Source organism: Giraffa tippelskirchi, chromosome 8 (genome assembly GCF_054371585.1).
Source record: "Giraffa tippelskirchi isolate mGirTip1 chromosome 8, T2T-mGirTip1v1.2.pri, whole genome shotgun sequence".
Taxonomy (NCBI): domain Eukaryota; kingdom Metazoa; phylum Chordata; class Mammalia; order Artiodactyla; family Giraffidae; genus Giraffa; species Giraffa tippelskirchi.
In genome coordinates this window covers 7460435-7748792 of record NC_137282.1, presented here as the reverse complement: position 1 = coordinate 7748792, position 288358 = coordinate 7460435, and the positions used below count along the sequence as shown (strand labels likewise).

General features: G+C 43.8%; 7 protein-coding genes and 1 pseudogene across 51 annotated transcripts; 4 read left to right on the top strand and 4 right to left on the bottom strand.

Annotated features, from left to right (window-relative positions):
• The first annotated feature begins 36216 nt into the window (after nt 1-36216).
• Nucleotides 36217-49309, top strand: CHRNB3 (cholinergic receptor nicotinic beta 3 subunit). 4 transcript variants are annotated; one of them, XR_014061321.1, is made up of 5 exons: nt 36218-36573; nt 37950-38059; nt 38301-39183; nt 41731-42042; nt 45838-49309. XR_014061321.1 is itself a non-coding variant. In XM_081517508.1 (4 exons), the coding sequence occupies exons 1-4, from the start codon at nt 36529-36531 to the stop codon at nt 41863-41865; spliced, it is 1173 nt and encodes a 390-aa protein (XP_081373634.1). In that variant the 5' UTR covers nt 36217-36528; the 3' UTR covers nt 41866-41980. The 4 variants fall into 4 exon arrangements, 1 of the variants encoding a protein (XP_081373634.1); XR_014061322.1 differs by having other exon boundaries at nt 36218-36690; XR_014061320.1 differs by having other exon boundaries at nt 36226-36380; nt 41731-42287.
• Nucleotides 49310-54226: 4917 nt separating this feature from the next.
• Nucleotides 54227-64364, bottom strand: CHRNA6 (cholinergic receptor nicotinic alpha 6 subunit). The gene is made up of 6 exons (XM_081519637.1): nt 64286-64364; nt 61959-62098; nt 58969-59013; nt 57711-57820; nt 56632-57610; nt 54227-54358 (listed from the first exon to the last, which is right to left on the bottom strand). The coding sequence occupies exons 1-6, from the start codon at nt 64362-64364 to the stop codon at nt 54227-54229; spliced, it is 1485 nt and encodes a 494-aa protein (XP_081375763.1).
• Nucleotides 64365-89257: 24893 nt separating this feature from the next.
• THAP1 (THAP domain containing 1) lies at nt 89258-97585 on the bottom strand. Of its 3 annotated transcripts, none has more exons than XM_081519207.1 (3): nt 97281-97585; nt 92947-93142; nt 89258-92208 (listed from the first exon to the last, which is right to left on the bottom strand). In XM_081519207.1, the coding sequence occupies exons 1-3, from the start codon at nt 97349-97351 to the stop codon at nt 91834-91836; spliced, it is 642 nt and encodes a 213-aa protein (XP_081375333.1). In that variant the 5' UTR covers nt 97352-97585; the 3' UTR covers nt 89258-91833. The 3 variants fall into 3 exon arrangements, with proteins under 3 accessions (XP_081375333.1, XP_081375337.1, XP_081375336.1); XM_081519211.1 differs by having other exon boundaries at nt 89258-92142; XM_081519210.1 differs by lacking the exon at nt 97281-97585 and adding an exon at nt 94264-95266.
• A 4100-nt stretch (nt 97586-101685) lies between these two features.
• RNF170 (ring finger protein 170) lies at nt 101686-136333 on the bottom strand. Of its 3 annotated transcripts, none has more exons than XM_081519202.1 (7): nt 136206-136333; nt 130052-130195; nt 119266-119341; nt 117646-117754; nt 112376-112449; nt 108369-108479; nt 101686-104769 (listed from the first exon to the last, which is right to left on the bottom strand). In XM_081519202.1, exons 2-7 carry the CDS (start codon nt 130186-130188, stop codon nt 104500-104502), a joined length of 777 nt encoding a protein of 258 aa, XP_081375328.1. In that variant the 5' UTR covers nt 130189-130195; nt 136206-136333; the 3' UTR covers nt 101686-104499. The 3 variants fall into 3 exon arrangements, with proteins under 3 accessions (XP_081375328.1, XP_081375329.1, XP_081375330.1); XM_081519203.1 differs by having other exon boundaries at nt 130126-130195; XM_081519204.1 differs by lacking the exons at nt 101686-104769; nt 108369-108479 and adding an exon at nt 110070-110232.
• Nucleotides 136334-136422: 89 nt separating this feature from the next.
• HOOK3 (hook microtubule tethering protein 3) lies at nt 136423-230270 on the top strand. 12 transcript variants are annotated; one of them, XM_081519090.1, is made up of 23 exons: nt 136423-136645; nt 144341-144426; nt 157921-157993; nt 161602-161652; nt 163173-163305; nt 166732-166799; nt 173325-173387; nt 174935-175018; nt 180401-180564; nt 183667-183807; nt 185279-185480; nt 188224-188334; nt 189234-189321; nt 194778-194847; nt 196786-196926; nt 201626-201713; nt 205977-206011; nt 207271-207353; nt 208412-208512; nt 209659-209763; nt 210479-210550; nt 213661-213797; nt 220223-223280. In XM_081519090.1, the coding sequence occupies exons 1-23, from the start codon at nt 136589-136591 to the stop codon at nt 220338-220340; spliced, it is 2271 nt and encodes a 756-aa protein (XP_081375216.1). In that variant the 5' UTR covers nt 136423-136588; the 3' UTR covers nt 220341-223280. The 12 variants fall into 12 exon arrangements, 9 of the variants coding, with proteins under 9 accessions (XP_081375216.1, XP_081375218.1, XP_081375219.1 ...); XM_081519092.1 differs by lacking the exon at nt 220223-223280 and adding an exon at nt 215403-218891; XM_081519093.1 differs by lacking the exon at nt 220223-223280 and adding an exon at nt 215447-218062.
• LOC145517054 (large ribosomal subunit protein eL24 pseudogene) lies at nt 143719-144304 on the bottom strand (annotated as a pseudogene).
• A 10748-nt stretch (nt 230271-241018) lies between the features above and the next one.
• FNTA (farnesyltransferase, CAAX box, subunit alpha) lies at nt 241019-267529 on the top strand. Of its 2 annotated transcripts, none has more exons than XR_014061887.1 (9): nt 241019-241231; nt 243598-243683; nt 253546-253660; nt 256980-257084; nt 261513-261639; nt 263632-263784; nt 265320-265382; nt 266461-266632; nt 266898-267529. XR_014061887.1 is itself a non-coding variant. In XM_081519149.1 (9 exons), exons 1-9 carry the CDS (start codon nt 241038-241040, stop codon nt 267018-267020), a joined length of 1134 nt encoding a protein of 377 aa, XP_081375275.1. In that variant the 5' UTR covers nt 241019-241037; the 3' UTR covers nt 267021-267529. The 2 variants fall into 2 exon arrangements, 1 of the variants encoding a protein (XP_081375275.1); XM_081519149.1 differs by having other exon boundaries at nt 263632-263780.
• A 4409-nt stretch (nt 267530-271938) lies between these two features.
• POMK (protein O-mannose kinase) lies at nt 271939-283537 on the top strand. Of its 26 annotated transcripts, none has more exons than XM_081519164.1 (8): nt 271939-271977; nt 274798-274887; nt 275724-275806; nt 276025-276105; nt 276182-276252; nt 277336-277436; nt 278178-278480; nt 282070-283537. In XM_081519164.1, the coding sequence occupies exons 7-8, from the start codon at nt 278205-278207 to the stop codon at nt 282838-282840; spliced, it is 1047 nt and encodes a 348-aa protein (XP_081375290.1). In that variant the 5' UTR covers nt 271939-271977; nt 274798-274887; nt 275724-275806; nt 276025-276105; nt 276182-276252; nt 277336-277436; nt 278178-278204; the 3' UTR covers nt 282841-283537. The 26 variants fall into 26 exon arrangements, with proteins under 26 accessions (XP_081375290.1, XP_081375289.1, XP_081375294.1 ...); XM_081519163.1 differs by having other exon boundaries at nt 275724-275875; XM_081519168.1 differs by having other exon boundaries at nt 271939-272214; nt 275724-275875.
• The last annotated feature ends 4821 nt before the right edge of the window (nt 283538-288358 follow it).

The following is a 288358-nucleotide window of genomic DNA, read 5'->3' as shown; positions in this document are numbered from 1 at the left end:
CCGTCTTTGGGGTCGCACAGAGTCGGACACGGCTGAACGACTTCACTTTTACTTTTCACTTTCATGCACTGGAGAAGGAAATGGCAACCCACTCCAATGTTCTTGCCTGGAGAATCCCAGGGACGGAGGAGCCTGGTGGGCTGCCGTCTTTGGGGTCGCACAGAGTCGGACACGGCTGAAGTGACTTAGCAGCAGCAGCAGCACTATCTTTGGGACAAATACCTAAAAGCAGAAACAACAGTTCAGAGGATAAATGCGTGTGTAATTTGCATAGATACTGCCAAGTTCCCCTCCATAGAAATCAGACGATTTTGCGAAAAATTCCCACCAGCAACTCATGAGAAAGTCCGTTTCTCCACAGTTTGGCCAACAGAATATGTGGTCAAACATTCTGCTTTTATCATTCTGCTGGGTGAGAAATAGTATCTCAATGAGTTTTAATTGGCATTTTTCTTATTGTAGGCAAGGTTGAGAATCTTTTCATATGGGTCAGGCCCATTTGGATTTTACCCCCTGTGACTTCTCTCGTCTATGTGTCTATAGATTTGTTGAACTTTTTCTTTTTTAATTTAGATGCTACTTTTATATCATGGATAATAACCCTTTGTCTATAATACTTTTTCCTGGCTTGTTATAATTTATTTATGGTACTTTTGCCATGCAAACTTTTTTTCATGTAATCAGATTTGTTAATCTTTTCTCTCATTGCCTCTGGCTTTTAAGCTCCAGGAAAGTTTTCTCATTGGTAAGTTACAGAGGAATTCTTCTAGTAGCTGGAGGGCTTGATTCTTCACATTTAAATCTCTGATCCGTTTGGAACGAATCTCGGTGTACCATGTGAAGAAGGGATCTAATTTTATCTTTTTCCACATGGCCGTCCAGGTATCCTTAAACCCTCTATTGCAACGTGTATTTTTCTCCCGTTGACTTGAGATGCCTCTTTCATTAGAAACTAAGTCTCACATGCAAATGGATCTTTATCTACATTTTCTAGTCTGTTCCTTGGTCTGTGTGTCTATTTATGGGTCTGATTCAGTGAGAGGGTTTTATAATATTTTCCTGTTTTCCCTGTTGTTCTTTTTCAGGAGCTTCCTGGCTATTCTTGGTTCCATGTTCTGCAGAATAAATAAACTACTCATTCCTTTTGTAGTTTTTAGGGTCATATACTTGACAATCAATTTAACTTTCATGACAGTTCCCTGGTGGTTCAGCAGTAAAGAATCCTCCTGCAGTACAGGAGAAGCAAGAGATGCAGGTTCAGTCCCTGGGTCAGGAAGATCCCCTGGAGAAGGAAATGGCAACCCACTGCAGTATTCTTGCCTGGGGAATTCTTGCTGGATAGAGGAGTCCGGCAGGCTACTGTCTATGGGGTCACAAGAGTCGGACAGGACTTAGCGACTAAACCACCACCACCCACAACCTTTATGAGATTATCAAGATCCCCGGCAAAGTAGCCAATTTCAACACCCGGCACCTACATGCCTCTCAGAGGAAATGAAGATGGGGTGGGAGGAGGGGGGTGTGTGGTGAGCATTTACTCAAGAGAGTGGATCATCCAAAGGGACTGAGACTCCACTCGGGCAAGCTGGAGGCCGTCCTTTCCTGAACTTTCCAGAAGGTGCGGTCTCACATTTGGTTATGGAGAAATGAAGAGGATGTGTTTCCATTACATTTCGGCGCAGGGGGGCAAGTCAATCTTGTTGCGATTCCTCTTCCTCTTGGTTTTCTGGCTTCTCTGAATAGCATAACCGTCCTCCTCTTCTAGACGGGAATCTCTGGCTGGCTTTGCCCCGCTCCTTCCCACGCACCATCTCATGGGCCATCCAGGCCTGTCGGTTCCCCGTCACAGGGTCTTCACATTTTCCAGGATAACAGATCGGCAGGGCCTCAAGGCTCCAACCACCGGCACCCAGCTGTCATTTTCAAAAGACACACATTCTTTCTGGAGCCAGGTCACTGTACATATACACACACACACATTTCTAGCCAATTAATTTTAACCAATTAACTTTAAGGAACAAAGGCCACCACTCTCCTCATGGTCTTCTGTGATCACTATGCAGCATAAATGTTGCTGCTGTTCGTTGTCTGAATTTAGAAGAAAGCGGTGTGCTTTCTCCAGACTGGGGCCGGTCACAATTGAAAATGTATTTTCTGTGGGCTGCAGATAGACCTCTCTTTAATAAACATCTACATATTCAGAGATTAAAAATGAGGTTTTCTTTAATCTTAAAACCAGCGTGTTTTATCTAGGAACATTTTTAGAATTGAAAAAACACGGTCAGATTCTACTCCCCGTGTGTGGCAAGAGTAACAAGCACCAAAAGACTTGTCCATGCTGTCTGTGTCACAACAGCCCAAACTGCCAACAACCCAGAGGCCCACCAGTGAGAGAAAGGGTACAGGTCTCCGAGTCCATCCCTCCGGTGGAACTCTCCGTGGTAATAAAGAGATTGGAGTAGTGCCAAACACATCAGTGTGGATGATATGCAGGCTTGAACGTGGACCAAAGAAGCAGATTAAAAAAAAAAAAAAGAAGAGTATATAGGCGTAATTATCATTTTTATGAAGTTCAAGACAGATAAAGCCACGCATGGTGATAAAATCAGAATAGCCCTTGTGGGAGGGGGTGTGGTCTGGGAAGCTGCAGGAGGAACCTTCAGGGCTTGGAGATGATCCGGATCTTCATCTGGGAGATGGTCACCTGAGTGTGCAGCTGTGCAAAGACTCACTGAATTGTGTCTTTAGTATTTACACACTTCCTTTGATGTATGTTACACTTTAACTTATAAAACAAAATATCTCAGAGGACCTTCCCTCCTGAATCCTCCAGGACAGCAAACTTCTCTAAGATACCCTGACCCCTCAAGTATCTGACACGGGGAAAACCACACACTACCATGTGTAAAACAGGTAACTGATGAGAACCTTCGGTACAGACCAGGGGACTCTCCTCAGAACTCTGCGGGCAGCTAAAAGGGGAGGAAATCCAAAAGAGAGGGGATCTGTGCATATATACAGCGGATTTGCTTTGCTGTACAGCAGAAACTAATACAACATTGTAAAGCGGCTATACTCTAATTAAAACATGTTTTTAAAAAAGAAGAAAAACCATGTCAGCCAGAAGCCTCAGACCTGTGTGTTCTGTGTAACGGCGCCCCCTACAGCACAAGATAGACCCGCGTCTTAATTCCAGGTGAAATGGAATTTCTCAGCCTATTTCCCACCTGAGTGAGGACAACCTGGTTCAATTCATGGATCAGAAATTAGAACGTGGCGGTGTGATGCAGGACCTCCCATCAGGAAGACGGGAGTCCTCGTGGCAAAGCGTACATCCGGTTTCTCAGTTTCTGAGGGTGGGAGTCACCCTCTGATTCTTGTTTTATTTTATCCTTATGCCTTCAGCCCTGGCTCCCCTGAACCGAGTAGGGAATCAGAATGAATGAATGATGCGTGGTGGATGGACAGATGGATGAAAACTTACGTCTGCAGTAAAACGACTTAACGATCCTTCCCAGGACTCCCCTGCAGTCTAGTGGTTAAGACTCCACGCTTCCAACGCAGGGGGCACGGGTTTGATCCCTGCTCATGCCGCCTGGCACAACAACAACAAAGAAAGAAAAACAAAGATGATCCTTCCTAAATGCGTGTTTTCTCTGTGGTGAGTCCTCCTCAGGGCTTCACGATTAGAAGAAGTCTCTCTCATCCTCTCTGCCCCACGTCTATTGGGTCTGTGATGAAATATAATTACATCTAAGTGGTATTTTTCTCAGGGTTCCTCTTGGTTGAAATATGTTCTGTTCTCATAGTTTATGTCCCATGATGAAAATTTTCCAGTGATAAGAGTAGGCTTTTAATCTCACATTTTCTTCTTATGGGAATTGGCAACGTTAAGAATCAAGTTAAGTTTGAAATTACATATATATATATTATACATAGATATATAGACAGATAGATAGATGCTTGGGTTTTTCACCAAAGGCTTCATATGTAAAGCCTTTCTACCTGAGAAGAGTGAATTTCTCTTTAGAACCAGCCTCCCCCTACCCCCCAGCCTGGGAGCCTGGAAAATCAAGGTCCCTCCATCCAAGGGAGGGGAGTGGGATGACTGAGAACTGCTTCCAGGCTGGTGAAAGCTCAGCCTGGGACCGTGGAAGGGAATTGTTTGATTCAAGGCTGCTGTGTCTCTAGGATTTGTTAGAACTGAAGTGGTTTGTTTGTGTTTTTTAATTTATCTTATTGAAGTATAGTTGATTTGCAATGTTGCATTAATTTCTGCTGTTCAGTTCAGTTCAGTCACACAGTCATGTCTGGCTCTTTGCGACCCCATGGACTGCAGCACGCCAGGCCTCCCTGTCCATCACCAACTCCTGGAATTTACTCAAACTCATGTCCATTGAGTCAGTGATGCCATCTATTTTTCTGTTGTATCCATGTTTCTGCTGTACAGCAGCATCCATATTTCTGCTCTATAGCAAAGTAATTCAGTTGTGAGAGTTGGACTATAAAGAAAGCTGAGTGCCGAAGAATTGATGCTTTTGAACTGTGGTGTTGGAGAAGACCCTTGAGAGTCCCTTGGACTGCAAGGAGATCCAACCAGTCCACCCTAAAGGAGATCAGTCCTGGGTGTTCATTGGAAGGACTGATGCTGAAGCTGAAACTCCAATACTTTGGCCACCTGATGCAAAGAGCTGACTCATTTGAAAAGACCCTGATGCTGGGAAAGATTGAGGGCAGGAGGAGAAGGGGATGACGGAGGATGAGATGGTTGGATGGCATCACCAACTCAATGGACATGGGTTTGGGTAAACTCCAGAAGTTGGTGATGAACAGGGAGGCCTGGCGTGCTCCAATTCATGGGGTCGCAAAGAGTCAGACACGACTGAGTGGCTGAATTGAACTGAATTGAAATATTATATATGCATATAATGATGTCCAGTAGATGGCACAGGAATTCGAGAACTCATTCCACGACCCTCAAGTTCCAATTATTTGAATGTTTGTCATGTCACTCTTGGGGCCAAAAAATCTTGTGTTGTGGAAGGGAGGGGGGATCTCCCTGTGGGCCAGATGCTTCATCTGCTGAGACCCTTTTCCCACTGTTGAGGTCTTTGCCTCCAGCCCTTTAGGGACGAAACTCCACATTTCCAGTCTCACCCTTCAGTGGTCAGCTGGGTCCTCTGAATATCTCCAAAATCTAAAATTCACACACAAAAAACCAAAACATACTGACCATGAGAAAGAAGGATAATCTCTGTTTTCTTTTCTATGAGCTGCCTATACGTATCTTTGTTTCTCTGATATGTATCTCTTACCTTTTGTTTAATGCAAAGGAGAGGTAATTCTAAAATCTGTGCCTCTGAATGGCAAGAAATTATAAATTGATGTCAGCAGTTTCAAAGGAAAAAAAAAGTAATACCTTAGGCTCCCATTTTATCCTTTTGTAATCCAAAGTACAGTTGCTTTGTCGCTTTGGAAAAAGATGGATGTGGTTTAAGAAGCTCCTAAGGATTCACCCAAACATCCACTGCTTAAAACCTGATTCAGAATTTGCTTTGTTCTGCCTCTTGGCTTAAAAAAGATGCAAGTGGCTTTGAGAGGGACATGGCTTGCCTTGTGGGTAAGATGATTGTCTTAAAAGATGGAGGGTTGGACAGAAGTCACTAAGGAATGCATAGATATGGGAGCAGAATAGCAGAGACAAAGAAAGAAGGGAGAGTGAAGGCAAAGGGAGAGGATGAAAGAAGTCTCATCAAAACATGTCAGAGGGTTTCTGTTTCAAAGTACTGGGTTGACCAAAAAGTTCACACTGATTTAGTATGAACTTTTTGGCCAACCCAATAGGTTTATGCTCTCTCCTGCATTAAATTCTCACTCAGGATTTTTTAAAATGTCAATCTCTCAAATTTCCTTAATCAAATATATTAAAAATGCCAAAGCCCCGCATGGCTACTATCAAAAATTCTGAAAATAACAAACGTTGGTGAGGATGTGGGGAAATTGGAACGCTTGTGGACTGCAGATGGGAGTGCAAAATGGTTCAGTCATTATGAAAAACAGCATAGAGCGTCCTCAAAAAAGTAAAAATAGAAATACCATAGGATCCAGCAGTTTCACTTCCAACTCAAAAGAACTGAAAGCAGAGACTCAAAGAGACATTTGCACACCCATGCTTATAGCAGCATGATTCACAAAAGGCAAAAACAACCCAAATGTCCATTGATGGGTGAATGAATAAGCAAAATGTTGTCTATACAGTTAATGGAATATTATCGGGCCTTAAAAAGGAAGGAAATTCTGACACAGGCGGCAACATGGATGGACCTTGAGAAAACTGTGTCAAGTGGAATAAGCCAGTCACAAAAGGACAAAGGCAAATAAAGCTCTATCGTTCTGCCTCAGAGAGAGAATGTAGAATGGTATTTGCCAGGGCTGGGATGCGGGGGGATGGGGAGTTGCAGTTTAACGGGGACAGAGTTTCCAGTTTGCAAAATTAAAAGAGTTCTGGAGGCAGATGGTGGCAACGGCTGCACAAGACCGTGAACATACTTAACACAACCAAACTGTACACTTAAAAATGGTCATGATGGTAAATTTATGTTATGTGTATCTCACCAAAATTTTTTTTTAAAACCTATGGCTCAAGAGTCATGTCCCTCTTCTGAAGTCTAGAGTCCCTTCTACCAGATCTCCACGCATCACCCTGAATGTAGTGGGTTACACCTGGAACCTTGTTGGAGACTGGGATCTTACGGGAGCCATGAAAGATCGATTCCACTCCAGACCTCCTGAATCAGAAACTCCAGCCCTGGAATTATCATTGTAACATGCTTGTCAGATGACCCTGATGTCCCTCAAATATGAGAACTATTGCCCAAGAGTGATAGACGTAGGGCAATTAGAAGGGATATGTTTGAGATGTCTTGAAGGTAGGAAAAATATGACTTGGTGTAGAATGGACGTGGGGCAGAGAAGGCAGGGGCTGGATAGATTTGAATGAATGAATGTCTTTTAAAACTACTCTGCTCTTACTTTTTCTTCCTTTTACTAGAGTCAGAAAGAAAAAATAAAAGCATGCTTTCTCAAAGCATCAGGTTGGAGAACAGGAAACAGGCTAGGATGGTTGATGTATAATCTTTAGAAATCCGCAGGAGGTAAGTTTTATCCAAATGTGTACTTAGCTGCACACATGGCAATTATGAGGCAGGTGAGTGGCCGAGTCATATATTTGCTTACCAACAGGCCTGGTGACATCACACACAAAACCCACGCTCACAACACACCCCAGAGAGCTCTGAGCAGGCCTCTCTTCTCTCTTTTTGTACCATGTCAGACGGGGAGTGATGTAGACCATGGCCTGAGACTCAGAGGTTGCTGGCGCCAAGGAGTTTCAGTTTTAAAACTGGAAGAGTCCTGGGCAAACCGGGATGGTTGGTCTCCCTACTTACTGTCCAGACTCATAGAATTTCAAACCCAAAGGGGACACGGAGTTCTTCTGGTCTGTGGATCAACACTCTGGCTATAGCTTAGAATCACCTGGAGAGCTGAAAAAAATATCTGATTCCCGGGCCTCTCAGTAAACCAGTTAAAATCTGGTCTAAAATGCCTGGGTGCAACACCAGGCATCAGCGTTTTTGAAAAGCTCCCCAAGGGAACATTGAGAACAACTAACCTAATCCAGCATCTTCACCCAATAGAGGAGGAATCTGACACCACAACAGATCATTCATCCAAGATCACATGATTAATCAGGGGCAAACTCCAGGCTCCTAAGCGTAGGTCAGGGTTCTGCCCACACACCACAATCCTTTTGTAGATGATAACTGAAGAGTTACCTGCAATTAACCCTGGCCCAGGGCAAGTAACTAGGACAACTCGCCCCCACACCTCTGTCTGAGCCTCAGTAAAGCCATCCCAGAGCGGCCAGCTGTGTGCCCACGACTGAGGTCCCATGCTCTCTTCTCTTCCTTCCAATTTTCCTCCCTCCCTGCTGCTCCCGAGGATTTCAGACCCAGTCCCTACCCCTGGCCCAGGGATGCCCTCTGCCCCTGATTACAAATTTGGCCTCCACCCCTGGCCCTCTTTCCCTTCAGCCTCTGGAGGTCCCTCAGCACATCTGCTGTGGGCACCTGGGACCACTCACCAGGGTCCACTCGCCCCGGACCACTTGCCCGGGACCACTCGCCCGGGTCCAGGGCCCACCTGGAGGCACCCCCACCAGGAGGGGCAAGGAGGCCCCTCTGGCTACAGAGCTTACTTTGTAGAACAAGCAGAATCCACAGGATCCTGTTCCCCAGGCCAGGGGGAGCCTGGCTGGCTGACCACTTGCCCCACAGCTCGAAACAAGCCCCAGTACTGAGGACGCAGAGCCTATGAGGAAGTAACATGCCTCGGCCTGGTGAGAGGCCCGGAAAATCAGGCCGGGAGTGGCTCAGCTGTTACCCTGACCAGGAGAGAGCCCTGAAAAATGATGACAACAGTGAAGGCAGCTTGTGTCATTCAAAGAGGATGAAGTGAACCCTCAGACGGGAAACCAAACAAGCAGGTAAAGCATGAGATGAGAAGTGTTGAAGGGAATTTCTAGGCCCAAGACGGCGCTGCTCCTGGGTGGGGTGCCACCATAGAGAAGAGAAACTTAGGTGACTCTCGTGTGCCCTAAAGGCCACTTGACCTGGATTCACGGGGTAAATGCAGTCAGTGAGTCAGTGACCCCACTCACCACCCAACGCTGGGCTTCCCATCCAAATCAGGTTGACCCTGGTATCCCAGCCAATTAGATATTTCCCATTGTCCTCTTCCTTGTTTTTATTTTTTATCCTATAAAAGCTCCCTGCCTTCTGCCTTATTTTACAGTTTTCCAAAACGAGATCTAGCCATGCAACCCCATGGACTATAGAGTCCATGAAATTCTCCAGGCCAGAATACTGGAGTGGGTAGCCTTTCCCTTCTCCAGGGGATCTTGCCAACCCAGGGATCGAACCAGGGTCTCCTGTATTGCAGGCGGATTCTTTACCAACTGAGCCATAAGGGGCTTAGTCGTGTAGTCTAAGCCCATCGACTACATGAAAGGTCAAATATTTGTATAATACGAACTGTCTTCTTAAATAATTGTTTTAGCAGAAAAACAATGAAAAATCCACCTCTCTCCCACCCCCGCTGGAATCAGGGGTGTCCCCTCTGGTGTTATAGCCAGCCTCTGGAGGACGTGGAGGTTCTAGGACCGCTGGACCTTTGGGTCCTCGTGGTCTGGCTGCTCTCACGCTCCTCCTCCTTGTCTCGGTGGTTTCATGTGGTTAGTTCCCTGTCATCGAGTGTTTTCTCTGGGTCCTTGTGGTACCCGAACTTGGAAGAGGATGCTGGTCAGTGGTCTGTGGTCCATAAGCCACATGGGCTGCCTTCCAGACCCACCGAAGCAGAACTCCCAAGGAAAGCATCCCAGAATGACTGGGAAACACTGGCGTGGGTGATAACTTTACAGATGGCTTCTTCCTGCTCAAACCCTCCTTCTGGACAAACGCCAGGACTGAGAGAGTGGACCCCTTCCAGCACTGGGGCTGGGCTGACTCCCTGCGGTGGGGGCGTCAACTCAGCCCCGAATGGGTTCTCTGGAGCTGTTGGACCAATAGCCCACTGTCTTCGAGTGCTTAGTTTTGAATTCAGACAGGCTGTGTTTGTTTTGCTATTTTATTTTTTAATTTAAAATTTAAGGAACAAATGACGTATAAAGTACACACCCTTCTGAAAGGGGCCTGTTGGCGCTAACCTGCAGTCTGACCACAGTCCAGCAGGGGGCGTCGGCGCCCACTGCACCGCTCGCCGCAGAGTCCCCGCTGGTCCGGGCTCTGACCCCAGGAGCCCTTGGCTTTCATCCTTTGAGCTCAGGGAAGAATTCGACACTTATTTTAAACCCATAATTTTCAAATCGCTACGCATAATGAGAAATGCTACTACTGCGAGGATGTCACACACGTGCAGAAGCAGAAAAAGGGTCTGGTTTTACAGTAAGTTTAGTGAAACCTCTCAGGGTCTTGGTTTTAGTAAAGGTTTAAACCAAATTAGAATTAAGCTTAATATGTTAACTTTAATATGTTAGTTTAAAGTTTATTTATAAGTTGTAAGTAAATTAGGAATTTACTTTAGAGTGAAAATTAAGAAATTTTAAATTTAAGAATTAAAAAATAAGTAAATTAGGGGAAAAAATTAGGAATTCTCTTTAGAGTGAAACTGTAGCCATCAGTGCAGATTATTTTGGAGGGCAGTGAGATTTTTCAGGCACTGAACTTCCAGCCCTCTTACTCCTATGAGCGCTAACTCCCATTGCCAGTCCCTCCCACTGCTGGTGGTTGAGCATCTGAAACTCCAATGACTGTGACCAGATGTCAGCAGACAGGCTGCAGGAATGCCTAGGACACAGGAAGGGCCCAGAGAAGAGGGCGGTATGTCCTTGATGGACAACCAGGGAGGGAGGGTGTGGATGGGTCTTCAGAAGGCAGGCTGGGTGTCCTCTCCACAGCCATTTCTCTGTGAGCTGGTACCGTCTGGTTAGTAGCAGCTTACAGGGTTCTGGCCCAGTTCTACCCCTGTGACCCAGGACAATGACTCCTGCTCCCTGGGCCTCAGTGTCTCACCTATAAAATGGTGTTGGCGTGGAGGCCTTAACTGTGGAGTGTAAACATTTCATAGCAGAAAGACAGCTTCCTCAGACTTACTTTTTGGCTCTAAACTCCTTCCTCTTGGACTCTGGGTCTCCTGACTCTCCCCCCACTGGATGAACATATGTAACTTTCTTAAAATGCATTTCCCTAAACAAAGATGGTGTCCCAGACAGTCTGGACACCGTTCTCACAAGGACCTACAGACTCAGTACTGTGTAACTGTGCTGTCATTCTTTGCAATGAAGGCAATTCATTAACTGAACACCTCAACAGAATTTAGTTTTTCTAACTCTGTAAGATATTTTGGTAGAATAGACTCTTGAATAAGAAAGACGTGTAACAGAGAAGAACAAACCTGAAATATACATGATAGCCCACTCTCAAGACTTTGATGTAAAGAGATAACAGTTTTATTCACATAGAAATAAAAAGTTGCAGAACAGAGATGAAAGTTTCTTCTGTTTTCAAAGTTGATATCAAAACATTCTCCTTTTTAATGGTGTCAAGTTTTATATTATAGTCAGTAGCAGTTCAACTGAAGGGTAAAGTTGTATACAAACTAGATAACAACCCGTGTGTGTGTGTGTGTGTGTGTGTGTTTGTGTGTGTGAGCATGCAGGAGCACGTACACTGGAGAGAAATAGACCAACATTTTGATGGTGATGAGATTAGGAAGATGGATTGTGAATCTTAACTTTCAATGTACTGTTAGGATTATACTACTTTCACAATTTAAAAAACTACTAATCATAACTCTTTTTTTGGCTGCACTGGGTTTCATTGCTGGGAGAACTTTCTCTAGATTCTGCGAGCAGGGGCTACTTTTCATCGCGGGGCTTGGCTTCTCACTGCGGTGCCTTCTCTTGTTCTGGAGCACAGGCTCTTGGTGTACAGACTTCAGCAGTTGCAGCACACGGGCTCAGTAGTTGCAGCACATGGGTTTCATTGTTCGAGGCATGTGGGATCTTCCTGGACCAGAGATGGAGTCCATGTCCCCTGCATTGGCAGGCAGATTCTTATCCACTACACCACCAGGGAAGTCCACTAATCATAACTTTTTAGACCTTCAAGTGAAAGCACACCTGTTTCCCATCACCTTCTGCTCCGTTGTGTGGCTCTCACAACGTCACTCCTGGAAGCGATCTGGCCAGCGTTCCCCAGTCACTGGAAGGAGGAGACTCAGTCCTCACGGGGAGCATGTTTGGTCAGTGAAGGATGAGCAGTGGTTTTCCTTGGTCTCCCAGGATGCAGATGTGTCCCCTCGATGACGGAGACCTTCAGATTATTCTGCTCTGTGGACCCACCCCCACATCCCAAGCCCAGCCGATGTTTACTGTTAGTTATAGAACAGGTGGGGCTTCCCTGGTGGCTCAGATGGTAAAGAATCTGCCTGCAGTGCAGGAGCCCCAGCTTCGATCCGTGGGTCAGGAAGATCCCCTGGAGAAGGGAATGGCTACCCACTCCAGTATTGTTGCCTCATGGAGATTTCCATGGACAGAGGAGCCTGGCAGGCTACAGTTCATGGGGTGGCACAAAGTTTCAATGCAGCTGAAGAGTATGATTGAGTAGGAGGAGGGCTGTCTGCTGGGACAGACCCCTGAGAATCAGCTGCTTAAAGGGGTATGTGTGCCCACGTGTACATGTTTTTTGAGCTTTCCTGGTGGCTCACTCAGTAAAGAATCCACCTCCCGGTGCAGGAGATGTGGGTTCCATCAGTGGGTTGGGAAGATCCCCTGGAGAAGGAAATGGCAACCCACTCCAATATTCTTGCCTGGAGAATCCCATGGACAGAGGAGCCTACCATGTGATCACAGGAGTCGGATACGACTTAGCAAAGAACAGGTGACGGAAAGAGCACACGCTGGTTCAGTGCAGGATGATTTTTTTGAGACATGAATTGATATAAATTTGTGTTCTCTGTAGTTTTCTTTCCCCTACATTTCCCAAGAAAGGAGCTAGGGCTCCATTCGTTTATAGAGACTGAAAGCAGAAGCCATCAAAGACAACCTCCCTTCCTGTTTGACGTCAGCTTTCACCACAAGTGTAAACTCACTGAGGGGATTATTTGAGGTTTTTAGAGTGGGATGGAGATGAGGCGAGTGTCTTCTAAAGGGAGATGGGCCAGAAATCCCCAGAGACAGGCCGGCCCCTCCAGCAGCGGGGACCAGCGACTAGGGGACCCTGTCACCCAGACTTCCTGGCCAAGAAAGGGTAACAGAGCCACCACTTCCACAGGGACCACGTGGCTGCCCGCCGACCCTCCGCTGCGGTCCAGATGGACCAGAGGCGACAGCCTGCTTGTGACTGGGGGCCGCAAACGCCTTCCCAATGCTTTTGCTGCCCTGAGCAAGGGGGCCGGAGCTCCTGTAATGACAGAGATGGTCTTTCCTGCCTGCTCAGTGGAATGGCAAGCTCTATGTTCTTTGATTTATTGGAGATGAAGAAAGGCGACACTTCCTGCACGCCTGGGTTAGTGGCTAATTGATTCCTGAGACAGTTGTAAATTCACAGCGGGCCTGGAACGCGGTTCAGACGAATGGGAGACCAGTGTCTAATTGCTTCCTTCCTCTTCGTTCTGAAGCGCTGACCTGCGATAGGCCCTGGGGATGCCAGGGAGAGAGGGTAAGAGGACCCTGCCGGCCTGAGGAGCCTGTGGTCTGGGGAGGGCTCTGCCTGCCGCCTGCTGGGGGTGGGTTTCTGGAGGAGTGGAGAGGGGAGGGAGCTGGAGGAGGGGACATGACCCTGCCTCTCCTGCCAGGGCTGTCTGGACTCCATGCTGGTACCCTGCTGAGCATCACCGGGTGGTTGGAAGTTGCCGATACTCTCAGAGGAGCCTTAATGAGGTAGAGGGAAATTTTCGATTGGATTCAATCAGTGTGGCCCTGGTGGGTTGGCAGCTACTCCAGCGCTGGGGCCCCATCGGGTGACTCTGCTCCCACCAGGCCCTCTTCTCCTTCCAGCACTCACTCTTCTCTGATCATCATATTTGCATTTCTTGAGGACCTTCTGCGTGTGGACAGTGCTGAGCTAGGTGAGAATCAGACCAACCGTGAACAAAGTGAATCCAAAGAGGGGATGGTGATTTCAGCCTCCAAGTCCTGGGAGCGATACAGAAAAAGACAATACTCCGACTGTCCTTTCTCTTGTGGATTATCCGCGGGCCCTGAGGCTCCAGGGAACCCCAGAGGTGCTCTGATAATGAAGCATGCCAGAACCCCTAGACAAGGGCGATGAAGGACATAGTCATTTGTTTTAAAAACTAAGATGTGGAACTTCCCTGGTGGTTCAGGAGTTAAGAATCTGCCTTGCAATGCAGGGGACACAGGTTCGATCCCTGGTCTGGGAAGATCCCACATGCTTTGAGGCAACTAAGTCTATGTGCCACAGCTACTGAACCCGTGCACCCTAGAGCCTCAGCTCTGCAACAAGAGAAGCCCCCGCAATGAGAAGTCCGTGCAACACAGCTGCAGAGTAGCCCCGGCTCACGGCAACTAGAGAAAGCCCAGGTGCAGCAGTGAGGAGTCAGCGCAGCCAAATACAGATAAATAAATAGAATTAAATTTTTAAAAACTGAGGGGCAATTGACATGTAACACTGTGTTAGTTTCAGGGTCACCACATAAAGATTGGATATTTGGATCCATTGCGAAATGACCACCACAATGTCTAGTGAACATTCGTAAGTACACATGGTTACCAAAAGTTTTTTTTCTCGTGATGAGAACTTTTAAGATCTACTTTTTTACCAACTTTCAAATATGAGTACAGTATTATTAACTATGGTCTTCCCTGGCGGCTCAACAGTAAAGAATTTGCCTGTGATGCAAGAGATGTGGGAGATGCGGGTTCGATCCCTGGGTCAGGAAGATCCCCTGGAGGAGGGCATGGCAACCCACTCCAATATTCTTGCCTGGGAAATCCCTTGGACGGAGGAGCCTGGCGGGCTGCAGTCCACGGGGTCGCAAAGAGTCAGACACGACTGAGTGACTGAGGACAGCAGATTATTAACTATTATCTCCACGTACAAACATCCCCAGGGCTTGTTTTATAACTGGGATCTGCAGTGTTTGACTCCCTCAGATTCACTGTTCTTAAGCTGCAAGTCCAAAATGAAAGACGATGGAGAACGCTGAAGGAGAAACTTGCGCTGACTTCTGTGTTGCATGTTTTCATTCACGGTTTTTCCCTTTTACACAGATCTCCAACCATGAGCAAAACAGCTCAGAGCACTCACCCTTCACCCCCTCTCCATTGCCCTGTGTCTCTTGGCGGGAGAGTGAATTAACAAGTCAGGAGTTAGGACCCAGAGATAGTTCTCAGACTTACAGGATCTGACAGCTGACTGGGAGTCAATGAGGTGTGCTTTCAGAGACCTCCAGCTGATAGAGCGGGTTTGAGCCTGCTTTACCCTCTCCAGGTGTCCGCTTCCTCTGGGTTCCACTCTGGACTTTGAAGCTCTGCGTTTTCTCTTCAAAACCCCCCTTTCTGATGGAAACATCCTGCTGTTAAAGAGAGGAAGGCATCATCTTTCTCAAGCCGGCATCATAATGCTCACAGACTTGATCCTGGTGCTCAGCGTCCTTGGTGTCACCCACTCAGGTAAGCCCAAGTTGAAGCAAATGAAAACTTGATCATTGCTGGTGCTAATAATCTCAGGATTAAAAAATGTGATGTGTAGGTATTTTTAGGTTAATCTTTAAGATAACCTTTAACAATGTAGCTCTGATGAGTAATTCCATGAAGTCTGTATATTGCTAAAAAAATCATATCTGAATCCCGTAATGTTTACACTTTTGCCATTGACTGTGTTATTCCTTTGGAATCACTATGAGCTTGGTAGGAAGATATGAAAGCAGGGGAAATGTTATCAAGTGCACTGAATGGTACTCAGGGAATTGTTAAAATATTTGGCATAGGGATTGATTATATCAACATTTTAGTATCGTATCTATTAACAATCACTATAGCTGTGCACAGCTGCTTAATTGTCCAAAATATTGTGCAGATATAGAAATACTTTCATAAATTTGTGCATGTAGGTATATTTAGTATGTTTTTATATCACAATTAAGCAAATGTCCCTGAAGCTGTGTGAGTTTTCTGTGACTATTATCCACCAGAAAATAAAGGCGTTTTTAATAAAGAACGAGGGCAAATAAAGGAGACAGAGGACGTGAAAGCAAAGTGGGAGAAAATAACTGGGAAATTCAGGGAACAGTGGTCACCGCCACCTGCCAGCTTTCTGGGTGTGGGAATCATTTCACTTTTCCTGCAACTTAAGAACAGAAAGCTCTTCCCCTGACGCCAGATTCCATACAGAGCCTGGAGACAGATGGTGAGAAAACAGTGTAGTTCCTGAAGCAATTTGTATTTATTTGTCACTGGTGTTTTGGCCACATATGAGTATTGTCATTTTCAGATGGAGAACCAAAGGCACTGAGATCAACTTGCGCAAGTCCTGAAATAACTCTTGGATTTAAAATTCTGTGATTCACACACACACCTGGACATTATTATATATTCAAAAACGTAGCCTGTTCTCAAACCTGGGGCTCAAAAACACACAGAGTCATTTCTAAGTGCAGAGAGCATTGAATCCACTTTGAAATACCACTAAATTTGATTTATTCAAAGTCTTTTTTTATTGAAGTGTAGTTGATTTACAGTGTTGTGTCAGTCTCTGCTATACAGCAAAGGGATCCAGTTATACAAATACATACATTTTTTAAAGCGTTTTCTTCCCATTATTTTTAATCCCAAGAGACTGGATATAGTTCCCTGTGCTGTACAGTAGGACTCGTTGTCTGTCCATTCTAAATAGTTTGCATCTACTGATCCTAAACTTGCAGTGCACGTTGCCAATCATAAAAATAATAATAAACTTCTGTGTGTTTTAGCATGCAATTAATCATAAAAATAATCAACTTCTATGCAATTCATGTCTGGTGTTTTTCTGCCTTAATTACTAGAGCATCCTACTTCCTGTGCAGGAATTGATTCCTAACATTCTTTCAGCAGAGAAACCATCTCCCCGGTCAGCAGGACCGGTTAGCATAAACCCTCAGGTTCACCCTCAGCAGGCTCACCCACGCCTGCTTCTCTGCACGCAGTGACGATTGCATAAGAGAGTTGGAATCGGACGAGAGCCTGGCCCCCGGCTTTCATGTGTGTGCTGGGGGAGTCTGGAAATGTGTACCCCGCTGTATGCACCTGTTGCGGATCTGTAACAAGTCCATGTAGTCACCTGCGGTAACTCTGGAGTCTGTGAGCGTTTCTAGATCCACTGGAGTCTCTTTCTATTTTTAGATCTGTGCCACCTTTCTTTAAGTTCTTTAACTTCTCTAACCATTGTAAAGAAAACAGTTTCCTTTTCTTACACGAAGCTACCTTTTTCAAATGACGAGGCACAAGCCCTCATTTCTGTTTTTCTGGTCCTGGTAGGATTGCTGTCTGTGGCCACACTTTTGTCTACTCCAGAAATAGGGACAGCATCTTATTCCTCTTCCCTTAACTCTTAACACAAGATGATGTGTGTTATTCATTAAAAAAATATTTATTGAAGGTCTACCATATCCTAGGAATTGTTCCAGTATGTGGGATGCATGGAGGAATAAAATAGCTGTTCTGAGAAGCTCTCACGCTAGCTAAAAGCCATTAAATATTTATTGTTTGAGTCCATCCTGAGAGCTAGCTATACATGTTGGCAGAAGAGACTGTTTGTGGTAAGGGGTTTTTTTGGATGAGGTAGTGATAAGGAATGAAAGGCAAAACCAAAATACACCAAAAGGTGTCAAACAAAAGTATATACCTCTCTCAACAATACTTGCTGAGATTTGAAGTTCTTCAATTATCTGTTTTCTCTCCTAGCTGAGAATAAACAGGAGTGGCATTTTCAGTAAAGTCATAAATAATCATGGGAAGTTTCTTCTATTAAGTTTGAAGTAGGGTTCATTTATACTATGTTACAGGTGTACCATGTGGTGACTCTCAATTTTTTAAATATTTTATTTGCTTATTTATCTTTGGCTTTGCTGGATCTTCACCGCTAGGCTTTTCTCTAGTTGCGGCGAGCAGGGCCTCCTCTTCGATATGACGCTCGGGCTTCTGGCTGCGATGGCTTCTCTTGTTGTGGTTCCCAGGCTCTAGAGCACAGGCTTAATAGTTGTGGAATACAGGCTTCATTGTTCCCAGGCATGTGGGATCTTCCTGGATCAGGGCTCGAACCCATCTCTCCTACCTTGGCAGGTGGATTCTTCACCACTGAGCCACCAGGGAAGCCCTGACTCACAATTTGTAAAGGTGATACTCCCTTTACGTTGTTGTTCAGTTGCAAAGTCCTGTCTGACTCTTTGCGACCCCGTGGACTGTAGTTCTGTCCATGAGATTTCCCAGGCAAGAACACTGGAGTGGGTTGCCGTTTCCTTCTCCAGAGGATCTTCCCGATCCAGGGATAAAAATCCACATCTCCTGCACAGGCAGGTGGGTTCTTTACCACTGAGCCACCAGCAGACCCACACTCCCTTTGTAGTTACTGTAAAGTATTGGCATATTCCCTGTGCCGTACATACATCCTCGTGGCTGATTTTATACCTAATGGCTGGTTCATCTTTATCCCCTGCCTCATATCACCCTCCCCTGTCCGTGCTGGTAACCACCGGTTTGTTCTTTTTACCTCTGAGTCTGCTTCTTTTCAGTTATATTCACTACTTTGTTGTCTTTTTATCACCTATTAAGTTTTATCAATTATTCATATTTCAGTGGGAGAGAGTTAATCAACATTTTGATAAAAGTGACTATTGATGTGGGGGTGAGGAGAGCGCCGAGTCTGAGCCTCCAGAGATGGGAGAGGAAACAAACCTGAGGAATAAAGAGAACAGAGCCTCAAGTCATAGGTTCCAAAGAAAAATTTGTCTCAAGCTGGTTCTGGGCACCCGATCCAAATCTGTCTCGATTCCATTCTCTGGCATGGAGAGAGCCCTAAGCTCATCACAGCCAGCGCCCGGTCCCAGGGTAGCTTTAGTTACCGTTACCCGGATCCCTTCTCCACTGCAGCCAGGGGTGAAGGCCTGTTCTCCAATAAAGGGTGTAGCTTATGTGCCAGCTTTCTTTGTATTTTGGGGAGCAGAAAATATTGACAATAAGTGGTCGCGTTTGTGGCTGTTTCATGGACGTCAAGACCCTGGAGGCACAGAGCGTGTGGGTGGCTGGACCTTCCCCGTCAGCTACGGCCCTGTTTTCACTTTTTTCACGGCCTGGAATCAGGAGCAGACTCTCATCTCTGAGTCTGAGTCTGGGGCCTCTCCATGTGGATAAATATTAGTTGTATTCTCCTTTCTAATGAGTGATGAGTTTGGCAAGAGACTCGGCAGCCTGAGCCAAGGGCAGTGAGCTCTCCTGCAGTACGGCCCCCCGCCCCCAGTTTCAGGTGGAGGATGTCACTAGGATCAGGCAGGGTGCTGCAGCCGTGTCTGTCTGTCTGTCCACGTTGCTCTCAGATGCACTCTGGTTCTTCCTCTTTTTTTTTTTTCCCCTCTGCCTGTGGGGCTGCTTATCTGGTCCCAGGGGAAAGATTTTGACAAAGAAAATGGAGGCAAAATGGTTATGTAGAAATGGGAGTTCCCTGGCAGTGCAGTGGTTAGGACTCTGTGCTTTCACAGCTGAGGCCAAGGGTTCAGTCCCTGGTCAGAGAACTAAAATCCCACCAGCCACATGGAAGGCAAAAAAAAAAAAAAAGACTAGGGAGAAGAGAAGAAAGGGAGAGAAAGGAGTTCCAGGGGGAAACAAAATTCCTTTTTCACCAAAAGAGATGGTGAAAAGCATTTCTAACAGGGAGCACACACTCTCTGAAGATGTATGTGTGCATTAGACAGTGTGTGTGTGTGTGTGTGTGTGTGTGTGTGTGTATCTTGTGGGGGGCTACAGGGAAACGGGGGGAGACCTTGGTCCAGTCTGAAGCAGGATGCCTCTGTTCTGTGACTGCAAAGCACTGGGCATCTCCCTCCCCAGAGAGTGACCCCAGAGCAGCGCCCATTCAAGAAGCCCACCCCCGCCCCCCAAAACCCATAGCAAAGCAGCCTGCTGGGTGCCCCCTGCTGCAGAGGAGATTGAGAGGCAGGTTACAGAACAGTCTCAGCAGGGTCGAGTGTCTGCCCAAGACCACACAAACACCACCCGGGACCTGGTTTAAGAACACCATGCTCCCCAAAGATACACAACTCGAAACAACAGTTAGGAAAACACAGTGCTAGCCCCTAGCAACAAAAATAGCAGTAACATTGAATGTGCATTCATAGACATGAACAGCTGGAGCAGAGTTTATGTGGCAGCGAGACATGCTGGAGGGAACAGTCTTTGCCTCCTCAATCCTGAAGAACTTCATGAGCCGGTGGAAAGGATGGCAACCTGGGAGTCAGAAGACCACAGCGCCCCTCGTCCTGCGGGAGACCCCTCCCAGCTCGCCTGGGTCTTCACCTGTAAAGCGAGGGGCTTACGTGTCTTGAAAGTCCTTTCCAGCTCTACTGTCTTCATATCTTTATCATTCCTATTTCTCTCCTCTTTAATTGATGCTGAAATGCTCTCCCATCCCTCCCCCCAGGAAGCTGACTTGGGGGAACGAAACCCCCACAGCAGAGCGGGAGGAGGCTCACTCATCTTCCAAGAGCAGTTTTCTGACTTGTCAGTGAATCACTGAGATGTGTCTCACAAGAGTGGTCTTTTCTAATGAGTTTGAAATATAAGCCCGTTTGCACAAACAGGGTTTACACACAACTTCTCAGGAATCTATTTCTTTCTTTTTTTAATTTATTTTTAAAATTTTATGGAAGTAGAGTTGATTTACAGTGCTGTGCTAATTCCTGCTGTATAACAAAGTGATTCAATTGTACACGCATATGTTCTTTTTCATACTCTTCTCCATGATGGTTTATCACAGGATATTGAATATAGGTCCCTGTGCTGTACAGTGGGACCCTGTTGTTTACCATCCTTTCGTTAAATTAATTGATTAATGAATTTAGCTGCATCAGGTCTTAGTTGGGGCCCAGGCGACCTTCTTTGCTGCAAGTGGGATTTCTCACTGTGCCGTGTGAGGTCCCCTAGTTGGGGCACGCAGGCTTCTCTCGGTTGTGGTGCCTGGGCTCCGGAGCACGAGGGCTCGGTAGTTGCCGTGCGAAGGTTTAGTTGCCCTGCAGCGTGTGGAATCTTAAGTTCCCTGACCAGGGATCAAACCCACGTCCCCTGCGTTGGAAGGCAGATTCTTAACCACTGGACTACCAGGGAAGTCCCTATCCATCTTATACATCACAGTTTGCATCTGCTACTCCCACCCTCCCAGTCCTTCCCTCCCTGACCCCCCACCTTGGCAACCACCAAGCTCTTCTCTATGTCTGTGAGTCTGTCTCTGTTTCATAGATAAGTCCATTTGTGTTGCATATTAGAAGGAATCCATTTATTTCTTGAGACCACTTGTCCTGGAAATCCTGAGAACATCTGTGGTTCTACATCTTCTGGAGCCACAAGCTGTTCCCGTGCCCCCACCCCTCAAGAAAGTGCCATTACAGCCTTCTGTGCATTTATTCATTCGTTTGCTCATTCCCTAGAATCATCTGATGTTTATTGAGGCCCTAGCCTTGAAGAATCAACATGGAAGTCCTTGCCCTTCCTCATAACATCCTATTTTACAAGAACAAACCAGAAACATTTCCAGACCTGTCCTCTACATCTGCTTCAATAACATCAATGACTTCAGTTTCTATTTGGGGAAGATACTAGGCAGAAAGCATCCAACCTTTAGCCTTTATCTTCTCTTTATTGGTAAGGTCTGTTTTGGTCAAGACCCTTTTGTACTAGTCAGATCAGGCCACCATAACAAAATACCACAGACTGGGTGCTTGCAACACATTTCTTTTCTCACAGTCCTGGAGACTAGAAATCCATGAGCAGGGTGCCAGCAAGCTTGGTATCTGGTGAGAGCTCCCTCTGGCTTGTAAACAGCTGCCTCTGGCTGTGTCCTCACATGACCTTCCCTCTGTGCCACCCAGAGGAGAGTCCAGGGGTCTCCTCCTCTTCTTATGAGGACCCCGACCCTGTCGGACTAGGGCCCCATCCCTATAACCGGATTTAACCTTAATTACCTCTTTTTAGGTCCTGTCTCCAAATCCTGGCTTCCCTGGTGGCTCAGTGGTAAAGAATCCACCTGCCAATGCAGGAGCTGCAAGAGATGCGGGTTCAATCCCTGGGTTGGCAGGATCCCATGGAGGAGAGCATGGCAACCCACTCCAGTATTCTTGCCTGGAGAATCCCATGGACAGAGGAGCCCGGCGGGCTACAGCCCGTGGGTTCACAATGAGTCAGACACAACTGAAGCAACTCATCACGCACACATGTCTCCAAATGCAGTCACCCTGGGGGTCGGGCTTCAGCATAATGATTTGACGGGACAAACATCCAGCCCGTAAGAGCCAGGACAGAGCTACACCGTTTCCTCCTGAACTCAGCTGGCAGCTCACCTTCTGACGTGGGTCACAGGGTCAGAACCCACACAGTCCTGAGAGCACATCTGCTCGCTTCCCTCTGGAAGCTGGTGAAGAGCAGGGTCCATCCGTCCTCTCAGAGAGGGTGGGCTTGGGGGCCGCAGGGGCTGGAGAAGGTCAGGTCACAGTCTTTGGAGATCCCTCCCAACTCACAACTCCCACTGCCTGCAAACTGACAGTGAGGTTATCCTGCCAGGAAGGAAGTTCCGCAGCCCAGTCTCTGCTCTTCTTAGGATGCTTCTCACACGTCCAAAATCATGATGGCGTAAGGCTGTTCCAGCTAAGAAGCCCATATGCATGAGTGGTTCGTGTTGTGTGTGTGTGGTGGGTGTTTCATGTGTGGTGTGTGTGATGGGTGTGTTGTGTGTGTATTGTGTGTAGTGTTTGTGGTGGGTATGGTGTGGGTGTGGTGGGTATATGTGTGGTATGTGGTGTCTGATGTGTGTGTGATATGTGTGGTGTGTCTGTGGTGTGTGTATATGTGTTGTATGTGTTGTGTGTGTGGTGTGTATCTGGTATGTGTTGTGTATGGTGTGTGTGTGTGTGGTATGTAGTGCCTGGTGTTTGTGGTATGTGTGGTGTGTGTATTGTGTGTGGTGGGTGTGTGGTGGGTATGTGTGTGGTGGGTATGTGTGTGGTGTGTGTGTGGTGTGTATAAGATGTGTATGTGGTGTATTGTGTGTGGTGGGTATGATGTGTCTGGTGTGTGTGATGTGTGTTGTGTGTGTGGTGGATATGTTGTGTGTATGGTGGATATGATGTGTGTGTGATGTGTGTTGTGTGTGTGGTGGATATGTTGTGTGTGTGGTGGACATGATGTGTATGTGGTGTGTGTGGTGTGTGTATGGTGTGTGTATGGTGTGTGTGGTGGATATGTTGTGTGTGTGGTGTGTGTGATGTGTGTTGTGTGTGTGGTGGACATGATGTGTATGTGGTGTGTGTGGTGTGTGTGGTGGTTATGATGTGTGTGTGGTGTGTGTGGTGTGTATATGATGTGTGTGTGTTGTGTGTTGTGTCTGTGGTGTGTGTTGTGTGTGTGTTGTGTGTGTGGTGTATGTGTGGTGTGTGTGGGTGTGTATAGTGTATATGTGTTGTGTGGTATGTGTGTGTGGTGTATGTGATGTGTGTGGTGTGTGTTGTGTGTGTGTTGTGTGTGTGGTGTATGTGTGGTGTGTGTGGGTGTGTATAGTGTATATGTGTTGTGTGGTATGTGTGTGTGGTGTATGTGATGTGTGTGGTGTGTGTGGTGTGTATGTGGTGTGTGTGGTGTGTGTGTGGTGTGTGTGGTGTATGTGTGGTGTGTGTGGTGTGTGTGATGTGTGTTGTGTGTGTGGTGGATATGTTGTGTGTGTGGTGGACATGATGTGTATGTGGTGTGTGTGGTGTGTGTGGTATGTGTGATGTGTGTGGTGTGTGTGGTGGTTATGATGCGTGTGTGGTGTGTGTGATGTGTCCAAGGCCCTGGGGATAAGGGGCAAGGCCCCGGAGGGAGTGGGTAGGTGCCCTGCAGGGCCTGGGAGGCCATGGTAAGAACTGGGCTGTTTTTTCCCAAGTTTGATGGGAAACCATGGGGAGGATTTGAGCAGGAAGCTGACATAATCCTCCCAGGCTTTTAAGCGATGATCTAGCTGCTGGGCGGAAAATGGACTGTGAAGGGGTGAGTGCAGCAATCAGCAGGCAGCACTTGGATCCACGGGGGAGGTGATGGGGTCTGAGGTCAGGGCGGTACCCGCAGAGGAGCTGGGAGCCATCAGAGCTGCCTGGTGTTTGGAAGGAAGCTAAGCCCGGATGTCGGGTAGGGAATTCTTGAAGGGCAGCCTCCTCTCTCAGGAGGCTTCAGGAAATTTCGATTCTCTATTCCTCCTCTTGCCCACATTTCCAGGAAGGGTTTAGGGCCTGTACGGAGGGCTGTCCTGGCTGCCACCCGCTGACCTGCTCTTCAGTGCAGTTCTGCTGGCTAAGAATAGACAAAGTCTCCAAGTTTAAGAATGGTTAGCCCTTTGAGTGTCTGTGAGTGTGCTCACTGTGTCTGGCTCTGCAAACCCATGGGCTGTAGCCCACTAGGCTCTTATGTCCTTGGGATTCCCTAGGCAAGAGTACTGGAGTGGGTTGCCATTTCCTTCTCCAGGGGATCTTTCCCGACCCAGGGATCAAACCCACGTCTCCTGCATTGCAGATGGATTTTTTTTTTTTTTTTACCCCTGAGCCACCAGGAAAGCCCAACCCTTTGAGTCAGTAAGCGCAAATGTAAGGTCACACCTCTACCACTCAGATGCATCTTCATCAGCTTTCTGGCGCAGAGGAGAAAGGATGCGGCAGCCGGAGCATCAGCCCTATTATCCACACCCTGCTCACCCCGGGAGGAGATTACCAGCTACACTGAGGATCACACTCCCCGGTGAAGTGGAGGTCCCATGCATCTGTGAGGAATGAGTGTGACTTTGCCTTTTTCCCCACCAAGAATCTCATGGTTTTCATTGGTTCAGTGTGGGGGTGTGTCTTGCACATGACCTTGCCCATCATGTGTGTGTCTCTCGGTGGGAAGAGAAGGTTTTCGATGGGAGAGCAGAGGGTGTGGAAGGAGTCACTGGAGGGCTGAAGAGCATACTGGACAGAGGAGGGGAGCATTGTTAAAACGACAAGGAGGGACTTCCCTGGTGATCCAGTGGTTAAGACTCTGAGCTTCCAATGCAGGGGGCACAGGTTTGATTCCAGGTCAGGGGACTAAGATCCTGCACATGCTGGTGCAGCCACAGTTAATTGATTTTTTAAATAAAAAAAATATGTATAAAACAATGAAGATCTTCCTGGTTTGAAACTGGATAGCACAGCCCTGAAAAGAAACAAAACTGACCTCGAGACCACGTCCTTAAACCATTTCTTCAATTTGAGAGTTAAAACTTAAAATTAGGGCTTTTGAACATCTAAGGGCAGAGAAGAGTTGTCAGAACCTGGCTGTTGTAAGGGAAGTCTTCCGCAGGAGGAAGGGACAGAGCAGACAGGCCACGAGGCGGGTGTCCTGTGACCACAGGCTGGATGCATGGGAAATGGCCCTGGCCACTCCCTCCTTTGGCTCATTCATTAAATAGATACACGGTGAGCTCCTGGTGTGGCCGAGCACTGTGCTGGATGAGCATCATCAAACAACCTGGAGTGTGCCTGCCCTCGTGGACCCCGAGGGGAGGGGAGGACAAAGACAAATACAGACAGATTGTGAAAGGGACATGGAGAGGCCAGGCGCAGCGGTGGGCAGTGCACTCAGGCAGAGACCACATCCATCAGAAGGTGAGACAGCAGTGGAGGACAAGATGGTCGCTGTGGGTGATCCTTTGGGGGTCAAGGTGATGACTTCATGATGGGAAAGTCCTATGAGAAAGTAAAGCTCTGGGTAAAGCAAAGAGTCTGCAGGCATGCTAAGTCACTTTGGTCATGCCTGACTCTGCAACCCTGTGGACCGTAGCCCCCAGGCTTCTCTGTCCATGGGGATTCTCCAGGCAAGAACACTGGAGTGAGCTGCCATGCTCTCCTCCAGGGCAAAGTACAAAACCTACTTTTATGTTTTTTCCTTCCAGTTTTATTGAGATGTAATAAACTTGTGTAAGTTTAGGACGTACAGCATATTGATTCAACTTAACGTCCTTCACGGAAGGATGACCACAGCATGGTTGGTGAACATCCACGGTCTCAGACAGGGACCACATTAAAGAAAGAGAAGAAGAGTATTTACAGCTGTGTGGTTGGGGGGGAAGCTGAGGTGGGCTAGGAGAATGTTGACTGAGGAGCCCAGCAGCCTCAGTCCCGCCTCGCTGAATCAGGCTGTCTAGAAATACAAGCCGGTCCAGCTAGGGGGTGTGGGGTCGGCTGTCCCGCCTCCCCGGTTAATTTGGGTCCCCTCCTGTTGGTCCAGCTGCTGCGGGATTCAGGTCCATAGCCGAAGAGGAAGATGAGCTGCTCAGACACTTATTCCAAGGTTACCAGAAGTGGGTTCGCCCCGTATTACACTCCAACGACACCATAAAAGTCTACTTTGGACTGAAAATATCTCAGCTGGTGGATGTGGTGAGTAATCCCCAGCCCTCAGCTAAAAAGAACATGCATTCCTTCACCCGTTGTCGAGGCTAAGATTTGATTTTGTTTTCTTTCCCCATGTCTGCCATTTCGGTTTTAAAAATAACTCACTGTGAGCGAAAACCTGCCCTGGGAAGCTAGGGAAATGACCCGAGGAGAGAACGTCATTTTCATGGCAACACGGTTGTAGGGGGAGGGGGCGTCTTGCTGAAGGGAGGTGGGTCGTGGTTAGGAGGGCATCTCTCTGATGGGTTTACTGGAGCTGCCAAGGTGAACAGCAGACGGGGCTGAGCCCGGGGCTGACTCTGCCCTCTGAGCCTAGCAAGGGCAGGCAGGGGTTGGAGCAGAGAGAGCCGTGGTGACAGCCCCAGAGACAGTCCCTGGATGACCCCATTCCCTCCTGGATCCCCTGGGCATCCCAGACCTTTCCCTGACACACCCCCGTACCTTAATTATCCTATTGGGTTCACACTTCTGCCATGAGGTTCCTGGGGAAATCCGTGAACTCTGATAACCCAAATTCTGCAAAATCATGCTGCTGCGGTCCCCAAAGTCCCAGAACAATCTTACCCCATCGGCCATTTCCACTCATCATCACCCCACCTCAACTGACTCAAAGCCCAAGATTCCTTCTAGAAAATCATGCAAGGCCCACCTCCCATTTAGCCAGTATTCATTCTACTTCACACCCTTACTGTGCCTTTGGTCATGCAATTTATACAAATATCACCACAAGGAACTGCTAATTGCTCTCATTATTATTTCATTTTAAACAAAATAAGCCTAATATTGTAGGGTCCCAATGCCTTTGGGCGTCCCTGGTGGCTCAGCCGGTAAAGAATCTGCCTTGTAATGCAGGAGACCCAGGTTCAATCCCTGGGTGGTAAGATTCCCCGGAGAAGGGAATGGCAACCCACTCCGGTATTCTTGGCTGGGATATCCCACAGACAGAGGAGCCTGGCGGGCTACAGTCTAGGGGGTTGCAAAGAGTCGGACGCTCCTGAGTGACTAACATTCACTCAATGCCATTTAACTGTTCTTAAGTTGAGAATCCTTTTCACTTTGAACTCCTCAAAAGTAAGATTTCAGGAAGTCTCTCTGGCAAAAAAAAAAAAAAAATCCAATACACAATTTCACTTAATTTGAATTTAATTTTCATTTTCTTAGGATGAGAAGAATCAGCTGATGACAACCAACGTGTGGCTCAAACAGGTAACTGTCAGTCCGAGGACTGTGCCTCCCCTAACTGTCACCGCTCTTTTCCGCTGAGAAAGGTTTCCACGGAAAAATAATTATTTTAAAGAGTGTATTGGGTTCTTCAGGGAGACATTTGGGAGTGTTGGGGGAAGGGCTTCTTTTTTTATTTTCTTCCACGCATGTTGGAGGTCAGTCTGGAAGCTCGTAGGCACTGTCTTCTTGCTCCTGGAGGGGGTCTCTGAGCGGGCGGGTGGGCAGGTGACCCTGACTCTGAGTCTCAGGCACGGGTCCCTGGGCTACTTGGAGAAAAGGGGGCGAGTTCCAGAGTGCCACTTACCCCACTGAAGCTGAGACAACCGGATAAGAAAATCAGCGATGGTAATTCCGCTTCCTCCCCACCCACGCCCACGCCCCCTGGTCCTCCTAGGATGTTGCCCCTCCCCTAATGCTGTTCTCTAGAAAGAGAAAACGGGATGACAGAGGCCCCCACTATCAACTTCAGAACAAGGTGAAGCCCAAGTCAAGACGCTGAATCCACAAAAGCATGGGAATGATGCTCAGCTCTCAGCTTGCCCACAGCCTCTCTTCTGCTCTTTCTAGATTTGCCAGGAAACAGTTACCCTTCAAGTAATACCTATGTCATGTAAAGGAGAAAATATTGGTACTTCTTTGACAGGAAATGAAAAAGTTGATTTAACTGCTTACTTTTTTGGTTTTGTTAACAGTTACTTTTTTTTCCCCTTTTTTTCACCATATGTCCAGATGTTACCTAATCTCCCAGAGATTTAAAATCTAGATATGTTAGCTATCTCACTTAATCTTAACATATGCACATAACATTCTTCACTTGTTTATGTTGAAATGAGTTAGTTATCTGTTCCAGTTTAGTGCCCACTCATGCAGGTCTTTCTGCTAATGGTCTATGAGTAACAATGGATAAAAGACTCTAAGGAGATTTTCTGGACCTCATCTGGGGTCATCAGATTTCACCCACTCAAAAGTTTTGATCAGATTTGGGTAATTAGTATAAATTTTGCTAGTTTCTAATTCTCTGATTCTTTCCTTTGTAGATATGTTAGCATATTATGAAATGGATCTGCATATTATTTTATTTGTAAATAAAAAGGTTCAGGAGAAAATAATAAGCTAGGAATGTAGATCTAAAAATACAATTTAAATAAATAGGGACTTCCCTGGCTGTCCAGTGGTTAAGATTCCAAGCTTCTGAGGCAGGGGTCATGGGTTCAATCCTTGGTCAGGGAACTAACAACCCACACCCCACCTGGCACAGCCAATTTTTTTTTTTAATGTAAAAAATAGTAATTAAAAAAAATAATAAATGTATTTTTCAATATACATTCCTTGGGACTTATCTCACTTTTGCACTTTAGAGGCTGTGGAATTTGAAGGTATTTTGAGTTCATAAAAGTCAGTAAGAAGTCCTATAGTAGCACTTTCACAGAAGAGAAGAAAAATTTCTTCTGTTAAAGGGTAAATAAGCTTAGGAATTTGGCAAAAATAAAACAGACTCTCACTCCTCCACGCACACCTCCTCCAGCTGCCCCTTGAGGTTACAGTCTTACACACAAAACAGTGGTCGAGGAGCCTTGGCCTTTGAGGTATAAGGACTTCTCACTTTCCTGAGATTTTGGAAACAAGAAGTCATTTCAGGCGAAGAGAACAAGATCAGACATGAAGGGAAGAAACTGTCTTCCTCGGGCTTCAGCTGTACTTTGGAAACAACCTCCAGCAAAGCGAGGCCCCTGGAATCAAGGTCTGGTGAGCACCTCCAGGTCAAGACAGAACCAACATCTAAAAATCCCCGAACAGAGTGAGAGAAATCTACAGGGGGAGGGAGAGAGTGCCTAGCTGACATTTAGAAAAGCCTGCTGGGAACTTGGGTTCCCAAGTCATAGAAGTAACAGGAGTAACAGGGTTTCATTGCATCAATTTGCAATGGGTTGTCATAGCTCTTATCCATTTACATTTCTGAACCTCTCTAAATTAGCAAAGTGGGTATCATTATGCTTGTTACCAGAGACAGAAGAGTCTGCTTCATCTGGCTAAACTAGCTTTCCCCAGCTGGAGCCCTGTCTGCACATCTAGCCTCACGCAAAACATCCAGCCCTATTTCTAAATTAGAGGAATATCCAAAGTAGGAGAAACCACTGAGAACATGATGAAGCTATGAACCCACTCACACAGATTGGGTTTGGAGTGGGAATGTCATGATAGGTATTAGCCTACAAGGGCTATGTTATGGTACAAACAGTGTGGGAGCAAAAAAGATAGGAGAATCTCTGGCCTGGTGGCAGGCAGGGAGGGCTGCATGGAAGAGGAGGCATAGGAGCTCCACCACGATGTTACTCTTATACTTTCTTTTTTAGTTTTTTAGTTTTTTAAGTGTAAAAGAGTAAAGGAAAGGACTAAAGGAAACAGATGGGAAAAGAAGATAAAACTGACGTTTAAAAAAACTAGCACTAGTGTTTTACACACATCTCAGTTTCAGAGCAGCCAATGACAATGTTAAGATTTATTGAGCATCTGTTAAGTGCCCAGTCTGTTACACGTGTCATGGGAATGAATGCATTCAATTTTCACAGCCACCTTCCAAGGTATATTATGATTCCCACTTTGCAGATGAGAAGACTGAGGATTAGAGGACTGGAGTGGCTTGTCTCAGGCTACACACTAGTAAGTGCAGTCTGGTATAAAGAAATCACTTTCTTCCTCAGACTTGAGGAGCTGATGGGAGACACCCGGCCGTCCTCTCAGGGCTCTCCCTGTAAAGCCTAGCTCCTAATCCTGGCCTTCTAAGGCTTTGGTTCCTTGACCTCTGGGACCTCTCATGAAGCTGCTCTAGAAAGGCATTTAGGAGAGAATGATGCTGGGAGTCACTCCATTGATTACACAGGGTTTATTGAGCACCTACAAAGGGCCAGGCAATCTGCTAGATTCAGGATGTACAGAGCATAAAATACAACACTGCCTTCAGGAGAGGATCTCCTGTTAGTTGTGTAAAAATAACCTCTATAATATGATAGATACCATAAGTAAATTATATACATAAGACACTGAGTCATTACAATAATGACAATGAAATGGGGGACAAATCATAGAAGTCTTCCAAGGGGAGGAGACATTTCGGTGGGGTCTTGCAGGATCAGTAGAGGTTCCGTGATTCATAAAGGTGGAGAAATTGTGACCCACCTGAATAGGTTTCCCAAAAACATGACTTCCCAAAGCTCTCACACCAGAGCAAAGCTATAAGAAACTTTTTCCAATCACCTCTATCTCAGTAAAAATAAAGGCAAAAAATGACCAAACTCTCTCTTTTCTCATTGACCTCTCAGACACTGAAAAATGCTCCTTAGTTCATTTTCATGGAGAGAATAAAATTCTGCCTGCTTGGTCCTAAAGCAGGTTTCCTGCAGCATACCCAAATGAGATGATTGGTGTTTTGTTTTGTTTTTTAACCCGATTCCTCTGCTCTATCTTCTATTTCCTTCATCTTCGTCTGGTATATTTAGACATTTTTCTTCTATCCTCCCAACCGCAGACCTTTACAGGCACAAATTTAGTGACATCCTGAGAAAGTCCTCTATGGAGAGCTATTTCTGTGTTATTGATTTTATTTTGCAAACTTGTTTGTCTTCGTACTTCCAGAGAGTAATCAAAACCCTACAGGTCATAAATAGATTATTAACACCGACTCACTACAGCTCTGTGACAAGGTCTTCACTGCCCCAGCCACTCAGATTCCACTTCGTCTTTGTCAAGGGTAGGAAAACCGCATCGCAAGCACCTGAAGGGGATGGAAGACAAAACCAACCCTTCCTCACTGACAGGATGGTTGGCCCTTTGCCTGGATGTTACCCAGTGAATAATCAGTCTGACGACAGATGTCAAGTGTATTTAATCACCTAGCGCTTCCTGAGCACCTACTATGTGCCAGGGCCATATAGGGCACTGGGCCTCAACTCTGGGGGCAAAGTCCATGAGCCAGAATGTTCTGAGCAGCCAGGTGTTACTGTCGCTGAATGTGGGCTGCTGTCCCAGACCCACGGCAACCCCAGGGACACAAAGCTCCCTGAATCTTACAAGGACTGCACCTTGGACCAATGTGGTTTCTCCAGCAGCTGATTTCCTGTTTATTTTATTAGTTCAGTTCAGTTCAGTTGTGTCCGACTCTTTGCGACCCCATGAGCTGCAGCACACCAGGCCTCCCTGTCCAACACCAACTTCCGGAGCCCACCCAAACTCATGTCCATTGAGTTGATGATGCCATCCAACCATCTCATCCTCTGTTGTCCCCTTCTCCTATTTATTTGGCTTATGCCAGGTCTCAGTTGTGGCATGAGGGATCTAGTTCCCTGTCTTGAAATTGAGCCTGGGCCCCCTGCATTGAGAGCACAGAGTCCTAGCCACTGCACCACCAGGGAAGTCCCTGAATTCCTGTTTTAGATCACAGTAACTTCAGATACATGAAGGCCTCATTGGATGGATCCCTGCAGCTGGTTTTGGAGGAGAAAACCAAGAAGCTGGCATTTTTTTTAAAAAAAAGAAAAACCTAAGGAAAGGCTGGCCTTGCTGTAAGGTCTGGGCCACCTCCCCAAAGCCTAGTTATCTTCCACAACCTGCAACCGCCCCTATACTTCTAGGGATTTACCTTAAACCTCTGTCACCATCTTATCTCCTTCCTTTTCCATAGCCTCACTCTGACCTTAGCAGAGAAGGCCCTGCCATATGGTCTTCTGATTCATGTGGACCCTGAGTGAGAATCAAGTGAGTCAGGGATCCAGAGTCTTGCTGTATAAACTTGGCAGGTCACTTCCTCTCTGACCCTCGGTCTCTTCATCTATGAAGCAGAGGCAATACCAGCTGTAGTGTTGCTGGGTGGTTAAATGGCATCATGTGTGTGCATGTGACTCCTCTGAGGTCTGGCAGGCAGTGGGAACTCAATAAATGTCATTTCCTGGTGTCATCTTTATAGACTTTCTCATCTTTAATGACAAATCCCATTTCTTGGCCTTGACAATTCAGATATAATGGGAAAATGAGACATATAATATGCCATGTTGCCATCTTTAAGATTAAATGAATCAACATTAATTTCATTAATTTAGCTTTTTTTTCTTTTTTTGGCCACACCACATGGCTTGAGGAATCTTCGTTCCCCAAACTGGGATCGAACCCAGGTCCATGGCAGTGAAAGTGCTGAGTCCCAACCACTGGCTCTGCAGGGAATTTCCGACATTAATTTAGTTTTAAGAATCTCACACCTTACTTTGAGGTAACTGAAAATCCCAGGGGTGTCCCAGAGGTTGCTGATCAAGGCACCAGCAGGGAATATTTGTTTCTTACTATCTTTTGGTCTTGGGATTAATAATCATTAATTTTTATAATAATAGTAATTTTTCTAATTATTAAGAATCATTAGACAACTTCATTTATTATTTTAAAAAGTCATGACAGTTTTTTTTAAGCCTTATGATTTAGGTTTAAATGAAATTTGGCTCTGGATTGTTCTGTAGCTTGACATTTATGAATGATATTTCAGGTAATATATGTAAGAAAAGAAAATTTTAAGGGAATACATATGATATGGATTTGAAGTTGCACTTTTTGGAATTAAGAAAGCTAGACTGGGAGTATTTTTCTATTTTTTTTCTCAGTCCGAGATTAACTTTGGTATTTGGCCCTGACCTACCCTGTGCTCCCCGTTCCTATAATAATAAGCAGCTCTCAAGCCCAGGACTGCTGCAAAGTGGATCTGATGTTTGTACAGAGCTTTGAGAATCTTGGCCGGGACATGCTGTGTGAACACTGGATACTATGTCTACTCTCCTGCTTTAGAAAGGCAGAGACAGGGGGTTAATCTCCAACCCCAGGGTTTCAGAGGGAGGAGGGAAGTGACCAGAAAGCCTCACAGCCCATAGAGAGCAGGACAGAGGATTTGGGCTCTGAATCCTCACCCTGATTCAGCTGACTTGAACACAAGCTGTGATGCTGTGGTGTGGGGCTCAGCCGGCATCGTGGTGGACCACATCCTGCTGGAAATTCCGTGAGCCCCTTTGATGGGCATGTTGGCACGGACAGCATCTCTAATTCCCCAGGTCTGACCTCAGAAGGACACTGAGGTTGTAAGGAATGTCTCTCCAGCCCCGCAAAGGATCACAGCCAGTGAAGGATGGTCCAGGGGTGGAACTCTAATTCGATGTTCAATGCATTCTCTCTCTCTCTCGGGTACCTCCAAGAAAGTCCCACTGACCACGAGTCCCACCTGCCCCCTGTTCTTTACTGGTCAAGAACGCACCCTGAATCCACTGGAGCTGTCTTTACATCCCTCTCAAGGATTCAGACGTGCCCCTCATTCATCTACCCACTCACATCTGCTCTTCATCCTGAAACAGCATCCTCAGTAGCCCTGCTCCCTCCTGCATGGTACCCACTGCCTCTTCCTGCCCTCTGTCTCAGCTACAGTGTCATCCAATCAGATCCTCCTTCCCTGTCCACTCACTGTCTCCCATCTTTTCACCAAAACCACCCCCTTCGTGGCAGTGAGCACAGGGTGATGGTTTGCCTGTTAGTTCATGGGTTCTAGAATCTTCCCTGGTGGTTCAGATGGTAAAGAGTCTCCCTGCAGTGTGGGAGACCTGAGTTTGATCCCTGGATTGGGATCCCTGGAGAAGGGAATGGCAACCCACTCCAGAAATCTTGCCTGGAAAATCCCATGGACAGAGGAGCCTGGCGGGGCCCCAGTTCATGGGGTCGCGAAGAGGCAGACACAACTGAATGACTGGCACAGACGCTCCCCACCAGGAGTTCCCACAGAAAGGAGTATGAGTCCGTCTGGGGGGGCAGGAAGAGGGCTGAATTGTTCTTCTATCACGGGTTCTGGTCTGAGGCAGCCCCAGGCTAGGAGGACAAGGTGGCCCTGCTCAGAGCTGGTATAAGCCTCGCATATTTGTGAGATGGATTAATTTCCCCCAAATCTCAAGCTTCCTGAAGCATGGCCTCTGGACTCCTTCAGGCCACAGCTGTCCATCCTGCTGCTGGAGGTGCGATGAGCAAGACAAATCTTTCCAACAGAACCGTCTCTCCCCTGAGGCTTGGCCCATTTCCCTGAGCACAGTCTGCACAGCTGCTGTGTGTTTGTGGAGATTTGCCCCCGGAATCTGAGCTCCCCACCGTCTTCCTTGGCTGCAGAGCCAGGCTTCAATAAAGGTGACCAGTTCCTGTCGAAGAAAAAAGACTGAATTCCAGAAGCAAGTGGTTGATTTGGAGATCTTTAGGTTCCAAGAGGAGATACTGTGGGTTTGGACTCACTAATGCTGTGCTCACTTAACACTGATATTAAAGACGGAGCCAGAGTGTAAGAGACCAGTTCCAGTCGGTCTGCCCAAACATGTGTCTGTCCCCAGGGCTCATCGCCTGGGCATCTGCAGCTTGCTCCCTTTGCTGTTGCTGGTCAGTCATGAAGTCGTGTCCGATGCCTTGTGACCCCATAGACTGCAGCACAGCAGGCTTCCCTGTCCTTCACCATCTCCCGGGATTCGCTCAAACTCATGTCCATTGAGTTGGTGATACCATCCAACCATCTCATCCTCTGTCGTCCCCTTCTCCTTTTGCCTTCAGTCTTTCCCAGCCTCAGGGTCTTTTCCAGTGAGTCGGCTCTTGACATCAGGTGGCCAAAATATTGGAGCTTCGGCTTCATCTTCAGTCCTTCCAATGAATATTCAGCGTTGACTTCCTTTAGGTTTGGCTGGTTTGATCTCCTTGCAGTCCAAGGGACTCTCAGGCGTCTTCTCCGGCACCACAATTCGAAAGCATCAATTTTTTGGCGCTCAATCTTCTTTATGGTCCAGCTCTCACATCCATACATGACCACCAAAAAAACCATAGCTGTATGGAGCTTTGTCAGCAAAGTGATGTCTCTGCTTATTAATATGCTGTCTAGGTTGGTCATAGCTTTCTTTCCAAGGAGCAAGTGACTTAATTTCATGGCTGCAATCACCATCCACAGTGATTTTGGAGCCCAAGAAAATAAAATCTGTCACTGTTTCCACTGTTGTTCCCTGCTTGAGGTCTATTATATATGTAAAAATATACTTTTCCTATATATAAAGAACTAAAACCTCAGTCATTAGAAAACAAACAACCCGATTAAAGAACACGCAAAGGACTTAACAACCACTTCCCCAAAGAAAATGTACGGATGACAAATCAGTGAAGAAAAGCTCAGGGTCATTTAGTCATTAGGAAAATGTATAGCAAAAGCCATAATGAGACACTCCTTTACAACCATTATAATATAAACATTTCAGTGCGACTGCACCCAGTACTGGAGATGATGCCAGACAGCTGGAATGCTCATGCACTGCTAGTGGGAAAAGAAGATGATCCAGCCACTCTGGTGTCATATAAAGTGAAACATACGCTCACCCTCTGACCCTGCCGTCCACTCCTAGGTATTTACCCAAGAGAAAAGAAAATGTGTTCACCCCCAAAACTACAAAATTTTTATAGTCACTTTATTTATAACCATTAAGAATTGGAACGAATCCAAATATTTTACGTGGTGGATGGATAAAAAAAATTGTGGTGTATCCCTACAATGGAATACTTCTCATTAATAAAAAATGAACAACCTACCTAGAATCCAAAACATATTTCAATAGGTAAAAGAAGTCAGGATGGAAAGGCCATCGACTGTGATCCCACTCTCTGGCATTCTGGGAAAGGCAACATTCCAGGGTCAGAAAACAGAGCGGTGGTTGCCAGGGACGACGGGGTGGGTGGCAGGGTCGATTACAAAGCACAGCCTAAGGAAAACCTGGGGGCGGTGGAGCTGTTCCGGTATCTAGATGCTGACCGTGATTATCCAACTGTTTGACTGTAGAACCAGACACAAAAGAGTGAATTTTACTGTATGTAAATGTTTTAAACGTAAAAGTGAAAACAAACCAAAAATGCTGCTCTGGGTTCCCTTCAACGTTTCTGAGATTCAGACTTGCTGCTGATGGTAGAAGTCTCCTCGTGTTAGTCGCTCAGTCGTGTTCGACTCTTTGAGACCCCATGGACTGCAGCCCGCCAGGCTCCTCTGTCTATGGAATTCTCCAGGCAAGAACACTGGAGTGGGTTGCCAAGTCTCCTCAGCAGGAGACAAATTATTCGTAGGAAGGAAATTGTATTTCCTTTTCAAAGTGGGCAGAGGAAGAGGAAGGAAGAGAGAAGCTTGTGAGTACTGAGTAAGCATGGCAAATGCTTTATTAGTCTGAGCTCTTAAACTGTCCGTCTTCATATGCATGGTTTTCTGTAAGTAGTCATGCAGTTTTTTTAATCCTTTAGAGTGTAGCTTTCTAAAGTCCCTATCTTTTTAAATTTGGTTTTCAAGGATCAAGCCTCACAAATATTGTCTAAGAGAGACAGTGTCTCATCTGGAGTGTATCATTCCAACCTTTTCCAGGCATCATGCGTATTTCAATATTGTACCATCTAGTGAATCATCCATCTGCTGACTCCTGATTTTTTAATGACAAAGTTGGCATCACTGGGCTCCAGGGAGCCTCATACTGGGTACACCCTCCTGACTTTCTGAAATGTCATTTAATATTATCCTGCATTATTCCTCAACTGTCCACATGACAGATGGTGGGATAATTCACTTTCAGGTCAGATTTCATAAGATTCCAGATTCCAAATCTTTTTAAGTCCACTTCTACCGCAGTTGGGTCATCCACACATCATCCTTTTGACCTTCATAATCCAATCAATTAATGGTTTTGTTAATCTGGATCCATCAGCCCCTGTAAACCACGCTAAATGATTTCATTCCATTACGAGGAAAAATATGCAAGCTAACAACATTTAGCAATACAATTTAAAACTGGATTTGGTGCTTCACAGAATAAGAACAGATTAGAATGTAAAAGGAAATTCTTGGAAAATAGTTTTCCATTGGATAAAACTTATAATGTCCTTAAGAGTAGTCAGCAGATACTGGATATTTCATATTAGCATGCTGTGTGGATCTTTGTCCAAGACTCTTGACTGATATTCAAGATCCTTTATATCCATTTTCCTGAGATAACAATATCACTGGATGGACCAACTCTCCAAGAATAAACTGAGTTAGAGCTGTCTTTGCTTGTCTTTTGTTTCTTCAGAGAAAATAGGCTAAAAACAAATAGGTCACAAATCAGTGAGGTTTGTGGCTGAGCCTCTATCATTTGTGAGGTAGTCATGGCCATTTTGGAATTCCCAGGCTGGACAGGTGTGAGCGTCTAGACCATCAAACACCAGGCTGGCTCGGGCTATACCTTCAACTGCCCTGAGTCACAGACCAGGGCCACAGGCAGAAAGCAGATAAATTTCTCTTTTAAAATAAAACATTCGATTCATAAATTAACATAAACTTGAAGATTCCAAACTTGAACTGATTTTTCAGAATAAAATTATTCTGAAATAATTTTATTAACATATTAATTTCCACACAGGAATGGACAGACCACAAGTTACGCTGGAATCCGGATGAATACGGTGGGATTCATTCAATTAAAGTTCCGTCAGAATCTCTCTGGCTTCCTGACATAGTTCTCTTTGAAAAGTAAGTAACACAGAAGAAAAATCCGCTAGTCCGATGAGGAATGGAAATAGAAAAACCTGATTGTGCCAAAATAATTAAGAGAAAGGTACAGCCTTGATGAGAGAATCGTTCCTTTTGGAAATCTTGTTTGATGCTGCGATAGGAAAGGAATAAAACACAAATAGGACGGCGGTGGTGGTGGAGGAAAGGAGGGCTGCTAATCTGTGTTAGACTCACCGTCGCGTGAACCGTCTTTCCACAGCGCGGACGGGCGGTTCGAAGGCTCCCTCATGACCAAGGCTGTCGTCAGATCGGACGGGACCGTGGTGTGGACGCCTCCCGCCAGCTACAAGAGCTCCTGCACCATGGACGTCACCTTCTTCCCGTTCGACCGGCAGAACTGCTCCATGAAGTTCGGATCCTGGACTTACGACGGGACCATGGTGGACCTCGTCCTCACAGACGCGAACGTGGACCGGAAGGACTTCTTCGACAACGGAGAATGGGAGATCCTGGACGCCAAGGGCACGGCCGGGGGCCGGAGGCACGGTGCCTACCGGTACCCGTTCATTAGCTACTCCTTCGTGCTGCGCCGCCTGCCCCTGTTCTACACGCTCTTCCTCATCATCCCCTGCCTGGGGCTGTCCTTCCTGACCGTCCTGGTCTTCTACTTGCCTTCCGACGAAGGCGAGAAGCTCTCCTTATCCACCTCTGTCCTCGTGTCCCTGACGGTCTTCCTCCTGGTGATAGAGGAGATCATCCCGTCTTCCTCCAAGGTCATCCCGCTCATCGGGGAGTACCTCCTGTTCATCATGGTCTTCGTCACCCTGTCCATCATCGTCACCGTGTTTGTCATCAACGTCCACCACAGATCTTCCTCAACCTACCACCCCATGGCCCCCTGGGTTAAGCGGCTCTTTCTGCAAACGCTTCCTAAATTACTCTGCATGAAGGACCACGTGGATCGCTACTCTCTCCCAGGTAAAGAGGAGAGGAAACCCTCCGTGAGAGGTCAAGTCCTCCAAAGAAAGAAACAAAAGCAGATGAATGATGGAGAAAAAGTTCTGGTTGCTTTCCTGGAAAAGGCAGCCGATTCCATCAGATACATTTCCAGCCACGTGAAGAAGGAGCATTTCATCAGCCAGGTGAGGGAACAATTGGGAGTGTGGACTGAGATTTTTAATGTCTGTTTACAACAGATGGGGTCCCTATTTCAAACGTGACCTTATCAGCTATCTGCTTGACATATGTATAACTTCAAACAAGCCCTGACACAGAATAGGGACTTTAGTGTGAATTTTCAGGGAGACCTTCACAAAAACAGAGTGAGCAAAAGAGAAGCAACTCTAGATTAAGCACAACTCCTTCTAATTAGATGTGATTCTATTTAAATAATTCAATTCTACATTGAAGTTGTTTGTCCAGGTTTCTAGGCTTTTATCTCTCATTTTTTATGGGATGATAGATATCTCTATTCAGAATATTTGGGAATCAGAAAACAGATTCAATCTTTATATTAATACAAAAACATGATGTAACAACAGATATTTAATTCCCAGATTTAGTTTTTAAGATGTGGCAAGGATATGGATTTCAGCCTCAAAACACCTGCTTGCAGATGCTACCCATGTTCCACATGACTTGAGAAAAGCTACTTAATCTGAACTTGTTTTCTGAACTCTCCCTTGAAGGGAGGAATTTCTAACATCAAGTACAAAATATGTATTGTGTGCTCAGTACACATTGTCTCATAATGTGCAGACAATAAACGTTAATCCTCATCTTTCTTCTCTCCATCCCCTTCTCCTCTAAATAGTCCTTCCTCTGCAGAAAGCAAATATTATTTGACATATAAATACTCAGCACAAACTTTATTCTGTTGCTTAAAAAGAGTTAATATTTATACCAGTTTATATAGTTCCATTCTTTTACTCTTAAATCAGTGAAAATTAGTGCCAACAGCCTAATGCCATAAACAACTTATGAAAGAATAGGTTTTTCAAGAAACATCCTCTGCATTTTAAATGGGCACCGCCTAGTGCCTCCTCTCTCTTAACAATTTGTCTTTTTTTAAGTCCACTGAAAAAAATTATTTAAAGCACTGGGGAAAAACTGCTGCTATGGAACAAGCATTTCAGCTATTCTTAAGGTTTTTTATTTCTTTATTTACATCTTTTAGAAATTCAAACACGAAGATTTAAATAGCTTTTTATAGACTTCCCTGGTGATCCAGTGGTTAAGATTTCCAAACAAGGGGTGTGGGTTTGATCCCTGGTTAGACAGCTAAGATCCCACATGCCTTGTGGCCAAAATAAATAAATAAAAACAGAAGCAATGTTGTAACAAACTCGATAAAGACCTTAAAAATGGGCCACATCAAAACTAAAATATTTTTAAAATAAAAAGTAGCTTTTAAAAAATTATAAAAATAACGCATCGTTGGCATAAGGAATTTAAAAAATATGAAATATTTAAGATGATTCACATCACTAATAATCCCCCACTTAAGGTTAACACTTTTTAAAATTAAATGTGTTTATTTTTAATTGGAGGATAATTGCTTTACAATATTGTGCTGGTTTCTGCCATACATCAACAGGAATCAGGTATGCGTGAGTCCCCTCCCTCTTAAACCTCCCTCCCACCTCCCACCCCATCCCACCCCTCTATGTTATCACAGAGCTCCAGATTTTAGCTCCTGCATCATACGGTAAATTTCCACTGGCTGTCTAATTATACACATGGTAGTGTATATGTTTCAATGCTACTCTCTCAACTCATCCCACCCTCTCCTTCCCCACTCTGTGTCCACAAGTCTGTTCTCTATGTCTGCGTCTCCATTGTTGCCCTGCAAATAGGTTCTCAGTACCATCCTTCTAGATTCCATACATATGTGTTAATATATGATATTTGACACTTAACATTTTCATCTTCTTCATGGTTTTCCCTAAGGTTTTAATTCTAAACCTCTATGTGCACAATGTTTTCAAGTTGTACATCAGCATCTGTGTTCCTTCTAGAACAGCAGGTATCCTGCTTAGTACTGTCTTTACCAAATCCCCAGGTAGTAGAAATGGGACCTTTATTTTCTCTTGAAAGACCTCTGGCCTGGTCTCTGAGACTCCCCCAGCCCACAGCATGTCCTGGTCTGACCTGGCCCTCACAGGCTGCAGACCAGTCTCCCAACCTCCCTTCCTCCAGAGGGACTGGGTCTCCTCTCTTCCTCACCACTTCCTGTCATCTCCTCCAGGAGTGCCCCCATAGCCCTACCCAACTGTGGAGTGGGGGAAAAGAGGTCATTGAAATAAGTGACCCCCAAAATCCTTAATTTATAAATTTGTGCTGTATTTCCTATGTCATATCAGGAAGCATCTCAGTAGGAGATGCTGGCTTTTTATTTGGGTAAAAATCAGGCTTTTTCCATTTTAGTCAGTACCATTTACAACTGCATCGGTGATTCTGTTTCTATTTTACGTCCTTGATGTTGATGAAAGCGTTCCCCTGAACTTGAGTTATGCGCACTTTTCTTGGGCACCAACCCTGAGGTCCCAGGAAGCCAATGTCTCGGGGGAGGTGCCATGTGCATTTGGAAAACTGCAGGGCTGTGATCCGAATAGGATTCTTTTGAAGTCCCTGAACTCAGAACAGCCACGCAGCATCCTGAATGGAAGGTGTCTCTTTCTCTTCGGCAGGTGGTGCAAGACTGGAAGTTCGCGGCTCAAGTTCTCGACCGGATCTTCCTGTGGCTCTTTCTGATCGCAGCCATCACCGGCTCGGTCCTGATTTTCACCCCTGCTTTGAAGATGTGGCTACACAGTTACCATTAGGAGCAGGTCTCCAGAGCAATCTAACACACGCCCCTAAAGACAGAGTCACACCGTAGAGCTGACATCCAGCCCCCCATGTGTATACAGCATGCAAACGCACGTGCTCGTCAGGAGGCCCCGAGGGTGGACAGTGTCTTGTGTCGTCCTCAGCGAGGCTGAACCTCGGTTACCATGACAGTGAGTTGGGTGTCAATTAAGCAGACCCTCCCCAGAGCCCGGCTTTGGCTTCCGCAGACATTCAGGGAGTAGTTGTGAGTCTGGGCCTGAGATCATGAGCCTGCACACACCAGGGCAGTTGCTGTGTTTCACCTAGAACTCCAGGAAAGGGAAGACTCCAGCATTGGCTGGTGTCCTTGGTGGTTTTGCCTGGCTGCCAGCTGGCACTGGCATCATTCTTCTGTAGCCATGCACCTGCCCTGCGGGTGAGCCGTTTGGGGCATCACACTGGTACCAGGGCACCCCTGGGTATGGCACACCTGTCATTACTAAGATTCCAGGAAGACTGGTGACTCAAGTCCCCCCAAAGCTAGCATTTGCTCCACATGGTCTGGCTCGAATATGTCCACTGCTAAGCCAGATTCCTCGTGGCTCCTTCATAGACTCACAAAGGTTTTCAGGTGATCACACCAGAGGCTACTGTGGATTGGGACGTGCTGTAAGGCCACAGCAAAATAACTTGCAGTAGAAACAGTGTCATCTGCTACCAGGAGGGCAGTCATTATACCCCTTCTCTTTTCCTAGAAAACTGAAATTCTGAACGTGCTCTGATAATGGTGGTTTTATGTCCCCTCATCTAATCTAATCCATTTGAGCAGCATCCTCCAGGCTGCTCACCCAGTTTTTGTCCTCTCTCTCCCCTCTCTGCCACGTCTTCCTCTGAGAACACTTCAGTTCTACTCTCTTAGCAAATTTCAGTTATACAAAGAGGTGTTATCAACGGTGGTCACCGTGCTTTACACTAGATCCTCTGACCTTATTCCTCTTATAACCCAAAGGGTGTACCCTTTAACCAACCTCCCCCCATTTCCCCACTGCCCAGCCCCTGGCAACCACTTCTCTTCTCTCTGTTTCCAAGAGTTCAAGTTTATTTTTTCCTAGATTCCACAGAGGAGTGAGATCATGCAGTGTTGTCTTTCCCTGTCTGCCTTATTTCAAAGCATCATGTCCTCTGGGTTCATCTATATTGTTGCAAATGACAGGATTTCCTTCTTTTTATGGCTGAATTATATTCCATTGCATATATATCACGTTGGCTTTATCCATTAATCTGTGGACAGACAGACACTTAAGTTGTTCCATGTCTTCGGTGTTGTAAATAATGTTGCAATGAGCATGAGGGTACAGATATCACTTCGAGAGAGTTATTTCGTCTCCAGGAGTGGGGCTGCTGGAATGTACAGTTCCTCATTTCTTGAGGAGCCTCCATACTGTTTTCCATAGAAGCTGCACCAATTTACATTCCCACCAAGAGTGCCCAAGGATTCTCCTGTCTCAACATTTATCTCTCGTCTTCCTTATGACAACCATCCTAATAAGCTCGAGGTGATCCCTCAAGGTGTTTTTTTTTTTTTTTTTAATATTTATTTGGCTGTGTCGGGTCTTTGTTGGGGCATGCAGGGTCGTCATTGCCTCATGTGAGGTCTTTCATTGCAGCTCACGGACTCTCTAGTTGTGGTGGACAGGCTTGGTGGTTGCTTGCGGCAGGTGGAATCTTTGTTCTCTGATCAGGGATCAAACCCACCTCCCCTGCATTGCAAGGTGGATTCTTAACCAATGAACCACCAGGGAAGTCCCCTCGCTGTGGTTTTGATTTGCATTTCCCTGATGCTGAGCACCTTTCATCTACCTGCTGGCCATAGGATTGTAGTCTTCGTAAACATGTCTATTCGGATCCTTGACCCATTTTTAAACTGGGTTATTTGGGATTTTGCTATTGAGATGTTCCTTGCATATTTTGAATACAAACCCCTTCCTGAATGTATATTTTGCAAACGTTTTCTCCCCTTCTATAGGTTTCCTTTTCATGCTGATGGTTCCCTTTGCTGTGCAGTCCCACTTGTTCATTGTGTCTTACTGCCTTTGCTTTGGTGTCAAATAAAAAAAAAAAAAACCATCCAAGCCCCTTTCCATTCCTTTTGCCCGGTCCTGCCCTCTGAGAGCACTGATCCCCCCACCCCACCCTGTCTCTGAGACTCATGGGAGAGGCTCACAGACTTTCCTCTCACAGATGCCAAATCCTGGATTTTAGCTTGAAATAGCTGTTCTCCTTTCCCAGTTCTAAATCCAAATCCCTCTCTGGATTATTTTGTGCGGGGCATGTTTCTTATAAACTCTTTGCAGCTGGCACTTAAAAAATCCAATTTAATTATTTAACCTTTTCACGCCAATTCTTACCACTAAAATGTTGAACCTTATTTATGCCATTTTGTTTGTGTTTTCTGTATGTTTCTTGTTCTTTTTTTTGCTCCTTTTCAGCCTTGATTGAATTTCTGTTCCTTCTTCTTCTCTAATGATTGAAAGGTATGCACCCTTTTCTAGTAATCTATTAATAAACATATTTGAACCTTTTTTTTCCACCGGTGTTGAGAATTTTAACACCTGTCCACTGCACTCTAAACAAAACTAGATACTAAATCACTTTCACCTCCCCCCTTTCCTTATCACCTTTTATGTTCCCTCTAAATCAGCCAGAATTTAGCTCATTATTCATTTTCTATGTTATGTGTCTCTTTCTTCTGAATAATGTCTTGACAACACATTTTATCCACAACCCCATCGGTCATGGTTCAGTCGCTAAGTCATGTCCTACTCTTGTAACCCCATTGACTGCAGCCCGCCAAGCTCCTCTGTCCATGGGATTCTCTAGGCAAGAATACTGGAGTGGGCTGCCATTTCCCTCTCCAGGGGATCTTCCCCACCCAGGGATCGAACCCAGGTCTCCTGCATTGCAGGCAGATTCTTTACCAACTGAGCTATGAGGCAAGCCCAACCCCATGATAAACAATTAATTGTATTTTTCATTTCTTGGTTCACCTTGTGTTTTTTTTTTAATCTTAAATTTTCTCACTTTTCTAATCCTGTTTTTCCTGATGCATTTTGTTTCAGAGGACTCCATCTCCAAGCCACTTTTGCAGGAAGTTTTGAGTGTATTAGCCTTTCTGAATCCCTGCATTTCTGAAATTGTCATTTATTCTGCCCTCACAGATTAGGTTGACTGGGTGTGGAATTCTGAGTTTACAGTCATTTTCCCTCAGAACTTTGAAGACATTATTCTGCAAAATCCCATGTTATAAATGAGAACCACGGTGACAGATGATTCTTATTCTTATTGCCATAGACTCCTGTTTTTTCCTTCCTGAGACTCTTAGGCTTTTCTCTTGATCTTTGGACTTTAGAAATATCTCCTGTTTGCTGTATGTGTCTAAGGACAGGACTTGCTCTCTCTCTGTCTCCTTGTCTTGGCACTCGATGAGTAATGTCTTTTTTCAACTCATACAAATGTTCTTATCTCCCTTCTTTTATTATTTCCTTTCTCCCATTTTCCCTCCCCTTTCTTTTTGAAATTTCAACAGAAGGATCTTGGTATTCCTAGATGTCTTATTAACTCTTCTCTCATACTTTTCAGTTAAACTCTTTACCTTCTCAGCTTGATGTAGCTGACTCATTTGCTTTACCGTCATGGTGTCTTCTCTCTAGCTCATCTATCCAGGTAGGGGATTGGTTTGTTTGTAGATAAATCACGTATTTGTTCTCTAACAATTCTATCATTCTTTTGGATGTCACACCCTCTGGACTATCTTAAGGATACTAGTATAGTTACTTTAAAGTTTTCTTCTATTGTTTACATAAACAATTTTTCGTCAGGGGTTAAGCTTGCTGATTTTTGATGCTTTTTTGTGGTCATTTAACTCAAATATTTGGAGTTTTTTAATTGTCTATTCACCTGACAGTAAAAGCAGTTTCTCGTTACAGGAAGTTTGGCCCCAGTCACTTTTCTTTACCATCTTATGTTCAAGCAAGCATTTCTCTAAGGTGTGAGAACAGCTCGTCCTCTACATTTGGGACACCCCTCCCTTCATGGCGGCTGGAAGTGATCACAGGCACTACCGTAATTCTCTGACCTAGCGGCCACTCTAGTTCTTCACGTGTCAGAATGACCACACCAGTGAGGACAGGCTACTGTGAGTGGACAAGCACAGCAGCAGCTCCTCCAGCCTTCACTCGTCTCCCTCATATAGAATCTTAAGAGGATTGTGGGGTTTGCTGGAAAAAATGTAATTTCTTTGGTGGTCACAATTCTCCTGCGCAGAACCACGACTTCCATTGCTGTCAGGTTTTACCGTAAATCCGATCTCGTCTGTCCTATACCTTTCAGCCATCCCCACCAATCCAGTCTATGAAAGCACCTCAGCCATCTTTTCAGTACTCCTAGGCATTCGTGTTCATTTTACACGTCTTCCGAAATATCAGTGGGATTTGGAGGACGAAAAAGAAGAAGAAAAGGAAATAAGCACATCGGCCAGCCGTTTATCCTGGAGCTCGTTTCTAAATCCGAATCCCTATAGATGGGGCCAATTGTCCATGGCAACTGGGCACTGAAAAATCACCCAAAGTACTATCACACCGTGAGAAGAGTGGGGTCTGTTTGAAGGACTGAATGACCTTGACTTTGCTGCCTGGTGGGTGGTGGACATGAACGTAGACTAGAAAGATGATTCCGTTGGGAATAGAATTGCGAATTTCCTGGCAAGGAAAAGTAAGGCGTGTCTTGACGTTAATGACCCACCGGTGTTCAGACGTGGCAGGAGGACCGCGTGCGCTCTCTTGGGGGCTCTGCAAACCTGCTGTCTCAGGCTTCTGGATCTTTGCTGAAATCTGCAAACTGCTGTTCCTGCCTGGAGGCACATCACCATCCTGTCCACACCAACTAGCCCTTCTCCTTCACGCCCAGTCTCTCCCTCCCTGTGCCCTTGATCCCACCTCCCGAAAATGGTTCCTTTAATTACCTTCCTGAGTTGCACACTTTCCTTTCCTGCCAAGTGCCCGAGCACAGAACCATAGTGAATAGAAATGACAGGAGTTTCTCAAATAGCCTGGACTGTGTTTTTAGATTTAGTCCACTCGAATCATTCTCAAAAGCAATTCTAAATTTCAGAACAAATCACATTTATGTATTTTGGGTGTTTAAATAATGTTTAACATAATCAAGGCATTTGTTTTCAATAGATACAAAATTTTATTCCACAAAATTGTATCTTTATGTGCTTCCTGGATACATCGTGGAACCTGGGGCACCTTGTATGATCCACATATCTACCACTTTTCTGCATATTTTGCTGGATTTTTAAAGGGAGGCAACATGACAAAGAAGAAACTAGGGCACTAGAAATCTTGGGTTCTTGATCAGCCATACCTAGCTGTGTGAGGCTTAGGTAAGACACTTGCCTCTCTGGGTTTTAGTTTCCTGGCTAATAGCAAGAGGTTATGACTCATGACCTTTGAAGACCTCTCCCGCTCCCAAATTCTATACTTTAGAGATTAAATACTGGACCCTTAACAATTTTTAAACCACACAAATTCTCATTGCAATTTTGTTCCTTTGGGAAAATGTAATCAGCTCTATCGCTGCTTTAGGGCAAGATTTGCAGGAATACATTGTGATGAAAATCAAGAATTCCCAGCCTTAGTCCCTAATGGGATGGTGGACTCAAAGGGCAAGTCACTGTTCTTCATTTTATTGAGGACACTGTGGACTGAATTCATTATTTAACTTGACTTAGTTCATTTAGTGTGCTGGGTAAATAACAGTACTGATCTTGAAAAGATGCATTTAGATTTGAATTCAGTTTTAAGTTATGAAAAATGTCACACGGAACACTTTCCACAGCAAGGCTCTTTCTGATCATATACAAACACAGCAAAGGTCAAGCATTGCTATGTGTGCATGAAGCTTAAGGCTCATCACAGCTAAACTGGGAGGCAACGATGGTCTCAAATGTGGGGAAGGATAAACATTTATATAGCGTGATAATCCTAAGGAAGTAGCTGCAGAAGGTAACTGTAAAGCAAAGAAATTTTACTTTCAAATGCGTAGCAAGACAAAATGAACAAAATGTTCCAGCTAATTCCAACAAGTGGATGTTTGAAGACCTGTAGAACTTTCTATCTCACACGTTCATGTATGTGAGCAGGCGGGACACACACGTGGGCACACACAGGTGAGGGCACAGACAGCCTCCCTCAGTTGTTCTCAACCTTCAGCTCTCTGCTCACACTCCCTCCTCATGATGTCATCACAGGTCACACAGCCCTCCCTCCCCGAGCTCCTGACTCTGAGAGCATGCGGTGTTTTCAGCCTCTGATATAAAGCTTAGAACATAATTGTTCTCTATTGCTTTATTCTGTGAATTTTATTTCCTCAGCTAAACCATAGCATATCCTCTGTTCCATCCCCAACAGCATCTAATCGAGTTGAGTATGTGGTCATGGCTTAATTAATATTTGTTGATTAATTAACTCAAACCACAAAGTTTGGATTGGTTATTTGTCTAAAATGAGGACAAATTTGTATTTTTGCTCAGCCCCTCCCAACATGTCCACCTCTGTGTGTGCACATATAATTCTCAGTAAGCCTCTTAAAGAAATCTTTTCTTACATTAAAAAATTCTAAAATGCTGTGATCATACTTAGAAGCATCATTAATTTCATATTGAAGTTTACCTATCTCAAGAACAGCCTAAATTAAGAACTAGCTTGTCTAAAGTAGGATTCAACCCATAGAGCTATGCCTTTTAAATCTTTTAATTTCTTTCTTGTCACTGACTTCTTGAAAGGAGTAGATCAGTTTCCCCCAAGAATGTCTCATTTTTAGGATTTGTCTGGTTACTTGCTTCTGGTATCAATCAGCTTTTCCCTCTGTGTCCTATATTTCCTGTAAATTGGAAGTTACAACTATAATCTAGTTCAATATCGTTGGCAGAATATGTCCTAGATGATGGTGTGTAGTCTTGGTGTGTATGGTCCTATTCACCATATAAGGGGATATGCTATTCAGCTGTCTTATCATTCATGTTAAAACTAATGCCTGGATTAAGGTGATCTGTCCATCTTAATCTACTGGTAATTTTAGAAGTATAGCCTGTGGCCATAACACACAGCAAAGTTACAAAGACTCTTACCTGTGACCTTGGTCCCTTTAAAAATGGTCTCTAACCAGCTACATTAAAACACTATAATTTCCAAAGAATAATATCTTTATGCTGAAGTGGGTTTTTTTTTTTAGTGTCATCATTTTTTCTTGGAAGCACCTACTATTATGTATCAAAATGAACTTGTTTAACTAATAGCCATAGTGACTACCACTTATATTTAACCTGACATACATTCCTTCTTTGCAATAAGACTTTCTATTCAATATGTCAATAAAATAGTAGTGAAAATAAAAGTAACATTGTTTCTTTGCTTTGTGGACAATCTTAATGTTAGGTAAACCAAAGGCAGCAATACGTCCTCTGGTGTGTGTTGTCACACCCCTGGGCAGAGTAACCTGGGCTGTTGTAGGATTAGACGTGCCCCTGGAGGCTCAGGGGTGGTCCCCACCTGGCCAGACGGATGAGGTATCCTCAGGGAGGCCAGTGGGAAGAGGGCGCATTGTGAAAACTGACTTGGGCCACCTCTAAACAGCCCTGTGAGCAAAGGTGCGGTGCTTATGGAGAGTGTGGTGTGTGGTGTATGTGGAGTGTGGTGGGTGTGGTAGGTATGGTGGGTGTGGCAGTGGTGTGCATGGTATGTGGTAAGTATGGTGGGGGTGGTAAAGTGGTGCGGGTCATGTGTGGGGAGTGTGGTGGGTGTGGGGAGTGGTAGGTGTGATGCACATGGTGTGCTATGTCTGTGGTGGGTGTGGTGGGTGTGATAGTGGTATGTATGGTATGTGGTAAGTATGGTGGGTGTGGTAAGTGGTGTGTGTGACGCTCATGGTGTGTGGTAAGTGTGGTGGGTGTGATATGTGTGATGTGGTGACTAAGGTATGTGTGGTGAGTGTGGGGTGAGTGCGTGTGTGTGTGTGTGTGTGTGTGTAAGGGGTACAATAGCAGCTCTGGCTGAGAATCGCTAGCTGCACCAAAGGGTTCAGATAATAGTTTCCAACTCAAAAGCGGGCTGGGCAAGGGGAGATGCCCCTTCCTCATCTCCCTGTCCCCCCGCTGCACCCAAGAGGCACATCGCAGGCCTCCGGACCTCAGACCGGTGGGACAGCCTATGCAGACGCTCTCCAGGCCCCTGGGTGGTGCTGCAAGTTCCCTGAGTCCACTTCGTGCACCTCCCAGGGGCCCTTCCCTGCCCCAGAATCTGTCCTTCCTGCCTGACCGCCCCCGACAGCAGGGATCAAGCCCTGGTGTATTTGGCCAACCGCTGCCCACTCACAGCCCCGCAGGCAGCTTTTGTTTGGCTGACACCGAACCTTAAATTTTGCTTACTTTAGTAGCTACATTTTAAAGCTAGGAGATTTTATATAAAAAGCTGGATTTTTGGTTTATCTTGAAAAACCAGAAGATCAAGCTTCCCAGACCGCGTTTAGCATGATGAGCAGGATGCGGGGCCCAGCCGGGGAAAATCAGCCTCTGGTGGCAGTGAGCGGACCCTGCACGATGGGCCCCTCATGGTCAGTCTCTCTATGTGCTTCGGCATCCGCTGATGTCCAGGCTTTTCTCCTCTGCCCGCTGTCTCCACTCCTCAGCCAAGACAAGCGTGAACACACTGGGCAGTTAGGGGGAAAAACCTCAGGATGCTTCACTCGGACCAAGGACTTGGAATCCCAACAATGTCTGCTATTGTGCTCAGCACTACTGACTGATCTCATTCTGAAGACGAACATACTGCCTGCAGGTTATTTCTATCCCTTGCCCCTGCTACAGAAAACTTTGACCCCAACAGTTCTGACCTCCCTAAGCTAAGAGTATTTGCTGCTTCCCCTTGCTACCTGGGTTGCATTCGAAGCTTTCTTCTTTCTGCTACTGACAGGGCTTCCCTGGCGGCTCAGTGGGTAAAGAGTCTGCCCGCAATGCGGGAGAGCTATGCTTGATCCTTGGCTTGGGAAGATGCCCTGGAGAAGGAAATGGCTACCCACTCTGGTATTCTTGCCTGGAGAATCCCACGAACAGAGGAGCCTGTTGGGCTAGAGCCCATGGGGTTGCAAAGAGTTGGACACGACTGAGTGACTAACACTCGCTGGTAGTGAGAAGAGCTTTCCCCTGGCCTTTGGGAGGATGTGGGGATGGGGAGGGAGGAGACAGGCCAAGTGAGTTGATTTTCCATCTTGTTAGATTCCCGTCTCAAGAAAGAGACTAAATTATCCAGGGGCAGAAAGATGCTTTAAGAGTCGGGAGGTGTGAGTTCGAGAGCTGAATTTGTTAGCTACGTGATCACAGGCAAGCCACTCTGCCTCTTGAGATAAAAAGAGTCACACTAAATAATCTATGAGCTCCGTGCCATCTAAGACATTGGTTCTTTTGGTCAGATACACAAAGACACCTCCATGCTGTGGCCCCTCTTTTGTTCCAGTGCTTATCTCATATTTTTAAATGTATGTTGTTAGTGTGTTTGCTTGTGACGAGACGCCCCCAATGTCCCCAAGGATCACAGAACACCCCCACCTTCCTGTTTTGCAGTTCTTAAAAGTCTTATTTTTATATCTGACAAGGGGTTAACATATAGTATATATTTTTAAAAGTCCTGCAACTCAACAACCACAAAAAGACAAATAATACAATCTTAAAAGGGACAAAGGACTTAAATACACATTTCTCCAGACAAGATAGACAAATGGCCGGTGAGTGCATGAAAAGATGCTTACCATCATGAATCAGCAGAGAAAAGCAAATCAAAACCACAAGACACTACCTTTTACCCATTAGGATGGCTATCATAAAAAAAATAAAGACAACACAGGTTGATAAAGGTGTAGAGAAAATAGAGCCCCTGTGCACTGGTGGTGAGAATGTAAAATGATGCAGCTAGTATGGAAAAGGGCATGGTGGCTCCTCAAAAAAAAATTCAAAATTTATTGCTTCATGGGTGCAGAGTTTAGTTTTGCAAGACAAAGCATTTTGGGGATGGATGGTGGGAAAAGTTGCACATCAGTGGGAATGTTAATTAATTAATGTTAATGTTAGTTAATTCCACTAAACTGTACACTTAAGAATGGTTTAGAAGGTGCCCTTTGTTATGTGTATTCACCACAATCAAAACTTTTAAACAATGATATGAAATAGTGATTTGGCTTAATAGTTTTAAAAAAAAGATATCAAAAAACAAGTAACTCTGTGAAGATAGATAAAACAGAAGCACTCTAATTATATGACATGATGAGAGTTCAAAGACTTGAAAACAGAATAACCTGTGCCTAGGGTCCCAGAGCGGGCCTTAAGCTCCGGGGTGAGGTAGACACGGAAGAATTGGCAGGTGGTAATGAGTCAGGCCGGGATCGGGACCCTTTGCTGCAGGGCTCGCACCTGGACAAATGTCTCCTCCAGCAACAAAATACAAAGAAACTATAAGGGACTAAAACCAGCTGCCTGCATGAGCAGTTGGGGCAAATTCTGGACAACGAGATACACAGAGACCAAAAACCGAACTGCCACTTGCGAAGAGTCGGAAGCAAAGCAGGGTTCTGTGCATGTCCCCGCACTCAGCACTGCCAAAGAGGTGGGCAGACTGCTTAAGCCACCCCTCCGGGAGGACCCCTGGACTCCTGTGGCTGCCTGGCGTGCGTCCAGGAGTGAGCAAGGGCACCCGATACTGTTTTTGCTTCTCCTAGGCCGCAGAAACCTCGATAAAGCCTTGCCTGAATTTCTGGTCTGGCCTCTTATCAATTTCCATTGATTAAGAGAAGGTCAAGAACCCTGGTGGATATTAGAAATAGAAGCTGTAGTGTATCAACACAACAGAGGTTATGCAATCACAAAAATTGTACTTCAAGACTGCACACCATCACGCAGAAGGTCTGCTGACCTGATGTAGAGAAAACAGCAAAATATGAAATCGAAAGGTAAACCTGAGGTGTCCAATTATGTGTGCCTTTAGACAGGGACTCCAGTGGAAAAAGCAAAATGAAATTCGTTCCTGTGTCAGGGCAGGGTTTTTTTTCTACTTTAAAATGCATCTTTAAAATTATTATGATAAGTGTATACAGAAAATAAGATAAGAAGTGAGAGTAGAATAAAACAGAATACCCAAGGTTCTCCCTCTCAGAAAAAGGAAATACTCTGAAAGATACAAGATCACCATTTCTTCAAGAAGAAACACTTTTATTTTCAGTCTCGGCTACGCAGAACAAGTGGAAAAGGCTAAGGAGGAGAGATACCGTTTGGACCCACGGCGAAGGTTGCTCCAGGTCCGCCAGCCAGAGCTCAGCATGCTGTGGTTACATTCCCCACATGATACCTGGCCCTGGAGATCTCTGTGTTTATGACTTTTCCTAAAAAGCTCCAAGTGTGTGGACAGAACCTATTTCTGTGTCCACAGCACACCTCCCACAGTGCTGGTCACCGCTGAAGTCCATGCCAGATGAATCTAATTACATACAGGGGAATGGGGGCGGGGGAGGGAAGGACTGGGAATTTGGGATTAGCAAATGGAGTATATATAGAATGGGTAAACAAGATCTACTGTACATCACAGGGAGCTATATTCATATCCTACGATAAACCATGATGGAGAAGAATCTGCAAAAGAACAGATATATGTGTGTGTGTCTATATAACTGAGTCACTTTGATGGGCAGCAGAAACTCACACGACATTAAAAATCAACTATACTTCAATAGGATTTTTTTCAAAGGGTAGACTGACTACCTGCTGTTACTTTTTACCAATTACTGTGTCAAATGATGCTGCAGTGTGGGCGCCACATCACAGAGACAAGCACGAGAAAGCAAGAGTACACAAGTTCACAGGTGCTGCAGGGGTCAGCAAGTCCAAGGTCCAAAGTTGCATGTCTGGCAGGATCATTATACCGAGAAGTATATAAACCGGAGAAGCGGAAGAACACCTCTTAACATGGCTCAATTTTGATTCCATGTCTCACTGGACTGCGGGTCGATCATGTCCCCAGAAGCCAAACGTGTACAGACAAGAAAGCCTGCGGGGGCTGCCAGCTCTCGGCTCCAGGATCAGGTCCCAGACCCTGGGATCTTGAAGCACCCCTCTTCACCCCCAAGGGAGGGCATCCAGGCTTGTCATTGGCTGTAAGGCTCTCTTTTTCTATCTAGATGGGGACCTGGTGGGAAGTTTTCTATCTGTTTCCTGGTGATGGGGGAATAAACACAGCGTCTGTACGTTTCCGAAGATGAAGGGAAAATCCATCCTTACAAATGCCCTGTGTTCCCCAGGAGCGGCTGGAGAAACAGCCCCGCAGTTCCAAACACACAGACGATTATAAACACCCATAGGAACACCCTGTCCACCACCATGGCCACGTATTTCCAGTCATCCTCTGCCTGAAAGACAAAATGTCAAACACCTGTAAAAACTGAAAACCAGGGGAGATAAGCTCTGTTTCAAATACAAGCTGCCTCCTTTGTACAGAAGATTCGCTGACAATTTTTAAAGCAAATATCCCTACGATTCTGGTTAACCCGCGTCTCCTCCGTAGTCTACACGGAGAACATCCATTTGTCTGCAGACACAGGGTGTGTGTCTGCCATCAGTCCTGGGGCAGAGGGCTGCAGAGTCAGCAGGCTCCCACGGGGCACACAGGGCATCTCCTGACCGCAAGTGTGTGTGTGTGTAAGTCGCTCAGTCACGTTCGACTCTTTGCAACCCCGTGGACTGTTGCCCACCAGCCTCCTCTGACAGTGGGATTTTCCAGGCAAGAAAACTGGAGTGGGTTGTCATCCCCTTCTCCTGCCTGGCTGCACGTGGGAGCCCTGAAAGAGAGGCTCAGATCGCTCCATTCTCGCATTAACGGAGAAAAAAGCACAACCTGAAAGTTGAGAATTATTTTTTTAATTTATTTTTAATTGGAGGAAAATTGCTTTACAATATTGTGTTGGTTTCTGTCGTACAGCAACTCGAATCAGTCATAGTTAGATAAATATAAGGCTCTCCCTCTTGGGCCTCCCTTCCCTCCCCTCGAGAGTTATGTTCTATTTGGTGGATTTTCTGAGGACTTCAAGCCTGGGAGGCAGCCTCTGGATCGCTCTGAGGGACTGCCCTGAAGAGGTAAGGGAGGAGCCAGGATAATAAGGAGATTTTGCAACAAAGACCAGGTAGTCAGAACAACAAAAGATGACATCGCAGAGTATCTTGTTGCATTTGACCACCGCAATCATCCTTTGATGTTTCAACTGCCTAGTTTTTGTTGCAAAACCTCCTATATATCCTGGCTCCTCCCTATCAAATCTCCTAGGACAAACCATACTGGAAAAGAATATTTAAAAAGAATGTATATGTATAACTGACTCACTTTGCTGTACAACAGAAACTAGCACAACGTTGTAAATCAAATATCCTTCAATTTTTTTAAAGTTTTTGAAAAGATTACTGTTAATTAAGGAAAACCAGACATCTCAAGTTAATGAGTTTACTGCTTTTCTATAGATGGGAAAAGGCAAGAGTCCGGGCTTACAGAAATCATTCCTTGGATGTGCACCTTAACTATCTAAAGCCAGTATCCCGCTTTCTCCATCCTGAGGCCTCTCAGGGTGCACAGTTGGGGTGACGGCAGTGACTGGATGGCTGCAGCATCCATTGTTAACTGACAGAGCAGGGACACTTGTCACCCACTCTTGTCATGAGCACCATGGAACCCCTGACCCTGTGGCAAGTCCAGGAACTGGGTTTGAGGCAGCAGAGGGTGGGGGATAAGCCCTGCAGGATGATGGTCCCCCATCAGGAGCCAGCAGCCCTCTAGACCCTGGCATCACACTAGTGTGGAGAGCTCCTTACATCTCTCCTGCCCTTCCTGTTCCCAACCTCCAGGAGCCCTACTTGGTGGTGCTGAAGTCAGAGCAACTGTCCCCTAGGTTTGACGAAGGTGTCCTCACTGTAGGGAGTCCCAGGCTCAGCTGCTCCTGATACACCCCCCCCCCAACCTGTGTGACACACATTCTGTGTCCTCCCTGGTACCAGCGGGCAGACTTCAGGTCTGCGATGTCCTTTCATTGGGAGACAAGGATGCTGGCAGCTGCCATCAGGTCAGACCCAGACCCCTGGCATGAGTTTTCAGAGGCGCCTAGCTAGTCATCCTGATGGGATGGAAAGTTGGCATACATTTCTTCAGCTCTGTCTTTGGAGGATGCAGAGGCCTGTCCTGCTATAGTTAGACCCTGGGCAGCGGGAGCCGACTGAGTTGATGCTAAAAATATCCCCGAAGCTCATTCAATCAGCACTTGAATCCCTGTCAGGTCTAGTGAGTGCGATTGGAGCTGCAGCCTTCCGTCCTGTCCCTCCGCTGGCTCTTCCCTCTCCCAGCCTTCCTTAGGCAGTGGCTCTCAGTTTAACTAACCAAGACTGTCCTGAGTGTTTATTTTAACCAGATTTCACTTGAGTTGACATTTCTGGAGGCAAAGATTTGCTCTGAGGCCATCCCTTACTCTGTCCCTTCAGCAGGGCAGTTCACCCCTAACTGCAGCATCACAGAGCTGGATCTCAGGGCACCCACTCTCCGACTGTCTTGCAAACAGAACTCACACTTGAGTTCTGATTAGGGTTCTACCCAGGGCCCCTAGGCCTGCCATGGGTGGACAGACTAGAGAACTCATGCATTTACCTCCTTTGTTTCATTTTGGTTCTTCATGTTTTCTGCTATGAAATGAACACTATCGATTACGTCTTCAACTTCAGGCAAGAGCTCCGAATTTTTAGCCATCCACTGTAAAGGCTGATGACTTAATCTTCTCTTGCTGGTGGCAGGTTCACTGGATCGATGACAGTGGCAGCATTCTTTGAGAAGTCTGGGCTCTTTGTGATGATCAAACTTGACTTTGGCAGGCCTACTGGAGACTCCTTTGGGGTTCCTATCAGATCCTGTCTCCTTCGTCTTGTCCAGAGGCCTCTTCATCATCAGGATCTGGGGTAACAGCCGGAGGAAGACCGCCTTCACCCACGTGGGCATGTTGTGGGTGGTCGGGGTGCGATAGTGGATATTCAAGACAAACACCGTCACCACGATGGACAGGGTGACGAAGATCATGGTGAAGAGCAGGTATTCGCCCACCAGGGGGATCACGAGAGACGTGGACGGGATGGTTTCTGTGATCACTAGCAAAAACACGGTCAGGGAGAGCAGCACTGAAATGCAAAGCGTCACTTTTTCACCACAGTCAGAAGGAAGGTAGAAGACCAAGACAGTGAGAAACGAAATAAAGAGACAGGGGATGATCAGATTAATGGTGTAAAACATCGGCAGTCTCCTAATGTAGAAAGAATAGGTGATGTCTGTGTATATCTCTTCACAACAGTTGTACTTTATGTCATGCTTGTAGCCAGAAGCGTCGACAATTTCCCACTCACTGTTCTCCCAAAACTCATTCATGTCCACTTTAGAGCCAATGATTAGAAGGTCAATTTCAGCTTTGTCGTAAGTCCAGGAACCAAATTTCAGGGAACAATTTTGATGGTCAAAAGGGAAAAAAGTGATATCCATAGGACAAGAACTCTTAAAAATCGCTGGTGGAGTCCAGGTTATCATGCCATCGTATTTAAGCAGAGCTTTTGTCTTGCCTTCGACTTGGAAGTCACCGACCGCACTGCAAAGTAAATCAGATGCCATTAGTGACTCCCCCATGCTTTGGGTCAGCCTGCACCTAAGGCAGCTTTGGGAAAAGACTGGCTGTCGGGCGCGCATACTTGTTGTAGAGCACGATGTCAGGCTTCCAGATCATCTCGGCAGGAACACGAAGAGTCTCAATGCCGTCATATTCCGTAGGGTCCCAACGCAGTTTATAATCATTCCAGATCTGAGGGAAATAGGAGTCAGTTTTAAAAATTCTTCACTTTCTTCTAATGTTAATCCTATATTGGCTCAACAGTTTTTTGAAAAGGTTTTTATTTGAAGAGTACATGGTTTAATCAGTCATACCATCTTATTCTTCCTGTTGCTCTTAATCTTTTATGTAAATTTTGCAATAAACCTATCATCATACTATCTTTTAATATCAGAAGTGGATTGCTACTAGAGATTGAACACAGTCCTTGGAATGTGGAAATGCACAGTGCAGGAGACCCCGGTTTGATTTCTGAGTTGGGAAAATCTGCTGGAGAAGGGATAGGCTACCCACTCCAGTATTCTTGGGCTTCCCTGGTGGCTCAGCTGGTAAAGAATTCACCTACAATGTGGAAGACCTGGGTTCGATCCCTGGGTTGGGAAGATCCCCTGGAGAAGGGAAAGGCTACCCACTCCAGTATTCTGGCCTGGAGAATTCCATGGACTCTATAGTCCATGGGGTCACAAAGAGTCAGACTTGACTGAGCAACTTTCACTTAACTTTGGTTTCTACCAAAAGCTGGGAGATTAAACTCAAGGGGAACAAGGTGGCTGAGCTGATTGGGGCAAAAATAGGTTATCCACTAGATATTAGATATGTATCTATTGATTATTAATTAACTGGTCGAGTTTATAGACTGTTTCCGCATTCCATAGACTATGTTCAATCTCTAGTAGCAATCCATCTCTAATAATAAAAAGATAGTCGGATGATAGGTTTATTACAAAATCTGCATAAAAGATTAAGAGCAAAAGGAAGAATGAGATGGCATGACAGATTAACCCAAACAGTGGGAATCTAAGCCACAGCAGAATCAAAGAGTGGGTCAGCATTGGGCTCTGGAGCTCAAGATATAAGCAAAAACAGGAGGCCTGAGAGCAGGAACCTTCAAAGGACAGAGTCAGTGAGAACTTTGTCAGCAGGTTCTGCACCTGACGCTTGCAGCCAGGCAGCTGTTACCAGATTGAACTTTGGGTTTTGGAGATAGATAATATTTTACACTCTGTCATAAACTGGAGATGGAAAGAGGGAGTGCTAGTGGATTTTATCCACTGGACATTACTAAACTGACGTGTCAGTGACATAGTTTCCAGAGAAGAGTAAGGGACATAGACACATACGTGACGTAGCCACAAGTTGGTTTCCATGATCTGGTTTACTTCATCCTGGGAAGACGAAACAATATTTTTTTAGCCTCAAATGTACCTGCTGATAGAACTGAATCTTAGAGCAAAAATCACAACTAAAAAGAGCTGAGCTGAGTTCGTGCTAATGGAGGAAAATAAGGAAGACTGAAAAGGTGACTTCTAAAAATCAACCAAAAATACAGTATTTCCACACTGGTCCCCACCCTGCTGACTTCGAAAGGAAATGTGGCTTTATTACTGTCTTTCAAATCTGACTGAAGCTTCACTTTTTCTGTGAAGGCTTTCTGACCTCTGCAGCCCACAAAGCCTTCGGATCTCATGAAAAGAAAGAAGGGAGAGAAAAGAGTGGGAGGAGGGAGGGGACATCCAGCCGATGGTGGAGGACATCATTGTTTTTGCCATCTTCTTCCCCAGCTGTGCCCCAGCACCCTCTAGGCTCTCAGTCCTAAGCCCAACCACCCCTGGAGGTGTCAGCTCAGCTTGCCGTGGAGTCTTCCAGCTGGATCCTGCCACTCCCCACAACACATCTCTCACTCCTGCCCAATCCACTGCCGATTGCTTCTTCACTCATTCATTAACAAATATTTATTGAGTACCTACTACATGCTCTATAAATGCTTGGGTTACAGAAATAACCAGCATAGGAAAATACCCCTACCTATGTGTGTCTAATGGCGAAGGGAATGGCAACCCATTCCAGCATTCTTGCCTGGGAAATCCCATGGACAGAGGAACCTGGTGGGCTACAGTCCATGCAGAGTCGGACACAACTAAGTGACTAACACACACACACACGTGTGTATCTAAGCTATTAGCTGGGGAGACAGAAAATCAAAAATAAATATATGATACAATGTAAGATGCCTCCCTGGTGGCTCAGATGGTAAGGAATCTGCCTGCAATGCCAGAGACCCATGTTCGATCCCTGAGTTGGAAAGATCCCCCGGAGAAGGGAATGGCAACCCACTCAGTATTCTTGTCTGGAGAATCCCCATGGACAGAGGAGCCTGATGGGCTACAGTCCATGGGGGTCACAAACAATCGGACACAACTGAGCAACTAACACACACACATAATGTAAGATAGTGATAAGTCTTACGGAAAAAAAATAAAGAGGGGCTGAGTGGTGTGTGTATATGTGTGTGTGCACACGTGCATACACATGTCTTTTAGACAGGGTGAAGCAGGAAGGCTTCTCTGAGGAGATGGTTTAAGTAAGTACCTAAATGACCTGCAGAGGGTCATGGAGCTCTCTGGAAGAAATGCATTCCTGGCTGACATCCCAAATATAATGTGCTCCTAAGCAGCTACCACCTCCCAGTGGAGTAGCTACTGAAGACACATCCAGAACCTTCAGCACTCTCACAGTGCAACATTTGGAGGCTAATGATGGTCACTAGTGCCAGCAATGGACTCTCAAAACTTACCACCATTTCTCCCAAGCAAAGCTGAGCAGAAGGAGGCCTCTTCCCTGTCTGGGACTGTCCCCCACCCCCATCCGGGTGCCCTCTGTCTGTATACCACCGTCTCACAGATGCTCCACACGCCCCTTGGGAGCCTGCCTATTCCTAGAATTTGGTCCACGTCCGGAGTCTCAGGCCAGCCTGCGCCTGCCATGCCTCGGAATCCAGAACCTGCCCAGTACTGGGGCACCAGGCCCCAAACCTCCTCTGCCAGCACCTAGGTGCCAAGATTCAAAACAAAGAACTCTCATCCTCTCTGCCCTTGAACAGGGTACCAATTAATTTAAATGAAGGCCTCCAAATGCCCATCTGTTTCTCAGGACTTGATGGAACCCTATATCATAGAAGGTGAACTTTTTCCTCATTCTGTAACACAGGAGACTTAGAGCAGTTCACTCATAGAGTAAAACAGGCATGAGCGTAGGGGTTAAACAGGCTTGACTGAACTGTAGTGCTGCCATCTGTAATCACGTGTCACTGGGAACGTGGCTGACCTGAGCTGCTCTCTCCCCAGCTCTAAGATGCAAAGGACGGCCACGGAGTGTAGACACAGTACATAACAGGTGCACGACGAAGTCAACTCCTTTTGTGTCCCCTCAACTGCCCCCCTTCGCCTCTTGGCTTCACAAACTGGTTCTGAGAGCATTTCCAGAAATACACTACCTTAACAGAAATAAATATATTACTTTGCCAACAAAGGTCTGTCTAGTCAAAGCTACGGTTTCTCCAGTAGTCATGTATGGATGTGAGAGTTGGACTATAAAGAAAGCTGAGCGTCGAAGAATTGATGCTTTTGAACTGTGGTGTTGGAGAAGACTCTTGAGAGTCCCTTGGACTGCAAGGAGATCCAACCAGTCCATCCTAAAGGAGATCAGTCCTGGGTGTTCATTGGAAGGACTGATGCTGAAGCTGAAACTCCAATACTTTGGCCACCTGTTGTGAAGAACTGACTCATTTGAAAAGACCATGATGCTGGGAAAGATTGAAGGTGGGAGGAGAAGGGGACAACAGAGGATGAGATGGTTGGATGGCATCACCGACTCGATGGACCTGAGTTTGAATAAACTCCGGGAGTTGGTGATGGACAGGGAGGCCTGGCGTTCTGCAGTCCATGGGGTCGCAGAGAGTCGGACACAACTGAGCAGCTGAACTGAACAGAAATGATGACAGCATCCTGGGAGGAGTAGATCCCTTGCAATGGGCCAGCTTTGAAGGGCGGGTACTTCGTAGATTCTTGTTTGTTCCTTTTTTTTGTTTGAAGTTTTTGGCTTTTTTTTTCTGGTTGAGCCACATGGCTTGTGGGATCTTAGTTTCCCGACCTGAGATCAAACCTGTGCCCTTGGAGTCCAGCATGGAGTGGGTAGTACTCCCCACTGGACTGCCAGACAATTCCTTTAAATCCCTTTATTTACCCCCGTGCAGTGAGTGGGAATTGCTCAGACCCCTCAGAGTTGGAGCCCCTTGAGGCCACGTGGTACGTGGTGACCCCCTCGCACTTACCACATCGGCCAGCTGTGTGATGGCCACTTCAAAATACACGGTGATCGGGTCGGAAACGTTCTCCACGGGCCTGATGAACTGGTTATAATGAGCGAAGAGCTTCTGAAAGAGCCTCTCCTCCGATGCGCAGCCGGCACAGCCTTCGGGCCAAACAGAGGGAGGAGTTAGAGAAGCAGAGAGCGTGCCCGCGGGGAGGTTCCAGGGCCTTCCCTCCCCAGGAGGCGGCACGGGCATCAGCGTCCCCAGGACCACGTCACCGGGCCCTCTCGGGCTCCTCGCCTTTGTCATGGAGATGAGAAGAGTAGGGCCCGCATCTCAGGACTGGTGAGAGACGAGACAAAGTGATGCTGGGAAGAGCACTTCTAAGTGGACGCTCGGCTCCATCACTGACCCGAGCTCACCGGCTCGCTGATCTAGTGACGAAAGTCCTGAGCTTCCCTGGGGGTCCAGTGTAACGTTCGCACTCGGCCTGCCAGTGCGGGGGACGTGGGTTCGATCCCTGGCCCGGGACGATCCCGCATGCCACGAGGTAACTAAGCCTGTGCACCACCACTGCTGAAGCCTGTGTGTCCCAGAGTCTGTGCTCCACACCAAGAGCAGCCTCTGAGAAGACAACACAGTTAGCGCAAGCCCACGCCCAGCAGTGGGGACCCAGCGCAGCCAAGAATTAATTCATGAATCAAGTGTTTTAAAAAGAGAAAAGTCCTGCTCTTTCTTGTCAAAGGACTGATCTGACTGGTCTTTGTTTCTACAACCAAGAGGGTGTGTAGCTGGGGAAACTTCATCAAACAAACTCAAATAGCTGTCAAGTTTATAAAGGTCTTAAGCCCTCCTTTTTAAAATCAACTTTCAACTTCAATTATCTTGGCGATGTGTGAGAGTGCAAAGTTTCTAAGAAAAATTTTGCTGAAAATATTTTTTAAAGAACCCCCAAAGTTCTTAAGCAATAGCTCTTTCAGTCATTAAATTTCAGACAACAACGTAATCATATTTCTTTGTATTTTCCCAAGAATGCATTAAATGTAGGTTACTTGCCTTCATTTGACATGATTCATCTCATTAATGCCCTTTCCATATTTTTCCTCATAGAAGTCAAATTTGATACCTGAAATATTAGACTATAAATTTCCCAAAGGGATTTATGCCCTGAAAGAAAAAAAATTTAAGGGGTTGCACAACTTACTAGGCAAAAACAAATGAAATGGTAGCTGTTATACTGCTAAATAAAGACTGTTCTTTGCCAAATGCATTTGGAAACACGGAAACATTGAGATTTGAGCAGGGAAAGAACAATTTTTTCTCTTGAATTTTTTATTTTGTCTTGGGGTATTAAAAATGTTGTGATAATTTCAGGTGAACAGCAAATGGACTCAGCCATCCATATACATGTATCCATTCTCCCCTAAACAACTCTCCCATCCAGCCTGCCACATAACATTGAGCAGAGCTCCATGTGCTGTACAGTAGATCCTTGTTGGTTATCCATTTTAAATATAGCTGTGTGTACATGTCCATCTCAAACTCCCTAACTATCCCTTCCTCTAGGCAACCATAAGTTTGTTCTGTAAGTCTGTTGAGACAGGAAAGAACAATTTTAGACATAAACCATCATTGTCTGCCATCTTTATTAATAATGATAGAGATATTTCTCCATAAAACAGGTAATACAAAAATCCTCCCATTCCCTATTTTCCTCCTTTAAGATTTTCCTTTTCCTTTGAGACATTTCAGATGAACCCTCCATGAGTCTTGGCAAGCAAATCCATGCAAAGCCAGCAGCACATGGAGGTGTGGCTTTGCAGACATGGATAGAATGACAGCTGTCTAAGTCCTAACTTTGAAAATGAATGACCTTCCTCTTGAGACACACTTCAGGACAGGAATATAACATAGTTCCCAAAACAAAGACAATTAGCTACAAAATGGAAGGCTTCATAGATTGAGGAATAGTATCAGCTAATAAACCACAGTTCTGAAAAAACATATAAATACAGATAAAGAAATTGAATATATCCATTGCAAAGATAGATAGGAAACTGTACCATTATTACTGTTGCATATTTTCATTGGGAAAATAAAATAAACTATGGTTTACAATGTTTTCTTGTCCTCCCCACCCCATTCTCCCCAATCTCATTTTACGAGTTAAGTCAACCAATTAAAAACGAATAGATTAATTAACAGCTGTATGAAGAGTAACTCCTGTACAAACACTCTCCATATTTGTCCATAGAGTATCCCATCTCTGCTCAGTGGCACACAAATAGAAGTATATATACACGCAGCTGAAAAGGAAACACGAAAAAAAAAGCAGAAATAAAACCTACCTTTAAAGCATAGTGCAAATACACACCACCAGACACACAGCACAAAGCGAAGGAATCCCTGACCCCCGCGGGGCAGCATGATTAAAACACTCTGATTTCTTGTCCCAGTCAAAGGATTATGGAAAACAAAGAGCTATCAGCCAGCCACTCACACTGGACCTTAAATCACCAGAGTCCACTGCAGTCCAAGTGTCTTCCGTGAAATGAAAACCTTCACAAATATAACACGGTCGTTCCCAATATCAGAGGCTGAAGCCAACCAAAAGGGCAAATCCAAAGGACTCAATCTGATATCAGGTGAGTCATCTCATCTCCTGACACCCTAGATCGCTTCTCGTGCAGGAGTGAAGAGGAGGAGAAGCCGGGGGGCGGGCGGCTGGGCAGACAGCACCGAGGAGGGATGGAAAACTCTGTCGCGGTTAGTGCATCTTTGCAGATCATCTTTTCCCAGCCACGGTCCTGAGGACAGCGAACACACCTTTCCTGAGCTGCAGCTGTAGGTCAAGTGCCTGCCAGGTCCCAATCCGTGTATTCTGATTCACTGAGTTCTCTAGCCCATCGGGGCTTAACCTTGTTACCAGAAAACGTTCTAAAACAGGAGTCCCTGTTAGGTGTGGTTTGGGGAGAACAGAATTAATCTGGTTTTGTCTGATTTCTAGTGCCTTGTTCTTCTGAGCTCGTCCTACAGGTACTAGAGATCAGCCTCCTGAGAACGAGACGAATGAATACTGAACACAGGATGCCAACTGGACTGTTCTATGTTTATTTAGACATCCTTGTCACCAGTTTATTTTCTTTTCATTCGCTTCTTTCCTCTGTAAGTTGTGTCAATAACATTCTGATGAATTATGCTTTCTGGCCAGATTTTGGTGTTGGTTAAGGGCAAGTTAGCAGCAAAATGAGAAGACAACCTACAGAATGGGGGAATTTATTTGGAAACCAAGTAAGAGGTTCATATTCAAAATATGTAAGGAACTCATCAAACTCAAGAGCAAATTAATAAATCCCAGCTGAGAAATGGTCAAAGGACCTGAATAGACATTTTTCCAAAGATGGCCGATGGGTATATGAAAAGGGGCTCAACCACACTAATCATCAGGAAATATGAATCTAACCACAAGGAGGTATCACCTCTTACCTACCAAGATGATGTTATAAGAAGACAAGAGATAACAAGTGTTAGTGGAGAAAACGGAATCCCTGTACAGTGTTTGGAAAGTAAATTGGTACAGCCACTCTGGAAAACAGTAGAAAGTTTCCTCAAAAAATTAAAACTAAGACTACCATACGATCTAGCAATCTCACCTCTGGGAATATAACCAAAGGAAATGAAAACAATTTCTCAGAGTAATATCTGGACTCCCACGATTGTTGAAGCATTATTATTCACAAGATATGGAAACAACCTGCTGTCTAGTGATGGATGAATGAATGAAGAAGTTGTGATATACATATATGTGTGTACATAACAGAATATTATTCAGCCATGCAAAAGAAAGAAATCCATTTATGACAACACAGATGAACCTGGAGACATTAAGCTCAGTGAAATAAGCCAGAGGCAGAAAAATACTGTATGATTTCATGTGCATGTGGAATCTAAAAAATTCCAGACTCAGAGAAGCAGAGCATAGCATGGCATGCTGGTAGGAAGTGGGATGGGGTGATGACGCGCTGTTGGTTGAAGGGCAGAACCTTTCAGTCATAGATGGATAAGTGCTGGTGATCTAACGTATAGCACGGTGACTACAGTTGCCATTTCTTTGAAATTTGCAAAGAAAATAGATCTCCAGTGTTCTTACCACCCCCTCAACACAAATGCATCATGATGATGTGAGTGATGCGTTAGCCTAATCGTGGTACTCATTTCACGATATAACATAAGTCAAATCGTCACATTGTGCACTGTAAGTATACACACTTTCTATTGGTCAATTACACCTCACTAAAGCTGAGGAAAAAGAAAAGGAGTAAGACCTGAATATGATGCCCCAGGGTCCTCCCTTCCAAGCATTCCATCATCACGGAAACTACACTTGGCAACTGTGCAGACTTTAGACAAACGGTTTCCCTCACAATTACACTGGCCTTGTATCTCCTTCAAGAACGATCATTTATTTAGCACCAGACTTATACCAGACACTGGGCTGGTTGCCTTGGATATGTCACCTTAAGAGGTTAGCCTCCTTGAAGCACAGGGGCTTTTGTCCTTTGCCAAAATGTCATGAGGACTTTGCAGAAAAAGTATCTGGACAACACTTGACCGTGATGGATGAAAAGCCATCACATACCCTGAAATGGGGATATGCCTCTCTAGTTTTTAGAGTAAAACCCAAACCAAGTTGGCTATTTTCAAAGCACCAACAACATTCTCTACTGTTTCTATTGCTCAGGCTTTGATCAATTTGTCCTTCATACTTTCTAACAGATACACACTTCAGTCTCGCAGGAAAACTAATATCTCACATCTTTTGTTTTGTCCACCCATCCTTCTCTAGCCATCCCCTGTCAGCTTAAAGAGCCCCTCTAGAGGAAGGATTCTGATGGGATTCATCCAGAATCGGCCTTTCTTTCTTCCAGGAGCGTGCAGATGTCTGTCCCCAGTGCTAAGGTGCAGAGTGGGGTGTGGGGGGACTTTGTGGAGGGGTTCACAGAGGGACCTCACCAGAGGTGAAGGAAGCAGAGGAAAGAACATGGACTTTAGAGTCAGACAGATTTGGATTCTGGCCCCAGAACTTAGCATCCCCTGAGACCTGCCATCATCAGAAAAATGTGATTAAATTTGGTAACATAAATCCTTTAATCTCTCTCTACCCAATTTTTCATGGGATTTTTACTCACTCTCTTATTGGTACAAATAAGTAATACGATTAAGTGAATCTAAAGCCTGAACATATTTTAAATATACTTTTTAAAATATTCCTTAAAATGTTTAAAATATTTTAAAATATATTTTAAATATTTTCAGGAAGAGTATATTTTAAAAGCTTGTAAAGTAAATGCATTCTCCCATTCAAAGAAAACATTTAAACTATTCCCTCATCATCAGAAAAATGCTTGAATTTTGTCGTTGAATTATGGACTTCAAGCCATTTTTGAAAATTGCAGAGAAAGAGGTTAAGACAAAGCATACAGGGGAAAACAAGTACACTTTCAAAAAAAATTTTTTTTAATTCAAGTAATAAAAGTTTAAAGACAGTGTGTCTTTTCCTGATGTTGCTGTACCGTTTCAACTTCACATTCTGTGATTAGATTTTGCTTCGGATTGTTGAACCAGCTGAAAGTTTCATGTTACTGATCATGGTTTATGGAGGTGGAAAGGCTGCCCGGAGGTGAGAGGTTAATTAACATGGGAAGAGCTGGGGCGGTTCTCCTTCCCCCACTTAACCTGCACCCCATCACCTCCTCCTTCCTCTCGGCCAGTTCCAAAGGGAAAAAGGAAGAAGTAGTGGATCTTAACTTTCTTCAAGACCATGAATATCTGATAAAGACTATGGATTCTGTGCCCCCCACCCATGTGCATCAAACACCATGCATCATATAATTCCCAGGGGTCCCAGACCGATGGGAGGCAGCCCTGCTTAGAGGGAACTGCAACTGGTTCCATTGTCTTCCCAAGATCTGTCCCCAGTTACTCCACATCCTCCCTTTTTCTTTTTTTGGGTTGTTGTTGTTATTTAGTGACATGTTATTTAGCCGGCCAGGCTCCTCTGTCCATGGGATTCTCCAGGCAAGAATACTGGAGTGGGTTGCATTTCCTTCTCCAGGGGATCTTCCTGACCCAGGGATTGAGCCCAGGTCTCCTGCACTGCAGGCAGATTCTTTACCAACTAAGCTACCAGGGAAGCCCTTAGTGACATTTAGAATATAATATACTATTCTAAATGTTTATTAATATTTATTAATTTTATTTGTAAATAAATTTATTTATAAATAAAATATTTATTAATATTCTCCTTATAGCATGTGTGCCACCATATTGAGCACCATTGTTAATATCATAGCAGGTCTTGGTTGGGGCAAAATAATTTTAAGGGCTCAAAAAAAAAAGGCAGTTTAGCTGAACACTATACATGACACCACAAGCCATGCAAGATCTACATTCTCTTTTTGTAGAATAACGTATTCTAAAGAGCTACAGTTTTAGGAAATCAGGACTTTTCTGGTGGTCCAGCGGTTAAGACAATGAGCTTCCATGGCAGGGGGCGTGGGTTTAACCTGTGGTCACTGGAATTTTCCGCACGCCGAATGGGGCAGCAAAAAAAAGACTAGCACCTTCAAGAACTAATGTGTCAGGAAACTGAAAGGCTTCAGAGACCGATTGTTGGTTTCCTTTTTGGATTTTATCCATAGAAGCAAACTTCAATTTGAAGGTTTGCTTCGGGGGGTCAGGGAGAAAAGTGATACTGGTTAATATGAAACTTTTTTATTAATATATTTTAAGCTTTTCCCTCCCTAGCTGCTAAATTAAAGCCATTGCCTCAGCCTGTTCTACAAATAAAGGAGACTCTTTGATACCGTTCCGTAGAGTTGGTTATGTTCTTATTTGAAGTTTCAGGGATTTGGGGCATAGAGATTGCATGAATGAACATTTCATTGACCTTTTTCCCACTGTCAGTTCTCTTTAAACTCAAATGAGAAGACTCTTCAGTTGTCCCTAAAGAAATGTAAAGGAAATAACCCTTTAAACATGTATTATTTATAAATCCACTGCAGCAAAACATCTTCAATAATTTAATGATCCCATATGCTTGGCTTTGCTTTTTTTTTAAACTGTCATTAAACACTCACATGTTTAATATCCCTAGTCAGTAGCGTTTCAAATCCACCCCACTTGACATTTCCAACACAAGAAAAATAAAATAGCAGAAGGGTAATATTCAAATTATGTGGTCATTTTAGACCACAGAGAAACTTTTAATAAATAGCTCATAAAAGAGGCTCAAACAGACCATACAATGCCCACATTTTGTCCATGTAAATTTTAAGAAATAGAGAAAGCCTTAGAACCTGGGCTGGGGTCAAGCAGTCAAAGTAGGAAGCTTGTTACAATGTGCAGACATTGAATAATAATGATGGCGCTCTCTCAGCACTCCTTATCCAATCACGAGGCTAAGCCCTGTACCACCTCTGTTTCGTTTTAATCCACACGGCATTCCGCAGAGGTGAGACCCAGTTTTGTTAAGTGAGGATTTTGGCACTCAGACAGCCCATCATAGCAGCCACACGGCTGAGTTGGGATCCCAATCTAGGTCTGTCTAAATCTAGAGGTAATGCTTTCACCTTAAAACTACACTCAAGTGCTTTCAGATTCATGAATACTTTATAAATCTGATGTATTTTTAGAGGGTTGTTACTGAAATGGGCCACGGTGAGCACTAACTTTGTTATTATTCCCAGTGCATCCCTCATGTGAGCTGGGAAGGTCAAGGCTAATTTGTGCAGGGAGTTGAAATGATGGACACAGGACCAGACATGAATGAAAGCCCAGGGGATTGCCCTGCTTAGGGCTCAGGTGAGCTCCCTTCTCCAGGAGTGTGGGGTTACAGCTACGTCCATGTTTGGGGGTGCTGTTGCTGGCTGTGCTGTGAACATCACTAAGTACCATGCTTTTCCAGCTGGAGTGATTCCTGCCCAGGACATTGGGAAATTTCTAACTTCCCCAGACTTTTCACTGCACTAAATGGGCAGCAATGATCTCTGGGTCTAACACAGGAGAAATAAATGTGCTTAAATCATAAATGCGCTCAAACGAAGAATCAATTCAAAGTGACCATTGTCCTAGGGGCCAGCAGTTATGGTAATAGAATGTATTGCACTACAGCAGACCCAGCTCTATGATTAGAAATGGAAACAACAATACCAATCAGTACTAGTTTCCCAGGGGCTACTATAACAAGTTACCATGAACTAGGTGGTTTAATATAACCAAAAGTTTTTCTTTCTTAAGTCCCGAGGCCAGCAGTCCAAAGTCAAGATATGGGCAGGACCACACTTCCTCTGAAGGCTTGAGGGGAGGATCCATCCTCTCCTCTTCCAGTTTCTGGAAGCTCCAGGTGTTCCTTGGCTTGGGGCAGCATGACTCCACCCTCTGCCTCTATCATTAATGGCCTCTTCCTGTCTGACTGTGCTGTCTCCTTTTGATCTCTTGTAAAGAAAATGGTCATACAATTTAGACCCTACTGGGTAATCCAGGCTAAACTCATCTCCAAATCCTTCACTTAATCACATCTTGTAAAGACTTTCTCAAAAAAAGGTCACATTTCAGACGAATGGATGAAGAAGATGTGGTCCATGTATACAGTGGAATACTACTCAGCCATAAAAAGGATGAAGTAATGCCATTTGCAGCAACATGGACATAACTAGAGATTATAATAAATGAAGTAATTCAGACAAAGACAAGTACCATGTAATATTACTTATATGTGGAATCTAAAATATGATACAAATGAACCTATCTATGAAATGGAATCAGAAAATGGACATAGAGAAGTCTTGTGGTTACCAAGGGGGAGGGGGTTGTGGGAGGAATGGAGTGGGAGGTTGGGATTAGCAGATGCAAGCTTTTATGCAGAGTATGGATAAACAACAAGGTCCTACTGTATAGCACAGGGAACTATATTCAATACCCTGTGATAAACTGTAATGGAAAAGAATATATATATAACTGAATCACTTCGCTGTACAGTAGAAATTAACACATTGCAAATCAACTATACTTCAATAAAAATAAATAAATTTCCAAGATGTTTTCAGATTAATGATTTATAGCTAACAACAACAACAACAAAAACACCGAAGACAGTCAGATAGTCACATTCACAGGTACTGAGGTCAGGACATGGACACATTGTTTTAGGGGCCACCATGTACCCCACTACAGCATCTCACAGGGTTGTGATGAGGATCTAATCAGAAATTGTATGTAATAGCAGCTACTGATGTACCATAGGGGTAACTCACATTCATTTTCTTCTTTCATAGAGCAACATTTCCATGTGTTCAACAGACCTGGGGGAGCAGTGGGAAGACCCAGGAAGCAAGAGTGCTTTTTCCCACAGTGATACAGATTTCTTGTTCTTTCAAAGAAGAAAACCTGAAAAGTTCCTTAGATGACGGTTCCTGATGTACATGCATGCTAAGTGCATGCTAAGTCGCTTCATCGGGTCCAACTCTTTGCAGCCCTACGGACTGCAGCCTGCCAGGCTCCTCTGTCGTGGTTCTCAAATGTCCGAGCGCCTCAGAATCCAGGTGGGAAGACAGTCTTAAAAGGTCAGACTCTGGCCTCATCCTCAGAAATTCTGATCCACAGGCCTGGGGTCGGGCCCAGAAGCTGTATCTTTAAAAAGCTCCCAAGCTGATCCTGATGCAGGTGGTCAGCCCCACCCCCCTGAGGAAGTCCTCCAGAGAGCTGCCGGAAGATTCCCACACAGCTGATCCGCAGAGTGCCTGTCTGATATTATAGAGTCAGACGTTTCTGGGACAGACTCATTCCAGCAAACTTGTACGCCACAAAGCAAACACCTATTCTGAAGTTGCCATACAGCCCCGTGTTGGAGATAAAAAAAAAAAAAAAAGGCTCATTCGACTTCAGTATTGACCAAGTCCTGCTATGTCCTGGGCACAGTGACAGATACTGAAATACACCTATAGAGAATACATATTTGTTTTTTCAAGTACCCATGGCACATTTACAAAAACTGACCTCTTATTATGGCTCAGCTGGTAAAGAATCCTCCTGCAATGCGGGAGACCTGGGTTTAATCCCTAGATTGGGAAGATCCCCTGGAGAAGGGAAAGACTACCCACTCCAGTATTCTGGCCTGGAGAATTCCATGGACTGTATAGTCCATGGGATTACAAAGAGTCAGACATGACTGAGCGACTTTAAATGTAAAATGTAAACGTAAAATGACCTCCTCTTAGGAACCAAAAGCATCTCAACAAGTAACAAAGAATATATACAATACAGAAGGTTCTCTGCCCACGAAAAAGCAAAATAGAACATCATCTATTCCAAGATAATTCCCTCAACGTCCCTTTCTGGCAGCTGTTAAATGTTTTCTCAGCCTTTTATTTTTTTAGGTTGGGGGCAGATGAAACCAGTAAGGAACAGAGCTCTTAGGACTCAGGCGTCACCAGCTGGAGCATAACCGAGACCGTCTTAATCCAGGTCCCGATGGCTCAGTGACACCTGCCCCCAGCCGTGCAGAGGGCAGCGTGCCCCCCGAGCCTGTCACTCCGGCTGCTGTCGGTGCTCCCTTGGGAGCTTGGCCGCCCCGGGTGTTCCTGCTGCTTTGCTGAACTGTCTTGCCCAAAGCCAGAGCGGATCTGGGTCTGAGATCATGGGAGACGGTTGGAGGGATGGGACAGGGAGAGGGGGGCCGGGCAGGGGGTGCCCAAAGAGCCTTCCCCTCTGCCCCGGCCCCCAGTAGCAGCCTCCACCTGCAAAGTCTAGTGCCTTCTATTCTGGAGCCCCCACAGCAGAACTCACACTTCTTTGTCACCCCAAAGAGGCAGAGGCCCCAGTGCCCGTCTGTGGCTGGGAAAGCTGGGGCAGACGGAGGCTGCCAGGAGACACATATCCAGAGGCAGCCATGTGAAGAGACTGGAAGGGATGAGCAGGAGGAGGGGGTATCCACGGCAGACACCGAAGTCCTCTCAGGGCAGACAGCAAGTCCCTGCCAGCTCATCACTATGCCAGCTCACAGATGAACTCTTCAGTTCAGTCGCTCAGTCATGTCTGACTCTGCAAAACCCCATGGACTGCAGCACACCAGGCTTCCCTGTCCATCACCAACTCCTGGAGTTTACTCAAACTCATGTCCTTGAAGTCGGTGATGCCATCCAACCAACTCATCCTCTGTCATTCCCTTCTCCTCCTGCCTTCAATCTTTCCCAACATTAGGGTCTTTTCCAATGAGTTGGTTCTTCACATCAGGTAGCCAAAGGATTGGAGTTTCAGCTTCAGTATCAGTCCTTCCAATGAACATTAGGACTCTGAATATTTAGGATTCTGGTGAATATTCAGCACCCTTAAAGGAGATCAAACTTGTGGGAAAGGAAGTGGACTGTGACCCAAAAGAGGACATCAAGGCAGCGTGCTAGAGGCTACCAGGCAGGGCTGAGAGATCTACTGACACCCAGCACCAGCCCCCTTCGCGGGGAGTCCCTGGTGGAGTGACTTTACCTGTCCAGGCTGGCGTTTCTTCCTTAAGGCGAGGTGACACAGCCAGATGGACACAAGGCCCTGTCCAGCTCTCAGCTGCATCCAGCAGTGACAAGAGCAGATACTCGGTGGTAACCTAGTGTGTCAGTGTTGTTATTAAACAGCCTAATGAAGTAGCCTATTAGAAGGCATCAGAGCACTACTGTATCAATTCCACCTCTTCCCTTCCCTGGAGGTTCAGACAGTAAAGAATCTGCCAGCAAGGCGGTTCGAACCGGGGGTTGGGAAGATCCCCTGGAGAAGGAAATGGCTACCCACTGCAGTATTCTTGCCTGAAGAATCCCAAGGACAGAGGAGCCTGGTGGGCTACAGTTTATGGGGTCACCCTAATGCTTTACACTCTTCCCTAAACGTTACCTGGAGAGGAGACTTATGAATTAGCTTTGTGAGTCGGTCATGCAACAGAGCTGCCAAGGATCACATCTAGAATGAGACCTTCCAAAAACATAAGCAAATTAAATGAGCAGTATTAACGGTGTATTATGATCGGGCTTAAGCATTCCCAAAGCCCCCACCGCACCATGGCCTCGCAGGGTGATCAAAGAGAATAAGCCATCCAAGCAGGTTCCAAAAATCATAAGGGCACACTTTCTATCAACCAGTAACATCCAGATGCCCAGAAAAGCTAAAAGTAAACACACACACACACTGAAACGCATCGACCACCGTGGTGTATCCCTTATCTGGCTCTGCCTTTTTTATGTCTTAGAGCAGCCACCTTAAATCCTGAATTTTATCGTTTAATTCAAATACTCTCTTGAGACGTATATTAAATTGTGGTAAAGTTAATAACATTTCTTGAGAAAATACATAGAATAAGTCTGTTGGGGACATAATAAAGTTGCATGCAATTGGCATGACTACTTATCACTTTGTATAGTTTAAAATTTCAGTTTCAAAGGTTGGAAACATTGCGGAGGTGCTAGAATTTTCTCTGGAAAATTCACCAAATATCTCTCAAAGTGTTTTCAAGTTTGACTAATTTTGATCACATAACAGTTAGATGGATAATTTCAACAGAGAAAAATGAGCTCCCTCAAAACGCTCATAAGAAGTCAGTGTTGATATTTGAAGAAAGAAATCTTTTTTTCCATCAGAGGACTACAATATACATTGTATGATTTTAAGTTTCCAAGTATTGTGGTTGACTTATATATATATCTTTCTCCCTTTGTTTCTGTCCATTTTTTCATTTATTTTCCTGCTCTTTTACTAGGTTCATATATGTTTTTATCTGTTGGATCTCCATGATGGATTGGCCAGTTTCTCTTTCTTAAATTTCCTTCTTTATCTCTGGTAAAATTTTGTTTTAAAATCTATTTTGTCTGATGATAATATATCCACTCCAGTTGTATTTTGGTTGTTGTTTGCAGAGTATATCTTTTCTATCTTTTGCTTTCAACCCATTTGTATCTTTGAATCTAAAATGCATCTCTTACAGACAGCACACGTTGGATCACACTCTTTTTTTTCCAGGGTGACACTTTCTGCCTTTTGATTGGATTATTTAATCCATTTAGACCTCATGTTATTATTGGTATTACATTTGTCATTTGGTTTTTTGTTTCTATCATGTCCTTCATTGTCGTATTTTACATTAAGTGAATTTTTCTAATCTCACACTTAATTCCCTTTAATGATTTTTAAGCTATATTTTAAATTTATTTTCTTAGTGGTTGATTTAGAGCTTATAATATACAATTTAACTTGTCCTAACCTATTCAGATTTTTACTAACATAATTCTAGTGATATAGAAACTTTACTTCCACGTAGGCCCTGTCTTGTTGGCTCCGCCCTTCCGAAGTAGACTTCCTGTTACATTGAGCTAGGTGAGGAGCAGACACTCAGAAATCTTTCTGTTTTTGCCTCACGTGCACCCCTCCTTTCAGAAGTGTCCAGCGCCTCCAATTCCTGGCCTTTGTGGGGCCCTGTCAAGCCCATCGACCAAGGGCTTTCTCCACTGCTGGCTTGGGTTCCATTAATTCAGTTATCACCCATCTGTCTCTCTTTTAGTTTCTAAAATGTTGTCCTTTCCTTCCATCATCTTTGCCCTTATGAGCTTATATAATTTTCAATCCCTTTTAGCATTTTAACGGAGTTTCAGTTGGATGAGAGGCATGTTTTGACCCACCTCTAGAGGCCTGTCTCCCGTGACTCTTGAGGAGAGACCCCTGCGCCCCAGCAGACTTCCCCCTTCACCTTGGCCATCAGAACCAACCAAGTCACCCACCCAACCCTAAACCCATCACTGCAAAGAAGGTGGAACTGACTAATGATTCAGAACCTAATGCGAGATGGGTGTTTGAGATGACAGCATCCACCCTCAAGAACCTTAATTAGGGCTTGGAAACGCCAACTTCAAAACACTTACCCAAACCAGAAGACAACCTCTTAAACGCTGTGGTCATATTTCATAGCTCTGCCTTTAGCAGTAAGTGTGGGTGTTTATTTGACTGAGGGAATGATCTAATGTGTAAGTATAATGCATGGAGATTACATTCATGCATAAACCAGTGAGATGGTAAAGGCAAGATGATTGTAAAGGTGCTCCAGCCAGACAAGACCTGGAGTCACAGAGGGAGGAAAGCTTTAGAGCTTGTGGTTACGTGGTCTGAATCCTGCTAGGCTAGCCAGTGACCCTTTCCTTCTGTGTAAAGAGGCATTGTAATTGCCAAGGAGCTACAAGACAGGCTTAGCATAGCTCTCAAGCTAAATACTGAATCAAGTTACTTCAAAGACTCCAGTCCTACAGTCATATTGATCTAACAATGGCCAAGATGGACTAGATAAAAAAGTTGGGCTATTTTGTTTACTGTGGAATTCATACATATGTATACATATATGTGCATGTGTGTGTGTATATATGGGAGATATATACGAGATAGTCGTTTGAAAACCCCTGGTTTTATTCTATGGGCTTCCCTGCTGGCTCAGCGGTAAAGAATCCACCTGCAACGCGGGAGATGCAGGAGACCCAGACTCACTCCCTGGGTTGGGAAAATCTCCTGGAGGATGGCATGGCAACCATGCCAGTATCCTTGCCTGGAGAATCCCAGGGACGGGGGAGCCTGGTGGGCTGCCGTCTACGGGGTCGCACAGAATCAGACACGACTGAAGTGACGCAGCAGCAGCAGCAGCAGCAGCAGCAGCAGACGGGAATACCAGATCACCTTACCTGTCTCCTGAGAAACCTATATGTGGGTCAAAGCACCAAAAAAAAAAAATGTCCTAGTCATCACAGGGGATTGGAATTCAAAAGCAGGAAGTCAAGAGTTACCTGGAATAATAGGCAAGTTTGACCTCGGAGGACAAAATGAAGCAGAGCAAAGGCTAACAAAGTACTGTCAAGAGAACATGTGGTCATAGCAGACACTCTTTTCCAACAACCCAAGAGATGACTCTACACATAGACATCACCAGATGGTCAATACCAAAATCAGATTGATTATGCTCTTTGCAGCCGAAGATGGAGAAGCTCCATACAGTCTGCAAAAACAAGACCTGGAGCTGATTGTGGCTCAGATCATCGTTCCTTGTTGCAAAATTCAGGCTTAAATTGAAGAAAGTAGGGAAAACCAGTAGGCCATTCGGGTATGACATGAATCAAATACCTTATGATTATACAGTGGCGGTGAGGAATAGATTCCGAGGATTCTCTCTACCAGATTCTCTCTACCAGAGAGAGAGTGCCTGACGAACTACGGACAGAGGTTCATAACACCATACAGGAGGTGGTGACCAAAACCATCCCCAAGAAGAAGAGACGCAAAGAGGCCAAGTGTTTGTCTGAGGAGGCTCTACAAATAGCTGAGGAAAAAAAGAGAAGCAAAAGGCAAGGGAGAAAGGGAATGATACACCCAAGTGAATGCAGAGTTCCAGAGAACAGCAAGGAGAGATAAGAAAGCCTCCTTATATGAACAATGCAAAGAAATAGAGGACAACAACAGAATGGGAAAGACTAGAGATCTCTTTAAGAAAATTGGAGCTATCAAGGAAACATTTCATGCAAAGATGGGCACAATAAGGGACAGAAATGGTAAGGACCTAACAGAAGCAGAAGAGATTAAGAAGAGGTGGCAAGAATACACAGAAGAACTATACAAGAAAGGTCTTCATGACCTGGATAGCCACAATGGTGTGGTCACTCAGCTAGAGCTGGACATCCTGGCATGTGAAGTCAAGTGGGCCTTAGGAAGCATCACTACAAACAAAGCTAGTGGAACTGACAGAATTCCAGCTGAACTACTTAAAATTCTAAAAAATGTTGCTGTTAAAGTGCTGTACCCAATATGTCAGCCATTTGGAAAACTCAGCAGTGGCCACAGGACTGGAAAAGGTAAGTTTTCATTCCAATCCCAAAGAAAGGCAGTGCCACAGAATGTTCACACTGTACATTTGTGCTCATTTCGCATGCTAGTAAGGTTGTGCTCAAAACCCTTCAAGTTAGATTTCAGTTAATCCTCCAAGCTAGACTTCAGCAGTACATGAACTGAGAACTTTCAGATGTACAAGCTGGGTTTCGAAGAGGCAGAGGAACCGGAGATCAAATTGTCAACATTCGATGCAAGAAAGCAAGAGAATTCCAGAAAAACATCTACTTCTGCTTCATTGATTACACTAAAACCTTTGATGGTGTGGATCACACAAACTGAAAACTTCTTAAAGAGATGGGAATATCAGATCACCTTACCTGTCTCCTGAGAAACCTTTGTGGGCATCAAGAAGCAACAGTTAGAACCATACATGGAACAACTGACTGGTTCAAAATTGGGAAAGGAGTAGGATGAGGCTGTATGTTGTCATTCTGCTTATTTAACTTATATGGAGAGTACATCCTGTGAAATGCCAGGCTGGATGAAAAACAAGCTGGAATCAGGATTGCCGAAAGACATATCAACAAACTCAGATATGCAGATGATGTCTTTCTAATTGGGCTTCCCAGGTGATGCTAGTGGTAAAGAATCCGCCTGCTAATGTAGGAGACTTAAGAGATGCAGGTTTGATCCCTGGGTCGGGAAGATCCCCTGGAGGAGGGCAAGGTACCCCACTCCAGTATTCTTGCCTGGAGAATCTCATGGATAGAGGAGCCTGGTGGGCTATAGTCCATAGGGTTACAAAGAGTTGGACATGACTGAAGTGACTTTGCAAGCACACACCATTCTAATGGGAGAAAGTGAAAAGGAACTAAAGAGCCTCTTGATGAGGGTGACAAAGGAGAGTGAAAACGCTGGCTTAAAGCTCAACATTCAAAAAACGAAGATGATGGTATCTGGTCGCATTACTTCATGCAAATTGAAAGGAGAAAAGTGGAAGTAGTGACAGACTATTTTCTTGGGCTCAAAAATCACTGGGACTGTGACTGCAGCCATGGAATTAAAAGATGTTTGCTCCTTGGAAGAAAAGCTATGACAAAGCTAAACAGCATATTAAAAAGCAGAGATATTACTTTGCTGACAAAGGTCCATACAGTCAAAGCTGTGGTTTTTCCAGTAGTCATGTGAGAGTTGGACCATAAAGAAGGCTGAACGCCAAGGAACTGATGCTTTCAAATTGTGGTGCTGAAGAAGACTCCTGAAAGTCACTGGGACAACAAGGAGATCCAACCAGTCCATCCTAAAGGAGATCTGTCCTGAATATTCATTGGAAGGACTGATGCTGAAGCTGAAGCTACAATACTTTGGGCACCTGATATGAAGAACTGACTCATTGGAAAAGATCCTGATACTGGGAAAGATTGAAGGCAAAAGGAGAAGGGAGCGACAGAGGATGAGATGGTTGGATGGTATCACCGACTCAATGGACATGAATCTGAGCAAACTCCAGGAGGTAGTGGAGAACAGAGGAGGCTGGCGTGCTGTAGTCCGTGGGGTCACAAAGAGTCAGACATGATTTAGTGACTGAACAACAACAACAAACCATAGGTTTGTTTTTTATGTCTGAGAGTCTACTTCTGTTTTGTAAATAATTTCAGTTGTATTTTGTTTTTAGATTCCACATACGTGATATTGTGTTATGTTTGTCTTTGTCTGACTTACTTAGTGTGATCATCTCTAGATCCATCCATGTTGCTGCACGTGGCATTATTTTGTTCTTGTTTATTGCTGAGTAAAACCATTTACTGTTTTTAAGCCTGTTGCTCTAGGCAAGGGCTGCCACACACACTCCTTTAGAGCAGAGAGGAAAGGGGTCGGGGACTGACCTGTTCTGGCCCCGCCAGGCTGCACACTCCTTGGCCCCACCCCTTGGGTCACATGGAGTGAAGTTGTCAGCATTTCTGATTGTTCAAAAGAAACACCACATTTCAATTCTATATGATCACTCTTGATTTTTAATTGGGACACATAAAACATGTAAAATAGTTTGCGGCTCCACAAAACATACCTGTGGGCCAGAATCAGACATAACCCTCAATTTCTTCACTTCTGCTCTTGGGGGAAGCAGAGTGTCTACCATGGGGAGGTTTGCTGAGTCACTTAAGAAATCACAGCTGGATCGCGGTGCTGACAGGCTGCACCGCCTGGCTGCTCTCTGTGACCAAGTAAGATAAAAGCTTGACTTCTGTGCAGTTTGGGAGCCAAGAAAAAGGCAGAAGAAAAGCTCTTGGAAATGAGCATGAAAGCAGATTTCAGCACCTGGGGAGAGGAAGGTGGTGGGAAACTGGTGGTGATGAGACAGCTGCAGATTGACTCTGTGTGCAGTGAGTATGAGTGTTGTGTATGATGTGTGTGTGGGGTGTGTGTGCAGTGTGTGTTGTGTGTGTGTGGTGTGTATGTGAGTGGTATGAGTGTGTGTGTATATAGTGTGTGAATATGTGTATGTATTATATGCGTGGTATGTGTGTATATGTGTGGTGTGGTGTGTTTGCAGTGTATGTGTATATACGCAGCATGTGGTGTGTGTATGGGTGGTGTGTGTGTGTATGTGTGGTGTTATTGTGTGTGTGTACATGCAGCATGCAATTGCTGCCATACCCTCGTTATCATGAACTGAGCGAGCTTGTTTCACCCAAGCATTGCAGTCATGACAGTAGGAGAGTAAAAGCCAGAGTGGCCTCCTTGAGAAGTTACATAAATTTTGAAAGAAAATGTTACTATTAGGAAGTGCCTGCAATGCAGGAGACCTGGGTTCGATCCCAGGGTTGGGAAGATCCCCTGGAGGAGGGCACGGCAGCCCTCTCCAGTCTCCTTGCCTGGAGAATCCCGTGGACAGAGGACCCTGGGGCCACAGCCCATGGGGTCACATAGTCGGACACGACTGAGTGACTGAGCGCGCACATACCAAAATGCAAATGTGCGCTAACAAGGAAAATAAAGGCTTCAGTTAATTCATTTTAACCTGGAGAGCGACATGCTGATCATGGGAACTTTAAAGGAGGCATTATCTTTATGTGATTAGTCTTTCAGAGGCTGCAAATACCAGGCTTTCCCTGCCACCTACTGGTTGTTGGTTGCAACTTAAAGAAAAATCTAAGAAAATGTAAAGAGAACCACCACAAACACTAGTGTGCCAGCTTTTGAAGCAAAATATCATCAGTAAGCCTTGAAATCTCCCGTCTCCCCCTCCCTGACTGCATCTCCCTTCTCTTCAGAAGTATTCCTTAGCTTGATTTATATGTATGCCATCCTAACACACTTCTTCATAGAGCGTGCGCACACACACACACACACACACACAAAAGTAATGTTGGTGTTTTGCATATTTTTTAGAGTGCACAAAAATATCCAGGGTCACACAGAGTCGGACACAAGTGAAGCATCTTAGCACGCATGCATGTCTTCTGTAGACAGCATATGAAAGTGAAGTGTTAGTTGCTCAGTTGTGTCTGACTCTTTGGGACTCCAAGGACTAAATAGTCCACCATGCCCTCTCCCAGGGGATCTTCCTGACCCAGGGATCAAACCTGGGTCTCATGCATTGCAGGCAGACTACCGTCTGAGCCACCAGGGACAGCTTTACCTGGAGCTTATTTTTCTTATCCACTCTGACAATCTCTGCCTCTTGAATGGGTTGTTTAATCCATTCATTCACATTAAATTCTATTATTGATATAGCTGGATTTTTTTTTGTCTAGCATTTGGCTTTTTGTTTTCTCTGTCTCACGTCTTATTTCTCTTGTCTCCTTCTGGGGTGCTTGCTGTGCATACGCTGGTCTAATAATTCTCATCTCACAGGTCTCCTAGGCTCTGTTCACTTTTCCTCAGTCTTTTTTCTTTGTCTTCTTCAGACTTGATCATTTCCATTGTCCTAGCTTCATGCTTGCTGAATCTTTCTTTTGCCTGCTTAAATCTGCCTTTGAACTCCTCTAGTGAAATTTTCATTTCTCTTATTGTACTTATCAGCTACAGAGTTTATGTTTGGTTTCTTTGAAGATTTTCTACCTACTGACATTTCCATTTTGCTCAGACATAGTTTTTTTACCTTTCTCCATATCTTCGTTTCTAGTTCTTGAGCATCTTTAACACAGTTTTAAAGTCTTTGTCTGTGGAGAAGGAAAGGGCAACCCACTCCAGTATTCTTGCCTGGTAAATCCCATGGACAGAGGAGCCTACGGGGCTACAATCCATGGGGTTGCAAAGAGTCGGATATGACCGACTGAGCACACACGACTAACTTATAAACAATACTTGGTCATTGAAAAATAGTCTTACCTGTGGCAGAATGTGTAATTCTTCAGCTCTGTGATGTCCGCTTCACTTAAAATTGATTGAAAAAATTGTTTTGGTCTTTTTGTATTTAATCATGTAAAATGCTTTTTAATGTGTGCAGATATGAAGCACGTAACTTATTTAAATATCGTTTCAATCCAGAATATTTAGGTAATATGGTTGTCATTAATGATAAATCTTGCTGAAATAAGTTACATTTATTGCCACTAATAAAACATCTAGCAACAATAAAAAAAAAAAAAAAAAGTCTTTGTCTGGTAGGTTAGCTTTCTTGTCCTTCTCAGGGAGAGTTATGTAGGTTTATTTTTTCTTTGCTTGGAATGCCTTTTTTTTTCTTTTTGACTTTCCTGATGGTGGTGGTGGTGGTGCTGCTAAGTCGCTTCCGTCATGTCTGACTCTGTGCGACCCCATAGATGGGGGCCCACCAGGCTCCCCCATCCCTGGGATTCTCCAGGCAAGAACACTGGAGTGGGTTGCCATTTCCTGCTCCAATGCATGACAGTAAAAAGTGAAAGTGAAGTCGCTCAGTCATGTCTGACTCTTTGCGACCCCATGGACTGCAGCCTACCAGGCTCCTCCGTTCATGGCATTTTCCAGGCAAGAGCACTGGAGTGGGTGCCATTGCCTTCTCCCCAGGTGGTGCTAGTGGTAAAGAATCCACCTGCCTGTACAGGAGACGCAAGAGAAGCAGTTTGATCTTTGGGTTGGGAAGATCCTCTGCAAATGGCATTACTTGTTGTTGAAAACTGGACATTTAATCTAATAATGTGGTAACTATGAGAATCAGATTCTGCTGCCAAAATCTTGGCTCTCTGTGCACCAATGCTGAACAGAAATACAGAGACAAAGTTATGGAGGAGAAAGAAAGAGTGACCTTATTTCTTTGCCAGGCAAAGGGGGATCACAGTAGGCTAGAGTCCCAAGAGCTTTGAGAACTCCCAGAGGAACAGGGATTTTATATAGTCAGTTCAGTTCAGTCGCTCAGTCATGTCTGACTCTTTGTGACCCCATGGACTACAGCACGCCAGGCCTCCCTGTCCATCACCAACTCCTGGAGTTTACTCAAACTCATGTCCGTCGAGCTGGTGATGCCATCTAACCATCTCATCTTCTGTCATCCCCTTTTCCTCCTGCCTTCAATCTTTCCCAGCATCAGGGTCTTTTCCAAGGAGTCAGTTCTTCCCATCAGGTGGCCAAAGTATTGGAGTTTCAGCTTCAACATCAGTCCTTCCAATGAACACCCAGGACTGATCTCCTTTAGGATGGACTGGTAGGATCTCCTTGCAGTCCAAAGGACTCTCAAGAGTCTTCTCCAACACAATTCAAAAGCATCAGTGCTTTGGTGCTCAGCTTTCTTTATAGTCCAGCTCTCACATCCATACATGACTACTGGAAAAAACATAGCTTTGACTAGATGGACCTTTGTTGGCAAAGTAATATCTCTGCTTTTCAATATGATGTCTAGGTTGGTCATAGATTTTCTTCCAAGGAGCAAGCGTCTTTTAATTGCATGGCTGCACTCACCATCTGCAGTGATTTTGGAGCCTCCCAAAAATAGTCTGCCACTGTTTCCACTGTTTCCCCATCCATTTGCCATGAAGTGATGGGACTAGATGCCATGATCTTAGTTTTCTGAGTGTTGAGTTTTAAGCCAACTTTTTCACTCTTCTCTTTCACTTTCATCAAGAGACTCTTGAGTTCTTATTCGATTTCTGCCATAAGTGTGGTGTCATCTGCATATCTGAGGTTATTGATTATTTCTCCCAGCAATCTTGATTCCAGCTTGTGCTTCGTATAGCCCGGGATTTCCCATGATGTACTCTGCATATAAGTTAAATAAGCAGGGTGACAATATACAGCCTTGATGTACTCCTTTCCCGATTTGGAACCAGTCTGTCATTCCATGTTCAGTTCTAACTGTTGCTTCTTGACCTGCATACAGGTTTTCCAGGAGGCAGATCAAGTGGTCTGGTATTTCCATCTTTTTAAGAATCTTCCAGTTTGTTGTGATCCACACAGTCAAAGGCTTTGGCATAGTCAATAAAGAAGAAGTAGATGTTTTTCTGGAACTCTCTTGCTTTTTTGATGATACAACGGATGTTGGCAATTTGATCTCTGGTTCCTCTGCCTTTTCCAAATCCAGCTTGACCATCTGGAAGTTCATGCTTCATGTACTGTTGAAGCCTGGCTTGGAGAATTTTGAGCATTACTTTGCTAGCGTGTGAGATGAGTGCAACTGTGCGGTAGTTCGAGCATTCTTTGACATTGCCTTTCTTTGGGATTGGAATGAAAACCACTTTTCCAGTCCTGTGGCCACTGCTGAGTTTTCCAGATTTGCTGGCATATTGAGTGCAGTACTTTCACACCATCATCTTTCAGAATCTGAAATAGCTCAACTGGAATTTCATCACCTCCACTAGCTTTGTTCATAGTAATGTTTCCTAAGGACCACTTGACTTCACATTCCAGGATGTCTGGCTCTAGATGAGTGATCACACCATTGTGGTTATCTGGATCATGAAGATCTTTTTTGTACAGTTCTTCTGTGTATTCTTGCCACTTCTTCTTAATATCTTCTGCTTCTGTTAGGTCCATACCATTTCTGTCCTTTATTGTGCCCATCTTTGCATGAAATGTTCCCTTGGTATCTCTAATTTTCCTAAGAGATCTCTAGTCTTTCCTATTTTATTGTTTTCCTCTATTTCTGTGCATTGATCACTGAGGAAGGCTTTCTTATCTCTCCTTGCTATTCTTTGGAACTCTGCATTCAAATGGGTATATCTTTCCTTTTCTCTTTTGCTTTTCACTTCTCTTCTTTTTTTTTTTATTTTTTTATACTTTTTTTAAAATAAATTTATTTATTTTAGTTGGGGGCTAATTACTTTACAATATTGTAATAGTTTTTGCCATACATTGACATGAATCAGCCATGGGTTTACATGTGTTCCCCTTCCTGGACCCCCCACCCACCTCCCTCCCCATCCCATCCCTCTGGGTCATCCCATTGCCCCGGCCCTGAGCCTTTGTCTCATGCATCGAACATCACTTCTCGTCTTTTCTCAGCTATTTGTGAGGCCTCCTCAGACAACCATTTTGCCTTTTTTGCATTTTCTTGGGGATGGTCTTGATCATTCCCTCCTGTACAATGTCATGAACCTCCGTCCATAATATATCAGGCATTCTGTCTATCAGATCTAATTCCTTAAATCTATTTCTTACTTCCACTGTATAATCATAAGGGATTTGATTTAGGTCATACCTGAATGGTCTACTGGTTTTCCCTACTTTCTTCAATTTACATCTGAATTTTGCAATAAGGAGTTCATGATCTGAGCCACAGTTAGCTCTCAGTCTTGTTTTTGCTGACTGTATAGAGTTTCTCCATCTTTGGCTGCGAAGAATATAATCAATCTGATTTTGGTGTTGGCCATCTGGTGATGTCCATGTGTAGCATATTCTCTTGTGTTGTTGGAAGAGGGTGTTTGCTATGACCAGTGCGTTCTGTTAGCAAAACTCTGTTAGCCTTTGCCCTGCTTCATTCAGGTCTTCTAATTTTGACAGGCTTCTCTAGAATCCCCCTGCAATGCAGGAGACCCCGGTTCTATTCCTGGGTTGGGAAAATCCACTGGAGAAGGGAAAAAGCTACCCACTCCAGTATTCTGGCCTGGAGAATCCCATGGACTATACAGTCCGTGGGGTCCCAAAGAGTCGGACACGACTGAGCGACTTTCACTTCTCTGGTCCCTGATCCTGCCTCAGGTGGTTTCCTGGCTGCCCCCTCCCTTGATCAGCAACTGTTCAAACCTGCTCTTTGGAGCTCAGAGAAGGTCGCGGAGCCTGAAGTCTTGCCTACAAGAAATGGGGGACAAAAAGACCTCCACGTCTGGAAGCTCCACAGGGCCCTGTATGGAATCAATTCTATTCTCTCCTCAGGGTTTATTGTTTTTGTTTTTTATTGTTGTAGGCTGTCTTTTAAGGATCTGCCAAGGATTAGCATGACGTGTAAACTTAAGGTCTTCTCGGGTCTTTTCTCAACCTGAACCTTTCCCTGGATATGCATAGTGACTTTCTGATTTCATTGTATGTGAGGTTGCTTTTGAGTGCCCTAGTCTTTAATGCCTGGCTCCAAAGATGGGAGAAAAAATGAAGTGGAGAGAAGGCACCAGTCCTTTAAATCCTCTGAAGTCACTTCCGCCAGAGTAGTGAGGTGCGTGCACCGATGGCAACCCACTTCTGTTTCTGCACCTTCGTGATCAGAAGCAGCAGTCAGCAGTCAGAACACAGACTCCCGACATTTGGAAGAAAGGATCCTTCTTGCCCACCTTGGCTCTCACAAGCTGTTCGCAAGGTCTCCTGCAGCTCCTCCACCACCCGCATGGGCGAGGGGAGTGACACGGGTAGTCCTCACTGATCTAAAGTTGAAATTGACCAAAATGAACCACTGTTTACCATCCAAGCCTTCCTCTGGAAGTTACAGGCCTTTATCAGATTCCAGAGTTCCGATTGCTTATGTCAGACAAGTCTGCTAGTACTATAGTTGCTTTGGTTGGGAGACTGATTCTTGGTGCTTCCTACTCTACCATCTTCCCAGAAAGCTCTTTCTTTATTTTTGAAAGATAGTTTTGTTACATCATGTAGTTACATAATTACATTCTTGGTTAAAAGATTTTTAAATTCATTCTTATTGGAATATAATTGCTTTACAGTGTTGTGTTAGCTTCTACTGTACAGCAAGGTGATAGGTTTTTTCTTCCACCTGTTTCCCTGGCCTTTATTTTTTCTAATGAGAACTTAGCTGTTAATCTTATTGGTGTTCCTTTGTATATAAATAGTCATTTTTCTCTCGCTGCTTTCTAATTTTTCTATCTTTGATCATTTTTACTATGATGTGTCTGGGTGTCGATCTCTGTTATTCTAATGGTATTTGTTGAGCTGCTTGCGTGTGTGAAAGAAAGCGTCACTCAGTCGTGTCCGACTCTGCGACCTCGTGAACTGTAGCCCACCAGGCTCCTCTGTCCATGGAATTCTCCAGGTAAGAATACTGCAGTGGGTTGCCATTTCTTTCTCCGGGGGGTATTCCCGATCCAGGGATCGAGCCTGGGTCTCTTCCATTGCAGGCAGGCTCTTTACCATGAGTCACCAGGTAGATTAGTGTTTTTCCTCAAATTTGGGAAATTTTCGGTCATTATTTCTTCAAATACTCTTTCTGTTCCTGTCTCTCTAGTGACATCTCTGGTTTCATTCCTTAGAAGGTGCAGCCTTGGGTACAGAGTCAGGTGGGGTGACAGATTTTAACCGATCTTTCTTTGACAATTTCCCAATCTGTTCAATGATCTGCCTTTCTTGGTGGCATACTCAGAAATCAGCTCCAATTGTTGGCTGATCGCTTTGTTTTTGATGATGCCCTGGGGCATGAATTGCTCTGCAATTGGGTCCAGTTAAATTTGGGCTCTTTCACGGAGTTGCAGAGGCAGTGTGTGAGGCTAGTCTTTGAGTCTGTTACGATGCCAGGAGGGCTCTTCCCACCTGGCACTTTCCCTGGCTCTCTCTGGCGAGTTAGATTGCTCTCGCTGGCACAACTTAGCTCACTGCCCTTCTGGTGCTACCAGCCTCCTAACTGCTAACCACCAGGTTCTCCGTTCTTCTGGAGAGCACCCTGCGGCTTGTACTTCACCCGCACTCGTCCCCATAGTTTCCTTTGGGGAGAGCGTCAGTGCTCTGTTCTTAAGCTCGCCACATCACTGGGGAAAAAACACCTGAATCACTGCTCTGCAGCGGGCAAGTGGCCCCATGGCCTGCTTCTCTAGGACTGATGTGCCTGCATCAGGAGTGGAGTTCAGTTTGACTTGCCTCTCTTGGCATGGAAACGTCGCCCTTCGGAAGGGAATCAGGGTCCCGGGATTCTTGGCCTGCTACACCCGGGGACCTGGGGTGGAGCCTCCATCCTGTAAATGGGAGCTGAGTGGAGGAGGGGAGTCCTGACTCCTTGGCTGTACTTACCTGGAGTTTATTTAGCCTTTGATACACCAGAGGGTCCTAAGAAACACTGGCAGCTGGCAGCCTCCCCTCCCTGGGAGACACATACTGTAGGCCACGATTGGGAACAGGTTGGAGAGGAGACATAAATGCCACAGTCTTGACTTTCTCATGAGATTCAGATGTTCCTGAAGGTTCATGTGCTGTATGCCCTCAGGACAACAGGCAGACTTCAAATGGTTGTTTCTCTCCACTTACAGTAGTTATAGCGGGGAGGTCAGGGCTCCTTACGGAGTCATTCCAAAAATCATTTCCTACTTATCGTTAATACTGTAGCTTCTCTCACCAAAAAGTTAAAAAAAAATCAAAGTTTATTCCTATCCCTTATGACATTAAAAAAATGAAATTATGATAATCTTAAAACTCAAACTGCTACGAATTTGGAAGATTCTGAGTTTAAAAAAATATTTTTCAGGAGAAAACTGAGTAAAACAAAGCCACGTCCAAGGTAAAAATAGTATATCAAGACATGGAATTGAAAGAGAATATTATTACTTCAAGCAAATTATTGTTAAGGACAAACTTACAGTTTTTTTTTTTTGCTTGTGTGCAAATCACTGTTTGCTTTGATATTTTTCTTTCATATCAAGGACTGTATTGATATTTTAATACAAAATCACAGAAAAAATAATGTACAGAAACATTGGTTACCATATCAAGAGCAATGTTCTTCATTCATTGGTATCAGATTCACATGGTCCCCAATACCAGAAGAGTAATAACCAAACAGGCAAAACTGTTCTTTCTCCTTTAAATGCTATTCATGGTTGGCCTTTTAAGAGTGTGTAACACAACTGCAAGTTTTCCTTCTATAGATCAAGTGGACTTTTAAATATTAAGGGTCACGACTGACTTTATAAAAGCCATAGGTTTGGGGTATGTGTGTGTACACAATTTTTTAAATAACTAATGATCAGCAAATAGGACTTCAATCTTTAAAAAAAAAAACACCAAAAAACAACAAAACACGTGTCAAGTGGAACTTTCATCTGCCTTCACCATTATGGCTATACCTTCTAAGAAAGGGATTACACAAATTATAGTTAAAAGAGAAAATCTCATGTATTTAGGTTTCCAAGTAAAAAGTTTTCCTAGTTAACTTTAGACACCACTGTTTCTTAACTGCAATGACAGAATTATTTTTAGTACATGTAGCAGGCACACAATAAACATTTACATTATTTTACAAAATTTTAAAACTTCTTTAATTTGGAATTTGATAGTTCAAACTATGCAGTAGTTCAAAGTGAAGTTTATAGGTGCATTATAAACAAGTATTTTTAAAAGTGGCAACAAATGCTACTCTATTCCAGAAACTCATTTCAGAGACTCTAAACAGCACTGCTTACACATCAATGGTATACAGAGAACAGATGTCCAGCTGTCAGGGATATTTCACAAGGGGATTCTGCAGGGTTTGGAGGTGACGCAAGTGTTCAGTCATTTCTAGTTCCCTTCTAATTCTAAAATTCTACAGTTTTCCTAGAAGTTCTAATCAGGAAAAAGTTATTTCTTCTATTATTGCCAGATTATATCATTCATAGATGGAAACTTCAGGATGTTACTAGCTGTGCTTAACATAAATGTCATCTTTCATACTAACGATGAAACTCACAGGGGTCTTCTCCCCACTTGTTCCAGATGTTTCACTGTGATTGAACAGGACCTATTTCAGCCTGAATGTTCTCCTTCTCTTGGCAATGTCATAAACACTATAACAGACAAAATGATTTTTAAAACATTTCAACAAACGTTACATTTCAAATTCAGAAATAAGCACCTGTACTTCAAATTGTATGTCAAAACACAGTAAGCGATCTAAATGCAAATAGTTGGTACACATGCTGTTGCTCAGTTCTCTCCAATTAGGGATGTCTGTCCCATGAGAAAAAGTAGCTTCAGGTTAATTCATAATGCTAAGATGCTAAGTGATGATGATGGCCACTTACACAATTAACGTTGGATTCCCGGTTCTGATGACACAGGGACACATACACACGCACACAGACTTCTTTTACGTCCATGACAGTTCAGTTTTCACATATATACTTTGTAAAATATTTACCCACATATCCTCCAGGAATTGCTAGAGAGATGAAATGTAAAAACATACTACTTAAGAGATTTTGTAGCTTCCAAAAACAGTGATGAGACCCATGAATAACTAGAAAAAGTCCTCTGATTCCTTAGAGTTAGTTCTAAGTGTTATCAGATGATAAAATTTCAAGTAGTCATAATTTCTACTTTTGAAATATTGGTTCATAAAAAAAAAAATCAAATCTCCATGAATCAAAGCACTGGCAGGATGGCAGTGAGCTACACTGAGAATCGGGTCTACAAAAGATACTCCCGGACTGACGACTGCCAATCTTTAATACTGCCTTCAAAGGTCTGTGCAGCACTCTGAAATACAAAATAATTGTAATTGGGGCAGTTACTCTAAATCTAAGTAGGTAATTCCTATGGCAGTGCTTGTTTACTCAGAACTGTTTTCATTTGAAACCTACGTAAAATTTCTCACAAAATTAGAGTACAACTCACAGTCTGAACAGAAACCTCACCATCTGAGTCTCAATTTTGAGTAAAATAAGCATTACCTATGAGGATGCTTCTAAATACAAATCACTCATTTAGGCAAATGGGATGTAAAAGTGAAGAAACTGTCTTTTGTGTGAAGCCTTGACCAGTCAACTCATCAAGAGCAAGATTTCCACCTTATGCAACGAGTCACACTCTACCCACATGACACAGCTGGCAGAGACCTGGGTGCACATACACCTACAGGGTGGACTGGACACCCCTGATCTCAGAGCAGTGAGAGGAAAGGCCAGCCCTGGGACACCTACAGTGGGGACTGGACGCCCCTGATCTCAGAGCAGTCAGAGAAAAGGCGAGGCCTGGGTCAGCCCCAATGGCCACTGCTCATCTCACTGGTCACGATGCGCAGTCTGCTTACTGGAGAGTGTGTCTTCCTCTGGACACACACTTCTAATTCTATAACGCTAGATGGGGGTGAGAGAGGAAGGGCCCTACTCTTTAAAAAAAAATGCCTTCTTTAACATCATTTAACCATTATGATTAGGTATGGAATGACACAACTCGCCAAGTTAAGTCTGATAAGGGATTAAGATAAATGAATCTGTCGACTTTACAAATAAGAATGTGTAAATATATATATTCTGAGACGTTATGTCCTATGCTCCTGATTTAAAACATGACTAAGTTCTCTCAATAAACTGCACTAATTTAAATTCTTTTAACTTGCAACTTAAATCATCCTTACTGCACTGTTCTCATTCTCTTTACTGTTTATTTTCATATCATGTCTATAAATACTCGAATTAAAAAACAAAAATCCCCAATCTTGAAACCAACTTACACTGAAACTCTGAGGTTAGTTTATCACTTTTAAAATATTTTGCTAAAATGTAAAAACCCTGAAATTACAAACAAAAAATTTACAGTATATATCTAATTTATTCTTTTAAAAAAATATTCTGAATTGCTTTTGTACAAGTTATCAAGTGTAATCTCTTTTCAAATGAAACTCCTCTCTAGGGTAGAAGAGGGTAGGTGGTATTGCCCCATGAAAACCGACACAAATTTCATTTTTTCACGCTGGGACTTCGACGATCTCGAAGTAGTCATTGGGGAGAATCACGTAGCCCCTCTCGGAGACGTCGTCTTTCTCCTTCTGGAAGTGCACCACCTCCTTTAACTTCTCCAGCTGCCTCTCCTGTCTGCGGCACCGCTGCTGGGCAGTCTTGAGCTTCTTCCGGAGCTTTTCCACCTGCTGCTCCAGCTGGTGAATCCTCTTCCGCTGGTGCGTGGTGTCCTCCACGGTGTAGTTGTGGTCACAGAACACGGAGAGGTTGTCGGGGGTCTGAAGAGGAGGCATGAGCAACCCGATCGCAGCATCAACCTGGGAAATGGGAGGCGTTAAAGGAGGCGGCGGGGGCTGTTCCTGCGGCTCCAGGAGATCTTCCTTCTGGAACAAGGACGCAGAGCATGTTTGAGCTTCATTATGAAAAGTAACAGACTAAAAGAGCAGACTAAATTCCGCACCTGTGCAATTTAAGAATATTAGACTTAGTTCGGCCTCCTTGGCATAGTCTAAAATGAAAAGAATAGTTTTAATTCTCCTTTTTTACCTGAAGTAGAAATGGGATGCAAGAAAGACAGAATGACTAATTGGATTTAATTAAACACTAAGCACTGAAAACTGAGGGAAAAAATACTCTGAAACTTAACTATCATTGATAAAGAAAAATAAAGCTTATCAACATATAAGCAGGAACATGGGGTTTCCCAGGTGGCGCTAGCGGTAAAGAACCTCCTTGCCCACACAGGAGACGTAAGAGACATGGGATCAATCCCTGGGTCAGGGAGATCCCCTGGAGAAGGAAATGGCAACCCACTCCAGTGCTCAGCTGCAGAATCCCATGGACAGAGGAGCCTGGTGGGCTACACAAGCACACAAGCAGGAATACAGACTGATCTTAAAGTAAGTTAAACGCTAGGCTGAGTGTCTTAGTGTGAGAATATTTAACTTTACTAAACACTCTGTATTTTTTAAAGTATTTTACTGTGAACAGTGGTCATTTACCAGGGATGGGTTCCAGGTAACATTTATATTCTTAACACTACTGTGTGTTTTCCCAATTTTCCAGTGAACACATGAACTTTATGAAAAGAGACCCACCCAGTATTTTAAACTGCCCCTCACCTTGTCGTGCGGCTCGGTACACAGAAATATCGTGGGCACAGCATCCTCCTTCAGCAGCTTGTTGTTGCACTCCCGCTTAAAGCAGTCCGGGGTAAAGTGCTCAGAGCAGATACTGCTGTACTTGGTGGGCTTAAAGTTTTTCCTTCTGACAGCTGCCTCCCATTTTTTACAAAGACTGGGTCGAGTTAGAGGAAACCTAAGAAGATGAAATGATTCAGTTTTCCAGCCTTACTCAGAAATAAAAAGGCACACTCAGGCTTTCCTACTTGGAAAAGAATTAGCTTACAACCATTGGTGTTAACACATCACGGGAGTTTGATTAATGCACCTGCTCCACTAATCCTTTTTTGACAGTTTTTCAGTTGTACCCTTATTACCCTCGTTGTTAAAGATGTACTTGTTTGGACATAGAGAACAGACTTGCGGTTGCCAAGGCGGAGGGGAGTGGGGAAGGGAGGGATTGAGAGTTTTGGGGTTAGCGGACGCAAACTATTACATATACAGGATGGATAAGCAACAAGGTCCTACCGTGTAGCACAGCGAACTACAGTCAAAATCCTGAGAAAAACCCAAATGGAAAAGAACATGAAAAAAAATGCATACCTACGTATAACTGAATCACTTTAGTGTACGGCAGAAACCAATGGAACGCTGTAAATCAACTACACCTGGATAAAGTAAACTTTTAAAAAATGGACTTGTTTTAAAATCCTGTAACTAAAGTGGCCATCACTAGTGTGAAAAATAAGTCACCCCTCCTAGCATGGTATTTTTTTTTTTAAAGCAGCATTTCTTATAGGAATCTTATTGATCACAGAGCAGTTATAAAAATGTCAGATATAATGATGCATACAATCTAAACAGGTCAGGCTCATTAGGATTTACTTTATGCAAAAACATACTTATTAAAAGGCAGCCCCGTGGACAGATGCACGCAGCTGGCAGAGCAGGTGATGAGAGGGTAGGTTCAAGGGCCCACGTGATGTTTTTCTCTCCTTTGCAGTAAATAACCTTCACAGACACATCCAACATACAAGGGTAAGCCATACAGCTCCACCACAGCTATCTCAGTTTTTAATGCTTAACTTTTTCTATTGAAGACACTAAAATTTCAGGTAAAATACACATGCTATAGAGTGAATTTGTATTATTATTTTTTTACCAGTGATCCTCTGCATACTGTAAAACAAAATTGCACATTTATAAATACGTATTAAGACAAAGTAGCTTTTTGTTCTCTTGAGAATCATCTTGACAAATATGAATCAAATTGTAGTCAAATCATAATAAGGAAATAAAGTATTCATTTTAATTTACCTCTTCATCGACTGAAATACGTCCATTAGGCCCAGATAAAGGGAGATACGAAGACTTTAAACTTATTTTGATTTTATTTTTCCAGGTAAAAGATTCCGTGAGTTGGGGGGGGATTGAAAAAAAGCCAAAAAAGGGTGTTTCAACTCTGTGTCCCACAGCTTCTCTTCCAAATGAGATACACTCGAGCCTGACTCTGCTGTGGTCGTGAAGCCCTAATCTACCTTCGGGGTAGTCCCTTCTCTTTGTCCAGAACATCTGTTCCCACTGCCACCATGTAGAAGCTGAAAAAAGGACTCCTAGAAGGTTCCTGTTGGAAGTGCCTCTAGAAGCAGACACAGCAGCAACCACTGGTAAACTCAACACCCAGGGCCTCCTGACCAAGGATTACAATGCAGCTTATTTCTGAGGTCAAGATCCTTTCTGAAACTGTTCTTTTAGATAAGGGATGAGATGCAGATTAGCCCTTCTTTCGGTCAAATCAAGTATTTAACCGCGAGCAGAAACTCAGTATTTCTGAAATGTGTGAATGTCATCCTTAACCAGGGCCAATGAAGGGTCTTCCTTATGTCTGGATTCCCTCAGCCACATCATTAGAAATGGGGAGGGGGGAGCTGAAAGCCTGTGATCGTGTCACCATCTCCAGACCTGTTCCTTCACTCTGGAAGTGCTGGAGGTCCACCTATCAACTTTCAGAAATTCTAATAAATCAAGAGGCAACATTAGTAAGTGTTAAGTGTTCTATCTGCTTCTTGGAAAAGGAAAAAAAATCAACATTCTCGATATCTCTCTACACACTCTGATTTTTGTTCTCATATCAAATATATAAAAATGTACCCACACTCCCTGTTAAACATGGAAGGCCCTCACTCCCCCCAAATTTAAGATTTTGCTTTTGTAATTATTTACCTATAAATGTGTGGATGTGTGGATCACAACAAACTGTGGAAAATTTTCAAAGAGATGGGAATACCAGACCACCAGACTTTCCTGCCGCCAGAGAAACCTGTATGCAGGTCAAGAAGCAACAGTTAGAGCTGGACATGGAACAACTGACTGGTTCAAAACTGGAAAAGGAGTTATATTGTCATCCTGCTTATTTGACATATACACAGAATACATCAAGCGAAATGTCAGGCTGGATGAATCATAAGCTGCAATCAAGATTGCCAGGAGAAATATCAACCTCAGATATGCAGATAATACCACCCTAATGGCACATAATACCACCCTAATGGCAGAAAGTGAAGAGAAACTAAAGAGCCTCTTAAGGAAGGTGAGAGAGTGAAAAAGCCGATTTAAAACTCAGCATTCAAAAACTAAGATCATGGCACCTGGTCCCATCACTTCATGGTAAATAGATGAGAAAAAAAATGGAAATCGTGGCAGATTTTATTTTCTTGGGCTCTAAAATCACTGTGGATGGTGACTGCAGCCAAGAAATTAAAAGGTGCAAAACAATAAATAAAAGATGCTTTCTCCCTGGAACAAAAGCTATGACAAACCTAGACAGCATATAAAAACGCAGAGACATCCCTTTGCCGACAAAGGTCAGTCTAGTCAAACCTATGGTTTTTCTAACAGTCATGTATGGATGTGAGAGTTGGACCATAAAGAAGGATGAGCGCTGAAGAATTAATGCTTTTGAACTGTGGTGTTGGAGAAGGCTCTTGAGAGTCCCTTGGACTAGCAGGAGATCAAACCAGTCAATTGTAAAGGACATCAACCCTCAATATTCACTGGAAGGTGCTGAAGCTGAAGCTCCAATACTTTGGTCACCTGATGTGAAGAGCTGACTCACTGGAAAAGACCCTGATGCTGGGAAAGATTGCGGGCAATAGAAGGGGGCGACAGCGGATAAGATGGTTGATTAGCATGACCACTCGAAAGACATCAGTTTGAGCAAACTCCAGGAGGCAGTGAAGGGCAGGGAAGCCTGGTGCGCTACGGTCCATGGGGTCGCAAAGAGTGGGACATTACTTAGCAACTTAACAACCACCTACAAATAATCTGTATAATCTACCACCGGTTCTTCTTTAGCTATTATCCATTTACAGTAGGAAATTTTTGCAAGACACTTTTAACGTAATAGAATTTGTAAATATTGAATTTGGCCGATTGAAAATGGCATCACGCGGACATCAGATCATCATTATCATTCCGCTGTGCGGCTCTTTTCCAGAGAGGCTTCTTTCTTCTAGGGCTCTTGGCCGCAGCACCGTCCGCGAGAAGCAGCCCCGAGGGCGGAGGCGCGCTAACCCCGACCCCGAGGGCCCCCTCCAGGGCCCGACGACTCGGCGCTCCCCTCACCACGCAAGACGCACTGTCACTGCCCGGGCTACATTGCGCATCTTGGCAGTCCCTGAGGCTTTCTCTGCAGCTCAGCCGTCCTTAACGGTGGGGTCCCAGAAGCTGAGTCCAAGACATGCTCCCTGACACACCGCCAGGTCAGTCCTCACCACACCGATGCCGGACAAGCAGGGTGGGAAACGCGGGACTCTGCTTCCGCTTCAACTTCCCTTCTAAGAGTTACTACCACCTGCCTTCTCCGCGGCCCGGGTATGGAGCCCTCACAACCAGCGGGGGATCCAGACAGCGCGCGCGAGCTTCGAACCCGCCATCCGGAGAGGCGCGCGAGCCTGAGCGCGAGTCGCCGCGGGGACGCGCGCCGGGGACGCTCAAGACGAGCCTGAGGAGGCTGCTTGGGGACACGCCCACTGCCCGGCCCCGCCCCTCTCACAGGTCTCGCGCGGAAACGCGCCTGGCTCCGCCCCCGAGCGCGGCCTTCGCACTGGGTATCGTGCAGGCCCGCGCCCGGCCCCGCCCCTCTCACAGGTCTCGCGTGGAAACGCGCCTGGCTCCGCCCCTGAGCGCGCCCTTCGCACCGGGTCTCAACACACGCCCCCGCCCCTCTCACAGGTCTCGCGCGGAAACGCGCCTGGCTCCGCCCCCCGAGCGCGGCCGCGCGCCCCCCGCGGCCCAACTAGGGCCCAGCCCCGCGAGTTGCGCGGGGTCCTTACTTGTGAAAAGAAACGGGTTTATCCTTGTCATATCGGTTCTTGCAGCCGTAGGCGGAACAGGACTGCACCATCCTTCCGGTCCTCAGTTACTTCACTTCTGCAGCCCCAGCAGGCAGTTGAGGCTGTTATCAATGTCGCCGCGCTTTGCTTTGACACCCTCGCTTCTTCTGTAGCTTTGGCCAACAGACTGATGAGGGCTTCACTCGGGAGTCACTAATGTGACCGTTTTGTTGTTTGCATTAGCGGAAAGACCACAGCCATCGCCCGTCTCCCATCTCCAAGATGGCGGAGGCAGCTTCAACCTCACCTCTCGCGAGGAGTTCGTCCTACTGTTTCTGATTAGCCCTGAGGTCAGAGGTAAAGTTCCCTGGGACGCAGGCCATTGGCTGAGGCCCGGCGTTGCGGAAGTGGGCGGGGCCCCCGAGCTTCCGGAAGGAAGAAGGAACTAGCTGGGAGGAGGGGGGCGGGAGCGCAGGACCAGTCCCGCCCCCTGCGATGCTTCCCTGGCTTCTGTATCCCGTGAGGCTGAGGTTGGAGAATTAGGTGGTCTCTTGGATCCGCTGGCCCACCTGAAGCAGGACAGGTGCAAAGCTGAGGTGGTCGGGTAATTGGGTTCGTCTCTTTAAAAGGGCAGCCACAGTTGGGAGTGATGTGCAGGACGTGCTGGGCCCCTCTCCATCCCCGTACCTGCCTCTTTAGGTATTCGGAGCTCGGGGGCCAGAGCGCAACAGTAAAAGCTGACACCCGCACACACGCCAGGCCCAGTCTTCCTGGGAGGCCGAGGCTAAGGCCTTGTCTGCTGTAATAATCCTAGCGGTCCCCAGGTGATGTGTTGGGAAAATCCGTCTGAGGGATGTTTTTCCTCCCTGGCTTGCTCCTTTTCGTTGATGTGGATGGCAGACTGTTGTCATCTCATGGCTCTCTCTCTCTCTCTTTTAATCGGTGAGCAAGGCCAGCACATCTTCATAGAGCAGCTGTTCTAGTGAGGGGAAGACAGACAATAAAAATGTAAAGAAAATCACACTGTGCCAAGATCCCTGAATCTGAATACATTAGAATGCTGTAAGGCTAATAAGGTAGAGGAGAGGGTCACTGCCTAATATCTGAGACCCCATGGACTGTAGCCTACCAGGCTCCTCAGTCCATGGAAATTTTCAGGCAAGAGTACTGGAGTGGGTGGTCATTTCCTTCTTCAGGGGATCTTCCCAACCCAGGGATCGAACCTGAGTCTCCCGCACTGCAGGCAGACGCTTTACCATCTGAGCCACCAGGGAAACCAATGTCTGAAAAGGGATCATTTAACCAAAGAATGGGAAAAGGTCTAGTAAGGAATGACGGTGGGGAGAGCATTTCCAGCACAGGGAGTGGGTGCTAACCAAGGCGATCAGGCAGTAGAGTTTTGTCTTTTCTGGGAACCGAATGGAGGCTGTGGGTAGAGCCCAGTGAGCCAGGGGAGAAGGGCGTGAAGTGAGGGGAAGGCTAGTAAGCTGTTGGTCTGGATGGTAGTGTAGTGGGAAGCCACGGAGTCATTTTAGGCCTCAGAGAGATGTGATAAACATATTTAAAAGGTCATTGTGACTGTGTATCAGAAAGGGGTAACAGAGAAAGTGAGCAGACCAATTATGAGGCAAGGAAGAGAATAGTTCCTTTGGACTAAGGTAGTGGCAGCGGATAAGTATGTAACAGGCAGAAACACCAGGGTCTGCTGCTAGATGGAAACAAGGAGGAAGAGAAGAATCAAGGTGGAGTAGAAAACGGCGCCCACCCCAGCGTTCTTGCCTAGGAAATTCATAGGCAGAGACCCTGGTAGGTTCCAGTCCATGGGGTGGCAGAGTCAGACACGGCTGTGCACGCACGCACGCATGAGCTTGAGTTTCTAGCTTGAGCACTTAAGATGGATGGCAGTGCCTTTTACTGAGATGCTGATGACCTAAAAAAGGACAAAAAAAGAGCTGCGTCCCAGCAGAAGAGAGGACTTTGGAGGGTTGGGAGTGGTTTTGGAAGCTGGGTCATTGGAGTTGTAGGAGTGAGGAGTATAATAAGAGAAAGAAGCAGTTCTCAGGGCCTGAAATGCAGACTACTAAAGAAGCGTGAAAGATCCCAACCAGTCCAGCTCGTGCTTTTGAGGTTTGTGATCTGGTCATTTCATTTAGTTGAATTTCCCTCCCAAATTCTGTTTTTCCCTCCTCCTCCATCTGTCTTCCAGCTATCCATAATTTGGAAATGAAATAAACACTCTTATTACTTGTTGAATATTATCCTAATGTTTCCTTACTTCAAAATGGTAAATTTACTGGTAAAGTGAATTGCATGTAATTTTAAAATATATATTATTGAATTGAACTGAGTGTTGTATTTTTCTCTGTAAAAACAATCCCCCAATCTAAATTTTCACTGTGTGGTCTGCAAACCAATTTATTTGCTTAATAGAAAAATAATTTTCACTACCTCTAACCCATCATCAGCTTTTCTTTTTTACTTTGCCCATTTCTTAACATGTCCTAAGGCTAGGATAACTGTTCGTTATTTGTCAAGGGATGACTTTGAGGAAGTCTTTCAAAGACTTCATCATACTTTCAAAGATGATTGTCTGCTTTTTAAAAATGTCAGTGGAAGCTGCCCAAATGTCCATTAATAGTTGAATAAGTTATGGCACAATCATAAATGGAAAACTATATGGCAAGCAAAATAAAGCAGCCCCACCACGTGGATAGTTCTTACAAACATAATGTTGAAGAAATCAGGCACACGAAGGGAATTATAGGATGGTGGTGATGCCTCTTGTTGACTGAAGTGATGGTTGAACGGTATGTTCACGTCATAAGGCATCATCTGACCCTGATGACTTACGTTTGGTGTTTGTTCGACTTTAATAACATAGCTTATTAAGCAAACAAGGGCCACACAAGATAGGCGAAAGTGCCCTTTTTTTTTTTTTTAAAGAGAAAGCTGTTTGTATGGTCATATGATCTCTTCATTTGACCCCTTCAATAAATATCAAAGGTGAATACATGCATAGCTTTATATGACCATCTCAGAGAACAAATAGGAATAAACTGAAGGATACTGTTAATTGATGTTCCTCAAAGTCTTAAGAGGCTAATTCATTTACTAATTGAACATTTTTTTAAGGAAAACAGAAAACTTACCCCTTAAGCTGAAAAGGGTAAGTTTTGTCTCAGTTTTTCTAGGGTACACTGAAGAAAAATAAGCCACTTGTTTTGGTGTTGGAGAAGGCTAAGGCCCAAACATGCCTTAAGCTTACTGATCTCTAATAGTTTAGATTTTAGTTTCTATCCAGCTATGCTTTTTCTAGAAACAGTTTTATATTAAAATACCCCCACATTCGTTCCCTCTGGGCCTCACTGTTTTCATCTGTAGGGTGAGGTTGTAGGACTGAAGAATTCTTAATTTGGAATCCATGAATGGTCAGCTCTTTGAATCCCCTGAAAAAGAACCAAAACTATACCTGTGTGTAGCTGGGGAGCTATCCATAGTTTCTATCTGATTTTCAGAGAAAACACAAAAATTCGTCAGTTTCTAAGGTCCCTTATAGCTCTGACATTCTAGGATTCGTGAAACAAGATTTTCATGTAGATATAAATTACAGGTTTTCTGTAAGACCGATTAGCAGAGTGAATGTTTTGATCTGAATTATTAGATATTTTTAAGTAATTTTTAAATTTTGTTTTGAAATTAATTAAAATCTAAACTGTTAGCTATAACTAAAACATCTTTATTTGGCGTTTAGCCCTCTTCAGTGTCCCACACTACATTCCCCTCAAAAGGTGATAGTCTGGAAGGAAAAGGACAGCGTTCAGACAGGCTCAGGGTTGTCTGACAGGTGAGGACCCCCGTCACGCCCCGTCTGGATTGGGACAAAACAGGGGCAGCAGTGGATGAAGGAGAGTGACAGACAGCATCTCAGATGTGCTTGCAGCCAAGAACTCCACGCTCAGAACAAATACTGACATCATGACGGTGGTCTGGTTCTGATGGTACAGACTGTCTTTACCTCTGTGACAGGATCGCCTCCTGTCAGCAGCCCCTAAAGCCCACCAGCCTGCTCTTAGAGACTCTTAGGTCTTAGGGCCTTAACACCTTGAGTGCCCTTTCCTATCCCTCACTCATTTGTCAACCAGCAATTTCCATAAGAAACACACTCATATGGGGTGGGAATCAGGGTACAAGTCTTAATTCTCATTCCAATTTCACCCTTACAGTCTAGAATTAATATAGACTGCCCAGATTAAATAATTTTCCTCAAAAACATTTCTGTTTAAAAATTTTTAAATATCAAAGCAAAATGGGTGAAAAAGTCATTGCAACCATTATATTGAATGCGATTTCAGGAGTTCTGAAATTAAAGCAAACAGTATCAAAGAAACCAGACAATAACAGCCACTTTTAAATTTTACATATGTTGCTTTTATTCAAAAGAATACCTGCTTGACAAACTCTTGAATCACAAAGTTTGAGTCAAACCGTCAGTCCTCTGAAACGACTCTGTGAGGTAGGTATCTGCGCAGCACAGCGACCAACACAGCCCTTTCTTGTGCTGCTTTCGTTCAGGTGCTGAGAACGGTGGTCGCTGGAACCACTGTTCCGGTGGGCAGTTAGACAACTGTTTCCTCCGTCTTGCTCCCCACAGAGCCGCCCAAGTTATCATCTGCTCGTGGGGTTGGACCATCTGTTTTTGTGAAAGTTACAATATTATTGTTTATAAAAATCCAAATTGTTGCTTTGATTTATAAGCTCTAACTCTGAATCACAGAAGTACTACTAAGATGTTTAAAACACTGATTGACTCTACCTGCTTTATATACTCAGATCCCTTTACGTTTATCATCAGTGATTAATAAAGGTGACATAATAAACAGCTCTAGAATTCTGAGATGCCAGCATGTTCCCTTTTCAGTTTAGTACAACTTCACACAGTGTTGTATGTTACAAAAGTTGGTACAATGCACCTCTACCAGGAAAGTTGCAGAAGGAATTCCAGATATTACAATAAAAGCCCTGTAAGTGTGACAGTGGAAGCAGAACGCATGCACAGAAAATTAAACCCTTTCAAAAAGGACACGGCTGTAGCCCCACACCAAATGTGCAGTTGTTAGGAAATGCATTTCGAGACTAGTGAATGGTGGTGTAACAAACTCCTACTCACTGCTTTTCAAGTCAGTGCAGCTGAAATGTTTCCCTATGAAATGTGCTACCCTGTGAGAAGTAGACTGGCAACTGTAGAATCAGGATTCATGTAGCTGTGATGTGTCATCTTCCTAGACTTTCCTATTCCTATGTATGTTCCAAACATCTTCCAAAGGATCCCCGTTTCTCCCCATGTAGGAATCCTAGGCATCTGATACCAGTTCAGTCACTTGTTTGCGCATGGCTTCAGACAAAAAAAAAAACCCCTTTCATCTACATCAGGAGTTTCATCTGTAAAGAGGAAGGCAATGCCCTGCCTTCTTCACATAACTGTCTTGCGAGTAAAATGAAAAGTGTGCAAGAAATTGCTTTAAATACAATGTGCTGTATTTAAGAATTTTGTTTTCCTCTCTGACAAGCAGCAGCTTGGTCTTAGGCCCAAATGACAAGACACTGTTGTTGACGTATCATCATTCAGCATCTCATCAGTTGATAGCGTCTGGCTCACCTGGAAGACTGACTGATCTCTGTTTCTCCCCATCTGTCCACAGTGAGGCCCCCTGACGTGTGGGTGGACAAGGTGGACAGCGGGGACTGCAGGGGGCAGAGCTGACACTGCCCGAGCCCCGGGGATCAGAGACGACCCTGCAGTCCGGGTCACTCACGAGCAATGCCAGCCGAGGGGCTTAAGACATCATAATACTTGTGGTTTTGATTCTTCGCAAACAGAAAACTGCAGATGGGAGCTTAGGTACTTATGCTGTAGTCATCCAAACACCAAGATAACTTCCATACTCATCTCCTTCTGCACGAGGCCTGATGAATCTGGGCTATATCCTGCCATCTAGGGACAGTATTACAACAGTTTTTTGACAAGAGAAAATTAACCAAATCTGTCCACCTGTTGCTACAGCCCATTGTTAATTTCTCTTGTCAGATTTAAATCGTGCTCCTAGTACCCTCCTATAAGCATCCCTAGTAGCTCAGATGGTCAAGAATCACCTGCAATTCAAGAGACCCAGGTTTGATCTTTAGGTTGGGAAGATCCTCTGGAGAAGGGAATGGCTACCCAGTATTCTTGCCAGTATACTGGCTACTCCAATATTCTGGCCTGGAGAATCCCATGGACAGAGAAGCCCTTTGGGCTACAGTCCATGGGGTCACAAAAAGTTGGACACAACCGAGCAGCTAACACAAGGCAGGAAACAGTACCCTCCTAAGGTCTCTGGTGCTCACAGTCACGAGAACCATGTTCCTGAGGAAGGCACTGAACTGCCATGAGTCTGCAGTATCACCCAGGTTCCTGAAAAAAAAAAATTCCCTTTAGAAGTTACTGATACTTTAAAATGCTCGTCCTATAAAAGGACCAAACTCTTACGGAAATGCTGTGACAGAATATCAAGTGTGCTGACTGGAGACACATGTCTTTCAGTTTGCTAATTCTTTTGTTGATTAAGTGTTCTGTAAACCCAGATAATGAAATCAAATTAACAAAGTTCAAGTCTCTTCTTTCACTTTCAGCTGATAACAAAGAATCAGATTGGCATGGAAAAGCAGAACTGCTTCAGATGCACAAAAGGTAGCTAGTACTCAAAGAAACACTGACTTTTCCCCAATATTGTACAATATTTTATTGTAACAAAAATATTTAGGTGAGGTTCATAGCAGTATATTATCATGTAGGTACTCACTGAGAAGGATGAATCTAATAAACTTGACATCTGACAATATCTCACTAAACATTCAGTTAATCTGAGTAATTTGCGGGGGGAGAAAATATAAGAAAAAGAAGCATCCCATTTTATGTAACTCCATATTTTTCCACAGAGTTTATAGACAACACAGAATCAAGATACAGTTGTAAATCATTCTAATTCTAACCTTAATATTAGAATCTGCAACATGTAAAAATTCCAGTCATATATTGCTAGGTATTTGCCAAATGATAATCAAATGTTTGTCGTAAAGTGGTTTTAAGCTCATTAGATAATATTCAGATGCTTCATACTGCCACGGTCCTTTTGTCTGATGTTACACATCAGCTCAGGTGTTTTAGTAAACTCATGTTTTTTCATCTGTTTAGTCTCTGTGTTATTACTTCTCGATACATAATAGAGATGTAGATGAGCAACAAAAAGATGACAAAGAAATCATCAAGAAAGCCGAGAATTCCAAACAAGGCTTCGGGTACAAAATCTAGAGGTGATATAAGATAGAAAAACGCTCCCATCAAACAAAGTATTATCCTGATACGGAACATCCAGAAAAGGCCCCCGACTGAAAACATCTCTCTGAATGCATGCCTCAGTAAAGTGGGGAGGTCCATAATTCTTTCCATAATCTGGTAGAAGAAGAACAAATATTATGATTTGGTATCAAATGTTGTCAGACTTCAAAATAATACAATTTTCTTAAGACGTGCAGTTATTAACATAAATGCAGAAGTTTCACATACTGACGAAACACCTTATTTTCTACTCATTTTATTTAAAAAATAGTTCTTTGATTACTAGGTGTTTTATAAAATAGGTCTTATTACAGATAACTGAAAAGCAACTAAAGTGTCAACAAACTTAAAATACAAGATACAGTATTAATAATACAAAATTCAAGTTATCTCTACTTTGAGTTAGTAACATAAACCGACAAAGAACTTGTGTGTAGCATTTAGCTGAGGCTTGAGCTCAAGTCTCAACTTTAAGGTTGGACAGATCTGGGTTTGAATTCAAAGTCAATCCCTTATTAGCCAGGTGACCTTGGGGAAAGTTGTTTAACCTACTCGAGATAAGTCAGCATCTAACTGAGTATATGCCACAAGGAATATTAAGAACTAGAAAAGATATTGTTATAAAAGACCTTTATAAATTGCCAGACAATATATAGAGAACATATAAGTATATATATATTATACAGATATACAGACACATCACCTTGGATGGCTTTGACCATCTAAGAGTATCAATGAAACTGATTTCCTTCTTAGGATGTTTATTCTGTCGAACTTGAGTTTAAGTGAATTACTAATTGCCACAATGATTTTTGGAATGCCAGGCCTTACCCTTTCTGGAAATGATTATTTTTCTGAATATATACAGACTAATATTTAGATTATATTTACTCTGTAAATATACTGAAAACCACTGAATTATATAATTGAAACAGGTATACTCTATGGCATGTAAATCACATGCAAATAAAGTTGTTTAAAAAAGAAAAGTACCCGGGCCTATCTGTATGACCTCGAGCAAGTTAGCTGACTGCAGGCTTGCCACTCGTTCTGTGCAGCTGCTGGCTGACTGCGTGACCGTAAGGTCCCGTGTGGTAATGGGGCACTCTTCAGTCACTTCCTAGAGGTCTCATTTCTGAGGGGTTGGGAGATGCACGAGAAACTGGCTAGAGGAAGTACATCACTTCCTGTGGTCATTCCACTGCCCACAGTTCACCTACTGCTAACCATCTATGTAAATATCATAAGTCCAACACTAAGTATGTATTTTATTTGTCTAACAAGTGCCACATAAGTTGAGAGGGAGATGGAGATGACAATGGGAAGAACTGAGCAAGTGACGAGAGAACAGTTTTAAAAACCCCACTAGATAAAGAAAATCTTGTAACTCCTTTTGGAAAACTGGTCACAAAAGAACAAGAATGGTCTTTTTAGAATCACCTCCTATGTCAATTTTCTGTTTTCTACGGAAGAAACTAACGTTTAAAGCAAAACAGCTATACAGTTTTCACAAGGTCTGTGGTAAATTGCTTCAAATATTCTAATGACCAGCTGATACATCCTTTGAATACTTCTCTGTCCTTTATCAGAGCTATTTTGTTCAGTTCTCATACCGTATCATTTACACAAAATCTGTAGTGATTAGACAAGAAAATATGAAATGGGCCATCAAGAAATATTTGTATGTTAATCACAGTATGACTCCAACTCTGAGGTAGAATACCAAACTAAGAGCTAAATGTCTTTATTAAATTGTAATTTCATCACACACCAAGCTTTCTTACTCATTAAGTATATATCTGACACATAGAAAATAATTGAGCAATGGTATGCTTCACGCTTTAAAATACCAATGAATATCTTTAAATGAATTTTTTTAACCTCAGTGGTAGTTCCTGAATTTGAAACACTGATTTTCAAAGAATCATCCTAAGATGCTTCTGGAGGATATGTAAGAAAATTGCTGGATAAGATACACCAGAAGACGCTCCCAAATATCCAAGGAGGACAGTAATGACCTGGTCAAGCTTTTCTTGCAGCTTAGACATCTAAAAGACTGGCCCATCACCATCCACAACAGGCAAACTGGAGCATGCCTTTAAATGTACCTGCCATCACAAATGAGGAACAGTACATATGTGGGAGCACACGTCTACACAGTACATACATGGGAGCACAAGTCTACACAAGTGTTTAATACAGAAGTGTAGTATCATTTCTACCTTAGGGATAACTGTAAGTTATATGCTAGACAGCATATTAGAAAGCAGAGACATTACTTTGCCAACAAAGGTCTGTCTAGTCAAAGCTATGGTTTTTCCAGTAACCATGTATGGATGTGAGAGTTGGACCATAAAGAAAGCTAAGCGCCAAAGAATTGATGCTTTTGAACTGTGGTGTTGGAGAAGACTCTTGAGAGTCCCTTGGACTTCAAGGAGATCCAACCAGTCCATCCTAAAGGAAATCAGTCCTGAATATTCATTGGAAGGACTGATGCTGAAGCTGAAGCTCCAATACTTTGGCCACCTGAGGTGAAGAGCCAACTCACTGGAAAAGACCCTGATGCTGGGAAAGATTAAAAGCAGGAGGAGAAGGGGATGACAGAGGATGAGATGGTTGGATGGTATCACCGACTCGACGGACAGGAGTTTGAGTAAACTCCCGGAGTTGGTGATGGACAGGGAGGCCTGGCGTGCTGCAGTCCATGGAGTCGCAAAGAGTCGGACACAACTGAGCGACTGAACTGAACTGACTGAAGTTCTACAAACAGTAAGGCTGACTGTATCCCAGGCACTGAGACTATAGTAGTGACTGAATAAACACAGTCCTCACCCTCGTGAAACTGTCTGCTGAGAATGGTAATGAACAAGGTCAGAGGGCGATGACAGACACCACCCTGGTTGATCAGGGACAGCCTCTCCGAGGAAGGTCTGTTTAGGGACGACCCGAAGGATGAGAAGTCAGCCAGGAGACAAGCGAGGGACATGCATTCTGGGCAGTGCCCTTTACGTTCGGTCTCGTGGCTGAGACGCCAGGAACAGCCCGCTGGCATGCTCGCTGAGCAGGTGGATGTCGGTGCCTAGAGCTTCCCGTATGGGTTTGTACTGAGTTTGTTCTGGGTTTCGAAGTACATATTCAGTCACACATGCACTTCTAGAATCCTCTGTTGCATTTGGAGAACACTTGGATGAGTCAGTAAAGTGTGAATTTTTAATCTATCAGATGCCTTTTTGGGGGAGGAGGGGCAGCTGTAGAGTTAACACTATTTCTTTTAAAAATTAAATACCTGACATATGAAACCCTCAAAACTTAGGATTACTTAAGGAAACAATTCAAACAGGGTAAATAAACAGAGGAAACACAACTATAAACCTCCCTCCAGAAGTTTTCAGTTGTAACTTTCCCATAAGACAACCCCTATTTTACAATCACGTAAGAGTCTGATAATTTTACCTTTCCCTCCAATGTCTTCGATTGCTTTTTTTGGCTGGTGTCACTTTCTTAACAAGTTTTATAATGCCATTTTTAAAAGATAAGAAAACTAGTCCTTGGGAAAGCTGTAAACCAGTTGCTGTAAACAACAATGATGAAGGTGAAGAATTTACCCAATACATACACTTTTCACAACTAGAGAGTATTTGCCGGTAAATCTCACTTCACAAAAGACAAGTATCACTCCATTCTAACTTTGTACCTGCTGCAACATTACTTACAGATCTGGGCTGCCCTGAGAATCTCCGGTTATAATCACTGATATCCTGATGCAATGAGACAACATCCTGAGACTGGTCATTTTCACCAAATACTGGTAGCAGTAAAGTCACCTGGATATTAACAGAAAAAAAAAAAAGTTGGCACACCTTTCTGGAGCATTAATTTTTTTCGTTTGGTGTTAGTATTCAGTAAAATGAGATAAGCTTCTGAATTTAGGTTTCGCTCATTTCTTTTAACAAAGGCCACACAGGAGAGGAAAATAAGTTATTGTTTCCTTACAATAAAATCCAATTCAAAATGTTGTTTGCACTCCTGTAAAACAAAATGAGCAATGGTTCAAAGACTTTTCAATCCATACCAGAGAGCAAGTCAGTGGTTCTCTCTTTGGGCTAACAGATATCTGAAGATACGAGAATGATGAGAAAATACTCAGGAGCAAGGTGACATAAAAAATATATACTTATTATTTTGAGAGAGAAAAATTAGGGATTTCATTTTTTATTAAAATCATGATTCCTTATCCTCACTGGCATCTGAATTCTCTTTGAATGCCACCAGCCACAATACAGACATGAAGGTCCTACTACGATCAAAAAGGTTAATTCTTGACACTGTTGTGTAACGTACTACATTTAACCCTGTTTCCTCTGTGGAGAGGTGAGGAGGATCACAAATGTCTCGGGGCTATATTTAGGTAATCTGAAGATTGATGGAACCTCAAAAACAAGTACATTTAAAATGTAAGAGCCCCCAGAGAAATGGGAAGCAGTCAGGATAGATCTGGGTTTCAATCATCTCACTGGTTTTGACCTTTCCTCATCTCAGCTGCAGAACCAGGACTTGACTGTTCAGATGCTTCCCAAGCAGAAAAACACAGGAGCCACTAAGAGCAGCAGGTGACAGGAACAGCAGCTGCAGCCGCTTATTAATACAATGAATTCTTCATGAACATGAACTGAGCCCCTGTTCTGGACCGGGCTTCCCTGCAGCCTCAGACAGTGAAGAACCCGCCTGCGATGCAGGAGACCTGTGTTCAATCCCTGGGTGGGGAAGATCCCCTGGAGAAGGGCATGGCAACCCACTCCAGTATTCTTGCCTGGAGAATCCCATAGACAGAGGACCCTGGCAGGCTACAGTCCATGGGGTTGCAAAGAGTCAGACGTGACTGAGCAGCTAACACTTACTCTGGGCAAGGCACTGTGCTAAATGCTAGATACACACAAAAAAGCGAAGATGTGGCCTTGCCCCCGGTGATCACAATCCCCTAGACGGAAGGGGAGGCAGGCTTGAACACAGCGGTCATAAAGCACCGGGGTAGGCGTTATAATGGTGCCAGAGGGCAAGGACTTCCTGTCTGGGGTGTCTAGAACACCTGACACTTGGGCTTGCCCTAGGAATGTGGTTGGACCGCTGGTGTGTGCACGCCCAGGGGAAACGTGTGAGCCTGTTCCAGTCACGGGCAGCAGCTTGCATGCGATCCCCAGTGAAGCAGGTGGTCAGGCAGGTAGATGAAGGGGCCGCTTCCTCTGCAGTTGGGGAACCTACAAGCTATCGTATTAAAAGAACTGTATCTCCACATTCTAGCCTCTAGCCAATGCAGGTGTGGTCCAAAGGATGCGAATACACATATGCCTTATGAAAAGCCACGGGGGGTGGCAGGAAGAGGGAGCAGGTGGCAGAACTAAGTCTTCAGTGCAGACCTTCGGCCCGGTCTCCGTGTTGCTGGCAGAGAGGAGAGGTGCACCAGCAGGGAAGCTTCAGTGTCGACCGCCTTGTGCCGCACGTGAAATCAGCCGGAGAGCTGGGACCAAAAAGTCATTTTTCTCCTACATCACACGACAAAAAGTGTGACAGAGGCAGAATCTGGAGATGAAGAGGCAAGAAGGAAAGAAGAGAACGCCTTGAACCTTTGTCTCTCTGAGCAAAAAAGAAACAAGTGACTGGGGTGGGGGGGGCAGTGGATAAACCAGAACGACGGCTGAGAGGCACACACGTGTGTGTACGTTTCTGTGTGTGTTTGTGTTTCACAATATATTCTATACGGTTTTATTTATACAACGTCCAAAAATCAGGCAAAATGAAACAGTAATCTAGAGGAGCATGCTGAGGCAATGACACTATAGGGAAAATCAAGGAAATCGGACTATTAGCGTATTAGCATTGTCCAATTAGGGTGGTCCACATGAGGACTATTAGGGTAGCTAGGACAGCAGTCCTGACAGTCACATGATGGTCACCTCTAGGAGAGAAAGGTGGCGAGGGAAGGGGAAGAGACTTGGACGAGGTGCTGCAGAGGCTTCTGGGGCTGCAGCCAGTTTCCAGTTCATCAAGGCGGTGGTTACTCAGTTCAGTTCACTCAATCATGTCTGACTCTCTGCAACTCCGTGGACTGCAGCACGCCAGGCTTCCCTGTCCATCACCATCTCCCGGAGTTTACTCAAACTCACAGCCATTGAGTCAGTGATGCCATCCAGCCATCTCATCCTCTGTCATCCCCTTCTCCTCCTGCCTTCAATCTTTCCAAGGATCAGGGTCTTTTCCAAGGAATCAGTTCTTTGCAACAGGTGGGCAAAGGATTGGAGTTTCAGCTTCAGCATCAGTCCTTCCCAATGAATATTCAGGACTGATTTCCTTTAGGATGGACTGATTGGATCTCCTTGCAGTCCAAGGGACTCTTAAGAGAGTCTTCGCCAACACCACAGTTCAGAAGCATCAATTCTTCGGCGCTCAGCTTTCTTTATGGTCCAACTCTCACATCCACACATGACCACTGGAGAAACCATAGCCTTGACTAGACGGACCTTTGTGGGTCACTCAGGTGTGGCTTTGTGGTAAGTCAGTGAGCTGTACTTCCTTATTTTGTGTGCTTTTCTGTATGTTCGTTAAAGTTGACAAAGAATTTTTGAAAACCTGTTGCTCCTTCTCTGGTTGTGTCCTCTGGTCTCTCTGGGCTGACGCCTTTCCCGTCTCAGTGGGGCTGCCAGAGGGAGCAGATGAAGGCACTCGAGTCTGGCTTCTCGACTTGGAAGCTCTTTGTCCTGGTCAGGACTTCCACTTGCCCTGGAAGACCTCCCACACGTTCAGGACTCATTTTCAGGCATATAGTTTAAGTGAAAACTTAAATATAAAGGAAATTTTGAAAAGCCACATACAATGGCTAGAACACCCCATTTTACTATATTTATTAATCTGAAAACAAAGAACTTCAGTTTCTCAAGAGTTTTCAGCATTCTGCTTCTCCGGTGTGTCAAAGGAATCGAGACCGTCTGGCCCATCTCACGTGTCCTGGCATTTCAGCCTTCAATATAGGTTTACAAAAGCTCGCTGTCTCCCTCCTGAGGTAGCTTCTATACCAACTAGGATGTTCTGATAATGCAATGTGGCTGTGTGGCCAAAAGAGACACTTTTTTAAAAAGTACTGCTCACCATTTAAAGCTATCTGGATCCTCACCACGGAAGGGTAGATTAAAAATAAAATACAACCAAAAAACAATTTTTTTCAAAAGAAGTCTAGGTGGGGGATATTTGCTTAAGCCTGATTGCTAGTTCAGTTATTCCTTTGCTGGAGTTACAACAAAGACTTCTTAGGATTTGGGGTGCGCGGCAGGGGACTCATTTACCAGTTTTTTTCTCACAACAACTAAAGGGATATCAAAGGCAATTCCCTTCTTCGGGGCATCTTACAGACATTTAAAAAAATAATGGAGAAACATCATAGAAGCTTTGGATAAATGAAGTTCTGCTAAAAATATAAGAATAATTCAAGAGTCAGATATAGAAACTATGTAATCATGTCTGACTCTCTGTGACCCACGGACTATACAGTCTATGGGATTCTCCAGGCCAGAATACTGCAGTGGGCGGCCTTTCCCTCCTCCTTCCCAACCCAGGGATCGAACCCAGGTCTCCCGCATTGCAGGCAGATTCTTTACCAGCTGAGCCACACGGGAAGCCCAATTTACAAAATGGACTTGTATAAATGCTGTTTTCTGGACACAAACATTACCGTTTGTCTACAGATCGGACAACTGATCGCCCCAAGCCACGAACCGTATCGCCAGTACGCAACGATGCAGGTACCTAATGGGAAGAAAACATTGATACTGATGTTGTTAAGTCTATATATCCTGAGAAAGTTTCATATATTTGAAATATTTTAACAGCATCACCTACTTTAGAATGTTTTTTACTTTGTCCAAACAACTCTTCAGGCAAATTCAAATCAAATAACAATTTCTAGACACTGAAGTGTATTTCAATTTAAATTACAAGCTATGATATAAGCATTTTTACAATCAAAAGCAAGCATGAAGCTAGAAACTATAAAACTCTTAGAGGAAAATAGGGAGAACACTCTGACATAAATCACAACAGGGTCCTCTCTGACCCACCTCCTAGAGTAATGGAAACAAAAACAAAAATAAACTAATGGGACCTAATTAAACATAAAAGCTTTTGCACAGCAAGAGGAAAAGAAAACCTTCAGAACAGGAGAAAATAACTGCAAACCAAGCAACTGATGATTACAAAACATACAAGCAGCTCATGCAGCTCAGTATCAGAAAAATGAACAACCCAATCAAAAAATAGGCAGAAGATCTAAACAGACATTTCTTGAAAGAAATACATACAGATGGCCAACAAACACATGAAAAGATGCTCAACATCACTCATCATTAAGAGAAATGCAAATCAAAACTACAGTGAGGTATCACCTCATACCAGTCAGGATGGTCAGCATCAAAAACACTACAAACAGTAAATGCAGGCAAGGATGTGGGGGAAAGGGAACCCTCTTGCACCGTTGGTGGGAATGTAAATTGATACAGCTTCCATGGAGAATAGTATGAAGACTGCTTAAAAAAACCCAAAAAACTAGGAATAAAACTACCATATGACCCAGCATTCCCACTGCTGGGCATATACCCTAGGGAAATCATAACTGAAAATGCCACGTGTACCCCAATGTTCATAGCAGCACTGTTTACAATAGCTAGGACATGGAAGCAACTTGGATGTCCGTCAACAGATGAACAGATAAAGAAGCTATGGTGTATATATATGTGTGTATATGTACATATATATGTATTATATATATGTATATATATACAATGGAATATTGGAATGGAGTATAATGGAATATTATATATATATATATATACACACACACATATATATAATGGAATATTACTCAGCTATAAAAAGCAATGCATTTGAGTCAGTTCTAGTGAGGTGGATGAACCTAGAGCCATAGTGAGCTAAGTAAAAAAAAAAAAAAAGACAAAGATCTTATATTAATGCATATATATGGAATCTAGAAACATGGTACTGATGAACTGATATGCAGGGCAGGAGCAGAGATGCAGACGTAGAGAACAGACCTGTGGACACAGCATGGGAAGGAGAGGGTGGGCCAAACAGAGAGAGTAGCACGGACATATACACACTACCATGTGTAAACTAGATAGCGAGTGGAAAACTGCTGTACATCACAGGGAACCCAGCTTGGTGCTCAGTGATGACCTGGTGGGGTGTGATGAGGGGAAGGGAGGGAGGCTCAGGAGGGAGGAGATATACATATATATATGGCTGACTCACGTTGTTGTATAGCAGAAACCAATATAATGTTGTAAAGCAATTATCTTCCAATTTAAAAAAAAAGCAAGCATGCGTTAAACTGGTTCAGTGCTATGAGGCTTAACAGAAATTACTGCATTTCTTATGTAAAATAAGTAAAATAATTGAACATGATTGTAAACATGATAACTAACAAATTGGTGTCAATTTTCCGTTCCAAATTTGATGCATATTTTATAAAAACACAAGTTCCATGTTTTTAAAAGTTTAGAAAACCAAGTTACTTAAGTAGCGGTAATTAGGTAATATGAGTAAGGAATCAAAGGATACAAAGATTACATGCTTCCTGCCCAAATAAAGGGCTGCTCAAATAAAGTTCATAATCCAGTTAAGTAATTGAGTCAGCTTTTGTACTGGATGGATTGGACTTTTCTGCTTGAAGGTGTTGACGAGCAGTGAAACAGGTAAACACAGCCTAACGGGAGGATTTACAGACTAAAGAGTGGTGGTCATTGAGGTCAGTGTATATGCACTGAAAGTTCAGGCCAGCAGCAAAGGAAGAAGGAACATTTTTTAACACTGGCTGATGTTTACGGAGCCAGTTCACTCTCTTCTCTGCAGGCCCCCGTTTCTCGGCTTGTCCAGGTTCCACTGTGCATCTGAACTAAGTGCTTCCTGGCTCCTGCTACCTCCAGGATCTTCTGTTTTCTTCCTCTCGCCTCAGCCACCCACCTTAGCCTTCTGTGTTCCTTGTTCTGATTCTTCCAGATCAAACACATGTCCACAATTCAGAGCAAGCACTGACAATCGGACTGAATATACCAAGGCGACAATACTCAAATCAATCAGAAGGTAGTTAAATCCCGAACTGTGTCATGTTAACTTTTGGTACAAAAGGAGTACAGAATTTGAACCCAACTTTGTGGGGTTGGTAAGATTTAGTTCGGCAGAACACAGGAGGGGAGGATGCTTCAGGTTTTACGATAAAAAAAGGAGTACGTGCCAGAGGCAGAAACAGCAGTACCTGAGGGGCCCGGTGAGCAAGCCAACGGCCTGAGCCATGGCTGGCCCACCTGGATGTTAGTGACTGCGGGGGGAGCTGGTTCAACAATTTAAAGATGAATTCAAACGCCAAGCCACCTGTATCTGCTCTCAGAGTGTCGTGTTAGACAATATTTACTAAATACTCTGAGCAATCTAACGTCATATGGAAACTACAAGAAAGCAAAGGATCATAGATCTGTATTATTACCATCTGTAATGACGCCTCAGATCTATCTACTACATTTTCACCCAAAAAGTCCAGTGTGCTTTGACACATGTTGATTGATTTAATCTTATTTCCACAAATTGGAATGCAGGTGTCCTTGTTTGCATGTTACGTAATGGCCACTCGCCTACACTGGAAAACTATGGGCCAACAATCAGACACTCAGTTCACACGCATCTGCTGGGACGCGCTTGATGCTTTTTCTCGCTTCCTCAACTTCTGTGCTCTTTAAACGGGAGCTCCGGGACGTCCCTGTGGTCCAGTGGGTAAGAGTTCACCTTCCAATGCAGAGGGTGTGGGTTCAAACCCTGGGTGGGGAGGATCGGCCACATGCCTCGTGGCCAAAAAAAAACCACAACGTACACAGCAGGAGCAATACTGTAACAAACTCAATCAAGACTTCAAAAATGGTCCACATTAAAAAAAAAAAAGTTAAAAAATAAATACATAAAAGGTGATCCACCTCAACTGGACGACAGGAGCGACGACTCAACGACCTGGAGTCGGGCCACAGGCTCTCTGGATCCGTTTATTTTGTAAAATGGGAATGAGACCCCACAAGACTGCCGGAGAACTCAATACAATAACGTGGGTTACAAATGCAAGGAAGGGGACGTCGGGGGCTGCTGGTATTCTTGGCTCTCTAGAGGCACAGAACTGTAGCTCCACACACACAGCTGAGCTGGAGTGCTCCTCACCTCGTATCTATATCCTTGAACTGCTATTCCAAGAAACACATTTCTGTTTACTGTGAAGCTGAATAAACCGGTGTTGTTTTTTCTTTTTTTTAACCTTTGGACCCACAGACAGTAAATCAATGTGTCCGACAAGGAGAGCAGGGTAACAGGAAGAATCTAACCTATTACCTCAGACCCAGAGGTAAAAACCGAGCGCACAACACAGCCATCTTTCGGCTGCCCGGGTTATCTGCTCTGCGAATCGCCAGGGCCCGGCCTGGCAGACAGACTCCGTCTAGCCAGCCAGACCTCCCGCATTCCCAGCGCCGGCCTGGGGTCCTGGGCGAGAGGACGGCCTGGGCCATGGCCAGACCCGGCGAGGGGCTCCAGCTGACAGGGAGCAGCGACCAGAGCTCCAAGCGGGGAGCAGCTGTTTTGTCTGATGGCCGTTTAATCCCCCCACCCCTCTGATCGTGCATTACTTTGCTGCTCACCAGCACTTCCAACAGATAATTAAGGATACACACTGAAACTGTGTTTTACAATTCGGTAGCTCCTTAGGCTAAAACCTGAGGGAAGAGGCTGAAATTAATGGAGGAGGCAATAATGGGACCGGTCAGCATTGACAGAAGGAGCACAAGGTATAGAAAACCCTGCATCACATGGACAGGATCCAAATTCTATTTCATCCCCAACAGCATCAACAGGAACACGGTATACCTCAGAATTCTGAATCTCAGACAAAAGATACAAAGAGGAGAAAGCAATATGTAGATCAACATACGCTACATTTTTAATCAATCTGGATTCGGAAACTGGGTACAGCCTGGGAGCAATCAGAACCCAACCTTGGTTCAAATGGAAAGAAATACTCCCCAAAAAATCAGGTCTAGTGATGAGAGAAACGTTAAGTAGAGAGTAGCGGTATAAACCACCGATCATGCGGTAGAATTTGGCCCTGGCTTTGATGTTAGACCGGGTTTAAAACCTAGCTCTGTCTGTCTGCAGCTGGGATGCCCTTTGCCAAACCTCAGCACGGCTGCACCTCGGTCTCCTCGTCTGTGGGCTTGGAGGAGATGCAGGTATGTTGTGTCCAGCACATGGCAGGCATGGAATAACTGAACTTCCTCCCTCTCACGTGACCACAGGCAGCAAACAGCTACAGGATACCCCGCTGCTCTCGATGAACTCTTTCTGGAAGGTCGGGAAGAACACCCAAGGGTAGACAGCACCCGTCCCAATACTAAGGGTGACATCAATGCCCCGTCTCGTCCCTCCACATGCTCCAGGGTTCCCGAGCTTCTGGGGGTCACGCAGGAAGAGAGGGAAGAACCTCCGTGTTGACTCAGAGTCAAAAAGGGGTACCAGAGCTGAGGGAAGGTCTCGGGCAAGGTCCCTGAGAGAAGACCCTTCCTGACCCTTTGGAAAGAAAAAGTAACAAACGAAGACACGGAAAAGCGATGAGAAAGGAGGGCTTCAGTGACTCCCTCGTGGTGCTGATACACTTGCTATTCAAAGAAACACAGTGCTGTTTACTGGGGAGGCGAATAACTAGGTTTTTTTTTTTTTAAGCCCACAGACACTCAATAAAAGTGGATGACAAGAAGAGCAGGATCGCAGAAGCAATCCATCCTACTCACAAAATACAGACGGTGTTGGAGAGAAAATCAGGACTCCTGCTCACGCGCACGCACACACAGGTCTCGGTCTAAACAGTCCCTTTTACCCAGAGGTAAAGCACCGTTTGCTTACCGCAAAAGAGATGTCCACAGTTGGTCTCCACAGGGAGGGAAGCTTGGTGTAAACAGATCGGACAGTACATGTCAGTGTAGAACTGCTGTCGGGCGGCAGCAGGTGCATCCTGGTGAGAAAACGCGTGCACGGTGAGACACGACACACACGGGCTTGGCAAAATCACCTGCTTGCTCAAGCACACTTGAGGATGCAGTCAGGACTGCGTAACCCTCGAGTTTTAGACAGGCACTCCATTAAGGTCTCACAGGTTTGATCAACTCACGAGGCTCTGCCCTCACCCTGCACGGGCTCTACCCTTCTTCCTGAACACAGTGCAAAAGATGAAAACCTGGACTAACTCTGGACTTACTCTATTAGAGTTACGTTATTCTGAATCACTCTGAAGGCTGAGCTAAAGCCTTCATTCACTGAAGAATACGGTAGGCCAAACAACTCTCAGTGTTAGCTCTCTCCTCTTTCTAACATCTGTTTCACTCATACATTCCTGACAGTGTTACGTGCTTGGAGATTAAATGACATAGTTATATGTGAAATCACTTTGTAAATTATAAAATGCCATCCCAGCGTGAATTATTGATAACAAGAGCTCTGGAACACAATACTATGAATATGTTTACGCTATTTCTGTGTCAATGGATTTAAGCTCTATAAAGCAAGAATTCTTGTCCATTTAGTTAATGAATGAATTTCCAATGCCTAGAACAATATCTGGCATATGGTAGATGGTTAATAAATAAGAGGTAAATGGATATATCATAAAAACTCTCTTTGGAATTAAAGTTGGATTGGTGGGTAGGCAATCAATTTTTAATTCTTTGTTGTTGTTGTTGATGTTAGCTATCTCAGATGAAGGTGTGCTGTGCTTCAGTCACTTCCGTCCTGTCTGACTCTTTGTGACCCTATGGATGGTAGCCCACCAGGCTTCTCTGTCCATGGGATTCTCCAGGCAAGAATAATGGAATGGGTTGCCATGCCCTCCTCCAGGGGATCTTCCTGACCCAGGGATCAAACCTGCGTCTCTTAACATCTCCTGCATTGGCAGGTGGGTTCTTTACCACTAATACCACCTGGGAGGCCCCATGAAGGTATATAATACCCTACTTAACCCGGCCTTCATGAAATGTATTTCTGGTTCTTGGTGAGTCCATGCAGCTAAAAATAAAGACAAGGCAGAGGGGAGCTCTCCTCTCTGCCTGGCTAGTTTTGTTAATTTTGACCAGAGAAGAAGGAAAAAAAAAAAAAAGGAAAAAACCCACCCATTATAGTCACTTATTTGAATGTCTTAGGGGAATATATTTTAGAAAGAGTAATTTTTCCACCACATTTCATTAAAGTCAATGAGACGGTGATTTTTTTCGTTATCAGTTAAATAGGAAATTGCTGTCTTTTAAAGGAAGTTAAAATCAGCACATGAAAACATCTTAAATTAGATTAAGGCTAATCATTTGCCTAATCTGAAAATGTACAATTAATAGGATAATGAAAGGCAACTCCAAGCAGGAGAGAAGCCTATGCTTCTATGGAGGGAATTTACTGATATTTCGTCACGATTTCTTATGCAAAGGGAGTAAGACTATGCCCTCCTCACACACACACACAGACCTGTCACGACAGTACCTGTTCTGTTTGAAGCTGTTCCCGAAGTACCCTCACTAGCTCTTGGTTTTCTGGGTGAATATTTTGATGTGCATTTCTGTTGAAGAAAAACATAGTAAAGTTTTAACATAAAATACTGTCTGATGAATCAGTTTTCCTTCTGGGTCTAACTTTTGACCTAGACTTCTGGTAACGTGAGAAGTAGAGATGACGGCCGACACCTGTACTCCAGCTGCAGGACTGAATGTTCCAGGCCATTCTGAGAGCACTGATCAGGTTTAATTAGCAAATGATGAAACCCACAGACCTAGTGCCTTGGGGACCGAACGTAATTGCAGACTTACACATCATATAGAGAACAATTAACACATTTACTTCTTCTGTAAAATGTCTCGTATTATTATGCAAGAGACATCTTTTCCATATCTAATCAGGTCTTTCTCCCAACTTTTCACCTATAACGACATAGGGACAGAAAAAAACCCAAACCAAAATGTATGACATAGAAAAGCCCAAACCTATCATACCACTAATATCTTAACATTAGCAAGATGTGGATGGACCTAGAGTCTGTCATACAGAGTGAAGGCAGAAAGAGAAAAACAAATACTGCATATTAACATCTATATGTGGCATCTAGAAAAATGGCACAAATGAACCTATTTCCCAGGTAGGGATAGAGGCGCAGACATAGAGGACGGACTTGTGGACACAGTGGGGGAAGGCGAGGGTGGGACGAACTGAGAGAGTGGCACTGACATACACAGACACCACCGTGTGTAAACAGGCAGCTAGAGGGGACCTGCTGAACAGCACAGGGCGCTCAGCTCCGCCTTAGTGACGACCTACAGGGGTGGGATGGGGGACGTGGGAAGGAGGCCCAGGGGAGGGGATATGTGTGTGTATACGGCTGATTCATAACACTGTACAGCGGAAACTAACATATTGTAAGCAATTATACTCCAATTTAAAAAAAGAAAGATTAAAAAAAAAGAATCAAAGGTAAGATGTTAGTGGCTGATACAAAAGGACAAGACACGAGAGGACTGAAAATCAGAAGTGCTAGTTAAGGTTGTAGTGTGGGAAGTGCAGATTTACATCTGAATCGGTTCAATTTCATTTGGCTGTAGCAGTTTTTTCTAAACCTAAATCTCTTTAACGGCAATATTTCAAGTCCATGCAGCATTGGTGTTAAGCTATAGAAGGACCTTTACTCTCTGGCTGAATCAATATTCCCCAGCAAGCAGAATTCCAAATCAGCATTTCAATGGGATAAGAAAAATTACAGATATCCATCCTATGGTTATTTAATTTTTAGTAAAACATTCAAATTTTAGAAAAGAAAGCTGAAAAAATATTACCATTATTTCAGAGATGACAAAAAAGCAATTTAAAGTCAACTATCTAATCAGAAGCTTGACATCAATGTAATGAAACTGCTTGAACTCTGTCTAAACGTCTTAAATTTTGGTGGGTTATTTATTTTTAAATGTTATGTTCTTATGATTGAATAAATGAATCAGTGAAAGAAAGCTACTCTGTGGGAAAAACAATCTATCCAAGAACAGGCTAGGAATCATCTCATTTACACACCAGTATGGGCTTCCCTGGTGGCCCAGATGATAAAGAATCTGCCTGCAATGCAAGAAACTCTGGTTGGATCCCTAGGTTGGGAAGACCCCCTGAAGGGAATGGCTACCCACTTCAGAATTCTTGTCTAGAGAATCCCATGGACAGAGGAGCCTGGTAGCTACAGTCCATGGGGCTGCAAAGAGTCAGACATGACTGAGCAACGAACATTTTCACTTTTTCAAACACACAGCTAGCTGGAAATTCTTGACTCTTTGACACTGCAGAACCATTCATTCCCTTTCACTGAAAAAAAGTCATCAGTTTCAGAGTGTATATATATTTATATATACAAACCATGTCACTGGAAAGTATTTCTTTTAGTTTCTTTCCATAAAAGAGAAGATAGAAAATTCTTAAATCTGATAGAATATTAGAAAGTCAGGGTGCAGCCAAAGAACAAGAAAAAACAGCCCAAGATTCTGATCATGGTGTGAGTTCAGGTAACTAAATGTAGCTGGCAACTTTGGGTACAGAACCAAAAATCCAGAAAATGGGATAATCAAGATAGACTGAGAGCTAGATTAGAAAGTCTGGAACATACTGTTATTGAGAAAACTGCAGGTTTGTCATTTGTCACTTGTGCTACAGCCCATGACACCAAACCTAGACTTCATACCTGGCCCACCTTCCCCAGGTGATGTGAATCAGCTGATCTGGGGTTTCTGGGTCAGCACCAAGGAGGTGGTCTGCAATGGTAAGACCCCTGCCATTTCTTTCCCTCAGAAGTAGTAGTCCTGGCCTGAAATAATCCCTACTTTTGGGAATAACTTCCTTGCCCCACCCTCCTTCTGCCTATGAAAACCTTCCATTTCATATAGCTCCTCTGGGCACCTCTCTACTTGCTGGACAGGAAGCTGCCTGATTCATGAATAGCTTAGTAAAGCCAATTAGATCTTCAAATGAACTGGCTGAATTTTTGTTCTTTAATACTATGATCACCTTAGCGATGAGAAAATGACTACATTTGACACGAAGAAGGTCTAAAGTGAGATGCCAAAGTGAGTGGCTCTACTATTAAACAGAAGAACACCTGTTGTTGTATCTATCAACGATTTATCGTCCTTCTAGATTCTTTGAAAGGAGAAACCAAAACTGTCAAACTAGTTAGACGTAGCCCTGGAAAAGAGCCAGGAACCTCTCAGGTGAGGAAAGCAATGATACCCAAAGCCTGGGTCAAGAAATGAAATTGGAATAAAAGTTCACTGATATGCAAGCATGGGTCAACCTGCATACCAGACCCTTGTCACTGGCTTCTGGTCTGTCAACACATGGCAGCTATCATTAACGGCTTAAGAAGGAAGAACAAATAGAAAATATTTTACAAGAAATTAATTAAACTACAAAGCACTGATGAAAAATATTAAACAAGACATCCCATGTTCATAGACTGGAAGACAACACTGTTAAGATGTCAATACTATCCAAAGTGATCTAGCCACAGATTCAGTGCAACCTCTATCAAAATCCCAACAGCATTTTTGGCAGAAATAGAAAAACGCATCCTAAAATTTACATGGTATCTCCAGGGACTCCAAAGAGCCAAAATAATCTTGAAAGAGAGGAAAGAAGTTGTGAAACACTTCCTGATTTCAAAACTTGCTACAAAGTTATTGTAAAAACAGTGTGGTACTGGTAACAAGGACAAATGTATAAACCAAGAGAGTAGACCATAGAGACCAGAGATAAACTCTTATATATATATATATATGGTTAACTGATTTTTGACAAGGATGCCAAGGCCCTTTAGTGGAGTAAGCAAAGTCTTTTCAACAAAAGATGTAGGAAAAACTGGATATCCACAAGCAAAAGAATGAATTTGGACCCTTACCTCATATCATATACAAAAATTAACTCAAAACGGATCTAGCACCTAAACTTATGAGCTAAAACTATAAAAATCTTAGAAAAAACATAGACGGAAATCTTTGTGACCTTCAATTTAACAATGATTTCTTAACCATGACACCAAAACACGGGCAACAAAAGAAAAAAAAAAGATAAATTGGACTTCATCAAAATTTTTAAAATTTTGCTCATCAAAGAACACTATCAAAAGAATAAAAGCAGGGCTTCCCTGGTGGCTGGGTGGTAAAGAATCCTCCTGCCAATGTAGGAGACATGGGTTCAATCCCTGATCTGGGAAGATCCCACATGCCTCAGAGCAACTAAGTCCATGCACCACAACTCTAGAGCCGGGGAGCAGCAACCACTGAAGCCCTCACACCCCAGAGCCCATGCTCCACGAGAAGCCCGGGCACCCCAACTAGAGAGGAGCCCCCGCCCTCCGCAACTAGAGAGGAGCCCCCGCCCTCCGCAGCTAGAGAGGAGCCCCCGCCCTCCGCAGCTAGAGAGGAGCCCCCGCCCTCCGCAGCTAGAGAGGAGCCCCCGCCCTCCGCAGCTAGAGAGGAGCCCCCGCCCTCCGCAGCTAGAGAGGAGCCCCCGCCCTCCGCAGCTAGAGAGGAGCCCCCGCCCTCCGCAGCTAGAGAGGAGCCCCCGCCCTCCGCAGCTAGAGAGGAGCCCCCGCTCTCCGCAGCTAGAGAGGAGCCCCCGTGTCCAGCAACAAAGACCAGGCGCAGCAAGACAAATAAATTAAGACAAAGAAGTTAAAAAAGAGGCCAAAAGGACAACCCACAGAATGAAAGAAAATATTAATAAATCATATATTTGATAAGTGATTGAGAGAGAATACCGCAAGAACTCATAACTCAAACACCGAAAAGCAAACAACCTAATTCAAACACGTACGAAGGACGGGAATGAACATTTCTCTAAAGAAGATACACAAATCGCCAATAAGCACATGAAATGATGTCCAACATCATTAGTCATTAGTGAAATCCAAACCCAAACCACAGTGAAATTACCAACTCACATCCACGAGGATGACCATCAAACAAACAGAAAGTAGCAACTGTTGGCCAGGATGCAGGGGTACTGGAGTGGTCGTGCACTGCTGGTGGGAATGTAAGACGGGGCAGTTGCTGTGAAAGACAGATTAAATGTTCCTCAAAAAGTTAAACACGGCGTTACTGTATGATCCAGCAATTCCAGTTGAAAGCAGGGACTCAAAACACTTACTTGTAGCCGCAGGTTCACAGAGTGCCATTCACAATAGCCAGACGGTGGGAACAACCCAAATGGTCCTCAACAGATGAATAAATATAGTCTACACAGGCAGTGGAAGACTATTCGGCCATAAAAAAGGAATAAAATTCTGGTGGATAATACAACATAGATGAACCTTGAATGCATTACACTGAGAGAAATAAGCCAGGCACAAAAGGACAAAATACTGTCCAACTCCTGTTTATGAGGTGTGAAGACTAGCCTAATTTCTTGAGACAGAAGGTGGAATAAAGGTTACCAGGGACCGGGGGAGGAGGAGCAGGGAGCTATTACTTAACTGGTCGAGTTTCTGTTTCGAATGGAAAGAAAGTTCTAGAAATAGACAGTGGTGATGGTTACACAACACTGTGAATGTTCTTAATGCCAACGAGTACTTAAATGACAACTTTTGTGTTACGGGTATTTCACCACAATGTGAAGAAAGAATGAATCGTAACAACTAAAAACATCAAAGAAATTACATAAAACAGACGAAAGGTTCCTTTGTTTGACTCTTACACTGCGCATGCTACCTCACCTCCAACTTATTGATGACTCCAGTCGAAGGGGCAGGATTACGGCTGCAAACTGCATTTGAATCTGAAGAGCCAGGCAGCACCTTAAACTGACCTCCCGACCCAAGTCCAATCACGTGACAGACTCAATAGCGCATCTGTGCGCTGGGGAGCACCTTATGTTATTGGAAAAGTTGTATCTTAACTTAAGCTAAAACCTCATTCATCTCCACCTGCTGGCCCTACATAAGATACTAGGAAATACACACACTGGTCTCTGCCCCCGGTCCCTGGCACAGACCTCCAGAAACCCTTGTAAATTCCTGGGGGACAGGAGTGTCTTTTGTTCTAAGGAGGCGACTCCGGGAGGGCACCCAGATGAGGGCTGGTCACCGGAAAAGGACATGATTAGAAGGCTGCGATTTCCAGCGTCCCCCACCCCCCGACTCCTGGCCCCATTCTCCAGAAAGAGGAGAGGGCCCAGAAACAGAGTTAATAACTGATCAGGCGTCTCCACCTGAAGACGCCTCCACAAAATCCCTGGAGAGCTTCACGCAGGTGAACACGTCCACGCCAGGAGGGCGATGACCCCACACCCCGACCCCATGGGGACAGAGGCTCCTGCACTCAGGACGCCCCCCCAGGCCTCGCCCGGTCCCCCTTGTCACCTGTCTGTGTATTTGCATTCTTCATCACACCCCTTAAGCCCACTGCTTCCCTGAGTTCTGTGAGCTGCTCTGGCAAATCAATCGAACCTGAGGCGGGGGTCACGAGCGCCTCTGATTTCTGGTAGAAAACCTGGGGGCAGGAATCAGATAGAGGCTGTGGGTAACCTGAGGACCTATTATGGGCTGCTGGCATCTGAAGTGTGGTGGCACTGAGCCCTTCACCTGTGAGACGATCTGACAGCGTCTCCAGGCAGACAGAGTCAGAACTGAGTTAAACTGTGGGATGCCCAGATGGCATCAAGAAGAACTGCGTGGCAGGGGAAAAACCACACACAATTGGTGACCAGAAGGAAAGCGTTCGTGTGAGAATGAAGGAGACACACGGCACAGAAACAGGACGGATGGGTCCCTTCACTGCAGAAAGAGGAAATGTCCGTAGGTCTTTCCTGGACACCCTGGTTCAGCCCGTGAAGCTACACAGAATAAACCTTTCTCTTCTTCAACAAAACACACCCTCGTCATATTGAAAGCTTGCGCATCCTACAGTCTTTCCCCTAAGTGAGGTATCTCCAGTTCTTCCAGGCATTTTTATATGGTTTGTTTCCAAAGCTTTGCCCATTTTCATAACCTCCCCTGAATCTTTTCCAGTTTAAAATGCTTGACCCAAGCCGAATATAATCTATATGTGAACTTTAACTGATTATTCTGATTAACACACTCTAATACTGATAAGTTTTTGGCATCTACAATACACAATTGCAGTATTAATAGAAACTTTTCATTTTGGGTTTCACATCACTGCAGGCTGTGAGTAAAAAACTTTTATTTACAAGTAATAATTATCCATAATAGAGAAATTATAAAAATAAAGGAAAACTATTTTTAAATAAAATTAATTTATAAAAATCTCCTAAAAACAAAGTGGGCTACTTGACCTATGGTTTTGTGAGGTGTCTTTTACTTAATTCTCACTCAACAATTTATTATGGATACTTTCAAATGACAATAAATCCGTATCTATATCCCATTCTTAATAGGTAAGGAACAAATTTTTTTTTTTGGTATTTACCTAGTCATGACTCATTTTAAAAGCAATCACCACAGTCAATTTTAGAACATTTTCATCACTTCAAAAAGAAACGTTCAGCTATCACTCCCTATACCCACACCTTCCACTCTAGTCCCTTACAACCACGAATCTACTTTCTGTCTCTACAGATTTTCCTACTGTGGACATACAAACAGACTCAAATACATGGCCTTTTGTGTCTGGTTTATGTCATTTAACACAATGCTTTCAAGTTTCCTCCATAAGGTAGCATGCGTACATCAGAAGATATTAAGAAGAGGTGGCAAGAATACACAGAAGAATTCTACAAAAAAGTTCTTCACGACCCAGACAACCACGATGGTGTGATCACTCACCTAGAGCCAGACTTCCTGGAATGTGAAGTCAAGTGGGCCTTAGAAAGCATCACTATGAACAAAGCTAGTGGAGGTGATGGAATTCCAGTTGAGCTATTTCAAATCCTAAGAGATGACGCTGTGAAAGTGCTGCACTCAATATGCCAGCAAATATGGAAAACTCAGCAGTGGCCACAGGACTGGAAAAGGTTAGTTTTCATTCCAATCCCAAAGAAAGGCAATGCCAAAGAATGCTCAAACTACCGCACAACTGCACTCATCTCACACGCTAGTGAAGTAATGCTCAAAATTCTCCAACCTAGGCTTCAGCAATACGTGAACTGTGAACTTCCAGATGTTCAAGTTGGATTTAGAAAAGGCAGAGGAACTGGAGATCAAATTGCCAACATCCAATGGATCATCGAAAAAGCAAGAGAGTACCAGAAAAACATCTATTTCTACTTTATTGACTATGCCAAAGCCTTTGACTACGTGGATCACAATAAACTGGAAAATTCTGAAAGAGATGGGCATACCAGACCACCTCACCTGCCTCTTCAGAAACCTGTATGCAGGTCAGGAAGCAACAGTTAGAACCAGATATGGAACAACAGACTGGTTCCAAATAGGAAAAGGAGTATGTCAAGGCTGTATATTGTCACCCTGCTTATTTAACTTATATGCAGAGTACATCATGAGAAACGCTGGGCTGGAGGAAGCACAAGCTGGAATCAAGATTGCTGGGAGAAATATCAATAACCTCAGATATGCAGATGACACCACCCTTATGGCAGAAAGCAAAGAAGAACTAAAGAGCCTCTTGATGAAAGTGAAAGAGGAGAGTGAAAACGTTGGCTTAAAGCTCAACATTCAGAAAACTAAGATCATGGCACCTGGTCCCATCACTTAATGGGAAATAGATGGGGAAACAGTGTCAGACTTTATTTTTCTGGGCTCCAAAATCACTGAAGATGGTGCTTATAGCCATGAAATTAAAAGACGCTTACTCCTTGGAAGGAAGGTTATGACCAACCTAGATAGCATATTAAAAAGCAGAGACATTACTTTACCAAAAAAGCTCCGTCTAGTCAAGACTATGGTTTTTCCAGTAGTCATGTATGGATGTGAGAGTTGGACGGTGAAGAAAGCTGAGTGCCGAAGAATTGATGCTTTTGAACTGTGGTGTTAGAGAAGACTCTTGAGAGTCCCTTGGACTGCAAGGAGATCCAACCAGTCCATCCTAAAGGAGATCAGTCCTGGGTGTTCATTGGAAGGACTGATGTTGAAGCTGAAACTCCAATACTTTGGCCACCTGATGTGAAGAGCTGACTCATTTGAAAAGACCTTGATGCTGCGAAAGATTGAGGGCAGAAGGAGAAAGGGATGACAGAGGATGAGACGGCTGGATGGCATCACCAACTCGATGGACATCGGTTTGGGTGGACTCAGGGGGTTGGCGATGGACAGGGAGGCCTGGCGTGCTGTGGTCAATGGGGTCGCAAAGAGTTGGACACGACTGAGCGACTGAACTGAACTGATACATCGGTGTGTCATTTCTTTTTATAGCTAGTAATATTCCTTTGCATGGACCTACCACATTTTGTTTATCTATTTTCCTGTTGATGGATCCAGTCACCTGTTTCCCCCTTTTGGATATTAGGAACAATCCTGCTGTAAACATTGCTGTACACATTTTTACATAGAGATATGCTTTCATTCCTCACTGTACATACACCTGGGAGTGAAACTGCCAGGACATATGGTGACACTATGCTTAGTCATTTGAGGAACCGATGGCTTTCCAAAGTGCCTGCGCTACCAGTGTATGAGGGTTCCAATTTCCCCACGTCCCCAACAATCGTTGTTATTTGACTTTTTGAACCCAGCCATCCCAGTGGGTGTGAAGCTGTATCTCACTATGGTTTGGTTTGCATTTCCCTGAATGACTAACCACGTCAGGCACGCATTCACATACTTGTTGGCCGTTTGTACATCTTTGGAGGAACGCCTATTCTGATCCTTTGCCCATTTATTAACTGGCTTGTCTTTTTGTTATTGAGTTTTGAGTTCTCTACATATTCAGACATAAGGGCCTATGTCTGAAATATTTCAGATCAGACATACAATCTGAAATATTTTCTCCCATTCAGTGAACTAACTTATCATTGTCTTGATGATGGTCTTTGAAGCAAAAACAGCTGTTACTTTTGATGAATTCCAATTTATCTATTTTCTTTTGTTGATCATGCTTTTGGCATCATATCTAAGAATCTCCATGATTTACTCCTAGGGTTTTATAGTTTTAGCACTTACATTTCAATCTTTGATCCATTTTGAGTTAATTTTTTTATATGATGTGGTATGGGTCCAACTTTATTCTTATGCAGGTGGGTATCCAGTTGTCCCAACATCATTTGTTGAACTCTTTCCCTACTGAAAGGTGTTGGTGCCACTGTCACAAACCAGACTACCACAGAGGTATTGGATGACCCATTTTTGAATCTTGATTCTGTTGTATCAGTTCATCAGCTATCCTTCTCAATGAACAATCTAATAAACATACTTCCATTTTCTTCTTCCACCCACTTACTAATAGAGAGGAGTAGAACAAGCTCAAAGGTCAGAGCCCTACAAAAATTGTGTCCTTTTTGGTTTACATTAAAACATTAGTCAGTACTCCTGGGAATGACCTGTCAACCAGTTATAAACTCAGTTATAAACCTCAGTTATAAACCTGCTATCATCTGGTCATCATTCCCCCACTATGTCCACAAGTGCACCACCAAGTACCGGGTTACGTATTCTACTGAAATCAACACGATGTCACCCTAATTCAGAAACCAATCATGCAGAGGTAAACGAAAATGCTCACACCCTGTTCAATAATCCTTTCTTAATTTTTATAAGAAACTAAAAGATCTGTAGTTTTTGGAATTAATCCTTTTTCTATTTTATAATTTTTTGCTCATTTCTGTTTTCAGTGATACACACGAAATTAACCTCTATTCGTCAGTATTCACATTTCTGGTTTATTACCTTGTCTCTTGCACTGGCATATAGACACCTGAGATCTTGTAAGTATTATTCCTGACTCTATAACAGTAACTTTGATTCTAATCTTAAGTCCCTCTACACTGTCCAAGGTATTTTTTGGCCCCAGGTTTTTTCATTTAAACGTGAAAATATATTTGCACCTATTAGATCAGCTGCAAGTTGATGAATTCAATTATGAAAATTACATGTTAAAACTGTGATAGTCCAATGGAAAATATTAACATTTCATTCAAAATATGGATGATAAGTTTAAATTTTTTCTGACTAGACAGCTGATGACAGGAAAATAAAATACCTTAGTAAAGATTCAGTCACTGAAGTCTAGTACTTCCTTTTCACATTAAGTATTAAACATTATTAGACACAGTCAGAGAGTCAGTTGCCCTTGGAAATATGCATTATTTCAATTCTTTTGTCCTTTAGTCTCACCTGAAAAGTGCATATACCAGGGTAGCAATCAAAGCGAAACTGACCACAACCGCCACAAGTACTTGGTCACTTACTCCTTCTATGACTGAATCATCATCCAGTTTCAGACTTTGAACTTCACCTTGATATTTGGCCATTCCAGGTCTGAAAGGAAAAGAAGCAAGATATCTTACAAACAGTACCGTGAAAATGAAATATATCCATTAAAAACAGCATGAATGTAGCTGACCTCTGATACAGTTCCTTTTTTCGGGCCCACTTGCAGTAGGTTGCATTAAATGATAACTCCAGCAATGAGTTTTTTTTTTTTTTTTTTTTAATTATTAAAGAATAGGACTTCCCTGCTGGTCTACTGGTTAAAAATCCACCTGCCAATGCAGGGGACAGGGGTCTGATCTTTGATCTGGGAAGATCCCACACGCCGCAGGGCAACTAAGTCCGAGGCCACAACTACTCAGCCCGCGAGCCTAGGGCCCGAGCTCTGCAACTAGAGAAAGCCCGCACGCGGCAACGAAGGCCCGGCACAGACAAAAATAAAGTAAAAAATCAAGTGTTAAGGAATAAAAGACATTCCTCATGCCCAAGGGCTCTTTCCTTACTTCTGAAAACCACATGCATTCTCCATGTAGATCACACCCCATCCTGTCCCTCACGGCACTGAACGTGCATCATGGAATGTACCCCGCATGGACAGGGAAGGAAAGACACTGTTTCTGCAAACATTCCTGCCTTAGCTGGCATGGTGTCCTGTACACAGCAGGACCTAATAAACAGGAGCGACTTATCTAACTTTACGGTGTTAGTAATTTGAAAAGTGAAAAGACCATAGAACATATGGCCTTTTACAGCTATACTGAGACTACCTGAATTAATAAAAATTCTGGTGTTTGGAAAACTACTAGCCTCACCTGGGACTAAGCTCAGCTTATGGTTCAGAATTCTGTGAACTGCTTAGAAGTCAGAATGACTCTCAGGTGGAATTTCCTTATGAAGAGACAAGGGAACATATGAAAGAATCCTTCCCAGTTGAGAAAGTTATCACTCAACTGGAGGAAAATAATACCCGATTTCTATAAGTATGAGGGAAGTTAGCCAGACCACATCAGAGTCCAAATATCACAGGTAATTCCTATTTCTTTCAGATGACAAACACTAAAGTTACTTAAAATCTTATAAGACACCTAAAGGAAAATAAAAGCGATAAATATTCAATGACATATATACAACTATTTATAAATAAAATTCTGTATTTGTATAATGTACTGCCCTGAAAATAGCTTTATTCAGTATCATCATTAATCAGGTGCGTTTCTGTTAAAAGGAAACTTTGAGTGTGAAAGTCTTAACACTTTAGAAAAGGACCTGAAAAGCTGGTAAGAAAATGAATGACCTCTCACGGAAGAAACTTAAGCAAACAGATCAAAGACGGCTTTCATCGGCTTTACACATAGTAATGACCTGATGCATCAGGAACTTTCTAATGACAGGTTTTGAGTATCCCTAATGAAAGCACACCCCAGGAACTCAGAGAAGGAGCTTTCACCTCAGGGTTTCATTCAAAAGAACACTCAGACGAACAGCCAACTGAGACTGAAGAAAACAGCCTCCAATAGTCTCCGGGTGGGTCATGAGGACAATTTAGATTATTACCGTCAGGCTTCCTCTGTTTAAATTAAGAGATGCTGAGCCGTGTCAGAAGTCCTAAGGGCAGTGAGGATGACTCACCATCTGCTCAGAGATAAGCAAATGTTATACCACGTCAAGATTCCCAGCCTCTAATTACTGAATCAGGTTGCGAGGATTCCCTCATACACTGTACATTTAGGGAGTTTATTACTTTGTACTTTAAAAAAAAAAAGGGTTGCATTTGTTTCTGTGTTCTTCCAGGTGTAATCAGTGATAATGTGACTAAATTCTACTGTATAAACTATATATATATATATATATACACTTGTGTGTGTGTATATATATACTTATACACACACACTATATATTCCTCTTATCGGAGTATAATGCTTTATAATGTTCTGTCAGTTTCTGCTGTACAACAAAGTGACTCAGCTATAAGTATACCTATATCCCCTCCCTCTTTCCCTCTTGAGCCTCCCTCCCGCCACCCCTCAGCCCCCTCTTCTAGGTCCTCACAAAGCCCCGGGATCAGCTGTGCTATACAGCAGGTTTGCCACTAGCTTGTTTTACACAAGGCAGTGTATGTATGTCAAGCTCAATCTCCCAACTCATCCCACCCTTCCCTATAACTGAATCACTCTTCTGTACACCTGACAGTATAAAAAAATGTATACATATGCACACACTCTACTGAATAAATACATGACTTCTACCAATGACACCCTTAAGATACTGCTTTCTTCACATTTCCGAGAGCTCAGAGATCCAGGATACTTTGAGCGTTGCAGGATCATGTAATGTTATTTGCATCATCTTATAGCAAAAGTGTCCAATGTTGTTATAACGAAGAGTCACTTTTTATTTCCACAAATTCTAGTGTCACTGAAGAAGGTGCCTGGGCTGAGAGAGAGTGGGAAGGGCAGAGACAGCTGGGAAGTTTCACAGAGGAACCTGTGGCCCTCTCGGTTCCACTTCCTTGCCATGTGGAAACCCCAGCCCTGGCACAGACAACTGCTAATAGCGTCTGATTGGCTTGTTGGGGGTTCCATTTCCTTGCCACGTGGAAACCCCAGCCCTCTCGTGGACAACTGCTAACGATGTCTGATTGGCTTGGTGGGGGTTTCAATAGTTAACTTCTGCCAGTAGTCTCTCTTATCATCAAAGTCAAAAAGGGACCTGTAGCAGCTAATGGCTCAGAAATGAGGTATTGATAACCACCACTTCAATTTGGAAAGAGGCCCATCTAAGATTACAGGGGATAAACAATAAAAAGAAAGGAAATCATCTACTTGAAGAGATGACTTGAAAATGAGTTCCAGTGTCAACCTGAGCTCCAGTCCTCCAGGTTCTACTGGCCCAAGACCAAACAGTGCTGCTGATTGTAACCAAGGGCACAGGTTCTCAGCTCGAGCCCAGGCACCGTGGGGAGGCACGGAGGCCCAGAGTTCAGCTCCAATTCTGCTGTCACTTAAATCTCTTAGGACCGCTCATTTTCTGCAAAAGGAAAAGGCTAGGATTTGAGGATTTCTTAACTTCCTTTTACCACCACACTTCTCTGATTCCCCGTTTTTTGGAATTTAAAAAAATAAATAAAAGGCAGGAAAGGTAAATAGCAAAGGTTAGAACGCTTACAACTGGGCAGCTGGCCTGGGAGAGCCAGATTCGTATCTTTCCCAGGATAAAATTCTACAGTCTGAATTCCTTTCCAGGATGTATTCATTTAATAATAAACACAAAGGCCAGTGCCTGCTTCCTCTCTTCAGTGCTCAAAGATTTAAGACGCCTGCCATTCTTACCAAGCACCTTAGAGACTGCTGGTTTCCAGGAGGTGGGCACCTTCTGAAGACCTCAGTGACAGGCACTGCAGGGCCTCACCCTAAATGCACTACTTGCTTGAAACCCCAAGGAAAGGGTATGAAATTTATAAAACATGGTCTCTCATCTATTTCATAGGATCCTGTCAAATGCAAACAAGTGATTAGTACTCTGTCTTTAACTCTTTGAGATTTACAGAAACAAAACACATCGATCTTGGGAATGGTGTTGATAATTGACAGAAGAGAAACTGATTTCCGCACTCCCTTCATTACTGCTTAGCTGGCCAAGTCTTATCGAGGAGCTTAGTGTATTGAAGAAGAATGAGTTTTGCCGTCAGACAACTGCGTACTCATGCAAAATCTGGGTCTCAGCTTCCTCGTAAGTAAAAGACATAAAATTAACAAACTATATTGAACAACTACGTTTTTGGCAACAACAACAAAAAAATACCCTTGTTTTGTGGAGTTGATGAGATAATAAATGTAAAACATTTGGCATGTTGGCAGGCCCTCAATAAATGGAAGCTACGATACTCTGATTACTATTATTAACCATCTTCAAGGAGTCCACAGAAGCCTGCTAAAACTTAGCCACGCCTTCCCCACAACTGCACTAAGGAGCATCCCAAGCCCTCTTTAATCAGAACTCTAAGCATGTATTTCTTGGGAGGACTGGACAAACTTGGCACATTGCCACGAAGGACACCACCGTGTTGACGTGAAGCTGATAAAACAGCTGTAGATGAGAACTAGCTTCCAAGTAACCAGAGAAAGGAGAGAACTAAGACAAGTCCCACTCGCTTCCCTTTGGTCTTTTCCAAAGCTTTCAGGAAAAAAACAGCACAGACAAACAAAGGAAGTGTAGGAAATTCCGTAACTTCAAAGGAGAACACTCAACGTCTTTTTACCCAAACTCATGTAGAAACACGGCTGTTGCAGACAACTGCTCACATTCGAGAAGTTTTTAATATGATTTCCTTCATGGAGGGGAACTGCAGCTGCCGAATGAAAGCTCAAAAACACATCACGCACAAGTGTATTGTGGGTGAGCCCTCAAACCCGAGAACTAGGAGGCGGAGGTCAAAGCCCTAAGAACGCGAGCAGGTGGAGCGAAGATGCTCACACGGGACAGGCCTTCCAGAAAGGATCCACATCCCAAGAAAGGCTGCACGGGAGGGCAGACCAACTTGCTGACTTCACTCACCGAACAAGGCAAATGGTCACTTAAAAGAGCCAGGGAGCCTACACATATAACCTAGCTTGGAATGTAGAAAAAAAGGTCCAGAGGCACCAACAGAGGAAACAAGGGCAGGTGAGGCACATTTTATCACTTCTAAAGGTTTCTCTGCCTTTAGAATAAAATGCTGTAGGGGAGAATATTTAAAAGACCACCGAGAAGACTTTCGGTAAGATTTTCTACATTCACAAAATGAAAAATCTGATAACTGGTACTCTGAAAAGCATCACTAAAAACTCAATGCTGGGACTTCCCTGGTGGTCCAGTGGTTAAGAATTTGCCTTGCAATACAGGGGACGCTGGTTCAATCTCTGGTCAGGGAACTAAGACCCTATAGGCTGCAGGGCAACTAACACAAACTACTGAGCACATGAGCCATAACTAGAGATCCTGCTTGCCTCAACAAGATTCCCTGTGTTGCAACTAAAACCGGATGCAGCCAAATATACGAGAAAAAAAACCAAAACTCAATGCAGTCTTGGCAGTTCTGAAAGCTCAATAACAAAACCTAATCTAAATGGGTAAAGGGGGCTCCACAACCTAGTCTTAATGGGAAAAGGGGGCTCCAGGAACTGCAAACCAAGGAAAGGTGTGTGCTGGGAAGCTAATTTTGCTGCACCCCAAATAAAAGTCTGGCATCATGTGGTAAAGTTATGCATACTTTATACCTCAAAAATTCTAGGATTCAAAAGCATCTATTCCCCCCAAAATTTACACGTGGCACCAGTCTACAGAGATAAGAATGTTAGAGCATTGTTCTTAGCTGCAAAGTAGAAGAGCAAAATTTGCCCATCAATGAGTAGCATGGACAGACGGTTATATTCATACAGCGGAGTACTAGACAGCACTGAAAACTACCTATGGATCTACACAAACATAATAGGAATGAAAAGCCACGAAATGACACACACAATTTCGCAGAAGCTCACAAGCAGGCAGAGTAAAAACGGCGTGGTTTAGGCACGCAGGCGTCGGTGGGAAAGCTATAAGGAAAAGCAATTAAGTAAATATCACAGAAGTCAGTGGACGGAGGAGAGAAGGTGCTCAGAAAAGGAACACGAAATGGGGGAGGCGATGCTGTTGTTTTTATTTTTTTAACCTGCCTGTTTATTTCTAACTACTCTTTAGGCCCGCACGCTGTGTGCACTTTCCTGCACACGGCGTCTCGCCTAATGATTCATCGGTAACGCTGCAGAGGGTGCATGCTCTGGAACGGGGCGGAGGGGTGAGGGTGAAGGTGAAGGCCAGTCCCCTGGCCACTGGGCAAGGAGGGCCAGGCCGCGGCGCTCCAGGGTGGGGGGACCTGCGCCACCACCCTCCTCCGCCCTCACCGTCCCCCAGCCCCCCGCCTCCCGGGGCCGCGAGGTCCGCGCGCCCCGAGCTCGCCACGTCGGCCGTCCGGCGCGGGCGCCCGGGGCCTCCCGCCGTCCCGCCCGGGCCCGGGGCCCCGCCGGCGCTCGGCCGCGCGTACCTCTGCAGCGCCGGGGACGCCTCGCAGCTCCCGGCGACCGAGGTGCGGAGTGTTTCCGGGGCCGCCCGCCGCCCCCGCGGGCACTACTGGCCGCGGCCCCCGCCTCCTCCTCCCGCGGGCCCGGGCGCGGGCGCGGCGCACGCGCGCTGCGCGCTTCCGTGCGCGGGGGTGGCCGGCGGGCGGCGGGCGGGCTGGGCCGAGCGCGGCGCGGGCCGGCGGGCGGGGCGCGGGCCGGGCGAGGCGGCGGCGGCGCGCCGGTGACGCTGCGGGAGCCGCGGCGGCCTCCAGCGCCGGGCGGAGTCGGCGGCCGCGCGGAGGACGGATCCCGGGCCGCGCCGCGGGCCTTCCAGGCGGGGCGGGGCGGCCGGAGCCGCGGCGGGAAGATGTTTAACGTGGAGACCCTGGAGCGGGCGGAGCTGTGCGAGAGCCTCCTCACTTGGGTAGGTGGGCGACGCGCTCCGGAGGGCGGCCCCCGACCTCCGCCAGGCCGCCGTCCCGGGGTCCCCCACCCCCCCACCCCGCGCCCGGCCGGCGCTGCCGTCACATCCGGGGCGCGGGGCCCCCGGTGCTGGGCGGAGGCCGGGGGCCGCCGCGGGGACGGCGGGCGGGGGGCTCCCGGGACCCCGGCCCGAAGCTCCCGCCTTTGTTGTCACGCTGGCAGGACGGCGCAGTCCCGGGCGGGGCGGGGCGGGGGGAGCCGCGCGGCGAGGCGGGCGGGGGGCTTCCACGGAGGCCCAGTCCGGGCATCCGGGAGGAAGGGAGAGGTGCCCGCGGAAGGTGCTCGGGATGGAAATAAATCCGCAAGGGGGGGAATCTGGGCGTCAGTAGTGGGAGTCGACATTTGCGGAGGTGGGGGAGCGCCACGCTGTGGCATTCTCAATTTTCGATTATTAAATGTTGAATAAAATTCTTACATGTGCCTATAAAGGTGTTCCGTTCTCACGCCAAGAACTATGCCTGTAGCTGCCTCTTCTACAGCTGGACGTTGACACGCAAGCTTGTGTGTTTCTCTTAAGTGTGGTGTCAGTACCTGGGTTGTGCATGCGTGTGTGTGTGTGTGTGTGTATCTGCAGAGCCACGGGATAAACCTGGTACTTCTTTTGGGGAGATTTCGTTTCACTCACTGCTGAAAAACGTTCAATATCACTTTTAGAATGAAGCACTGATATATTTATGGAGGTGACTACAGCATATGTATTAATGCTCAAGGTAAGAAACAGATGCCAAACGGAGTATATTTAGCGGTGCCTTGGGTGATGAGCTTGGATTGTGGACTTGAGTCTCCTACGATGGGACCTTTGAGCGGAAGGGTTACTGGGGTACTGCCCTAGGCTGGTTGTAACAAATTAGTGAAAATCGTCTGAGATTGTCATAATTTGTCTTTCGTCACAGATCAAGTTGTGTGTTCTGAAACAGTATGTACCGTAATAGAGGGGTCTGTTCAGTGACTTTTGCATGAGGCCTTTCTTGGAATTTCAGATTGTTTGCAGGAGTATATAGTTCACACACAGCTTACAGCTGGAGTGAGGTGCAACTTCACGTGGGGAAATGGGTTTCACAGCCGTATTTTAGGGCAGAGACAAAGCTGATAAGGTGCATAATGTGGCCAGAGTTTGACTGGGAGGACAGAGATAAAGGAAAGAATCACCACATTCTTTGATTTTGTGGAAGGACTGGATTTGGCAGAGGTCGTAAACAGAAGGTGGAGGATCTAAAACTGAGCATTTTTGAGTCTGTACCTCCCTCAGCAAGAAAAAAACCAAGAGGGCAAAGGTGAAGAAAGGTATTAAATGTGAAGTAGGGCTACATTGTTTAAAGTTTGAAGAGACAAGTCACAGAAAAAAGGTGTGTTTGAAGGGCATCTGCCAAAAGGCGGTGATCAGTGCAGTGATTTGGGTGAAAAGCGCTAATAAAAGTAACAGAGAGAAGTTTGAAGGGGTACTAACAGAAGCACATCATGGCAGCATCTGTTTAAAATCTGGTAAGTTGTTAAGAAAATAGAGATCATCAAGGTGATCAGCTGCAGAGAGTGGTCAAGGGATCTGGCTTTGTAGACAACAGCCTTTTTGAAATTTCACTGGAAGGCTCATCAAGGAATGTTTCTAGGGGGAAGATAAGAGATTATCAATGACAAAACTGGAGGGCAGAGTCCAAACAAAGATAATCAATTCTAAGACTTGGAAACATTTTAAAACATTGTACATTGAATCCTTTCCAAGTCAAGTTGAGTTTAAACAGTGGGTTTGTTCTAGTTGTTATCACACATGTGGAAGAGGTCGGAGGTAGCTGAAAGCGTGCATTTACTCCAGCAGCTCCCCTCCTGTCTGAAGGCCGGATTAATGCCAAAGACAATTCCAGAATGAAAAGTGAGGAAAGAACGTGTGTACTGTACTTTCCTCAGAAAAGGATCCCTCCCCCCCATTTGAAATAATTTGCTCTGTTTTGTACGAAGTTCTAGCCAACCTGGTGGTGTAGTTGCTCTGCGCACAGCAGGCGAAAAGGTAACTGCCACGCTCGGCAAGATGCTCGCAGTTGTTGTCGGTGACAGAGAAGGCCCGAGAGCTGGAGGTTCAGCCTAGGTCATTCAGTCCTTGAGCTGCATATATCGCTGGAGCCTCCACGTTCAGTCACTGAAGATTGTAATTATGGTCCCGAACATCAAATAAGAGCTTATTTTCACTCCTCAGCGTCTAGATTGGGACTAGAGGTGTATAGTACATATTAGAAGTCCTTCCACCAGAAATAGTTGAACTAACAGCATCAAGGCACTCGAAAGGGTAACTGGAGCCACCTGTACAGAATTCATTTCTGCGGGACGTCTGACTGCCCCAAATGCTGGCTAAATCGCTGTTGTATCAGAGAGGTTAGCCCAAGAACCACAGGGTCCACATTTTTGTTGAAAGAGCAATGTTGGTTAACAGACAAAGTATCATCCTACCTAGGGAAAATAGTTGAAGCTTAAATTCTGAATCAAAGTGGATGCACCAAGCAAGTTCAGCAGGACGTGCTGGAAGATTTCCACTCTCCCTGTCTCCCCACCCTCTGAGTCAAAATGCACTCCTACCCTGTTAGAAAAATCTTCCCTACCTGGTGCACCTGTCAGGCCTGCTTTCTCGAGCAGTGCAGGAAACGATTGCTCTTTCCTAGGTTTAAGAGACTGAAAAACCAGAAAGAGTCAGGAGTACCCCCAATTAATGGCAGGAAGCTAAGTGGAACAGAAGCCATCCCCACGCAGTGACATCAACACACCCTTGTAAATTTTCATATGCAGTGGCCTGTGAAACGGTGCTCCGGCGCTTACAGTTGGGAAGGGTGTGTTTCTGTGGTGATATCTCCCCCGTTCCACTCAGCCCTTCTAACTCTGTTCTACTTACCATTGGTGTCCTCTACTGGAGGAATAAAGAAGTCAGATGTACAAAAAGACATAGTTTTTAAAAGCTTTAATTTTCTTTTCAAGTAGAGGGCCAGTTTAACCTGTTCAGAGTGTAGGTTCTGAAATTTGACCATGTGGGTTCAAATCCTGACTTGGCCGCATGCTAACTGTGGGTAACTTTGGATGAGGAACTTCACCTGTGTTCAGATTGTATTCAGGGTGACAGGCATCGGTGTGGATCAACATGATTGCAGGGCCCGTCAAACCGCGGGTTGCCAGGTCCGGATTCCAGAGCCTGTAATTCGGTAGGGCTGGGCTAGGATCTGCCGCTCTGCAATTCCAGCAGGCTTCCAGGTGGTGCTGTTAGTGACCTGAGCTCCCACGTTGAGAACCACTGCTCCAGAGCAGGGTTTGTTAGCCTTAGCATTGTGGACGGTCTGGGCTGGACCACGTTCGTCGTGGGCACTGCCCTGTGCTTACTGTAGGATGTTTAATAGTAGCATCCCTGGCCTGGACCTCCTGGAGGCCAATAGCTCCCACTCAGTTGTTACAACTGTAAATTTCTCATAGGGAGCAAAATCTTCCCCAGGTGAGAATCACTGCTGTGGAGATAGTCATTCCAGGTGAGCTCAAGCTTTCCCCTTCTCATGATTTTGTGGGGGCGGTGAGGTGGAGCTCCTGTTGGTGTTAATAGAGCTTCTTGGAATTAAAAGAGAAGTTATGACCCTTGAGGCAGAGTTGCATGCCCTAATGTGGTTGCGTGCAATTACCTTTAAATTTTGCTCTACTACTATCGTGAAACACCCAGCAGATGTTAACTCAAGAGTTCACGAGAGCTGGTAGGTGACAGATTTTTTGTTTTAGTTAAAATACTCATGCCACAAAGTTCTTTTGAGGTGCATGATTCAGTGCTCTGTGGTGTGATCACAGGTTGTGCAACCATCACCGCTATCTAATTCTAAGAACATTTTTATCGCTTCGGAAGGGAACTCCACAGAAAGAGTCTGTCTGGGACCTGCATTACTTTTACCTCAAGGCAGAGATGGACACCCTCACGAGCAGCTAAAAACCTCAAGAGCCAACTCAGAAAATAATTGTTTGGAAGCCACATTTAAAAAATTAAAATGAAAATAGTTCTAAGTCCCATGAGAGAAACAGATACAGTCTTACAAGTAAATTACTTGCATTATTGAATTGCCTGCTTTATTGAGTTTTTTCCTTCTGATTGCCCAGTGGCAGTTTTCTGATCTTTCATCCTTTGCATTTGGTAGCGCTGTGGGTCAGAGGGCTCCACCTGCCAAACCGGTGCCCTAGCACAGAAGAGTATTTGATGAACTTGTTAAAAATAGACTCCCAGCCCTCTCCAACTTCCCAGTTGATTCAGTGTACACCCAGGTCTGGGAACTGCTGCTTAAGGCTTTTACAGGTACCTAATGTGCATTTGTTTTCTCATTCATTCTCGAAGCACCCCTCCAGAAGCTATTTTTCCCAATTCCTAGGTTGAGAAACTGGTATTACAAGCGGTAAAATGGCATAGCCAAGGTCACACGGCCAGCAAATTAGGCGCAAACCTGGAGATGGGGTTAGTTCTTTTTTTTGAGGAGCGGGGGAAGGCCACACAGCAGGTGGGATCCTTTTTCCCCAACCAGGGATCAGACCCGCGCCCCCTGCTTTGGAAGCGTGGAGTCTTAACCACTGGACCGCCAGGGAAGTCCCTGGAGTACTGTTTACTTTCCAGGCATGTTCGGTGAGAGGTCTTCTGGGTCAGGCTGGGGGTCTGGAGATGAGTGAGGTGTGCCCTCACCCACTGCTCTTTTTTATTCTACGCCTACAAGAAAGAGATGTATTCAGCAACTGTAGGATGACAGTGCGTACTTAGTTCTTTTTAAACTATTCAGTACATTGTTACCCCCACATTGTCATTGAGAAGGCAGCGGGCGAGGGTGTGGAGTAAAATTCCATGTCGTTTCCTACAGGTGATGTTTATTGGGCCCATCTATTCATTTACTAACAATATACTGAGCCTCTGCCACCCATAAGGTTAGTGGGGGGGGGGGCCTGATGGGCCATCATTTTCATCACCTCTCCCAAATAGACACCCGAGTGAGAACCACTCGCTACGTGATCTTACAGGTCATTTCCTTAGTTCCCGCCACGTAACCATCTCCACCCACCAGACTTTGCAGAAAGTATGAAGAAGCTACTGACTGCATTTGTTCATAGTTCTTGGTTTAAAGATTTGATAGATGGCACGGCACAGAGATGTGGACTCTGCCCCACTGTTGGACAGTAGATTGCTACAGCATTTGTCAGGGGCAGCTTGGCGACGTTTATCAGAAACTTTAAAACGTTCATACACTTTGGTCCATCAAAAATTTACTTCTAGGAATATGACCCTGTAAGTAAAACGTATTGAAGGCAGATGGTCCCCTGAACATTATTTGCAGTGTTTCCATGGTTGTCACCTGGTTTAACCTCAGCTGTGTTAGCATACAGTCAAAGCTATGGTTTTTCCAGTAGTCATGTATGGATGTGAGAGGACTATAAAGAAAGCTGAACACCGAAGAATTGATGCTTTTGAACTGTGGTGTTGGAGAAGACTCTTGAGAGTCCCTTGGACTGAAAGGAGATCCAGCCAGTCCATCCTAAAGGAGATCAGTCCTGAATATTCATTGGCAGGATTGATGCTGAAGCTGAAACTCCAATACTTTGGCCACCTGATGTGAAGAACTGACTCACTGGAAAAGACCCTGCTGCTAAGAAAGATTGAAGGCGGGAGGAGGAGACGAGATGAGAGGATGAGATGGTTGGATGGCATCACCAACTCAATGGACATGAGTGTGAGCAAGCTCTGGGAGTTGGTGATGGACAGAGAAGCCTGGAGTGCTGCAGTCTATGGAGTCGCAACGAGCTGGACACGACTGAGCGACAGAACTGAACTGAACTGTGTTAACATACAAACCTTGTTAACACAGGCCTCCCTGCCTCCTCTGTTCAGGCCTTTATTCACGCTGCAGCTGCTGCAATCCTTGTATTGTGCAGATGGCTCAGCCTCCCTCTCCTGCTTAGAATCCTTTGCCTGTTCCCCTTGCTCTGAGGATAAAGTCCTAACGTGACTTGTGAGGATTTGCAGGACGGTGCTTCCTTCTTTAGCCGTGTCTTCCACCGTTTACCCTCTTCCCTGTTCTGTCCTCTGATGCCCATACTCTTCCATTTTATTAACCTGTAAACTGCAGAGCACAGCCTTTATCTGTTCTCAGAGATTATTTCTTTGCAAGTCCTGGTTGCACTACTGAGTAGAATCATTGTTGGCTCAGCGTGTTATCTTGCTCAGAAATAACAAATGTGGCTACTAAATCTCAGCTACATCATGTTAGTTGTAATTCACGATATGTTTCAATCAAAGTGAATTGAGTATCTAACCCAGCTGTAACTGATTTCTACGTATGTATGAAGCTGTTTTGGTTCTTTCTTTTTTCTGGCTGTGCCCCATGCAGCCTGCAGGATCCTGGTTCCCCGACCAGGGATCAAACCCGTGCCCCCAGCGGTGGACGTGCAGAGTCTTAACCCCTGGACCACCAGGAAGTTCCCCACGATACTTTGGTTCTGAGTGAAAGAAATCTTAGCTTGGCCAGATGTAAAGAAGAGATGGATCTCGCATCAGAGGAGGCTCTGAGGTTTAGTTCAGTGGCTCAGTTTTGGCCTGCAGGACCTCATTCTTCCTGTTCCTCTTCTCTGCCATCTACTGTGTTGGCCTCATCCTAACAGTCCCAAGATGCCTGCTCGTGGCCATTGACACTGCCAGCATGTTTATTCACACCAGGGGAGATTGGCTTTCCTTCCCTGGAAGCCCACATAAGCCTCTCTCTGCGTCTGTTTGGTCCAGATTGTCTTTGCCTGAGCACCCGTGAGCCAGTCACTGGCAGAGGGAATACAGGTACCCTGACTTTCTTAGGTGATTATCTCTGAGGATGATGAATGCGGGGAAGCTGCCCAGCATCCGCCACAGTTCCTTTTACCAAAAGGAAAAAATTGCAGTGCAGCTGCAGGAAATTTCCCATAAGGGAAAACATTTCTTACTGTTCTGCTTTTTTTTTTTTTTTGTAGTCAGATCTTTATTTAAAACTCCAATCTGCCAGCTTAGCGTTTTCCACCAGCTCGGGGAGCAGAAACTTTCACAGGCTTCCCAGTCTTCTGCTGAGATGCTGCCTTTGTGGGGAGACTTTGCAGCAGCCATTGCTGTCCTGTTAGATGCTTGCTTAGCCTTTTTTGCTTCCTTGGCGGTCCTGCCAGCTTCTTCTCATTGAGCCTTCCTAAGTTCAGGTTCTGATTCCCTCTTGGCCGTTATATCAGCAAGAGATGCACTCGTCTCAGCCCTCTGGAATTTGAGTGCACAGCATGTTCTTTTCTTTTGAATTTCTTCCGACCGTCCCTTTCTGTGCTTGTTTCTGTAGAGGACAGTCCAGTTGATCTGACGAGGAGTCCTCTTGGAGAGGAATGCCAGCTCACATTTTGCATCAAGAAACTGGAAAACCTTCCCGTTGGTCCAGGCGTGGCGCCCCCCCCCCATACCCTGGGTACATGTTGAACCCACTGAAACTGCCCAGCTCCACCTTCAGGGGAGCTAATGCCGGGGAGAAGGAAAGATCTGTTCCGCTCTTTAAAAATGTATTCAACTCCAAGATGAGGTAAAGAAGCCTGAGAATTCTGCTGTGTGGTTAACCATGAAATTTTTTTTTTCTCTTCCCCCCCCCTTTTCCAGATCCAGACATTTAACGTGGACGCACCATGCCAGACCGTGGAAGATTTAACGAATGGGGTTGTGATGGCCCAGGTTCTTCAAAAGATGTAAGAATAAATCACTTTATCTTTTTCTGTGTTATTGTACATGGATATTTATTACAGTGAAAACATGGACCAAAAAATAAAGTGTTCGCATGAAACACGAGTTGCCTGTAGACTGAGAACTGAGCAGCACGTGTGGTTTTGGTGGTCCATGCCTATTTCAGCTGCAGGGTAGTTCAGGCTCCAGTTGTTACAGTACTCCAGCAGTTTTGGAATTCTTCATGTGTTTTTTCAGCAAGTGTGGCAGACACTTTCATGTTAGCATCCCAATTTTGACATTCTAGAATGCTCTTAAGAGGCTTCCTCTTTCTGTAGGACTCTGCCCAGATGTCTCATCAGCAAGGCTGATATATTTATGTTTTTATATTTTATAAATATGTTTTATTTATAAAATAAAGGAAAGGCGTGCCCCATGTTCTGTGTCCCTGTTAACCTTCTGTGTGCTTCTAGAAGTCGGTAGCACCATCTCATATGCCGTGTATTTTGCTTGTTTATTTGTTACCTGCTGCTTTCACAGACACCCATCTGCGGGGACACACACGCGTGCGCACACACACGTAAGCTCCACCTGGAGCTGGGAGGTTTCTTTTGTTCATTGCTGTATCCTGGCACCTAGGACAGTACCTGGTTTTGGAGTAAGCCATCTGAAAATGCCCTTCTTTGTGGATCCAAAATATGTCACATGTCAGCATCTCTGTTGGTTCCATCTGTATCCTGGGTGCTCTGTTTACTGACTAATAGAAGGAGTGAGATACTCGTTTGGGATATATAATATGAAATAATCCCAGTTCTTTCCTTCTAAGCACTTTGAAAGCATAATAGTTATAAAATTGATATTATTAGGTTGTCTTCAACTTTTGACCTAGGAACTTTCCAGTAAAGGATTACCTGTGAATTTACGATGTCATTAGGTGTGACACGGTCTGGGGGACACTGTTGTCTGTTGAAGCCTGGGACACTGAGAGATTTGCCTGTGACCTACTGAGGTTTCCTGCAGCTCGGTTGAGGACCAGGGTCATCACTGAAGGCTCCTCGCTGTTGCTTGCCTTGCAGGTAGCTGTGTAGAGCTGCTCGTCTGAGAAGCAGCTCAGACGCCTGCATTTCAGGGAATCTGCCTGCCTTTCACATTAGGGTTTCGTGCCTGAGAACTATAGCTTGCTGTCTTTCTTCTGCACTTACATGGCACATCCCTCCTGATACACAGGCATGTAGGCTTTTTGGTGGAACTCAGGGAGGCTTGCCTAGAACCTGACCAGCCCTGGTTCTAGCACTGAGAAGAGTGATCTTGTGATTTCCGTGGTCTCACCTTTAAGTGGTGCCCTAATAGCATTTGAAACAGCCTCGAGAGTCTCACTCAAATTCTTAGTAAGAATTATTTGTGGGCAAGTGGGCATAGCTACGTGAGCTTTCCAAGTCGGTGTCAGTAAATGAGTTTTTTGCTTAAGTTACTTTGGGTAGGATTTCTATCAATTGTAGAAACCAGGAGGAAGCCTGTTTGTGTATATTAGTTTACCAAACCAAGATCATAACGTACATTATGTTCTGCCAAGTGGTGGTTCTAATTTTCTGTAGTCTTGTAGACATATTTCTTGTCAAGATTTCATTTTTGTACTCTTTTTTCTCAAAATGCATCCCTTTTTTCATTTTGTGGTATAATGCAGACCAAAAAGCATACTAAAAAAAAGGTGACAAATTTGTGTGGATGTATGTATGTATTGTATGCATATGTATGTATGTGTGCACACATCTGTGTAACCACTACCCAGGTAGAACTGTATAACATTTCAGGCTCCCAGATGATTCCCCACGTGCCCTTCCATAATCAATACCCCTTGTCTCCAAGACAGCCATGATTCTGAGTTCCACACCATCATTCTTGCAAGTGGAATCTTACAGTTGATACTCTGTTGTGTCTGATGATGTCAACATAACGTCTGCATGACTCATCCGTGTTGTTCTGTATTATCTGTTTTAAATAATTGCATCATATAGCTTCACAGAAACTTCCTCCTCTGTCAGTTTGCTATTTATTGAACAGCTACTCTGTGTCCAGCGCTGGTGATGCCAGGGCAAAGCACAGACCTCAGGGGAATTGTGTTCAGAGAGTTTAAAACATGCAGAGAAACAAAACTGCTTAATATAACAAGCGCTGCAGAGAAGGTTGTGAACGTTTTGAAGTTAGCAGGCGACTCTGCAGGGCTCGCGTTCAGAAGCATCCAAGTGGTGGATGTCCATTTGGGTGTCTCTCAATGGGAGCCACGAGTGTGGATTATTACATCGCTCAGGGAAGAATACGGAGTCAGAAGAACACAGGTGTACATGAGCCTTGAAGACCTTCGATGTTCAGCTGTTGGTCAGAACGTCTACCAGCAGAGGGACCAGGGTGACCCCAGGAACGCCCACGGAGGGTGGGTGTCCAGAAAAAGGGCAGGTCTCTTCATTTTGTGTGAGCCGATCAGTGAAAAACTGGATCTTTCTGTTGTTTCAGTAGAAATTTTATCAAATATATTCACAGTATGCTTATTGTTAGTACAACTTATTTTTCTCTCTCATCTTCTAAGTCATTTTCTGCTCATCTGCTTTTCTGTTTCCAGCATCTTGTTGCTGCCTCCTTTCTTGCTATTTGCCCATGTGGGTTCGCGTATCCCTGTTTTTTGTTTGTTTTTAATCAGTAGACTTTGTTTTTTGGAGCAGTTTTAGTTTTACAGCAAAACTGAGTGGAAAAAAGTTTCAGTACAAGACAATGAGAAAGTTCTGGAGGTGGGTGGTGGTGATGGTCGGACAAGAGTGTGAACGTACTTCATGCCTCTGAGCTTAAAAATGGCCTAGATGATAAGTCATACGTATATTTTAACTACAATAAGGGAAGTTTCTAAAATCTGAGCGAACAGTCTAGTGAGTTCCCATCTGCTCTGTGCCGCACCCCACACAGACCCTCCCCCGCTGTCAGAGTCCCCACCGCATGGGACGTTTGTTACCATCGCTGAGCCTGCGTGGAAGCATCGCCATCACCTAGCCCCCAGTTCACAGCAGCGTTCACTCGACCTCGTACACTCTGAGTTTCATTACAGCCACATGGAGAAGTGCATCTGCCCCGAAAATCCCATAGCTCTGCCTAGTCACCCCACCCCCGCCCCAGTCACTGGTCTTTTTATTGTCTCCACTGTTCAGCCTTTTCCGGTCACACGGGATGTAGACTGACTTCTTTCACTTAATAATGCGCATGTAAGATTCCTCCTTGTCTCTTCCTGGCTCGCCCATTCATTTCTTTTGAGGGCTTACCCCTCATTTTTTAAATAGCTTTGTTGAAATGAAAGTGATGTGCAATAAATTGCACATTTGTAGAGCAGAATTTGATGTGTTTTTTTTTTTTTTTTTGCTGGTGGAGATGCCCGGGAAACTGTCAAGATAACGAGCATATCAATCACTCCAAAAGATTTTTCTCAGCCCCTCCTCCCAGCCCCCCCCCACCACCTTCCACATCCCCAGGGCAACCACAGGTTTGCTTTTTGTTGATTAATTTGCATTTTATAGAGAGTTATGTAAATAGGCTCATAGTATGTTTTGCCTTTAGAGGGAGAGGTTGTGGCTTCTTTTCGTGTAACATAATTAATCTGAGATTCATCCGTATTGTTGTCCGTATTACTGGAGTCCATGCATGTTCCATTGTACAGGCACGCTGTAGTCTGAACCTCCACTCCTGGGCTACTATAGTCTGGGCTGTTACAGATAGAGGGAGGCTCTGTTAGCATCACAGTCGATCACAAATGCTGTGAGCATCGGTGTCCCCATCTTTGTGTGGACATACACTTTCGTTTCTCTTGGGCAAAATTCCCTGTAAGGGTGAAATGACTGGTGTATGTTTAATGCTCAATAAACTGCCAAACTGTTTCCGAAGTGAGTGCACCTCCCGTATCCACAAACAGTGTGTGTCTTCCATTTGCCGCATGGTCTCAGCAACACTTGCTGAAGCCAGTGTTTTTCATTGTAGCCGTTCTAGCGGCTGTCTAGAGGTACATCACTGCTGGGTTTACTTGTATTTCTCTCAATATGATGACTAGTGATGTTGGGCATCTTTTCTTGTGTGTGTGTGTGTGTGTATACGCACATGTATATATCTCCTTTGGTGAATAGTTTGTGGTAATCTTTTGTGAAACAATAATTTTTTAAAACAATATAATTGATTCACAAAGCTGTGTTAGCTTTTGGTATACAACAGAGTGATTCGCTTATACATATGTATTTAATATATTCTTTTCTATTATGGTTTATTACAGTTTATTGAATATAGGTCCCTGTGCTACACAGTAGGACTTTAATTTATATATGGTAGTTTATATCTGCTAACCCCAAACTCCTAATTTTTCTCTCCCCTACCCTCTTTCCCCTTTGGTAACCATAAGTTTGTTTTGTCTATGAGTCTGTTTCTGTTTCACAGGTTCATTTGTGCCATATTTCAGGGTCCACATATAAGTGATATCAAATGGTATTTGTCTCTCTCTGACTTCCTTCACTTAGTATGATAATCTCTAGTTGTATCCATGTTGCTGCAAATGGCATTATTTTGTTCTTTTTTATGCCTGAGTAATATTCCGTTGTATATATTCTTTACCTGCATCCTCTTTATCCATTCCTCTGTTGATGGACATTTAGGGTGCTTCCATGCCTTGGCTGCTATCGATAGTGCTGCTGTGAACGTTGGGCGGCTTGTTTCTTTTCCAGTTAAGAGTTTTTTCCCAGATATGTACCCAGGAATGGGATTGCACGATCATTTGGTAGCTCTGTTTTTTAGTTTTTTAAGGACCCTCCATACTCCTTGCCATAGTGGCCGCTCCAGTCTACATTCCCACCAGCAGTGTGGGAGGGTTCCCTTTTCTCTGTCCCCTCTCCTGTCTTTTTTTTTTTTTTAATACTTTTGTTTATTTGTTGGCTGTGCTGGGTCTCTGTTGCTGTGCAGGCTTTTCTCTAGTTGTGGAGCACGGGGCTGCTCTTCCTTGCTGTGCGTGAGCTTCTCTTTGCGGTGGCCCCCCTTGTTTGGGGGCACAGGCTCTAGGGCCCACCAGCTTCAGTCGCTGTGGTGCTTGGGCTCAGGAGTTGCGTCTCCCGGGCGCTAGAGCAGACTCACAGACTCACTAGTTGTGGTGCACGGGCTTAGTTGCTCCGTGGCATGTGGAATCTTCCTGGCCCAGGGATCAAACCCACACCTCCTGCGTTGGCAGGTGGCTTCTTAACCACTGAGCCCCCAGGGAAGCCCCTTTTGCCTATTTTTTAATTGAATTGTCTGTCTTATTGAATTTATAGTTCTTTATTTCTAAATACATGTTCTCTCTCAGATGTGTGCTTGAAAATATTTTCTTCCAGCCTGAGGCTTCCCTTTTAACTTTATTAATAGTGTCTTTGCAGAGCAAATGTTTTTGAAGTTTTTATTATTAAATAATAATTATTTAATAATAATTTTTTTAGTTCACCTGTTTTTTTGTTTGTTTTTTTAAACTGTATTACGAAACCTTTAGCAGACCCAGGGTCACTAAGATTTTCTCCTGTGTTCTCCTCTAGGAGTTTTATAGTTCTAGTGCTTGCATTTAGGTCTGTGACGCAGCTGAACCTGGCTGGTAAAAACACTGACATGCTGGGACGTGCCATTCTACGTTTCCCGGCACGAACCCTTGTTCACCCGGTATCAGGGCCACCCCAGCCCTGCCATCTCCCTCTTCTGGGGGACCGCCTCCCGCCGTCCCATCTGCAGACCCCCAGCACCGCGTCCCCCCTCTCTCCTCTGATCACCTTCCAAGGTCGGGGCCGTCATACTTCTGAGAAGGTTGAGACACAGAAGGAAATCTCCCTGGCAACCCCGACTCCGTCCCCACCGACTGCCGCTGCCGCCAGCATCCGTATGGCTACCTCGCTGGCCGTTGCTGCCTGCGGGCTGGGCTGGGGGCTGCAGTCCTGCCGTCACGTCCGCACCTGCGGGCCCCGTGCTGGCTCCTGTCACCTCTCACCTGCTTAGGAGCGTCGCTTTTCCCGTTGCCCTCTTTCCGCCACCCATGGCCTCCCCTGCTCTGAGGGTCACACCCAGCAGCCGGCTTCTGTGTCTTTAAACAGACTTCGCAGGACCCTGCTCCTGTCTGCCACCACGCCGGTCCTCCTCCCTGCGCAGCATCTGTCCCAGGCCGCCCTACCCCCCCACCTCTCTCACATCCACTTCCGGCAGAGTGTCCCCACCATCACGTGGGAACCGCTCTTGTTCGGGACGCCAGACATCTGCATGCCGCTGATGCCGTTCTCAGTCCTCGCCTGGACCAGCAGGAACGCTCCAAGGGCAGATGCTCATCTGCTTACTGCTTCCTTGTGACACTCATTCACATTTGGCCTCAGGGTGCTGTGGCCCTCCGGACTGCTCTCCTGTCTTGCTGGGTGGTCTGCATTTCCTGGGCTGGTCTCCCTCTCCTGTGCTCCCTCCTAGGGGTGTAGAGCCTTCGACTCAGGCCTCACCCCTCTTCTCTTCCCTTTGGTTTGCTTCACCTCTTGATGATTAGTCTCACGGCCTGGAATATCATCCGTGTCCTGATGATGCTCAGATTTTATCTCCAGCGTGAATCTCTCCTCTGGCAGCCGGACTTGGTTTATGCTCAGCGTCTCTGGTCGGATCTGAAAGACATCTCAGAGTCATCACATCTAAAACTAAGCCCTGCCTTCTACCCAGACCCACTCAGTCAGGCGTCCTCTCGTTTCAGCGATTGGCATTGCTGACCTTGAGCTGCTCAGACCTTAAAACTTCTCTCTCGTTTTTCTCCACATCCTGCATCCAACCCATAGGAGATACTGACAGCTGCATTTTTTTAACTATCGCTAAATCTAGCCTTTAGATCTGACTTCAGATTACAGAGAACTACAGAGGGAGAGGTGAAACTAAGTCATGAGGAAAGGATCAGACAAATCCAGAAAGTGGGCTGTTTTACAGGATAGTTGACTTGGTCTGTTCAGCAAGAAAGGGGTGAACAGTTCTAGATCAAAGAGCCTGGATAGACAGTTGCTGACCGAACACGTCGGATGGCTCTTCTTGGAAGCCCTACCATGGGCAGCAGCGTAGACGCCCCCGAGGACGTCGTGCCCAGGGGGTAGCCGACCGGCTACCAGGAGGCCAGACTCCACCTGTGACGTTGGGGAGGTGTCTGAGACGGTCGGACTTGTGGAGCGGTGGCTGCCAGGGACTGGGATTCGGGGAAACGGGGAGCTGCTGTTCTGTGAGTATAAAGTCCAGTTCCACGCGCGGCACAAGCCCTAGGTCTGCTGTGCAGCGCTGCACCCGTGGCTAACAGGACTGAACTGCAATCTTGAATGGCTCTTGAGAGGGCACAGCTCACGCTGAGTGTTCTTACCACAGCTTCAAAAACAAAAGCAAGTGCAGTGCCTGACTCTTGGGTTTTGTTTGAACAAAGACACCTCAAGGATGTAATGGAGGAGATCTGAATGTAGACTGAATATCAGATGGTATTCTGGGAGCGTGTCTTTGTTATGTTAGGTGTAGCATCAGAACCCTGGTGGGTGAGGTGCAGGTAAGTGCCTCACTTATCAGAGGTATATTGTGGAATTTTTAGGACTGAAAAAGGTTTATGATGACAATTACTCGCTTTCCTGCTACTGTATTGGTCTAGCCGCCCTGATGGTGTTAATTTCCAGACCAGTGTTGGTGTTTCTGCAGCTGCCTGCCAGCAGGCTGGCCCTGGCACCCCAGGTCATTTGGGGTGAAAGCCGAGGGCCCACGGTGACACATCGGAGCCCATGTGACCCGCACATGTGGCACCGTCCTGACCTCACTTTCCTGTGTTATTTCCGCACCGGCTCCAGGCTCATCCTCACGCGTCTCCCACCCCAGGGCTTCTGCACGGCCCGGCCCGCTGCCTCGAATGTTTATCAGGCAGACCCCCAAATGCCGCTCCTCCTAACCAACCGCCAGGCCCCCCTGATGGCCGTCCATCTCCCCTGTAGCCCGCCACCCCCCGACCACCTGTTTAATTTGCTGCCACCCTCACCTTCCAGACCCACTTGTCCTGCTCTGGGGTAGGTATTCTATAAACGTTAGCTGAATGAATGAATATGGAATTATAAACGTTGACTTTGAAATGAAAAGAAAGCAACTTTTATTTTTTTTTATCCTTTATCTCCAAGAAGAGTTCCCCGCTTTTATGTCATTTTCCATCAAGTTTCCCTGACGCCAACATTCCAAGATGACTCAGGCCCCACAAGTTGAGGTTGAAGTCCTTTGATTCGACACTTAGGGCAGACTTGTCATTAAGGCCCAATCCCACAGGACCGCCCCCACTGCAGATGCCACGTGGATGTGGGCGGGGTCCTGGAGTACCCACACTCCTGCCCAGCCAACTGCAAATGCTGGAGTTCCTATGAACCCCCTCGTGTTCGATATTTGCGAGAATGACACAAAAGTCGGGGAAGCACTGGTCTTACGATAAGTTTTATTGTAAAGGATCTAACTCAGGAACCAAATGAAAGAAATGCCCAGCGGAGTGTGGGATTGAGGGCAGGGCAGAGCTCTGTGCCCCCAGCCCACTGCCCTCCTAGCACAGGTCTGCGCTCACCCACCCAGAGGCTCCTGAACCCTGTTGTATGGAGTTTATTTGGGGGTTTCACTACAGAGCCATGAGTGAAATCATTAGCCATGAGTTTGAACTTGATCTCCATCCCTTCCTGGAGGTTGGGGGTGGGGCTGTACATTCCCCTGGGACAGGCCATGGTCCTGAAGCTGTCTAGGGGTCCCACAGTGAGTCACCCTGTTAGCATTAGCTCGAGTGTGGCTGGAAACGGCTCAGGATGAATTGTAAAAGACACCCCCATCACTCAGGAGACACAGGGTTTTAGGAGCTCAGCCCCAGGAACCAGAGACAAAGACCAAACCTATTTCTTGTTCTACTACAACCACATAATGATTGAAAGAGCCAGATCAGAAGTGTAAGAGGTGCCTCTCAGTGCCGTCAGGTTTTATATTTCTGAGATCAAGAATGAGGGAAAAAGAAAGGAGAGGAAATGACGGTCAAGCTGTGGACAGTGATGGAAGGGCTCTTTGGGCTTGTGGGACCGGACCGCCTGCCTCGGTTTAGATAGAGCCCGTCCCTCTGTGCCTGTGTTGCTCATCCTGGACACAGCCGGGGCTAAAGCATAGTTCACTTAATTTTTGTTGTCGTTAAGGGTGCAAGATATAAATATCATAGCTAACTCTTCAATATCCATTTAATGACAGGGGACCAAAATGATCCTTTTATGTAATGAAAAGTTCTTGAGAAAATAGACCTAAGAATCAACATATCTATAAAAAAAAATTAGTAAAGTTTGCTACTAAAAATGCTATATTAAGGATATATATATATATATATATAATGTAGCTGATTCGCTTTGTTGTATAGTAGAAACTGTGTACCCTGGTTTTTTTTAATGCCATATTAAGAAATCAAAATACGGTGTTTGTTTCAGACCTCATCTTCATTTGGGGGGTTCAGGAAGGATATTATGGTACTTTAATAATTTCAGCGGTAGAAATAAAATGTAATGTTTTGGTTTCTGTGGAGGCAGTTGACTACAGGAAGACAGCGTATTTGTGGAATTACATGAAGGATTAAAATTAATGGGCTTTTCCTTTAGTTTAAGCTGTGACAAAGAAGTTATAGCCGTGTAGACGTGTTACTGGAAAAGTCGAGGAAATGGCTTTGTATATTTTGTGGTTGATTTGTGTTGTTTTCTTAGCACGAGTCAGGACGTAGTAAGAAGCTAAAGATAGTCCCTTACTCATGAGGAACACTCCCAGTAAGATTATCCCTTGTTGGTTACATATCTGTGCAGAACTATAATCTGTTACGATTTTGGAGAAGATTGCCTTTATGTTGTTTGATCCTAGCCGGAGAACGTTAATTAGGGGTTTTGAGAAAACACTGGAAATTGTCAGCTATGTAGAGAAACAGAGTTATGGCTAGATGCTGGCACATTGAATCAAAGTTCGTGACTACAGAAAGTCACTTTAAATGGAAGCTGGCTGGGGACTACCATTCCTTTTTTTTAAAATTTAATTGAAGTCTAGCTAATTTACAGTGTTGTGTTAATTACTGCTGTGCACCCAAGTGATTCAGTTTTACACAGATGTTCTTTTTTAAAAAATACTCTTTTCCATTATGATTTATCCCAGGATATTGACTATAGTCCCCTGTGCTATACAGTAGGAGCTCGTTGTTTATCCGTTCTCTGTACGACAGTTTACATCTGCCAGCCCCGACATCCCTCTCTAGCCCTCCCTCACTTCCTCCCCCGCGGTCTGCTCTCTACGGCAGTGGTTCTGGTCTGTTTCATGGATAGTTCATTTGTGTCGTGGTTTAGACCTGTGGACTCCTGTTGTTGTGTTCCACCAAGTGGCAGATTGGAAGCTTATTCAGTAAAAGCGCTATGACTTTTTCCAAACGTTGTTGGGTGCCCAGTATCGGTGGGGACTGCCGTGTGTCAGACCCGAGGTGCTCAGCGGACAGACGCCCGCCCCCAGTGAGCATGGAGCGTGGTCCTGAGCGCCGTGGATATTTGCTCTCCGTGTCCAGTCCGCTGAGCAGGAGGAAAGGATTGGCCACAAGACCTTGGTGGTGTTTGCGAGGGGACGGGTTTCACGTTGAACTCCACTCATCTGTTGTCAGAAAAACGGCCATACCATCAGCTGTGCCGCTTCACTGCATGAACGTGGGCGATCACTCACCTTCTGGGTCTGATGTTCCCCAGTGTAACGTGGGGACACTGGTAGCTTCCTGGCAGGGTCACCGTGAACGCAGAGTGCTGGGCTCCGTGGCTCGGACGTTACCGGTGCTGAGTACAGGGTAGTAACAGCTGTCTGGGTTGTCCTTCCTTCTCTGCTCAGGCAGGCACCGTTTTGAGGTTCTGATGCGGTGGTCTTTTAAGGAAGAAACAAACTATCATAATGCGTGGCATGAAACGTTTTATTCAGATTTTTCCAAGTTCTTTGATTCGAAATGAAGTATCCATAGTCTTGGAGTTCTCAGAGTGTAGAGTTTCTTAAACATTTTAAAGCATTCTTTCTTATAAGTTAAGGGGTTTCCTGTTGAGATGGAAGTCTCTCTTAGCTGTGTGGCCCTGAATCACATCTCAACCAGTAAGTCTAGCGCCTTCGTCTTTGGGTGAGCGTCCCCCACTTAGCGCCAGACTCGCAAGCTGCCCTGCTCGTGAGTCCTTCTCATTTGGAAAGACTGTTCCTTGGCTGGGAGTGATAATGATTTTTAGATTATGGCTTTTTCAATGATTTAAGTATTAAAAATATGGAATTTTTTATTTTCTGAATTATTTTCATGATAACGTAATATTTTAGTAGAATTCACTTTCATTGTCGTTTTTTCTTCACATCATCTATTGTTGCAAGAGGTTTTAAGCCAAGAGGCCTCTTTTGGGGCATTGTCTGCCCAGTGTGTGTCCCGCTCCATCCTTTTGGTCACGTGACAGTCAGGCTGGGGATGGAAACAGACTCTGGCTGCACTGTTGGCAGTTTCCTGGGAATTTAGAATTGGGATTGGCTGGGAGCTGCTCTTCAAAGGTCTCTCCTTGAGCTGGCATGGTGAAGACTTGGAGCATGTGTGGAGAAACAGAAAAAGCTGGTCTTCGGAGAGAAAATGTATGGATGGGCAGAAGCAAAGGTGAAAGTCAGGCGAGTACTGTCCAGATTCCTGACAGCCTTCCCGTCCTTAGTCTAGTACTCGAGGAGGCCCCGCTGCCTTTCTGTACCATGACGTACCTCAGTGGTCTTCCGCAAGTTCCTTCTTTTTGCAGTTTTGCTCAAATTAGTTTTGACTAAAGAAGCTACTTTAAGCTTGAAACAAAAGTAGTTGAGTGTGAATATCTACATGCAGAAGAATGAAGTTAGACCCTTTACTTATACTATGCACGTGGATCATAACCTACCAAAGAAACACCTACATTTAAAACTGAAGCTGTTGAAAATCATAGAAGATGACGTAGGAGTAAGTCTTCCTGACCTTGAATTAGGCAAAAGCTTCTTAGATATAATACAAAAAGCAGAGACTGATGAAATTGAACTTTATCAAGATTAAAAACAATTGTGCCGCAAATTGTGCCATCAAGAAGTTGTAAGAAGATAACTCACAGAATGTGAGAAAGTATTTACACATCTTATGTCTGATAAGGGGCTTTTATCCTGGAAATTAGATTGGGGTGATGTGAATATACTAAAATCCACTTCAGACAGGTGAGTTGTATGGTCTGTGAATTATATCTCAATTAAAAAAATTAAAGAGACAATAAAGTGAATATGTTAACTTTGGTACAGGCTTCAAAAATAATCATAGTAGATTTCTATGGAGATAACTTATTTGTAACTTTTTGCATAAATACATATGCCTAAATAAGTACATCTTTCTTTTTTAATAATAAAATTTTTAAATTCTAGATAGCATGTTACTTCATTTAAAGATAACTTGAACGAAATTTAGTACTGATTGTGCATATCAGTTTGAGTGACAGTTTAAATTGAAACTGTAGATTTTGTCGTAACATGTTTTTCTGGTTGCTGTTACATTTTTGTGGTGAATGGAGATGGTTGTGTTGTGAATAGATCTTTCAACTCAGCACTTGCTAGAGCAGGTCAGAGGTATTCAACCTGTGATTTTGAACAAATATAATTTCATTTCTTAGATCATCTGTGTCAAGAACTTCAAGGTGAATATCATGCCAGGCTAAAAGCTTTTTTTTTTCTTTCTTTCTTTTTAGTGTTTATAGAAATTTTGGAGGCTTTCCTAAGAAAAATAAGCATAAGTATACTCAGGTTGTATCCTGATTTCAGTTTGTTTGTCCACACCAAAACTAAGTATTATCTTAGATTTAGGGCTTCTGCAAACAGAAACAGTATCCAACTTTGTCTGATGCCTACTATTACATAAACAGGTCTCTGTTTATATTATTTAAACACATGAAATTTTAGTAACGTTGTTGGTGACCTTCAAAGTAGTAGAGGATGAAAGGCATTGAAGTATTAACTGAATAGCTTATTTTAACCTTCTTCCTAATATATTTCTTTGGCCTTTTTAAAACAATTGTCATTGACTGACTGCTTTTAGATATTAGTGTGGTATCTACTAATTCCAGATTGGTGTATAACTTTTAAAATATATTTAACTTAGGCTCCGTAGCTCAGGGGTTAGAGCACTGGTCTCGTAAAATATATTTAACTTCATGTTATCACTTTTCACCTGTAGCTTCTTTTTGATTAAAAAATGTTTTTAACAAGCTGATAATGGTTGATTTTAGAGAAACTTACTGTAATTGCATTCAGTCTTATATATTATTTTGTGACTTACATGTGTCAAATACATTTTTACATAGCAATTAAGTGATGATGCAAGATGAATTTCAGTTGTGTTTGTGTGTGTGTGTGTTTTAGCTTGAGAGTTACATGATCTTAATATGCTAGCTTTTTCTTATTTGCAGAGATCCTGCGTATTTTGATGAAAATTGGTTAAACAGAATCAAAACAGAAGTAGGAGATAACTGGAGGCTAAAGGTATTTTATTTTTATGTCTTTTGCTTGGGTGTCTGTGACACTTGTTGACTTTTGGTCTGATGTGTCTGAAATACCATCTGGTGAATAATCTAGAATTAAAGATGGGGGTAACCTGAGAGTGCTCACCAAAATGCTGTCTAGCGAAGCACAGTGAGTGAGGGCTCAGGCTCCAGAGCCAGGCTGCCTGTGTCCACAGCCCAGCCCAGTACTCACGACCCCAGCCAAGCCTTCCGCCCGTCAGCACCTGAATTTCCCATTTGTAAAGTGAGGGTTGTGACAGGATCTGTCCCACAGAAATAAATGAGTTAATGCATGTGCTGTACTTCGGACAGTCATGTTAGTTGCTAGTGTTGTTATTAAAGATGAGGAAACATTGATCATTATTAACTGTGTCCACAGCACTCAGAGAATGAATTATTTTCATTTCCATCCTAGTAACCTTAGTTTTCAGTGCTTCTCAAGCGTCTTTGACCGAAACCCACAGTGAGAAATGCAGTTCACCCTGAAGCCTCCCGCCCGCCTAAGTGTGCGTGCGTGTATAGTTAGATAACATTTCTAACCTTGCTCTACGCAGTAATGTTTTTACTTTATTTTTAAAAATACAGATCGCAGCCCATCTGTAAATTATGTTTTCACCTTTCTGTCTTACAGACTCATAAGGGGGTGGGGAAAGAAAAGCACAGAGAAGGTCCGTGTACTGATCCCCCAGTTTCTGTCAAACCTAAGGACTGATGTGGGTGCAGCACACAATGTACTCGGAGCTCCCCAGCTCTGAGCACGCGCTTCTGTGTGTGTGTGCGCCCTCCCTGGCTCTGTCCACGTGCACGTGCATGTCACCACCCCACAGCGGGGCTGCGGACTGCTCCGTCCCTGCCAGCCTCCCCCCACACCCACACACACCACCCACATCACCCGGGCCCTCGGCCACTGCTGCCTCCCTCTCCATCTCTGTAAACTTGTTACACAAAATCATTCTGTGGTCATAACTGGCAGTGGAGAGAACTCTAGAATCATTTATTTTTGATACAGCTTGTTGTTTGTTGTTTACTCGCTAAAAGTCGTGTCCGACTCTCTGCAGCCCCATGGACCGTAGCCCACCAGGCTCCTCTGTCCATGGGATTCTCCAGGCAAGAATACTGGAGTGGGTTGCCGTGCCCTGCTCCAGGGGATCTTCCGACCCAGGGATTGAACCTGCATCGGCAGGCAGGTTCCTTACCCCTGAGCCACCAGGGAAGCCCTTGATACAGCTTAGTAGCAACTCAAATGCAGATGAGTGAGCTTGTGAAGTCCCTGGACTTACGATGGGCCAAGCTTGGTTTGTTTTTCTATTTCCCCCTAAAGTACATATTTGAGGGAAATATTTATTCATTGACTAGACATTGGATCTGACAGAATTTAATTCCTCTTTTTCCCTAAACTGAAGTTAATGGATGCTGTGTAATGGCACTGTTTTAATTTCGAAATAGCCTTTCAAGAACAGGCAGTTAAAGAGGCAGCTCTTTAGTGTTATGACATAGAGATCAGGCTGCTCATCAGCTCACGTTTGCTTCTGAAGGAGCTGCACACCTCACTCGTGTGTGCATGGTTTGTACACAAACACACACACAAACACACACACTCCTGTGCGCACGGTTTGTACACAGACACACACTCCTGTGTGCACAGTCTGTACACAGGCACACACACAAACACACACACTCATGTGTGCACAGTCTGTACACAGACACACACACAAGCACACACACTCCTGTGCACATGGTTTGTACACAGACACACACACTCCTGTGTGCACGGTTTATACACAGACACACAAACACACTCCTGTGTGCACGGTCTGTACACAGACACACACACAAGCACACACACTCCTGTGCACACGGTTTGTACACAGACACACACACTCCTGTGTGCACGGTTTATACACAGACACACACACACACACACTCCTGTGTGCACGGTCTGTACACAGACACACACACAAGCACACACACTCCTGTGCACACGGTCTGTACACAGACACACACACAAACACACACACTCCTGTGCGCACGGTCTGTACACAGACACACAAACACACACACTCCTGTGTGCACGGTCTGTACACAGACACACACACAAGCACACACACTCCTGTGCGCACGGTCTGTACACAGACACACAAACACACACGGAGTACACACAAACCCACGCAGTCATCAGTGTCAGGAGGGTAGCAGGGCGGTGACCCAGAGAAGGGGGACTGTTGATCGTGTTCTTCATGCTCAGAACTGAAAGTCACCGTGGTGATTTGCTTCCTGTTCTCTGTTTCATATCCTGTGTTCTATTTCTTCAGCTGTATTTCTTCAATTTTAAGATGCCGTTGATTTTAAGATACCACTGATGAATGAATGATAAGATTTGTAGTTTTTCCAGTGGAGAATAAACTGCCATTTTAAATGAATACATTGATCTTTAATACTTTTTCTAAGTTAAAATGTTAAAAGATAAATGGACACCGTAGAACCAAAGAAAGTATATATTTCTCAGGACTCCATATTTTCTTAGGGATGCGAACATGTTAGTTTTATTTATGAGATTTTTTTTTTTTAAGGATGATGTTTTCAGTTTATTGTCTTCCTTTAAAACTAAGCATGGCTTTGATGAACCTGAACCCCACTGCTGTGGATCTTTACTTTGATGGCTACCACTGCTCCTGCCGTCTGTCCTAGAATGTCTTCCACTAGGAGCGTCCACGGTGGATGATCAAAGAAATCCTACCGTGTCTGCATCATGACAGAAATCCAGCCATATGAGTTGGGTCCAAAAAACAAGGGGGAAAATATAAGTCTGCAGTAAATAATGTGGGGGATTGTGCCTGTGGTCTCACCGGGCGGCATAACCAGGAGCCTGCACTCCGGAGTGGAGTGGGTGTCAGTCCCTCAGCCTGTCTTGTTACTAAGTTGCTCCTTATAGCACTGTTGTCTTGCAGTCCTGAGCATTATACCAACATTTAAAGATACAGTCTTTTTTTTTTTTTTTAACCTAATGGCTCCTAAATATTTCCTTGGTCTCAGCTGAACAAACACACTCTTTTTCTGACCATGGAGGAGCTTAGAGACCTTCTTTCATAGGTGACAACCTGTTTCATAGGTTGCTTTGCAAGATTTCCAACGATAACTCTGACTATAATTTTTGCTTAATTCTCTAACTTTAGAACTTAACCTCTGTGTAAGATGTAACTCTGCTTTTCTGGGAAAAACAGCACTGAATCCAAGTCTTCAGTAAGGTTGCCACATTTTTTTCTTTCCCTCCAGAAAATCTACATAATTTGATCCTACTGTTAAGTCTTGATCAATTACCTTCTGATTTTGTCAATGTGGTCAGAACATTGAAAATTTAACTTAATAATTGGAAGCTTAATTAATTTGCTTTATAAATCTCTTAGATCACATAAATTAAACCATTGAGAGTCCTTTTTTTATAATGGTGATTCAAATGTACTGTTGAATTTTATTTTTTATGTTTACTTTGTGATTAACATGAATGGTTGATTCAGAAATTTTTTAGCTCAAAGTATGTTTTCATCTGTGGTTGGCTTTTACCCAGTTGTTTTCTCTCTCTTTCAACAGATAAGCAACTTAAAGAAAATTTTGAAAGGAATCCTGGATTACAATCATGAGGTAAGGACTTTTTTTTCATTCTCCTTGGAAGTATTACTATAGGATAGTTTAATTTTACAGTAGTTAAAAATAGTTTCAAGTAAGGGAAGAATTAACTCAGAACTAATAATCAGCTTTATCTTCCATTGTATAGTCTCTGTGATGTTGGTCCAGGAAACCAGCTATTAAGTGATTTTTAGATAAATAATCTTCACTTTAATATGGATAGTTTGTGAGGGGTTACTCATTTATGTAAGGTTTCCTTCTGCTGTCTGTTAACTCTCTCCTATCTTTCTTTACTCATGGAAGTGCAAAATTACTCACAAGTCCCTTCCCTGCTTCCATCTTTTTCCTTGGCAGACTCCCATCCTAAGATTAACTCAGTTTATTCACTGAGCCTGTATCAGGATGCTCAGGACATCGATGGGAAAAAAAATCAGGCAGTGGAACTAGTTTTACTTTAAATTTCGTGATCACAGATAGCAAATGAACACACCACAGCCTAGAAACACCTGTTATTTCCTTACTATTTTTCTCCACAAACTGACTTGCATTTAAACCTACATCTGTGCTTAGGTTATCTGTCCTCATCATCTCAGCACGTGACCCTGCCATCCACCCTACTGTTCAAGTCCAACCCCTGCAAATCATCCTGCAGTCCTCCTCCTTCTGATAGCCTCAGTACGACCTGTTGGTTAGCTCTGCAGAATGCCGTTTTCTCCGTCTCTGCTGCCAGCACCCTACACCAGACCTTCATCAGCTTTTGCTCGGGTCGCTAGTGTGGCCCACCTGGTGGCCCTGGCCTCACTCTTGCCCCTCTGCCGTCTGTTCTCCACTCTCGAGCCAGGCTACTTTTTTTAATGGAAATTCGATTCCGTCACTCTCGTCCTCCACGTTGTCCTCCTTGGTTTCCCGTTGTGTTGAAAATCAAATCCTTACTTCTCGCCAGGAGCCACCGGATGCCATGTGTCCCCCTCTCCTCCTCTTGGCTCACCTCCCATACTGCAGCCACACCGGTCTTGCTTTCGTGTTTTTAGGGTGTTCTTCACTGTACCATCATCAGACAGAAACCTACCCAGTTGTCCTCAGATACTTCATTTGGGGCCAGTCTCCCTTCTCTTTCCTGACGTGGGCGTCTTGTTATTAGCATTTTAGAGTCACATGGAGTGAAGGTGACCAGGGGAATCCTACCGCTGCGGGCGTGAACCTACATTCTATTTCTGCTCTTTCCGGTGCTCCTGGGTTTCAGAACCTTCTCCCGAGAACGCACAGCCAGCCCTCCTGGGGGAGGTGGAGGGCTCAGTAGTGCTGTTTCTCTGCTCAGAGTCCACGCCACATAGCAGATTAGAGATTTAAGTTGCTGTGACTCAGGAGGGTTGTGACTTACGTGTGGGAGGTAGACCTAGGAATTGGGAGTGAGGTCGACCAGACAGCTCTGCTCTGAGCAGGGAGTTTCCAGTGCTGATGACTCATCTCTCATTGGATATTTTATTTGGCCATGTAGCTGTCACTGCAGCTCTCAAGTGTTTATCTCTGGCCAGATTCTAGGGCAGCAGATCAATGACTTTACCCTTCCCGATGTGAACCTGATCGCAGAGCACTCCGACGCCGCAGAGCTGGGAAGGATGCTTCAGCTCATTTTAGGCTGTGCTGTGAACTGCGAACAGAAGCAAGGTAACGTATTTGAAGTTAGCGTGTGCATGTAAAGTAACTGAGGAAAGGAGTTCATATCATACGTGTATACAGGTCACATGTTCAAACAAGAACATCTTAAGGCCACTCATGAAGGATGCCCTTTTCTATGATTTTGCCAGTAATCTGTTTTCAAGCTTAAAAGAATTTTATCGGTTAGAACAAATTTGATTGCGATGATGTCCTTCCCCTTTCTGCAAGGCTACCTAATTCTTTGCATAGATTATTTTTAACCACACCAAATCTGATGAAATTTACTGTTCATTGGACAAGGTCCAGCCAAATTAATTACTGATTAATAGTAATTAATACCTATGATCAGTTCATCTATGGGTACTTAAAATTTGATATTTTAGATGGAAAGATATCTAATTTACCTAAAATTAGATATTTTAGATTGAAGGATTTATTTCATAAACTCTTAACTGAATTCACACATCACGCTCGGGTTTGGGACACAGTGTCAGACAGTCGACCTAGTACCTGCCCTCATGGAACTTACAGTTGAGTGGGGCTGGCATTTCTAACTAGACGCTTTGATTTTAAAAGGCAGATAAAAATTATTTAGCATAGTTCATTGAATTCAGATAAGAATTTCTTATGTGTTTATTCTGTTAGGAGAGTTCTCAGCTCATGGAAGTGTGTAGCCAGTAAGAGTGGCTGGTTACAGGGTCCGAATAGGAAAAGATGAGAATTTTACCTTTATCTATAGTCCTATGGGAAAGCTATCATAACATTTATTGAGCTTCTCACACAGACCAGGTGTTCTGTGTAACACCTAGATTGAGTTTTTCCCTGAAAATTATGTGAATAGTGAGCAAACACTCTGAACAGAATTTTAACATCCCACTGTCCAGAGTGCATTCTCTGTCCTCAGGAGCACAGCTGAGAGCTTGCATCAAATGACGTGAATCTCTGGGTTGCTGAGTGTTGCCTGTCACTGGGCACGTAGGACACAAAAAGTGTAGGGCTGACCGGGGGGCTCTGCCATCTACCACCTGTCCCTGAATTAGGTGCTCAGCCTGTTTCCTCGTCGCCAAAGTGAGGGCGCGAAACCCGATTGTCACGAGGAGTCAATGAAACCATGTGTGTATTTGCTCTGTAATCCATAAAGCGCGGCAGAAACACATGCTTTCTGTTTAGAGGATGTTTTTCAGTTCCTAGAGTGAAGAGCAACTGCTCAGAGCGTTGGCTCAGTGTCCATTTATGTTGGCTACCTGACTTCTCAAACCAGGGCAAATAAACAGGGGTGGATTTGAAAAAGCAAAGATTAGTAGTAAAAACACACTAATAATAATACTTTACTGAATGTCTCCCTTCTGCCTTTTAACCTGACAAGAACACTTTTTGTAGACTGGGAAACCGAGACTCATATAAGTATTATTCGCCCCAGATCTCTTGCTCATGAGAGGCCAGTGAGGACGAAACCCTGTGTCTCTTCCACGTGAGAACTTGGTACCCTTTGTACTAAACTGTGCTGTAGGTTCTGGACCTAGACGCTTGCTTTTCAGGATAAGCTCTCTGTTATAGCCCACCTCATCCTCCACTGCTCCTGAGTCTGCACTCAGCAATCGTACATGCTTGGATTTTTAACTTTTAAGATTTAACTTACTTTTTTTTTTTTTTTAACTTTTCAAAAAGCGTGCACTTAACCTGGTTCTCACGTCATTTTATGTCATCCGGCATTTTACGGTGTTCGCGGGGAAGGGCCTTGACGTGGCAACACCGCTTCTTAACTAACGCTTCCCCTCTCACACCTGACTAACCCCCCCCCCGCCCCCTCCGCCCGTCCCCGGGGCTGTCGGCCCGTTTCCCCCCCACTGACCGGGCCCCCGCCCCCCGCCCCACAGGCTCAGCTTCTCGTTCTGGTCCCAGCCGTGCGAGCGGCCCCGTAGCCCGGGAAATTCCATGCTTGGTGCCTTGTACCCAACGCTCGTAGACTGCGCCTCGCAACAAACCAAACAAACAAAACCTTGAGCTCAGACTAAAGGAGTTTCTTTCTTAACCAGGGAGAGTGACTAAGCTATGATGTACACGATTTCTGCTTCTGACGGTGCCTGTGGTTTACGCATGTAACGTGTTGTGTCTGTGTGCATCACCACACATTTGATTGAGTACAAGTATCCTTAGGGCAGTACTTCCTTAAAAACGTGTTTTGTTTAACTAGAAGCTTTGGCATTAACAACTAGAATATCATGATTTAATAGTGAGGTCACTTTTTTTTTTTTAAACAAGTTACCTGTCAAGCTAAGGATTATAGTTTGGCATTAAAAATCCAGGAGTCTCTTGCCAAAAGATCACTAACAATTGCACAGTTGAACTCCCCTTATCTCATATTAGAATGCTGAGACAATTTTTTTGGTGTTTTTATGGATATAGAGTAGAGAGGAGCAGATTAAGGCTAAAATTTGCTAATGACTTTAATTTTTGAAACATTTCTTATTAAAATATATTTTTCATATTTGTTGAAATCCAGGTGGCCTGTTGGTTTTTTATGCTTCATTCTCACTTTTTCATCTATTATTGGATCTGAAAATAAAACTACTTCCAGGGCTTTTTTACAAGGCAAGAAATTATTTTTTTTTCAACTGTGTCACTACTAACAACTAAGGGATTCTTCCCTTTTTCGGCAGTGGTGAGGACAAGATTGATGAAATTGGTGCTTTCACTTATTAAAGATGTGGGTCATTACTTTAAAGCCCAGGGTTACACAGTATTTTTAAACTATGATATCAGTCTCTATCTTAAAACCATCTTAATTCTTTCTTCTAAGCAGCTCTTAGATTCCCTAAGTTTTTTTTTAATTGTAGAAAATATTAAGGTAAAAATTTACCATTATGAGATGGTTAGATAGCATCACCGACTCAATGAACACGCTTCTGAGCAAACTCCAGGGAATAGTGAAGGGACAGGGAAGCCTGGCGTGCTGCAGTCCATAGGGTCACAAAGAGTCAGACACGACTTAGCAACTGAACAACAACAACAAACGATACAGTTCAATACTTTAATGTCACATAAGAATAAAACACAGACATCAAAGTTTCATAACATGTAACACAGAACAATGTGAAAGATGTTTAAATTTTAGGAACAGAGTACAGAGTCCTTTCCTTTTTGGCCTTAGGCTTTACCGTTTCATTGCTTTACATTCCTGAAATCCTCCGTTCCTGGGACTTTCAGCTGTAGGCTCAACGTTATGGGGAAGGGGAGAGTCAGTTTCAGGAAAGAAACGTGCTGATTTTCAGCTTGCACTTTACCTCCAACACATGTATTTAACCACATACGAGAAATTCTGAGGAAGAATCAAAACATGGAAAGCTTCTTACCAGAATTGATGAAGTCTTAGCCTTTACTCCCTTGGTTGTCTGTCAGTTGAACACTGACATTCCAGGTTGTTCTTGCTTTCAGAGTACATCCAAGCCATCATGGTGATGGAGGAGTCTGTCCAGCATGTTGTCATGACAGCCATCCAGGAGGTACGTGGACCTTTGTGCTTACAGTTCGTGAGGAATTAAAGGAGCAAACCTGAGTTTGAGTATCTGAGTTAGAAATTTTAGAGAGATTCTCCTACTCAGTTCTCCTACTCAGTTTCTGAGAATCTTTTCTTTATACTTATGCTATGGCTTATCTTATTTTTATTTAAATGGTAAACATTCCTCTTGTGGGTATAGATATTCGGTAACTATTCTTAATTTTGTTTAATACACGGATGAATTAGGAATAGTAGACTGACTGATTCTTAAAGCCATTTTAAGTAGTATCTGTCTTAACCAGCAGACTGCCTCACACCTAAGTACTGGTCTCTTGTTAGAAGAAAATCGGTCTTCAACTCCTGCCAGACTCAAAGCAATTTTTAGATGAATATTTATTTGCAACTGTAGGAGAGGAAAAATGGTATTTTCCTCTACCCTTCCAAGTTGTCTGCTGGGGCCTCTAAAAAACAACAACAAAAGCAGATTAACAACAGAGAAGCATACAAACATATTCAATAGAAGTTTTACACAACACAGGAAGCTTTGTGACGAAATGAAGGCTGAAGGAGTGTTTCAGCCTGCATGGATCTGATGAAGAGTGGAGAGTCTTGTGGGAAAATGTGACAGAGTGGAAAAAGGGCAGCAACGGGTCCTGGGGTTCAGGTTCCTCTTGCATCCCTGTGACCTTGGAGGCATGGATACGCCTCTCCTCTGACATCGGGAGGGCACCTCTCCCGAGAGGAGCTTGAGGAAGGTCAGGAAATCTTTTCTGGCCCCATTCTTTCTCACATTGCTTCAGCTTGAAATAGTCAACAGGCCAAGGTGCATATTTTGGGGCAGCATGTCCTTAACTCCATCAGATGTCAAACACAGAACTATAGTATTGAAAATGGAATATAGATTAATAACTGGTGGATCTTAGGAGGGGAGAAATTTTTAATCATAAAAATAATGGGAGAAACCTTTAAGGGAACTGTAGAATGTAAGTAAGTAACTAACAGGAAAAAAATACAGACAAACATGAGAAATGCTAAATGCAAATTAAGTATCTTCTGTTCAATCCAACCAACTGTGAATGCAGAGGTTCCCACTCACCCTCAGATTTGATCATTTGCTGGAATGACTTGTAGAACTCAGTGATAATGACTTTATCATTAATTGAACGAAATTTCCAGCACACACACCCCCCCCCCGGAAGTCAGGTTGATACCAAGTGGCTCAAAGCCCCAACCCTCTAATACGTGGGGACAGAGGTCAGCCAGTCCTTATTATTACACAGGACCTTACTACAAAGCAAAGCTTTTAACAGAGGATCGGTTTGACAGTCTAGCACTGATCAGAGTAGGAGGGTAAGACGCAGGGTTGTGAGTGTTCAGATAACACAGCGATGGTCACCAAAGCGAGATGTGAGTCTGAATTGCTCTTAAGTGGTCTCGGGTTGGCTCTGTCGGCATCAGGAGCCCAGCTCTGCAGCTCCTGGTCTGCCATCCCTAACATGGGATTCCAGCCCTGTGGTCTGCCGTGCTGGCTTGTGCTCCAGTCCTCACATCACATCCTGCCCAGCAGGCACGGCCAAGGAAGGTTCTCCACTTCCTTTTAGAAAACGTCTAGGAAGTCTCACGCTTGTTATCCAGCTGTGTCTCGCGTTGGCGCTCGGGGAAGCTGGAGAGTGTGTTCTTTATTCCAGGCAGTCACGGGACCCAGCCAGAACGTGAGGGCTCTGTTACTAAGCAAAAACAGGAAGAAATAATAAGGGGGCTGCTCACTGTCCTGCCTGCCTGTGGCTGATCCTGTAATCCCACCGTTAGGAATTTATCCTGAGGAGGTCTGCAGTACAAAGGTAGACAGCGATAATAGTAATAGCAAGTGTGTATCCACACCTGCTCTGCACTGGTGCTCAGTAAACACGCCACGTCTGTTAATACTAACTCGCTTAACAGTCACTGCAGCTGCAATGAATGCTACCGAAGTGTGCGCATAACAGTCGTTCAAATGACAGCTTTTATTTTACCACAGATATTTTACCACAATTTTAAAAAAGTTACATCTCATCCTTTGAAGTATGTACTGTCACTGTCCCCATTTTAGAAAAGAGGAGACAGAGGCCTCGACAGTGTGAGCAACCAGCTCAGGTTCACACCAGAAGCAGCGGCAGAGTTAGAACTTGGATCACACAGAGCCCACGCCGTAAGGCTGCGATGTGTCACCTTAGGGCCTGTTCATTCAGCCTTACTTTCTAGGACTGAAACACTAGAAATAACCTCACTGCCCAGCAATAGGGGAATGAACAAATGAAGTATGATACAACCATATGTTGGCATTCTATGTAAGCATTAAAGCCTATTTTTTAAGAAGTAATGACGTGGGACAAGTTTATAACATATTAGGTTAAAAAAGGTAGGATACAGAACGTGCAAGCAGTATAATCCCATTTTTGTTAAATAATAAAAATTAAGATGTGTGAAAACTAACTTTCCGAAATGTTAACTATCTCCACATGGTTGGATGTATTCTATTCTGCATTCTTGTATTTTTCTATAATAAAAGGTGTATCTTTCATCAGGTTTTTCTTTTTCATTGAAATCTGTAACTGAGTGATTTTCATTCTCTGAATCTATCCCAAGGAATTATTTAAAAATTCAGACCAAGATTGGGCACAACTTTACCAGCCTATTTTATATGAACAAAAATGTGAAAATAGTGTTATTTCCATTGGCAAGAAGGTGTTTACATCATAGCACCTCCACTGCATGGTTTATTATGTAGCTGATAAAAATTTGTCACCAAAAAAAATATCTTCCAACAAAGGGAAAACATTTAAAGTGTCAAGTGAACAAAGCAGTGTATGAAAAGGTATGTACAGCTGGATATTCGGATGATATGTCTGTTCTGTGCGTACCCATTTTGTTCACTGAGCAGATACCCATTGAGTGTTCACGATGCAGCAGGGACAATAGAAGCCTGCTGGTGGGTACAGCTGTGAAAAGGTAGACGGGATCTCTTGTCACACAGAGCACGAATCTAAAGGAAGAGCTGGTTAGACAAGGAGTTCAGACACCTCCAGAGTGTTCAGAGTGAAAATCGCCATCATGGGGAAAAGTCACTCAGTATGGGGACAGAGAGGAGGGCTTACTAGAGAACGTGGCATCTCAGCTGAGCCCTGGGGGGAGGAGACAAGCTGCAGTCTGGGGGGCGGAGGGGGTGGGACGGTGCAGGTGGGGACACAGGAGCTGTGAACCTGGCTAAAGATACAGTACCTTTTATTATAGAGAAATAGACTGCAGAAGAGAAAGCCTCCAGCCGTTCGGAGACTGTTAACATTCTGGAAAGTTTGCTTTCACTCAGCAGAAGCAGGAGGTGGCGGGGGCCGGAGGTGAGGCAGGAGCCCTAAAATCAATAGGATGTTGAACGAGTTGGAATTTTGGAAACCAGTGAATAGACTTTCAAGGAGAAAATACAGTGAAGTCTGTATCTGAGAAACTCTAGGCAATGAGAAGGATGGATTGGAGGAAACCACGGCCAGAAAAAGGAGAGCAGGTGAGACCTTAGTCATTGTCGGGTGAGACGGATGGGAGCCCGAACTGGGTTACAGGTTCGGGTCGAGTGTGGGCAGACTGAATGCTGTCAGAGCTTTAGTCAGTAGGCCTGGTGACTGGTGAGGCCGTGCAGGAGGACCTGATGGCTGGACAGACCTGTGGAGTTGAAGAAGGAGTTTTGTAAGATGATTGTTTGTCTTTATTCAGGTGCTACTGATCGCAATTTCTTTTTTTTTTCCCTATTGTGGTAAAATACACATAACTATACACTTCGCCGTTTTCAAGGTTATTTTGTAGCACGTCTCAATACTTAGTTCCTTTTTGTGGCTGAATGGTAGTCCATGGTGTGGGTGGACCATGTTGTGTTTAAGCATTGTCAGTAGACACTTGAGTTGTTGCCACCTTTTGGGTGTTGTGAGTAGCGCTGCTGTGAATGTGTGTAAGGGGTTTTTTTGTTGGGTTTGTTTTTTTGAGCACCGGTTTTTAATTCTTTTGAGTATCTACGCAGAACCTGAATTGCTGGTCCATGTGGTGATCCTGTGTATACAACTTTTTGAGGAAGTGCCAGTGTGCTTCCCACGGGTGCTGGCACCGTTGTCCGTCCCCCCAGCAGTGCCCCAGGATTCTGAGTCCTTTCCCCCATCATCGACCTTTGTAACCGTCCACCTTCGGAGCGGATGGGAGGTGTTTTCTCGCTGTGGCTTATTTGTATTTCCCGCTAGGCTAGTGATGTTGAGCATCTCTTCATGTGTTTCCTGGCCATGTTATACTGTCTTCTTTGGAGAAATGTGAGTGGTAGTCAGATACATAATAGTCCTTCAGTTCTTTAAACGCTAATAGGAAGAAGCCGCAGGAGAGAGCTGGGGAGAGGTTGGGATGACACGAGGATGGTGAGTGGTGCATGGTCTGTGAGAAGCTGGGAAGAGACAGGGTTGAGAGCGTTAAGTGGAGGGATCAGCCTTGGTTGGGAAGAACAGCTCTTGCATTTTAACCAGATTGAAGGAGGAAGGGTGGGCATGAATGCTGCCAATTCTGCCGGAAACTGAGGAATTTCTTACCTGGGGGCAAAGTCTGGTCATAAAGAGTCCAGAGAGTTGGTGAGGTTTGAGAAGCAGGAACGGTTTGGAATAGTCTCTAATGGAATAAAGAGGCTGCTGATGGGGAAGCATAGCTGTACTTTGGGGCAACTTTGAAAGCCTAGCTGACCCTGGAAACTGTACGTCATGTTTTGTGGTTTAAAAAATATTTTGACTCTCTCAGTACTTAGCGGTCAGGGTTGACGGCCAGAAGAGAAAGGTGGTTGGATTGGTTTTGGATTGAGATTTTCCCTGGGGGAAGGTACTAAGGTAAGAGAATTGATTATATTAAAACCAAATAATAGACCACGAAGCCTAGGCCAGAGAGAGAAGGTAACTGATTAAACAGATGCTGAACTGTGTCAGCCGACGTCAGAGTGAGGAGATTGCCAAAGGGGAGGCGGCAAAAGACTAAACTCTTGGCAGCCACAACAGTGACGTTCACCTAGAGTCTGAGCAAAGTGAGGCGGGAAGTGACTGCCGGAGTGACGGCCCCGAGTGAAAGCCAGAGGGCCTGGGAGGGAGGCGCAGGCAGACCCCCTGGCTGTGAGTGACCTGGAGGAGGCGGTGCTGGGGGTGGGATGCCGGCGGGCGCCGTAACAGTGGGGACGGGAAGGAGACTGCAGGAAAACTCTTCCACTCCTCACCCACCCCACCGCCACCCTGAGTCAGATCCCTCGCCTCACCCACCCCACCGCCGCCCTAAATCAGAGCCCTCACAGCCCTTACCACTGAGCTGTCTTCCTTACCTGAGCCATGTGTGGCCTGTGGCACAGGCGGCTTCTTACATAGGGCAGAATTACAGAAGTGGTTGTTTCTGGATGGTAGAATAATGGATTTATTTTTGTATTTTTTTTCTGAATTTCATCCTCTCTGTGTTGGGTTTTTTTCCCCCCAATTGGAAGGAAATTCTTTTGATCCTGTTTTTATTAATATTCTTACAATGAAAGTATAAAAAAAATTGAAACCAGTATTCTTTTATACTTCCTGAGATTTTTTTTTCCCCCTACTTATACTAAGGGACTTTGACTCTTCTCATGACACGATTAGAGAGCAGTGGTTCTCAAACCTCAGTGTGCGTCCTGGGCCCTAACCCCAGAGTCTCTGATTCAGTAAATCTGAGCCAGGGACCCAAGAATGTGCGTTTCTGACAAGCTCCTAGGATGCTGGTGGTGTTGGTGTGGGGGCCTCACTTGGAGAACCACCGATACAGAGAAGAAGGCGCAGCTGAGCCGCGCAGCTCTGTAAAGAGCGGGATGAAGGCTGAGGTGACAAGATCTCTCAGTAAGATGTCCCCACCTTTCTAATCGTCCCTCTCTTGTCCTTTTTATAGAACATAAGACGGGAAACAGGAGAAAATGGGGACATTTTTTGTCTGCCCCCAACTCTTGTCACAGTCAGAATTTTACCCTTTCTCCCCAAACCCTCACACACCCCGTGGATCGTCTCTGTGAGCGGCCCTAGGGTGGGAGGGGCTGAGTGTAGATCGGTGTGTGCACGCGCGTCACCTCTGAACGTCAGCAGTTCATTTGGGCTGACACTGATCTGACCCACATTTATTCTTCGGAAATAGTTACCTAGCAGTGCTATTTTTTTTGTACTGAAAACTCAATGTTTTAAAATATTTAGCCACATTTCAACTTAAAGGCTTGTCTTTTTCATGGTGAGGATAGGTAATACTTGATTCTCATGACTGGCCCCGCCCTGAAGTTGCACACATAAGATTTTAAGTGAAGGCTAATCCTGCAGCGAAACAAAGCTTTGAAGTATAAGAAAATGTTCCTTTTACATTTGTGTTTTTCATTGTGATTTTTACAATTCTGCAGCAGCCAGGCATCCATGTTTGTTGTTGTAAGTGTATTATGTCAAATGTCATTTTTGTCTTCTGGTTGTAATCATTTAAATCTTGATTTCAGCTGATGAGTAAAGAGTCCCCTGTGTCTGCTGGGAATGATGCCTATGTTGACCTTGATCGCCAGGTACCTGGTCTTGCATTGTTTCTATCTGTGCAGAGGTTGAAGGGTAAACTTTAGATGTTAATGAAAAGGGTGTTTCAGCTTTTGAAATATATTGATGTGATTCTTTATTTTTTACCTAAAATTCAAGAATTACAGTCACTTTTTTTTAAAAGCCACTTTACTAATGGATAGTAAACATTTGTTAATAAAGTTTGTAATTTGTAACTAACATAATTAATTAAATAAATTAACTTCTTTAATTTACTATATTTTGTGTTTTTTAGTCATGGTTTTTCTTTTTCTGTTAGTGATATCTTTCTGTATGCCACATTTAAGAAAACAGATGCAGTCCTGGAACATGGCATGCCTTTAGTCCTACGATTTATTTATAATGCAAAAGATATTTTGCCTTTTATTTCATGTTACTCTTCAATTGAAAAAGTTTCTTCTAAAAAAAAAAAAAGAAAAAGTTTCTTCTTCCTTCATCTTTGAGAAGATGTGAACAGTCTGTCAGAAGATATTTAAATGCGCTAAGGAGCTACTATATTTTTTTAAGGAACTCTGCAATATATTCTTACGGTTTTTAACAGAAAAGTTGATTTGTAATTTTAATTACTGCTTTTTAATAAAATGTTGTTACATTGTCAGTTGCTGTATTCTGCTCTTCTGGGACATCTGTTCCAGATGAATAGAAATCTTTGTGTTCTTTGTCTTCTCTCATTTCTTCCCCGTGGTTTCTAGATGCTTTGCAGGAAAATCTTTGGGTATGCTATAATTTTAGCCCAAATTGTAATTTGTCTTTTCCTTACTCTGTGGCATCTGAGTTTAAACTTGTTACCTTGAATACACTTTTTACTTTTCTATCCATTATGCAGAGATTTGATCACATGAAGTGAAAAGCCAATATAATTTTATTTTCATCAATTTTTTTCTTCTAAAAAGTCAATTAACTTTAATGTTTTCATGCGTTGCTAACTTAAAGTTTATCATAGTAATGGGACCCAGCTCACGACTGTTTGGTTTGTGCTGAGAATCAGGATAATAAAAACCTTTCATTTTGAAACTGATATACAAAATTAACACAGAGGTTTAATATGATTGAACATTTGTGTGGAAATACAGTAGCTATTTAACAGTTGAACCCCTGTTCTAGCACATATAGATTTTACCAAAGTAAAATTTCTCAGTTATTACAGAATCAAAACATTACCAAGAACCAGGTAGCTCAGACAAGAAAAGATATATAAGAGAACCAAATTCCAAGTTCAGAAAAAACAAAGCTTAGGACTAAAAGATATTCAAAGTTAGAAGTGGCTTCTTAACAACAGAAATTTGGTCTAAATCATTTCCAAACAATGTGAAGTTTATTTATAAATTTCCAGATTTGTTCATTGAACATGTATCAAGCATCGAAAAAAAAAGAAATGTCTTCTTTTGAGTCATGCAGAAGGGTTCTTGATTTCTGCTGTCCCCAGAAAGAGAAGGGAGTTCTGTACCGTACATGTGTGGTTACAGGCTGTTGCCACGTAGGATTCCAGTGCTGACTGTAGCTCTTTGTTTCTACCCAGCTGAAGAAAACTTCAGAAGAACTAAATGAAGCTTTGTCGGCCAAGGAAGAAATTGCTCAAAGGTGCCATGAGTTGGATCTGCAGGTAAGAGGGCTGTTCCCGGACCACCTGTCTGAAATGTCCTGCTGGTGGTTCAGTTTGACTATAACACAGCCTAATTAGAGAAGAAAAATCCTGGGAAAAGAGTGCAGACCTAGCAAAGATCAGAGTTTTCCTTCCTTCTCACAACTCCATTAAATTTACGATAAATGAATTAAAATGGGATAAGCCCACAAGAAGAGAAAGAGGAGGGGGACCAGTGCTCAGGAGACTGGGGGAGATTTTTGAAAGTCCTGATTTTTGTAGTATTTGCCAGTTTCCATGGTATACACACTCCCAGTGACCAGTACCAGTTACTGATGGTTTAACAGTCGGCTCACCTGTCTGCTGAATATTTAACAAGCAGCTCGGTTATAGCCAGCAATAGCACACCACATTTGTTATCCACTTCTGAAGGCCAAAGACAGTTGGGAAGAGTGCTGAATGGCCTAAGAGGAGTAAAGAATGCAGTGACCACGAACTCTTATAAAGGGGGATGGGGACTTCCCTGGTGTTCCAATAGGTAAGAATCTGCCTGCCAACCCAGGGGGTGTGGGTTTGATCCCTGGCCCCGGAAGGTTCCACGTGCTGTGGGCAGCTAAGCCTGTGCCCCGCAACTACTGAGTCCGCACTCTAGAGCCTGAGGGCCGTAGTTGCTGAGCCTGGGCACCTGCAGCCCATGCTCTGCAATAAGAAGGCCGTGCACCCCAACTCGAGAGTAGCACCCACTTGCTGCAGCTAGTATGCCCAAGCGCAACAAAAGAGACCCAGTGCCACCAAAAGTAAAAATAGTTTTCAAAATAATGACAAAGAGGGAGGGGGCTGCTGTAGGCAAACCCCAGAGAACCGCAGGGAGCCTCCCCACTCCCACTCCCACCTGGTAGAAGGCTGCAGCAAGATGCGACAGGGTGTCCTGTAGGAGAGCGCCCCCACCACCCGTCACCCGCTGCAGACACCCTGACCCGAAGCCGGCTTGCGATCGGAGAGTTCTCTTCTAAAGAGTTAAGCAAACAGAAGTATGGGAGGATAGACCCAGTGTTAGTATCACAGGGTTAGGCCCTTTTCATTTTGACCTTTCCGGGTTCTCTAATTTACAGAAAGCATGTGAGGAAAAATGCATAGCAAAAAAGAGAACAGGAAGGTGAGCAGGAAACTAGCCCTCGAGGAAGTGGAGAAACTGGGATAGCAGAAAAGTTTTCTCTTTGATCATTTAATGTTCCTGTGAAACTGGCGAAGGTGCTGCATCTCTAAAGTAAGGACAAGATGCTGTTTTAAAAAGAAAAAAGTCAGAGATCAAGAAACACTTGAAGTGAAGTATTAGTTGCTCAGTCATGTCTGATGCTTTGTGACCCCATGGACTGTAGTCCACCAGACTTTTCTTTCCATGGGGTTCTCCAGGCAAGAATACTGGAGTGGTGTGCCATTTCCTACTCCAGGGGGTCTTCCTGACCCAGAAATTAAACTCAGGTCTCCTGCATCACAGGCAGATTCTTTCCCGTTTGAGCCACCAGGGAAGCCCCTCAGACTGAGAGGAACACTTAAGTAAATTAAAAATATAATTGTCAAAATAAAAATCCAGTAGAATAGTTAAAAATGAAGTTGAAGAAATCTTTCAGAAATAAAAAGGGAATAAGAAATAAAATGTATTTGTCTTGGATTTACAACAAAACCAGAGGGGAGGAGAGAGTGGATGAGGTCCAGATGGTGCATAATTGGCCACATATTGATCCTTGCTAAAGCTGGGTAGTAGGTACTCAGTTCATGATATTTTCTGCTAGAAGCATTTTAGTTTGAAGGCATTAATAGTTGGTCGTTGCTTTGGATGCAGATAGAATTGTGATGAGAGCACACTTGTTGGGTTATATAGTAAATAATATCTAGTCATAATGTAAGTGCCCTTGGAGAAGGAAATGACCACCCACTCCAGTATTCTTGCCTGGGAAATCGCGTGGACAGAGGAGCCTGGTGGGCTACAGTCCGTGGGGTCACAGAGAGTCGGACACGACCGAGTGACTGAGCATGCACGCAGTGTAAGCGCTGTTAATTGCTTTTCATATTTTAAAATTTAGCTGTGCATAAATTATTCACAATAATAAGATTGGTTGTTTTTACGAGCAGAATGTAAGTATTGTCCTCGGTAGTGTAACATTCAGTCGTGCGCTGGGATTGGCCCTCTGTCTCATGAGTGAAGTGGAGGCACAGGCTGGCTCGTGGCTCGGTGTGTTGTCTGTGGGGCTTTTGTGTTGCAGAGTCGGGGCTGAGGACCCCCGGCGAGACCTGTGGCTCTGAAAGGCTGAGCTGTTCACAACTTGTATTCTGGCCTGGAGAATTCCATGAACCATATATAGTCCACGGGGGTCACAAAGAGTCAGACACGACTGAGCGACTTTCACGAACTGATTTGCAATGTTGTACGGCAGAAACCAACACAACATTGTCAAGCAGTTATCCTCCGATTAAAGTGAATACATAAATAAAAAGAGATTAGTGACGAAGAAATGAGTTTTTAGGATTTAAAACCTTAAATATTTATTTTAAAAAGAATAAAAGAGCAGAAATAGACCCATGGTATAGAGTTGAGCTGTTGCTCTATTGTGAGAAAACACTCGTGTGTTTATGGAAATCTGACAAGATAGCTGGCGTTCAGACTCATTTGTTTATTCAACAGACACTGAGCACCCACTCCAGACCTTCCACTGGTCTGTAGCTGCTGTGGATACAGTGAAGTTGAGGGAAACACAGAAATGGGTAAAACACCCCTGTCCCCCGGCGCTGACATGCGTATGAAGAAGGCAGACAACTAACAGAACAAGAATACAGCCTGTCGTGTGCTGATACGGGCTCTAGAGAGAGGGAGACTCGGGGGACAGGGTGGGAAGAATCTGTTCTGATGGGTCGTCAGCAAAGCCTGCCAGCGGAGGCAGCGAGTTTGTCAGGTCCTAAGGACGTGGAGGAGCTGGCCTCCCAGCCTTCCCCGGAGGAGCGTCCAGATCAGCGCGCCGGGAGGCGGGGGTGTGACTGGGGTCTCTGAGGGACTCGGCGATGAGGACGGCAGGAGTGGAGCGGGAGAGGGGACCCGTCCGCAGAGGCCAGACGGGCCTTGGGAAAGGCTCAGTAAACAGGAAGCCATTGCAGGCTTGCGAGCAGAGTCATCCTGTGATCCAAGTTTTATTTTCATGGGTTTTGACGGCTCCTGGGTCGAGACTAGACCGAGGGTAAGGGCCAACTCATGGAGACTGATTCAGACGCCTTTGGAACAATCAGGCGAAAACTTAGGTTGGCTTAAATCAGAATTGAGGGGCGGTGAGAAGTGGTGGAAATCTGTTTGAAGGCAGAGCCGCTGATGTTTGCTGAAAGAGTGGGCGTGGATGTGAGGATGAGCTGTGACAGGTCCTGACCGAGCAAGTGGAAGGACAGAGTTAGCACTGCCGAGACGGGGAGACGGTGGGCGGGCTGGCCGGGGTGCGGGGAGAGTCCCAGATGCACAGGTTGGAGTCAGATACCTCGTGGACCGGATGCCCCGTTCGGGATCCCAGGCTGGAAATAGAAACGTGCAAGCTCTCAGTGAGTAAGCGGTGTTTACAGCCCAGCTACGGAGAGACATCCGTGTATTTAGGAAGGAAAAGCCGTGGGTGCCCCCAGGCAGGGACACGAAGAGGACCAGGAGAGGGGGGTGTCCTGGGAGCCGCGGGAAGCAGAGCTCCGCTGGTCCTGCGGGTGGTGGGCCAGGAGCCCTGCTGGAACAGGTTCAAGAGGAGTTGGGGGCGGAGACGGAGAATTGGAAGTGGAGGCAGCTTCCACTTTTCCAGGTTCTTGAGATGTGGTTGGCATACAGTAAACTGCCCACTTGTGAAGTATACAATTCTGATGCCTGTTGACATCACCACAGTCAGGATAACGGGTTCTCTGTCATCTTCTTCCAGTCCTGATGCTGCTTTCTGTCTCTGTGGATTAGCTTGTGTCTTCTAGAATCACATATAAAAGGAGTCACACACACTGTACTCTTTTTCTGCCTAATTTCTTTTTTATTTTGAGATACATTCATATTGTTGGTATCAATAGTTAATTCTTTTGTTGTCAAACAGTGTTGTGTTGTATGGATGTGCTGTTATCTAGCTATTCACCTATTGATAAATATTTGTTGTTCTGTGTTTGTGTTAGTCACTCAGTCATGTCCAACTCTTTGTGACCCCGTGGACTGTAGCCTGCCAGGCTCCTCTGTCCATGGGATTTTCCAGACAAGAAAACTGGAGGGCGTTGCCATTCCCTTCTCCAGGGGATCTTCCCGACCCAGGGATCGAGCCTGGGTCTCCTGCATTGCAGGCAGATTTCTTTACCATCTGAGCCACCAGGGAAGCTATTACAAAGGAAGCTGCTATAAACATTCTGCATCTTTTTGTGAACATATGTTTTGTTTGTCTGCGGTAAATAAATACCTAAGAGTAAACTGTCTGCATCGTGTGGTAGTTACATGATTAATTTTTTAGGAAAATGCAAACCAGATATTCATAGTGTTCAGAATATTCCACATTCTCACCAGGCGTGTTAAATTCCCACTTGTTTGCATCTTCGCCAGCATTTGGAACAGCCAGTCTCTCTAATGTTCGGCTTCCTAGTGGGAGTGAGCGTGTGGATATCACATTATGGTCTAATTTGCTTTCCTTAATGACTAATCATGAGTGTCTTTTGTGTGTCCTAAGTTGTGTGTGCATGTCTGCTTAGTCGCTCAGTCACGCCCTACTCTTTGTGACCACATGGACTGTATGTAGCACGCCAGGTCTTCTATCCATGGGATTCTCCAGGCGAGAATACTGGAGTGGGTTGCCATTTCCTCCTCCAGGGGATCTTCCTGACCCAGGGATCGAACCTGCATCTCTTGCATCTCCTGCATTGGCAGGTGGATTCTTTACCACTGAGCCACCTGGGAAGCGTTTTACATGTCTTTGGTGAATTATCTTTTCAGGTATGAAATTTAAAAAATGAATTATTTCTGACTTTTCACATACTGCTCTGCCTATGCAGTATTCCTAAATGATACAAATGTTTTAAGTGGAGATTACTTGTACTTCTTTAAAAACAGGCTTTAGTTCATAATGGCTTTCCTGGTGGCTCAGATGGTGAAGAATCTGCCTGCAGCGTAGGAGACCCGGGTTTGATCCCTAGGTCAGGAAGATCCCTTGGAGAAGGGAATGGCCACGCACTCCAGTATTCTTGCCTGGAGAATTCCATGGACAGAGGGGCCTGGGAGGCTACAGTCTGCGGGGTCACAAAGAGTCGGACATGACTGAGCGACTAACACACACACAATTCATAGTGGTAATTTACAAGTGATTAATGAGGTCCAGTGTAATTGGAGAAAATAACTCCTGTCTTTCTACATTCTAACAGGTCGCAGCACTGCAGGAGGAGAAAAGTAGTCTGTTGGCAGAGAATCAGGTATTAATGGAAAGACTTAATCAATCAGATTCTATAGAAGATCCTAACAGTCCAGCAGGAAGGAGGCATCTGCAGCTCCAGACTCAGTTAGAGCAGCTCCAGGAAGAAACATTCAGGTAAAGGACCACTCACTCAGATCTAATCCTTTAAAATCTGGTAATGTCTTTTGCAGTTAAGAATATAGTGTTAGGGCTTCCAGGTAACTGCAGACCAAGGTGGCTCTGTGATTAGCCACTTTCCAAAAGTCTTTCCACACACCATGAAATAAGCACACATCTAGGAAGGTTCTTGCCCTCAACCTGACTTGCGGACAGAACTCCCCAGTTGAACCATGACTGTGGGTGAAGGGAAGGAACAGATTCTACCCCCACCCTACCAGGTGCCTGGAGACAACTAAAGTCAGACTGAGAAAAACATCAGGAAGAACTAGCAAAGGGGCCTGAGGGTGCGTTGGAATGGTCACTGGAAAGGTTAAATTCACTCAAAATTGAAAATTAAATTTAAAACAAAAAAAGGAAATTAGATCACAGACTGCAGGGATAGGATTTCAAATTAAGTGTATCTTCTTAAAGGGCCAGATGCAAAAAAAAAAAAATTTAACCACGCATGGAATTTAGACATTGTGCCTTCCAGGGCACGGTTTAAGGGCATAAGAGAAAGGCCAGGGGCGAGGTTTAGAGACAGATGTAGTTAAAGGGCAAGCTGATGTAAAGGAGTCGTCCTCTAACACATCTTCTCAGGGAGGAAAGGGCCAAAAAGGAAGAGGGCCCGCTAGCAGTTGAGTGGTAAAAAGGAAAATCAGGTGTCCTGCAAGACAGAACAGAACTGCAAGGTGGAAGGGCTTGGCAGGATGATAAAAATACTATGTTATGATTTTCTATAAAATGTATCATGACCCATTTCTTACCCAGCCATAGATGTTCAGTGTTAAAACTGTGGGTGAAATTAAGTATCATTACCTATCCACTAAATATGGTTACATATCTACCAGTCTTTATTTTTCTCCAGTGAAATGTAATGTTTTGTTTTGTTTGCCTTGACCGGAAAAAAGTGCACCTTCTTAGTCTTCCCAGAAACCTAAGACAAATAGTCCATTGCTTATGGTCTGCAACCGCAGTTTAGACTGTGATCTGAGGACCCTTTCGGCATCTTCAGGTCCTCTCTCTTCCAGCTGCGTATCTGTGTTAGACTGGTTTCCTTCATGGACCTCAGCCAAAAACCCCTCACATCAGACGCATGTAGAAACAGTTAGGAGAACCCAGATGTCTTCTAGTAAACCAGTGATTTGAATCACAGAATGTAAAAAACATTGCCACTCTTCTCACCAGTTTTAGAAAATAGTTGTTTTTCATAAACAGTATATTGTCAGTATTCACATGATGGGTTTATTACTATTATTTTCAAATGACTAACATCTCATTTATAAGTATTCTTTAAATGATTCTGAAAAGAAGAGTAGTAAACTCAATCCAGTGCTATAGTAAAAATAAGCTTTATCCCAGCAATATTAGTAAATCTGTTACAGTAACTATTAAATCTATTACAGTAAATAAATGTATTATGCCTCCTCTAATCCGTAAGTTAAAGGAGAAGGAAGAATAAACAATAAGCTTGGTACATGAAATTATCAGTAAAGTTAAGAATATAAGATGAAGATGCGTATTAATCTATTAATATTATTTGACTTTTTTCTTAACACTCTAAAAATCCTGGCTTTGCCCCTTACTAGCTTTGTAACCCTTGGCATACCTCCTTTTCTCAAGATGGTCTACTAGTTTTGTCTACTCTCTAGAATTTTTGTGAGCATTAAATGAATTAACATATGTAAAGTATTTGAAGAATATTGCCTGGCACATAGAAGCTATATAAGATTTAGCTGTTATTACTTTTCTAGAAAATGAAATAAGAAAAAGAAATGAGATTAAAATACTGGATAGACAAAAAAAAAATGATCATCATTTATAGATAATGTGTGTCCACCCAGAAAATGGAAGAGAACCAACTGAAAAGTTCTTAGAACCAATAAACATTTAAGAGAGAGAGGGTTATGTGACACCTTTGCGTATGTCGCAGGCCTTTCTAGCAATAACTAGTTAGTATCACAGGGAAAATTCTGCTCCTAAGTATCTAAATGAAGAAGAAGAAGAAATTTTAATGCTCACCCTAATGGAAACAGCTTGGTACCCGTACAACAAAATACAGACACCAGTGACACAAATGAAGATCCATAAACCAGTCCAAGTATATATAAAAATTTGTAATATGATAAAGGTGGCATTTTCTAATCAATAAGGAAAAGTTATTTGTTAAATAGTTTGGGAATGATTGGTAGGTATTTTGACAGGAAAAGTTAGATTCCTGCACTGCAGCATATAACCAGATGGTTTCCAGAGAAATTGAAAACTTTAATGTTAAAAAATGAGACCATATAAATACTAATAGAAAAGAACGAATTAGAATAAAAAATTCTAATTGCGCATTAGAAGCAAAAACTCTGAAGTGTGAGATTCATTAGTTGAATTGGATAAAAACTAAGAATCTTTATGCATTAAATACATAAATAAAATAATCAGTGATAAATATTTGTGACATGAGAGAATCCTGTAAATCCAAAGGAAGGGTGTATGTATTAAGCAAAACAAATCCACACATGGAATTCCCCAGCAGCCCGGTGATGAGGACTCTGCACTTTTACTGCAGAGGGGCTGAGTTCAACCCCACAAGCGGTGAGTTACGGCCAAAAAAGCAACAACAAATTAAATCAGGAACCATATTATCCATATTTTGGAGCGAAAATATCTAGGAAAAGAAGTCAGGCTGGAAGTTACACTCCATAAATGTTAACAGTAGGAACCTATCTAGAGTAATGCATGATTTTTATCTTCTTTGTTTTTATGCATTTTTTAAAGCTTTCAAAAGGAGTATGTTCGTTTCCTAATTAAAAATAAAACTTAATAGCTGATACATTTTGAAAAATACCACTTGGTGTCTGACTTTCTGAAGAGAGGAATGGCAGTTGGTGGTTGTCTTTCTCCAAGTCTTAGAACGGCAGAATCTGTTTCCAGGACAGTTAAAACACGGAAATACAGCATACGGTCGCAAAAGTAGGAGACAAGTTCAAGAAGAGCTTATTTTCATTTTTTTAACTTACTTTTACTGTTCTAAGAAGAATTATTAGTAAGTAGTGCTTTCTGGGTCTGTTTTGTTTCCGATGACAGGCTTGAAGCGGCCAAAGATGACTATCGAATACGCTGCGAAGAGTTGGAGAAGGAGATCTCTGAACTCCGGCAGCAGAACGATGAGCTGACCACTCTGGCAGATGATGCTCAGTCTCTGAAGGACGAAATAGATGTTCTTAGGTAAACAAGCCCTGCATCCCCGTGGGATCTCAGACCCGCCACCCCCCCACACAGACCCACCTCCAGGATTCCCGCTATCATCAGGTCTCACGGGATGGTGTCTTAAGAGCCAGGCCCCCGAGGTTCACCTCCATGGAACCATTTCTCATCTGTAAAGTGGAAATAGTACACATGCCCACTCAGGCTGCCGTGTGGAACTGAGTGAGTTTATGTTTGTAGGCACTCGGAACAGTGTCTGGCAGATAAGTGCTGCATATAAACGTTGGTTACGTAGGAGTTCATCTCAGACCAGCGCTTCATGCTTGTGTAGCTGTGAGCTTTCTCTCTGCTGCTCCCAGACTGTCCTTCTGCGTCGTCCAGTCGATCAGTCGTCTGCTTGCTCAGATCCTGCCCCCCACTCCCCCACACAAGGCTCATTTCCTTGCTGGACTCAACTGCGCTCTCACCGGGCCCCTCGCTCCCTGCCACTCTCCTGTATAAGCTGTATAACCTGTCCTCCATCAGATCATTCCAACCATCTATATCTTGCACTTTGGCTCTTTAAATACTAAGAACGAATAGAGAAAATCATGTAGTGATGTGATTTCTGTCCTTCCGCAGACTAACTAATGATCCCCACCCTCCTCTGGGCTCCCTCCACTGGCCTCCCGTTCTGCTCCCCACCCGTGGACGGCTCTGTCCCCCACTTAGGTCGTTGCTGCGCTAAGTTTTCCTGACTCTTCTCACCTGTCTGTCCCCCCACCCCCACCTCTCCTGAGCTGCAGTCTTGGTGGATGACATTGCCCCCTGCACCGAGGGACGGGCCATGACCCGTGGACCCGCTGCGTGCTGTCTCCTGCATTCCCACCACCTTTGGCCTCTGCTCCCATCCACTGCTGACTCCTGGTGCTCTGGGTCTCAACCGTTCTTGGCTGTGCAGGGACCAGGGCCACATCAGTTATCACTTCTCTTCCCGTTTGAATCTCCCCAACCCACCCCCAAGCATCTATTTGTATGTTTCGGTCCCTCTCTTAGAAAAAGTGAGAGAAGTATTACTCTCTCCTTCTCTCCAGAACAGATTTAGATTACACGGGGTCAGATTTACATTTTCTCCTTAACCCGCTAGAATTCATCACCACCTGCCCCCCACTGTTCCTCTGAAACAGCTGTTCCTCTGGTCACTAGTAACATCCAGTTGCCAAATTATTTGGACACCGTACAATTTATTTTGCTTTTGTGCTGCATGGAACTCTCTGACTACCTACTCCTGCTTGCATTCCTTAAATTTTATGTAATGTTCTTCATTACAAATTTTGCTGTTGTTTTGGTCATACTTTTGGACCTGCACAAAAAACTAAGCTGGACTCACCTTTGGTCTTGTCATTTCATTAGAACGTGTTACTTCCTGGCAATCTTCCTGGTTTAGCGCTGACTACAGCAGCTTTACAACTGTGGGCGTGTTTGTGATTTCTGGTTTCCCATCTCATTCTAGACATTCTTCTGATAAAGTGTCTAAACTTGAAGGCCAAGTAGAATCATATAAGAAGAAGCTAGAAGATCTAGGTGATTTGAGGCGGCAAGTTAAGCTCTTAGAAGAAAAGAATACTATGTATATGCAGAACACAGTCAGTCTAGAGGAGGAGCTGAGAAAAGCCAACGCGGCTCGAAGTCAGCTCGAGACGTATAAGAGACAGGTAAGAAGGGTGGCATGGTTTCTTAACGTTGTTTGCAGCTGAATTCTCCAGAGTGACGCTGGCTTTATCAGGGTCCCCTGACTTGTTTTCACAGGATTCGGTTTTTCACCTCTTGACACTTAGTGCATATCCAGAGGTTATCGATTGGTCCCTACAGCAGATACTTCTGTTACGTCTTAATGTACTGCGCTGAGTCTTGGCTGCTGTGCTCAGATTTCCTCTGGTTGCAACAATTGGGGGCTCCTCTTTATTGAGGTACACAGGTTTATCATTGCGGTGCCCTCTCTTGGTGCAGAGCGTGGGCTCTAGGGGCACAGGCTTCAGTAACTGTGGCACCTGGAGTTGGCAGGGAGTCCTGTATGCTGATCTTACAATCTTGTCAAATTTCCATATTACTACTTTTTATTTTTAGGACCATTTTTAAAGTCTTTATTAAATTTATTATGATATTGCTTCTATTTTACGCTTTGGCTTTTTGGCCATAAGGCGTGTGGGATCTTAGCCCCCGGCCAGGGAGGGAACCTGAATCCCCTGCGCTGGAAGGCAGAGTCTTAACCCCTGGACCACCACAGAAGTCCCCCGTATTACTTCCAATAATGTCTGTTAGTTTTCTTGTCAGAAGTCATATTTTACACAAATAAAAATCTTTTTTTTTTTGTTTCTTTCTACAGCATACCCTTTTTTTCCTTCTTAATCAGCATGCCTAACCTTTACTACAGCCTTGAACAGAAGCAATAATAATAATAGACAACCATTTCATATTGATTTTTTTACACAGTGCTTCAAATGTCCTACCAGTATATTATAAGGATTGCTTTAGGTTTTTGTAGCCACCTTTTCTTAAGAATAACAAAATTTCATTGTATTCCTAACCTCACAAGGGGTTTATTGTAAGCAGATGTTGTATTTAATCAGCCACACCTGTTGAGAGATGCCTGTGCTGCTTCTCCTTTCTGTTAATCTGATGAATTATATTAATAGATCTCGATGCTTAAACCATCCTTGCATTCCTGAGATAAGCTTAGTCATAGAAGATTTATTTGTTGTTTCACATTGTTAGATTCACTTGGTTTATTTTACTTGGAATATTTTATGTCTACGATTTGTTTACTCAAAGTTTTCTGTATCTCATGCTTTCCTTGTCTTCTGATTTTGGCATCAAAATTATATTCATTTAATATAATAGAGACATTTTAGTAGAACAACCCTGTATACCGTGTATGGCTGGTAGGATTTTTTGGTGAATACATTTTTCCACAACATTTCATTATGAAGATTTTCAACAGACAACTAAGTTGAAAGAATTATTGAAAGTTAAATGTAGCCCAAAGAAGCTATAAATGTGATTAAAGAGTATTAAATTAAAATAAGAAATGATTTTATCAGAGTTCCAGAGAGAAGAACAAAATTATAGAAGGACATTACTTGAAGGAAAGAATGGCTGAGCGTTTTTCAGAATTAATGAAAGACATCAGATTTAGTATAACAGTGAATTACAAACAATAAATAAAAAATCTACACCTATAATTATTATGCTGAAATTGCGCTATAGAATATAGAAATATTACACTCGTTCTCTCTGTTTCTGATCTTGTTCTTCAGTCGCTAAGTCGTGTCTGACTCTACGACCCCATGAACTGGTTTCTGATCTGGAGCTTAATATATCTTATTTTTCGTTGTAATACTTTTCTTTCTGTAACTTCTCTTTTGGTGGCTATTTCATGCCTGCCTGATCATACTTGGTGGTATTTTATTCCTTGTATGTTTCAGGTTTCTTTCTTTTATTTTCTTTAAGTATTGAACTTTGATTTGACGTCCTTGGAGGGCTTGTTCTACTGTTCTGTTCTCGTTCGTGCTGTTTTTTTTTTTTTTGCTGACTGTTGTTCTTAGTGGTTCATTTCTTGAAGGCTTTTGTGATTTCGGGGTTCGCTCTCCTCTTTACGTTTGAGAGTCCTGGGGACCTGGTTGAGGTTGTGTTCCTCCAGACAATGTGTTTTTCATATGCCAGATTTTCCCCTGTGCTACCAACCAGGGTGACTTACATTAATTGCTTGGTTTAGGGTTTACCATACAAGGCATATGGCAAAAATTCTAACACAAATCCATGTATCTACAGGCTATGGTTACACATTTTCAAGTTACACTTTATGGAACCCAGAACACTCACTTTAAGGCAGGCAAGTTTCCTTATGACTTTGCCAGCTGATGGATTTTTTTCCCTGACCTACCTGTTTACTGACTCAGCACCTTTCAGAACCCAAGATAGTTTAACAACCACCTCCTGTCTCCTGATATGTAAAGGTCTGGGCCCCTGGACCTTCCAGGTGGCATCTCACAGTGCCCTTAGCTTCCTCACAAACCTTCACTCCAGTTTTAGCCCCTGATGACCTCCTACGCTTTCTTACAAGCTTAGCAATGCCGTTGGACTTTTTCCCCCTCAGCATTTCTTTTGCTTCATGCTAAAAGGACTTTCAGACTGCCCAGTTACCTGTGTTACAGGAAACGAAAGTCCTGTAGGTTTTTCTAGGTTTGGGCATTTGTTCTTCCAGATGATCCGGTTTTAGAATCCACACTATCTAGGCAGATTTCTGTACCTAGGTTCTCTTCATTGAGTCAGGTTTCTGTATCTTATCTGGTTTTTTTTAGTATTTGTGGGGAAGATGATCTTCATAGATCCATAGAAGAAATTTGATAATTCCTAATGTATCAAATTATAACAATTAATGATACCTTTCTATACCAGGTAGTAGAACTGCAAAATAGATTATCTGAAGAATCGAAGAAAGCAGATAAATTAGATTTTGAATATAAGCGGCTAAAAGAAAAAGTTGACAGTCTTCAAAAAGAAAAGGATGTGAGTATATATATTGGCATTTTGGTTTTGATCAGTGCTGAAATTAAGAAAATGATATTTAATTCTTGTTTTGGCTACGTTAATTTCTTCCTCTGCTTATAAATTTAAAATTTAGAGATGCTGTTGATTTTTAAAATTATTTATATTTAATTGGCAGATAGTTGCTTTACAGTGTTGGTTTCTGCCATCTATAAACGTGAATCAGCTATAGGTACATGCATGTCCCCTCCCTCTTGAACCTCTCTCCCACCCCCACCCTGCTAGGCTGTCCCAGAGCATCGGATTTGAGCTCCCTGCACCTGTTGATTTTTGAATTAAAAATTTATATTTGTGTTTCAGAAATACATCTAAAATAAAAGATTGAGAGACTGTTTATTCTAATTTATTTTATATATATTTAACTTTTATACCACTGTTGCTTCTTTTCCATCATCTTACTTGTGACTTTCTATAAATTTATGTAGCTTTTCTGTTTTCTGTATGTTTAATATAAGGGGCACAATTCTTTTTGTTGTTGTTCAGCATATTTTGAAGCTTTTAAAAATATTTTTAAGTGGTCATAATTCGTGAATATTTAAAGTCTTTGTTGTGTGATTTTTATGTTTCATGAAAAAAATGTTATTTACATAATCAGAGACTAATTGTTAAGAATGGAGTAGATAGTTTTGTTTCTTATGATTAACTAGATAAGATACTGCCTTGCACATAGTATATATTCAGTATGGTTAAACTGGAAAAAATCTAATCTTTTCCTTCTGTGATCATTCTATAAAAGATTAAAAACTATAACATGTTCGTGTTCCCCACTGTTTATCATTCTGTCAGGTAAGGCAGAGACCACTAATGAGTAAATTCATGAAGGTTGAAGCTGATTTCCCTTGTTCTTAATGTCCCTCCAGAGATTGAGATCGGAAAGGGATTCTCTGAAGGAAACCATTGAAGAGCTTCGCTGTGTTCAGGCTCAAGAAGGACAGCTCACAACTCAAGGTAACAATGTTTCAGAAGCCCAAGCAAGATTATTTGTTTTGGTAGTATCAGGAAAAATGTTAAGATTCATTTTAAGACAATTGCACCAAAAAAAGGAGAACTTAAAGTTGGAGAAGAGGCCATGAGATTTTGATACAAATTTTGAACTGTTACCCAGATTTTATGGAAAATAGACGATAGCTATGAGACCAAATTTACTTACCTACTTTTTAATTTTAATTATATTCAAATGTTTATATATAATATATATATCATATTGTATATATTATATTATATATATTTTATATATATATTGTATATATTATCTGACTCTTTGCAGCCCTGTGGACTGTAGCCCGCCAGGCTTCTCTGTCCATGAAATTTTCCAGGCAAGAATATTGGAGTAGGTTGCCATATTCCCGACGCAGGGATTGAACCCTCATCTCTTGTGTCTCCTACATTGCCGAGCAGTTTCTTTACCGCTAGTGCCACCTGGGAATGCTGTCAAACGTTTGGGTTTTATTAAATCAAAAGCATAAATAATTTGTCAAATCATTTCTGTTAATAATAAACCTGAAAAGTTTCTAGTGACCTCTTTAAAAGTATATCAGACTTTCTACATCAGTGGTCTTTCTTTCAGCTGAGATGTGAGGTGGGTGTCAGTTCACTAATACCCACTACTTGGGAACGTACATCCAAAGTAGAAACCTTTTCCTCCTCGCAGGAAGGGAGTAGCACTTAGCTGAGAGTTTACCTTCTACCTCTTGGGGAGCACATGAGCCTGGCTGATGACTCGTACACTTTACCACCTGTTCACTCCTGCTCACGTTTCCAGCCCCTGGCTTTTCTGTTACCTGAGACTAGACTCTCTCTTCCTCTGACTACAGCCTCCTTTTCCCTGCTCACTCCTGCCAAACCTGCTCGTTTGCTCCATCCTCCTTCAGCCCCCTCTCTGGTCTCTAATGACCACATTGATCGCCTCCTTTCCCAGCTCACCCAGCCTGCATACCTACATTTCAGCTGTGTTCTCATCACCACTGTCTTTGCTTATCCTCTTCACCTATTTCTGGACCAGCTTGTCAAACCCCAGCTCATTTTTTTTTTTTATAATTTTATTTCTTTGTTTATTGATTTTTTTGCTGTACTGGGTCTGTTGCTGCATATGGGCTTTGATCTAGTTGCGGTGAGCGGGGACTGCTCTTGGTTAGGGTGCTCGAGCTGCTCGTTGCCATGGCTTCTCTTGGTGCAGAACACGGGCTGTTGGCGTGTGGGCTTTAGTAGCTGTGGCTCCTGGGCTTAGCTGCTCCGCAGCATGTGGAATCTTCCTGGACCAGGGATCGAACCCATGTGCCCTGCACTGGCAGGTGGATTCTTAACCACTGGACCACCAGGGAAGTCCTGTGGTTTATTTTATACACAGTAGCTTGCATCTGCCAATCCTGAACTCCTGATTTATCCCCCTCCCCACCCACTTTCCCCTTTGGTAACCATAAGTTTGTTTTCTGTGTCAATGAGTCTGTCTCCATTTTGTAAATAAGTCATGATAAACACTTAGCAATCTAGGAATAGAAGGAAACTTCTGCAACCTAGTAAAGGTCATCTGTGAACATCCTACAACTGACCTCATACTTAGTGATGAAAGACTAAATGCTTTTCCCCAAAGACCAGGAACAAAGCAAGGCTGTTCAGTCTAGCCATCAGTATTCAGCATGGAGTTTCTCACCAGTGCAGTCGTGGAAGAAAAAGAAAAGAGAAGTAAAGGGCATTCAGATTGGAAAGGAGATCTGACAGATGAGTTCAGCAATGTCTCAATGTACAAGATCAGTGTATAAATACATTTCTGTGTTCAGTCGCTCAGTCGTGTCTGACTCTTTGCGACCCCATGAACCACAGCACACCAGGCCTCCCTGTCCATCACCAACTCCTGGAGTCCACCCAAACCCATGTCCGTTGAGTTGGTGATGCCATCCCACCATCTCATCCTCTGTCGTCCCCCTTTCCTCCTGCCCTCAATCTTTCCCAGCATCAGGGTCTTTTCCAATAAGTCAGCTCTTCACATCAGGTGGCCAAAATATTGGAGTTTCATCTTCAACGTCAGTCCTTCCAATGAACACCCAGGACTGATCTCCTTTAGGATGGACTGGTTGAATCTCCTTGCAGTCCAAGGGACTCTCAAGAGTCTTGTCCAACACCACAGTTCAAAAGCATCAATTCTTCGGTACTCAGCTTTCTTTATAGTCCCGTACATGAGCTCTCATGTACGTACATGACTCCTGGAAAAGCCAGAGCCTTGACTAGACGGACGTTTGTTGACAAAGCAATGTCTCTGCTTTTTAATATGCTGTCTAGGTTGGTCATAACTTTCCTTCCAAGGAGTAAGCGTCTTTTAATTTCATAGCTGCAGTCACCATCTGCAGTGATTTTGGAGCCCAGAAAAACAAAATCAGCCACTGTTTCCACTGTTTCCCCATCTATTTGCCATGAAGTGATGAAAATGACATTGCAGTAGTATCTTAGAGTGAACTGCAAATAAGTTTAGCAAAGAAATGCAAGACTTCTGCACTGAAAACTATGAATCATTACTAAGATAAATTAAAGATATAAATAAATGTAGAGACATTCCACATTCAGTTGTTGGAAAGGCACTTTAGTAAGGACTGCAGCTGTCTTCATATTGGTCTAAAGAGTCAATGCTATCCCAATCAAATTCTCAGCAGACTTTTTTGTAGAAATTGACAAGTTGATTCTACTGGTCAATTTATATGAAAATACAAAGGGTCCACTAAAACCAAAAAAAATATTTTTTTTAAATAAAAAGCTGAGAGCTTACACATCCTGATTTCAAGAGTTCCTGTAGAGACTTCCCTAGTGGTCCGGTGTTAAGACTTCACCTTCCAATGCGGGCCGTGCAGATTGAATCCCTGGTCGGGGAGCTAAGATGCCACATGCCTCAGGGCCAAAAAATGCAAACATAAAAACAGAAGCAACGTTGTAATAAATTCCATAAAGGCTTTAAAAATGGTCCATGTCAAAAAACAGAAAAAAAGAGTTACTGTAAAACTACTGTAATTGAACGCTGTGACACTCACATAGTATAGACATAGAAATCAGTGTAGTATATACATTAATAGAATGAAGGAAAAAACTGCATCATCATCTCAATTGATGCAGAAAAGACAACTGACAAAATCCAACAGCCTTTTGTTAAAAAAATAATGTAAACTGAGAAGAAAACTGGAAAGGAAACTTCTGCAGCATGAGAAAGATCATAGGAAAAACCCACAGCTAACAGCGTGCTCAGTGGTGAAGGACCAAAAGCTTTTCCTCTAAGATCAGGAATAAGACAGTGATACCTGCTACCACCACTTCTGTACTTTTGTTCAACATGCTACAGGAAGTTCTAGCCAGAGCAATTGGACAAAGAAAAAAAATCTAAATCAGAAAGGAAGAATCAAAAATACTTCTGTTTGCAGATGGCATGCTCTTATATGCTGAAACCCTTTAAAAACTACATACAGGAAGAAAAATTGTGAGAACTAATAAAGTGAATTCAGCAAATTTACGGGATATAAAATCAAACCACAAAAATGAGTTACATTTCTATACACTAGCAGTGAACAATATGGAAAGTAAATTAAGAAAACAATTTGATTTACAATAGGATTTTAAAAAATAAAATACTTGGGAATAAATCTAACCAGGATGACACTTGTACCTTGAAAAGTACAAAACTGCTGAAAAAATCAAAGAAACCTAAATGGGAAGATAACCATGTTCATTTGAGACTTAATATTGTTAAGCTGACATCACTGAAACAGTCTACAGATTCAGTGCAATTCTTATCAAAATGCAGATAGTATTTTTTGCAGAAATAGAAAAATCCAGCCTAAAGTTTACATAGACTCTCAAGGGATCCTGAAAAGCCAAAGCAACCTTGAAAAAGAAAAAAAAATAGTTTGAGGACTCATGCTTCCTGATTTTAAAACTTGGTAAAACATTAGAGTAATCCAAACACTATGTATAGGTGAAAGGACAGATGTTTAGACCAATGGAGTAGAATATAGAGAGCCTGGAAATAAACCTTCCCATAGACAGACAGTTGGTTTTCAACAGGAGCATCAAGACAACTTTAGTGGGGGAAAGGAAAGTCTTTCAAGCAGATTGTGCTGGGAAAGCTGGATGTCCACATCCAGTAGCATGAAGGTGGACCCTTACACCATATACAAAAAGAAGTCAAAATGGTTCTCTAAATGTAAGGACTAAAACTGTAAAACTTTAAGAAGAAAACATAGAGGAAAATCATCATGATGTTGGATTCAGCAGTGATTCCTTGGAATTGATACCAAAAGCACAGGCAGCCAAAGGAGTAATAGGTAAACTGGACTTCATCAAAATTAAAATCTTCTCTGTATCAAAGAACACTGTCAACAGAGTGAAAAGGCAGCGCACAAGACGGGAGGAAATATTTGCAGATCCTTTATCTGATAAGTGATTGATGTCCAGAGAGTATAAAGGACTTCTACAACTTAGCAGCAAACGAACGAAGGACTTGAGGACATGTTTCTCCAAAGAAGATATCCAGATGGCCAGTATTTGTATATGAAACAATGCTCAGCATCGTTGGTCATTAGAGAAATGCAGATCAAGCCCACAGCGAGGTCCCACTTCATACTCATTAGGATGGCTGTCATCAAAAAAGAAAGAAAAGGGAGATAACGAGTGTTGATGAGGATGTGGAGAGATCACAGCCCCCTTGCATTGCTGGTGGGAATGTAAGATGGGTTAGCCACTGTGGCAGAGTTTCGTGGTTCTTTATAATAACAAGTTAAAGTTACCATATGCTCTAGAAATTCTATTCCTAAGTATATACCCAAAAGTATCAAAGCAAGGACTCAACTAGATCCTGGTACGCCAATGTTCATAGCAGCATTATTCACAGTAGCCAAAAGGTGGGAACAACCCATGTGTCCATCAACAGATAAATGAATAAAGAAAATGAGATATGTATGTATAGTGGAATATTATTGGGCCATATAAAGAGGTGAAATTCTGATAAACGCTGCAACTTAGATGAATATTGAAAACAGCATGTTAGGTGAAGTGAGCCAGACCCAGAAGGACAGATGCTGGTATGAGGTATCTAGAATGGGCAGACATTGGAATTAAAGTTACAAGGAGCTGAGGGAGAAAGCAGTGGGGAGTAGTTATTGCTTAATTGTTACAAAATTTATGTATTGAGTGATGAAAGCATTTGGAAATAGACAGTAGTGATGGTTCCACAAAAGAGTGCCTTAACATCAGCACAGGACTTAGCGTTACTCAACTTTATACTTAAAAATGTTAAAATAATAATAATGATGACAATGGAAGGCAACTGTGATGTGGTTTTTGTACTTTAATGCTCAAAGTAGGGTTCGTACAGGGACTAGAGGAGGTAGTTGTCTTCTGACCTTGAGTCAATGCTTGTGTGTTTATAGGGTTAATGCCTCTGGGAAGTCAGGAGTCTTCAGACAGTCTTGCAGCAGAGATCGTCACACCGGAAATCAGGTAAGAAGATGGTGAAGTGCAGTCACACGTCACAATATTGTTGTAGAAAACTTACTCCTCTGCGATGTAGAGGACCGGTTACTTATTCTTTATCACTCGCGCTTTCAACCTGAACTCGAGGTTCTTTGTCCTTGATTTCAGCACGTTAGAGACCTTCTCAGCTGGCCATACAGAGGCTTGGTTTCTCTCTTGGGGAGGACAGGGTCTCACACATACGCAGCAGATGAACACGTCTGTGCTTGGGTAGCCTCAGCAGACATTTAGCCATGAAACCACTTGGCCCAAAGACAAAGGTTATGCTTAGCCATCGGCCTGCAACATACTTAGTCTCTGAGATTTATTACCTAAGAGCAGGGAACCGTCTGGGGAAGACAGAAGCAGAGACAGGAGGAAACATCGCCCTGACTGTATTGCTCTTCCCTCGGTAGTTCCTCACATCTGTATTTTAAATATTCTGTTTATTTTAGTGTATGCCTGGCTTTATGAATAAGAATGAATAATTGATAGGAAAGCATCAGCTGTCCAGCAAAAGGTTAATGATTAATCCTGAATATTGCTTTTACCTTATTTGGGCTAATTTACCCCCTTTTTAAGTTGACACCAGCCTTGATTCTTGATAGCATGCTTAGAGGTATTAGCTAAAGTAATGGTTATGTGAAAGTTTTATAAACTGTGAAAGTTGCCACAGGCATTCAAACATTTGTTGAATAAATGAAGACAGTATTTATTATTGTTAGCATTTGTTTAAGGACAGAAGGTGTGTAATGCAACACCAATTCTGGAAGCATCTTGAATACCTTTTACTTTTTTGCCATCTGATATGGTACTTTATTGTTAGACCAATAAAGTTTGTTGCACAAATAAATACTTATTTTTATGAATATTTATAAATAAATGCATGCTGCATGCCCATTCGCTTTAGTTGTGTCCAACTCTTTGCAACCTTATGGACTATAGCCCAACAGATTCCGCTGACCAGGGGATTCACTAGGCAAGAATACCACAGTGGGTTGCCATTTCCTTCTCCAGATCTTCCCGACCCAGGGATGAAACCTGTGTCTCTTATGTCTCCTGCATTGGCAGACAGGTTCTTTACCACTAGCACCACCTAGGACGCCCCTATAAATAAATAGTTATTTCCAAAAAACAAATTTTAAGGAAGCTTATAGGTAATGAAGCTGCATTTTTAAACTGAGAGAAAAGAACAATGATGAAAATTCAACAAATAAAATAGCTTTTATTGAGTATTACTCAGTACAAATTATAATATGCTTTGTGTCTACAAGAGCTACCAAGAAGGTGAAACAGTGCAAGGGGTGAAATTTCTCAACATATTAATAGGCCAGTATTGACATAGGTCAGTATTCTTGATACACAGTGAAATTTTCTTTTCCAGTTTGCAAAAATCTATTAAAAGTGATAATTTTCACTGAGGTTAAGGGTGTGGAAAAGTTGGAAACCTCATAAACTAAAAATAAAGAGATACAATTTTTTAATTGAGGTATAATTGACATATAACTTTGTAGTAGTTTTAGGTGTACAGTATAATGATATATGTATATGTTGTGAAATGATCACCATAGTAAGTTCAGTTAATATCCATCGCCACACAGGACTACAAAAAAAATTTTTTTTCTTGTGGTTATACAGCTTTTCTTTTGAGCAGTTTGGCAGAATGTGTGAATGTTTAAATCAAAAAGGAAATACGATTTTGAAACTTCATTCATTATACATCATGATATTTGGTGACTGATTTTCAGACTATCAATTCTATTATAAAAAAAAGGGCTTGAGACCTGAGACGTAACGTCTCAGCCAGTTAGGAGCTAAATTTCATGCAGGTTCTTTGTTTTTCATTTCTGTTTTACGTATTAAATCTGTAATGGTGCCTAGCTGGATTCTGATAACCGTGTTAATCAGTTTTTCTTCCGCTCTCAGGGAGAAGCTCATTCGTCTTCAGCATGAGAATAAGATGTTGAAAATCAACCAGGAGGGTTCCGACAACGAGAAGATCGCCTTGCTGCAGAGCCTTCTGGATGATGCCAACCTCCGCAAGAATGAGCTGGAGACGGAGAACAGGTGAGGGCGCGGCGGCCACTCCGCTCACTCTGGTCTGGATCCTCCAAACCCAGATCCGAGCTGTAGTGTGCGAGTGAGAGTGTTTTCCTCTGTTTCACATCACGAGTACTTCTTTCCACTTACGGGCAGATTTGCCCAAAAGTGCTGTGTCTCTGTGATAGCAGTCCCATCTTCAATTCTTCAGGCAAAATGATCCCAAAGTCCTGCCATTCTCCCTTCCTAATCACTAATTAAAACCAGAAGGTTAAGCAGCCTGCCAGTGCAGGAGACACGGGTTCGATCCCTGGTCCAGGAAGCCCCCACATGCTGAGGAGCAAGGAGGCCCATGCACCACAGCTGCTGAGACTGTGCTCTAGGGCCCAGGAGCTGCAGCTACTGAGCCTGTGCTCTAGGGCCCAGGAGCTGCAGCTACCTGCAGCTGAAGCCCGAACACCCAACAGCAACAAGAGAAGGCTCGCCAATGAGAAGCCCACGCACCACAGCTACTGAGCCTGTGCTCTAGGGCCCAGGAGCTGCAGCTACCTGCAGCTGAAGCCCGAACACCCAAGAGCAACAAGAGAAGGCTCGCCAATGAGAAGCCCACGCACCACAGCTAGAGAAAGCCCACGTGCAATGACGAAGACCCAGCACAGCCAAAAGCGAAGATTAATTAATTAACAATAAAAACCTAGAGGATAAAAAAATGTCACCATTAATTGACAGTCTTTGAAGACACTTTTACTTCGTGTCATGATCAGATTAATAAGTTTGCCCTGTTTAGACAAGCTGATGTTTTGAAGAATCAGTTGGTGTAAGGAAAACAGTGGGATCCCTCATAACTGAATTGATAGAGCTTTTTTTTTCTAATCTGTTAATTCTTGCTACTCTAGTAGGAAATCACCCATCTTATGAATAATTCAATTATTTTGAGAATTTAGACTCTGCAAATCTAAAAAGCACATCGCTTTCCTGTTTGTACGTTCTAAGGGTTTTGCAGTAGGCAGTCATTCCAACTCCTTTTAAAAGCAGTTCTTACTCTGGCAAGGAATACTTTTATATTCTGTTGTGACAATCTTCTGATTCTTTTCCTTTTTGGAAACGTTTCTTAGATCCCAAACATATGGTGTCTTTTCTTTCTCTTAGAGCTGTGATATTCTGTCATTTTTTGAGGGATTTGACATTTTTATAAATAGTTTCACAGTTTATGTGATATTACAGATTCTTTGCTTATTATGCCTGATAGATTTGGCATTTTCCAGGTATGAGTCAGTCTTGAGAGTCAAAATTGTTATGACAGTTTTACATACTCCACCTTTCTTCCTGTGACTTTAATTTTTAAACCTGCTGAGGGAGAATCAGCAAACAGTGTACATCACAGGGTGATGTATTAGCGTGTAATTGAATATAAACATAAGAAGACATTTTCACATCAGTTCTTAGGAGCATAGATAATGGTACTTTATTTAAAAAATACTTAGAAAAAGCGGGAAAAGAGAAGGAAGAGGAATAAGAACAGCGGAAAATAGGTGGCAGTCACGCAGAGTCGAGGTGAGAGCAGCTTGAATTACCCCTCTATCCTCGGCCTCCTCTGTATCTTAGCATCTTGGTCAGGAGAGCCTTCTCCCAACGCTGATTTGCTGTCAGTGAGTCAACGCCTACTAATCTTCTGTGACGCTTTGCCGTGCCTTTCCCAGGCCTCCCTATAGCTTTTACCCTCTTCTCCTTAAAAACAGAACAGCCACTTGTCACTCGTACCACAGCGCTTACACATACAGACGACTGGTTACCTCCCAAGTGCCTGGTATTTACGGCTGTGTTGGTTTATCAGATTACACCACCAGTAACTTACCTGTAGATCATAGCCATCTGTGGGTTTTATGACCTGCCACACTAATAATAATAATAGCAGCTAGCATTTATTAAGCCACTGTTTGTTCCAAACACTGTGCTGAGTGTTTTAAACATGTGGTCTTATTTTATTAAAGTTTTGCAGACGGAGGAATTTGGACTGAGACCAAGGCTACCTGACTCCAAAGCCTCTGGTTAACCAGTTCATCTTCTGCCACATTTGTGAAACATTTTCTTTCATGTCTTCCCCTCACTGGATGCTTTTCCTCTTAGCTGAATTATCATAAGTGTGTTCTTACTGAGTTTAATAAGTACGTACACTACCTGGTCTCTACCTTAACCTCCTACTAGTTGACAGCACTGGACTAGAACCAAGCAAGCCGCGTTCAGTCCCGCTGATTCTTACAGCTGGATGACCGTAAATCCAATGTGCTCCTGCCGTACCTCACCTTAGAAGGAGAGCTTAGCCTCCAAAGTCCTTTCCAGTTAGTTTTGCCAGTAAGTTGGCATTTGTTAAAGTCTGTAATACCTGTTGACCCTCCAGCAGTATTAGGAGAGGCACGAAGTGTCCAGAATAGAGCCACATCGGAATCTCTTACCCATGAGGTCGGCATTATAATACTCACTTCTTTTTTCGGTGAACTTTTTCATATATATTTACATACATTTTATAACTTCATTCATGTGCGTACATGTTTGATCCATACTTTAACCAGTATTTTAGACTATGTGTTACATTTACAGTGGCTTCTACCTAGTAATAATATTTGTTGACTAAATAAATTTCAAAAATCGCTAGGATGGAAAGTTGAAATAGTCTTAGAGTTTGATATATTTTCCGTATTGCTTCCTGAGAAGATTAAACAAAGTTACAGTTAGTAATGTACTTATGTACCTCTGTTCCCATGTTGAATATGAATTTTCAGATAATTCAGTGAAAAAGCAGATTCCTTTGTGTGAAAAATATCCATTATAATTATAGGTTTACTATATTTTTACTGTGATTCTCGCTAAATTATAGCACCTGGAGGTTTATAATAAGAATGTCTTGTTGAGTGTAAAAAGTTTCATCCTGAAATTCTTGGCTGTTTGGATTCTAAATAGTCATTGCCCTTTTTGCCCTTAATTGGGAGACATCTGACTTTACTGGAGTGTTTATTACTAGAACCGCCAGCCCCGTGGAAGCACCCTGGACTTCTCTTCCTCCCCTCTTTACCGTGTTCACTGTTGATCACTTCCCCCTCCTCAGTTTTTCTCAGCTTCAGGAGCAGCCCTCGCCCGTTCCTTCTGAGTCCCTGGTTCCCCTCCAGGGTGAGCCGTCCCTTCCGCCCTCTGCTTGGTGATCTGCCGGGGACCTTCCTGTTCCCTTGTGCGCCGGGACGTGCTTTTCTCGGCCACCGTTCATGCTCAGGGCTCCAGTCACCGCCAGACGGCCCCCGGGTCTGTAGGGTCCACTCTGCCCTCCTGCTGAAGGCAGGTTGCAGGTATCCAGCCGACTGACAGATACTTCCCATTACTTCATTTTCAACAAGTACCAAACAAGTTTCTTTGTGCTTTGGCTCAGCCTGTTCCTCCTGTGTTCCCTTTTTCAGTAAATAGTTCTTGGTCGCTGAGAGTAAAATCCTCAGTTGTTTTTTGCTCCTTCTATTCATTCGTGTTTTCTGTGCATCTCCTCCTCCGACCCTGTCTGTTTCAGGGAAGCGTGGTCATCACTGCGGTGGCCTCTGCCTGGGCTTCCTGCTTTCCTGCTGCTTTCTGCCTTCCAAAATGATCTCTTCGACTCGCATGGCACCGTGATCTTTCTGAAAGACTATCGGCTCCTTCAGCATCACCCAACACCCACTAGTCCCCCAACTGTTGCACCCTAATGATCTAGAGAATTTGTGGAGACGGAACTCCAGAGTCAGCATGTTTAAAAGCTGGCTGGGCTATTCCCTTGCACCCAAATTTTAGGCCCAATTATAAGAAATGGCAACCCATTCCAGTATTCTTGCTTGGGAAATCCCATGGACAGAGGAGCCTGGCGGGCTACAGTCCATGCGATCGCAAGGAGTCGGACACAGCTGAGCAACTGAGCACAGGATAAATGAACACACTTGAATTTCATACACGGTGGCCCAGCCTCTCCTCTGGTTTCATCTCCAGCCTTCCTTCCCCTCATAACGAGTCATAATGTAGAATTCAGCCATAGAATTCCTGAACTCATTGTACCCTCTCCCTTTCTGTGCACTGTGGACGTGCTGAATTCTCGGTCTTGAGTCCCCTTTCCACCATTAACCACACAAGCATTTTATTTATTGTTCTGGTCTCAGTTCAGGTGAGGCCTGACTCCTCCACACTATCAGGTGTGGTCCTCGCTTCTCTGAGCAGTTATCACTCCTCTGTGTACTTCTGCATGCTGTGTTGAAGTATTTATCTTGTATCGTATTTGTTTACATTTTGCCTCCCCAAGTGCAGTTTTTTTGTTTTTGTTTCTGATTGCACCCCAAGACTTGTCCGATCTTAGTTCCCTGACCAGGGACTGAACCCGGGTCCCTGGGAGGGAAAGTGCTGGGTCCTAACCACTGGACCACCAAGGACATCCCACAGGGATCTTTTAACACTACATTGAGCACTCATTTGAATAAATGTATATTGAAGTGAATTTCGAACAAATATACGTGCGTAAGTATACCAGCTCAACAAAATGTGTCTATCAAAAACACTGCATTGGAAGCCGTCATCAAAATTTCAAGCTATACGGAAAATAATGAGAAAAGTGAATTGTTATGACTGTAATATGAACCTTTGTTTTGCTGATTATATGAAAACCTAAGGCAGAAGGTATAAGTTCAGTTAGAACTTGGAAAATTAATGTATGTTTGATTTCTAGGCTGGTGAATCAAAGACTCCTGGAAGTACAGTCACAAGTGGAAGAACTGCAAAAGTCTTTACAAGATCAAGGCTCAAAGGCAGAAGATGTAAGCCTTATTTTATACAGTGATGGTCCAACAGTTTCATAATGTTTAGAAAAGCTATAACATTTTTTTGATGGTCTCTATCAAAATAACTCTGATCATATTGGTTATAGAAAAGAAACAATGTTTTCCTCTTACTGGTATTCCTTATGAAGTGACCAGACTTGATTGTTTTGTTCAGATTCACCCTGCTAGGAATCAGAAGTTCATTTGTGGTTTTTAGCGAAGGAATCGGGCTTTTCTGTTGCACATGTGCTCAGCTCGGTTTTCAGAGTATTGATTATCCTTTTGGTCAAAAAAAAAAAAGTGCTGATAGAATCTTAGCATGTCCAAGTAGCACTGTTTGATATAAATTTGGTTTTACATCAAAATAATGTAAATAATGCCCTTCCTAGGATCCTACCCTCTCCAGGTTTATGAGTCCCTCTTTCCACCCCTGCCCTTGGCCACACACACATACACACACGCTCAGATAGAGGCTCGCTGACCTTTTTTCCCTTTGCCCGTCTGTCACAGCCCTGCCTGCTCAGCGGGCGCTCGCCTAGAATACAGCACGAATGTGGAGGCAGAAACAGCCTCCTCCTCCTCCTCCTGCTCCCTGCCCATCAAGGTGCACACGCGGCACGTAGCAGTCAGTCTGACGAAGGCGTGCGGCAGTCATGTTCTGCAAATCCTGTACATTTAATGAGCTGTATACAATAGAGCTACACTTGCAGAGTGCTCAAAACTAACATGAAGAGGGGATAAAAACTGAATGTTCATGACCAATCTTTGCTTCCGTTGGCTGGTGATTTTTTTCCCATTGCCAGCGTAATCCACTGTAAACTCTGGCTTTTGAGTATAAACCTGTTTGGTTGTTCTCACTGTTGGAGTCATTTTCTGGGCGCTCCGCATCAAAAGTGTAGACCCATCCAGTTTCATCCAGCCTTAGTAACCTAAGAGGGTGTGAAGACAAAACAATATTGCTTAAGGCCTAAGGGTGTGAGATACGAAAGCTCATCCATGACCTGATTTCTTGGGTTTCTTAAGCACGCACTGTCTGGGTTATGCTGGGCCACGTTCTCTCTGAGGTCACAGGTTGCAGCTTCTCCTCTAATATGTTGTCCTTCTTAGCTCCCCACGTGGATTCCCAGTTCTCCAGATTCTCACCAACATGTCAACTACCTCATTCCCTTATTAAAATGGAACTAGTTTACTTTTTACACATGCATTTATCCAGAACGCTAAATCACAAGCAGAGCCACCATTCGTGTGTGAAAATACTAGTAAACCTCACCAAGAGGGACTTAGAGGTGAACCAAAGTAACACTTCTTAGTTTAGTGGAACCACTAGGTCCCTTAAACCGAGGTAAATGTAGACTTGGCTTTGGTCTTGGAAACGGAGGAGACTTCCTGTTGATCTGTTACGGCAGAGAGAAGAATGTGTGGGTCATAGGAAGTAAAAATGGCAAAACATCAGTATCTGCTCAACCTCAGTGTTACAGCAATAACCTCTATACTTGCTCCTCTAATATTAAAACATACAGAAAGAGATTATTCTCGAAAAAATAATTTTACATGGCCTGATTAGATATCGCTGTGGGAATGAAATCTAATTAAATATGCTGCATGTCACTACTTCAAGAGAGGATATTTCAGAAATGAGTTGCCAACCTTAAAAGTACTGTTAGCACAAATTAGTCAGTTTATTTGACTGTTCAGATGCTAATGAGATGTTTTGCTGTAAACTCCTGAAATTCCTCTCAGAACTCTCTACTCTGTAAAGATTCAGATAGAAGCTTTCCTCACTCTGACACTCTGCTCACGACGTGGAGGACAATGTGGTCCACGCCATGCGGTCTTCCCCAGCGGATGTTCCATGCTTCTGGCTTCTCTCACTCAACCTGCAGTGTGGCCTCTACAAACTTGTGATACATAGAACCCCCTGCCAGGTGGGATGGGTCCTCTCTGAAGAACGACACAATTTCCCCCCATTTCTGTTATCAAAAGCACAGTCGTGTGACCTTCAGGCAGAGTAGTGTGGTTTGCACATTTTCATTATTATTTTTATGTCATTTATTATTAGCGTGGAAGCAGAAAAGCATTGGTTCTATCCAGGCATATGGCTAATTTGAGCTAGCCACAGTGTATAAAACTCCAGAGAACAAGACAGGATGAGATCATAGAAGAAAGAAAAATGTACATTTTTTTGAACAAAATGTGTATCTTTTACTTCTGTTCATGAATTACTAAATCGTTCCTTCTGTTGGCTGCTGTATATGCTTCATACTAATATGTCCTCTCTGTCTCTCGGCATGGTTTCTGCTCAAGGCTATTGTAAGTATGGCTTCCTATTCATTTCTATATATTGAGCAGTGTTTTGATTTATGCATTATCTACCATCGTAGTTGATGTTGTTGAAATTTTAAGTTACGAGGCTTCTATATAAAATGAAGATAACCAATATTACCTATAGGTTTATGCCCTTTACAATTAAGATACTTAAAGGATATCAAAAACCTCACAAGTCAGGCTAAAAGGAACTGGGCTCCTTTCTCTCCCCACTGCGCTCCTACCCCAATGTTATAATTAGTTTGTTTTTATAAAGTATTTTGAAGCGAGCTTGCTGCCACGGTCTGGCCGCCTCCTGCCACGCTTTATGAGAGTACCAGTCTTTAGCTGGGGAGTTATGCGGCCCAGGAGGCAGGAGCATGAAGGCCATGCATAGACGCTGGGGTCTGCAGGCTTTGCCTGCACAGTGCAGGCTCTGCCTCTGGAAACGCCCGGACGTCCCCCCAGCCTCACCTCCCTCGGCCCCAAGAGGGGTTGGTGGCACCCGCTGTGGTAAGGTTGCCACAAGTCAGCGCCCGCGACGAGCTGCAGTGCCGTGCCCAGCATAGTAACCACTCATTCAATCATCATCTTACTTCCTGCATACTATCTCAGAATAAACATTTTAAATGAATTTTGCTTAGAGCCTGATCAAAACATAAATGCAAAATGAAAGCTAAGATGTTATTTAAAAGTGTGTTCATTTTGCCCTCAGCACTGGAGAAGGGATAGCAGTAATCACACACTAGTGGGATTGTCGTCTTTCTCTCTGTCCGGGGGACACAGGGGTGGAGAACACGGTGGCCCGGTCACCTGGCTGCAGTTGGCACACTCAGCAGAGCAGGGCATCTGAGTAGTCCAGGGCTGGGTCAGAAGGGGCTGGAGTAAGCCACACAGCAATCGTTATCGAGCCAGGAGGCTGAGACGGGAAGAGCCTGGTGTGAGGGGCATGTCCCCCGTGCGGCTCTGGACTGGTCAGTCTGTTTTCTAAGCCGTCTTATTTTAATTCGGCTGAATTAATTATGTAATCATGTACCTCAACATGGACTGCTTCATAAAATTCATTCATAATATGTACCCCGCTAGTGCTGAGTTTGATCATGAAACCTGGCGGTCCTGTACGGAGTGCCATTATTCTCTGCTTATTTTTATTTTATGTTCTGATCTCCTGCATCTCAGGAGGCTTTTTTAACACCCAGTCAAAGCTGCATTCCCCACCACGTTAAATGCTGTGGCTAACTTATCTTTCATTTTCCCATTCCGTCATATAAGTTATTTCCAGCCTGTGCATATCAGAAATCTCAGATTAAGTGACTCAGTGTTTACAGAAGTTGCTCCCATGACACACGGAAAACAATATAGTGGATAACAAGTATCTTGTGTATGTGTGTGTCACTCAGTTGTGTCCGACTCTGTGACCCCATGGGCTGTAGCCTACCAGGATCCTCTGTCCATGGGGTTTTCCCAGGCAAGAATACTGGAGTGCACTGCCATTTCCTTCTTCAGGAGATCTTCCCAACCCAGCAATCAAACCTGGTTCTCCTGCTTTGCAGGCAGATTCTGTACTGTCTGAGCCACTAGGAGATCCCAAAAAGTGTCTTAGGGAAAGTCTATTGCTATTATTAGACTTTACCTGCCTAGTGTGTCCAGGGATATTAGGTCTTCACCTGAAGGACTTTTTTATTCATTCCCCTGGCTATAAATAGAGAATTCAGATACACAGTTTTGGGGTTTTTTATACTGATTGCTATCACTTATGAGCTGTTGTTTTCCCTCATCAGAGAGAAACAAACGTGGGTACATCGTGTATTTTCAGACTTTGACCAGAGGACTTACTGAGGGCTTGCTCAGGGTTACTTGCTACCCTGAACAAGTACTCTTCATTTTTTTAAAAAAGTAATTGATGTATTTGTTAAAATGTCAAGTAATAAGCTATTTTCTATTTTCCATTTTCAGTCAGTTCTTCTGAAAAAGAAGCTTGAAGAGCATCTGTGAGTATAAAAGCTGTTGAGGCTCGTTGTTGCGTTGTCCGGAGAAGCAGAAGTGTTTTGTGTTGGTGGTTACGGAGCATCTAGGCAGGGGCTCGGGTGGCCCTCAAGGCAGAGACGATCATGAGACATGTTAATAGTGGCTGGTTTTCATGGAAGACAGTTTTTCCACAGACAAGGAGAGGGGGAGGTGGTTTCAGGATGATTCAAGCACATGACATTTATTAATGCCCCTGCTGACCTGGTTCAGCCCCTGGCTGAACTCTCTCCTTACAGACATTGAGTGTGGGTGGCCATGGGTTGCCAGCCTGGTGGAGTGTTCCCGTGGTGGGCTGTGGTGAACCAGACACCCTGGGTACCACAGAGCTCACGTGACTTGTCCTGCAGGGATTGGAAACAATTCTGCGGTCTGGCAGTTTGCTGCATGCTGTCCAGTTTCTTCTGTAATGTGGGAAAGCGAGTGCTCTGAGCCACTGACGCTTGGTAGCAAGTCTAACCCTGGGCAGGTTCTTAAACTTCTAGAACAGCACCTGTCACCTCCCAGCCACTGGGAGGTTACCTGCAGTGAGAATTTCATGCTGAAGTCTGTCCTTTTGTCATTTCCCACCCTTCTGTTGCAGAAAATAGAATACCTGTTGTTTCATAAAAATACTGTCTGACCATGGTTCTGTGTTCAGTCATTTACATGGTAAAAATCTTCATCAAAAACACCTTATTACTGAAGAGGAGGCCTGTATTAGTTCCCCATGGCTCCCGTGACAAATTAGCACAAGCTGCAAGGCTAAAAACAACAGTCTTGACAGTAGTATTTACGGGTAGGACTCTGTGACCCTCTGGACAGGAGTCAGAAACGTTTTCTATAAGGAACAGAAAGCAGTAGCTTTAGGTTTTATAAACCATAGTCTGCATCACACCACTTAGTTCTGATTTGAGAGCAACTGTAGACAGTATGTAAACCAAGGCTCTGTGTCCTAAAAGCTTTCTACACAGAAATGGGCCACGGGCTGAGTTTGGCCCCCTGGGCTGAAGGTTTATATGAAAGAGTGGCTTCTATCTCAGACCCTGAGGTTTTTTGTCTCTATTTTTTAAGTCGTTTAGAAAATATTAATATGTTCATGTTGATTAAGTCTTTTCATCTTTGTTTCATAGCATTTGTGTGCTATATGCTAATGTGTCCTAAGAATAAAGAACTTATATCTTTCACTTCAAGTGAAGAAAATGCTAAACAGTAGTAGGTGACACAGTTACATATTTTGTTACAGGGAGAAGCTGCATGAAGCCAATAACGAGCTGCAGAAGAAGAGGGCCATCATTGAAGATCTTGAGCCAAGATTTAACAACAGCTGTGAGTTTTTCCTGATTATCAGAGTTTTCGATTGGTTAGCCATGCATTACCCTCATGATAATGAGTTTATGTAAAGTTTTGTTCTTTTAGAAATAGGCCCTATTATATTTTCTAGCAATTAAGGAATGTGCTCTGTTCACAGAAAGCACAGAAAGAGTATGTGTGTGTGTGTATGAGTGTGTGTGTGTGATCATCGATACAATAGTTCTTAGATTTCTAATTCCGTTGTGGTTTTTCCTCAACTATAAATGCTAATGAATATTTTATGAAATTATTTTCATAGTGCAGTTGCAATATGTCAGCCAAACTTTTTTACTTTTGTTAATATGTGCACATGTAGGTAACCTGACTTTATCGATTCTTTTGTGTGGAGGCAGGAGCAATACAGACTTCCACTTTTTTCGTGTTGTGAAATATACATAACATAAAAGTGACCATTTTAACCATTTTTAAGTATACAGTTAAGTGACATGTTAAGTGCATTTACACTGTCATACAGCCACTGTCTATCTCCCAAACTTTTTCATCTGCCTAAACTGCCTACTGATTAAACACTCCACTCTTCCTTTTCTCTCTTCCCTGCCCCTGGTCACCTCCATTCTACTTTCAGTCCCTTGCACTTGACTCTTGTATACAACTCGTATAAGTGGAATCATACAATATTTGTCTTTTTTTGTCTGACTTATTTCACTTCACATACTAGCTTTCATTTTCACTTGGTATAATGTCTCCATGCTGTAGTGTGTATCAGGATTGAAGCTGAATAATATTCAACTATTTGTATACATAGACCATATTTTGTTATCCCTTTAGCCTTCAATGAGTGCTGTTTATAATTTGTGTACTTCCATAGTGTAGTTTTTATTTCTAAGAAAAGCTTTTTGTTAAAAAAGATTGTTAATTTTAAAAAATAAAATGATATATAAGAATAGACCAAACAATGTCTCAAAGCTGTTAACTATTTACTGTTCTGTCAGTTGAAGTATTTTTAAAGTTGTTATGGTCTAAAAGATAATAATAATAATTTTTTTTTTTTTTTTTTACTGTCTCATCAATAGCCTTAAAAATTGAAGAATTACAAGAAGCTTTACGGAAGAAAGAAGAAGAAATGAAGCAAATGGAAGAACGATATAAGAAATATCTAGAGAAAGCCAAAAGTGTAAGTGTGAGTCTGCGGGTCTCACTGCTTTCCGATCGTGGTTCCCTGACATCTCGTGATACATGCCTGAACCCTGACCTCTCAGAACACGAGGAGACCAGACAAAAAGTGCCTGAGCAGGAGGCAGTGCCCGAGACGGTGCCCACCCCCGGGTACTTCCTAATTATCAGGAGGAAAGCACCTTGCCGTATAGGAAAGGAGGGGCAGTCCTCACCTCGCCTAACAGTTCAAGTCAGCTGCATGAGCAACTTCCCTGGTGGTCAGGGGGCATGGGTTCGATCCCTGGTCAGGGAACTAAGATCCCACATGCCACACTGTGTGGCCAAAACAGAAGATTAGCTGCTTGCCCTAGGAGGACCAACCTCTGCCTCCCAAAGAGCCTCAGTTGTGGTCAGCCTGAATCTAAACTGGCTTCCGGGCCTAGCTGGCAGTTCCCAGGAAGAATGAGGTTATTGGAACCGGTTAAATAAATTACCTTTAGAAAGTCATCGGATAAATCCAGACTTTGGGGTGGAAATCCATGTTCTAAACAGTAGAAATAGGCACTGGAGTGGAGGGGGAACATAAGTCTGTTAAAGGAAACGCAGTTTCACTGTTCTGCCCTTTCAGGTTTTCTATAGACTTGGTCATTTTTCTGCAGGGTTGATTGGTTTTGATAGTAAACTGTTGGGTCAAAAAGACCCTTCCCGGAAGCCCACAGGTGTCCCAGCTGGACTTCTGTCCCCTGCCTGAGTCTAAACCCCAGCCTCTGGCGGAAGAGATGGTCACAGCAACAGGCGTATGGACATCGAGACCCGTTCCCTGCTCACACATCTGGTCAGAGGCAGAGGCCCCCGAATCAATTCAGAGGAACAGAAAAGGGAAGACTGCCGTCAGTCGTGCCTATTGTACTGTGACTGATGGATTTTAAGCCAGAATTACTTCTTATAATGAACCCTTTCACTTAATTTTAAGTTTTTTATAATTAAAAGTTGTAACAACAGAACATCATTTCATACATTCAAATTTTAAAGTATCCTCGTGAGATAGCTTTGAACTCTCATAAGGTTTATCGTGTTGTTTTTTTTTTTTTTAAATAACTGCTGCCGTAGGTGTTACACCTGTAGATTTGAGACTTAAATTTTTTTCTTTTATTACTTTTTGCAGGTTATCCGTACTTTAGATCCTAAACAAAATCAAGGAGCAGCACCAGAAATACAAGCTCTTAAAAATCAGCTCCAGGAACGGGACCGGCAGTTCCGTTCATTGGAGGTAGTTCACTATAATATGATAAGACATTTTTTTATTTTTGATTCTAGAAGCCATGTATAGTCTCCACATCTACAGGGCACAGTTACCAAACTCTGTGGATGCATAAGTCCCTTGTAGACAGTAGTGGATGTGGTTATTTACATATAGTCTGTGCACATCATCCATGTGCTTTAAACCATCTCCAGATTAGTTATGCAAGGGCTTCCCTGGCTGCTTAGGCGGTAACGAATCTGCCTGCAATGTAATACCTAATGCAGTGTAAATGCTATGGATTTTTTGTTTGTCTGTTTTTTTCTATTTTGGAATATATGGCTTTTTGTTTGTTTTTGTCATTGTTGAGTCTCTAAGTTGTGTCCAGCTCTTTGTGACCCCTGACCTCATGGATTGTAGCCCATCAGGCTCCTCTGTCCGTGGAATCTCTCAGGCAGGAATACTGGAGTGGGTTGCCGTTTCCTTCTCCAGGGGATCTTCCCGACGAAGGAATAGAGCGTGTGTTTCTTGCATTAGCAGGAGGATTCTTTACCACTGAGCCACCCGGAAAGCCCTGTGTTTACTGCTCTGGATCTGGAGTTGGTTGACTCTGTGGATGCGGAACCTGTGGATATAGACGGCCAAGTGTACCACTGTGCCCATGAGTTTAGATGGGCATGAATTAGATTTTTATTAATGTTGAGTGTTTTTCATGTTTACATGCTTACATGTGCTTGCCTTTTAGAAAGAATATGAGAAAACAAAGAGTCAAAGAGAGATGGAAGAGAAATACATCGTCAGTGCCTGGTACAACATGGTAAGAAAGTAACACGTCAAAGCACTTTGCAAAGTTCAATGTATTATTTGTTACACTCCCTTTAGTGTAGAAGTTATTCTGCGTAATGAATCTGAAAGTAATTGCCATCCTAACGCACACTAACAAAACCCTAATGCTGACCTTAGGGCTGAACAGCAGATATGAGAACCACCATAAATGGGGTTAGAACACTGTGGGCACTGTCCTGAAGGATGGAAAAATTTTTGTCTCTCAGAACCATTTGTCCTTGGGCATAGTGACTTCAGTCCTATCTAAACACACATGGAGTAGGTTTTGTTTTGTGGCACTATCTCACTGCCTTTGCAGGAGTGGTTCTTATAACGAAGATAGTTTGTCTCATAGGGTTTGGTAAATGTTCAGTGTTGGACCCTGAACAAATGCAGGTTTTGAAATTGAATTTTCCAATACACAAAAAATGTACATATTGCAGGGGAAAATAAATGCTCACCAGCATTTTGACTTTCAGTAAGAGTTTTCCAGATACAAAGAGCTATGGATTTTGAAGAATGCTGTACTTTTTTTCAATATTTGTTTCCTAGACTTTCTCGTCTTCTTTTTAATAACTTTATTTATTTATTTCCTTTTGGGCTGCATTGGGTCTTTGCTGCTGGGTGGGCTTTTCTCTCGCTGCAGTGCCGGGGAGGCAGTTCCTCTCTAGTTGGGGTGCACAGGCTTTTACTGCAGTGGCTTCTCTTGTTGGGAGCACAGACTCAACAGCTGTGGCACACGGGCTGAGTTGCCCCGCAGCACGTGGGGTCTCCCCGAACCAGGGATCGAGCCCACGTCTCCTGCACTGACAAGCGGATTCTTTACCACCGAGCCAACCAGGGAAGCCCTTCTTCTTCTTCTTTGTTCTTCTTCCCAACACGACCACCTTTGCCTTTTGGAGATGTGAGTTTAGTTGCCTGAGACAGAGTCCTTTCCCCATACCCATTTGACCCTGTAGTTGTGTTTGTGACACAGTACCATTTTATTATTATAATTATAAATTATACCATTTTACTGTTGCAGTTGGTACTGTGTCTTAAAGGTTAGTGTCCTAGGTTTGCTAATAGTGCGATTTAAGCTTTTGTCAGAAATTCACACAATTTTATGACATGTCCACATTATATTTGCCTCGGTTAAAGCTACATATTTAAGATTTGATCACAGTTTTAAAAAAGACAAGAGGGAATCTTACTGGGTTTATGGTACCACTACTGTTAATATAGATTAATTGAAAATATAAAAAATAAGAAAAAACCATATTTAAGGGAGGTCTCTGGGAACTGGTCCTGACTTCACCCTTGCTGTTTCCTCTTTGCCCTCCTTCAGGGTTAGTGCAGCAACCTTGGAGCTCTGCCCCTCAATCCTTACTAGTAGTTTCATATAGCTGATTGATTTTTATGACTTCACATATTATGTTTACATATTATGGAACCAAACTGGTTTACTCTGTGATATGATAGTAAAGAAGAATCCTATTGATAGTTTTCAACTCTGCAGAGAATGAAGGAATAACTCCCAGTAGGATCTCACAAGTTATGTTCAGATAAGATAGCTGGAAAAGCTTCATAGGGCTTCACTGGTGGCTCAGTGGTAAAGAATCCACCCGCCAGTGCAAGAGATGTGGATTCAACCCCTGGGCCCGTAAGATCCCCTGGAGCAGGAAGTGGCAACCCACTCTAGTATTCTTGCCTAGAGAATTCCATGGACAGAGGAGCCTGGCGGGCTACAGTCCATGCAGTCACAAAGAGTCGCACATAACTAAGTGATTAAAACAACAACAACAAAAGCTTCATGTATACATTCAGAAAGTTCTGCATCTCAGACAACTGAAATGGGAGTGAAGGTGATGAGTAGCTTAGTACCTGGGGAAAGGTATTTATTATCTCAGAGAATGGCCTTGTGATGGATCCTGAGATCTTAAACATTGTGTCAAGAAGTTGAATAAGATGCTTCGATTATGAAAGTTTAAAAAAAAAAAAGGTATATTTTAAATAAAATATAATTGTTAATATATGTAGGCAAATCAGTAGGTTAAATATTACCAATAGATATTTGCCCATTTTCTTCAGATCTTTAAATGGTTTAGTTTCAAACTGAGTGAAAAGCACACCCAGGATTTTCTCATTGGGAAGACGGAGGATGTTGTGTCCTTGGGTCTACCTGAAACGCTGAGCCCTGACCCCTGTTTCCGTGGAGCTGACCGGTGACGGGGGCTGGATCTCGTTTTCTGTGCTGGCTGCCCAGCTCCTCTGGGCGTCTCTTTGCCTCTCCTTCTGGCCCTGGTCCTTGTGCCTCCGTGTCGCCAGCGTCCACTTGCTCCCCTCGTCTTCTCTGCAGTCACTGGCGGGAGGAGCCGGCCGCCCTCCGCTCCTCCCGTCTCTCTGGCCGGGGTTCTCTCCAGGTCATTCAGTGAGCACCAAGGCCCGTCTTTCCCCATCTGCTCAGAGTGCTCCCTGTGGGCTCCTCCCAGTGTAGAGAGGGCCGCAGGCTGCCTCGCTCCTGTCCGGAGGCCGTGGGCCTGGCGGGTGGGCTCCTCTCCAGTCCTCAGGAAAGACCCCTGCGCTCAGTGGGCCCTCTGCTGGGGGCCGTCAGGAGCTTTCCTTAACTTGAGAACACAAGTCGGCCTGGGAAGAACAGCGGCGCAGTGGTATGTATTACACCCGGGGTGACTCTCCACCTTCAGAAAGAGCCGGTGCTGTGCGGTCCTCTGTTCCACCTAACCCCGTGATTTCCATACCCCCACGTGAATCAGCTGCTACCAATCAACTGCCCTTCTTCTCCCTTGGAAAATCACTTTATACATCTGATCTGAAAGGGAAGTGTGTATGATTTCGTGTGGGTGGTATAATTCCAAAGATCCGTCTCTTATTATCTACCGTCCGGATTCTTGTAAATTCAGAAAATTCAGCCTTCTTTTTTCCACAGGAAGATTTGTACCTAATTGTTGGAACTAAAATGTCTCTTAAGACATTAATCTGTAATGAAGCGAATTGCAGATTAAACCGTGCCTCGTGCCCCCACATAACAAACTCTGCATGATCGTTGCCCCTGTGAGAGTGGGTTCCCCGGTTTTCTGATGACTTCTCTTCCCTGTGATGTAGGGAATGACTCTGCATAAAAAGGCGGCGGAAGACAGGCTTGCTAGCACAGGGTCGGGGCAGTCGTTCCTGGCGAGGCAGAGGCAGGCCACCAGCACGCGAAGGTCTTACCCGGGCCACGTCCAGCCGGCCACCGCAAGGTAGACAAGTCCCGCCGCTGGGATAAAAACACCCGCGTTCAACACACGCTTCTGTTACATGTAACGGCGTTTCAGGAAATTCAGCCAGCTTGTATTTCGTCTCTATTTTATGTTACCATTTTAGTTGTGTCTCATTTAAGGACTTCCTTCTGTATCTATAACGTTTTAGTTTCTCGGTCCTTTATTTTGTAGTCCTTTCAGTTCCTTTTAATGTGCCAAAAATTTTTTAAATGCCCAATTAAACGTGTTGTATATTAGTGTAGTACTTTTCTTTGTAAGAAAATGTCCTTTCCCCAATGGTGTAGGCTTTGTAATGAATTAGATTTTCTGCCAATAATTGATATACAATTTATATTCTTTATTGTGCCTCTGTGTTACCATGCTTTCTAAGAATGTCTTTGTTTAAAGGGAATTAATCTTTTTATGATGTATTAATCTGTGTTTTCGATTGTTTTCCAAATGCACTTCAAATAACTTGCATATTTACTATATAAAATGGTTGGCAAGTGCACTTTTTGCAAAGACATAAATACATCGGCAGAGGTGCTAATCAGCTCTCACCGAAGGCACCTGAGGGGACTATTTAGAGGGAAAAAACGAGTTTTCACATTGTTTTATAGGAAATTAAATTTGTCTGAAGATTTGGAAACTATTTTTAAAACATAAATAGAATTTCATTATTTCCTGCTATCTTGTTTGCTGGCAGAAGTGAATGTGTTGGTTAGGCTATTCGGGGAGAAGTTACAGAAGAAAAAAAATCAGGCAGTACATTCTTTTTTCTTTTTTTTCCCTTGTTTTGGAATATCAGTAACTGAGGATCAGATTCTAGCAATGGGCTCACATTGAATTTCACCCACCCTCCACGTCTAAATGATTTATTTTTTATATATTTACGAGTCACAGGTAGCCTTACCTTCGGGGTAATTTCCTTGCTGACTTGCACCTCATTTGTCTTACTTATTCCTTAATATAGACCCTTCTGTTTCTCACTAACTCTTAATACTTAACATCTTAATATCAGTCATTAAGATCAGTAAGTGACTTCTGTGTGTGATGTTTATGACAGGTCTCTTTCTTAATTCTGTCTAAAAATTTGCTGCTGAGTAGATTCTCTCTTGGGTATTTGGTTGCCCCAAAGTGCTTACATTTGTTGACAGATTATAAACTGTTTATTTACGTTGATGAATGGCTGTCAAGTAACAGAGATTTTGAAGCACTTTGACCAAGGTGCTATATAAATGCAAAATATCATTCATTTGAACATGAAATGTCTCTGGCTCGCTTTCCATATTGGCTTAAATATTTGGCCCCAAATTATATTAAATATATTCCCCTCCAGCCTTTCTCTTGTACCACAACCCATTTTTTAAAAGCAAAAGTTTACTGAAATTAGGTTGATCGTTTGTTCGGTTTTGGTTTTAGATAGGCTACCTATTAGGAAGATTCTGTTTCATGTGCTTGCTGTTTGGAAGCTCACGTTTCATTTAGTTTTGTATATTAAATATAAATGAATAACTTTAAATCAAGCTAAATGTACTTAAGAATTTTCAGAAACTATATTTGGGTGTCTGATTTTAAATCCTTATTTCCTTTTTTTTTTTTAAGAAAATGGACCTGAAATTATTTTAGGTGTTTTCATTTGTCCTCAGAAACTGTACATGAAGAAAGGTACTAGAATGTATGCAGGAATGACTCCATGCACTGAGCTGATTTTTTACATTAAGTACAGAAGTCTGAGCCCAGTGTGAATGCCTCCACCTGGTAAGAAGAAAAGCCCGAGGAGTCAGGAGTAAAGGAGAGAACCACGTGAGCACGTGCATCCTGGGGCTTCCGGAGGCTGGGCAGACCCAAGCACGTAGGATGTTTTGACAGTAAAAGATTAAAATCTAAGCTGGTTGAGCCTCGCCCACCCCCACCACTTCCCATACCCTTATTTCACAAATTAGAGAAAGGATCCAAACTGTTTTAAAATAAGGCGTGAACACTAACCTTGGTAAAATTGAAGTTACTGGTAAATACACCTGCAGAATAAGATAGACTAAAACCAGAGTCCCTGAGCTGTTTCTTACGTGGATTCTATCCCACGAGATGAGGAGTTTTCATTTTAGTTCTCTATTTACTAGCCCCGTCCTGGCCTCCTACCTACCCACCTACTCAGATTTGTTTCTCTACATGGGAAGGTGCCAAGCTCTTGGAAGGAAATTTTCCATCCCATTTTTCTTCAGCATCCCATTACTTTGGTGTTTATATTCATAACCTTCACTCTCCTTTATAGTATCCTTAAGTTTTAATATATCACTTGCATTTCGTAGCAGAAATTTCATTTCTAAACATTCTGTGATGTTTTTTTGAAAAGCAGGAATAAAACTGCACTGTTCCAGTGAGAACCCTATTTCCTTTGCCCAGCTTTTGGGCAAGGTTTTATGAATTTCTCTTTCCTCAGTGATGATTATTAATCTCTGGGAGGTTTGTGCCAATGCACGGTCTCTCTGCAAGTTGCGAGACACTGGGCGCCTTACGTAGACGGGAGCTGAGCTGGGCCGTGCTGGACAGATGCCCACGCACAGTGGCTCCGTGAAGCCCGCGCTCCCTGGGGCAGTGGAGCCAGTCCTGACGCACCGTAGAGTCAGCACAGGGTTACGGCGTTAAGGTTGGGGTGAGGCGTCACCCCAGGTCTGAATTCTTCTAAACAAAAACCTTATTTTCTGTTTTCCTTCTAACCAGGGTGAGAAAATACAAAGTTAGTAACTAAAGACCACAAAAGCATAAATTTTATATTCTGCAGTGTGTATTTAACAAGTTTGTAATGGGGGAAGAAATCCATCAAATATTATAGTTTACCACATCTTTAAAAGAGAAAAAAAATACAGTTGTACATATCTTAAAAGAACTCATACAAACTCCATCATATCTTTTTAGTATTTGTCTGATTACCTAATAACCAAGAAAAAAAGAAGTCCCAAAATAAAGACTCCATTTTCTTTTCGTTCCTTTTTTTCTTTTTGGCCACACCACCGTGTCATGTGGGATCTTAGTTTCCCGACCAGAAATCGAACCTGTGTCCCCTGCATTGGAAGCAGGAGAGTCTTAACCACTGGACCACCCAAGGCTCTGTTTTCTAAACACTGATCAGGATTGAATTATTTGTTTGATAAAACTGGCTAGTGAGATGATTCATTATAATAAGGATGATATTGTCCGCTGTTGTTTTGTTGAGGTCTTACCGCTTTGTCTGTGTAGTAACAGCTCAACTGCACAAACTTAATCTAAATGTTTCCACTCAGAAGCATCCGCCCACATCCATCAGCAGTAGTCAGGAAGACATGGGAATCTGCTGTTACAGACAGACCAGCAGTCAGAGACATGAGGAGAAGTAGGGTTTAGGTTGAAGCAGAGGCACATTTTTATTTATGAGTTCTTTTATTCACACTTCCTTCTCAGTTGCACTTTTATTTATTTACATCTAATGATACAAGATATTTTTTGGAGTCTCTTGCTCTCTGACAAGCGTTCATCTTTTAAAGATAACACCCTGTTAAAAGTTTGAAAATCTTTATCCCAATATAAGAATTGTCTTGAAGCAAAATTCTAAATTTTTGAACTTATCCTAACTTCCTGCATTGAATCTCCAGAGGTCCAGATCTCAGACTCCGCGAGTGTTAGAACACGTGAGGTTTATCTGCCAAAGCACTCGTAACCCAGATAGTGTCAACCTCGTTAGCTTAGAGCCACCTACATAAGAACTTCTGTGACCCTAAAGGGAGAGGACAGTGCTTGGCATTCTGCTTTTTTTGCTGAGAGCAAAACAGCAACGTGAGTTTTGTTGTCTGTTTATTAAGCTGTGGACGCACATTTTGACTTTTTATCCTCAAATTACAAAGTGACTCTGCCTAGAAATGGCTGTGGAACTGACGGAGGGATGCATTTCTCAGCAGTGATGTCTGTGTGGTACCCCACAGGGTGGGAACAAAATAAGAGGGGATCTCAGAATCTTTGAAAATTATTTTAGCCCGCTTTTTCAATTTTTTTCCCCCTTTTTATAATGATCATCTCTCTTCCTCTAGTTCCAACTGTCAAAATGGCAGCTCATTTTAGTAGAGGTACAGCCCAGTTTCACTCCATTTAGAAAGTAGTTTCAGAGCTTATTCTTTGTAACTATACTGATTCGAATATTTTGTATCATGACGTTTTTATATGAGGGAGGCTATTCTTTGTGTGTCTGTCATCCAGTTTTTTACTTTCTATAAAGCATATTTAAATAATAATTGGTGTATGTTCATTTTATTGAAAAATTTGAAAATGTTTTAGTGACCAATTTAAGCATGGTAATTTTATTGTTCTTAAGTTGTGCAATAAATAATGTTTATTTCTCAGAAGCCTAAAAAACATAAAATAATTTGCTACTGACACAGCTACCCCTCCCCATTCCCCTAAATCACGGAAGTGTCAGACTTTCGCTCCTTTTTTTCATAAAGTGAAGGACAGGGCAGATGTGATGACCTCCATCGCTTTTCAGTCACTGATTATGTTCTTGAGAAATATGTACCAATAATTTGTTTTAAAACAGCCTTTTATCAACCCAATTCCCATGTATTTATAAATATAAAAGCTTTAAAATTTATATTTAATGTTATCCTGAAATATCCTTGGATTCTTCACACTGCACTTCAAATGACAGAGAAGGGACATCACTTGAGAAACAGAGACCTGGCCCTGATTATGGCAAGCGTGTGCTTCGGGGACTGCGGCCTGCCAGTGTTTCCCAAGAATTCTGTTTCAGCAATTATGCCTCTCCTGCGTACTTTTCTGCCTTCTAACATTTTCCAGTAATATCCTATGAGATAAGTTTGTATGCTACATGTAAGTGAGCATAGAACTCTGAGAAAGTAATCTAAGGCTGCCAAGGCAGGTCCATTCCTAGCGAGTAGTTTGATTATAGAAAGAAGAAAAGACCTAATTATAAACAAATATCCAGGCAGATGGAAGTGCTGACACCGTTCAGCCTACACCTGGTCTTAATAGTGATGCTAAAGTAACAGGTGACATAAAATCTTCTGACTTTATTACACGGTCAGTCTGTTAAAAAAAAGAAAAGAGTAGACAAAAATAATTTATTTTCTAATCGTCCTTCCTTTCAGTGGGCACTCACTGGGCACAGATTAACTGTACATGTTTGTGAGTAGAGAGGAAAGTATCAGTTTTCATCTTGAAACCGGTAACCCATTACTCCAGTCTAAGATATTTAAGACTGTGAAAATAGGATGGTGTGATGAGATGAGAAATCTATGGCTGAAACTCACTACCAACTCCCTAGCAGTAACCTGGCTCTGCGGCTGTGTCCGGTTTACAAACCGTACACTCGGTTTTATATCTGCCTTAATTATACATAGTGGCCCTGCAGAAAATCTTGTTTAAAATGAAGGCAAGGGTAGACTTCCTATGTGTATATAGTCAAGGAGAGCCTTTGTGTACCTGGTAACATGACTGCCAGGCTCTGAACTAGGTGTTCAGGGTCTGAAGATGAAATCATCAGAGAAGGTGTGTAGGTAGCCTCGGAATGTAAGAACAATGGGGCTATCAAATACCCTAAATTATATCGACTCAGAGCTTAAAAGGGTAAGTAAGTATCATGAGAAGAGCAAGCTCAGAGTGAGAAAAAGAAAATCACCAAAGCATTCTGAGGCTTTAATGCATGTGGGAGACTTCTGAGCAGTCATCTTTGCTTTAGAGATCTCTGAACTGACAAAGGAAAATAATTAGATTAGCATTGATACTGTAAAACTTATAAAAGGGACTCTTGTTTATTCTTGGTGTAATTTGTCAGCCTGTGGACAGTGATTACTGTATATACATTCTATATATGTAGAATATATATATAGTGTGTTTATTTTATATATGTCACTATTAGAGTTGAATGTCTTAATATTATTTACTATTTCTACTCACTTATGTATTATTTATACTTTACTGCAAGATTCACAGCACTTTACTTATTAACATTAGATAAGTATTTTCCTTCTTCCTTTCTGTGGCATTTTGCATGTACATCTTTTCCATCAGGGTTCTTTTCCTTATTTTGGAAGACTCACTAAGAAAGCCGTAAAAGATCGCCCAAATAAATGGGCTGTGCTCTCTTTCTGAAATATTTTAAGTCTGATCTGAAGTTCTGAGTCTAGAACTCTATCTGAACCTGGGTTGGGGCTGCGAGGCATTAATTATGTTTTATATTTCATGTTAATAAGACTGGTGAAGTTAATACTTACAAAGCCAAGGTCTCTCATATACAGACACACTTGAAACTCCTTGTTTCCTGGAGTTGCATTAACAAACAGTGAACAGTCTTCTGGTTCATCAGAAGATGCTCTCACCTTTCATTTACCTGTCTCCTAAAATATAGACTGGCAAACTCTCCTTCACTTTCATAGTGTCTTCATCATCGCGTGTACTCAGACACAGGAGAAAGAAAGCTGGACTCCAGGAGCTGTGATGTCCAAGAATCTGGAAAACGTTGGGGGTGAGGTGATGGGAAAAAGCAGATACTAACCATGGCAGGATGCTACAGAAGTGGTCTTGGTTCTACTATAACATATGCCTTATGAACTTGGCCATTTTCTTAAGTTCAAATATCGCAGTTGTCAGCTTTTTTCTGTTGAGAGATGTTTTGTGGAGTCAGGACTCTTTTCATTTGTACTTGAATACATTTATATTCAAATCATAGTCAAAACATACTGAAATATGTGTTGTTACATAAACATTAACACAGCGATTACTGCCAAAGAACAGGGAGATATGCTCGTTAAGAACATTCTCGTAAGAGTTTTGTCTTATGTTTAGATGAGAGAAATGCTTTTATAGCGTGAACAGTTTCTATAGTGCTTTCTTCTGTGTTACCTTCTGTTCTGCTGATGTGCTTGGCGTAGGGAGGTCACCTAGAAGACAGCAGCACAAACAGAGAAGGCTAGACTCGAACCTGTGACAGGAGAGCCACTTTTTATCCTCCCAGAGTAAAAAAATTAAACACAGTCACACTCACACATGCGGACAGAACGCTGAATGGACAAATCACCTTCTAGATGTCTTCAGCATCCTTTGGCTTCTTGTTAATCTAGTTAAGAGCAGATTCTAGACCTGCATTGTCCAATCCACTAGCCAATTCACAGCCACATGTGCTGATTTAAATTCAAGTAAAATTAAGAATCCGGTTCCCCAGTCGCCCAGCCACATTTCATCAGAAGCCACCCATGGAAAGCGGTTACTGTACCAGGCAGCACAGATCCAGAATCATTGAAGAAGGCGCTTTTGACATTTGGTGCCCAAAGAGAGAATAAGGATGAAATAAAAACGTACAGTTAACTTATGATACACTTATAGATTTTTCTGGCATCATTAAAGAAAGGTATTTTTTTAATAAAAATTAATACCAGCCCTTTTTAAAGACCTTGAAAAATCAAAACCCCATTCTTTGAAACTAGTTTTCAATATATTTTTTTAAACAGATTCTTAGCACTTTACTTTTTAAGTGGTATAATTAAATAACTTCATAAATCATAACTTAGTATCTTCAGGTTCTTCCCTTTTTTAAGTAGTCTTTTAAAATTGATGATAGTTTCTAACACTTATCCAGCAGAAACTGATGAATGCTTATTTATTTACAAGTAAAAGTTGATAGACATCATAGTCCTCTATTCTGTTACTTTTAAATCTCTATTCTGTTTCTTTTACATCTATATAGACCTAAGGAGATTTGCCAACAGTTTTTCATTTCTGCCCCCAAAATCACATTTGATCATCTTTTACCTTAAAGGCATGTCAAGATCCAAATAGTTGCTTTGATTTTCTTCCTAGTTTCTTGCTCTTAACTACTTAGATTATGAATCAAGTTAAGTTTCATGTATGAAGCAGATTTTATTCCAGCGACTTAGTTAATGAAACATTTTTTTTTAAGATTTACTAATTGCCTTGGCTTATTACTAAAGCGCTTAGCATGACTAAACAGATCTATACAAATGCATCTTTGAATTTTTTAATGAATAGAAGAGACTAATTGTAACTCTTTGGAGTCAGCTTGGTATTTAGTGAAAACTATACTATGAAGAAGTCAGATACTTTCCTCTGCCTTTTCAGTCTTTTTAATCAAGCTGCAGACTTGATCCAGTAGTGTCAAATTACAAACAACTGTAAAGAAATTCTTATTCAAGTACAGATGAGTAAATGGCATGATTTGAGTTTATTATTTTTTGGTGGGCGAATTTAAGTATATGTTCTTCAGAGACTCATATTCTTAGTTAAGGGAAATTTTCAAGATGCTTGAAATAATAAAGAACATGCTAGTATAAATACAGGAAGTGACTGTACACAAATGCCAATCAATGATTTGGGGCCTTTTAATTTTTTTTGATAGTAGTCTTTTGTTTTTTTAATAGTCTCAGTTATTAAAAATGCAGATGCACTAATATGCCATTGCTGTCACTAACTTTGCTGTTTACAGATTATATGTAATTCATAATGCTTTGTGCTCAGAAGAATAATTTCCAGGTTTAATCTTGTTTTGCAATTTTGTGTTTTGAAATTTGCCCCACCATTTATAACACCCAATTTTTGGTTGTGTAATGAATGGTAAAATTAAAACATATCTAATAGTTTAATAATTTGCCTTATTTTGATTAACAAATTCTATCAAAGATTTGGGGATAGAAAGAGGCTTTTTTTTTTTTTTCCTACAGTATTTTTTAAGCTTTTCAGATGAGCTGGAAAACACTTTAGTACATTGGAGTTGGAGTTGTATTGGTTACAGTCCCAGCTCTATAGCCTTATACTCATGTCTTAAGTATTACTGATTGTTCTATGAATTGTTAGTTTGATATTTGACATTGTAGTTATCCACCTTGCAGTTTAGCCTTTGCCAAAAGGATATTGCTAGGTATCTTCTTATTTCTGGTTGACTATTGAATTTGTAATTTCACAATTTCATTCTGAGTCATTATAATCCAAAAAGGAAACCCATGTAGGACTAAGTTTTTCACCTCACAAATGAATCAGTGCAGTTTTAGCAACCTTGTACATAAATGCACCCAAGCACCTGTTTACCAGTCATTGACTCTGTTAACAGATTCATGAGTTTTCTCACTGTTTCTCTGAGGTAAATGACTTTTTAGAGAGCCTCAGTAAGAAATTTTCACTAAAATCACAAAAACATGAAGTCCCCAAGAAATCACCAGAAGACAGATTTTTAATTTTTTTGAAATCTTATATTATATTTCCTTTTGATGTCACTTATTCATTTTAATTTTATGACTGCCAACTTGTTATGGTATTAATTATATGTATATGTTTATATGTATGCATATAATATATGTATATGAAGAATAAAGTTAAGATTTGGTCAAACTATATTTTCCCATTCAAGTACAAAAATGTTTTCAAGGCTGCAAAAAGTGTACAGTTGTTAAACAAGTTGTAAATAAAGACTTGTATAAAAATTCAGCTTAGATTATTTTTTCTTCTCTTAAACCCTGACACAAACAGGTTTAATAATTGTCTGATGGTATTCATCCACTTGCCATAGTGTCCTGTCAATTTAAATATTATGCCACTGACTTACTGTAAATCAGGAATGTTCTTTGAACTTTTTCCCAGTACTCAGTAGAATGGGTTTTCTTTTGATTTAGGCTGGTACATAACATGTGTAAGTTGATTGTCTAAAGTTCTGAGGGATAAAAGGTAAACCTAGGTTCTCCCCTCTTCACAGCTAGTCCAACAGGAACCATAGTAGGTACTTCACCTTCTTTCACAATATATTATTCTGGAAGCATCCTGTTTAGGCCATGGGGCTTCCCCAGGTGGCTCTGTGGTGAAGAAATCACCTGCCAAGCAGGAGATGTGGGTTTGATCCCTGGCTCAGGAAGATCCCCTGGAGGAGGGTATGACAACCCAATCTAGTATTCTTGACTGGGAAACCCCAGGGCAGAGGAGCCTGGCAATGACTACAGTCCACGGAGTCGCAAAGAGTCGGACACAACTTAGTGGCTAAACAACAGCAACACCAAAATTTAGGCCATAAATACCCCTTTTCCTGCCTGTAGACCTTTAAAATTCACCCCTGTCCGCCACGTCCACCCTCCACATGATTGAACTGTGGCATGTTCACTGTTAAGTAAATTGCAGCAGGGCTTCCCTGGTAGCTCAGCTGGTAAAGGATCCACCTACAATGCAGGAGACCCTGGTTTGATTCCTAGGTCAGGAAGCTCCCCTGGAGAGGGGATAGGCTACCCACTCCAGTATTCTTGAGCTTCCCAGGTGGCTCAGACAGTAAAGAATCCACCTGCAATGTGGGAGACCTGGGTTGCACCCCTGGGTTGGGAAGATCCGCTGGAGGAGGTCATGGCAACCCACTCCAGCATTCTTGCCTGGAGAATCCCATGGACAGAGGAGCTTGGTGGGCTACAGTCCATGGGGTCACACAGAGTCAGACACGGCTGAGCGACTGAGCACAGCACAGCACAGAGTGGAAGCAACTGTGGAGACACTGATTATATTTACAGTAATTCCAAAGTGGAGTTAGCACCAGGACTAAATACAAACAAAGAAACCCTGTTATGTACCCGGCCAGAATAGTGCCCATTTTAATGTGCATTTAAATATGACATTTTAGTGTCAGAAAGCAAAATGTAATCCTTCACCAGCGAGCATGCAACCATATTAAATTTAGCCTTTATTGAGTGTCTTGCCCTGAGGACTGAATATTGAAGCAAAGGTGAAGGGAGTGCGAAGGTAGGTTGAATCACAAAACTGGAAGCAAATATATATAAATATTTTTTGCCTTCAAACAGCCGTGTGATCAAATGGGGACCAACAGAGAAAAGTTCCCACCTAGCGTGGTCCAGCCGGAAGACCCCAGCCCGCCTTGCAGATGGTTAGTGCCATCCGCTCATCCCTGTGGCACAGAGCGCAGCACGACCGCGTGGCTTTGGCGATGCTGTGCCCTCCCCGGGGCTGGGACAGGCCCAGCCGCTCTCCATCGGAGCCCCTCGCTCACTCACAGTTCTGGTGATGGCCGCGGCTGGGGTTGTCTGAAGACTGTTCTCCCGTGTGGCACCCAGACTGGGGTGCACAGAGCACCTGGGAGAGATCAGACCACTCCTCACACAAACTCCTGGCGTGGCCAGGGGGCCACTCGCTCGGTGGAGTCTTGGGGGAGAGGGACTTGCGTGACGCAGCTGCTTCCCCCAAGCAGGAGGCCTGAGAAACCCAAGAGAGAGCTCCAAAGCTTGTCAGGACCCAGCCTCCGAAACTGCAAGCATCAGTTCTCCTTTATTTGTCAGGATTGGCACAGACGAGACCAGGTGCAAGGGGCTGGCCCTCCAGTTCGCAGTAACTCTAGCTGCGTTGTTCTGGAGCCCGAGAGCAGGAAGACTTGCTATGAAGGTCATACTTCTGAAGTCAGAATATTTTCCCATTTTCTAATTCCCGTGCCAAGCGCACCTCCAGGGGTGCAGAACCACCAGGTATGTAACTAAACTGTGAACAACACCTGCAAAGCTTGAAGCCACAAAAAACACTCAGACTTCTTTTGACAGGTATTGAGTTGTATGTGAAAAGTCAAAGTGTTAGTTGCTCAGTCATGCCTGACTCTTTGCAACCCCGTGGACTGTAGCCCACCAGGCTCCTCCATCCATGGGATTCTCCAGGCGAGAATACTGGGGTGGATTGCCATTTCCTTCTCCAGGGGATCTTCCTGACCCATGGACTGAATCCCGGTCTCTTGCATTGCAGGCAGATTGTATGTAACATGAGCTATAAAATGTTTCCATTCCCTACTTTGGCAGTTAACTTCTGGACAATATTTTAAGGATTAAATCTGCCAAAAATGTGAATGCCTCTGTGAGGTGATGAATTGTCCGTGTCCCTTGCCGAAGTCCTCCGTCTGTACGATGGCTCCTCCTGCAGGACACGTTTTCAGACATCTCCCCCACATCCCAGGATGGCATTGTCAGTTTTTCCCACTCTACTGAATCCTTCCTATTAACATACAAGCGTGCTGTTTTTTCTCATGTCTCCAACCTGTCTTTATTAATGAATTATTTATTTTTAAACTGTATATTTTTAAGTGTGCAGTTTAATAATTTTTGAAATGTATAACATGATGAACCCATTGACGATCAAAATAATGACCACTTCCATCAGCCCATAACGTTCTCTCAGGCCCCCTGGTGACCTCTCCCGGCCCTCCAGCTCCCCTCCATCCATCCGTATCCCTGGACAACACCTCTGCTTTCTGACACTGGACTGTCCTACATGGCGTACAATTCTATGTAGATGGAATACTGCAGTGTGTACTCATCTTTATCTGGCTACTTTCACTCAACATAATTCGAGGTTTATCCATATTGTGTGTATCCATAGTTCTTTTTATTGCTGAGTGCTATTCCATTGTACAGATATGCTATAATTAGTTATTCATTTGCCTGTTCATTTCATCTGAATGTTTCCACTTTGCAGCTATTCCGAATGAAGGTCTCTTTGGATGCGTGCTTCATTTCTCTTGGTTAAACACCTAGAGTGGAGCGGCTAGGTTATATGGTGGATTTAGATACTACATTTATACCTATTACCAATTTTGGCTTAATCTTTTTATACGGTGCAAGTGCAAGGTATGAATTGTAGGAGTTTTTGGTTTATTTGGATAGGCATATAGACTGATTCAGCACCATTTGTTGAAATTATCTTTTCTCTGCTGAAATGCATTTTACACCTTTGTTGAACATCCATTGCCTATATGAATCTTATTTCTGGATGTCCACTGTTACATTGATCTGTCTTGACACCAGTAATACCCCATCTTGATTACTGCAGCTTTATAAGAAGTGTTGAAGCCACATAATGTAAACCCTCCATCTTTTTCCTGTTTCAAAGTTGCTTTAACAGGTTAGGTCCTTTGCATTACTTACCATATGAATTTTATTTTTTTAAATTATTTTTTGATGTTAGTTTTTCCTCATACTCTTTATTTTTTCATTTTATTTATTATTATCTGGCCCCACTATGCAGCATGTGGGATCTTAGTTCCCAGCCACGGATCGGAACCCTGCCCCTGCAGTGGACAGAGTCTTAACCACTGGACCACCAGGGAGATCCTCCCGTATGAGTTTTAGGATCATCTCATCAATTTCTACAGAAGAGAGCCTGCTGGGATTTTGATTGGGATAGTATTAAATCTATAGGTCAGTTTGCGAGAGTTGACACCTTAATATTAAGTTTTTCATCCATTTATTTAGGTCTTCCTTAATTTCTCTCATCAATGTTTTATAGTTTTCAATATACATTTTTTCGTATCTTTTTTCAGATTTATCCTAAGTATGTATGCCATATTTTTGATGCTTTTGTAAATAGTATTATCTTTCCATTTTAATTGCCAGTTCCATGCTGACACACAGAGATACATTTGAACTATCTCTTGGTTTGCTTAATTTTCTTTGTTTGTTTGGTTTTGATTTCTAGTTCATTGATACCTATTCTGATATTTATTATTTCCATTCTTAAACTTATTTTGGTCTTAATTTGCTCTTCTTTCTCTAGTTTCTCAAGGCAAAAACTGAGGAAATTAGCTTGAAACCTTTCTTATTTTCCAATACAGGCCCTAATGCTAAACATTTCCTTCTCATTACTATCTTTGCCACATTGCAAGGTCGATTCTTAACCGCTGGACCACCTGGGAAGCCCCTGCCTGTCCTTTGATGCTTTGAAGCCAGGGACTGACATCTTCTCTCTAGCTATGGAAGTCCTAGATGGCATCTTCTTCCAGCAGCAGACTGTTTTGTCTACACTGAGTGTCTGTTGTTCAGCATAGCCACCTTATGAATTACCTTAGCTAGATCTTCTGGTAACTTGCTACACCTTCTGTAGCAGCGCTTTTTCATTTTCATGCTATACAAATAGCTTCTTTCCTTAAACCTCATGATTAAACTCTGCTATGGACATGAGTTTGAGTAAATGCCGGGAGTTGGTAATGGACGGGGAGGCCTGGCATGCTGCAGTCCATGAGGTCGCAAAGAGTCGGACACAACTGAGCGACTGAACTGAGCTGAATCTTTTGGGTGACACTTTGTCCAGCCTTGGTTGCTTTCCTCTCATGCATACACTGATCACTATTCAATTTACCCTCAACACGGATCCTCTGCAAGGCTTCCGAGCTCTCTTTGTAGCATTTCTGTTCAGATACTCTACTCTGTAAAATTGGGCCACTCGTCTCAGGACGACCACTGTGTCCTGCCTGGTTTCCCCTCACCACATCATGCCCTGGAAGTGTTTCCTAGCCTGGAAGCTGGGACAATCACTGGATTCACCTTGTATGTCTCCCATCACCCAGGAATCATTGTCGTTTTCCTGAGGTCCAGTGATTTGAGGACTGTTAGCCTCACTTTTTTGACCTAGTTTTTTAGTTGTTTCATGTTGAAGGGTAAATCAGGTCCCTGATATGCTGTGTTTGCTGTAGCTGAAATTCTCATTGTTAAAAATGTAGGCAGGATAATTGCACTAGAGTTGTATTTTTTATGTTATAATAAAATTATATGATGCTTGGATTTGCTTCAGAATGATCCACTAGACTGTGAAATCAAATGAGGGATATTGATGAAATGGGTTTCCATGAAGGGATGATTTCAGTATTTGCCTGCCAGGTAAAAATGGTGGTTCCACTGTATTATTTTTCCTCCGTATTTGTGTATATTTGAAATGTTCAATTATGAAAAATAAATGTAAAGTACTCATACATGCTAATTTTAAAATTTACTACAAATCAATAGTAATCAAACCAATGTGATACTTAGAGAAGTTATACATAGACATCAGGGAATAGAAGTGAGAGTCCAGAAACAACCATTATATTTATGGTTAATTGCTTTTTGACAAAGGTCCCAAGACACTCCGATGGGGCAAGAGTATTCTTTTCAACAAAGTGCGCTGGGACAAGTGGATACACATGCAGAAGAGTAAAGGTGGACCCCTGTGCTGTGCTTAGCCATCCAGTCGTGTCCAGCTCTGCGACCTCATGGACTGTAGCCCGCCAGGCTCTTCTGTCCATTGGACCCTCCAGGCAAGAGTACTGGAATGGGTTGCCATCCTCTCTTCAGGGGATCTTCCCAACCCAGGGATCGAACCCAGGTCTCCCCCATTGCAGGCGGATTCTTTACCGACTGAGCCACCAGGGAAGCCCTTTAGTAAAGGTGGACCCCTAGCTCACACCGTATATAAGGATGAAATCAAATTCGATGATACACCTAAATTTAAGAGTTCACTATGGAACTTAGAAGGAAAACACAGAAGTCCATCTTGTTGGCAGTGGATCACCCTTGCCTCCACCAAACACTGACCATCAGGACACCATGTTTTCTTAGTTATTTCACTGCTACCCCGTCTACAGGGTTCTCTCTTGTTCTTTTACTGGAGCTGCCCCTCCTCCTCAACCTCCAGTGCTGAAATGCCCCAGTGGTGGTCCTCAGCCCCCTTCTCTTTACTCTCTACACTCTCTCCACTGGGGATCTCGTTCAGTCTCGTGCCAGTTAGTTATGTCACATCTTTGGACTAAAGACTCCCAAATTCAAATCTCCAGCATAGACCAGAACTCCAGAACTCCTATGCCTACTCAGTCTGTAGACTTGGATTTGTAAGAGGTTTCTGAATCCTAACACATCCGAAACAGCTCCTAACCATCACCACCCCAGTCACCGCGTGCACACACATGAAGAAACAGAATTTCTGCTGCTGCAGCAGAGTTTCCACGTCTGCACATGTCAGCTCCATTCCCGTCATTGCTCAGGCCTTGCCGTCATCCCTGCCCTGCCCTTTTGCTCATCCCAGTCCCATATCCAGTAGGTCAACAACTCTCAACAATTCTACCTTCAAATTTTAGCCAGATTTTGACCCCTTCTGCTATTTCCACCCTAGTCTACATCACTCTGTCTCCTGATCAAGGCAGCAGCCTCCTCTCTGGTCTTCCCTGCTTTTAGCTCGCCCCACTCTCCCCGTTTGTGAAGAGCTGAAAGTCAGCCCATTCTCCTCACTGAAGGCGCAGGTTGCGTCATGGCCCTCCGCTCCTCAGAACCCTTCAGTGACCTCTCAGCTAACTCCAGAGTGAAAGCCAGAGTCCCACTACCCCTGTGTGTCCTGCTCTACTTAACCTTCTGACTCCTCTCCCGCTTCCCGACCTTCCACTCGTTGCACTCCAGCCACGCTGGCCTCCCAGCTCTGCCTGTCTTTCTTCAGAGTCGGGACTGCTGCCAGGAGTGGTCCTCTGCACACACAATCACACTGACCTACTGTTTTTACCTCCTGCAGTTCTTTATTCACACATCACCTATGATCTGAGCGCTTCCCTAGCAACAGCCATAAGAACCCACCCCTACACTCTGTACCCACTTGCCTGAGTTCGTTTTCCTTGGCATTTATCACTATTCAATAAATATTACGTTTATTGTTTTTTTATCTCTCTTTAGGATGAAAGTACCATAAGAGCAGGAATTTTGTTGGGTTTTTTTTCCCCTGCAGTTGAGAACAGAAACTGTTCCACTGAAGTCACAAAATGAACATTTACTAGATAATGTGTATTAAAACAAAGATATTCATTGAATGAAATCTTCTAACAGGAGAAAATTATAAATAATGTTAAATACTCAACCATGGATAAGTTACCAAGTATTATATAAAGTATAATATCTAAAAGAAATATCATTCAGTCACTAAAAAATATCTGTCCCATGGCAGAAGCCAAGCTATACATTATATTTGGCCAATGTATTTTAACAGTTGTCTGAGTGTTCAGACAGAAGCAAGCTGCCTTAATTAAACTAAAGCTGTGTTTCTTCCCTCACATAATTTCATGCAGCCTTCACAGAAAGACAAGTTACATCTTTCTTTCATAACAGAAAATTGTTTTAATGCAGTACAGTTTTTACACAATTTTCTATAAAAGTCATCACTTTCAAATCAACGTAGCATAAAACCTTTAGCTAGAGTTGGTTTGACTTATATGAAACTCCAGAAAAACAGGATTCTACATTCCTCGCCTTTGGTACTTTTTTTCCAGCACAATCTTCATCACACTTGTATGTGTATAAATTGAATTACAGTTGATGCTTGAATGACAAGGGTTTGAACTGTATGGGTCCACTTATACACGGATTTTGGGTTTTTTTGATAAATAGATACTGCAGTACTATGGGATCTATGGTTGGCTGAGTCCACAGATGCAGAAAGAACCAATGCCAAGAGTCAACTGTAAAATGATATTGTAGGTTTTCTACTGCATGGGTGTTGGCACCCCTAACACCTGAGTTTTTCAACTGTCAAATGTAATTTGTTTTCCTTTGGGGCTTTTCACCATTTTACTCCAATTCTGTTTCCTTAAAATATTTTTTATCCTAAAATATAATACAAAAACATAAAAATACATAGGATGAAGATACACTTAGTATATATAGTACAGAGGAGAAGGAAATGGCAACCCACTCCAGTATTCTTGCCTAGAGAATCCTGTGGACGGAGGAGCCTGGTGGGCTGTGTCCATAGTGTCGCACAGAGTCGGACACGACTGAAGCGACTTAGCAGCAGCAGCAGCATATAGTACAGAGTACAGTTTTACAAGTTGCCACGTGGTGAATACCAATGTACCACATCTCAGAAAAAAGAAAAAGTGTCAGTCGCTCAGTCATGTCCGCGTCTTTGTGATTCCATGGACTGTACCCACCAGGCTCCTCTGTCCATGGAATTCCCCAGGCAAGAATACTGGAGTGGGTAGCCCGTCCCTTCTCCAGGGGATCTTCCCGATCCCGGGGCAATTAAATATTGCAGGTGCCTGAGAATCTCCACACATGTCCTTCTCAATATCCTCCTTCCCCAGAGATAACCACTAGCCTGACTATGGTAATGATTCCCATCTTTGTTTTTAGTTTCACCGTTAAGTAAAAACAAGATGGTATGATGTTGCTTGTTCCAAACTTGGGGTAAATAGAACTATACAGTCTAGTTTCCTTTGCTCAGCATTTTGTTTATACAGTCATCCTTATTATCATGTGAGCTCTAGTTAATTTAATTTCTGAATGGTGGTGGTGGTTTTGTCACTGAGTCGTGTCTAACTCTTGCGACCCCATGGACTGTAGCCCTCCAGGTTCCTCTGTCCAAAGGATTTTCCAGGTGAGAATACTGGAGTGGGTTGCCATTTCCTTCTCCAAGGGATCTTCCCAACCCAGGGATCCAACTGGGGTCTCCTACACTGCAGGCAGATTCCTTACTGACTGAGCTATCAGGGAAGCCCATAGCATTCTATTATACAACAATACACATCACACCCTTGATGAGCATTTTGAGCATTTCCAGTCTGTGGCGATTGCAGACAATGTTGCCCACATTGTTCATGTATTCTGATTCATAGGAGTTGCATTTCTTTGGGGATGTACCTAAGAGTAGAATTACTGGGTCAGTAAGATAAGCACCTTCTACTGTCCTCAGTCACTCAGTCGTGTCCAACTCTTTGTGACCCCATGGACTGCAGCACACCAGGCTTCCGTGTCCATCACCAGCTCCCAGAGCTTACTCAAACTCATGTCCATCGAGTTGGTGATGCCATCCAACCATCTCATCCTCTCATCTCGTCTCCTTCTCCTCCCGCCTTCAATCTTTTCCAGCATCAGGGTCTTTTCCAGTGAGTCAGTTCTTCACATCAGGTAGCCAAAGTATTGGAGCTTCAGCATCAGTCCTTCCAATGAATAGTCAGGACTGATTTCCTTGAGGATTGACTGGTTTGATCTCCTTGCTCTCCAAGGGACTCTCAAGAGTCTTCTCCAACACCACAGTTCAACTTTCCTCCTTAATGCCAAACTTTTCCCAGAGCAGAGCAGTCACTGGGGTGTTATATAAACATGTCTTTAATTTGCATTTTCCTGATTACTAATGAGATTGGTTACTTTGTCGTGTATTTACTTGCCATTTGGGTTTCTCCCTTTGTACAGGATCTGTTCCAACCAATTTTCTATTTTAGGTTGTCTGCATTTTCATTTGTAGGAATCTAATAGCTATTTTGGATTTAAATCCTCTGCAGTTTGTCTTCTCTTCAGGGTGTATTCTGACGAATAGAAAGTTCTTAATGTTAACATAATAAGGTTTATTATTTTTTATTATTATAATAATTATAATATTTATGTCTTGTTTAAGAATTTTTTTCTGACTCTAAAGACTGAAGATTTCTGCCTATATTATCACCTAAGAGCTTTATCATTTGCATCTCACATTTAAGAACAAAGGGTGAGGGGTGAGATAGCATACACACGTACACAGGGATACAGTTTTTTTTTTCCTGTATTGATGCCTAATTGAACAAGTACCATTAATCACCATTATTCAGGATCTTCCCAGGTGGCACTAGTGGTAAGGAACCTGCCTGCCAATGCAGGAGATATAAGAGACACAGTTTCAATCCCTGGGTCCGGAAGATCCCCTGGAGGAGAACACGGCAACCCACTTCAATATTCTGGCCTGGAGAATCCCATGAACAGAGGAACCTGGCAGGCTATGGTCCATGGGGTCACGAAGAATTGGACACAACTGAAGCGATTTAGCACGCATGCACCCTTGTTCAGAACAGTGTCGGTTTCTCACGTCTCTGCAGTGAAGGCTTCATCATGTCTCAAGCATCCATATATATTCATGGATTTCTTGTGAGTTCTCCACCATGTTCCATCTCTTGATTTGCCTATTTCTGTGCCAATATCTCTTAATTTCTTCAAGTATTTGAATTAATAAAAATTAGCAAAGTGCTTACATATAAAAGTCAGTTTTACTTTTGTATACCAGAAACAGAAAAGAGAGCTCTAAATATAACAACATACACAGAAGCTATAAAACTTCATGGGAGACAATAAAAAGCTAAATTAGCAAACATATGCCAGATTCATGGGCTGGAAGATTTAACATAGTAGAATTGTCTGTTACCCTAAGATTGATCTACAGCTTTATTACAATCCCAATCAAGCTCTCATTGAGATGTTAGGTTTTGGGTTTGCTCTTTAATTTGACAAGTTGACAGGCTGTCAGATGGAAAGTCAGAGACATACAAACTAAATACTTTTACCCTTCTCCTGGGAAGCATAAGAACTTTCAAAGAGTCTATTAACCCCTTAATGAACTTTCATCCTATTGTTTGCATGCATTCTAAGTCTATATATGTGTAAAGTGCACAAAGCTTTACCATTAATACCATGACTTTAATGTCATCAATATTCACATAGTTAGCGTTTTCTTTGCTCTTTTTTCCCTCCTTCATGTCTGATACTTTCATCTGAGGATATTTTCCTTCTGCCTAAAATACACGATTTAGAAGATCCTACTTTTAGGGGCTTCCCTGGTAGCTCAGTGGTATAGAGTCCACCTGCCAATGCAGGAGACACGAGTTCCATCTCTGAGCTGGGAAGATCCCACATGCTGCAGAGCAACTAAGCGCCACGGGCCACAACTATTGAGCCTGTGCTCTAGAGCCTGGGAGCCACAGTTGAAGCCCAAGCGCCCTAGAGCCTGTGCTCAGCAATAAGAGAAGCCACTGCAGTGAGAAGCCTGTGCACCGCATCTAGAGAAAAGCCCAAGCAGCAACAAAGACCCAGCACAGCCAATAAATAAATTTAAAAAATTATTAAAAAAAAAAAAAATCCTGCTTTTGAGTGTCTACTAGTGGCAAACCACTCAATTTTTGTTTATCTGAAAATCTCTTTATTTTGCTTTCTTTCTCGAAGGGTACTTTTATTGGCCATAGACTTCTACCTTAGCTGCTGCTGCTGCTGCTAAGTCACTTCAGTCGTGTCCAACTCTGTGCGACCCCATAGACGGCAGCCCACCAGGCTCTGCCGTCCCTAGGATTCTCCAGGCAAGAATACTGGAGTGGGTTGTCATTTCCTTCTCCAGTGCATGAAAGGGAAAAGTGAAAGTGAAGTCGCTCAGTCATGTCCGACTCTTTGCAACCCCATGGACTGTAGCCTACCAGGCTCCTCCGTCCATGGGATTTTCCAGGCAAGAGTACTGGAGTGGGGTGCCATTGCCTTCTCCATCTACCTTAGCAGGTGTCCTCTTTCAGCACTTTGAGGACATCCTCCCCTGCCCGGGTCACTATCTCATGTAGTGACTGGGCTCCACTCGGTCACTGCATTGGGGAAGTTGAAAGCTCAAGCATTTAACACAGTCCCCAGGCACCTAATGACTATGCAACTCACGGGGAAACCTCTGGAAGAGTGCAATCAAACTGAGAGCATCAGGACTTCCCTGCTGGTCCAAGGGCTAAGGCTCCAAGTTCCCAATGCAGGGGGCCCAGGTTTAATCCCTGGTCAGGGAACCAGATCCCACATGCTGCAACCAAGACTTCCCATGACACAACTAAAGATCCCGCATGCTGCAATTAAGACCTGGCACAACCCAAAATAAACAGCAAGTGAGAGTGTCATTTAGCCATACCAGGGAAAAGCTCATATCAATAATCCCTAAAAGTCAAAAATAAACTGATGATGAATCGGACACATGAAAAAGGTAAATTTTGCAATAGGTAAAATATACCTTAATAAAAAAACTGGTGGGACTCCCTTGGTGGTACAGTGGGTAAGAATCTGCCTGCTGCAAGTGCAGAGGACACAGGTTCGATCCCCGGTTGGGGAAGACTTCTCGTGCTGCATGGCAGCTAAGCCCGTGGGCCACAACCGCTGAGCCCCAGGCTCTAGAGCCCAAGAGCCGCAACTGCCGAAGTCCTTGTGCCTAGAGCCTGTGCTCCGCAGCAAACAGGAGCCCCTGCTCACCACAACTAGAGAAAGCCCAAGCGCAGCAATAAAGACTCAACACAACCAAAAAAAATTAATAATGATAAAAGAACTGACGAACAATTTGCACTACAACTTACATCACTTGTTAAGTAGTTTTATTTACACACACGTGTGATTTAGTTTATTTATATAATAAATGGTAATCCATTCTGAGTTGGACCATAAAGACGGCTGAGCACTGAAGAATTGATGCTTTCCAATTGTGGTGCTGGAGAAGACTCTTGAGAGTCCTTTGGACCACAAGGAGATCAAACCAGTCAATCCTAAAGGAAATCAACCCTGAATATTCACTGGAAGGACTGATGCTGAAGCTCCAATGCTCTGGCCACCTGATGGGAAGAACCGTCTCATTGGAAAAGACCCTGATGCTGGGGAAGATTGAGGGCAGGAGGAGAGGGGGGCAACAGAGGATAAGATGGTTGGATAGCATCACTGACTCAATGGACATGAGTTTGAGCAAACTCCAAGAGATGGTGAAGGACAGGGAAGCTTGGTGTGCTGCAGTCCACGGGGTTTCAAAGAGTCAGACACGTCTTAGTGACAAAACAACAACAACAAATCTATTTTAAAGTTGTTTATTGATTGGCTGGTTTCTACATTTAGCACAACCGTGTGTGTATGTGTCTGTGTGTAAGTCATTCAGTCATGTCCAACTCTTTGTGACCACATGGACTGCAGCCCGCCAGGTTCTTCTGTCCATGGAATTCTCCAGGCAAGAATACCATACTGGTGGCTAACCAACCCTGCCTAGTGTTATGGCATTTTAACGTCCCCAGGAAACCCGACGACAAGGCAGCGGGCTGCACCACGGACTCAGTAGGGCAGTTGTTTTCAACCTGGGCTGCATCTCAGGATCATGAGGGGAGCTTTGAAAATACACTGATGCCATGGCCTCACCCTTGACCAGTGAAATTAGAATCCCTGAGGCTGGGGCTCAGCCACTGGAGTTTGAGTAAAACTGTCCAGGTGGGACTTCCCTGGTGGTCCAGTGGTTAAGACCCTGCTTCCACTGCTGGGGGCACAGGTTCAATCCCTTGTCAGGGAACTAAGATCCCACATGCCGCAGGGCAACTAAGACCGCCTGCCACGATGAAAGATTTGCATGCCGCCACGGAAATGGAAGCTCTTGGGTGCCACAACTAAGACTGGACGCAGCCAAATATTTTTTTTTTCTTAAAGAAGAAAAAAAGAAGAAGTACTGGACAGAGGAAGGCATCCTTTGAAACAGGGTTGGCAGGCCCGGGTTTCATGAGTGTTGGCTCCTTACTCTTGACCTTCTCCATGTCCTGTAACAAGTGCATCAGGTCTGGCCCAGGTTCTCATTTGTAAAGTGGGGAACCAACAACTGCCTTGCTTCTTCCCAGGGTTCTTCTCATCTCAGATGAGACATCTGTGTGTCCCCCAAGCCTGTGTCCTTATGGATATTCGTCCAGATCCCATCTGTCCCTCCTCCTCTTTGGTGATGACTTTCTTCTACTCCATATTACAGCTTCCCTTCTCTGACTTCCATCTCTCTGATCATATTTTCACCAAGCATCCTTAGACTGCTTCTCATATAACCTCAGGGACTGCTCTGAAGGCAGGGGTGTTAGTGCAGAATTCCAAGCATATCGCAAGGATCTAGACGACAAGGACAGGTTGAGAAGGTCCACGTACTGACAGGTATCCAGCTGTCCTGAAGGAGGCTCAGCCAGTCTTTTTACTCAGATTGTATTCCTATTTGGACTGATTTGCTGGCAGAGCTAATAGAGTGTAGTGCACCTACCTTGAAACAGTGGCAACAGTCATTGATTTTCCCTTCCTATAACTAACAACTTGAAACAGTATGTTCTGTAATTTATTAGAGTTTGGAGGAGTCATTACGTTATTGGGGTTTGGAGAGGTACATATCACCAGATCAAGAAGGACAGAGAGGATATACTGTGACCAAAAAAAAATATATATAGTTTCATTCAGTACTGAAGTCTGCCATATAAAAATGACTTTTTTTTTTTTTTTTAAGCCGCTAGAAATATATATGTGTGGATGTAGAACCATAGGGAAAGAACACACACAATGGACTACTGAACTAAAACAGGACTGGATGCTCAAAGGGTTTTGTCTACTCTGATCAAAAGGAACACCGACCTCGGTGTCATTCTTCACTATTTTTAGGTCTTGCATCCTCCATCCAGCTAAGCTGTCAGCAAATCCTATGAGATTAACCTTCAAAGAACATCCAGAATCCATCCACTACTCATCACCTCTACCTCAACTAATACAGTCCATTGCTTTCCAAAACTGTTTATCATGACCCAGGGTAAGAAGTACATTTCACAACATGATCTATTACACCTCAACATATAGAAATTAACAAAACTTAACCCCCAAATTACTTTCTCTTTCTAAGTGTACTGTGCACTATTTCCTATTCCATTATGTTTCATTTTTTTTAAATAGTGGTCATACACACCAAAAAATGCTGGTCATGGGACCAGATACCAAGAAGGACTTGGGATGTAAGACTAGGGACAAATACTTGAGGGTCAAACTGCAAGGCAGGCACTGGGCGGCCTCAGCCTCACGGGTATGGGGGGTGTCTGTCAGTGTTCCCTGTCGGGCTGCAATGGCTGGGCCTCCCTGGCTCTGCCTCCCTCACTGGGCTGTCCTCAGGCCACGATGCAGGAGGCTGACCGCTGACTGCACTCCCCAAAGCTGGCCAGCAAGTCCTTACTTGGAGGAGACTGGCGGGTCACCTTGTCCTCATAGGATCCACTCAAATGATTTTATTATCCATTGGTGAATTGTGAACCATAATTTAAACACTCTGACCTTTGGCTGGGACTGCTACAGTAGCTTTACATCATCTGTTTTCATTCTTGCCTTTCCACTGCATGTATTTCATACACAGTAGCCAAAGTAATCCTTTCAAAATGTAAATCACATGTCCCTCCCTTACTCAAAATCTTCCACTAATTTCCACTTAAAATCAAATCCCACAAATGGTCAATAAGCACGTGGAAAGATGTTCAACATCACTAAACATTAGGGAAATGCAAATCAAAACCACAAGTGAAGATACCAGTTCACACTCATGCAGATGGTTATCAAAACAAAACCAGGAAACAACAAGCGTGGGTGAGTATGGAAAGAAATGGAACCTTTGCACACATGCTGTGGAAAACAGTTCCTCGAAAAAACTAAACTTAGAATCACCATATGTCAAGCAATCCCACCGGGGGTAAACACTCAAAAGTGAAAGCAGGGCCTCTTAACAGATATTTCATTGTTCACAACAGCAAAAAGGTGGAAACAACCCAAATGTTCATCAGTAAATGAATTAAAAAAATCAATTCCATTTGCCTATCCACGCAATGGAATATTATTCAGCCTCAAAAAAGAAGGAAATTCTGACACATGGTACAACATGGATAAACCTGGAGGCCGTTACACAAATTGAAACGGGCCAGTTACAAAAGCACAAATACTACATGATTCCACTTCTGTGAGGATGTAGAATAGCCACAGTCACAAAGAAAGAACGTAGAATAGTAGTTACAAGGGCTGGGAGTGGGGGAAGGGGAGTACTTGATGGAGACAATTTCAGTTTGGGAGGATGATGATCAAGTTTTGGAGACTGATGGTAGTGATGGTTACACAACCATGTGCACGCACTTAACATCACCAAATTACACACTTTAAAATGATGTCAAAGGTAAATTTTATGCTATAACTATTTTAACACAATAAAAATAAAAATCCAAATTCTTATCACGGTCCCTGGCTGCTGCTTCAGTCTTTGTTGTTGTTCAGTCACTCAGTCGTGTCTGACTCTTTGTGACCCCATGGACCGCAGCACGCCAGGCTTCCCTGTCCATCACTATTTCCCAGTACTTGCTCGAACTCATGTTCATCAAGTCAGTGATGCCATCCAACCATCTCCTTCTCTGTGGTCCCCTTCTCCTCCTGCCTTCAATCTTCCCCAGCATCAGGGTCTAGGGCAAGACTTATCACCTACCAGTTCCTTCCCCTCACTTCACAGGCCTTCAGCCCTGCTGGCATCCTTTCTGAACTGAGACCAAGCACGCACTCCTGTTCTCTGATTACTATGCTTTTCCTTCTCACAGGTCTCTGCTCAAACAGCCCCTGAAAAGCCTCCAGACCACCTACTGTTGAGGGTGAAAAGTAATTTTTCCTCCACCCATCTGAGTTCTTGGTTGAGACCCTAGTAACAAAAGACCGATTAACAAGAGAAAAACATGGTATACATTAGCATGTATACCTCGTGTATACCTAGAGAAAATACAAAAATGCCTAGGTATACCCAAAAGAAAACTAACAACTCCCTGAGGCGGCTTAGGATTCAGGCTGAGGGAATTCCCTGGAGGTCCAGAGTTAGGACTTGGGCTTTCACTGGCGAGAGGCCTGGCTGAGGGAAATATGATCCCACAAGCCGGGCAGCATGGCCAAAAACAAACAAAAAAACGAATTCAGGCTTAGGGGAGATGAAGACCTCTTGGGGGAAGAGTAAAAGGTTTTCAGGAACGATGAAAGATGACGAATGGGCCCTTAGAAAAATAGGTTGGAGATAAGCGAGTTGAACAAAACTTGTCTGGGTGTGGTATCCACTCCTACTCTTGAAACTCCCAGGGAGGGGGCTTACTTTCATTGAGCTCTTTTTTGGAGGGTCTGTGTTTAGGCAGGTGAGGGAATTCAGGGGAAGCTTCTCCAGCATTTGCTGTTTTTCAAGTGCCTGCAGCTCAAAACCACCAGAACGCCAAAGCACCATCTGTGAAGCGGCTCGTCCTGGACTCTTACAGGCATATTTTAGAGCAGAGACTTTATTTCGTTCACGAGCAAGACCTGCCTACACTTGGTAGTCAGTGTGTGTTAAATGAATGTTTATCTTTCCTAAAACGTACACACATTTTCCTCATAATCAGAACTTTAATTTCAAAACACAAAAGCCCTGGTCTACTGGAATTCGGCAGCCCAAACTCTTAGCATCCAAAAGGAAAAAAAAAAAAAAAACCCAAAACGGTGTACGAGGAATGTAAATGCCGCTGGAAGGCTAACGCGGAGCACCGGCGCCAGCCGCTCATCCAGGCTTCCGAGGCTCCCCCGGCGGCACCAACCACCACCGAAGAGCACGAGCGCGTTCGGGGCACCAGCTAGAGGCATTCAGTCAGACCCGCGGACCACGCGAGCGGGAAAGCGACATCCCACCGAGCGAGACGCAGCCCGCCGACCCTCATCCGCGCAAACCCAAGACCGCCGGGCCCAGCCGTGGGGCCCTCTGGCCCGCGTCTCTATGGTAGGCGCGGGACACCGGAAGTGGCCGCTGTGAGGAGGCGGGGCTGGGGGCGGGTTCGGGGGCGGGGCCTCTGCCGCCTCCTCAGCTCGGGGCAGAGCAGTGATGGCGGCCGCCGACGGAGTCGGGGAGGCCGCGCAGGGCGGGGACCCCGGTCAGCCGGAGCCACCGCCGCCGCCCCAGCCGCATCCTCCTCCGCCGCTTCCCCAGCCGCCGCAGGAAGAGGCGGCGGCAGCGGCGGCGTCCCCTATGGACGACGGGTTCCTGAGCCTGGACTCGCCCACCTATGTCCTGTACAGGTAACGCCCACGGCAGGCCTGAGAACCCGGTCGCCCGCGCCGGGCTGGCTGGCGGGGCGGCGGCGGCCGGCGCTGTGGCGCGGCCTCGGGAGTCCGGCGGCGGGGGCGGGCGGAGGTTGTCCGTGGCGCTGGCCTGCCGTGGTCCGGAGCCTGAGGGCTCGTGTGCGGCGGGGCTGCTGGCGGGGAGTGATTTCCTCAAGGTCCCAGACTGGCTCGCTTTGGGGACGGGTCTTCCTTGAGGTTTTGTCCCGCCGACACGCAGAGAGCTCGCCTAAAGATCATAGGAACCCCGGGACGTTTCCCTTCAGCGTTGTCTTTCAGCGGCTTTAGCGCCGAGTTAGGCTCTGAGGATGAGAAGGGGCGTCCCCTCGCCGCCCGGGCCGCGCTGCCCGCGGCGCGCGGTGTAGGGCGCTGCCGCAACTTTCTCGCCTTTTCCTCCCCGGCTTTTGCCCGCACTCGGCCCGTCCTCATCCCCATCAGTCGCTTTCTATTGGCCATGCTCATCCCCCCCCCGCCAAACTCCACTCTAACCTGCAGAGTCGAATGACAAATCCTTAACTTTTCTCGCGTGTCTTATTTTCCCTCCCGTAATTCTAGGTAAAAAGCCCATCCGATGGCTGACTTGCCTAGATTTTACGAACCGAGTGTGAAAGGCACCCCTCCAGATTGCGTCTTCGAAGTCAATGTGTTGGAGCTCTCCGTTGGTGGAGGTGGCCCCCACAGCCCTCAGAGCTCCTCACCGAGCCACGCGATAGTCGGGTTTCCTCCCTGACCTGTGTCAGATTCCCCTGCCCCCGAAGCTTTCTCCTGAAGTGAAGTGAAAGTGAAAGTCGCTCAGTCGTGTCCGGCTCTTTGCGATCCCACGGACTATACAGTCCATGGGATTCTCCAGGCCAGAATACTGGAGTGGGTAGCCTTTCCCTTCTCCAGGGGATCTTCCCAACCCAGGGATCGAACCCATGTCCCCGGCATTGCGGGCGGATTCTTTACCAGCTGAGCCACCAGGGAAGCCCAAGAATACTGGAGGGGGTGGCCTGTCCCTTCTCCAGGGGCCTTCCTAACCCAGGGATGGAACCCAGGTCTCCCACATTGCAGGCGGATTCTTTACCAGCTGAGCCACCAGGGAAGCCCAAGAATACTGGAGTGGGTAGCCTGTCCCTTCGCCAAGGGGTCTTCCCAACCCAGGGAACGAACCCCCGTCTCTTGTATTGCAGGCAAATCCTTTACCAGCTGAGCTACCAGGGAAGCAAGCCTTAGCTTTCTCATACTGCTCCCCATCGAGGTCTCACACCTCAGGAAACACATGCTTTCCCCTGCGTTTCTCCTTATAAAATGGACACAATTTTAAGATTTGTCTACATACCACAGAATTTTTGCTGTCCATAGCTGATAAGTACACAGAACTGAAAAATGGGCAATAGGATAAGACTACAAGTAAAAGAGTGGTTAAAGAAAATTTGGTCACCCTGAGCAGTTTACACAGCAATGTCTATAGGCACCCATTGTTGCCACTATAATCTATTTTAGCTTTGATAATGAGAAGTAGTAGTCACTGAATGTTTGCTGTATGCATTTATTTGATGCTGTGTTTATAACGTACAGCATATATTCTTAAACATACAATAATATTATATAGTACATTTAGTGTGTCTCCTGTGTAATACATGCTAATTGTATAGTGTATATAGAGCATATTTACTATGTACTGTATGCATACTATTATGCACATTTTCAGTGCTTAACATGTCATCTCAAACCTCCAGATAGCCTTCTAAAATTGGTTGGTAATAGTATCATCTCCATTTTATAAATGACAAAATTGCTGCCCAGAGAATTTAAGTAACTTTCTCAGGGTCACAATAGCTAGTTCAGTGGTAGAGTCAGTGTTCCACAGATTCCAACCTCTACTGACCACCTGGACCACCTCTCATTTAGAAGCAAATGATAGTGATTACTTCTATTTTTAAATATAAGTTTCTAGTTATTTAGATTATTCAAATTAAAAATTGTTATTCAAATTTTTAAAAAATGTTGACTCCAAAGAGTCTTATTAGACCAATGAATTGGATTGATTTCTAATTTAAGACTATTGTGTACTTGCTATAGAAACCTACTTTTGTATTTACGTAAAACTATAAATTTGAAAACTATTGATTTAAATTACTTTAATTGGAAAATTATTCACTTTATTTTTATTTAAAAGTTTAATATTGTAAAACAAAGTGATATACTTGTTCATGAAGAATCTCACCATGATTACCTTAGTTTTAAGTTAAGGTGTAATCACTGACATTTTAAAGAACATCAAATTTCATTTTTTCTTTACATACTTGAAGATAATCACTGAAAAATATCTGTATTTTCAGAGACAGAGCAGAATGGGCTGATATAGATCCAGTGCCGCAGAATGATGGCCCCAATCCAGTGGTCCAGATCATTTATAGTGAGAAATGTAAGTTTACTTTTTATTGGGAAAAGGCCTGTAAGTCAAATTAGTAGCAAAATTGAAATTCACAACTATAGATAGATGACAGATTTTTGTCTGATAAAGGTCTAAATGACTTAAACTAATTTTGTGGGGGTTTTGTAATTTACTTTCATGATAACAAATTTCATTTTGTCTAAAGAATGGACATACTCTAAATACAAATCGTAAATGTTACTTTATAATACATAGTAGCTACTATGTGATTGTACTTTTCATTTACTATTTAATCTGCACATAAAATTGATGTTGTATCCCTATATCATATCTTACATAAAATAAATTACATGTGGATAAATGATTTACTGTTTTATTTAGAATAAACTTTGGTTGTTGAAACATGAGCATTTTGAACTAGATTTTAACTATGAAATGTTTGATTCAGTTTGAATGCGTTTATGATATTAAAGTGAGTGGATTATTTTGTTTGACAAAGTGTTCTTTCATAATGAATGTGAAATGCATTGTAGATTGAAGACCATGCAGATGTTGTTATTCTTCAAGGAAAGGATAAACAGAAGAGAATGCTTGTTTTGTAGTTTTATGTGTGTATGTATATATATGTTTCTTTCAGTTAAGGCTCTGTTGTCCGAAATCACTCCTCTTTTACAAAAACCACTTGTTTTTTCTGATTATAGGATAATGTCAAGAAATGTTTATAAAGAAAGAGTAATGGTATGAGAGTTTGCCTTACCAAATATGAAAGTGTACTACTAAACTTAATAATTAACATGTGGAACTGGTGAAGAAATAAATAGATTAATAAATAATTAAAAATTATCAATGTAGGTAAGAACTTAATACTTGATAAAAAGGACATTTCATATCTATATGAAAGATGGATTAATCAAGTAGTGGTTTTGTTACAGTTACCTGTGCATTTGGTTGTATCCCTATATCATATCATACATAAAATAGATTACATGTGGATTTAAGTTCTAAAATAGAACTGTAAACATACTAGGAGCAAATAGTGTAATCTTTCATTCTTAGGGTAAAGAAGAAATTATTAGGCAAGATGTAAAACTCAGAATTGATTGAGAAAAAGATCACAAGGTATGAAACTGAAAAGCTTCCAAATTATGAGAGAGATAATTCACTGGAAGAAATAGGAATGTCTGTAAAGAGCTAGTAACCTCAGCAGTGATCAGAGAGATGAAAACTTCAACTTTTCCAGATTCATAAGGCACCTTAGGGAAATTTACACAGCCATACATTTCTCTTTCAGTTAAAAATAATAAAATCTTTTTTGCAGGGTTAAAAAAAAACAATGTTTTTAATTCTTAAATATATCATTATTAGAAAGCACAAAGGAAAAGAGAAAAATGACCCATCAATCAAAACTGATCTATGAGTGTATCAGGATTTTTCCTTTGTGCAACAGAAGACACCATGAGTAAGTTAAAAAGCAATCAGCAGTGTGAGAGAAGGTGTATAAACAGAAGGTTGATACTCAGAACCTTATAAGAAATTTCTAAAGAAAGTTAAGGAAACTGGCAGACTAATAAAAAAATAGACAAGGGGTGTGAAGTGGCACTTCATAGAAGATGCAGTTTCATTGGCCATTAAATAAGGGGGAAAAATCCATTATCATTAGAAATAAAAAATAAGCTGTTTTGTGATGTCAGGTAATTGAGAAGTATGAACAGATCTATAGTTTTCAGGTGGAAATTTTTGTATGTTTAGCCATTTTAGAAAGCACTGTCATGTATATATTTAGTGAGAGTGGGAAATTCTCACATCTTACAACCTTTAAGTGCTGCTTCTCATGATTCATTCTGGGTTCACTCTGGCTTATGGCTTCAAAGACATGTCCTTGGACTTCCCCTGGTGGTATAGTGGATAAGAATCTACCTGCCAATGCAGAGGACACGGGTTTGATTCCTGATCCAGGAAGATCACATACCTTAGAACAACTAAGCCCATGTGCCACAACTACTGATCCCAAGCTCTAGGGCCCAGCCTGAGCTGCAGCTGCTGAGCCTGTGTGTCTAAAGCTCAGCAACAAGAGAAGCCCCTGTGATGAAAAGCCCGAACACCCCAACCAGAGGGTAGCACCCACTTTCCACAACTAGAGGAGACCCGCGTGCAGTAACTAAGCTCCATTGCAACCAAAAAAATTAATTAAAAAAAAAAAAGACATTTTGCACAACAAAGGAAACTGTAAGCAAGGTGAAAAGACAGCCTTCAGAATGGGAGAAAATAATAGCAAATGAAGCAACAGACAAACAATCTCAAAAATATACAAGCAACTCCTGCAGCTGAACTCGAGAAAAATAAACGACCCAATCAAAAAATGGGCCAAAGAACTAAACAGACATTTCTCCAAAGAAGACATACAGATGGCTAACAAACACATGAAAAGATGCTCAACATCACTCATTATTAGAGAAATGCAAATCAAAACCACAATGAGGTACCATTTCACACCAGTCAGAATGGCTGCTATCCAAAAGTCTACAAGCAATAAATGCTGGAGAGGGTGTGGAGAAAAGGGAACCCTCTTACACCGTTGGTGGGAATGCAAACTAGTACAGCCACTATGGAGAACAGTGTGGAGATTCCTTAAAAAACTGGGAATAGAACTGCCATATGACCCAGCAATCCCACTGCTGGGCATACACACCGAGGAAACCAGAATTGAAAGAGACGCGTGTACCCCAGTGTTCATCGCAGCACTGTTTACAATAGCCAGGACATGGAAGCAACCTAGATGTCCATCAGCAGATGAATGGATAAGGAAGCTGTGGTACATATACGCAATGGAATATTACTCAGCCATTAAAAAAATACATTTGAATCGGTTCTATTGAGATGGATGAAACTGGAGCCCATTATATAGAGTGAAGTAAGCCAGAAAGAAAAACACCAATACAGTATACTAATGCATATATATGGAATTTGAAAGATGGTAATGATAACCTATATGCGAGACAGAATTAAGAGACACAGATGCATAGAACAGTCTTATGGACTCTGAGGGAGAAGGTGAGGGTGGGACGTTCTGGGAGAATAGCATTGAAACATGTATATTATCATATGTGAAACAGAACACCATTCCATGTTCGATGCATGAGACATATGCTCAGGACTGGGGCAATGGGATGACCCAGAGGGATGGGATGGGGAGGGAGGTGGGAGGGGGGTCCAGGAAGGGGAACACATGTAAACCCATGGCTGACTCAAGTCAATGTATGGCAAAAACTACTACAATATTGTAAAGTAATTAGCCCCAACTAAAATAAATAAATTTATTAAAAAAAAAAAAAAAAAGACATGTCCTAGGAGGCTAAGAGCACAGACTTCAGAGCCAGACCACCTGGTTCAGATTCTTAACTATACCATTTTACTGGCTCTATAACCTTGGACAAGTTATTTTACCTCTCAGTACCTCTGTTTCCTGGGCTGGAAGAAACACAAGCTGGAATCAAGATTGCCGGGAGAAATATCAATAACCTCAGATATGCGGATGACACCACCCTTATGGCAGAAAGTGAAGAAGAACTAAAGAGCCTCTTGATGAAGATGAAGGAGGAGAGTGAAAAAGTTGGCTTAAAGCTCAACGTTCAGAAAACTTAAGATCATGGCATCTGGTCCCATCACTCCATGGGAAATAGATGGGGAAACAGTGGAAACAGTGTCAGACTTTATTTTTTTGGGCTCCAGAATCACTGCTGATGGGACTGCAGCCATGAAATTAAAAGACGCTTACTCCTTGGAAGGAAGGTTATGGCCAACCTAGATAGCATATTTAAAAGCAGAGACATTACTTTGCCAACAGAAGTCCGTCTAGTCAAGGCTATGGTTTTTCCAGTGGTCATGTATGGATGTGAGAGTTGGACGGTGAAGAAAGCTGAGTGCCGCAGAATTGATGCTTTTGAACTGTGGTGTTGGAGAAGACTCTTGAGAGTCCCTTGGACTGCAAGGAGATCCAATCAATCCATCCTAAAGGAGATCAATCCTGGGTGTTCATTGGAAGGTCTGATGTTGAGACTGAAACTCCAATACTTTGGCCACCTCATGCGAAGTGTTGACTCATTGGAAAAGACCCTAATGCTGGGTAGGATTGGGGGCGGGAGGAGAAGGGGACGACAGAGGATGAGATGGTTGGATGGCATCACCAACTCGATGGACATGGGTTTGGGTAGACTGTGGGAATTGGTGATGGACAGAGAGGCCTGGCGTGCTGCAATTCATGGGGTCGCAAAGAGTCGGACACGACTGAGCGACTGAACTGAACTGAACCTCTGTTTCCTCCTGTGTAAAGTGAGGATGATAGAAGTAACTACTGTGTGTGTGTGTGTGTTGAGTGTAAGAGTCACTCAGTCATGTCCAACTCTTTGCAACCCCATGAACTGTAGCCCGCCAGGCTCCTCTGTCCATGGGATTTCCCAGGCAAGAATACTGGAGTGGGTTGCCATTCCTTTCTCCAGGGAATCTTCCCAACCCAGGGATTGAACCTGGGTCTCCTGCATTGCAGGCTGATTGTTTACCGTCTGAGCCACCAGGGAAGATAACTACTTTATAAGCCACCAGGGAAGATAAATGAGTGAATTATGCACATGAAATAATGAAACAGTGGTGGTAACTATTACAATTCACTGTCATTTTTGGAAAAACAAAATATTGGAAATCAACTATATATTTGTGTTTTGAAGAATAGATAAATGTATTGTCATACAGTTGTATGCTGTATAACCAGTAAGAGGATCGTGTGTGTGTGTGTGTGTGTGTGAGTTGTTCAGTCTTGTCCGACTGTTTGTGACCCCATGGACAAGTAGTCCGCCAGGATCCTCTGTGCATGAAACTCTCCAGGTAAGAATACTGGAGTGGGTTACCATTCCCTTCTCCATTGGATCTTCCTGACCTAGGGATTGAACCCAAGTCTTCTACATGGCAGACAGATTCTTTACCAACTGAGCCATCAGGGAAACCCAAGTCTGTTATAATAGGGACAGATTGGGGAAACAATATTGAGTGGAAAGGGGGCACATAAGTTTTAGAAACTATGAGTATGATAGTATATTAAATTTGTAATTTTTAATTAAAAGACTTTTAATATAAAAATTGTAATACCAGAAAAATCTAATGAATATAAAATTGTATTTATTAACCCCAAATTTATTTATGATTCTGTCAATTTAAAATATACAACCTTAAGACTGAGTATTCCTAGTCCCACTTTAAAAAAAAATAGCATTGACAGGTAAATTATGCCATGTCCATTGTATGAAAAAGTGAGCAAAGAATGACAGAGATGTATATACACAGGCATGAAAGGACACATCACTGAGGGGGAAAATGCAAAAAGCAGAATGAAAATGTTATGCCAACTTCATTAAAAATAAATAAGAACAGAGCTACGTTTATCTGCTTAGAAAAGTGTCTGGAGAGACATGTAAACTGGTCTGGTGGCAGCCATTGCCACTGATACAGATCCAGTGCTGTGGGCAGCAGCACTGGATACCGGAAACTTCAGGTGCTTTTTAAAGTATCATGTGCTCACTGTGGGCTTCTGAGGTGGGGCTAGTGGTAAAGAACCCACCTGTCAATGCAGGAGATACAGGAAACGCTGGTTCAATCCCTGAGTTGGGAAGATCCCCTGGAGGACGGCACGGTAACCCACTCCAGTCTTCTTGCCTGGAGAATTCCCATGGACAGAGGAGCCTGGTGGGCTACAGTCCATAGGGTCGCAAAGAATTGGACATGACTAAAGTGACTTAGCAGGCACGCACATTCTCCTTGTAGAAAAATTTGAAATGTTACCATCAAGAGTCTCATCCAGAACTCTAACCACTATTAACATTTGGTATATAGCCTCCCACTCCTCAGCAAATATGTTTCCACAGAGTTAGGTTTGTTTCTTTTTTTTTTAATTAATGTTTATTTATTTATTGTTGGCTGCACCACGTGGGTTGTGGGATCTTAGTTCCCCGACCAGGGATCAAACCATGCCCCACCTTGGCACCAGTGGAAGCACAAAGTCCTCACCACTGGACTGGTTGGGAATTCCCTCCACAGAGTTAATATGTGTGCACGTGTGCATGTAAAATTATGTGTGTATACTCTGTATATAGCGTTAATGTGTTACAAAGATTTTGTTTTACATTTTAAAGTATTTGGGAGCTTGGTTCTTAATGACCACATAATATTCCATAGTTATTTACCATTTATGTTTCTAAATTTTACTTTGGTGTAAATTAAACTCAGCATTCTGAGTTTAATTATCTAAAGATAATGTTTAGAAGTAGATGATCTTTGTATGCTCGGAAAGAGTTATAATTATTCCTGCTCTCCTCTGATAATTTCACTTTGGGGGTTGTAGTCTAAGGACACACATACCTGTGTGTGCTTGCATGTGTGTGTGCATGCTGAGTCACATCTGACTCTTGCCACCCCATGGACTGCAGCCTACCAGGCTCCTCAATCCATGGGATTTCCCGCCGTTGCCTTCTCCTACTGACATGCATACTGGCCTGCTAAAAGTTTGTGAGCTCTTGTCAATTACTGGAAAATTGTATGCTATAAGAAAAATAGCATAGCATGTCCACATAGATTTTTAATTGTGGCAAAAGAAGTATGGGCATATTTAACATCTGGGTTATTTTAGCAGTCTGTCTGGGGCCTTAATCTGTTCTCTACATTAATCTGTGCTGTGATGTGAGGGCATTTCACCTGCAGTGTCTCCTACCTAGTTCATTGTGACTAGCGGTATGGTCTTGGGTGTCAGACTAGATTTGTATATTTAACCTCTACCTCCAAAGTACTCTGGGCCACGTGGACTTGTGAATCTCTCTAAGCCTCAGTTTCTCTTGTGGAAACGAGAATAAAATAGGATAATAATTGTCAAGATCTAAAGTTCCTTCAGTTGAGAGGCTGGCAAAGACCAGAAATTTTGATACTGTCTCAGTAAGGATGTGGAAAGTACAGGTGTATTCATGCCTTCCTGGAGGCACTGTATATTGATAGACCTTTCTTGAGAGGTTCACCTGCCACTGTCTGTCAGCACCAACAGTGCACGTAATCTTGATCCCTGTGTACAGCCCACCGAGGTGCTGAATTCGCCCGTGTGCACAGAAGAATACAGTGACAGGAAAGTGAAAGAATGAAAGCAACTTAAACATACATTGACAGGGATGAATTAGATACAGTGTCCTACAACGCAATGCTGTGCAGCTGTTTGAAAAATGCAGTGAACTTTGTAGTGGAATGCGGTTGAAAATTATGTCTTCTTCCCATTCTTGTTCCTCCAACTAGTATTATTCATAAATAAGCATGTATTGATGAGATGGTTGGATGGCATCACCAACTCGATGGACATGGGTTTGGGTAGACTCCAGAAGTTGGTGATGGACAGAGGCCTGGCGTGCTGCAATTCATGGGGTCGCAAAGAGTCGGACACGACTGAGCGACTGAACTGAACTGAAGCATATATTGGGCTTCCCTGGTGGTCCACTAGGTAAGAATCCCTCTGCCAATGCAGGAGACCTAGGTTTGACCTGGTCTGGGAGGATCCTGCATGCCACGGAGCAGCTGAGCCCTCGCACTCTGGAGCCCACCTTCCACAGCAGGAGTAGCCACAGCAATGAGAAGCCCATGCACCATCACCGCATGAAGACCCAGCACAGCCCTAAAAAACTAAATAAGCATATTTTTTTTTAACAAGCATGTATTTTAAATGAATAGCTGCTATTATGCACCTTCCTTTTTTCACTCAACAGCATCTTAGAAATTGTTCCACTTCAGTATAGAACAGAGCAGCATTGTTACTAATAGCTGCATAGGATTTTGTTGTATGGGTATACCGTGAGGGACTTAACTCATTCTTTCCTAATGAAGATTTCAATTTCCAATTTTTGTTGCTTTTTTATTTTTTATGTTATCAAATACTCTCATAAATGTCCTTGGATGCTTTGGGCATATACAGAAGTTTATTTGTCAGAAAACTTAACTGGATTAAGAACTAAGGTCAATGTGTAGTCGGTTTTAATTTTTAATAGAAATTACCGAGTGGTTTTCTATAGAGATGTGTGCTAGTTTATATGACCTTGAATAATATATTAGTGAACTTTCAGATGTTCTGGATTTAGAAAAGGCAGGGGAACCAGAGATCAAATTGCCAACATCTGTTGGATCATCGAAAAAGCACAAGAGTTCCAGAAAAACATCTACTTCTGCTTTATTGACTACACCAAAGCCTTTCACTGTGTGAATCACAACAGACTGTGGAAAATTCTTAAAGAGTTGAGAATACCAGACCACCTGACCTGCCTCCTGAGAAATCTGTATGCAGGTCAAGAAGCAACAGTTAGAACTGGACATGGAACAGCAGACTGGTTCCAAATAGGAAAAGGAGTACCTCAAGGCTGTATATTGTCACCCTGTTTACTTAACTTATATGCAGAGTATATCATGCGAAAAGCCAGCTGGATGAAGCACAAGCTGGAATCAGGATTGCTGGGACGAATATCAATAACCTCAGATATGCAGATGACACCACCCTTATGGCAGAAAGAGAAGAACTAAAGAGCCTCTTGATGAAAGTGAAAGAGGACAGTGAAAAGGTTGGCTTAAAGCTCAACATTCAGAAAACTAAGATCATGGCATCTGGTCCCATCACTTCATGGCAAATAGACGGAGAAACAGTGAGAAACTTATTTTTTTGGGCTCCAAAATCACTGCAGATGGTGACTGCAGCCTTGAAATTAAAAGATGCTTGCCCCTTGGAAGAAAAGCTATGACCAACCTAGACAGCATATTAAAAAGCAAACACGTTACTCTGCCAACAAAGGTCCATCTAGTCAAAGCTATGGCTTTTCCAGTAGTCATGTATGAATGTGAGAGTTGGACTATAAAGAAAGCTGAGCACAGAAGAATTGATGCTTTAGAACTGTGGTATTGGAGAAGACTCTTGAGAGTCCCTTGGACTGCAAGGAGATCCAACCAGTCAATCCTCAAGGAAATCAGTCCCAAATATTCATTGGAAGGACTGATGCTGAAGCTGAAACTCCAATACCTTGGCCACCTGATACGAAGAACTGACTCATTTGAAAAGACCCTGATGCTGGGAAAAATTGAAGGCAGGAGGAGTAGGGGATGATAGAGGATAAGATGGTTGGATGGCATCACTAACTCGATGGACATGAGTTTGAGCAAGCTCCGGGAGTTGGTGATGGACAGAGAAGCCTGGCGTGCTGTAGTCCATGGAGTTGCCAAGAGTTGGACACGACTGAGCAACTGAACTGAATATAGTAGTGAAAAAAGACAGCCCAGAGCATAAGAGTGTGTTGTGATCTCATTTGTATAAAAAAAAAAGGAGGATAGAATTATAATCACCTGTATGAGATAGGATATATTTAGAAGGATATACTAGAATCACTCTGCAGTTGCTTCTCAGGAGAGGGACTGGGAATTGAGTGGGCGGGAAGCTTAGTGTGAACTTTCTGTACTATTTGAGTTTCCTGTCATGGTGTAGATTCCTTTTTCAGTTTAAGAAACTGATCAAGATAAAATGTGAAAAAAATAGCTAAGTGAATATTTGAGTATATGCATGCTTAGTTTTCCCTTAGTACACAACATCGTTGCGGGATCTGGAGTCAGGCATCAATCCCGTATGTGCAGTAAGCTCGGTCACATGCATTGTGGCTGTGACAAGTTCCCAGGTTGGCGGTCACTATCGCTGGACTTTCTTTCTTTCGCTTATTGTAAATCGTATACATGCAATAAGATATCTTCCTCCTAGACATAGAAAACAAACAACATTTTGTACTATAGTGGTCGTTTTAAGCAAGAAAGACTGTCCTAATGCAGTTGTGTGCTCTGTTTCTAGTTCAGGACGTCTATGATTATTTCCGGGCTGTCCTGCAGCGCGACGAGAGAAGTGAGCGGGCTTTTAAATTAACCAGAGATGCTATTGAGTTAAATGCAGCCAATTACACAGTATGGTAAGACACATTATCACTATTCCCTGTCTGAATGTCTGAGGTTTTCATTTGGATGGCTTTTTTTCTTAACTTTAATTTTTATCGAAATAAAAAGTTACATATGCGTTTAAAGGTCACATTGAATGAAAAATAGTCTCTGCCCCATTCTTTCTCACTACAGGGTCCCACTCCCCGAGGCAACAACTCCTTGGTGTTTTTCCTTAAAATCACCTCTATAAATAACATACTTGGTTGTTTTTAACTTTTTCATTTTAAATATTAGTCTTTCTGTGGAAGACACAGAATTCCATCTCCTATGCTGTCTCCATCACAGTGTGTTTTCTCTTTACCAATAAATAACTTGTCTTCCAAACCCTCTGCTCCTGTCGAGTGTCTCGTTCCTGCTGAGCACGGTGGGGACCCTTCAGCTCTCTTCTCCACGGATTTGGGCCCCACATGTCAGGTCTACAGCTCTTCCCTGTGTCTCGTCCCTGTCTTTGAGACCCCACACCTGTCCCTCTCCTGATTTGCTCTCTCATTTTATAGACCAAATCCTCGAATAGAGGAAAACTTACAAAAGGATGTATGGGAAATTGTTACTGAGTTTTTTTATGTTTTAGAGTGTCTTTAGTCTCTTCTTCTCAGCTTTACTAATAGAATTCAAGATTGGAAATCATTTTCCTTCAGGTTTTCAAAACTATCCTTCTCTTTCTTCAGCCTCTATTGAGAAGATTCCTGTTCCTTCATTTTAACCTTTTCTTTAACTTTGGGGGGGCGGAATTTTTTTATATTTTTTGGATAATTACTTCTTTCTTCTTCCTGAAAGGTCTTTTAGTTGCATGTTGTAGTTCTGAGACTTGTCTTTTCTTATTTTCAACTCTCTTTTTATCTGCTTTTGAGATACTTTCCCAACTTTATCTTCTAACTCTTTGGTCTGCACTCTTTTTTTTTCCTAATATGTGTTTATTTGCTGCACTGGGTCTTAGTTGCAGAATGTGGGCTCTAGTTCTTTGACCAGGGATTGAACCCAAGCCCCCTGCATTGTGAGCATAGAGTCTTAGCCACTGAACCACCAGGGAAGTCCCTGCACTCATTTTTATTTTACAAGAGCTCTTTTTTTGTTCTCTGTGTATTCTTTTTTAATAGCATTTTTATTTCATGGATGGGATATATTTTCATTTTTCTGTTTGTTTGTTTTGGTCTCTTTCTTCCATGTACACATTTTTCTCAAATGATTGGTAGTTCTTGGCTCTCCTTTCATACCTACAATGGAAGCAGGAAAAGCCTGCCTTGGCATCGCTGTGTGTTGCAGGACTTGTCACCAAGAGGGCATCACTGTGAAGTTAGTGGAGGTGTGGCTGTTCTGTGTGAAATCTTCATATGTCAGTATTTCTGGGTCTTTTCTCTTGGCTGGTTTGTGTTTTTGAAGAAGAGCTGTCGGAGGAGTGTCCATTTGGCTGCCCCAGTTCTGGGGGTCAGTTCTGGTATGGATGTCGGGTACGGTGGGGTTGCTGGCCTGTCACTTGTGTCACTGTTTTAAATTTCCTTGTTTCCAGCCTTTACCTCACCCTGCTTTGTGTTGTGTCTGATATTTCTTTCTGCTTCTGATTTTTCCAGAAACTAAAGCCACTTGTCTGTTGTCGAGGTTTTTTAGGAAAACCCCAGTCCCTCTTCTCCTGCACATTTTCTCTACTTGCACAGAGCACACTTCACTTCCGGTCACTGAGTGTCTGTGGGATTTTCCCCTACCAGCTGCCCACAGGTGTCCTGTAATTTAACTGAACTGTAATGCTGTCCGCCTGGAGACAGTATTGGATTCTGCAGGTTAAGGGCTCCATTCCACAAGCTACCCCCACCCAGGGCCAATCGCAAATCCTGTGCCTCTGACTGGTGGGCTGTAAATCAGAGGTTCCAGCATCCCCTCCTTGGGGCCAACTGATTTGCGAAAGCAGCTCACAGAAGTCAGGGAAACACTTAGGTTCACCAGTTGATTAAAGAATCTGATAAAAGATGGAGGCACGCAGCTCGCTGAAGAGTACACAGGGTAAGGTCTGGAGGGGGCAGGTCCCGAGTACAGGAGCGTCTGTCCCTGTGGAGTGGGGGTGTGTCGTGCTCCTGGTGCATGGATGTGTTCACCCACGTGGAAGCTTTCCGAACCCCTCCTGCTGGGATTTGATGGCGGCTTCCTCATGTGGGCATGATCGCTTATGAACTCCGTTTCCAGTCCTCTCCCCTGTCTGGAGGATGAGAGGTGGGGCTGAACATTGTAAGCTTCTAATCCAGGCTGGTCTTCCTGGTGACCAGAAGCCTGTCCAGAGTTGCCTCAGGAGAACTTGGTGTTTTTATAAGTCACTCAAAACTGTCAGTTGCCATTTTCCATAGTTTTGTTGATCTCTTGCAGTTGCTATCGTATCCCTTCATTCCTGTAGATTTATGTTTTTTCTTTATTGTCATTTTAGTAGGATCTTATTAGAGGGTAAAGTTTGTCTGGAACTATTAGTGTCATCTTCCATCATGTTGTGTCTCTAATATGCACATTCTTAGCTTGTAAGAAATTCTTTACTGTATACAGCTCAGAGCAAATTAGAATTTATTTAAAATCCCTAAACTTATTTGCTGTTTTCTTAAAAACAGCACACCTGAAATTACCCTATAAACCAAACTGAATAGGTATGTGCTCTGTGAAACCTAATTTTCTTTAATTATAATAGAAATGCTATCATTTCTTCTATTTAGCATTTCATTTTAAAAGGTAACTTAAAATAGTTTTTTTGTCCCTTCTTATATACTGAGTTGAAATATTGTAAGATTTTGAAGTAAAAATAGACCAGAACTAATTATGTCTTTAGAGAAAAGTTTTTATTTAATGGTTTGACTTTACCTATGAAGAAATTGAAGAGAAACTTGTTTCAATTATAAGTAGCATTATTATGATGGTTTTAAAAGTAAAATATTTGGTAATATTTGTAATGTAATTAATATATTATATGAATAATGTATCTAAATGAGCAAGTTACACCATGTGAGGAAACTGAAGTTTTTGATTCTTGTGCAGTAGAAACTAGTAACCAGAGTATTACCTAAAAATAATCACTGATTGGATGTCTTTTCTTCTGTCTCACACTTGCTGCCTTTCACTATTTTTGCTTCAAAATTCTTGATTCTTCCAGTCACCAGTTGTACAAGTTTGGACAACCACAAGCAGTTAAATTCCTAACTTATTGGTTATATAAAATACCTACCAGAAATGTGTCTGTGTGGTTGTCTTTTGGCTTCATTTGCTGCTGTGCCTGGCAGTGGACGTGGAGTGATGACACTGGATACTTACTGTTTGCTGTAGGCATTTCCGGAGGGTTCTCTTAAAGTCACTTCAGAAGGATCTACATGAGGAAATGAACTACATCTCAGCAATAATTGAGGAGCAGCCCAAAAACTATCAAGTTTGGTAAGATGAACACAAGAAGGAAGTAAGCTGCTATGCTAATCAATTAGTACCTGCCAGTGGGTGACGAAACCTTGAGGAATTGTTCATTTGTTTATGATTATAGTCCTTGCACTGGAGCTAATGTCGCCTGTCGTACAGTGTTGTTAGACCTGAGATGACTTTTTGCTTCATCTGTGAAGTGGCACTTAACCCACAGTTGACACTCAGATGTTTGCTGCCATGATTTAAGACTTTGAAATTAACTGTAATACTGCTAGAATCAGGAACAAATTTGAGCAGAAAATCTTTTCAGTTTTCTGTTGAGTTTTCTATTCAGTATGTTATAAAACGAGTCCCTGGTATTTGGTCTTTTGTTCATTTATTAAAAATTTTTTCATTGATGCAGGAGATACAAAGATGAATGAAAGTCTAAAAAAGGAAGCAGATAATGAAACCAGTTATTTTACAGAGCAGTGTGAAAAGGATATAGTAGAGCCCTTACAGTGTGTGTTCTAAAAATTAAGCCCCTGACTTAGCCAAGAGTATGGGTTCTATTAAGGATGCAGGAGCAGGACACAGTGGGGGAGGAGAGAAGCTTGGAGCAGGAGGACACAGAACAAATAGAGAAAGGAAGAGTCTGGACAGCTCCCAGCATTAGTGGGGCCCACATGCATGGAAGCGACTGTGGTGGTGGAGGTGGCGGGGAGGCGGCGGGAGGGAAGGGGCGGCGGGGCTGCCGGGTCCTGGTGACAGAGCAGCGGCCCCGCGGCCTCCCGGCGTGAGCTGTCTCCACTCTCTGTACCACTGACTGCCTGCTCTTTCTTCAGGGTCACCCCCATTTGGTTTTTTTCCGGTACAGTGACTGACACGCACACTGCCCTGTCTTGATGCCTGAAATTTAAGGGTGATTTCTGAAAGGAAAGGCCGCTGAGGCAAAGAGAGGATCTGGGGAGAAACATGAAAGGGCGTGATGCGCTCAGGGAACTGTGTGTGGTTCCACGTGACTGGTGTGCCTCTGGGGAGTCCTGCAGTAGGAGCATAAAGAGCTGCACAGACACTGACAAGGGTTTGGACTGGACCTTAGCCGCAGTGGAGAGCTTCTGAGAAATCTTAATCTAGGAAGCAGTGTGATTAGGTGTATGTCTCAGGATGTTTACTCTGCCAGCAGGTGGAGGATAGCAGAGCAGGCCCGGAGTCCTGGCGGGCCGTTGCCATGTGGGGGTCAGGGGAGAGAGTGTGGTAGGGCTGGGGAGATAGAAGGATACATGTGAGAGAGGCTTTGGAGACAGAAGCTACAGGTTTTGAAGTTCAGCTTCTTAGGGGAGCGGCAGAGAAGAGTGATGTCTGTATTTTGGCTTGACCATTGGGTGAATGGTGGTGCCAGCCACTTGGGGAATTTTGGGGGGGAAAAGCAGCACATTTCTGGAAAAGAAGGGTAGATTCAGGGTTGGACAAGTAGGCTTTGATGTGCTTATAGAAAACCTGGCTAAAACTGCCCAGCGAGTGGTTGAAACGTGCTCCCCTGTGGTTGAAGTCACAGCTCTGGATAAGGATGCTCTGCGAGATTTAGAGGAGGTTGGGGACAGAACACGGGTGAGCATCGACGTTCGAGAGGCAGAGAAGTGGTCCAGGATGACTGAGGAAGGAAACCAGAAGTTAGTGTCCTCACAGAAACCAGGAGAAGGGAGAGTTTCAGGAAGAAAGGAGTAGATGAGAGTATCCACTACTGCTGAGAGGTCCAGGAGAGCAGGAAGTGGAGACGACCTGTGGTTTTGTTCCATAGTGGTTGTCAGTGAGCAGTCCTCCCACCAGGGTGCGGCGGGCAACTGGGTTGCAGTGAGGTGTCCAGGAGGATGGCGGGGGTGGCAGGAAGAGGAAATGAGCCGCAGAGAAGAGCACGTATCACTTACGGGAGATGAAGTTGGCTGTTGAGAAAAACGACAGAGCAAGCAGCTGGTCAGGGCTGTGTCTTTTGGGTTTTATTTTCCGAAAGTGGCAAAGACTTCATGATGTGGGGAAAAGTGTTACTGAAAGGGAAAAGGCGAGAAATCTGGAGAAAAAGGGAATGGAGTCAGGGCTTGCTCGGAGTTGGGAAGGGACCAGCGCACAGGTCAGCCTTTGGAGAAGGAGTGGCTCCCAGCTCTGGACCCGCGTGCAGAGGGGACTTGCTCTCTGCCCCCGTTGGGTAATGATTATCTGCATAATCAAATACTGTTGTTAAGAAGGAGTATGAACCACAAATAGATACTTAATCTTCTCAAACACTTACAACATAATAGATCTGAGAGGGAGTAACAGCATTTGGCAAGGCATGGAAGTGATAGCTATTGCAGATTTCCATCTGTGAATTTTAAACAACTTTGCCTCTGTCACTTCTTTCTTTCTGAGTAGATGATGGTTATATTCCTGAGAAATTGCATTATAAAAGTTGTTTTAGTAGAAAAGTGACTAGACAGTTTTCAGTCCCTCATTTAAAAGTTATTTTACCCTTTGGAATAAGGTGCTTTTACATAAAAGCTGTAAAAATACAGATGGGAGTTCCCTGGTGGTCTAGTGGTTAGGATCTGGGGCTTTCACGGCCATGGCCTGGATCCAGTCCCAGTCGGAGAACTGAGGTAGCACAAGCCATATGGCATGGCCAAAACAAAAAATCCAGAAAATTACCTGAAGAGACATATAAACTATGTACTATTTTATCTTAAAAAAGTGTCCAGATATCACAAGCTGTCTCAGCATTTGATTACATCTAGTTTTTGCTGAAGAGAAGTAGCTTCCTTCTCTGGATACTGCAGACTCTGTCATTAACACATTACCATCTATCATTATGAAAAACAAAATACAGAGCCATCCAGAGCAGTGCTATTGGAAACCCAGTAGTTTTTCATTGCAATGCATTTTATTTTTTAATTTTCTAAATTCAATTTTTAAAAATTTTATTTACTTATTTTTGCCTGCACTGAGTCATCACTGCTGCACATGGGCTTTCTCTAGTTGTGGCAGACGAGGGCTACTCTTCATTGCCCTGTGCAGGCTTCTCAGAGCAGTGGCTTCTCTTGTTGCCAAGTACAGACTCTCGGGCGGGTGGGCTCAGTAGTTGCAGTTTCTGGATTCTAGAGCACAGACCCAGTAGTTGGCTCACGGGCTTAGTTGCTCCACAGCATGTGGGATCTTCCCAGGCCAGGGATCAAACCTGTGTCCCCTGCATTGGCAAGCGGATTCTTATCCACCCTAATACCAGGGAAGTCCTGCAGTGTGTTTTAAATTCCCCACTCCACTAGATGCTGTCATAACTAGGATAGTACAAGTAATTCAAATCAGGTATGACAGTTAATTGCACTTTTTATTAAATTCTCACCATGAAAATTTACACTGTAAGATCAACCCCTGTATTTAATTAATAATCTTTAAATCATGGAACGTCTTAGTATTCGCTCTGAGAAATCATTTTGACATGGTGGAGGACCTAATTCTTAAGTTTTTCCTGAATTACAGAATTTATCAGTAACCTGGAAAAATAAATTGTTACTAGTGTTCACCGACTTGTAAGTCTTCTTAAATAAATTATTTAGAAAGCTTTCCCTCTGGGATCTTCCTTTTGGTAGAATCTTATCTTCTTAATATTCTCTAAGATGAAGTTTTAAATTTTCCATGCATGTGGAGTAGGTCATCCATTAAGCATTAAATCTTTCTTTACCTGTTTTCCCCATCACCCCCGCTCATTTTAATATAATGAATATTAATAGTTTTTTAAAAATAGCTTCATTGAGATATAATTCACATATCATACTATTTACCCATTTAAGGGGTATATATGTCCAGCCATTCCCACAGTAAATTTTGGAACATTTTCACTAATAGATTTTTATAAATATTTCAGCTAAAGAAAATTATACAAATAGAACCCAACAGAGGACTCTTAGTCCAGAAATTCCTCTTCTGACCAACTTGTCACAGCTACTTGCCAGAGCAGAAGTGAATTCTGTTTTGCCCATGAGCTGGTGAAATAAGCAGTTGCTTGAATGGTGGCCCTTTGGACTTAAGGAAAACTGACAGCCTGTTGGTACACAGAAGGGCTTCCATACTTGAGACAGGATCATACTTCCTGTAGTCAAATTGTGACATCTGGGCATGTTGAAAATTCTTTCACAGGATATTGTGGTTGTTGAGAGATTACTGTTCTTCCAGATTTAGCTGCATTTAAACCTTTAAGCCCTTGGTACCTGGATTTATTTTACATGCAAATCACTGTTTATGCTTCTCAGCTGTTTCTCTGAAATTTTTTTCTCTTAGAGTTTCTCCTGTGGTACCTTTTCTTCCCAGTAGAGTCTTGAGAATTAGAGGTGAATTTCTGTTTCTTGCATGTCCCTCCGCATCACCTAGTACAACACATGCAGCTGATTCTTTTGTTTTGGGGTAAAGTCACATAAAACTTCCTTCTGTTGAATTTAGGCATCATAGGCGAGTGCTGGTGGAATGGCTGAGAGACCCATCACAGGAGCTTGAGTTTATTGCGGATATTCTTACTCAGGATGCAAAGAATTACCATGCCTGGCAACACCGACAGTGGGTTATTCAGGTATTGCCTTTCTTATTACAGTGTTATTCACATTTTTATTTTTTTAACAAATCAGATTATAAGTATACTTAAACACGATCACTACAAACAATAATGATTAATATGATTAAGAACTATTAAGATACTTAATTAAACCTGACATCCTTCATGTTGGTTAACTTTCATGATCTATTGGGATATGTTGATGAGTAACTTCACATTAAAGAATAATAATAGTGACTTTTTAATAGTTTTTTATTGAATTTACATCACATATTATATTTGCTAGCAAATTGAATAAAAAAAGTAGTTGTAAATTTTTGATCAGTTCAGTTCAGTTGCTGAGTCATGTCCAACTCTGCAGCACACCAGGCTTCCATGTGCTTTACCAGCTCCCAGAGTTTGCTCAAACTCATCTCCATCGAGTCAATGATGCCATCTGGCCATCTCATCCTCTGTTGTCCCCTTCTCCTCCTGCCTTCAGTCTTTCCCAGCAGTAAAATTTTAATACAGCTGAGTTATTTTCATTGATAAGGATATTTTATGTATTAAGGTATTGCATACGTAACCTTGTAATCTGATTTTACAGTAACTATTGAGTATTTTATTTCTGCCTACTTGTTAAAATTTTATGCTAAATCCTGAATAGAAGAAAATAGTTACAACGCCCACTCTAGGCATTTTTATTTGTTCCATCAAACAATTGTAGTGTTGTGTCTTGTGAATTTTTTCCAGTGATTGCTGCTGTCTGCACTATTCATTATACCAAGAGTATGTCACGAAAAATTTTCAAGTTGTCTTTACTGGTTCTCTTCTCTCCATAATTTTTTAAATTAAAACAGCTTTGTAACGTAAAAATTTATATCTAAATCCAATTGTGTATATTTATCTACATGTATTTTAATATAATTTTACCATATATGTGCATTTTTGAATATTTCCTTTTACTTAATAATATCAAATCACATAAAATTAATATACAGTAGTATAGCTAATCATTGTGTAATTACTGAGTTTGGCTTTTTCGTCTACGTTTTGACCTTAAAGAATGCATGAGGACTTCCTTCGTGGTCCAGTGGCTAAGACTCCGCCCCCCCCCATGCAGGGGTCTGGATTCGGTGCCTGGTTAGGGAGGTATACCCCACATGCCACAGCTGAAGTTCTTGTGTGCCACAGCTAAGACTCACACAGCCAAGACAGAAAGCAAACCAAAAAGCAGTACATAAGCACTTAGTTAGATATACTTTTTTTTCCCTTTGGATTTAATTCTTTAGTTCTAAGAAGTTGGGTCAAGTAGTTAAAACATCCTTCTTGGTATCTAGATTGTTTTCCACAATATGGTGCTGAATTACAGCCACTCTGGCTGCTAACTCTTACTCCCTAATTTTTCATTCCTCATGACCCTTCCCATCTTTCTTTGTGGCTGCGCCATGAAGCGTGCAGGAAGTTAGCTCCCAGACCAGGGATCAGACCTGTGCCCCTAGGCCAGCAGGGAAGTCGCCCGCGCCCCTGTCTTTGGCGCTTTCCCCGCCCTCCATCTCCTTGACCTGCAGTGTCAACTCCCCTGCACATACATGATGAGTTCGTGTCTTCAGTTCTACCTGCTTAACTTTGTTCAAGTTTTATTTTTTTTAAATAATTTTAAAAATTATTTATTTATGGCTGCGCTGGTCTTTGTTGCTACTTATGGGGTTTCTCTGGTTGCAGAGAGCAGGGGCTAGTCTTCGTCATGTGCGGGCTTGTTGCGGAGCACAGGCTCCAGGCTCAGGGGCTTCAGTGGTTGCAGCACGCAGGCTCAGCAGTGGCGGCTTGCCGGCTTTAGAGCACAGGCTAATAAGTTGCTCCGCAGCATGTGGAATCTTCCCGGACCAGGGATTGAACCCATTTCCCCTGCATTGACAGGTGGATTCCTGTCCACTTCGCTAACAGGGAAGTCCTTATTTATTTCTTTTCATTGTTCATAAATAATAGGACATTCCTAATTGAATGTTTTATATTTTTATGTTCTTTTAGGAATTTAAACTTTGGGATAATGAGCTGCAGTATGTAGACCAACTTCTCAAAGAGGATGTGAGAAATAACTCTGTCTGGAACCAAAGATACTTCGTAATTTCTAACACGACGGGCTACAATGATCGTGCTATATTGGAGAGAGAAGTCCAGTTAGTAATCTTCACTTGTTCACTCATTAAAAGAATATTTGTGTGCCTGCGTGTCTCACGCATCAGGATACAGCATAGATGGAGACTGCCCCAGTCCTACCCTCATGGAACCTATAATGACAAATATACAATTAATACTGTGTATAGGAAACCTGTACTTTTAGTGTCTTAAGTTTTTTGAAATATTGTTGGTACTGTAGATTGAGAAGAAAAACTGTCTCATTAAACTTTAGATAACAGTCCCCGATGCTACGTTACTTATTCTAGTGCAGGGTTTGGGGCCCAGTGCATCTATAGTGTCTTGTGCAGTATATGATGTATGGCCGCATTCTCTGCCTCGATGCCCTGGATCTCAGTAGTAAACCCCATCCCAAGCCCCAGTCGCCCCCAGTTGAAAAATGCTCTAGCATACAAAATCCTGTCATAAGATCTCAAAAGTTATGAATTGACATGAATTTCTATATTCTATCCATAACCCTCTTTTCTGTCTTTGTCTACTATATCTCATTGTCTGTTTGAAATTTGAAAAAGGTTATTGTTTTTATAGCCTGATGACATCATAGTCATATTTTAATGGTGAAATTTGTTTGAGCAGCTCCTAGGAAGAGCTGATTTTATGGTGCATCTGCCTCGCCTTTGCCCTTATTCTGCTTGAAACAGGGCAGCTGGCTCTAATTTTACCTGTTCTAACCAGCTGGGTCTGCTGATTTAAATTAACACACACACACACACACACACACACACACACAGAGTCTACAATCCAGTGTCCTACATTAATTCTTTTCTCCAGATTTCTTTATAATGTTCATAATGATGAATGAGTTTATTACTTTCTGTGAAAAAATGTTATTAAAACAGCACTGCAGCAAAACTAAGATTACTAAACTTTAGTCAGTGACTTAGTATGTAATGAAGCAGAGTTCTATAACTCCCTTGAAATGTTGTGTAATTGGATTTAAAATTAATAATCTTGTTAAGGGGAAGAGAAAAGTAGGGAGTGGCCATTTGGAATGGGAATCACATCATAGTTTACTAGTAATCTTGTTTTGGAATTGACTATATAATCTTCCAGAGAAGGCAATGGCACCCCACTCCAGTACTCTTGCCTGGAAAATCCCATGGACGGAGGAGCCTGGTAGACTACACTCCATGGGGTCGCTAAGAGTCGGACACGACTGAGCGACTTCACTTTCACTTTTCCCTTTCATGCACTGGAGAAGGAAATGGCAACCCACTCCAGTATTCTTGCCTGGAGAATCCCAGGGACGGCAGAGCCTGGTGGGCTGCCGTCTATGGGGTCGCACAGAGTCGGACACGACTGAAGCGACTTAGCAGCAGCAGCAGTAGCAAGCATTGACCACTGCAGCCTCAAGCAAGTCTCTAATTTAGATAAAATAACCTAGGGAGGTCCCAGGTCCACCAGGAGAGGTAAGTGGAAGCATACCGCCGCGTTGCAACGCAACGGTTTGGAAACTGTTCCTCATTATTACACTGTTCTTTTAAAGTGATATATGTTTATTTGTGACCTTTTCCTTACAGGTACACTCTGGAAATGATCAAACTAGTCCCACATAATGAAAGTGCGTGGAATTATTTGAAAGGGTAAGAGGTTGTTTTTGCTTTTACTTTTTAACCTCTTAATATGACGGATCATGGAATGTATTCCATAATCAGATTTCAGAAAGATACTAAAGAATTCTCCAGTTTTCTGGATCTAAGAATGTAAATGTAAGAGTGTTGTGACATCAACATCCAAGAACAGTGCCCTCTACTCTTTTCTTTACCTCCCAAGCACATATCAGCACAGTTTTTAGAGTAGTTCATGAGTAAACAATAGTACAGTTTTAACTGTATTGATGAATCCTGTAGTCTTTATGTCACAGAACAGAATATACACACCAGTTTCTGTTCAGCTCAGAATCACAGGAACATGAGATACATCATTTATAAGCAGATTGCACAGATGCATACCCACTCTTTCTGTTGTCATTTCTGGAGATTTCCTGTAACACATCTCACTCCTTAAATCAGCATGCTTTCTCTTGCCTGGCCACTGACTCACCAGGCCCTTTGTTGAACCTAAAGGTCTCCAAGGGAACTAGGCCCAAAGAGCAGAGTATGGAGCTCAGTCGCATTTGGACCTCTGTCAAAGGCCGGGGTCTGTAATGTCTGGAGAGCTAAAGGGATAATTAACCATCTCAAGAAGCAGAAACATTTCTCCTGTCTTTTTTTCCTCACTTTTTAATTTTAAGATGGTTTTGTTTTGTTTTTTTCTTTAATTTTGTGTGTTACAGTTTGAGTTATAAATGATTATCTTTAAACTTCATTATTATTTTTAGTTAATTTTACTCTGCTCTTAATTATCCATCATAAAGCTCAGATTTAATATAGAAATTTCATTTCAGAGCCCTGCTAATACTTTTAATGACCTGTATGAGAAAAGAATCTAAAATAAGTGGATATATGTGTATGTATAACTGATTCATTTTGCTGTATAGCAGAAATACAACATTGTAAATCAGCTATACTCCAATAAAAATTAATTAAAAAAATTTTCATTTCATTTCAACCTCACTCAAATACTTTTCTTGCTTATATTACAGGGCTCATTTTCTCTTAATCTTTCTACTATTCTTGTTCTTCCTTCTCAAAATTGAGAATAGTTTTATTTATTTTTTAGGATTTTGCAGGATCGTGGTCTTTCCAAATATCCCAATCTGTTAAATCAATTACTTGACTTACAACCAAGTCACAGCTCTCCCTACCTAATTGCCTTTCTCGTGGATATCTATGAAGACATGCTAGAAAACCAATGTGACAACAAGGAGGACATTCTTAATAAAGCATTAGAGGTAAGCTGGCAGGACTCGGCACTTTTCTTCTGGAATCTCAGTGCCCCAGTATGCGTGCCCTTTTCAAAATTCGGTTACTCAGAACTCCACGCAGGGCTCTTCTGTTCAGGGCTACACCCACAGCACTAGTGCCTGTGGTCTGTGACTCTGATGGTCTGTTTCATTTGATCGTGACCTGAATTAAGCTGCATTAGCCCAGAATCCCTGTTTGCCCTAGGGACTGAATTACACATTTCCTTTAATGAATTTTTGGTTTTCATTTTAGTTATGTGAAATCCTAGCTAAAGAAAAGGACACTATAAGAAAGGAATATTGGAGATATATTGGAAGATCCCTTCAAAGCAAACACAGCACAGAAAGTGACCCACCTACAAACGTACAGCAATAACACCATCTCGACGAACTTGATGGGATGCTTTTATTTTTTTAAGAGACTCTAATGAAGGAGTTAAAAACTAGAGCGATCATTCCCTTTGCCTGTGGTGTAAAACATACAATGCACAGGTACTGCTTTTTAACATGAACTAAGTGTGATGCTCCTTGGGTGCTGCTGCTCTTCAGACTAGTTCCAAGTAACTTGATTTTTTTTTTAAGCAGAGAATTTGGGGGAGGGAGAGGAAACAGAAAGTCCCATAAAGGAACTTTTGTAGTCTTACCAACATTTACTCTAACCCCTTAGCCTCAGCTCCTCCCGAAATGGTTTGTGTGTCAGGATGTGCAGCGTTAATGTTTGCAGGTATGTAAATGATATAAGTAACTTACCTTCTGGTTCAGAAAGCAGGCAATGCAGTTGTTAGATCAGAGCTGCTCTGCCACACTCACAGCATCGTGCTCTCACTGTAACCAACTAATGCCAAAAGAATGGTTTTGTAATAAAATTACAGATGTATCCTAAAACAATGCCATAGTAGTTTGATTTTTTAAATAGCATTTAACTGTATACAAGGGACATTGTCTCAGCTTAGAAAAGCAGAGAATACGTTGCTATAAAACTGAAGAAACCAGAAACATGAATGTGTTAAAAGAAATGTAATTAAAACGGGAAGTGGTCAGTCCTCAACTACAAGCAACAGAATTCACTCAAGGTGGTTTAAACTCATAGGGTTTATTGAGGTATATAGATAGCTCACAGAATAATCACCCGGTCTTCCAGAAATATATCCCAACACACCCCTGCAGAGCTGGGCCATCACACTGCTGTTACGTGGGCTGGGATCCGGAACTGCTGGGTGAGGGTGCCAGCTCCATGTCCACCTCTGCCACGTTCCACGTCAACTCACCTGCTTCCCTCCCCACTGATGCAGCTCCGGAGTAAAGGCTCCCTTTAGTGCGTCTGATTGGAAAGAACCTAAAGGGCATCCAGCACCCATAACTGCCAAGGAATCTGGGGGATGTAGTTACAGCTTTCCAGCCTCCACAGTTCAGGAGACATGCTAGAAAGGAGCTGAAAGTTGAACAAGCAAGTTCTCTGTAGCTGTACGTAATTAAATCTCCCCTCACCAATAAAGAACATGTGATCAGTTGAAAGCACCAAACTAAAACTAAAGAAATTATATAGTGTAGAACAGGGAATTCTTGGTGGTCCAGTGGTTAGGACTTGGTGGTTTTACTCAACGGGGCCTGAGTTCAATCCCTGGTTAGGGAACTAAGATCCTATAAGGCGCAAGGCACGACCAAAAGAACAAACCAAAAAGAACAGTCATCTTAAGAATTCAGAAGATAACAATATATTTTTTAATAAACTTTTTTTTTTTCCTGGCCAAGGGTCAGTTTGTGTGATATTAGTTCCCCAACCAAGGATTACACCTGGCCACAGTAGTAGAAGTACCAAGTCCTAACCACTGGACTGCCAGGGAAATCCCAATAACAGTATTTTAATAATTGCTGGGGGGTATTATTATTAATAATTGCTATGGATATTATTGTCAGTTTTTGTTTTTAGACTCCAGAAGTCCCTGATTATATATTTGAAATTTTCATAAAGCGTCATCCCTACATAGACAGTTTCAAAGGTGTCGTCATTCTTCAGTCACTAAGTCATGTCCAGCTCTTTGCAACCCCATGGACTGTAGCCAGCCAGGCTCCTCTGTCCACGGGATTTCCCAGGCAAGAATACTGGTCAAAGGTGTCATAAGGAACAAAAATTGTATAGAAAAATTCTCAGAAACTACCTCATCAGTGTCCCCAGATGGACTGGATTCAGGGTTGCTGACTCAACAGCCTCATAAGAGACTTTAATAAAAAGCATAATGGCAGTTCACTTACTTTGAGAAATGTAACAGGCAGACCAAGCAGTTCTATCAGCCTAGCCACCTGGCATTTTCCGCCTGATGTTTAACTAGATGGCAATTCATTTATCAAAAGGTTGCTTAGTGAATCAAGTGAGGAGACTCCATGGTTTAAATGTACAATGACTTACTTTGATAATCCTCATGAGAGCCATCTCTTCATGGGCAGCTGGATACAGAGACCTGGCGGTGCACTTTTTTCACTGGACTAACAATTAACATGTGATAGGCAGAGGGGGCTGCTAGTTCAGAATTAGTTGTTCAGTAATACTTGCACTGTGTTGCCATCTGCACTGCTGGTGCCCTAACTTACCTCAAGGCAGTGGCACTGAGTCGTCATTGCATTCTTCACTGCCTGCACTCATTGAACAATGTACTTGATGCATCAGTAATTACATATTTTATTCACAATACTCATTGTCTTCTCAGTATTTTCTGTGACTGAATGGAAGCATGCCTAAGCCATATTTTTTGGTTGTCTTGAAGAAAAGCATTTGTGTGGCCCCAAACAGGCCACTCTTCTTGGAACGCCATTTGTACTTGAAGAACTGTTCGCTGCCGATCATAAAATCTGTGCTTTCAAGGGAAAATTGTAATCTACCACAGTGAGCCTGACAGCTTCCCAGTACCTACAGACCCTTCTGATGAAATCAAAGTGATATTAATGAATTAATTCATTGTTGAGTCAAGAATGAATAGTTAAACGTGTCAACAAGTGGTGGGTCCCTATAGCTCAATAGACCCAACATTTTCCAAACTACCCATCTCTGATGTTGCACGTGCGTAAACAATCCATTCACATTACAAGCTATAACAACACAAAAGGTACATTGATAAGGTTGCAGATTTCCACACTGCAACTAACCTTTGAGAAACTATCACTTGTCAAATTTTGGTGTAGTATTAAAGATACATACAGCTTCATAAAAGACTATGAAAATACTGCCTTTCTGACTATGTGTGTGTGTTTGAGTGAATTTTCTTCATCTACTTTAACTCCCAAACATCACATTGCAACAGATTGAATATAGCACTAGATAGAATTTGGATATCCTTTATTAAGTCAGAAGAAAGAGATTTACAAAAATCTAAAGCAACGCCATTTTCCTGGTTGGTTGGTTTGTTTTTTGGAAAACAAGTTTTATAAAATGTTATTTCTGTCAACATGGGACGGGTTTATTGCTTTATTAATGAGTGAATAAAGCTTTTTTAACTTCAAATGTGGTAAACAGTGCTAGCTTGGATGCACCTAAAGGAAATCTGGAGCTAGAAAACAGAGTAAGATGCTACTATCTTTGACCTCAGGGACCCCAGCTTTTGAGAGAGACTGAGCATGCGTGTATGCTCAGCTGCTCAGTTGTGTCTGACTCTCTGTGACCCCACGGAATGTAGTGCACCAGGCTCCTGGGTCTGCGGAATTTTTCAGGCAAGAACACTGGAGTGGGTTGCCATTTCCTTCTCCAGAGTGTCTTCCTGTCTCAGGGATCAAACCTGCATCTCCAGCATTGGCAGGTGGATTCGTTACCACTGAGCCGTCTGGGAAGCCCATATTACATATAGTTACATTGAAAACCCCATCAGATAATTATATACTTTTTGCATTCAACCACCAAGCATGTTTTGAATCACTCGGTAAGAGTAGTCTATTACATTTACCCAAAGACATACCATTTTTGTTACTTGTCTTTCAGTCGTGATGTTCCAAGTTTCCTTCCAGTATAATTTCTCTTTTGTCTGAGGAAGTTTCTTTCAGCAATTCTTTCAGATTAGTTCCAATGGTTGCAAATTCTCTTTAGTTTTCCTTCAGTTGAGAATGTCTTTATTTCATCTTCATTTCTGAAGGATATTTTTTCAGGGTATGGAATTCTGCGTTTACAGTTCTTTCAGCACTTAGAAATGTCATGCCACCTTGTGTCTTTAGAATGGTTGTTCATGTACATGTCCTTCTCTGCTTGCAAAATCTTTAGTTTGTGTTAGTAATTTCACTTTGATGTGGCTGGAAATGGAGATCTTTGGGTTCATTCTGTTTGCTCAGCTTCCTGACTCCGTAGAATTGTGTTTTTCACCAAACTTAGGATATTTTAAGCCATTATTCCTTCAAATAATATCTTCTGTGGGACTCCGATGGCAAGAAGGTTAGAGTGTTCTTGTCCAGCATGTGCCTTTTGTTCTTTTTTCTATTTTTTATTCTCTGTATTGGTCAAATTTAGCTCATTTATATTTCTATATATCTATTCATTTCTATATATCTGTCTTCAGGACCACTGACATTTTTCTCTGTCATCTGCATTCTGCTGTTGAACCTATCCGGTGAGTTTGTTTTGATTATTTTTCAGTTCTAGACATGGGCATTGTAAGGGTTAAGCTTATTAATTATTGCGAAGTGATGGAGTGTTATCTGAAACCCATTGTAAAGTTGTAAGTCCAGATGTGGGTAAGTGTGGCACCTAACACACGAACTGACGACCCTGGGAGATGCTGAGGTGTGTGCGCGTGTGTGTTCTGTGCATTCCTGTGAGCGGCTCCGCTGGGGGCATTTTTCTGCATTCACCTAGTGTTTTTTCAGGATGAAGCCACACTTGAACAAATGTGCACGCCCAGCGTGGGGATTCCCGGAGGCCTGTATAGCCTAGAGCGCTGGGCTCCAGCCCTGGGTCTGGGATGCAGACCAGAATTTGCGCTTCTAAAAAGTTCCCTGGAGCCAGGAAGCTTTGGCACCAGGTTAGAGGACCACCTTTTGGAAGCAGCGCCTTTCGCTGGGCGGGTCTAGAGCGTACCGGTCCTCACTGGCCCCGCCCCGCCCCCGCAACACCGGCCCGGAGCCACGTCACCGCCCCCGCTCCCTTGAGAGCAGCAGCCGGAACAGGGTCCGGCCCAGTGCGCGGGGGCTGGTTCCGGGTGCGCTCCGACTCCTGCTTTGCGTTCCGGCCTCCGGCTTTTCCGTGCGCGTAGCGGGAGACGGACCCCGCGGAGCAGCCCGGCGCTGGTCTTCCCGGACGCGCTTCCGGCCGCGCAGGCGCAGGAGCCCGCGTGCCTGGCCCGGGGAGGGGACCGCAGGTAAGGGCGGTGGCGGGCCGCGGGAGGGGGCGGCAGGTAAGGCGGCTGAGGCGCAGCGCCAGCCCGCACCGGGAGCCGCGCGTGCAGCTGGCGAGCGGCGAGGGGCTGCGGGCGAGAACGGGGGCAGCTGGGCCCCGTACTGCCCGGCGCCCGAGCTGGACAGGAACCGACGGACACTCCGCCGGGACCGGCATCAGCCCCCGAAGGTGGTCGGCGCCGCGCTGCCCCCGCCTCCAGGTGCGGCTCTGGGTCGGGCGCAGTCGTCTGCTGCCCCCACTTTTAAAAAAGCAGGGTTGAGCCGTGTTCTTTGGTGGTCGCGTCTGCTCCACCCTTGACCTTTGCTTTAGAACCTTAAGGCTAAGCAGGCATCGAGAATATTTAAAATAATTATATTAACGTACCTGTGCTTTGTTGGCAGAGCGGGGTACAATCAGAATTGTATTGTGGAGCACTAATCTGTTTCCTTTCTGGTTGTATAAGATATTCTGTCGTTCGCAAAAACCAGTTTTTTCCCATTGCTTTTCTTTTTCTTCAGGCTTCCTCTCTCCCACTGCCGTCTCTTTCCATTTTTAAAAAATTAAGCTGTGAGTGTATAGCAGTGGTTTCTACTTTTTCTGTTACCAGTTTTTTCTTATTATCAGAAATCCTATGTGTCTAAGCAGTAGCTTTCCGTGTCATTTTGCTTTTTTCTGGGCAAGAACGTTCCCTCAGCCATACAACCTTATCCCTTAACTCTGGGCAGCCTACTCCAGAAATATGCCTTTAAAACAAACAAAAAATCAGGTGATGGAGTGGGTAAAAGACTTCCTTAATAAGGGAATGGACGGTCTCAGGGTCTCAGCATCGATCCCCTAATCCCGACAGTGATCCAGCTGTATTCAGTTCAGTCCGGTGCCTGAGCTTGTAGGATTTAGACGAAGAAAGTTAATTTGAGGCCAGAAAGCTTAACTTCTCTGTGTACAGCTTTAGTTACCTTGGGTAATTCACTCTGACTCAGTTTTTCGTACCTGTGAAATGGGAATAGCAGCAGTTATATCTAGCTCACAGAATCCATGTCAGACTGACACTGTAAATGGTAGCTGAACTTCTGGATGCATGTCTTTCTGAGATGGGATTCAGAAGTGCGTGAGGGGACTTCGGGATCATCAAAAGGCTGTTGAGGCGCACGGCTGTCAAGCTGACAAGAAATACATTAAAGGGGTAATGATGAGAGTCCAGCGCAGATTCGAAGATGTGAACGTGTCCTGAGGTTGGCAGCCTTGAGTGGCAGGGAAGAAAGTGATGTCCCTCCAAAAGAAAACAAAGTAAGCTTCAGACCTTGTAAGAGCTGAATCTACCCCTGGAGGTGCAGGGTAGGATTGGTGGGAGGTCAGGGGCTGCTCCACTCCATGGAGCAGTGATGAGTGAGAGCCACAGGGTGTCATCACGGAGCAGGTGATGAGTGACAGCCACAGGGTGCCGGCTCCAAGAAGAGAAGGAGCGCAGACACGGTAGGAGAGACGCAGGAGGGGGAGGCAGCGCCTGAAGCTGGGAAGACGGGGGCGTAAGGGATGGAGCGCCTGCTGCCCGCCAGCTGTTGGGATACCTGGCTACACGCGGCAGGCAGGGGGTCCTTGGGACCTCACAGTCAAGGAGGAAGGAACCAGCATCCCATAAGGGGGCCTGCAGGGATGAGGAGAGCTGGGGGTGGGAGAGTGGGGTCAAGGCTGGGTCTGGAGAGGGGCACGGAGACTGATCTTTTGCAGGGTAGGTATCAGAGTCTGGACTTTATCCCGAGGGCAGAGAAAGTGAAAGTATTAGTTGTTCACTCATTTCCGACTCTTTGCAGCCCCCTGGACTCTAGGCTGCCAGGCTCCTTTGTCCGTGGAATTCTCCAGGCAAGGATATTGGAGTGGGTTGCCATTCCCTTCTCCAGGGGATCTTCCCCACCCAGATCTCCTGCATTGCAGGCAGATTCTTTACTGTCTGAGCCACCAGGGAAACCCTGGAGGGCAGAGAGGGGCTGTCAAATGTTTTTAAAGCCAAGAGTGACAAAATCTGTGCTTCAGAAAGACCCTGTGTATACCAGAGAGGACGTCTTCCACACGGGCACAGGACGTGGGTGCAAAACCTGCTTCACCAGCGGTGGTATAGTCGGTCCACGAGAGTGAACTAGAGTGTCATGTATCCGCTTGGGTAAACCTCAGAAACATAAGGCTGGGCTTTTAAAAGAAGCAAGTTTACAAGGACGTACTCCTGGCACTCCGTGTCTTCTGCATCCCTGATAAGGGGACACTATGCCATTTCACAGGAGGAACTTGAACACCCACAGACGATGGTGTTCACGGGAGTCCTGGAACCAGGCCCCCGTGGTTACAAGGACAACACCGCTTGTGTAAAGCTTGGAAACATTCATGCGTTATGTGTTGTTATTTAGGGACACAGTTTCCTGTGGTGAAAATAAAAAGCACACGTGGAAATTCTTAACCTTTAGCATGTGCCTGAGTCACCTGTGTCAACACAGATGTCTGGACGCCACCTCAGAGTTTCTGATTCAGAAAGTCCTGGGTGAGGACTCAGCAACTTGCATTTCTCAGAAGTTCTGGATGCTTCTGCTGCTGCTATTGCATGTGCAGGGACCACAGTTTAAGAACCGCTGACCCACCCACTTGAGGATATGGGTTACTTCTTGGAAGGGAGCAGAACAGGACTGCAAGGGTTATGTGGCTTCAACCCTGTTGGCATTATTTCTTTAAAAAGGGGGACGCAGTGTTACTTGACAGAGCTGGATAGCTGCTCATGGTCTACGTTTAACTTTTTTTTGTGCTTGCAACATTTCAGGAAAGAAAAGAGATCCTGTTTGCTGCGGGGAATGGATTGGAAAAGAGAAAGCAGTGGTAGAGCCCGTGGGAAGGCGTCACAGAAGCCCAGGTAGGAGATGCTTAGACTGGGGTGGGGGATCGAGGGAGGGGAAGAGCAAGCAGATTTGGGAGCTTCTAGGGGGAGAAGGGACTGTCAGTGGTGACTGGTCTGTCGTGCTTAGGGGAGGGAGACATCAGGTTCCCCGGTTGCGTGCCCCTCACAGTGGGGACCCCTGCATGGCAGGCATGCTGGCAACAGGAGGGGGATTTCAGGTGTGGACGTCCCAGACCTTGAGGGGTCCCTGGGTGAGTGACGCTTTAGGAGAAAGAGCCAGGTCACAGCAGAGGCTGGAAACCATCGATGTGTACACGGCCACCTGAGCCATGTGCGTGAATGAGACCACGTGGAAGGCGTGGAATGGAAGAGGGGCCCACGACATCACCCGAGGGATGCCATCCCCCAAGGCGGGCCGGCCAGCTGCTCCTCCCGCCACCCATTCTTGTGTGGCCCGTGAGCTAAGGATCCCTTTCACGTTTTTAAATACTGGGGGAGAGAAAGGAACAGTCTTTTGTGACGTGAGGCTCGAATCTCAGTGTCTGTGAGCAGAGTTTTGCTGGAGCAGAGCCCCACTCGCCCGCTGGTGCAGGAGGGCCCGGCTGCTTCTGGCAGCGGGATGGAGGGACTGTGACCGTCCCCCGGTCGCTCTGCACAGCCACTGCTTGCCGTGCGCGTCCCAGTGCTATGGTCCCTCGATGACCGCCCTGGCCCCTAAAGCTGAGCTTTTACTGTCTGGCCCTTAATGGGAAAAAGTTCTTGTGGTTGACCTCAGGTCTAAGTTGAGACACTCTTGGTCACTTTAAATGCCGCAGAGGAGAGATGGCAGGAGTTTCACCTGTTTCTTGTAGGTCAGCTTCTAAGAATCAGGCCCTGGGGGAAGACGCTCCGGAGACTGTGAGGCCGGAGTGGTGAACGTCCTCGTCGCGTCCACGCAAGTCCTGGGAGACGCCTGGGGGGAGGGTGCCGGAGAGAAAGATGCGGGCCCGGTATCTCGAGGAAGGTGAGCAGACAATACCCGGGCCGTGGGTGAGCACCCCACCTCGTCCCAGAGAGGAGGGGGTTGAGTGAGCCTGGAGCAGAGCTGGGGGTCCCCGAGCTCCGCGCAGTGACAGCAGAGATGATCGAAGCCCAGCGTTCTCTTCCGATCAGGGCAAAGTACACTGACCCGTGGAAGAGTCCTCCTTCGCCCATCTACCTACAAACCCGGCCTGACCCCGCTTAGCTTCAGAGGTGAGACGCGGTCTCCGTGTCCGGGGTGGAGTGGCCGTAGACGAGTCCCTCCTCTCTGACAGTCCCTGCTCAGCAGAAGCACTGTCACGGCTGACCCTTCACCTGCAGCCTTGTCACTGGGAGATTACCGCTGGCCCTTCTGAGACTGTGAGCACTGAAAAGAGTGGATTTGAGGGGGGAGGGTTGAGTTTGCAAAGTGTTTTTATCTTTTCATGTTGAGATTTTATATATATATACCTGAAAATACACACAACATCTTCTTCATTCATTCTCTGTTGACAAACGCTTAACCATTCCTTTCACGTCTTGACTGTTGTGAATAATGATGCTATGGAGATAGGGGTGCATGTACCTTTTCAAATTAGTAGGGGTGTTTTGGGGTTTTTTTTTTGGATGTGCACCCAGGAGTGAGATTGCTGGATCATACGATGGTTCTGATTTTAGTGTTTTGAGGAACCTTCACGTGGTTTTCCATAGCAGCTGCACCAATCTACGTTCCCACCAACAGTGTCAGAGTGTTCCTTTTTCTTCACATCCTCACCAAGATTTGTTATCTCTTGTCTGTTGGGTGATGGCCATTCTGACAGATGTGAGGTGATAACCTCAAATTTATAGTATATGAATTACATCTCAACCTAGGTTTTTAATTGAATTATAGGTGATTTACACTATTTTATTAGTTTCGGGCGTACAGCATCATGACTCAGTATTTTTAAAGGTTATGTTCCACTTAAAAGTTATTACAGAATAATGGTTGTATTCCCTGTGCTCAACTCTGGGTGAGAGACAGAAGTGGCTTCTCCAGGCCGAGCGACTTAGCTGCTCCAGACGAGAGCGGACGCATCAGGCTTCCCACCAGGTCCTGAAGCTGCAGACTCTCTGCTAGTCTGTGCTTGCAGAGAACAGTTTGCAGTGAGAAGGCAGGCGTCATTCAGAGAGGGTGGCCTGGCGCTTGGCAGTGCCCGTAGCAGGGCAAGTACCAGCTGCCTAAGATGTGTGGGAGGAGTGGGTTTCAGGAGGAAGTGATGGAGGTCAGGGGGGCGGCCAGGGGCCAGAGAGGGGCTGGCGAGGAGGCCTGGGCTCCTGGCCCCCCTGCACTGCCCCGGAGATCGGGAGCCTGGGAAACCCCTGGCCGGAAGGGCCCTGGGAAGGGGGCTGCTTGGACTATGGCCGTTTGTCTGTGTGCAGAGGCACGAGTCTTATTCAACAAACTTCCTCTTTGGTACTTAGAGGCAGAGCGCTTTCAAACCAGCGCACGGGGCCAGCCAGAGCCCTGACCGACCCGGGAGTCTGGCCAGAAACCTGAGCAGGAAGAAAGGCCCTCCCGGCAGGTAAGGCTTCACGTCGCTGTGTCCTCGGCCCCTGAGACGCAGGGTCTGTCAGGCACTGTGTCTCACGTGCCCCATGCTCTGGTTAAGCCCACGCCCTCTGCTCTGGCCACCCCCTGTGGGTGGTAACCAGCGTCCACTCCAGGCTCCTGGAGGCCCCCGCTCCCGACATCCAGGTTCCTCCCCGCCCTCCACCCCCAGCACCCGCCTCTGCGCCGGGCCCCACGCCTGGTCCCGGGCTGCCAAGGGTCACCTGCGCCCCCGCCTCACCCCCATCAGGCCGCCTGAATCCTGGATGATCAGCGCTCATCCTGGATTCTGGCCCAGGCCTCCCACCCCGCCTCTCCCACCCCGGGGCACCCTTTCACACCTTTGCTTCTTAAAAGCATCAGGGGGCTTCTGAGCACCTCTCAAGGAGCATCCCGGCCCCTCAGCATCCCAGACAGCTGCCAGCCCAGCTTCTCCTGTGCGTCTCCAGAGCCATGGTTTGCTTTCCTCTTAGCATTGCTAGCTGTCTTTCCTCAGTGCAGACGGCTGTGGGGGAGACAGAGACACAGCTAGACAGGCCTAGGACTCCCTTCTGCTTGAACCTGCAGTAGAAAGTCAGGGCTCCGGGAGGAGCTGGCATCGGGCATGCCGCACAAGGCTGCTTCTCTCAAACCCCGATGCTCACAGCGGCCCCGGGACCCTCTGTCCTTCCTGAGACAGGCCGGTCTGTGACTACGCCTCGTGTCTCCGTCTTAGGGGCCGGCGGAGCGCAGCGCCGTGGAGATGAGGCCCCTGGAGGGCAGGAAGGGGCCCCCGCCCAGGGAGCTGCCCCCAGCCGTAGGGCTGCTGCTGTCAATGGCGCTCATGAACGTCCTCCTCTACCTCTGCCTTGACCGGCTCGTCACCCCGCCTCGGGGCCCCATGGAGCACCCTGGCCGCTGCCCACCCGGCCACTTCAGCACAGGACAGGTGACCACCTGCTCCCCGTGGCTGTCCTGCGAGCAGCTGAGGACGGAAGTGAGGCCACTGAAGCGTGTAGGGGAGGGAGCTGTGAAGACAGTGAGTCTGGCTCGCCGTCGGCGGGGGGGGGGGGGTGGGGGGCAGGCGGCGTCACCCCAGAAACCTCGCTGCAGGAACGTCATCCCAGTAAGGGGTGGCCCACCCCCTTGTAGGGTATTCCGCGGTCAGCTGGTGTCGTTAGGAGCCCCGTGTTGCAGCATAAGAATGCTGTCTTAAGTAGAAAAGCAAAATGGAAAGCTGTGCGAGATGCTGTTTCCATCTGCAAGATTTTATATATAAAAAAATATAAAAATAATAGAACTCGTGCAATGCTGAAGGAGGATTTGGGGCAATTTTTTTGGTTCTTATTTTTCCAACTCTACGGTGCTGTTTTTTAAAAGCTTTTGATTTTACCTTGGAGTATAGACAGTTAACAATGTTGTGATAGTTTCAGATGAACAGCAAAGGGACTCAGCTGTGCATATACATGTATCCATTCTCCCCCAGACTCCCCTCCCATCCGGGCTGCCACACAGCACTGAGCAGAGTTCGTGCTCTACAGTAGGTCCTTGTTGCTTATCGATGTTATTTACTTATTATATGTCTTTATTTTATTTTTTTATTTTATTCATTTTATTTATTTTTGGGGGCTACGCTGCGTCTTCTTTGCTGGGCGTGGGCTCTCTCTCGTTCCAGTGAGTCGGGGCAGCTCTAGTTGGGGTGCACCGGCTTCTTGTCGTGGCTTCTCTTGTTGCAGAGCAGAGGTCTAGGCACACGGGCTCCAGAGCAGTCTCAGCATTTGTGGCGCATGGGCTTAGTTGCCCTGAGGCATGTGGAATCTCAGACCAAGGATCGAACCCATGTCCCCTGCATTGGCAGATGGATTCTTTACCGCTGATCCAGCAAGGAGAGCCCAGGTTTTTTGTTTTGATGTTGTTAAGCGTCATGCGAGCGAGCTGTTTGTAAATTTTGGAGACTAATCCCTCTTCGGTCACATCATTTGCAAATATTTGCTCCCAGTCTGAGGGTTTTCTTTTCCCTCTTTCACTTTCATCAAGAGGCTCTTTAGTTGTTCTTCTCTTTCTGCCAAAAGCTTTCTGCATATGTCACCTGCATATCTGAGGTTATTGATATTTCTCCCGGCAATCTTGATTCCAGCTTGTGCTTCATCCATCACAGCATTCCTTATGATGTACTCTGCATATGAGTTAAATAAGCAGGGTGACAATATACAGCCTTGACGTACTTCTTTTCCTATTTGGAACCAGTCCATTGTTCCATGTCCAGTTCTAACTGTTGCTTCTTGACCTGCATACAGGTTGCTCAAGAGGCAGGTCAGGTGGTCTGGTATTCCCATCTCTTTTAAGAATTTTTCACAGTTTGTTGTGATCCACACAGTCAAAGGCTTTGGCATAGTCAATAAAGCAGAACTAGATGTTTTTCTGGAACTCTTTTGCTTTTTCGATGATCCAGCGGATGTTGACAGTTTGATCTCTGGTTTCTCTGCCTTTTCTAGAACCAGCTTGAACATCTGGAAGTTCACAGTTCACGTATTGTTAAGCCTGGCTTGGAGAATTTTAAGCATTACTTTACTAGCATGTGAGATGAGTGCAATTGTGCAGTAGTTTGAGCATTCTTTGGCATTGCCTTTCTTTGGGATTGGAATGAAAACTGATACATGTAAAAACATAGAAAAACATCTGGGACGTTACCAGTCAAACAGTTAACTAGTTTCCTTTGGGCTGGGGATTAAATTCAGAGGAAGGAGTTCTATTCCCTGCATATTTGAACTTTTACTAAGAAGAGTATTTGTGATTATTTTTATAATATTTTTTAAAAAGATAGATTGTTAAGAAATGATTCTTAACCCCTGACTTGCAAGTATGTAGTATTGGAGGTTTCAGATATTTGTGAGAGATCCCAAAGACTAATAGTATTTGATGGTAAACATCAGTGGTAATTAATCTTTTCATTTATCTGAGGCAGAAAAATGAATGTGACATAAGCGAGGTTTGGGAGGAAGTCATGAGGCCTGTGGCTGAAGCTGTCCTGCGTTTCTTGTGGAGTAAATGTGTAAGCAAACCATAGCAGCCTCTCTGTAGCGATCCCCATTTTATATGAAAAAAACTAGTGCTGGTGAGGGGACGGGGAGCCCAAGGGATTGATGGGTCGTAACAAAACCAGGATTTTTATATTGGAGTCAGAGATCAGATTCAGTGCTTGTGCAGCTCTGTGGAGAGAATAAAATGTGTTCCGTATAAAAATTTAAGAACTGTATTCATGAAATGTACAGTGACTCCTGCAGTGAAGGTAACTTGGCTTCTTAGTAGAAATTATCTATAGTGAAATTTCTCAGATTGGGGTTTCTGAGAACGCCTTGAAAGGTAACTGTTTGAATAAATGATGAGTGCCGACAGGTAGTGGGTTTTCTGTGAATGAACCTCCCCTCTCAGGCCCGCAGTGAATTCTCATAGGCCTCCGGACCACCTCCTCCATTTGATGTGTTTTTTAGTTCCTTAAAAAATGTTTTAAAATATTAGAGTAGTATATATTTTTTCTTGTTATACCAAAAGGTATAAGGGGGGGGGGAGCATGTAAAGAGAACAGAGAACATCCTTAGATTTCTATGTAACTTTGTTTTATGCAGTTAGAACAGTAATATAAAAGCACTGTGTGTCCTTTTCATCTGTAACATTGCTTGTATCTGTGAAAACCCCATCAGATAGCATCTGCATTTGGCTGCGCCCATAACCTTCCCTGAGTGGCCCTGCATAACCGGACCGCTTCCCAATTTTTGTTGGGTGGACAGGTTCCAGTTAGGCTTTTATAAATAATGCTGAATTTTTATTTCTAGAGCTTTTTATATATTTCAGATTATTGCCTTAGATTTAAATGCCACAGTCTCTTGAAAACTACACCCCAAGCTTCCATAACCTTTAACAATGAAGACATGGAAGCCAGAGGGACACAGCCCACAGGGTCAAGCACAGCCCGGGGCAGCCGGGTCCTGGCCTGGAGCCTCTTTTCTCTTCTGCAACCCCTGCCTTCCCTTTGGGAACTCGAGCAGCGGGTCGGCGGTTCTCACTTCTTTCCCTGTGATGGAAGTGTGAGCGCACGGCCGTGCGGAGCAGCTGTCACCGGCTGGCGGTGTCAGGACGGCTGTCCCAGGGTGTGCGTCATTTCAGCTCCTGCTGTTCCAGCCAGAGTCACGGAAGACCGTGACCATGTTAAAGCGTGTTCCCTATGTACAGCCGTTCCTGTCTGTGGTTTACTCTGCACCTTTTAAAGCGAGGGGCCCAGCCTTCTCCCTCCCCACCCTGCATTGCGCAGCACTGCTTTCCAACTGGGGGTCTGTATGCTACTCCCCGTCTTTGCACGTGCAGCCCCCTCTCTGGGGAATGACCCCCATTCTCCACGTCTGCCACGCAAGCCCCGTCATCCCACACACCCAGTTCCGGGCCACCTGGCTCGCCGCCTGCAGGCCGAGCCTTCGCCCAGCATCTGGTCCGGCTCCCAAGCAAGTCTGCGGAACAGCCCGCGCTTGGCTCTGTGCGTCCTCTGCACCACATCCGGCACCTCAAGGCATCTGCTTCCCGGCTCACCAGCCAAGGAGGGTCCCGGGTTGACGTTCTCTGTGGCTTTGTTCCAGGTGTTTCTGTCCGAGTGGAAGGAACGCAAGGTGGCCCTGTCGCGGCTCACCAGGCCGGAGGTGAGAGACGACTTCCTGCATGGGCTGCAGATGCTGCAGGCGCTGCAGAGTGAGCATGTGGTTACACTGCTGGGTTACTGTGAGGATGACAGCACCATCCTCACCGAGTACCACCCCTTGGGCTCCCTGGGCAACCTGGAGGCGACACTGAACCTCTCCAAGTACCGCAGCCTGAACACGTGGCAGCACAGGCTGCAGTTGGCCCTGGGCTACGTGGCCATCCTCGACTTCCTGCACCGCAGCCCCCTGGGCACGCTGGTCATGTGCGACTCCAGCGACCTGCCCAAGACCCTGTCCCAGTACCTTCTAACCGCCAACTTCAGCATCGTGCTCAATGACCTGGACGCCCTGCCCCTGGTGAACTGCAGCTCTGGGGCCCTGGTGAAGTGTGGCCACCGGGAGCTCCATGGGGACTTCGTGGCCCCAGAGCAGTTGTGGCCCTTCGGAGAGGACGTGCCCTTCCAGGACGACCTCATGCCTGCGTATGACGAGAAGAGTGACATCTGGAAGATTCCCGACGTCTCCAGTTTCCTTCTGGGGCACGTGGAAGGGAGTGACATGGTCCGATTCCACTTGTTTGATATTCACAAGGCGTGTAAGAGCCGTGTGCCTGCAGAGAGACCCACCGCTCAGGCCGTCCTGGACACTTACCAGAAGGTTCTGAATCTACTCAGAGACACCGTGACGTCTCAGACAAGAGAGATGCTGTAAAAACCAGTGTGGTCACTGAGGGATGGCAGTCAGGGAACGGCTGGAGGATTTGAACCGATTTTGCCCCGGTGGAAGGTGTTAGCGGCTCTGCCCTGGGCTCTTCCTCCCCTGACCACCTGGCGGGGGTTGCTAAGCAAGAGCACACGGGCTTGCCGTGAGCCCGGCTGCAGGCGAAGGCGGAGAGAGGCAGTGAGTCTGACCAGTATCTGAAGGAAGTAACAAAAGTGAGCTACAAACAGGCGTCCCTAATAGCTGACTCTGTAGGCTTGTAAGAAATGTGCGTGGAGAGGTTTTTAAGTGGCAATGTGGGGAAGAGACAAGCGGTAGTTCTCGCTTTGTCAGGTGAGTATCTGCAGTGCACTTCACGGTACCGAGGAGATGTCACTGTGTTTCAGGTGACTGCTCAGGGCCACGCCTGTGTCATCCACGTCCCAGCGAGCTAGCGTGCATGCTCTCTGAAACCTTGAGTGGATAAGGAGCATTGAAAATACTACGTGTGACGGTAATCACATCTGTGTTACTACTGCCTCAGATGGTGCTTGTGAAATTCCTCTTTACCTTCCAGCTTGATATTTATTCTGTGCTCAACATTAATTATCGTGAACATTTTACACCAATACTGTCTGTCACTCACTCATTACTGGAAGGCATTGAAGACCTTCCACTTGAGTTGCATGATTAAATCCTTCAGAAAGCTTTCCTTGGTCCTTGTCATCCTTGTTTGCAGGGGAGGAAGGATTTGGTGCATATTCATCATTACCAATAAGAGGTTAAAGCTGGCATTGAGGGCAGAAACGCTGTGCACAGGCCTCTGGGCACCAGAATCACAGAGAGCTGGCCCCGCCCTGCAGTCTGGGACTCAGTGTCTGGGTGGAGTCTTTGCATTTCTCACCGGTTCCCTGGTGATGCAGCCAGTGCCGCCATTCTAGGAACCACATTTCGAGAACCAGTGTCCTTACCTATCCAGGCAGTAGACAGGGAGTGTGGTCGGTATTATCCTTTTTCTACCTCCCATGGTGATTGGGTCCTGTGGTTGGTCAGAGAATATGCTTGCCTACAGTATTTTAACTGCTGCTCTTTGTTACAAACATGCTGCCAGAACCCACGAGGATGGCTGTAATCAAAAGGATGAATAGTAACAAATGTCGGCAAGGATGTAGAGACTTGGAGCCATCATACATTGTTGGTAGGAATGTAAAATGGCCCAGCTTCTTTGGGAAACAGTCTGACTGTCCTCAAAATGTCAAAAATAGAGTTACCATGAGCCAGCAGTTCCAGTTCCCCGTATTTACCAATGAGAATTGAAAACATGTCCATAAAAGAACTTGGACACAAATATTCATAGCAGCATTATTCATAATAGACAAAAGATGAAGATGTCCATTCGCCGGTGAATAGATAAAAGAAAATGTGGTCCCTCCATACGAAGGGGTAACATTTCAGCCGTGAGAGGAGTGTAGCGCTTGGTCATGCTCCAACGTGGATGACGGTACTAAGTGAAAGAAGCCATCACAAAAGACCACGCGCCATATTCCATTTGTAGGAAATGTCCAGAATCGACAAACCCACAGAAATAGAAAATAAATCCGTGGTTCCAGAGGGGCTGGCAGGGGCTTGGAGTTGAAGAATGCGGGGTGCTTGCTAACGGGTACAGGGTTTCTTCAGGGGAGATGAAAATTTCCAGAAATGCTGATGGTTGCACAACTCTGAATATACTAAATAACACTGAAATGTATAAAAGGGCGCAATTTTATGGTTTGTGAATTATATCTCAATAAAGCTGGAAGAAAAACCCCACCTCTGCCACAAGACCATGTATCTCTTACGACCCTTTTTACTTGAAGTAGTCACTCTGTGGAGCTGCTGATCCGATGTTGCCCTTTTCATGTCGTTCTGGGTTGAGGGTTTTCCTTGATTTTGGGACTTTGCATTAGAACAAAACTTTCAGTTTCAAATGAATTCCTTTTTAAATACTGATGATAGAGCTAAAATGAACAGCATGGTATTTGGCAAGGACACAGTGCCAGGATCAGAAGACATAATAGCTCCAGCTCCATCTCTGACTCGTGTGGCCTCAGACAAACCGATTTTCTAAGTGAGAGGGTCGGCAAGAGGCATTTCCAACTTCTGCTCCTCCTCTGAGGTCTCCGTGATGCTTGATCGGGCCAGTGCCCGGCACCACGCTGGGCCTGGCCCTTCAGTTTCTATCTTCAGTAGCAACAGAACTGCAGAATCGTAAGAGGAAAGGAAAGACCCAACTTTCTGCTGTGTAAGAGAGACTCACTTCCATTTCAAGAGCACACATAGGCTCAAAGTAAAGGGACGGAAAAAGATATTCCATGCACGTGGAAGCCAAAGGAGAGCAGGGGTAGCTATACTTCTGTTAGACAAAACAGGCTCTAAGTCAGGAAGTGCAGTGAGACAGAATTCAGTATATGATGATAAAGGGGTCAATTCAGCAAGAGGGTATAAAAATCATAAATTTGTATGCACCCCAAAATGCATATAGATCTGATGGGAGAAATAGACAACAATACAATAATTGTTCTTGTAATAGTACCCCACTTGAATATCCCACTTTCAACAATGGACAGATTATCCAGACAAAATCAAGAAGGAAACATTGGATTTTAACTGTATCTTGGACTAAATGGACCTAACAGACATACGGAGAAGGCAATGGCACCCCACTCCAGTACTCTTGCCTGGAAAATCCCATGGATGGAGGAGCCTGGTAGGCTGCAGTCCATGGGGTCGCTAAGAGTCAGACACAGAATGTCTGCTAAGAGTCACTGAGTGACTTCACATTCACTTTTCACTTCCATGCATTGGAGAAGGAAATGGCAACCCACTCCAGTGTTCTTGCCTGGAGAATCCTAGGGACGGCGGAGCCTGGTGGGCTGCCATCTATGGGGTCTCACAGAGTCGGACACAACTGAAGCGACTTAGCAGCAGCAACAGACGTACATAGAAAATTCTACCAAACAGCAGCAGAATACATATTTTCCTCAAGCACACATGAAACTGTCTCCAGGACAGATTATGCTGTTAGGTCACAAAACAAGTATGAACAATTTTGAGAAGATTGAAATGACATCAAGCATCTCATTGCATTTTCTTACCACAGTGGTTTGAAACTACAATAGAAATCAGTAACAGAAGGGTGAAAACAACAGAAACCAATGAAATAGAAAACAGACAATAAAGAAAATTCACAAATGTGGAAATTAAACAACACACACCTGAACAAACAATGAGTCACACAAGAAATCAAAAGGAAAATTTTAAGTTCCTTGAGACAAAAATGAAAACACTGTACCAAAACTTAGTTGTTCTTGTTCAGTCATGCGGTTATGTCTGACTCGGTGACTCCATGAACTGCAGCACGCCAGGCTTCCCTGTCCTTCACTGTCTCCCAGAGCTTGCTCAAACTCATGTCCATTGAGTCAGTGATGGTATCCAATCATATTATCCTCTGTTGCCCCCTTCTCCCGCCTTCAGTCTTTCCCAACATCAGCTCTTTGCATCAGGTGGCTGAAGTATTCGAGCTTCAGCATCAGTCCTTCCAAAGAATATTCAGGGTTGATTTCCTTTAGGATTGACTGGTTTGATCTCCTTGCTGTCCATGGGACTCTCAAGATCTTCTCCAGCACTACAGTTCAAAAGCGTCAGTTCTTCAGCACTCAGCCTTCTTTATGGTCCAGCTCTCACATCCATATGTGACGGCTGGAAAAAGCACAGCTTTGACTATATGGACCTTTTGTTGGCAAGGTGATGTCTCTGCTTTTTAATATGCTGTCTGATTTTGTCATAGCTTTTCTTCCAAGAAACGAGCATCTTTTAATTTTATGGCTGCAGTCACCGTCCACAGTGATTTTGGAGCCCAGGAAAATAAAGTCTGTCACTTCTCCATTTTTCCCCCATCTGTTTGTCATGAAGTAATGGGACCGGATGTCATGATTTTAGTTTTGAACACTGAGTTTTAAGCCAGCTTTTTCACTCTCCTCTTTCACCATTATCAAGAGGCTCTTTAGTTTTTCACTTTCTGCCATTAGAGTGGTGTCATCTGCACATCTGAGGTTACTGATATTTTTCCCCGCAATCTTGATTCCAGCTTGTGATTCATCCAGCCTGGCATTTTGCATGATGTACTCTGCATATAAGTTAAACAAGCAGGGTGACAATATACAGTCTTGATGTACTCCTTTCCCAATTTTGAATCAGTTTGTTCCATATCCCATTTTAACTGTTGCTTCTTGACCTGCATATAGGTTTCTCAGGAGGCAGGTAAGGTGAGTCTGGTATTCTCATCTCTTTAAGAATTTTCCAGAGTTTGTTGTGATTCACACAGTCAAAGGTTTTAGCATAGTCAATGAAACAGAGGTAGATGTTTTTCTGGAATTTTCTTGCTTTTTGTATGATCCAGCAGATGTTAGCAATTTGATCTCTGGTACCTCTGCCTTTTCTAAATCTAGCTTGTACATCTGAAAGTTCTTGGTTCATGTACTGTTGAAGCTGAGCTTGAAGGATTTTAAGCATTATCTTGCTAGCGCGTGAAATGAGCGCAATTGTGTGGTAGCTTGAACATTCTTTGGCATTGCCCTTCTTTGGGATTGGAATGAAAACTGACCGTTTCCAGTCCTGTGGCCCCTGCTGAGTTTTCCAAATTTGCTGACATATTGAGTGCAGCACTTTCACAGCATCATCTTTTAGGATTTTAAATAGCTCAGCTGGAACTCTGTCACCTCCACTAGCTTTGTTTGTAGTAATGCTTCCTAAGGCCCACTTGACTTTGCATTCCAGGATGTCTGGCTCTAGGTGAGTGATCACACCATCGTGATTATCTGGGTCGTGAAGATCTTTTTTGTATAGTTGTTCTGTGTATTCTTGCCACCTCTTCTTAATATCTTCTGCTTCTGTTAGGTCCACACATTTCTGTCCTTTATTGAGCCCATTTTTGCATGAAATATTCCTTGGTATCTCTTATTTTCTTGAAGAGATCTCTAGTCTTTCCCATTCTGTTGTTTTCCTCTATTTCTTTGCATTGATAGCTGAGGAAGGCTTTCTTATCTCTCCTTGCTATTCTTTGGAACTCAGCATTCAAATGGATATATCTTTCCTTTTCTCCTTTGCTTTTCGCTTCTCTTCTTTTCACAGTTATTTGTAAGGCCTCTTCAGACAGCCATTTTGCTTTTTTGCATTTCTTTTTCTTGGGGATGGTCTTGATTCCTGTCTCCTGTACAGTGTCATGAACCTCTGTCCATAGTTCATCAGGCACTCTATCAAATCTAGTCCCTTAAATCTATTTCTCACTTCCACTGTATAGTCAAAAGGGATTTGATTTAGGTCATACCTGAATGGTCTAATCCCAGGGACGGCAGAGCCTGGTGGGCTGCCGTCTAAGGGGTCACACAGAGTCGGACACGACTGAAGTGACGCAGCAGCAGCAGAATGGTCTAGTGGTTTTCTCCACTCCCCCCACAGAATTCTGCTTGCATCACACCAAGTCTCTTCCAGT

Coding starts and splice junctions, on each gene's coding strand:
- POMK (XM_081519167.1), top strand. CDS start 278,205: ATGAGGCCCCTGGAGGGCAGGAAGGGGCCCCCGCCCAGGGAGCTGCCC. Junction 278,481..282,069: donor GGGAGGGAGCTGTGAAGACA/GTGAGTCTGGCT, acceptor GCTTTGTTCCAG/GTGTTTCTGTCCGAGTGGAA.
- CHRNB3 (XM_081517508.1), top strand. CDS start 36,529: ATGGACTGCAGCCCGCCAGGCTCCTCTGTCTATGGAATTCTCCAG. Junction 36,574..37,949: donor CTGTCTATGGAATTCTCCAG/GCAAGAACACTG, acceptor ATTTCCACACAG/GAATGGACAGACCACAAGTT. Junction 38,060..38,300: donor GACATAGTTCTCTTTGAAAA/GTAAGTAACACA, acceptor GTCTTTCCACAG/CGCGGACGGGCGGTTCGAAG.
- CHRNA6 (XM_081519637.1), bottom strand. CDS start 64,364: ATGCTGCCCCGCGGGGGTCAGGGATTCCTTCGCTTTGTGCTGTGTGTC. Junction 62,099..64,285: donor ATTTGCACTATGCTTTAAAG/GTAGGTTTTATT, acceptor TTTGGCCCGAAG/GCTGTGCCGGCTGCGCATCG. Junction 59,014..61,958: donor TCACACAGCTGGCCGATGTG/GTAAGTGCGAGG, acceptor TCGTCTTCCCAG/GATGAAGTAAACCAGATCAT.
- FNTA (XM_081519149.1), top strand. CDS start 241,038: ATGGCGGCCGCCGACGGAGTCGGGGAGGCCGCGCAGGGCGGGGACCCC. Junction 243,684..253,545: donor GATCATTTATAGTGAGAAAT/GTAAGTTTACTT, acceptor CTCTGTTTCTAG/TTCAGGACGTCTATGATTAT. Junction 261,640..263,631: donor ACCGACAGTGGGTTATTCAG/GTATTGCCTTTC, acceptor ATGTTCTTTTAG/GAATTTAAACTTTGGGATAA.
- RNF170 (XM_081519202.1), bottom strand. CDS start 130,188: ATGGCCAAATATCAAGGTGAAGTTCAAAGTCTGAAACTGGATGATGAT. Junction 112,450..117,645: donor CTGTGGACATCTCTTTTGCG/GTAAGCAAACGG, acceptor TCTTCCCATTAG/GTACCTGCATCGTTGCGTAC. Junction 108,480..112,375: donor GTCCGATCTGTAGACAAACG/GTAATGTTTGTG, acceptor GTTAATATCCAG/GTGACTTTACTGCTACCAGT.
- THAP1 (XM_081519207.1), bottom strand. CDS start 97,351: ATGGTGCAGTCCTGTTCCGCCTACGGCTGCAAGAACCGATATGACAAG. Junction 93,143..97,280: donor AAACCCGTTTCTTTTCACAA/GTAAGGACCCCG, acceptor TCATCTTCTTAG/GTTTCCTCTAACTCGACCCA. Junction 92,209..92,946: donor GTACCGAGCCGCACGACAAG/GTGAGGGGCAGT, acceptor TCCTTGTTCCAG/AAGGAAGATCTCCTGGAGCC.
- HOOK3 (XM_081519089.1), top strand. CDS start 136,589: ATGTTTAACGTGGAGACCCTGGAGCGGGCGGAGCTGTGCGAGAGCCTC. Junction 166,800..173,324: donor TCATGACAGCCATCCAGGAG/GTACGTGGACCT, acceptor TCTTGATTTCAG/CTGATGAGTAAAGAGTCCCC. Junction 201,714..205,976: donor AAGGCTCAAAGGCAGAAGAT/GTAAGCCTTATT, acceptor TTCCATTTTCAG/TCAGTTCTTCTGAAAAAGAA.